Source organism: Elephas maximus, chromosome 3 (genome assembly GCF_024166365.1).
Source record: "Elephas maximus indicus isolate mEleMax1 chromosome 3, mEleMax1 primary haplotype, whole genome shotgun sequence".
In the NCBI taxonomy this organism is placed as follows: domain Eukaryota; kingdom Metazoa; phylum Chordata; class Mammalia; order Proboscidea; family Elephantidae; genus Elephas; species Elephas maximus.
The window spans coordinates 58,299,461-58,586,282 of record NC_064821.1 but is presented as its reverse complement, the minus strand read 5'-3'; the positions used below and the strand labels follow the sequence as shown (position 1 = coordinate 58,586,282).

General features: G+C 48.3%; 3 protein-coding genes across 5 annotated transcripts; all 3 read left to right on the top strand.

The window, feature by feature from the left end:
- The first annotated feature begins 102,833 nt into the window (after positions 1 to 102,833).
- IFFO2 (intermediate filament family orphan 2) lies at positions 102,834 to 156,298 on the top strand. Of its 3 annotated transcripts, none has more exons than XM_049878092.1 (9): positions 102,834 to 103,829; positions 140,033 to 140,093; positions 141,296 to 141,391; positions 142,524 to 142,664; positions 143,980 to 144,119; positions 149,443 to 149,563; positions 149,730 to 149,819; positions 150,738 to 150,868; positions 152,558 to 156,298. In XM_049878092.1, the coding sequence occupies exons 1-9, from the start codon at positions 103,174 to 103,176 to the stop codon at positions 152,661 to 152,663; spliced, it is 1,542 nt and encodes a 513-aa protein (XP_049734049.1). In that variant the 5' UTR covers positions 102,834 to 103,173; the 3' UTR covers positions 152,664 to 156,298. The 3 variants fall into 3 exon arrangements, with proteins under 3 accessions (XP_049734049.1, XP_049734048.1, XP_049734050.1); XM_049878091.1 differs by having other exon boundaries at positions 149,727 to 149,819; XM_049878093.1 differs by lacking the exon at positions 142,524 to 142,664 and having other exon boundaries at positions 149,727 to 149,819.
- A 2,759-nt stretch (positions 156,299 to 159,057) lies between these two features.
- Positions 159,058 to 202,331, top strand: ALDH4A1 (aldehyde dehydrogenase 4 family member A1). The gene is made up of 15 exons (XM_049878090.1): positions 159,058 to 159,147; positions 174,656 to 174,749; positions 175,423 to 175,515; positions 183,314 to 183,361; positions 184,220 to 184,375; positions 187,591 to 187,740; positions 187,817 to 187,891; positions 189,280 to 189,467; positions 192,363 to 192,436; positions 195,449 to 195,645; positions 195,815 to 195,862; positions 197,617 to 197,769; positions 198,581 to 198,702; positions 199,576 to 199,694; positions 200,561 to 202,331. Exons 1-15 carry the CDS (start codon positions 159,086 to 159,088, stop codon positions 200,671 to 200,673), a joined length of 1,692 nt encoding a protein of 563 aa, XP_049734047.1. The 5' UTR covers positions 159,058 to 159,085; the 3' UTR covers positions 200,674 to 202,331.
- A 16,518-nt stretch (positions 202,332 to 218,849) lies between these two features.
- Positions 218,850 to 241,123, top strand: TAS1R2 (taste 1 receptor member 2). The gene is made up of 6 exons (XM_049875885.1): positions 218,850 to 219,031; positions 221,556 to 221,856; positions 226,982 to 227,755; positions 231,035 to 231,244; positions 238,904 to 239,024; positions 240,195 to 241,123. Exons 1-6 carry the CDS (start codon positions 218,850 to 218,852, stop codon positions 241,121 to 241,123), a joined length of 2,517 nt encoding a protein of 838 aa, XP_049731842.1.
- The last annotated feature ends 45,699 nt before the right edge of the window (positions 241,124 to 286,822 follow it).

Sequence of the window (286,822 nt, the reverse complement as noted above, 5' to 3'; positions counted from 1 at the left end):
ATTCTGGGGAGCAGCCATGGCCTGGGAATGGCAACTGATGGTGTCCGTTTTCCCCAAAGGATGAAAGAGCATTGGTCTTGGAGCCAAAAGTCCAATCTCATCACCTGGTACAGCTTAACTTTGAGTAACCTGCTCCTCTGTCTCCCAGACTGTTTCTTCATCTGCAAATAGGGTTCACAGGACCCACCTTGAGGCTCTGTTGCAAGCTCTGGAAATTGTGTTTTCTAAACACCCAGAGAGCCTGGGACATGGCGGGAACTTGGGAAGAGGCAGGAAAGAGAGGACATATTTTCAGGTATCTTGGTGTGTGAGGCCTCCCAAACCACCAGAGGCAGACATGTTTGGGGTGGGACCAGCTAGGGGGAGAGGGGGTGACCCTCTGGGTGGCTCGGTGTCCTTGGCACGTCCAGCTCGTGGCCTCACCCGTGCACACCTGGGCCCTGGAGCCTTGGCACAGAACGGCGATGGCGTCATCATTCTTTCTGAATGATCATTAATTACCTCAGAGAAAAAAGCACCAGCTATGGGATTTGGGCTTTTTCCCTCCTATTTCTTTTCCTCTTGTCTTTTAATGAGTCGGAGTGATTGGCAGAGACCTGTGGGAGAGGGAAGCTGCTCCCCTTTTAAGGGCAAGGCGTCTCCCCTCCCTGACTCACAGCCTTGCGTTCTAGCCCCCAAGCATGCACCTTGCCTGTTAAAACTGTCCCGGGCACCTTCCCTCCCCAGGAGGGTGGGCCCCCACCCCACCCTTCATGTTTGGGAGGCTGACTCAGTGGTGAAGTCACACCTTGGCTTGGTCCTCAGACAAGCACCTTCTTGCCTGGCCTGCTGGTCTCCCGCTGCACCCCAGTTCCACCTGGCCAGCGTGGGGGCTGGGACCCTGGGACAGGCAGTCCAGCAGGCGGCCATCTGCCGGCCTTGGTTTTCAACTGGTCCTTCCCCCAACTGCTGTTTGCTGAATGCTGACTCGGGCCAGGTTCCGGTGTGGGTGGTGGGGGTACAAAGATGAGGAAGATCTGCAGAAATGTGCACATAAAGATGTCCAAGCACCAAAATGTTTGTGCAAGGTCACCTGAGGGTACAGAGGAGGGAACACCTGACCGCCCTGGGAGTCAGGGAAGGCTTCCTGGGGAAGGTGATACTGGAAATCAGGAAAGGCTTCCTGGGAAAGGTGATACTGGAAATGAATCTGGAAGGGTATATCGGAAGGCATGAGGCATATCAATCAAAGGGAACAGCATGTGCAAAGTCCCAGAGACTCAAAGGAGCATGTTTAGGGGAGCAAGAGCAGTTTACAGGATGAACTCTGGAAGGGTAAGAGGAAGGAAGCAGGGGTAGATCAGGAAGGGCTCGATGTCACACCAAGGAGCTTGGGCCAGGCCAGTGGGGGTCACTGAAGGGCTTGCAGGGAGAGAGTGGCACAAGCAGGGTAGTGGTGCTAGTGCCAGAGTAGGGAGGATGGTGGAGGGTGGGGACATGGGGCAGGAGGCCCAGTTGGAAGTTATCACAATAGTGCGGGGGAGACAGGGAGAGATTCTGGACCAGGTCAGGCTAGGGGGACAGACAGAAGGGATGGGCTTGGCAAACCTAGGGCCCCTGGCTGCCAGAGGGGAGCAGTAGTAGCCAGCCTTAGCCACAGGGCTCTCTTCTCCTCCTTGACCTCTGTGCCGTTTCTCCATGATGTCTGCCCACCCAGTGTGTCAATTGTTACGTCATACGACCCAAAGGGCATTCCTGTCCACCCTCTCATTTGAATCTCCCGCCTGCCCTTTGTGGGATGAGCAGGGAAGAGTAACGAACCCACGTGGCAGATGAGGCATAGGCTCACCGAGGCTGAATGACTCCCCCAAGCCCTCTTGCCTGAATAGGGCCGGGCTCTATAGCGGGTCTCCTGACCACCGCACAGTGCTCTCCTTCACTGCAGCAGCCTCACCAATGGGTGTCTTCCATTTGCCCGGTACAATACAGACCCCATCACACCTTGGGAGAGAGCCCTGGTGTCCGAATCAGACAACACAGGTTCAGGTCCAGGTTTCCCACTCCCTAACAGCATGACCTTGGGCAAGTTACCTGACCGTTCTGCCCGCTGGATTCCTCACTTGAAAGTAAGGATAGTCTCATTGGGTGGTTGTAAGACCTAAATGGGGTAGCAAACAGCCTGCACTGGTCACTACAGTTAATTATGTTTTATAAGGAGTCCCTGGGTGGCATGAATGGCTAAGTGTTAAGTGCTTGACTACTAGCTGAAAGGTTGGCAGTTGGAACCCACCTAGAGGCACCTTGGAAGGAAAGGCTAGTGATAAAATCTTTAGCAAGAAGCATTTCTTCACTCTGCCATGGGAGGGGCCCTGTATGCCAAGGTTGTTACTAAGATCCAGCTATTCATTTATTCAGTTTTTTTTGTCTCTTAAGAAGCTGAGCAAGGCTGTGGAGATAACTCTTCCACCCACAGTAAATATATGCCAGATAAATGGTTGTTGTTGTTCTTAGCTGCCATCGACTCATGGCGACCCCATGTGTGCAGAGTAGAACTGCTCCATAGGGTTTTCAAGGCTGTGATCTTTCGGAAGCAGGTCCCCAGGCCTGTCTTCCAAGGCATCTCTTGGTGGGTTGGAACCACCAACCTTTTGGCTAGTAGTTGAGTCCCTAACCATTTGTACCACCCAGAGAGTCTAAATAAACAGTTGAAAAAAAAAAGCCCTGGTGCTGTTGAGTTGGTTCCGACTCAGTGAACCTTTAGGACAGGGTAGAACTGCCCCACACAGTTTCCAAGACTATATCTTCATGGAAGCAGACTGCCACATCTTTTTCCCAAGGAGCAGCTAATGGGTTTGAACTGCTGACCTTTCGGTGAACAGCAGAGTACTTTAATCTTTAACCACTGTACCACTAGGATCCTTAATAAATGGTTATGCCCATACAGCGCAGGTCTACACAGCCTAAAACGGAGGTCCTTGATCCATATGTGGGAGAAAGGCCTGGTGATCTGCTTCTGTTAAGATTACAGCCAAGAAAGCCCTGTGGAGCAGCTCTACTCTGTAACACATGGCGTCGCTATGAGTTACAATTGACTTGATGGCACCTAACAGCAACAACATTCTAGATAACCCAGAAAGATGTAAATAAGAACGTAAAAATCACCTATAAGTCTTCCATCTAGGAATAATTACTGCTTCATTCTGGTGTTTCTCTCTAGACTTTCTGGGCACGTATATTTTGTAGTATATGTAATGGGATTGTACACTACATACGGTTCAGAAAACTGGCTTTTTTCTTTTAACAATGTAATGTGGACATAACTCTGTGCTGCTTCATATGGATCTAACTCATTAAAAGCAGTTATGGAGCCACCGGGTGGGTTCCAACTGCTGACCTTTCAGTTAGCAGCCCAGTGCTTAACCACTAAGCCACCAGGATCTAGAATGAACCCAAACCCATCGCTGTGGAGTCAATTCTGACTCATAGCGACCCTTTAGGACAGAGTAGAACTGCCCCATGGGGTTTCCAAGGAGTGCCTGGTGGATTCGAACTGCCGACCTTTTGGTTAGCAGCTATAGCTTTTAACCACTACACCATCAGGGTTTCCTAGGGTCTGGAATAGGGGTTGGTGATCAATGGCCTGTGGGGCAAATCCAACCTGGGGCCCGTTTTTTGAATGGTCCATGAACTAAGATGGCTTTTACATTTTTAAAGGGTTGAAACAACAAAAATAAAATCACAGAAGGTTATGCAATAGAGAGCCTACGGCCCACAAAATCTGTTATTTAGGCCATTTACAGGAAGTTTGTCAACACTCAACCTAGAAAAAAAATGATCATTGGCATGTTTGACTGCTATAATAGTGATAATAGAAACAGTACAGTTTTTCCTTTTTGGAAGATGATATGTTTCCTTTCCCCTTAGCAAGCAGAGGCATCCAGAATCATTCCCTTCTACTCGATAAAGCGTCTACAGGCCGGCACTGTGCTAGGCTCCTTCTTCCCTCCCTCGCTTTTTCCCCTCCCTTTCCTTCCATGCCTTCCATCTATTCCTTCCCTCCCCTTTTTTTCCCTCTTGTCCCTTCCTTCCTTTCTTACCATCCTGTCCGCCCTCCCTCCTTCCCTTCCTCCACAGACTTCTCCTAAGCACCTTCCTTGTGTCCAGGGCTCAGGAGACAGACCTGAAGGGAGTGGTCATGTTACAGTGTAGCACACCCATGGGTCCTTCAAGGGTGTGGGGTCATGGGGACGGGAGTCCTGGCTTTGCCTGGGAGTTGGGAAAAGGGCTCCCAGGAGGAGCTAGCTTGGGTTCTCTTGCAGTCACCCAGGGGCAAGGACATGCCCTCTGAAAGGTGACTCAAAACCCCAGGCCCTGTAGGCTGGGCTCTGATGACCAGTGCTCAGGTCACCTGGATGGGGTGACCAGGGGTGGTTTGGTGACAAACAAGGGGCTTGTTTGGAGACTTTAGGAGTCAGGCATCAACACATGGGAAGCAGGAGAGGATGTTGAGATGGCAGGCAAACAGCATGAAAGGAATGAACCAGAACTTGGAAAGGTACTTTCCAGAAGCAGAAAGTTCGCAAAGTGGGCCTTGTCCTAGGTGACAGCAGCCCCAGGGGTCTGAGTACCAACAACACAAGCAGTACAAGGGCAGATTCCTGTGGGCCGGTGGGATGGGGAAGGCAAGAGGCAGGAAGGCCAGTCGGAGGCTATGGCAACCAGGCCTCCTCCTGCCCAGCAAGCTTCCTGCAGCCCATTCTGCATGCCCACGCCTCCCTGTCTCCCGTCAACTCTGTCAAACCAGTAGAGGGGATTGGGAAACAGCTCTGGGGCAGGGGTGGGAGGGTCGAGGGACACCCTTTCCTTCCTCTTAGTCACCTGTTCTAACTTTCAGTACAATCTTTCAAGCCTTAGTCATGCCAGAGATTATCATTCCTTCCCTTAGTGCCCAGGAAAACTGATGCAGAGTACCAAGGGCAGATAGACACTCAGGCTACCTGCCGGCTGCCCCTCTCCTGGGCACTAGAACTTAGGCAATGAGCTGAGTGCTGGCCATATTCCCTCTCTGCTAATATTTCCAAATGCCTCTTAGTTCTTTGGACAGAGCTGGATGAATGCTGGGGGTCATAGCTGAGGCTTTAGCAACACAGACCTTGGTTCAAATCCCAGCTCCACTTCACTGTGACCTTGGGCAAGTCACTTCATCTCTCTGGACCTGAAGATAATGAAATGATGTACCATATAAAGCACATAGTAGGTCTGTAATAAACATCAGTTCTCTCCTTTCCAGGGATAGAAGGAAAGTGTATGAGGCACAGGCTTAGCCCTCAAGGAGTTCCCGATGAAGCCAGGAAAAAGCAACACCCTTGAGACAATTAGACACACTAGTGGAGCTGAATAACTTCACAAGACTTTGCCCAGCCCTTGGAAACAGCAGTTTACACCCAAGACCTCTGTGGCTCCTGAAAGTGATTGCTGACTATACACTGGTCACCCAGCATTTCTGGACAGTTCCTTGAACAGGCCAGGTGGCACCACAGGCCTTTGTTTGCACTGGCAGTTTTCTCCATCTGGGACAAGCCCTTTCTTGCAAGCTACACCCACCCACTGAGATCAAATCGTCGTTCCAGAGGGTGGTCAACATGGCCATCCTCAGAGCCTAGAACACAGAGGCCCTCCCCGGTTTTTGCAACACCCCAGGGAAATTCTCGTTATTCAAGAGGCATCAGGAAACTCTCTAGGTAAGATTAAATTTAATTCACTTTAATTAAAAAAGAAATGAAAGCTACCTGGTGGTTTGGTGGCCAGGTGGGAGGAGAGAGAGAGTGCCACGAAGTGAAGCCAACAGCTTGGTGTCCTCACTCTCTTGGCTCCCAGGAGGCCTCCTGCCCCGGAAGGGGTTGACGCCTCCCTCCTTGGTGCCCCACAGAATTTGGAAACTGCTCCAGTACAGTCTTGTCACATTGCTTTGCAATGACTTGGTCACATGCCTTTCTGCCCCATTGGACTGGGCTCCGTCTCCACGGCAGCTTATCTTCCTGGCCAGTCTCACCCAGAAGGTTGACGATTTGTAGCGCAGGGATGTCAACCCAGAGGTGAATGTGGGTCACAGTATCACCCCTCATTCCCACAGTTCTTTACTCCACAACAACTTTCTTGTCCCTTTCTCTTTTTTTTTTTTTTAAGTTTAATTGAGGTGTAATTCACATGCCATGAAATTCACCCATATTAAGTGTACAGTTCCATGAGTTTCTGTAAACATGCAGTTGTGCAAAGACACCCACAATCAGGTGCTAGGACTTTTAAAGCACCCCAGAAATCCCCTCATAGCCCTTCGTAGTCTGTCTCCACCCCCAGCACCAGGTGACCACTGATCTGATTTCTGTCACTGTAGTTATGTCTTCCCTAGAATTTCATATAAATTTCCATTTTTACAGAGACAGTATGAGGTCTTTGGTGTCTGCTGCTCTCACTTAGTGTGTTTTTGAGGGTCATCTATGCTCTAGCCTCTATCAGTAGCTTGTTCCTTTTTCTTGCTGAGTAGTATTCCATGGTATGGATGGATCACATTTCGCTTATCAATTCTCCTGTTGAAGGACTTTTGAGTTATGTCAATCTTTTGGATATTATGTATAATGCTGCTATAATATTTTGCATAAAAATCTTTGGACATATATTTTCAGTTCTCTTAGGTAGATATTTAGGACTAGAATTGCTGGGTTGAAAGATAAAGTGTTTTTTGAAAAAGCTTTCAAGCTGTTTTCCAAAATGGCTGAACCATTTTGCATTCTCACGAGCAATCTGTAGGGTACCATTTTCCTTATGTCCTTGTGAACGTTTGGTATGGTCAGGTATGTTTGTTTTAATTTTAGCCATCCTAATGGATGAAAAAAAAAAATTTTTTTTTTTTTAATGGGTGTGGAGTGGTATCTCATGGTTTTACTTTTCATTTTCCTAGTGATCAGTAAGGTAGAATATCTTTTCAGGTGCTAATTGGTCACTCATATATCTTTTTCTGAAGTGTCTGCTTGAGTCTTTGGCCCATTATAAAATTGGGATTTTTTTCTTCTTATTATTGAGTTGTAAAAGTTTTTATGTATTCTGGAAACACAATTTTTTTTTTTGTCAGATATTTTTCACAAATATTTTCTCCTAATCTGTGGCTTGCCTTTGAATATTTGTTGGGGACCCTGTATAGATCTCCAGAATTCTCTAAGCAGCTCTCTCCTCTTCAGTACTCTTCCCTGTAAACTCTAGCCACCTTATTCTTTATATTACCTTCTTTTCTGTTAAACAAATATTTTTCGTATGCCATTTTGATTCTCCTTTTTGCTTTATTTTGTTATTTATCTTAGCTGTTGCTCTAAAAAAAAAAAATCAAAATATGTGTCTTTAACTTATTACAATCTACTTCCAATTAATAATGACTAACTTCTACCATCTTTGTACCAATATAGTTCAATCCCTCTCTTGGTGCTATTGTTGTCATATACAAGCCCTGGTGGTGCAGTGGTTAAGAACTATAACTGCTAACCAAAAGACTGACAGTTCAAATCAACCAGCCGCTCCTTGGAAACCCTATGGGGCAGTTCTACTCTGTCCTATAGCATGGCTATGAGTCGGAATTGACTTGACAGCAATGGGTTTGGGTTTTTTTTTTTTTTGGTTCTGTATATGTTATAAACTCAGCAATACAGTGTTATAATTTTTGCTTTAAACAATCTTAAATCTTTTAAAGAAATTAAGAAAAAATAAATATATGGATCACGTATTTGCCATTTCTAGCGTTCTTTATTCAACCAGTGGATCTCGGTTATCATGAGCTATCAATTTTCCTTCAGCTGAAAGAAATTTTTTAGTTTTTATTGTCATGCAGATCTTCCAGAAATGTATTTCCTCCATTTTCATTTATCTGAAAATGTCTTCATTTCAACTACATTTTGAAGGATAGTTTTACTGTATAGAGAATTCTTTGTTGACAGTTTTTTTTCTTTCAGCGTTTTTCCTATTCCATTGTTTTCTGACCTCTATTGTTTCTGATGAGAACTCAGATGCTTATATTGTTGTTCCCCTATATGTGATGTGTCATATTTTTTGCTGTTTTCAGACTTTTCTCTTTGTCTTTGTTTTTCAGCAGTTTGACTATGATGTGTCTGTGTGTGATTTGCTTTGTGTTTATCCTTCTTGTTGAGTTTCTAGGATCTATAAGTTGAAGTTTTCCACTAAACTTAGAAAGTTTTTGGCTATTATTTGAAAATATATTTTTCTGCCCATTTTTCACTTTTCTCTTCTTCTGGAACCCCAATTATACATATGTTGAAATGCTTGATATTGTCTCACACATCTCTGAGTCTCTGTTCATTTTTTCTCAATATTTTGTGTGTGTGTGTGTGTTTTGGGGGAGGAGTGGAGATTTTAATGATCTACTTTTAACTTCACTGTTTCTTTTTTCTGCTGTCTCACTTCTGCTATAAGCCCATATAGTGGATTTTTTTTTTTTTTAATTTCAGCTACTGTACTTTTTAGCTCTAGAATTTCTATTTAATTTTTAAAAATATCTACTTCTCCTGTTGAGAGTTTCTATTTATTCACTCATTCTTAGTATGTTTTTCTTTAATTCTTTGAACATATTTATAATAGCTTCTTTGAAGTTTTTGTCATCTATAGTCAGCTCTGGGCTCACTTAGAGTCAGTTTCTATTACTGTTTTCTTCCCTCTGAATATGAGTCACACTTTTCTGTTTCTTTGCATGTGTAGTAACTTTGGGTTGAAAAGTGGACATTATAGATAATACATTGTAGCAACTCTGGATTGTTTTTCTGAAGTTGTTGGGTTTTTTGTTTGTTTGTTTTAGTAGGCAAATAGCTTGCTTGGACTCAACTGGAGCCCTGGTGACACAGTGGTTAAGAGCTTGCCTGCTAACCATAAGGTCAGCAGTTCAAATCTACCAGCAGCTCCTTTGAAACCCTATAGGGCAGTTCTACTCTGTCCTATAGGGTTGTTATGAGTCTCTGCTCATTTTATTTATTTAATTTAGCTTGGCTTCCTACAGGTCTCCCCTCTGTCTGTATAGTTTAGCAGGCAGTCAGTGATTAGGCACAGACTATGGTCAGACACTTCAAGGCAATAAGGATTCAGTTCTCTGCCACCTGAGCTCTAGTTGGGTTGAGGAGCTCCTTCAAAAATTTGAGTGTCAGGCATGCTAAGAAGGAGGAGAGGGATAAAGTTCTCAAGTATCTCCAGACTTCCAGTTTTCTCTGGGCTCTCTGGGGTCTCCTGCCTGCATGCTTAGTTTAGCAGTCAGTTAAAAGTATGTGCAGAGTTTATTGTCTTACCCCTCTGTGGCTCTCTTACTTTCAACATCTCCCTATTAAATATACCACCCTCAAACCGTATTCATTGCCTTTGGCCAGTGAAGTTGTTGGTTTTGTTGCCCTGGCTGGGAGAGATGGGAACACCTCAGGCCATAAATTTGCTGTTTCTACCTTACACAGTAGCAGTTTTTCGTGAGTAAGGACTTGTCAAATTGTTACCTGCCTTTGATCATTTTTTAGCGCTCTGACATAGTGTTTTCCAGTTTTATACTTGTTTTTTTGTGCAGGGGAATTACTTGACATCCTCTTGCTGACGTTATTGGAAATCTTGCCATTTGTATTTTTCAAGTTTTAATTTTATTATATAATGAAAACATGCTCATTTTAGACATTTAGAAAATAATTTATAATTTTAAATCACTTGTGACCCTATTGCCTAAAGGTAATTACTGTTAATATTATAGATATAACCTTTCACACCTTTTTAAACAAACACATTAAAAAAAATTGGAATCATTTGCTATATTATGCTGTTTAACTAGCTTTATTCACAAAATATTATGACTATACTAACAATATATCATGAATTTTTTCATGTTTTTAATATACTTCTATAATATTGTTTGTAATAGCTTCATTGTATTCCACATAATGTAAATATATTATAATTTATTTAATCACACCCTGTTGTTTGGCATTTAGGTTATTTCCCATTTTTGATATTAAGGAATGAATGATCAATATCCTTGTACTATTATGTGTTGTACCTCCTCCATTTTACAACTGAAAAACCAAAGACCCCCAAAAAGTAAGTGATTTGTGGATGGTCATTCTCCTAGCTGTAGCTAGCTTTGATCCTGACTCCACCACAAATCGGTTAGATGAGTTTAGGCAATTACCTTGACCTCTCTGAATCTCAGGGCCTTCATAGGTAAAATGGGAGCAACGACCTTGAACTTATAGGATAAATATGGTAGCTCAGAGCCTAGTGTAAAATAGGCACTTAATATACTTAATAAATACTTCTCCCTCTCCTTCTTTTTAGCATGCCTAACGTTAGAATCCAGGGTATCTCTTTTTTTATTGTGCTTTAGGTGAAAATTTACAGCTCAAGTTAAAATTTTTTTTTTTTTTTTAACGTTAGAATCCAGGGTATCTCCTTTTTTATTGTGCTTTAGGTGAAAATTTACAGCTCAAGTTAGTTTCTCATACAAAAGTTTATACACACATTGTTATGTGGCCCTAGTTGCTATAGAATCCAGGGTCTGCCTTTCGTGATCTAGTCTTTTTATTACTGCATTCAGAAGCCTGGGGTACTTCCTTATTCCACACTCTCACTTGAAGGGAATACACCACACACATGCATGCACGCGCGCACGCGCACACACACACACACACACACACAACCTTTCATCTATCCAATTACAATTATTACATTAATTAATTAAAATTTTCACTTATGTATTCGCCAGATGCTGTTCTAAGCACTTTTTGAATGTTAACTCATTTAATACTATTTATTAGCTGAGACAGTAAAAATCTGGCCAGCCATTCATCAGTCTGGAATGATAGACGTGGATAAAGCCAGCTGCGAAGTTACCAGGAAACAGTGTTTCTCCCAAGGACATGCTGCAGCTGTAAAATGTCATAATAACTCACTTCTCTGAGTGCCGGCTACTTTCTTACACACTGAGAAACTTTGTTCTTTAAAATCGCAGACTACCAGAAACTCTGCTGTTTGCAATTTTATCCATCCAAAAGCACCCCGCTGTTGCTCTGAGGGTCTAAGTCCCTTTGACAGAGAGAAGCAGCCCCTATTTCCAGCCCAGTGCAGAGCTTCAGATGAGGGGTTTCTGGACACATTTCACATCTATCTTCACTTTGCAGTTTCCAAGGAAAAAAGGCTTTGGATCCACTGTGCAATTCAGACTTGATATTGATCCCTTTACACAGTGCTCTGCTTTGCTTGGAGTTTATCAAAATACCATTTCGGGTAAATTTTACCTAAACACCATCCTTCTGTAAAATAATAACTCTATCTTTCCACTTGGTTTGGTTCCTCTGGTGTGTGTTCTCCCTCTTGGCAATGAGTCAATAAACCTGGCTGTCAGAATACAGGTCTGTTCTTGGTGGTCTTAGGTTGACTGGGCTGGGACTGCACTTTTAAGCCTCAACTCCAAGGCTGTTCTCAAGAAACCTGGGCTGCATGTCTTCCCTAGTCCAGTTCTTCTCAAACTTGAGCTGGCATCAGACTCACCTGGGGGATTTATTAAAATACAGATTGCTGGGCCCCACCTTTCAGAGTTTCTGATTTAGTAGGTCTATACTGAGATCCTACCCATTGTCATCGACCCGATTCCAACTCATGGTGACCCATGTGTTGCAGAGTAAAACTGTGCTCTATAGGGTTTTCATAGGTGTGACCTTTCATAAGTGAATCACCAGGCCTTTCTTCCAAGGCATCCCTGCATGGATTCAAACCACCAACCTTTTAGTCAGTAGCCGAGCGCTTAACTGTTTGTGCCACCCAGGGACTCCTATTGCATGTCTAGCAAATTCCCAAGTGATGCTGCTGGTTCCAAGGACCACGCTTTGAAAACACTGTCCAAAGTAAACTCACGTCATCTTGACAAAATAAAGTTGTGAGGATTGACAACTGTGTGAAGAACTCATTTCAGGGCTTCGCATATAGTTAGCGCTCAATAATTGTAAGCAACTACTATTATTTTGAAGTGAACTACTGAAATTCTGAAGTAATCCACTAACCCACCCAATCTTTCTTTCAACTCAGTGAGAAGTTCACTCTTGTGGTCCTCTGGGAGCTTACAGTCTGGGTGGCGGGGAGACAGGCACCAAATTAATTACAATACAAGGCAGAATGAAAGAAGCTCCTGGCATAGATGTTGAGAATACAAGTTGGGGGTTATATTGTAAATATGTAATCTTGTGTATTTTCTCCCACTGAGTATCTTTATCACAGACATTTCCTCATGATATTAGAAAACCTCCCAAATCAGAAATATTAAGCTATGTCTATGCTGCATTCGGGCGGCGCAAGCAGCTTGTACTTGTCTACTAATCTAAAGGTGGGCAGTTCAGACCTACCCAGTGATGCTGCAGAAGAAAGGCTGGCACCTGCTTCCATTAAGGTTACAGCCAAGAAAACTCCATGGAGCAGTTCTACTCAGTAACATACAGGGTCGCCATTAGCCAGAATCAGCTTGATGACAACAGGTTTATGTGTGTTTTGTTTAACCGCTCCTTTGTTGGACATTTAATTTCTCCTAATTGTTACTCATGTGAATGACACAACTGTGGAGCTCCTTGTATCTAAACCATTTGTCAGAACCACAGATGCCTTCTTTAGGAAAGGAATCTAAAATGGGGAAATTATTGGATCAAAGGACATGAACCTTTAAAAGTCTCCTGATAGCTATTGTGAAGTTTCTTTCTATCTAGGAACAGAAAGATTGCTGGAAAAACTTCCGGATGGGAACATCTACACTCGTTTAAGTAAATTTCAGATTCAGTGAATCTAAGCAGAGATTACAGGGATCACAGCAACAGGTTCGATATATATTGACAGGGCCACCTTTGCCTTTCCCTGCTTCTTGCTGCTGTCAGACAAACGTGGTACCTGGGTTCTCCCTGCCTCTCTCCCCTCTTTTTCCTTGATCAAAGGGCAGTCTTTGCCCAGTGTCTGCAGCTCACTAAGGGCCTTATTGCAGCTGCCTTTCATCCATCCCTAATGGTGCATGAGTTATTTTATGGGTTGTCAGTGAAGTGTGAACCAACGGGTGGATGATCATTCCTGGAGACCTTTATTTAACCCAATGCTCGGCTGAAGCTTAAATAAACTGAGTTTTAGATGGTAATAGAGCATGAATTGGATAAGTCTGTGGTCCGCTTGCATTTAAAAATAAATCTGTCTTCAAATGGAGTAGCCATCTCTGCCACCAACACCAAACCTGCCTTACCTGTTTATAGAGCATCCACTGTGGGGATTCTGTGTGCCTTTCCTCCCTGCACCTCCACCCGTTCCATCCTGCCCTTGCTTCTAAAGACTAAGACCAGTCCCATGTGACAAACCTTCCCAGATACCCCCAACCCAAGTTTGTCTCCCCATCCCTGAGAGCTGCACTAGGGGCTAAGTGATTTATAGTCTTCACTCTTCAACTTCATACTCACAACAACCCTGAAATCACCTGTTGGTTTCCCCATTTCACAGCCAAGGACACAGGCTCAGAGAAGGGACTTAACTTGCTCAAATGAGAAAGCAGCAGAGGTGGGACTAGAAGTCAGGTCACCTGTCTCCAGACACTGGGCTGCCTCATGTCAGTCCCCAGGGTCGTTGTGGGTCACATGCCTGGCTAGGAGCCTTTTTCTGTTGCCGATTGTTGCATTGGGTTTGGAGCTGCTGTACCCCAAGCTGGGTGACTTAACAAAAGAAATGTATTCTCTCATGTTTCTGAAGGCTCAGAGAAGTCCCTGGATGTACAAACAATTAAGGCATTTGGCTGCTAACTGAAAGATTGGAGGTTCGAGTGCACCCCAAGGCATCTAGGAAGAAAAGCCTGGCTGTCTACTTTGGAAAAATCAGCCAGTGAAAACCTGGTTGCAGTTCTATAGTTCTACTCTGATACACATGAAGTTGCCCTAAGTCGGAGTCGATTCCACAGCAATTAGACTACAACGACAACAATGCTTGTTTCAAGAACATATATTGAGGGGGAAATGTCTTCATTTCCACACTTGTAGTTAGACTTTTTATACAGACCTGAGTTATCTAAATCACCCTGCCCCTAAACCCCACTCTGATCTTAAAGAAAGCAATAAAAAAATCTAAGGAGTTTGATATTTACTATGTATTAAGTTGATACAGCAATTTAAGCTCCAGCATGATAGACCAGCAGTTCCGTTGCACGAGCTCCCTCTCTCCTCCTTCTTCTCTATTTCCTTACATACTTTCTGAGTGGCTCCCCTGTGTAGACACTGGGCTGGGGATACAGAGAGGCGTTAGTCGGCCTGGGGCTTATCTCGGTGCTCAGCAGAGCGCTTGTATTAGCTTCCTGTGGCTGCTGTAACAAATAACCAAAAACTGGTGACTTAAAACAACAGAAATTTATTCTCTCACATTTCTGGAGGCAGAAACCAAGGTGTCAGCAGGGCCATGCTCCCTCTGCAGGCTCTAGGGAAGAATCTTTCCTTGTCTCTTCCTAGCTTCTGGTGGCTTCTGGCAAGCCTTGGCATTCCTTGTCTTGTAGCTGCATCACTCCAATGTCTGTCTCTGTGTCTTCTCAGTCCCCCATCCCTGTGTCTCTGTGTGTCCTCTCCTCCTCTTATAAGGACATCAGTCATTGGATTTAGGGTCCCCCTTCATCCAATGTGATTGCGTCTCGATTCTTAACTAATTACTTCTGTAAAGATTCTATTTCCAAATAAGGTCACATTCTGAGGTTACAGGTAAAGATGAATTTTGGGGGGAAACTATTCAACCTGCTACGGTGCTTGACACGCACTAAGCATTCAACTAATATTTGTTTTGGTACTAGTGACTTTATTTTACAGAGAAACTAAGGGCCAGAGAGGTGACTTGCCTTGGCCAAAGTCCCACGGCTGGGATTTGAACCCAGGCCTCCAACCCAGCCCAGTGCCCTTTCCTCGCCTTTCAGCTGTCAGTTCTCCTCGTGGTTTGGCGGTTTAAACAGGAGCAAAAATTCAGGGGAAATTTACCGCAAGGCAGAGTGTTTACCAGCCGATGACTTCATCTCCGTGGCAATGAAAGGCTTTGCAAAAAAGAGTTGAAGAGAAAATACCTTTGCAATGAATGAGCAGAGCCGTCTGGTTTGGGCTGAGTCACAATGGAGTTTCACTTTATAAGGACTTGATTGGCTCCCCCCCACCCCCCTCCCCGTGCGTGCCTTTTGCCCTGTATCCAAGTTCTGGGAGAAGACACGTGGGGTGAGCACAGGCTTGGGGTTCCTGGCTCAGCAGGAAGCACAGCTCTGAGCTGCCTGTCCCTGGGTCTTACACGTCTCCTGCCTATCAAACGGGGTCACATTAACACACCCAGATTTCATTGAGTCCAGCTGCCAGCTAAGGAGCCCTGGTGGTACAAATGGTTAAGCTCTCAGTTGCCAGTCAAAAGGTTGGCAGTTCAAACCCACCCAGCAGCCCTGCAGGAGAAAGACCTGGCGATCTGCTTCGTAAAGGTTATAGCCTAGAAAACCCCATGGAGCAGTTCTCCTCTGTCACATGGGGTTACTAAGAGTCGGAATCAACTTGATGGCACCTCACAACAAGCTGCCAGCTGCTCCCCTGTATGTGTGACCCCTGTAGAACCTGACCCAGTCTGGTCTGGGAGCCTCAGATGTACCTCCTGGGTCCCAAGTGCTTACGAACCTCCAGCTACATTCACTCCCAGCCCCTACCCTTTTGTCCTTTCTTTTTTGCCACCTCCCCAACCTATTTTTGTTGCCCTTGAAGTCATCAAGGGGGCCTGGCCACAGCAGCCTTGCTGATGCCTTCTGTAGGAATGTGGAGATTTCACACCAAGGGGCTGTTTTCCAAAGCTCCCAGCCTCGCTTGGTCTGTGGCGCTGTGTTCTCTGCAGAAGTGGGGGAAGACTTTCGTTTACATCCATGTCTTGACCCCTGGGACAGCCCTGCCGGCCCCCCTCACCAGGAGCCACTGCCTCACAGGGCACACATACCTGTGCTCACTGCCCCAACCCCATTCTTCCTTGCTTTCTTCTGAACAATCCTTTTCCCTGTGAGCTGTTCATACAAATAGACACCCCTGTGGGGCCCACTCTTGGATCAGACCGTCCTGGGCTGTTTTGGACAATGAGAACCTTGGAGACCCCAGCCACTTCCATGCACAACCATCCTGGGAGGTAGGACTATTATTACCCACCCATTTCAGAGATGAAGAAACTGAGGCTCAGCGAGATGAAGAAGTCTGACAAGGTCTCAGTGCGAGAAGGCACAGGGATGACACAGGAACAGACCTCTCTGTTCCCACCCTCCTGCATTTGTCACTACAAGGTTTAATGTATCTGCCTCTGATCCCAGCCTGGCTTAGTGGTTCACAGGCAGGGTCAGGCAGGGAAGGACCTGCAACATGACCCTTAGGAATGAGAAAAGGGGCCTTTGGGGCGATCTCAGGAATTCTCTGCACCTGCCAGCCACTGATGGAAATAGCTTTGGGGTGACATCACAAATTGGTAACTGATTGCCAGATAGATCGGTATGTTTGAGCTCAGCTGGAGTTAGGTAATGATTAAGCCAAGGGCTGAGGACTGGGAAGGGGAAGGAAGTGTGGGGTGTGACCTGAGGTCACAGCTCTGTCAGGTGCGAGAGGGAAAAGACCTGAGCTGGAGCAGTGACCAGTGATCCCTGCAGGGCCAGTGTCTGCTCTACAGGAGCCTTTGTCTGTTACTAGCAGGTGTGGACTCCACAAGGCCAGGAAAAAACTGTGTTCCATCCATTTCTGCTATTTCCCAGCTGTGGACCTTGGGCATGTCACCTCCCCTCCCAGAGCTCCTATTCTTGTCTATAAAATGAAAATGTAAAACTCCCTACTTCATATGGGGCGGGGAAGATTAAACGAGACAAAGTAGGTGTGACCCGATTGGGGTCTGTGGCCCGGAGCAGTCGAGCCAATGAAACATACTGCAAGTCAGAAAGAGTAAGAAGGTTTATTAAGGAGAGGTACACATCACCGGGGACCCGGCAGCAACACAGGCTGTCTCTATGGAGTCCCAAAGGGCAGTTTTACATTAGAGCTTATATAGAATCTTGCAAGGGTTACAAGTGTCTTTGTAGTCCCCTGCCAGACATTTCTTTATTAGGCTAAAGATATACATATCTGATACCTGGGCTCCAACTTTCCTGTGGGGGTTGTATGCCACAGGTCATCCGGACAGAACAAAAGGTTATTTGCATCAGTTTAAAACAAAGAACAAAGTCATTAACAGAGGTAGGTGAAGGAGGCAAGCAGAGCAAGAACAACTTACAGGTTTATCATGGCCTTAGTTATGTTAAGCTCTCAGTTGCCCGTTTTAAAAAAGGAGGAAACATGCTGGGTGGTATTGGGGTCACATATTCCCCCCTTTGAAACTTGGGTGACCATATTGACCTATCCTAAGTTTCAACTTATTCTTTATAGATCAGAGTGTTTCAGGTAAAAGGATTGGGCTCTCTACCTGTGACAGGTTTGAGTTATCTATTGGACAGTTTGACTCAGGACAGAGAATGTCATCCCACATATAAGCATAAACTGGAGATGGTAACAGATTAACAGGCCTATAACAACCAGTCTAATTTCACTAATAAATAAGATTTTTTGCCATGTAAAATCTGGCAGTCAAGAAAAATCAAATCTTTCATGAATCTCCTAACAGTTCTCAGCTATAAATATTAGAATATTAACTCTGTGTACAAGAGTATAAACTTTGTTGAGACAGGACTTGAGGGCCGAATTAGGCATGTAACCCTCCGTCCAGACAGGGCAGACAGAAATCCATGTTTAACACTTCTCTAGCAATATAGATCTAAAAATTTTTATCTCTTAACAAGGGGTTGGGGTACATTTATCTCAGGGACGAAGATTCCCTGGGCAACAGTCTCTCTGGCCCCTAATAGTAGCCTCATCTAAGTTAGCATTAAAAACATTTTTACTTTTTTAACCCTAGAAAGTCTCAACCTTAGGCCATCGATCCGTTGGGCTTTCTACTTTGTCACTATAGACCAGGCAGGGCTTGACTCTGGAATGATGGGCCCATGGTTGGTCTCCTGCAAGCTTTACTAGTGCTGAGTGGTACAGTGAAGGGTCCAGTCCACCTAGGCTGTAACGGGGAGTGGGGGCCTTCTACTTTCGGAGGAGCACCTGGTCACCGCTATTTCAAGAGGGAACTTTTGTCTGATATAACTGGGAAAGAATTTTTGTTAGAGAAAGCAAATATTTAGACATTATTACATTAGGGGCTGGGTGGAGGATCGCAGGGAGAGTTGGTGGAGACAATATGGTCTCTCATGAAGTATCTCAAAAGCACTGATTTTAAGTTTTCCCCGGGGTGCAATACAGACTCAGAGGAGGGCAAGTGGCAGAACATCTGTCTAGGGCACAGTTTACTAAGATGACATTTTATGGTCTGATTCATTCTTTCACCCTTTTCCAGTGGATTGAGGTCTCCATGTTGTATGGAGTTTCCCCTTTATTCTTAAGGCAATTAAAAACCTGTTGTACCTCTCTTTAGCCATCTTGGTCTGGCAGTGAAAAGTCTCTGCCCATCCTGAAAAAGAATCTACACACACCAGTAAATATTTCATCTGATGTTTAGTTTTGAACACTTCACAAAAGTTAAATTTGATTTCTCTCAAAAGCTGTGTTTGATGTACTGTTAGCCAACTGGAGGTGAGCCACAAATGTCCTTTTTGTTCCAATACTACAGTCACTGCATGAGGGACAAACAGGATAGTATCATGTCCCAAAGAAATTAACTCAACCACCTTTGATAATGTTAGTGGTGGCAACTGCTCTGAGGCAGGCGGCCAGCCTTTTGAGACAGTCTCCATGGTCTCAAGAACTGGGTTAATACACCCGACAGTTACTCCTCTTCTTTTATTTATATAATTCAAAGGATTTTTGATAACATGGCAGCCCCAGGGCTGGAGCTTTCATTAACCAGGACTTTAAATCGCAAAAGGCTCATTGACACTCAGGAGTCCATTTGAAAGGATCTCTCTCTGTCCCCTGAGTAGCCTGATAGAGGTTAGCTCGTAACTTTCTTAAAGATACTCTGTCCACAAAGTTTAAGACAGTCACAGTTTTTGTAAGAGTCTTTCTCCGACTTATTCTCTATCAGGAGGTCCACATATGGCAGGAATATTCTTCAGCTGGAGGGAGGTAATCGCTCTAGACCTTGGGCCAGCACTGTTCCAGAAATAGTGAGGGAGTTCTTAAACCCTCGTAGCACAGACTAACAGAGTTGTTTCTTCCCTTTTGTCCCCTTCCCATTCGAAAGCAAAGATTAGCTGGCTCTCCGCAGTCAGCGGGATAGAAAAGAGTCTTTTAAATCCAAAACAGTGAACTGACTACTGGAAGGTGAAAGGGCTGGTAGTAAGGCATATAGGTTCAGGACTACCGGGTATAAGGTCTTCACAACTTCGTTAACAGCCCACAAATCGAACAAAACGGTACTCACCGGCCGATGTCTTCTTCACCGGGAGAAGAGGAGTGTTGAATGGGAATCAGCACTCCCATAATGGCCCTCACTCCAGGTATCCAGTGGTCAGTCCCTGCAGCCCCAGGCAAGCAAAGCCTCAACTTGTTTAATCTGAGGAGGCATGACGTTGAGTAACAGCTCCATAGTCACAGGGAGGACCCTCTGAGCTCGTCCTGGCCGGCCACTGGCCCAAACCCATGGGGTCACAGCATCAACCACTCTTTGAACTTGGTCTCAGTGTCTTCCTCCAGATGATCCTGGAACTGCGGCCAGTAGATTGGCCTGTTTCCTCATGTCCTTTTCTGTTTCTTCATGTTCTTTTTTTTTTTTTTTTTTTCCTGGACCTCTTTTACCTGATCTCTGTTGGTAAGGACCTTAAATGCATTCAGACGCCAGGGACAGATTACGGACTCACGTTATCTGAGGTGGTCCTTCAGCAGTGGGGACTGGCACCTCCTGGAGTGGGTAAAGCCCTCCCAGGGGAACTGGGCCTAGTTGTACCCCACTGCTAGTATGGGGTGGGGAGACTGTATCTGTCCCACCTCCTCTGCCCCCCCTTTCAGCACCTTCCCATTCTCATCTCTGGATACCACCGGGGAGGGGGTCACAAATGGGGTTTTTCCAGGTGGGAGAATAACAATATCCTCAGGCTCTTCATCTCGTATCTCGTCATCATCATTCACCTACCATAAAGTCATAAAACATTCTGCATACAGTTTTTCCTCTCACTTGTCAGTTCCCGTACAGAGCAGATCAAGCTTTATAATAGGACCAAAATCTCCAGAACGATTTACAGACCACACTTGATTACGCAAAATATCAAGACATCTCTTAGTTAGGGAATCCCATGCTAAATAAGCCCAATTCTTAGTGGACTCTCAGCCGGAAACTTACCTCCCGGGTACCCACTTGCAATGGGGAACCTCACCGGCCTCTCGTCCAACCTCATGGGACCTGGTCACCCGTTCTTGTAGGGAGTCTGTGAGAACCGACGCCCCTGTGGCTTTTACAGAGGATTTACCACCCGATGCCCAGTTACCTACCATGGCCAACAGGAACTTTCTCCCTCTGTCTGGAGCTCGCTGCCGTGGAGTCCTCCCACGTCGCCAGACCTCTGGGCCACCACAGGTTGAGAGACCTCCACAATTCAAGGAGGGGTGCACCTTCTCTCTTCCCGGGTCCATCCCAGGGGCTTGGTTCCTAGGGAGACGGAACCAGGGCCTGAATAATTTGAGCCCCACGTTGGGCACCAAAAATTTGTTACCCGTTTAGGGTACGTGCCCCGGAGCAGTCGAGTCAATGAAACATACTCCAAGTCAGAAGGAGTGAGAAAGTTTATTCAGGAGATGTACACATCGCCGGGGACCCGGCAGCAACACAGGCTGTCTCTATGGAATCCCAAAGAGCAATTTTACATTAGAGCTTGTATAGAACCTTGCAAGGATTACAAGTGTCTTTGTAGTCCCCTGCCAGACATTTCTTTATTAGGCTAAAGATATACATATCTGATACCTGGGCTCCAACTTTCCTGTGGGGGTTGTATGCCACAGGTCATCCGGACAGAACAAAAGGTTATTTGCATCAGTTTAAAACAAAGAACAAAGTCATTAACATTTGGTCAAAACAAAGTCTTTAACAGAGGTAGGTGAAGGAGGCAAGCAGAGGAAGAACAACTTATAGGTTTATCATAGCCTTAGTTATGTTAAGCTCTCAGTTGCCCATTTTGATAAAGGAGAAAACATGCTGAGTGGTATTGGGGTCACATAGGTAACATGCTTTGCATACAGTGGGTGCTCAATAAGTGTAGGTTTTCCTCCTTCCACCACACGGAATATCAGCCCTACTTTACAAATGCCTCTCCTTTGAGATTTGGAGATTATAAATCTTGGTGTTTCCCCACTGCACACACACACATGATCCTCCCCTTCAGGACAGGGAGAACAGGTCAGATGGGCAGGACACAGAAGGCCAGGGGCTTTGGAGAGAAACAAACCTTATCGAATCTCACCTCTGCCATTTCCTGGCTGTTCAGCCTTAGGAAAATTACTTCCCCTCCCTGAACCCCGGCTTCATCTGTAACAATGGAAATGACAACCTTTACATGGCAGAGTTTGCATAATATTGAGATATGGTGGCGCAGAATTATATCTGATATTGTTCGGAGTGCCAGGTGCTGAGCTGAATGCCTTACTTTCATCATCTCATTTGATCCTCATATGTACGGAAGGCATCATTACTGTCCCCATTTTACAGAGGAGAAAACTGAGGCTCAGAGAGGTTCTCAATTACTTGCCCAACCAAGATCAGTGAAGTTAGGAAGTGGCAGAGCAGGAGTCCAAATCTAGGCTGTCTGGCTGCAGAGCTTATCTTGTAACTGGTACATTACCTGCCTGTGTATGAAGCTGTTGCCCATTTATTCACGGACTTATACATGTAACTAGGGTCTTAAAGAAAATATTTACTCTTAGGGAGAAAATATAGTGTACGGATTAAGAGTCTCAACTCTAGACTTACACTGCTCAGCTTTGAATCTTAGTTCTTCTTCCTGGCTGTGTGACCTTAGACTAGTCACTTAACCTCTCTATAAATTAGTTTCCTCATTTGTAAAATTAATATAGTAACAGCACTTTCATCGTGGGGTCAAGGCAATGACTCATGCCCTAATATGTAGAAAGTGATTAGAACTGTGTCACTGAGAGACACTCAGTAGATGTTAGCTATCACTCCCTGTGGTAGGAGAACAACAGCTCCCGAAGAAGTCCGTGTCCTAATCCCCAAAACCTGTGACTATATATTACCTTACATGGCAAAAGGGACTTTGCAGATGGGATTAATGTTAAGGACCTTGAGGTGGGAAGACTATCCTGGATCACCCAACTGGGCCCAAAGCAATCATATAAATCCTTCAAAGTGGAGAGGCTTTTCCAGCTGTAGTCAGAGAGCCAGAGAGAAGACAGCCTGAAGACTTAACCCACCATTGCCGGCTTTGAAGATCAAGGAAGGGGCCATGAGCCAAGGAATGCAGGCGTCACTAGGGTTGGTGTGACCCAGTGTGGTAACTTATGGTGTCAGCCCCCCATGCTAATTACCACCATAAACTAGAACAAAAACCAATCCTGTCGCCATCAAGTGAATTCTGGTAAGTAGTAACCCTGTAGGACAGAGTAGAACTGCCATATAGGGTTTCCAAGGAGCGGCTGGTAGATTCAAACTGCTGACCTTTGGTTAGCAGCTGAGCTCTTAACCACTGTGCCACCAGGGCTCCAATTACCACAATATTATAGCTAAAACACCAGAAAATCTTACAAAATCGGTGACTAAAGACACCGGCAGCAAGGAAAACAACAGCGCGTGCTTGTTGCGTGTGCAGAGGAAACCACGTGATTCGAAACGTTGTAATATTGGGTGGTAAGGACAGCTCTGACCAGAGCGCATTAGAAGGTTCAAAAAGTAAATTAGCGTAGAGTTTTAGCCTGGGCTTATGAAAAAAAATTTTGTTGCTATAACTAACTACAGGCATGTTTTTATTAAAAAATAATAAATTTCTCCTGAAACACTGCATAAAAATATTATAGACAGTCATTTTGTTGTCATCCCCTCTGACGGTGTCACCCGGTGGGGTCTGCACCCCCTGCTTCCTCCTAGTGGTGCCACTGAATGCAGGCAGCCTATTGAAGCTGGAAAAGGCAAGGAAATGGGTTCTTCCCCAGAGCCTCCATAAGGAACGCAGCCCTGCCGACTCCTTGGTTTTAGCCCAGTGAGACCTGTGTCGAACTTCGGACCTCCAGAACTGTAAGACGATACATTCGTGTTGTTTAGGCTACCAGGTTTGTGTCATTTGTTAGACAGCAGTAGGAAACTAATCCATTCCCCTTTCCAGGAAGGCTGGGATTTCCAAGCCGCATGCGCAGAAAGGCCAGCTGGCATTCTGAGAGGAGGATGAGGAAGATGAAGGGGACATGGGGCACCCAGGATCCAGGAATTAAGACTCCTAAATATGAATGGGAGTTCCTGGGTGGCACAAAAGGTTTGCACTTATCTACTAACCTACAGGTAGGTGGTTCAAACTCACACAGCGGCGCCGTGGAAGAAAGTCCAGGCGATTTGCTTCTCTAAAGATTACAGCTGAGAAAACCGTGTAGAGCAGTTCTACTCTGTTACCCCATATGGGGTTGCCATGAGTCAGAATTGACTCGACGGCAATGGGTTTGGTGTTCTTTGGTTTTAAATAGGAGCCCTGGTGGCACAGAGCTCAGCTACTGACCAAAGATCAGCAGTTTGAATCCACCAGCTGCTCCTTGGAAGTCCTATGGGGGCAGTTCTACTGCCTCCAGCTTCTTCAACAATGCCCCATGTGGGCTTGGGCGCTCCTGGAGGGAGGAGGGTCCAAGGTCTTCATTGCTTTGGGCACCAGAGGCTGATGATGGTGGGTGGGGAGGAGGTCTCAGTTAAGGAGGCCTCTGTGGTTCCATGTTCTCTGATCTACCTGGACCTGAGGGACCTGGGAATGTGACCTCCTCTCTCCCCCAGCATGCACACCTTGGGAGCCTGGCTAAAGCTGACACCAGCCTGCTGTGTATCCATGGTAATGGCAGGACTGCCACTGCCAGGGCTGGGGGAGGCTTTGATAGATCAGTGCTTCTCACACCTGATCAAGCACACGGTCATCTGGGGGCCTTGTTCAAATGCAGATTCTGATTCAGGGGACCTGGAGTGGGGCCTGAGTGTCTGCATTTCTGCTACCAGCTCCTGTGACACTGGTGCTGCTGGTCCAGGGACTACACTTTGAGTGGAAGATGGAGGTCAGTGGGCGAGTGGGAGAGGGGTAGGTAGAGACGGAGGTATCTGCGGGGGACTTCAGAGGGCCGCTGCCTTTGGGACACCACCGGATTGCAATCAGAGCTCAAGATTAATTGACAATTAGTTAATTAACTAATTAGCTAATTCATGTATTTGTTTATTTGTTCAGTCAACAAACACATCAGTGCTGGCGATGGGGCACTGTTCTTGCCCCTGTCCCAGGAGGGAGACCGACAGATATCTGTTAGGACCCAAACCATGAGAACTGTGGTCGCCCACACGCAGGCCTCCATAGTACCCAGAAGGGACACTCGCCCCAGCCCGGGGCCCAGAGGAGGCTGTCTGAGGGTGGAGGCCCTGAGCTGAGTGTCCAGCAACCAGAAGGAGTTGGCTGGGTGGAGGAGGTGAGAGAGGTGTTGCAGGCAGGTGTGGTGTGGGAAATAGGAGCCACAGAGACATCAGCCTGGAACATAGTCTGTCTCTGTGTCATCGTTGGACAGCCTCGTGCGAGGACAGCGCCCTGGCCGTGGAGGCTGGGAGAACTGGACTCACAGCTCTGCTGCTGCCGGGTTATGTCACCCACATGCTGGGTGACCTCACCAAGGGACGTCCTTTCTCCAGGCCTCAACTTCCTCCTCTGTAAATGATTCCTGTCTCTGAGGGCCCGGGGGGAAGGTTAAGGGAGAGATGATAAAAGCAGCAGCCTCGTGTGGTGTCTCAACACCTGGGAAGTTCTCCTGGCAACACAGAAAACCGGTGTTCAAGCCAAGGGTCTTGGCTTCACAGCAGCCCCTTCTGCCAGGAGAACCCCTGCCTTGCGGCCCTCATCACGCCTCCCCCCTCAACCAGTCTTTCAGGCGAGGAAGGGGAGTGTGCCCGGGCCCCAGGCAGACAGGGTGTGTCAAGGTCTCAGACCTTCACTTCTTGTCACTACCTGGCAAGCACCCAGAGGCATGGCTGAGATAACGGGGTCTTTATCGTGGTAACCAGCTCCTCCTGTGGTAGAGAAAGAAGAATAAAGACAGACTCTGTTTGTCCTCTCCTGGCATGAAACCCGGTGGCCTTCTAACCTCCAGACAGCACGGCTTCAGTGACCCAGGGCTGACCTGACCCCTGGGGCTGCCCCTCCGGGCCCCTCTTCCTGTAGACTGCTTTCCACCCCCACTTGCCTGTTTATCTATTTCTCTCTCTCAAGTTTATCTATTTACAAAGAGCGGCCGGCATGGTGGGTGTGGTAGAAAAGGGCATGGGAACTGGCGTCAGATCTGAGCTTGAATCCCCGGGATCTAGTCCTTTGAGTTGTTTGCTTACCTCTAGGGTGATCAGCCGTCCTGTTTTCCTGGGACTCAGGGGGTTCCTGGGACATGGGACTTTCAATTTTAAAACTGGGACAGCCCCCAGGAAACCAGGATGAGGTGGCCACTCTACTTGTCTCTCTGAGTCTTAACGTATTCATCTGTAATAAGATGGGGATAATTATGAGCTTTTGGGAGGATTAAATGGGATAATGTGGGGGAAGCATCTAGTACATGGTAAGTCCTCAATAATGGTTTCAGTTATTTACTTCTCTGCCTGGAGGAAATCACAGGGTTTTGACCTTGAATTTCTCACCTCCCTTATTCCCACAACTTTTGCAAATCAATACAGAAGCAAATTTGGAGAAGTGTCTGCATTTGAGAAATCATTAAACCCGTCTATTGTGCTTTAGCCCAAAATGTCTTTGACTGACAAGGCTTGAGCAATGAGCAGAGGCAGGTTAGGAAAAGGAGACAGATTGGAAGCCAACTGGATGGTCTCTATGTGCACCTTCCAACTCTAGCATTCAGTGATCCTATAGTACAGAAGGGAAAGTTTAGTGGGCATCAGTAAAGGGGTGGGGAGGGAGGAGGACCCAAGCTTTTTTATACCTCCCTAAGCACCAATTTGGAAACCCTGGTGGCATAGGGGTTAAGTGCTACGGCTGCTAACCAAGAGGAAAGCAGTTCAAATCCACCAGGTGCTCCTTGGAAACTCTATGGGGCAGTTCTACTTTGTCCTATAGGGTCACTATGACTCGGAATCAACTCGACGGCAGTGGGCTGAGCACCAAATCGGAAACCCTGCTGGCGTAGTGATTAAGACCTATGGCTGCTAACCAAAAGGTCAGCAGTTCGAATCTACCAGGTGCTCTTTGGAAACCCTATGAGGCAGTTCTACTCTGTCCTGTAGGGTTGCTATGAGTCGGAATAGACTAGACAGCAACAGGGTAAGCACCAATTCAAGGAACTCTGGTGGTGTAATAGTTAAGTGCTCTGCTGCTAAGTGAAAGGTTGGTGGTTTGAACCCACCAGTGGGCTCCACAGGAGAAAAGACCTGGCAAACTGCTCCTGTAAAGATTACAGTGTAGGAAACCCTGTGGGGCAGTTTTACTCTGTCCCGTAGGGTAACTATGAGTTGGAGTCAACTCAATGGCACACAACAACAACAACAAGTACCAATTCCATTACCTGTCTGCCACTTTGTCATATTGTGGTGGCTTGTTTGTTGCTATGATGCTGGAACTATGACAATGGTATTTCAAATACCCGCAGGGTTACCCATGGACAGGTTTCAGTGGAACTTCTAGACGAAGATGAACTAGGAAGAAAGGCCTGGAGATCTACTTCCAAAAATTAGCCAATGAGAAACTTATGGATCACAATAGTATACTGTCCCATATAGTGCTGGAAGATGAGCCCTGTAGGTTGGCAGGCACTCCAAATACCCAGTGGCAACAATGGACTCACACATACCGATGATCATAAAGATGGTGCAGGATGGAGCAACGTTTCATTCTACTATTCATGAGGTTGCCATGAGTCAGAGCCAGTTCCATGGCAACTAACAAGAAAACAACAAAGAGCCAATAAAAATTCGAAAATGGCATCAGATGAAAAATGACATGGGCGTCTTACAGATAGAGCTGTTGGTTGATAAACAGGCTGGTCACGATTTCATGATGCCAGGTCACTGGGCACTCGCTTACTCTTTTGTTCCGTCCTTTGTTCGTTTAATTCATTATTTGTTCATTCATTCACCAAAAGGCATTGTAGCGTAGTGATTGACAGCAGGGATTCTAAAGCTACTTTGCCTGGGTTCAAACCTTGGCTTGGCCGCTTATTAATTATGTGACCTTGGCAAGTTTCTTGACAGCTCTGTGCCTCGGTTTCTTCATCCGTAAAAAGGGGCAGTAAAAATACCCACCTTTTGAGTTTATTTTTTCTTAAATGAGTTAATACACGTACAGAGATTAAAACAGTGCCTGGCACTTACTTAGTGTGAAGTAAGTGTTTGCTACTGTTTGTTTATTCTTTCACCATTTACTAAGACACAACTATGTGGCAGGCACTAGGCTGGGCAGCCACTGGGGATTCAGACCTGAAGGGCAATCCCAGATCTTCAGGAAGTCACAAAGGGATAAACTGGCAATTACAAAGTCACGTGGTCAGTGTTGTGATACAGGTAAGCATAGGGTGCTATGGGGACGCAGAAGAGGGGCACCAGCCTGAGTGGGATGGGCTCCAGAGATGGCGTGCATCTCCGAAGACTTCCTGGCAGGGGTGACACTTGATCCGGGTCTTGAGGCCTAAGTGCATATCAGCCAGGAGGTGAGGGGTCGGGGTAGGGAGTGGTGGTGATAGGAACCTCTGATGGGAGGGACAGCTCATGCAAAGGCTTGGAGAGGAGAGTATGGATGGCTTGTTCAGGGAATATGCGGTTGGGTGTGGCTTGCTGGGAGGGGGTAAGTAGTAGAGGAGGCTGGAGGGGGAAGCAGAGCCTTGATTTTTCCAGACATGCCAGGACTGCTAAACACTTCTTTTATCAGCTGAGACAGTGACTCCAAAGTTTTAGAACCATGCTCAAAACAGATATACTCTACCATGTGGAGTTTTATTTATGAATACATGACATACACGTACTACTGCACAAATACATCATGTACGTTTTGTTGTTGTTAGGTGTGGTCGAAACAGTTCCCACTCACAGCGACCCTATGTACCACAGAATGAAACACTGCCCAGTCTGGCGCCATGCTCACAATCATTATTATGCTTTAGCCCATTGTTGCAGCCACTGTGTCAATCGATCTCCTTGAAGGTCTTCCTCTTTTCCACTGACCCTGTCCTTACCAAGCATGATGTCCTTCTCCATGGACTGATCCCTCCTGACACGTCCAAAGTATGTGAGACGCAGTCTCGCCATCCTTGCTTCTAAGGAGCATTCTAGTTGTACTTCTTCCAAGACAGATCTGTTTGCTTTTTTGGCCATCCATTGGTATATTTGCCAACACCACAATTCAAAGGCCTCAATCCTGCTTCTGTCTTCCTTATTCATTGTCCAGCTTTCACATGCATATGATGCCATTGAAAATACCATGGCTTGGGTCAGGCGCACCTCAGTCTTCAAGGTGACATCTTTGTGTTTCAGCACTTTAAATAGGTCTCTTGTAGCATATTTACCCAATGCAACGCGTCTTTTGATTTCTTGACTGCTGCTTCCGTGGGTGTTGATTGTGAATCCAAGTAAAATGAAATCCTTGACAACTTTCGTCTTATCCCTGTTTATCATGATGTTGCTTATTGGTCCAGTTGTGAGGATTTTTGTTTTCATTATGTTGAGGTTTAATCCACACTGAAGGCTGTGGTCTTTGATCTTCATCAGTAAGTGCTTCAAGCCCTCTTCACTTTCAGCAAGCAAGGTTGTGTCATCTGCGTAATGCAGATTGTTAATGAGTCTTCCTCCAATCCTGATGCCCTATTCTTCTTCATACAGTCCAACTTCTCAGATTATTTGCTCAGTATACAGATTGAATAGGCGTGGTGAAAAGATACAACCCTGCTGATCACCTTTCCTGACTTGAAACGACGCAGTATCCCCTTGTTTTGACCAAATAACTACCACTTGATCTATGTACAGGTTCCTCATGAGCACAGTTAAGTGTTCTAATTCTTCCCAATGTTATCCATAATTTGTTATGATTCATGTAGTTGAATGCCTTTGCATAGTCAATAAAACACAGGTAAACATTCTTCTGGTGTTCCCTTCTTTCAGCCAGGATCCCTCTGACATCAGCAATGATATTCCTGGTTCCACGTCCTCTTCTGAATCCGACCTGAATTTCTGGAATTTCCCTGTCAATGTACTGCTGCAGCCACTTTTGAATGATCTTCAGCAAAATTTTGCTTGCATGTGATGTTAATGATATTATTCTATAATTTCCACCTTCGGTTGGATCACCTTTCTTGGGAATAGGTATAAATATGGATCTCCTCCAGTTGGTTGGCCAGGTAACTGCCTTCCAAATTTCTTGGCATAGATGAGTGAGCACTTCCAGCGCTGCATCTGTTTGTTGAAACAATCTTAATTGATATTCTGTCAATTCCTGGAGCCTTGTTTTTTGCCAGTGCCTTTAGTGCAGCTTGGACTCCTTCCTTCTGTACTATCTGTTCCTGATCATATGCAACCTCTTGAAATGGTTGAATGTCAACCAATTCTTTTTGGTATAATGACTCTGTGTATTCCTTCCATCTTCTTTTGATGCTTCCTGCGTCGTTTAATATTTTCCCCAAAGAATCCTTCACTATTGCAACTTGAGGCTTGAATATTTTCTTCAGTTCTTTCAGCTTGAGAAATGCTGAGCGTGTTCTTCCTTTTTGGTTTTCTATCTCCAGCTCTTTGCACATGTCATTATAATACTTTGTCTTCTTGAGCTGCCCTTTGAAATTGTCTGTTCAGTTCTTTTACTTCATCGTTGCTTCCTTTTGCTTTAGCTGCTCCATGTTCAAGAGCAAGTTTGAGTCTCTTCTGACATCTATTTTGGACTTTTTTCTTTCTTTCCTGCCTTTTTTAAAAAAAATTTTTTATTGTGTTTTAAGTGAAAGGGAAACCCTGGTGGTGTAGTGGTTAAGTGCTACAGCTGCTAAGCAAAAGGTCGACAGTTCGAATCCACCCGGTGCTCCTTGGAAACTCTGTGGGGCAGTTCTATTCTGTCCTATAAGGCCGCTATGAGTCGGAGTCGACTCGACGGCAATAGGTTTGCTTTTTTTGGTTTTTTAAGTGAAAGTTTACAAATCAAGTCAGACTCTCATGCAAAAATTTGTAAACAACTTGCTGTATACTCCTAATTGCTTCCCCCTAATGAGACAGCACACTCTAATGAGACAGCCCGCTCCCTCCCTCCACTCTCTCTTTCCGTGTCCATTTGGCCAGCTTCTGACCCCCTCTGCCCCTCATCTCCCCTTCAGACAGGAGATGCCAACATAGTCTCATGCGTCTACTTGATCCAAAAAGCTCATTCTTCACCAGTATCATTGTCTATTCCCCATAGTTCAGTACAATCCCCATCTGAAGAGTTGGCTTTGGGAATGGTTCCTGTCTTGGGCTAACAGAAGCTCTGGGGACCATGACCTCTGGGGTCATTCTAGTTTCAGTCAGACCATTAAGTCAGGTCTTTTCACGAGAATTTGGGGTCTGTATCCCACTGCTCTCCTGCTCCCTCAGGGGTTCTCTGTTGTGTTCCCTGTCAGGACAGTCATCGGTTGTAGGTGGGCACCTTCTAGTTCTGCTGGTCTCAGGCTGATGTAGTCTCTGCTTTATGTGGCCCTTTCTGCCTCTTGGGCTTATGATTACCTTGTGTCTTTGGTGTTTTTCATTCTCCTTTGCTCCAGGTGGATTGAGACCAACTGATGCATCTTAGATGGCCGCTTGCTAGCTTTTAAGACCCCAGACGCCACTCTTCAAAGTGGGATGCAGACTGTTTTCTTAATAGATTTTTTTATGCCAATTGACTTAGATGTCTCCTGAAACCATGGCCCCCAAACCTCTGCCCCTGCTACGCTGGCCTTAGAAGTGTTCCGTTTATTCAGGAAACTTCTTTGCTTTTGGTTTAGTCCAGTTGGCTGACCTCTGCTGTTTTGTGTGTTGTCTTTCCCTTCACCTGAAATAGTTCTTATCTACTATCTAATTAGTGAAAACCCCTCTCCCTCCTTCCCCCATCTCATAACCATCAAAGAATATTCTCTTCTCCGTTTAAACTATTTCTTGAGATCTTATAATACCGGTCTTATACAATATTTGTCCTTCTGCAACTGACTAATTTCACTCAGCATGATGCCTTCCAGCTTCCTCCATGTTATAAAATGTTTCACAAATTCATCACTGTTCTTTACCAATGTGTAATATTCCATTGTGTGAATATACCATAATTTATTTATCCATTCATCCATTGATGGGCACCTTGGTTCCTTCCATCTTTTTACTATTGTAGACAGTGCTGCAGTAAACATGGGTGTGCATATATCTGTTTGTGTAAAGGCTCTTATTTCTCTAGGATATATTCCAAGGAGTGGGATTGCAGGATCATATGGTAGTTCTAGTTCTAGTTTTTTAAAAGCGCCAAATCGATTTCCGAAGTGGTTGTACCATTTTACATTCCCACCAGCAGTGTAGAAGTGTTCCAGTCTCTCCACAGCCTCTCCAACATTTATTATTTTCTGTTTTTTGGATTAATGCTAGCCTCGTTGGAGTGAGATGGAATCTCTTTGTAGCTTTGATCTGCATTTCTCTAATGGCTAACGATCGTGAGCATTTCCTCATGTATCTGTTAGCTAGCTACCCGAATGTCTTCTTTAGTGAAGTGTCTGTTCATATCCTTTGCCCATATTTTAATTGGGTTATTTGTCTTTTTGTAGTTGAGTTTTTGCAGTATCATGTAGATTGTGCAGATCAGATGCTGATAGGAAATGTCATAGCTAAAAACTTTTTCCCAGTCTGTAGGTAATCTTTTTTATTTTTTTGGATGAGCATAGGTGTTTGATTTTTAGGAGCTCCCAGTTATCTGGTTTCTCTTCTGCATTGTTAATAATGTTTTGTATACTATTTATGCCATGTATTAGGGCTTCTAGTGTTGTCTCTATTTTTCTTCTGTGATCTTTATCATTTTAGATTTTATATTTAGGTCTTTGATCCATTTTGATTTCTTTTTTGTGCATGGAGTGACGTATGGGTCTTGTTTCATTTTTTTGCAGATGGATATCCAGTTATGCCAGCACCATTTGTTAAAAAGACTGTCTTTTCCCCCATTTAACTGACTTTGGGTGTTTGTCAAATATCAGCTGCTCATATGTGGATGGGTTTATGTCTGGATTCTCAATTCTGTTCCATTGGTCTATGTATCTGTTGTTGTACCAGTACCAGGCTGTTTTGACTACTGTGGTGGTATAATAGCTTCTAAGATCAGGTAGAAGTGAGGCCTCCCACTTTGTTCTTCTTTTTCAGTAATGCTTTACTTATCCGGGACCTCTTTCCCTTTCATGTGAAGTTGGCGATTTGTTTCTCCATCTCATTAAAAAATGTCATTGGAATTTGGATCGGAATTGCATTGTATCTATAGATCGCTCTAGGTAGAATAGACATTTTTATAATGTCTTCCTATCCATGAGCAAGGTATGTTTTTCTACTTATGGTTTCTTGCAGTAGTGCCTTGTAGTTTTCTATGTATAGGTCTTTTACATCTCTGGTAAGATTTATTCCTAAGTATTTTTTCTTCTTGGGGGCTACTGTAAATGGTATTGATTTGGTGATTTCCTCTTCCATGTTCTTTTTGTTGGTGTAGAGGAATCCAACTGATTTTGGTATGTTTATCTTGTATCCTGATACTCTGTTGAACTCTTCTATTAGTTTCAGGAGTTTTCTGGAGGATTGCTTGGGGTTTTCTGTGTATAAGATCATGGCATCTGCAAATAGAGATACTTTGACTTCTTCCTTGCCAATCTGGATGCCCTTTATTTCTTTATCTAGCCTAAGTGCTCTGGCTAGGACCTCCAACACAATGTTGAATAAGACTGGTGATAAAGGGCATCCTTGTCTGGTTCCCAATCTCAAGGGGAATGCTTTCAGACTCTCTCCATTTAGGATGATGTTGGCTGTTGGCTTTGTACAAATGCCCTTTATTATGTTGAGGAATTTTCCTTCTATTCCTATTTTGCTGAGAGTTTTTGTCATGAATGGGTCTTGAACTTGGTCAAATGCCTTTTCTGCATCAATTGATAAAATCATGTGGTTCTTGTCCTTTGTTTTATTTATATGATGGATTACATTAATTGTTTTTCTAATATTGAACCATCCCTGCATACCTGGTATGAATCCCACTTGGTCATGGTGAATTACTTTTTTGATATGTTGTTGAATTCTATTGGCTAGAATTTTGCTGAAGATTTTTGTGTCTAACTTCATAAGGGATATAGGTCTATAATTTTCTTTTTTGTGGTGTATTTACCTGGTTTTGGTATCAGGGATATGCTGGTTTCATAGAGTGACTTTGGGAGTATTCCGTCCTTTTCTATGTTCTGCAATACCTTTAGTAGTAGTGGTGTTAACGCTTCTCTGAAAGTTTGGCAGAACTCTGCAGTGAAGCCATCTGGACCAGGGTTTTTTTTGTTGTTGTTGTTGGGAGTTTTTTGATTACCTTTTCAATCTCTTCTTTTGTTATGGGTCTATTCAATTGTTCTCCCTCTGTTTGTGTTAGTTAGGTAGTTTGTCTCTAGGAATTCATCCATTTCTTCTAGGTTTTCAAATTTGTTAGAGTACAATTTTTCGAAGTGATCTGATACAATCCTTTTAATTTCAGTTGGGTTTGTTGTAATATCACCCATCTCATTTCTTATTCGGGTTATTTGCTTCCTTTTCTGTTTTTCTTTTGCTGGTTTGGCCAGTGGTTTATCAATTTTGTTTTTAGCTGCTGTCGTCAAGTGCTACGGAGTCAGTTTCGACTCATAGCAACCCCATGTGAGAATATAACTGCCCTGAAGTGTTTTCTAGGCTGTAATCTTTTCAGGAGCAAATCACCAGGCCTTTCTCCAGGAGACGCTGGGTGGGTTTCAACTGCCACCCTATCAGTTAGAAGCTGACCGCTTAACTTTTGCACCACCAGGGCTCCTTTTTATTGCTAGGAAGAACCAGCTTTTGGTCTTGATAATTCTTTCAATTGTTTTTCTGTTTTCTATTTCATTTAGTTCTGCTCTAATTTTTATTATTTCCTTTCTTCTAGTGCCTGAAGGTTTCTTTTGTTGTTCTCTATTTGTTCAAGTTGTTGGGGTAATTCTTTGATTTTGGCCCTTTCTTCTTTTTGTATTTGTGCATTTATTGACACAAATTGACCTCTGAGCACCGCTTTCTGTCTGTCCCAAAGGTTCTGATAGGAAGTGTTTTCATTCTCATTGGATTCTATGAATTTCTTTATTCCATCCTTAATGTCTTCTATAACTCAGTCTTTTTTGAGCAGGGTATTGGTCTGTTTCCAAGTGTTTGATTTCTTTTCCCTGCTTTTTCTGTTATTGACTTCTACTTTTATGGCTTTATGGTCAGAGAAGACGCTTTATAATATTTCGATGTTTTGGATTGTGCTCAGGCTTGCTTTATGACCTAATATGTGGTCTATTCTAGAGAATGTTCCATGTGCACTAGAAAAGAAATTATACTTGGCTGCTGTTGGGTGGAGTGTTCTGTATATGTCTATAAGGTTGAGTTGGTTGATTGTGGCATTTAGATATTCTGTGTCTTTATTGAGCTTCTTTCTGGATGTCTTGTCCTTTACCGAAAGCGGTGTGTTGAAGTGTCCTTCTGTAGTTGTGGAGCTATCTCACTTTTCAATGCTGTTAGAGCTTGTTTTCTGTATCTTGCAGTCCGGTCATTGGGTGCATAAGTATTTAATTATGGTTATATCCTCCTGGTATATTGTCCTTTTAATCATCCTATAGTGTCCTTTCTTATCCTTTGTGGTGGATTGAACTTTAAAGTCTATTTTGTCAGAAATTAGTATTTCCACTCCTGTTCTTTTTGATTGTTGTTTGCTTAATATATTTTTTTCCACCCTTTGAGTTTTTGTTTATTTGTGTCTATAAGTCTAAGGTGTGTCTCTTGTAGGCAGCATATAGACGGGTCGTGTTTTTTTATCCATTCTGCCACTGTCTCTTTATCGGTGCATTTAGTCCATTAACATTCAGTGCAATTATGGATAGGTATGAATTTAGCGCTGTCATTTTGATGTCTTTTTTTGTGTGCTGTTGATAGTTTCTTTTTCCTACTTAATTTTTTGTGCTGAGTAGTTTATCCTTATATATTGTCTTTTCTTCTTCTTCATTGTTGTTGAATTTGTTTCTGCTGAGTCTCTATTTTTTCTTGTATTTTATCTTGATGAATAGCATAGTCTCCTTTGTGGTTACCTTAATATTTACCTCTGTTTTTCTAAGTTTAAACCTAAATTTTCTTTCTTTATATCACCTTGTCTTCCTCTCCATATGAAAAATCTATGACTACTTTTCTTAATCCCTCTTTATTATTTTAATGTTTTCTTCTTTTACATAATATCATCACTGTTTCCCTGTTTTGAGCATTTTTTTATCTTGATTTATTTTTGTGATTTCCCTGTCTGAGTTAACGTCTGATTGCTCTGCCCAGTGTTCTAGTCTTGGGTTGATACCTGATATTATTGATTCTCTAACCAAAGAACTCCCTTTAGTATTTCTTGTAGTTTTGGTTTGGTTTTTATGCATTCCCTAAACTTCTGTTTATCTGGAAATGTCCTAATTCCACCTTCATATTTGAGAGACAGTTTTGCTGGATATATGATTCTTGGTTGGCAATTTTTTTCCATCAATTCTTTATATAGGTCATCCCATTGCCTTCTTGCCTGCAGGATTTCTGCCGCCAAGCTTATTCTTATTGGCTGTACTTTGTAGGTGATTTTTTCATTTATCTCTAGCTGCTCTTAAAATTCTCTCTTTATCTTTGGTTTTGGCAAGTTTGATTACAATATATCTTGGTGACTTTCTTTTAAAATCTACTTTATATGGAGTTTGATGAGCATCTTGGTTTGATAATCTTCTCATCTTTCATGCTGTTAGGAAAGTTTTCAGCCAACAAATCTTCAACAATTCTGTCTGTATTTTTTTGTTATCCCTCCCTGTTCTGGTACTCCAATCACTCATAGGTTATTTCTCTTGATAGAGTCACACATGATTCTTAAGTTTTCTTCATTTTTTAAAATTCTTTTATCTGATTTTTCTTCAAATATATTGGTGCCAAGTGTTTTATCTTCAAGTTCACATATCTGCCTTCCACTTGCTCAATTCTGCTCCTCTGACTTTCTATTGAGTTGTCTACTTTTGTAATTTTATTGTTAATCTTCTGGATTTCTGATTGCTGTCTCTCTATGGATTCTTCCAGCTTATTAATTTTTTCATTATGTTCTTGAATGAAACCTTTTTAATTTCTTCAACTGTTTTATCTGTGTGTTCCTTGGCTTGTTCTGCACATTGCCTGATCTTGTTCCTGATGCCTTGAAGAGTTCTGTATATTACTCTTTTGAATTCTGCATCCGGTAATTCCAGAAAGCCACCTTCATCCAGAAGATCCTTTGATTCTCTGTTTTGAGAGCTTGTTGAAGTGATCATGGTCTGTTTCTTTATGTGGTTTGATATTGACTGTTGTCTCCAAGCCATTTATAGGTTATTTTATTAGTTTATGTTACGTTTGCCTACTGTGTCATAGTTTCTTCCTTTGTTTTGTTTTGATGTGCCTAAATGGGTTGCTTGAGTGAGCTAGCTTGATTATTTTCACCATTGGAGTTCTGATGTCCTGTCACCAGATGGCTATATCTGTTATCAGGTATATGAGCTTATGAGTCCATTCACTTTTCTTGTGTGGATTCAGCTCATGTATCCAGGTAGCTGATCATCAAGTGTGTGCTACAGGCTCTGTCCTACAGTCTTAGAGGGACAGGGGTGTTTGGTGTAGGTACCGGTATCTGGTTGCAGTAGGGGGTCATTCTCTGAACAAGACAGGTGACTAAGAACTGTCCCCCAAGTGTCTCTGAGGAAAGCACATACTTGTTCCCTAGAGCATACAGGTGGCTGGGTTCTGCAGATGGACCATGGGCACCTGATCCTTTTGGTTGTAAGGACTGGGAGGTACCAGTTTTCCTTGGACCCCTGCTGCGGGTGGCTGGGTAACCTGGGTGTAGCCACCAGTCTTTATGTCCCTGATGTGGGTAGGTGAGGACCCTGTTTATTAGGCAAAGTGATGTCAAATATCAAATACCCACCTCTTCACCACACAGCTTAAACAATTGCAGTCTGCCAGCAAGGGTCTATTCCCCTGAAATAGGCCCACACAAGTCCATGCAGGGGGGAAAGGTATTCAAAGTCCATGGACCATTTATGCCTGGACAGGAGCTGCTTCTGTCCTAAGCTCCCCAGGATAGTGGACCTGGCAAATTATCTTTTCTCCCTGTTGTGAATTTATTCCTTTATGAAGTCTGGAAGCATGGCTCAGGGCACTCAAATGGACCTATCTCAGGCTCAGGGAAATCAACAGCCACTGAAGCTGGCTTGCGGGGCGGGTGGTAAAATATACGCTAATACTTAGCTTTTGCTGAGAGCGCCGTTCTTCTCTGGGTCCGGAGGTATAAGTAGGCTGTGGTGCTGGCTGCTTCTCCCTGAGGAAACTGTGGCCAAAAGCTACTACCAGCCCACCGCAGCCACTCCCAGGAATGGTGCCTGAGGGATCCCAGCGATTCAGGTCCAGTAACTCCTCTCCACTTCTGAACCGACTCTCCCTCCCCCTGCCGCTCAGTCTGTTTTCTAACTTTACCTTTGACGTTCAGGGCTCCTAGCTTGTGGTAAATATAATCGTTTCACTTGATTTTTCGGGTCTTTGTTGTAAGAGTGATTGCTGGAAGCATCTGACTACTCTGCCGTCTTGGCCCAGCCTCTTTCCTGTTTTTTTAATGACCTCTTGGTTTCTTCACATATGATGACCCTAATGTCATTCCACAACTTGTTTGGTCTTTGGTCATTAGTGTTCAATGTGTCAAATCTATTCTTGAGATGGTCTCTAAATTCAGGTGGGAGATACTCAAGGTTGTACTTTGGCTTTCATGGACTTGTCCTAATTTTCTTCATTTTCAGCTTGAACTTGCCTATGAGCAATTGATGGTCTGTTCCAAAGTTGGCTTCTGGCCTTGTTCTGACTGATGATATTGAGCTTTTCCATCGTCTCTTTCCACAGATGTAGTCAATTTGATTCCTGCGTGTTCCATCTGGGGAGGTCCATGTGTGTAGTTGCTGTTTATGTTGGTGAGAAAAAGTATTTGCAGTGAAGAAGTCATTAGTCTTGCAAAATTCTATCATTTGACCTCTGGCATTGTTTCTATCACCAAGGCCATATTTTCAAACTACTGATCCTTCTTTGTTTCCAACTTTCTCATTCCAATCACCAGTAATTATCAATGCATCTGGATTCAATGCATCCTGATTGCACGTTCGATCAATTCCAGACCACAGTAGCTGGTAAAATCTTCAATTTCTTCATCTTTGGCCTTAGTGATTGGTGCATAAATTTTAGTAATGGTTGTATTAACTGGTCTTCCTTGTAGGTGTATGGATATTATCCTATCACTGACAGTGTTGTACTTCAGGATAGATCTTGAGATGTTATTTTTGACGATGAATGCAATGCCATTCCTCTTCAAGTCGTCATTCTCAACATAGTAGACCATATGATTGTCTGATTCAAAATGGCTAGTACCAGTCCATTTCAGCTCACTAATGCCTAGGATATTGATGCTTATGAGTTCCATTTCATTTTTGATGATTTCCTATTTTCCTAAATTCATACTTCATAGATTCCACATTTCAATTATTAATGAATGTTTGCAGCTGTTTCTTCTCATTTTGAGTCATACCACATCAGCAAATGAAGGTCCTGAAAGATTGACTCCATCCAAGTCATTAAGGTTGACTCTACTTTGAGGAGGCAGCTCTTCCCCAGTTGTCTTTTGAGTGCCTTTCAACCTGGGGGGCTGGGCTCATCTTCTGGTACTATATCAGACAGTGTTCCACTATTGTTCATAAAGTTTTCACTGGACAGTTGTTTTGGAAGTAGACTGTGAGGTTCTTCTTCCTAGTCTGTCTTAGTCTGGAAGTTCAGCTGAAACCTGTCCACCAGGGGCTACTCTGCTGGTATCTGAATACAGGTGGTATAACTTCCAGCATCACAGCAAAACACAAGCCCCCACAGTATGACAAACTGACAGATACGAGGGGGATGTACATTAAAAGATCACCTTGACACTTAAATGCACTGCTATGAAATGAAGATATTGTTGTATATCAAACAAACAAAAAAAAGTGATTCTCAAATCATTAACTTGCCATGGGACTTTGGGCAAATAACTTTGCCTCTTTGGTCAAATGGCAAGGGTGGACTGGATGGTCTCTAAGTGTAGAGTGACTGAGGGATTTTCCAGGATGCGGGACCTCCAGTTGTTAAAACTGGGATGGTCCTGGGTGAACCAGGTCATCCTTGTAGTATGTCTATGACAATCTTATTTTGTAACAAATAAATAGATGTATGTATAGAAAATGATTGGAAGGCCATTCATCCAAAATAGTAACAGTGGTTACAACTGAGAGGTGATGGGCTAATGGGAAGTTTATGTTTGTTTTGACTTCTATTTAATACATTTATTTTGGTTTTTGCTTACCTGTACTAAATATTTTCTGAAAAGAAATACACATACATGAGTGTGTGATTTTTAAAACACGAAAACAAACAACATCAGGGCTCTATTATCGAGAAGAACCAAGAATGGATGGGAGGCACAAGGAGAGTTAGAAGGCTGTTGGAAAATAAGGTGAGAAGCGTGGAGGGCACTGAGACTAAGGCAGTGGCTGTAGGGAGGGGGAGGAAAGATGGACCTGAGAGGTCAGAGAAACTCAATAGGAGTCAGTGACTGACTAACCATGAGGACTGAAAGAGAGGCAAGAGGTGAGGATACATGTAAGTTTCTGGGTGGTGTTGTTAGCTAAGATGGATAATTCAGGAGAAATTGCAGTTTTGAGAAGGAGGTGTGTGGGAACTCTGGGGGGCTGGGAATATGCTGTTGGCTTGGTTTGGACACACTGAGGTGCCTGTGGGACCCCAGGTGGAGCTGTAGGTAGTGGGAGCTCAGGGAACTGGCTCTACACAGACCTACGTCCCCGACTCAGCCTACCCTTACCGCACTTTGAAAAGTCTCTAGACCTTCAGCAACATGCTCCACTGGCTAGGAACTCCCTTCTGACTCATGGCCTGGTTTAAAGGAGTTAGGTTTTAAGACACATTGCAGTAAGAAATGCACTGCTATCACTCTTAGCAGCAAAAGGTGACTCCTTTGCTTTGCATAGAAAGTTTTTCTACTCCATCCTTTAACTAAAAAATTGTAATCCATAGATTTTTTTTCTCCTCCAGAATCAATGTAGTGATTTCAATTCTTTTAAATGTATGAGACTGATTTGTTTTATGGTCCAGCATTTGGTGTATCTTGGTGAATGTTCTGTGTGCCCTTGAACATAATGTGTATTCTGTTGTTGGGTGGAGTGTTCTATAAATGTCAGTTAAGTCAAATTGGTTGTCAGTGTGGTTCAAGTCTTCTGTATCCTTGCTTTCTTTCTGTCTACTTGTCCTACCAATCCCAGGTTTGTTGAAATTGCTAGTTTCGTTGTGGCTTTGTCTATTTCTCCGCTCAGGTATGTCAGTTTTTGCTTCATGTATTTTGAAGCTCTGATATTAGGCCCATACCCATTTAGGATTGTTATGTCATCTTGATTAATTGATCCTTTTGTCATTAAAAAATGTCTATCTTTATTTCTGGTAATACGCCTTGTTCTGAAGTCTACTGTCTCTGATATTAACATAGCCACTCCAGCTTTCTTATGATTAGTGTTTGCTTAGTATATATTTTTCCATCTTTTTACTTCTGATTTATCTCTGACTTTATATTTGGCATGGGTCTCTTGTAGATAGCGTATAATTTGGTCTTGCTTTTTTTAACCAGTCTGACAATCTCTGCTTTTAAATTAGAGTGTTTAAACAACTTACATTTAATGTAACTATCGATATGATTGGTTTAAATCTACCATCTTGCTATTTGCTGCCTATTTGTCTCACCACAACCAATTAGCAACATCATGATAAATGGAGAAAAGATTGACCTTGTCAAAGATTTCATTTTACTTGGATCCGTGGTTAACGCCCATGGAAGCAGCAGTCAGGAAATTGAACAACATATTGCATTGGGCAAATCTTTTGCAAAAGACCTCTTTAAAGTGTTAAAAAGCAAAGACACCACTTTGAGGACTAAGGTACACCTGACCCAAGCCATGGTATTTTCAATCGCATCATATGCATGCGGAAGCTGGACAATGAATTAGGAAGACCAAAGAAGAATTGATGCCTTTGAATTATGGTGTTGGTGAAGAATAATGAGTATACCATTAACTGCCAGAAAAACAAAGAAGCCTGTCTTAGAAGAAATGCTGTCAGAGCACTCCTTGGAAGCAAGAATAGCAAGACTTTGTCTCATGTACTTTGGACATGTTAACAGGAGGGTTCAGTCCCTGGAGAAGGACATCATGCTCGGTAAAATAGAGGGTCAATGAAAAAGAGGAAGACCTTTGATGAGATGGATTGACACAGTGGCTGCAACAATGGGCTCAAACATATCAGCGATTGTACGGATGATGCAGGACTGGGCAGTGTTTTGCTCTCTTATATATAGGGTTGCTATGAGTTGGAACTGACTTGACAGCACCCAACAAAAACATTTGCCTCATCTGTTCTTCATTCCTTATTTCCTCTTTACCTGGATTCTTTTGGATTGAGTATTTTTTATTATTCCATTTTATTTTCACTCTTTATTTTTTAGTGGTTGCTCTAGGGTTTACAATATGTATCTTTACTAACTTATCACATAATATTTACTTCATATGATGACACTTCACATATTTATCAGTCAAAGGTTCAATCAGAGAAGCAGAACCACTATGAGTAATATATAATAATGGATTTATTACAGAATTTGACCTATATGGAACTAGCTAAACAATCTATGAAAGACTATTTTCTTTGGATCTGGTGCTTGTGCCAGAAGTCAACAGGAAAGGCAATTGGGAAGGGAAGATAAATGTAAAGAGGGAGAAAGCAAGAAGAAACTGGAACCCCTGAGGATAGGCTGGACAACGTGTCATCTCTTGTCTCCTCCAAGGTGCCAGCTTCAATGATGTAAGTGATCTATAGGAGAAGCTGGGGCCTTTCATCACGTAGCTAAGCACACGCCAGGGCCAGGGGTTGGAGAAGCTGAAGGAGCTGTGGGCCCAGCTGCTGCCTTATGGCAACAAGGTGACCCAGCAGATAAGCACCAATGTGTGTGACCTGCACCAGCACCTGCTGTCCCCGCACCAACCTTCTGAGTGCAAAAAAAGAAAAGGTGAGTTACTGCTTTACTTCATCTCCCAAATGTTATACAAAATGCTCTTTGGTCCTTGCTAACTTGGAACTATACAGGGAAAGGAATTTGGGGAAGTGTAGTTCCAGCTTAGTTGTTATGTTGTTATGTCAACTCACTACAACAGTTAATATAAAAAACATAAAAAATTCCATCTCCCCCAACTTTGTCCTATTTTCTACTATTGTTGTCAGACATTTTGCTTTTGAATATGTATAAACCCCACCATACGATGTTTTGCTTTAAATAGTTATCTTTTAAAGAAATTTAAAAAATGATAGAAAAAAGACTTTTACCTTTACTCACGCATTTGCCTTCTCTCTTCCTTTTCCTAGATTCTAGTTTCCATTCGGTATCATTTTTCTTTCACCTGAAGAACTTCCTTTAATATTTCTTGTTATGCAGGTCTGCTGGTGACAAATTACCTCAGCCTTTGTTTATCTGAAAAAGTTTTTCTTTCTCCTTCATTGTTTAAAGGGTATTTTTGTGGGGTATAGAATTCTAGGTTGACAGTTTTTTCTTTCAGCCCTTTAAAGCTATTCTATTGTCTTCTGGTTTGCATAGCTTCTGATAAGAAGTCTGTGAACTCTTATTATTGTTTCTCTGTATGTAGCATGTGTTTTTTCTCTGTGTGTGCTTTGAAGATTTTCTTGTTATCACTGGTTTTCAGCAATTTGATTATGATGTGCCTTGATGTAGAGTTTTATGTTTATCCTATTCAGGGTTTGTTGAGCTTCTTAGATCTGTGAATTTATAGTTTCTAAATTAGAAAATTTCCAGCCATTATTTCTTCAAATATATTTTCTGGTTTTTTTTCCTTTCTCTTCTCAATCTCAAACTTCAGTTACACACGTTAGACTACTTGGTGTGATCACACAGGTCACTAAGTTTTGTTCATTTTTTTCCTAGTCTTTTTTTCTCTCTGTGCACCAGTTTAGGTAGATTCTAAAAAAAAAAAAAAAATTTTTTTTTTTTTGGTTGCTATATATTCAGGGTGAATAATCTTTTCCTCTTAAGCATCTAATCTGCTGTTAATCCCATCTAATGAATTTTTCATTTCAGATGTTTTTCACCTCTAGAAGTTCCACTTGATTCTTTTTTATATTTTTCATTTCTGTCTTCATTATGATGATCTTTTCCTTTGAATACTTCAACATAGTTATAATAACTGTTTAACATCTTTAACATCATCTCTGTCATTTGGGGGTCTGTTTCTCTTGACTGATTTTGATTCTGGTGTAGGTCACGTTTACCTGCTTCTTGATGTAGCAATTTCTGACTGGATGCTGGATGTGATAGATGCTTTGTTACAGAGTGTCTCAATTTTGTTGTCTTTCTTTAAAGAATGTTAGGCTTTGTTCTAACAGGCAGCTAGGTTACTTGCAAATCCGCTTGATGCTTTTGTGGCCTGTTTTTAAGCTTTACTAAGGCTGGTCTAGACTAGCCTTCACTCTAGAGATAGTTCAGTCTTACTGCTAAGGCATGACCTCTATGAAGTCTCCATGGAATGTTCTTGGTTCATCTCTCAATGAGATGAATGAGAGATGGGTTTATTTCTCTTTGAGTTCTCATTGCTCCAGCTGGTTGCAACTCAAATGTCTACCATCCTGTATGAGCTTTGGAAATTGTTTAGCTTGCACATTTCCAGTTGTTCTTTGTCCAATCTTGTGGAGTTTCACCCAGTGCACATGTGGCTTAGTACATAGCAACAACTCAAGAGAATCTCATCCAGATTTCTGTAGCTCTTTTTTCTGCACAGCTTTCTGGAATTCTTCCTTTCTAGAGCTCTGCCTCACAACTTCTAGCTCCCTCCCTGAACTCCAATCTCCAAGTCCTCAATTCAGTAAAATTCCTATATTCTGCTCCCTGAACTGCATGGTCTCGATTAGGACTCCAGGCAGAAAACCAGGGCAATCTAGGGGCTCCCCTCATTTGTTTTTCTTCTCTTGGGGATGCCATGCCAGTTTTTCAATGTTTGAAAACAATCGTTTCATGTATTTTGTTCAGATTTCTAGTTGTTCAGAGTGGAAAGATGAGTCTAGTCCTTGTTAGTCCATCATAGCTAAAAGCAGAAGTTGGGAACTGATTTACAGAAAAGCTTTCTAGTGGCTCAGTGAAATGCTATCCCTCTCTTATGAAACCTTCCTTAATTTCTGTCTCTTCTGTGTGCACCCCCATGATAACACCCATCACATTCTGCCTTGACTTATAATTACATACATATGTGACTCAATGGACTACCTGTGCCTCAAAGGTGGCACAGAGTCTCTCCCTTGATAACTTCTCTGAGCCTAGTAAGCAATAGGCCCTTGGTAAGTGTGGTTGAATTTCCTTGTATGGCTTGTCAGTGAACTGAAGTGACTGAGCATCCCAGGGTGAAACTCAGGAGGATTGGATCTCTACCTTATGTGATCACCAGTAGGCAGACTCCCAGGTAAAAGCATGTAGGTGCAGGATTCTCCCTTATTAGGCAGGGGAGCTGCAGGTTGCATAAAAGAACCCAGACCTGTCCAGACTTGCCAAACACATCATCCTGACATTAGAGCTCACAAAGCCTGAGATGGTAACACATGAAAGGTTTTGACCACAGGTTGGCCGTGCTGTTTTTCAATGTTTGAAAACTGTTGTTTCATATTATCTTGTTCAGCTTTCTAGTTGTTTCGAATGGAAAGATGAGTCCAGTCCTTGTTATTCGTCTATCCTGGCATCAGATGATCCCCCAGAGGTGAACCAGACCAAACCCCAAGGGGCAGGTCCCTGTACATGGTGTCCAGGAGCTTAAGCTGCTGTTGGCCTTTCTTACCTTCTCTAGAAGTGGAGAGTGGTTAGGTCTGTGTCCTAGCCCAGAATCTGCCACTGAGCAGCTCTGTGACCTTGGTCAGCTTATGCAATTTCCCCAGCTGCAAAAGGAAGCCTCAGACAGGATGGCCTCTGAGGTCCTTTTCCGGTGAGCTGGCTTCTAGCAACTGATAGGTTGATGGTCCTGCAAATCTGTGGTCCCCTGAGCCAGTGATTCTAGGATTCTAATACTTGATGGTTTGATGACAATGACTTTCTGTAGAGCTGTGATTAGAACAATCTGTGGCTCTCAAATGACCCACGATGCTGTGACTCTAACCTTCTATGGCTCTGATGGCCTCAGTTGGTGACAATTCTGTGACACACCACTGCATGCATCTGTGACCCTGGAGTGTCTATTGCATCAGTATCTATCAGCAGCAGAGGCACTAATGCTCCTTGAATCCAGCTTTCTGTCTGCTCAAGAAGAACCCAAACCTGCTCCTCATTAATTGTTCCTAGGGTCATTCATTTGAAATGATTCACTTACAGGAACCAGAGAGAAACAGAAGTGCAAAGGATGCCAGCCTGGCTGCCCCTGGCCTGAAAGAGCTGAATTGTCTTCCTGCTTGAGAGAGCCTTTGTCCGGGCTGTTTAGAGAGGGCCTGGCTGCGCCGGGCTGGGCTGGGCTGGCAGTGGGGCCTGGACACCATAGCACCATGCTCATTCTGGGAAAAGGTTCTGCCCTCCCAGCCCATTGTCTGGCATCCAGCTTCCCTGATAATACTGTGCCCCACCAGGACGGGTGAGCAGGAGGGCAGGGGCAAGGTCCATTGTTGACTCTGCTCCCTAGGTTCCTGGGGCCACCTCTGACTTGGCTTGTGCCTATCGTGCCAACCCTGGGTGATGTCCCTGATTCTTCCTGGCTTCTGGAATCTGAAGGCACACCTGCAATTCTCTAAGTTCTCTGAGCCTGATTGTGCTGTCTGACTGGGATGTCTGAGCACGTCCCTTGGAATGTCTTTGTTTCTATATCATTTCTCTCTAAATGAGGACCAGGATGTGGCTTCCTGACCTGTTGGTCTGTGGATTTGGGACAAACCCCTGGCAATCCTGTCCCCAAACTGTAGCTGCCCGTGGTCAGATCCCAATCCACAGAGACAGGACAGGGGAGAAAGGGTGAGGGATTTGAATTGAGAAGAGCTAGCTGTGATCCCCCATGCCACTCGTTTCCTGTGTGACCTTGGGCAAGGCCCTCCTCTCTCTGTGCTGGAGGCTCTTCAACATGTAGAACAGGGGCAGAAGTACCTCAGGGGAGCTGTGGTGAGGCATCCAGGAGGGCATGGACAGATGTGCTCTGTGGATTAAGGGTTGATTATTATTTTACGAGCAGTAGGGTCAGCTGTACAGTAGCATATATGGTAAAGCCCGTATCCTACCCCCCACCCCCAGGGTTCTCCTGCACCTGTGGGATGATGTTTGGTAGGCAGGTGAATCTGTCTCTCTCAGCAGGAACTGTGGATTCTGTCCTTCTGAGACGATAGAAGATGGTCAGGAGAAATCCATTCATTCATTCATCAAGCTCAGACTATTTGCCAGTCACTCAAAAAAAAAATTCTTTTTTTTTTTTTCTTTTAGGGGTAGTTGGTTAGAGGAGTCCCTGAGTGGTGCAAATGGTTAACACGCCTACTGCTAAATGAAAAGTTGAAGGTTTGAGTCCACTGAGAGTCACCTCAGATAAAAGCCCTGAGGATCTACTTCCCAAAAAGCAGCCACTGAAAACGCTATGGAGCACAGTTCTACTCTGACACATGTGGGGTCGCCATGGGTTGGAATCAACCTGACAATGACTGCTTTGGTTTGGTTTTGGTTTGTGTTTAGAAATTCATCCTAGAGAAGGACTTTGCTGAACTCTGGCTGGCTGGGGGTGAGATCGGGAGTGGAATGGCCAAACCATCCCATTCCTCCCAGGAAAACAGTTCCAGGCAGGGGTTGAGGGACAGCATGTTGGAGTCAGACAGGCACGGGTCTCTGCCACTTACTCGTTGTGTGACCTTGGGTGGATTACTCAGCCTCGCTGAGTCTCTGTCTCGCCATCTGTAACATGGGGGGAAAGTAATGGTGATTCGCCTGCCAGAGCTGCTATGAGGATAGAATGTAATCGGGTATAGCCCGTGTGTCAGAGCGTGTGCTCCATAAGTGGTGGCTGTTGGGTGGAGGTTAAGGTCACAGGAATGAGGTGACCTCTGTTTGAATCTCAGCTCTGCCACTTGTTGGCTTAGGTGCCTTGGGCAAGTCACTTGACCTTTCCTACGTCGGTTTCCGCTTCTGTCAAATGGGACTCATAGGAATATTATGGGAATTAAATTTTTTAAAGATATACATCATGTAGCATAAGGCCTAGCACATGGTAGACCTCAATGACCGGTTGCTAATGTTGTTATTCCACCACAGAACAGCAAATGGACTGTCAGGAAATCAAATGACGCATTGCGTTGGGCATATCTGCTACAGAAGACCTCTTTAAAGCATTGAAAAGCAAAGACGTCACCTTCAGGACTAAAGTGCGCCTGACCCAAGCCATGCTGTTTTCAGTCGCCTCATATGCTTGTGAAAACTGGACCACGAATAAGGAAGGCCAAAGAGGAATTGATGCCTTTGAATTATGGTGTTGGTAAAGAATATTGGATATATCGTGGACTGCCGGAAGAATGAACAAGTCCGTCTTGGAAGAAATACAGCCAGAGTGCTCCTCGGAAGTGAGGATAGTAAGACTGTCTCACATACTTTGCACATGTTATCAGGAGGGGCAAGTCCCTGGAGAAGGACATTAACCAAAAAAAAAAAAACCAAACCTGTTGCCGTTGAGTCAATTCCAACTCATAGCAACCCTATAGGATAGAGTAGAAGTGCCCTGTAGAGTTTCCAAGGAGTGCCTGGTGAATTTGAACCGCTGACCTTTTGGCTAGCAGCTGTAGTACTTAAGCAATGCGCCACCAGGGTTTTAGAGAAGGACATTATGCTTGGTAAAGTCAGTGAAAAAGAGAAAGACCCTCGATGAGATAGAGTGACACAGTGGCTGCAACAATGGGCTTGAAAATAGCAATGATTATAAGGATGGCATGGGACCAGGCAGTGTTTTGTTCTATTGTACATAGGGTCTCTATGAGTTGGAACCGACTCGACAGCAGCTAACAACAACGTTATTATTAAATATTCTTCATGATACCTGAGTGCCTAGCCTTCTTGGACTTCATTCACAAACTTCTCAGAGAAGTGTGTGCCCCCAGAGGGGGTATGAGTTTCTGTTTTATAAGTATATATATTTTAAAATCTCATCCTTTTAAAATTTCTATTTTGTATATTTATATATGTATCTATTTTAACTTAAGTATAATGTACATGGTCGTATGATCTGCCTATAACTTATAAATACATCTATACATTTTGGGAGTGAGCACAAAGCTCAGGGGACCACTGCTCCTTGGTGGAAGACCCCTACCCTAAGGGGGGTGAGGGTGGGAGTCTGTGGTCTTGGAGAAAGACTGGCCACATGGCAAACAGGGACCCATCTTGGAGCTTGGAATTTCTTTATATGTAATCAGGCTGGGTGTCCTGCACACCCCTCGCCCAGTTGGCCCCACCGGAATTTCTAGATTCCTAAGTCACCAGTGAAGAGACACCCCTCCTAACCCCTTGAGTTTCCCGGGAAGGGTTTGGTCTCTGTTTTGGTGCCTTGTTGTGAGGTTTCCATGGGGCTACCTGAGCTTGGCAATTGAATTGATCTCGGCTACAATACCCCTGCTACCAAATTTGTCGAGCAGCATGAGGTGGCCACACCTGCAGCCTCCTCTCTGGGGTGAGGCAGACAGAGAAGGAGGCAGGATTGTCCCGGGTAGGCACAGCAGTTATTGCGCTGGGAGTGAAAAACCTGTAAGGATCTGTATCACTGGGCTCTGGATGAGCAAAGGGAGAAACTGCAGGTCTTGGGGAGCCAAGTGCTTGTGCCTTCCTTGCTCCGAGACCAGCTTTCTGTTCCCTTCTGTTCCTGTTCCTGAAGTCTCAGGCTCCCAAGGGGTCTGAGAGTGAATATGGACCTGATACCCAGGCTCCAAAAGCATTCATTCATTCATTCACTCAAGATTCCTGAGCCCCTATCATGTGCCAGGCCCTGCAACTAGGGTTTTGGGACATAGTAGTGGACTTTTTCATTTTCTACCCTTAAGCAGGAAACCCTGGTGGCATAGTGGTTAAGAGCTACAGCTCCTAGCCAAAAGGTTGGCAGTTCGAATCCACCAGGCTCTCCTTGGAAACCCAAGAGCAGTTCTACTCTGTCCTTTAGGGTTGCTATGAGTCGGAATCGACTCAATGGCAATGAGTTTTGGTTTACCCTCAAGCAGCCTGCAGTCCTAAGGACCTGGTCAATTCATAAACCCAACCTGAATAGAGAAGAGTTATTAAAACTTTTGCATGTGCTGTGGCATAGACCCCTTTAAGAATATAATGAAAACTATGAATGCTGTCCCCCCAAAACGTAATAAACACCAAAAAATCAGTTGCCGTTGAGTCGACTGACTCATTGCGACTTCAATGTGTGTCAGAGTAGAGCTGTGCTCCACAGTTTTCAGAGGCTGATTTTTTGGAAGTAGAACACCAGGCCTTTCTTCCAAGGCATCCTGGGGTGGACTCAAACCTCCAACTTTCCAGTTAGCAGCTGAGCCTCATCAACTATTTGCACCACCCAGGGACTCCATAATAAGGACTGCACATGAACATTTGCCTATAATTGAGGATGTTTATGGGTTTCCCTGACATCCATGTAAAGACCTCAGATTAAGATTCCCTGCATTATAGTGGAAACTTTGTTGAGAGAGCCAAGCCAGGGTGCAGTAGGAATGCAGAATCAGGGAACGTTTCTTAGTCTGGGAATTCAGGAGCACCTACTGAACGCCAGCCATTGGGGATATATCATTGAGCAAGAGAAAGGAGTTTACAGTCATGCATGTGCATACGTGTGTGCGTGCGTGCCTGCGTGCGTGTGCGTGTGTGTGTGTGTGGGTGGGTGAGTGGGTGGGGGGACGGGGCAAACAAGCAAGCAAACAAATTGACAATCACAAGAATGTGTGGAGGTAATGAGGAAGGCTGCTTTAGGAGAAACGTAAGCGCCAGGTAGAGGTAATGGCTAATAGAAAGGCCCTAAGGTGGACGGAAACATACAGTGCTTGGGAAATGTGTGAAAGAAGGCCAGTGTGGCCAGAGCATAGTGAGTGGTGGGGGCTTGGTGTGAGATGGAGCTAGAGAGGTGGGCAAGGGCCAGATCTCACAGGTCTTGTGGGCCAGAGTAGGAAGTTAGGATTTCACCCTGATGATGATGGGAAGCCATTTCTTTTTTTAAGTTTAGAGTTTTAAATTTGCATAAATAGAAGCAGAGTCTACCTGTCTTTCTATGACATGCATTTTTCCACCCAACAATGTGTGACAGATGTTGATTTAATTTCCATCAGCTATCAGTTTGTTATACTGTGATGGCTTGCATGTCATCGTGATACTGGAAGCTATTCCATGGTATTTCGAATACCACTAGGGTCACCCATTGTCATGGATTGAATTGTGTCCCCCCAAAATATGTGTATCAATTTGGCTAGGCCATGATTCTCTATATTATGTGATTGTACACCATTTTCTCATCTGATGCGATTTTCCCATGTGTTGTAAATCCTACCACTATGATGTCAATCTGGCTGAAAGCAGAGAATACCAGAAGGATGTTTACTCGTGCTTTATTGACTATGCAAAGGCATTCGACTGTGTGGATCATAACAAATTATGGATAACATTGCGAAGAACGGGAGTTCCAGAACACTTAATTGTGCTCATGAGGAACCTTTACAGAGACCAAGAGGCAGTTTTTCGGACGGAACAAGGGAATGCTGATGGGTTTAAAGTCAGGAAAGGTGTGCGTCAGGGTTGTATTCTTTCACCATACCTATTCAATCTGTATGCTGAGCAAATAATATGAGAAACTGGACTATATGAAGAAAAACAGGGCATCAGGGTTGGAGCAAGACGCATTAACAACCTGCGTTATGCAGATGTCACAACCTTGCTTGCTGAAGGTGAGGAGGACTTGAAGCACTTACTGATGAAGATCAAAGACCACAGCCTTCAGTATGGATTATATATACCTCAACATAAAGAAAACAAAAATCCTCACAACTGGACCAATGAGCAACATTATGATACATGGAGAAAAGATTGAAGTTGTAAAGGATTTCATCTTACTTGGATCCACAATCAACAGCCATGGAAGCAGCAGTCAGGAAATCAAAAGACGCATTGCATTGGCCAAATCTGCTGCAAAGGACCTCTTTAAAGTGTTGAAGAGCAAAGATGTCACCTTGAAGACTAAGGTGCGCCTGACCCATGCCATGGTATTTTCATTCATATCATATGCATGTGAAAGCTGGACAATGAATAAGGAAGACTGAAGAAGAATTGACGCCTTTGAATTGTGGTGTTGGCGAAGAATATTGAAAATACCATGGACTGCCAAAAGAACGAATAAATCTGTCTTAGAAGAAGTATAACCAGAATGCTCCTTAGAAGCAAGGATGGCAAGACTGCATCTTACATACTTTGGACATGTTGTCAGGAGGGATCAGTCCCTGGAGAAGGACGTCATGCTTGGCAGAGTACAGGGTCAGTGGAAAAGAGGAAGGCTCCCAAAGAGGTGGATTGACACAGTGGCTGCAACAATGAGCTCAAGCGTAACAATGATTGTAAGGATGGTTCAGGACCAGGCAGTGTTTCGTTCTGTTGTGCATAGAGTCGCTATGAGTTGGAACTGACTTGGCAGCACCTAACAACAACAACAACATGATGTCAATGAGGTGGGATAGACGGCAGTTGTGTTAATGAGGCAGAACTCAATCTACAAGATTGGATTGTGTCTCGAGCCAATCTCTTTTGAGATATAAAAGACAGAAGCGAGCAGAGAGACAGGGGGACCTCACCACATAACACCAAGAAAGCAAAGCCAGGAACAGAGCGTGTCCTTTAGACCTGAGGTTGCTGCGCAGAGAAGCTCCTAAACCAAGGGGAAGACTGATGACAAGGACATTCTTCCAGAGCCGACAGAGAAGAGAAAGACTTCGCATGGAATTGATGCCCTGAATTTGGACTTGTATTCTTCTAGCCTGTGATAGAATGAATTTCTACTTGTTGAAGCCATCTACTTGTGGTACTTCTGTTATAGCAGCACTGGATAACTAAGACAGCCATGATGGACAAGTTTCAGTGAAGATTCCAGACTAAGGCAGACTAGGAAGAAAGGTCTGGTGACCTACTTCTGAAAATTAGCCAATGAAAACCTAATGAATCACAACAGAGGAGTCCTTGGGTAGTGCAGTTAATGTGCTTGGCTGCTAACCGAAAGGTTGGAGGTTCAAGTCCACCTACAGGCACCTTAGAGGAAAGGTCTGGTGATTTACTTCTGAAAAACCAGCCGTTGAAGACCCTGTGGAGCACAGTTGTACTCTGACACACACGGGATTGCCGTGAGTTGGAGTCAACTTCACAGCAGGTGGTTATCACAATAGAACATTGTCCAGATCACTTGCTTTGGGATCAATCACTGGAGGAGGATATAAAATTTGGTGAGGCAGAGGGCCAGTGAGGGCAAGGGAGACCCTAGGTCAGATGGATTGGCACAATAGCTGTAACAATGGACTCAAATATGCTGACAATCATGAGGATGACACAAGACTGGGCAATACTTCATTCTGTTGTACATAAGGTCACCATGAGTTGGAGTTGACTCAATGGCAGCTATCTGCCTAAAGTAATTTGTTCTTAACTACTATATAGAATCACATGGCACACATACATCATGGTTTATCCATTTTTGTATCACAGGCATTTAAGCTGTATCCTGTGCTTTACTATTACAAATGATTCTGAACTGGGGGGTTAATGGGCTGGAGGATGTGAGTGTTTTCAACATTATAAGAAGTTGCCAGATGGCTCTCTAACGTTGTCGTGCTAATTTACATTCCCACCAACAGCGTCTGGAAGTTCCCATTTCTTTATGTCCTTGCCAACAGTTGAAATTGTTAGCCTTTTAAAATTTTGACAATGTTTTGGATGTAAAATGGTAACTCGTTGTAATTTGCGTTTCCCTGATTACTGGTGAGGTTCAACATGTAATTTTATATTTATTGGTCTTTTGAATTTCTTCTCTTGTGAATTATCTGTTTGTATCCCTTTCACATTTTTCTATGAGGCTGTTTTTTTCCAATTGATTTGTGGGAGCTGTTTATATATTTAAGTTACTAATTCATTGTCTTTTATAAATGTTGCAGGCGTCTTCTCCCACGCTGTTTACTGGAGGGTTTTAAGTAGGGGAGTGCCGTGATCTGACTTACATTTTGAAAGGTCACTCTGGATACAGTGTGGAGAATGGGTGGGGATGATGGGAATGAGATGGGCAGGAAAACCAGTTAGGAGGTGATTGTAGTGGTCCAGGGAGGGATGATGGTGGCTTGGACTAGGGTGGCAGTAGAGGAAACAGAAAAGTGGACAGTTTCAGGTAGCATTTTGGAGGTAGAGCTGACAGAACTGGCTGAAGGATTGGATGTGGGGAGAGAGGAAAAGATAGGAATCAGGATGACTCCTTAGTTTTTGGCCTGAGCAACTGGGTGGATGGTGGTGCCATTAACAGAGATGGAAAATGACAGGCAGAGAAACAGGTTTAGGCTGGGAGTGGGGGAATCAATGTTTATGTTTTCAACACGTTAAGCATGAGATAGCCTGTAGATATCCAAGTGGTTATGTCAACTTGGCAGTTGGAGCTATGAGTCTGGAGTTCCAGGGAAACAGCCAGGGTTTGGATAGACATTTGGGAGTCAGAGTGGGTGGAATTTGAAGTCATGAGACAGGATAAGGTGGAAAAGACATGGGATCCCCAGTGAGCCCCAGCACATGCTGACATTTAGAAGTTGAGCAGAGGTAGGAAATCTAATAAAGGAGATTCATCCTAGAATGTAAACTCCATAAGGGCAGGGCTTTGTTCTGTTGACTGCCTAGTCAACATAAGACTTACCTTGTAGTGGGGTGGGGGGGAACAAACCCCTTGCTGTTGAGCGGATACCTGACTCATACGACACTGTAGGACAGAGTAGAACTGCCCCATAGGGTTTCCTAGACTGTAGTCTTTATGGGAACAGATCACCAGGTCTTTTCTCCCATGGACCTGCTGGTGGGTTAGAACCGAGTGCTTAACCACTATGTCACCAGGGCCCCTTAGTGTGTAGTAGGCGCTTAGTAAATATTTGTTGAATGAACAAATGATGGGATAAACGAATAGATGAAAAGAGACTGAGAAGAACTGGTCAATGAGGTTGTTGTTGTTACACGCCATCCAGTCGGTTCTGACTCATAGTGATCCCATGTACAACAGAAAGAAACGTTGCCGGGTCCTGTGCCATCCTCACAATCATTGCTATGTTTGAGTCAATTGTTGCAGACACTGTGTCAATCCATCTTGTTGAGGGTCTTTCTCTCTTTCTCTTACCCTCTACTTTACCAAGTATGATATCCTTCTCTAGGGACTTGTCCCTCCTGATGAAATGTCCAAAGTACGTGAGATGAAGCCTTGCCATCCTTGTGTCTAAGGAGCGTTCTGGCTGTACTTCCTCCAAGACAGATTTGATGGTTCTTCCAGCAGTCCATGGTATAGTCAATATTCTTCGCCAACACCAATGAGATAGGAGGAAGGAAATAAGGTATCATGGAAACCAAGGGGAAAGAAAGGTTTCTAGAAGAAGGAAGTAGCCAATTGTGTGGAATGTGGTCAAGAAGTTGTGTAAGAGCTGGGTAGAAGAGTGACCACTGGATTTAGCAATATGGAGGTCAGCGGCGAACTTAACAAGAGCAGTTGAGGCTTGAAAGATGAGGAGTTTGACAGGTCCTGTGAGGTAGAGAGCAGGCCGAGGGTGGAGAAAGGGAGGAGATTTTCCAAGCAGTGGGCATGGCATGGGAAAATGCCAGAAGACAAGAAAGTGGGTCTGGTTCTTGCCACTGCATGTTGTTCCAGTAGATGGAAGGGTAGAAACTGTCGGGGTCACAAAAGAAAAGGCTGGGGAGAAAGGTAAGGCAGGGCAGAGAAGGGCAAGTTCCGCAGAGATTATGAGAGAGGTGGGGCAGCCTGGTCATCTTTGAATGCAACTACTGAGCTGGGGTTAAGCAGTGGTTTGCATATTATTCAAGATTCAGGAGACAGAATTTTAACTCAAACTGTCTTAAAGAAAAATATGTTTCTTTTGGATAATGTAACTGAAAAGTCCAGGGATAGATTCTATCTTCAGGTATAGGACTTGGACTCCCTCTTGGTTTCTTGGTTCTCCTTTTCCCGGTGTTGCCTTCCTCCTCAGGCGGGCCATTCTCTCACAAAGGCAAGATGGCTTCCACCTTCTAGGGTTCCCTCCTACCCCCTTAACAACCCCAGTAAAAAAACTCAACTCATTTATAACCTTTCAATCAAATGGAGTCTCATTGGCTCTGTCTGGCCTGGCTTAGGTCATGTGCCATTTCTTTTTCTTTTTTTTTTTTTTGTGCTTTAAGTGAAAGCTTATAAATCAAGCCAGTCTCCCATACAAAATTTTATATACAGCTTGCTACGTACTTCTAGTTGCTCTCCCTCTAATGAGACAGCACACTCCTCTCCACACTGTATTCCTCGTGTCTGTTCAGCCAGCTTCTGTCCCCCTCTGGCTGCTTTTCTCCCCTCCAGACAGGAGCTGTCCACATAGTCTCATGCGTCTACTTGAGCCAAGAAGCTCACTCCTTACCAGTATCATTTTCTAATTTATAATCCAGTCCAATCCCTGTCCGAAGAGTTGGCTTTGGGAATGGTTCTAGTCTTGGGCTATTAGAAGGTCTGGGGACCATGACCTCCAGGGTCCTTCTAGTCTCAGTCAGACCATTAAGTCTGATCTTTTTACAAGAATTTGAGGTCTGTATCCCACTGTTCTCCTGCTCTATCAGGAATTCTCTGTTGTGTTACCTATCAGGGCAGTCATTGGTTGTAGCTGGGCACCATCTAGTTCTTCTGGTCTCAGGCTGTTGTAGTCTGATTTATGTGGCCCCTTCTGTCCCTTGGGCTCATAATTAGCTTGTATCTTTTGTGTTCTTCATTCCCCTTTGCTCCAGGTGGGTTGAGACCAGTTGATGCAATTTAGATGGCCGCTTGCTAGCGTTTAAGACCCCGGATGCCAATCACAAAAGTGGGATGCAGAATGTTTTCTTAATAAATTTTATTATGCCAATTGACCTAGATGTCCCCTGAAACCATGGTCCCCAGACCCCCGCCCCTGCTACTCTGGCCTTCGGAGCATTCAGTTTATTCAGGAAACTTCTTTGCTTTTGGTTTAGTCCTCATGTGCCATTTCTGAACCAGTCATTGAAGTCAAAGGGATGATGCTCTTCTCTGACTGGCCAGGTCTGTGTCATATGCCCATATCTGTAGGTGGGGTTGAAGATTATTCAACCTGAGGCAACTTTCCTTTGGAAAATCCAGGTGCCAGAATCAGCATGGAATGAGGATGATTGTGGTGTACCGTGCTTGAGGAAGGACGTTGAGCCATACCAGGTTAATAGAAACTGCTCAGCGATGCATGTCCCCTCCCCCTTCAAGTGATGCCAAGGGCACGTGCCATATCTGCTATTCCTTAGGTATGCCTCTGTAGACATATGTATTAAGATGTCTAGCAGCCCCGTTAAAGACAAAAAGAGAAACAGGTGAAATTAATTTTAATAATACCTGGTGGTGTAATGGTTAGGGGCTCAGCTGCTAAACGAAAGGTTGGTGGTTTGAACCCATCCAGGAGCTCCACAGAAGAAAGACTTGGCAAACTGCTCCTGCAAAGATTACAGCCAAGAAAACCCTTTGGGGCAGTTCTACTCTGTCACATGGGGTTGTTAAGAGTAGAAAATCGACTCGATGGTACCCAACAACAATATCATCTAATCCATCATATCCAAATATCATTTCAATATGTAATCAATATAAAAATGACATATTACATTCTTCTTTTTTTTAAATTATTAAATCTTAGAAATCTGTTGTGTGTTTTACACTTTTCAGCACATCTCTGTCCCAATGCTAAATTTTCCTCAGAAATACTTGATCTATGTTTAGATTTTATTAAATTTACAATTGAAAAAGTAGGTTCACATGCCAGACTGTTCCAAACATAATTAAAATTTTTCCAGTGACTGACTGTCAGTTTGGTTAGCCCAGCTCTATCCAACATGTTAGCATTACTGGTGGGAAAGGTCACGGAGCTGAGCAAGAGCAGGACCGAGGTCACTTGACTCCATCAGGGCCCACTGCACTTCACAGCCTGCCCTATTCTGAGTAGTAGCGTTGGAAGCAGAGTCAGCAAGCGAGGTCTTTTCTTGCTCCCCACTTCTTAACAGTAAGAGAGAGAGAGAGTTTCAGCCGCAGAGGGCATGGCCTGAGAAAATAAGAGTCCAAATCTTGCTGAGGATCAAAGTCTTGCTCCGATTGTAAACTTCCTAGTGCTTACCATGGTTTCCTTTCTTTTTTGTTAATCTTACCTGTGGCTGTCTCCGCCACTGAATGGCAAATATATGTGGACCGAGTGCACAAATGGCTTTGTTGTTGTTGGCTGCCCCCAAGTCAGCCGGCAACGCATGGCAACCGCATGCGCGACAGGTTCAGACTGTTGTGATCCACAGGGTTTTCATTGACTGATGTTTGGAAGTAGATTGCCAGGCCTTTCTTCCTAACCTGTCTTAGAATGGAAGCTCCACCAAAAACTTTTCAGCATCATAGCAACATACAGTCCTTCACTGACGGATGGGTGGTGGGTGCGCATGCGGTGATTGTCTAGGAATCGAACCCAGGCCTCCTACGTGGAATGCAAGAATTCTACCACTGAACCACCTTGCCCTCTAAATGACTTTCCCAAGCATTAACTGAGCACCTACTGTGCTCTAAGCACTGCACCTGGCCTTAGAGACATGGAATGAAGAGTGCTCAGCTCTTGTCCTCAAGGGGCAGGCCATCTGGACAGGGAGGACAGAGCAGTAAACACATTATTTAGGGTGTGCTTCGGGTGGTATGGTGCCCACCACAGAGCTGTACAGAAAGTGCTGTGGGCACGAGCAGATCGGGTGCACAGTACATGGAAACCACCAGCAAGCAGCCTCCCTGGCTAATTGAGTCGCTTAACAGCTAGAGGGGACCTTGGGAAAATCCACAGGGAGCCGCACCTGGCCCAGCTGGGTCTTGGGCCTTGGCCTGTGGGTGTGGGGGTGTTTGGGTAACAGCCCAAAGCCTAGGAGGGGTTGTTTTTGTTGTTGATGTTTGGAACTGAAAGGGGGAATTGTTAGGTGAAGTCTCAGTTTCTTGGCATGTGACCTTCGCTCTGGATCGTGGGGCAGGTATTTGCCGAGATGTCTTTGTTATGAGTTAACATCAGTTCATATCAGTTAATTCTTCATTGAGCACCCACAACAGCATCTCTGTGTCTGTCTCTTTCTCTCTCCCACACACACACACACACGACCAGCTACGTAATTTGCAGGGCCCAGTGCAAAATGAAAATGCAGGATCCTTTGCTCAAAAACTCTTAAGAATTTCAAGATGGTACAGCAGAGCATTAGACCAAGCACAAGGCCCTTCTGAGTGAATGCACAGGTCCCACGCCCAGGAAGCCTTCCCTGCACATACGTGTCCATACACCCATACACACAGCCACGTAGTCCCTGCTGTTTGCATTGGGCTTGTCTCTCGCCTTCTCTCCCCTCTATGTGAAAGAGGCAAAACAAGTGCCAACGAGTGCCAAGTGCTTCACATCTGTTATCTCAAGTAATTGCTGACATCCTCATATAATGATAACTGGTGCCCACTCAACAAACGAGGACATGAGGACACAGAGGAAGGACCAGGACTTGAACCCAAGACTGAGATCTGGCCCAAACCTCAGGCTCATTCTACTACCCACCCCCCCGCCTCTCTTCCTAAAAGGAACAAACCAACTCATTCTTCACGTCCTTTCCGAATTCTGCCTTGCATTCTATTCTTTCCCTCTGAAGATTTTGGATGATGAATCTGGTAGTAAAATAGAATCACAAAATTTGCCTAGCCTTGTGGGGTCACCCTTCCTCAGTGAGTCCCCACCATGGACACCTGGCCCATATCAGTAAAGACTCTTGGGCATGTTCTGCTGAGTCACCTCGGTTTAAATGTCTCTTGCTGTTGTTTTCTTCTCTCCACCACCATGTGAACTCAAGTGTGAAGAGCACCCCAATTTTCCTTCCACTCCTTCTCAAGGTATCACTCACTGGCAGTGGTGAGCTGAACAGATTTTTGCTAAACTTTGGGGTCATGAAGAGCATTGTGTCAAAGAACAACTTAAAGGTGACCATTAGTTGCTTGTCTTCTTAGCAACCTCTCAGCCGCTACTGCCTCCCAGGACTCCTTCCTGAGCAAGGTTTCTCCAGAACCCTCGTTCCATGTTGAAGGACTTCCTGCCTCTTCTCTGTGCTTGTTACTTCTCCTGCTAATTACCAGTCTACCTCTCCACCTTCTTTCCTGCAATGTCCCATTCATTCATTCATTCAGTATTCATTGAGCATCTTGAATACACCAGGCTCTGTGTTTGGTGCTGGAGACACAGGGAAGAACAAAATAGACATGTCCCTGCCCTCATAGGCTCACAGTCCAGTGGGATGTTGGACTTGAAACAAATAACCATACAGACTAGTTAATGAATTTAAGTGGCGATGATTGCTATGTGTCAGTGTCAGCAACTAACAGCAATGACAGGTGCTATGAAGGCAAAGGATGGAAAATTAGCACCAGAAGGGGGAGACTGATTTTAGATTGTGTGATGTTTAAGCCAAGACCTGAAAGATGAGTAGGGGCCAGCCAGGAGAAGCCTGGGGAGCAGGAGGTGCCAAGCAGAAGGGACAGCTTGGGCAAAGGCCCAGAGGCAGGGAGGGGCTGGTGTCTCTGTGGAATAGAAAAAGCACCAAGGTGGTGATCTGATTTACATTTTAGAAGAGATTTCTCTGGCTGTTGGGTGGAGACAACAGTAGCGGTTCATGTGATGGATGAGGATAGCTGGAACAGTGGTGATGGAGGTGGAGGGCATGGATGAATTTGACATTTATTTTGGAGGTAGAATCAATAGTGTTTGGTGATGGTAGATGACTCCTGCGTTTCTGACACCTCCTCTCCTATCTACAGCCCCATTGGCATGTGGATGTGTCAGTAACTCATGACACCAGCCACCAAGGGCCCTGTGTACAACACTGTTACTGGTTACTCGAGGTGGGCAAGAGAGGCTGGTGGACCACTTGCAGGGATCTGAAAGATTCAGTCAACCTGGGGGATGGGGTTTGAAAGGAATGAACTTTGATAACATGGTTTTCTTTCTTATTATACTCAAAAGTTAAGGATATTGATGATGTCACTCGTTGGTAAAAACTTGGAAAAAGAAATTTTCTTAAATATTGTTGGTGGACATGGCTACTACCAATGACCACCCTGACAGGGGACAAAACAGTGAATCCTTGACAGAGCCGGAGATAAATATAAAACAGAGCTCAAATTCCCATAAAAAGACCAGACTTAATGGTCTGACAGAGACTGGAAGAACCTCCAAAACTGTGGGCCTTGGATGCACTGTTAACCCAGAACTGAAACAATTCCCAAAGCCCACACGACCAGGATTAGACAGGACTATAAAACAAAATATAATACACGTGACGAATGTGCTTCTTAGTTCAATCAGAGATACCAGGCAAAATGGGCAGCTCCCGTCCAAAAGCAAGATGAGAAAGCAGGAAGGGACAGGAACTGGTCAAATGGACACAGGGAACACAGGGTGGAAAGGGAGAGTGTGCTGTCACATTGTGGGGATTGCAACTAATATCACAAAGCAATATGTGAATGGCAAATTTTTGAATGAGAAATTAACTTAAAATGTAAACTTTCACCTGAAGTAAAAAAATATATATATATTGTTAGTGGAGAAATCAGTTGGCAAATCTTATTTTTGGAGGGCACTTTGGGGTTATCTATTTAAAATTTAAAATGCGCATGACTACCAACTCTACTTTTTAGAATCTGAAAAACTTCACCCATTGCTGTTGAGTCTGTTCTGACTCACAGACTCCTAGCAACCCTATAGGACAGAGTAGAACTGCCCCATAGGGTCTCCAAGGCTATAAATCTTTATGGAAACAGACTGCCACATCTTTCTCCTTCAGAACAGCTGTTGGATTCAAACAACTGACCTTTTGCTTAGCAGCTGAGCACTTAACCACTGTGCCACGAGGGCTCCTTCCTTTTAGAATCTACCCAGGTGAAATCAGTATGGTATGTTACGAAGACCTTCACTGCATCTATGTTTGTATTAGCCAGAAACTGTAAACAAACAACTGGAAGATCCATTAATTGGGGTGGGGGGGTGGTTAAACAAACCATGGTCCATCAGTACTATAGATCCCATAGGTCCATTGGTACTATAGTGTAAATGATTGAGGTAGATCTCTTTATACCAACAAGAACAGATCTTCGAGTCCTATAGGTAAATGAAAAAGCAAGTTACATATCAGCACAGTACATACATTAAGATGCCAAGTATGTAGAAAAATCAACTCTAAACAACACTGCCTATTTCTAGATGTACACATTGTTATTGTTGTTAGGTGTTGTCTTAGGCTGGGTTCTCTGGAGAAGCAAAACCGGTAAAGCATGTAAGTATGTATACATGTATATAAAGAGAGATTTATAGCAAGGAAATGGCTTACATGGTTATAGAGGCTGGAAGGTCCCAAGTCTGTGGATCAGAACAGAGACTTCTCCTGATTATGTAGACACAAGGGCTGGCGAACCCAAGACTGGCAGGGCTGTTGCTCACAGGCTGCAAAGGTTGATGGATCCCCAAATTGGCAGGGACCGCAGGTAAGCTGTTAGCTCAAGTCCCAAGAGCTGGAGGTCAGATGAACAGGAGCCAGCTGCAGGATCCAGCATGAGCAATAAGCCCCCAAGCCTTGTTGGATTCTCTGTTCATACCCAATGCAGGCCACATGCCCAAGGAAACCCCTTTTCAACTGATTGGCTACTCACAGCAGATCCCATCATGGGGATGATTACATTTCAAATCTCAACAGAGAAGTGATCACAGCATTATACGACTGCCAAAACACTGAGAATCATGGCCCAGCCAAGTTGACACACAATCTTAACCATCACAGGTGCCAACAAGTCAATTTCAACTCACGGTAACCCCACGTGACAGAGTAGAATTGCAGAGGACTTCACTGCCGTGCCACTAAACCAAAAACCAAAACCAAACCCAGTGCCGTCGAGTCGCTCATAGCAACCCTATAGGACAGAGTAGAACTGCCCCATAGAGTTTCCAGGGAGGATTCGAACTGCTGACCCCTCAGTTAGCAGCCGTAGCACTTAACCACTACGCCACCAGGGTTTCCGTTGTGCCACTAGGGCTCCCTAAATGTACACATATATCCATGCAAAATGTGTCAAAAAACAACTTGGAAGCATAACATTAAACCAGGAATGGATTACTTAACTAACTAAAAGTTACATATATTCATTGCAAACCTTTTGAAAACGCAGCTATGCAAAATGAAGGGGAAAAAAGTTCCCATACTACTACATCTTGAAGATAATCATTATCATCTTAGAATTTATTAAGATTTTAGTACAAGGGAACAGGGAAACCAGATTACTGGAAAGGAAACACCCAGAGTAGAATTAATGAGAATGTTGACACATGGTGACAAATATAATCAATGTCACTGAACAATTTGTGTAGTAATTGTTAAATGGGAACCTAATTTGCTGTGTAAACTTTCACAGAAAACACAATGAAGCATTATTTTTAAAAAATCTTCGCACATATCTTTCTAAATCTTTTCTGTATTTTTCTCTGTTTTAAAAATAAAAATATGACTATATTAAGCACACTATTTTGTAACCTACTTTTTTTACACTTCATAAAGATCTTTGTGAATATCTTTCCATATCATTAAATATTCTCCCAAGCAGAATTTTAATAATGGATACATTGTATTATGTTGTTTGGACTTACGTTATGTATTTAAATTCCTTGTGGTTGACATGTGACTCATTTCTAGTTTTCCTTATTATATACAACACAAGAGATCCCTGGGTGGCAAAACAGTTTGTGCTTGAATACTAATCTAAAGCTTGATGGTTCGAACCCTTCCAGTGGCACCGTGAAAGAATGACCTGGCCATCTGCCTCCATAAAGTTTACAGCCAAGAAAACTCTACAGAGCAGTTCTACTCTGTAACACGTAGGGTTATTTATGAGTCAGAATCAGCTTGATGGCAATGGATTTGGGTTTGGTTTTGGTTTACATACAACACGAGAACCTTGCAGATCTTTGCACATTTGTCTGAATGTTTACTTAAAAGCCAAAAAAAAAAAAAACAAGAACCAAAGCCAGTACTGTCAAGTCAATTCAGACTCATAGCGACGCTGTAGGACAGAGTAGAACTGCCCGTTAGAGTTTCCAAGGAGCGCCTGGCAGATTTGAACTGCCGGCCCTTTGGTTAGCAGCCGTAGCACCTAACCAGGGCTTCCGAATGTTTACTTAGGATAGTTTTCTTAGGAAACTATGCTCTGTTTAAGCTGTTTTAAAGCTTTTGGTACACATTGCCCAGTTGCCTTCCAGAGATGGGCAGCCCTTTGCAGACTGACCAGGGTAGTAAGTTCCTGATAGGCCCTCTCGGCCTCAAGGTTTTTCAAAAGGAACTTCTTGTCAATAGTGAGAAAAAGGTCCCGAGAGAATTATTCATGTCTGTCTTACAGGGGACCTTCAGCATGGGAAGAGATAAAAGTCTGCTGGTTGGTCTTCAAAGGTAGGGTCTGCCCAGGTGACCCTTTGAGATTCCTTCAAGCAACTGGATTTCAAGATCCAATGACGAAAGACAAACCATGGAACCAGCATCAAGGTTGTGAACCTTCTGAACAGCATCTGGTTGTGAACATCAAAGCCCCAGGATGGGTCTACCTCCAGAGCCCTTCCTTCCAGAGAGCCAGGTCAAGAGATGAAGCTCCACTGATGTCCATAAAGACAGGGTCCAAGTATGGATTTGCTACAACCTCCAAGTTTAGTCACCTCAAAAGGTTGTGTACGTTTTCTAAAACAAGATGCAGGACTTTTTTTTTTTTTTTTTATTGCACTTCAGATGAAAGTTTACAGAGCAATTTAGTTTCTAGTTAAACATTTAAGACAGACATTGTTTTGTGACATTGGTTGTCAACCCCACAACTTGGCAACGCTTTCCCCTTCTCAACCTTGGGTTCCCCATTATCAGCTTTCCTGTCTCCTCCTGCCTTCTTGTCCTTGCCCCTGGGCTGGTGTGCCTATTTAAGTCTCATTTTATTTTATGGACCTGTCTAATCTTTGGCTGAAGGGTGAACCTCAAGAGTGACTTCAGTACTGGGTTAAAAGAGTGTCTGAGGGCCATACTCTCGGGGTTTCTCCAGTTTTTGTCAGAGCAGTAAGTCGAGTTTCTTTTTGTGAGTTAGAATTTTGTCCTACCGTTTTCTCCAGCTTTGTCCAGGAACCTCTATTGTGATCCCTGTCAGAGCAGTCAGTGGTGGTAGCCTGGGAACCACCTAGTTGTACTAGACTCAGTCTGGGGGGGGCTGCGGTAGTTGTGGTCCCTTAGTCCTTTGGACTAATCTTTCCCTTGTGTCTTTTGTTTTCATTCTCCCTTGCTCCAGAGGGTGTGGGACCAGTGGAGTATCTTAGATGGCCGCTCACAAGCTTTTAAGACCTCAGACACTACTCCCCCAAGTGGGATGTAGGACATTTTCTTTATAAACTATGTTATGCCAATTGAACTAGATGTCCTCAGAGACCGTGGTCCCCAGCCCTCAGCCCAGTAATCTGACCCCTCAGGGAGTTTTGATGTGTCTATGAAGCTTCTATGACCTTGCTGACTGTGGTCAAGTTGTGCTGACTTCCTCTGTATTGTGTACCAAAAAAAAAAAAACCCCAAACCAATTGCTGTCAAGTCAATTCCAACTCATAGCAACCCTACAGGACAGAGCAGAACTGGCCATAGGGCTTCCAAGGAGCTACGGGTAAATTCAAACTGCCAACTTTTTGGTTAGCAGCCAAACGCTTAGCCACTGCATGTATGCCAGACATTTTTAAGAGGCAAGGAAAAAGTCACATGATAGACAGCCTTCTGTGGTGAGTGAAAAGGTGACCTAGATGCAAATTCTCCATCTTTCTTCATCTTGCTTCCCCAGTCCAGTCCAAGCAACATAGCAATAAAAATAACCACCCACTTGACCCAAACATGCTCTAGTAACAGCCATCACCCCTGCAACGCCCAACTGCTTCTCCTCCACTGGTCCCTGCTTGGTTTTGTGCAAATACTAGATGGATTAATAACTGCAAAGAAATAATATTATCGTCACTGTTGACTCCCTCATCCCCCACATTTAATCACTCTACCCTGCAAAGATCTCTCCGATATACCCCTTTTCTCTATACCCACTAATGTCTACCCCTGCCAAGCCCTCACTATTGCCTATTATATAGCCTTTATCATGGGCTGCTAGTAACAGTATCAGTCACTGTGGAGTTGATTCCAACTAATGGTGACCCCATATTATGGATTGAACTGGGTTGCCCCAAAATATGTATTGTAAATCCTAACCTCTGTCTGTGGTTAAAATCCCATTTAGGAATAGGTCGTCTTTGCTATGTCATTGAGGCAGGATTAGTGTAGGGTGTGTCTTGAGTCAATCTTTTTTAAGATATAAAAGAGATTAAAACAAGCAAGGGAGAGAAGCGGAACTGGGGGAAGAGAGATGCCAAGCCACGTGAAGATCACCCAAAGCTCAGAAAAGACAAGGACCTTCCTCCAGAGACAGCAGAGAGAACATCTTTCCCTAGAGCTGGCATCTGGAATTTGTACTTCTAGCCTCCTAAACTATAAGAAAATAAATTTGTTTGTTAAAGCCATCCACTGTGCTGTTTCTGTTACAGCAACACTAGATAACTAAGACACCCCATGTATTTCAGAGTAGAACTGTGCTCCATAGGGTTTCCAATGGCTAATTTTTTGGAAGCAAATCTTCAGGCCTTTCTTTCAAGTTACCTCTAGGTGAACTTGAACTTCTAACCTTTTGGTTAGTGCCCAAGTGCTTCACAGTTTGCACCACCTAGGATCTCCTTATCATGGGCTAAGCATTGATTTAAGCATTTTACGTTTATAATTTCACTTAATACTTGTAAGACTCCAGTGAAGTAACATTCTCTTAGCAGGTCTCCCCTCTTGAGTCTCTTCCTTATGAGTCCATAGCCCACATTGTCCATAAGTTTGCAAGACTAAGTATGTGTATGTGTGGTAAGGTACTTTTCCTTTTCTAACTTAAGAAACATTTAATCCATGTAAAACACATCTTATATGTGAGATACAAATGATAATAGTAATAATAACAAAATATCCATGTACCTACCATCCAACTTAGAAGAGCTGACAGAAATTCCCGAAGCTTCCCATTTGTTCCTTCTCATACTCTTTGTCTCTTTCTTCTCCAGAGGCAATTAATTACCCTGAATCTTGTATTTATCACTCCATTGCTCTTTTCTTTATCCTTTTCCCACAGATGGATGCAATTGTAAATGATACATTGTCTAGTTTGGCATTCTTTTGAACCTTGGAGAAAGAGAATTATACCGTAGGCATTTTTCAGCAGTGCACGTATTTTTGCTCGACATCATGTTTGTGAGATCCACTCACGTTGTTGGGTGTAGCTGTAATTCATTTTCACTGCCATAGTGTACTCTGTTGTATGAATAAACCACAGGTTATGAGATCGTTGTCCTCTTGATGGACCTAGGGTGGCTGCCATCAATATTTATTACATCTCCCAAAGTACATATGTAAGAGTTTCTCAAGGTGATGTACGCGGGGTAGAATGGGTGGTAAGACATGTGTGTCTCGACTTGACTAGACAACGCCAAGTTGCTTTCCAAATGATATGAATTTACACTCCCACAAGCAGTATATAAGAGCGCACATTGTTCCACAGCCCTGACAACACTTGGTGTCGTCACACTTTAACACTTTTTGCCAATTTGGTAGGTGTAAACTGGCATATCATTGAGGTTTTTAATTTGCATTTCCTTGATTCCTCATGGGGTTGGGCATCTTTTCAAGTTTATTGGCAATACTCGTTTCTTCGTCTATCCATTGTTTGGTTATGTTTTAAACCCCTTTCCTGTCTTATTGATTTTTTTAGGCATTCTTTATGTATTCTGAACCTAATCCATAGTAAATTACATGCATTCCAATTATCATTATCCAACCATTCTGTGGCCTGTCTTTTCACTTTTTAGATGGTGGTTGGTTGGTTTGTTTTTTTAATGAAGAGAAGTTCCTTTTTTTTTTTTTTTTTTGTAATAATTTTTATTGAGCTTTAAGTGAACGTTTGCAAATGAAATCAGTCTGTCACATGTAACCTTATATCCACCTTACTCCATACTCCCACTTACTCTCCCCCTAATGAGTCAGCCCTTCCAGTCTCTCCTTTCCTGACAATTTTGCCAGTTTCTAACCCTCTCTACCCTCGTATCTCCCCTCCAGACAGGAGATGCCAACACAGTCTCAAGTGTCCACCTGATACAAGTAGCTCACTCTTCATCAGCATCTCTCTCCAACCCATTGTCCAGTCCCTTCCATGTCTGATGAGTTGTCTTCGGGAATGGTTCCTGCCCTGGGCCAACAGAAGGTTTGGGGACCATGACCACTGGGATTCCTCTAGTCTCAGTCAGACCATTAAGTCTGGCCTTTTTATGAGAATTTGGGGTCTGCATCCCACTGATCTCCTGCTCCCTCAGGGGTTCTCTGTTGTGCTCCCTGTCAGGGCAGCCATCGGTTGTGGCTGGGCGCCATCTAGTCTCAGGATAATGTAGTCTTTGGTTCATGTGGCCCTTTCTGTCTCTTGGGCTTGTAATTACCTTGTGTCCTTGGTGTTCTTCATTCTCCTTTGATCCAGGTGGGTTGAGACTCATTGATGCCTCTTAGATGGCCGCTTGCTAATGTTTAACACCTCAGACACCACTCTTCAAAGTGGGATGCGGAATGTTTTCTTAATAGATTTTATTATGCCAATTGACTTAGATGTCCCCTGAAACCATGGTCCCCAAACCCCTGCCCCTGCTATGCTGGCCTTTGAAACATTCAGTTTATTCAGGAAACTTCTTTGCTTTACTGTGCTTCTTGAATCTGGTGATTCCTGTCTTTCATCAGCTGAAAAATCCTTAGCCAGAACTCTTTTGATTACTGCTTCTCTCCCATTTTCTCTATTATTTCCTTACGAAATGCCAATAAAGGTGCAAGTTAGACCTCCTCAGTCTGTCCTCCATGTCTTTAATCTCTTTTTCGTAATTTATAACTGTCTATGCTACATTATGGATAATTTCATCAGATTTATCGTCCATTTTCCAATTATCTTTTCAGTCCTATATAATCTTCTGTTTAATCCAACCACTGAATTTAAAATTTCAGTTAATATATATATTTTTATTTCTAGGAATTCTATTTGGCTCTTCTCCAAATCTTCATGGTCATTTTTACAGTTTCTTGTTCCTTGCTCAATGTTTGATTGTCTTTTTAATTTCTTTAATTTGAATGTGGCTGGGAAAAAACTCACAAGTCTTGAGGATTTTTACTGTGAAAACAACCAGAAAAATGAGGCAGTAGCTGGAGCGGGGTGTGGTGTCAAAAAAGTGAAGGTAGAGAGGTTAACTTAAGGTAAGGTAGAGATTTGTATGGTGATGAGAATGATCCAGGAGAGGGGTCAATTGGTGGTGCAATATTCTGGTGTAGTGGAGAGTGGTTGAGGGTCTGTATGAGTTTCCTAAGGCTGCAGTAACAAGTTACACAAACCAAGTGGCTTCAGACAACAGTTCTGGAGACCAGAAGTCTGAAATCTAGATGTTGGTAGAGTCATGCTCCCTTCAGCAGCTCTAGAGTACATTCTGTTTATTGCCTCTTCCAGCTTCTGATGGCTGTTGGCATTACTAGTGTCTTCATCACAACACTTTCTGCCTCCATCTTCACATGGCCTTCCTCTATTTTCTCTCTGTGTCCTTTCCTGTCTCTTATAAGGACATTTGTCATTGGATTTAAGACCCACCCAGGTAATCCTGAATGATCTCATCTTGATATCCTTAACTTAATTACACCTGCAAAGATGCTTTTTCCAAATAAGGTCACACTCACATGTTCTGGGTGGACATATATTCTTTTGTGGAGGCGGGGGGTGGAGGGCACCATTCAATCCACTGTAGGTTCCAACACACAAGGGGAGAAGTTGGCCTTTGGTGGGAATTGGAGGGTTCACTCATAGCAATGGGAGGAACAGCAGAGCACAGAGTCACCTAGATTGGAAATGAAGTGATGGATGGGTGTGGGCCCTCTCTTCTGGTGGCTTCTGCTTTCTCCGTGAATAGGAAGGAAGGTCATTAGCTGGGTAGGAGGATGGGGAAAAAGTGGCAGAGCTACAAGAAGAGAGAAGATGTTAAATGGTCATCTAGGAGAGTGGGCAAGTGAATGGACTAGGAAACGCAGTGGGATTGCCTGGCTGCACAAAAAGTCCACTGTTGGTGTGTGGACTGAATTTAACATGAGACTGGGCAACGCGGTTATGTTTTCTGAAAGCAAAGATTTGACCATTTCCCTCATCTGCTTAAAACCCTCGTTGACTTCCCCTCTCCAAACTCCTTTGTATGACATATAAGGTCCTCCACGGCCCCAAAACCAGTTGCCATCAAGTCAATTCAGATTCATGGAGACCCATGTGTTACAGAATAGAACTGTTTTCCGTACAGTCTTCATGGCTGTGACTTTTTGGAAACGAATCACCAGGCCTTTCTTCCAAGGAGCCTCTGGGTGGGTTTGAATTGCCAACCTTTTGGTTAGTAGCCAACTTCTTAACTGTTTGTGCCACCCAAAGGAGACCTTTCTATGACCCCAGCCCTACATATTTCTCCAGGCTTCTCACTAGATCCCCATTATGCCTTTTACACCCCAACAACACAGAGCTACTTGTAGTTCCCCAAACATATTTTATACCTCTCTGTCATGGCTGTTGCTGTTTCCACGGCCTGGAACATTCTTCCCCCTGTGAGTCTGGCCATGTAGTTTGCTTGACTTCTGCCTCCTGCCCTCACTCCACAGTTCCCAGTACAGATTTTTTTTCTCTTTTATAGCTCCCACAAAACTTCATTGTCCTCCATTATGTCTGCCTCCTTTGCCAGACTGTGAGCTTGTTGAGGACAGGGACCGTGTCTTGTCCTTTCTGTGTCCCCAGTGCCCCTTACCAGGTAGGTGCTAAGACAACGTCTGTGGAGAGGATTGGCTGATGACTTACAGATGAGAGCTGGGTCAGGCCAGCAGGAGTGTTACCCAGAGGACCATTAGTGGAATCACTGGACTGTGGAGGAGAGACAAGAACAGCAGCCAGAAAGCAGAACCAAGGCCTGGGGTCAGGAGAAAGCAGGTCATGGAGGGCTGAGAGGGAGCGTAATCTTCAGGAGGGTGACCAGGAGGCTGCGACTGAGGGAGCAAGGAGAGAGCAGAGCGGGGCCAGAGCCACATGGTCCATGACACACATTTTCAACCCTGAGCGCCTGGCAGGATCGTCCTTTGCTGTGGCCTGGTCCGTTACCAGGGTGAGGGGAGTAGGTCGCTGTGAAGCCTTTCTTTCTCTGGGAATCATAGACCTTTAAAAGGAAAGATGTGAGGTGTCCCCCACCACCTCATTTCCAAAGAACCAAATGTTTGACTCCCAACCAACCTCCAAACATGTCTTCAGGTAAAAAAGCCCCTCACCCTTACCACTTCACAGCATACTTGTCCTACTTCCAGCTGCCAGCACCCCCAGTACTTTGACTGAGGACTTTCTCCTGTGGCCTTCACAGCAGGCCAGGAGTACTGGGGAATTAACAACCCCCCTCCACACACACAGAGACACACGCAGACACACACACAGTAGCCCTCAACTAAATGAGTGGTGGGAGATGGTATATAAAGACCCCAGCTCCCTCACCCTTAGGAATAGGTAACTCTGAGGTGTTGTGTTCTACACTGACTCCTGGAGATGCCCAGCAGGACTGAGCTCCCGTTGCCCACAGTGGTAGCTGGTTTGATAACACCCCCTGTATTGTCTGGCTTCCCTTTCCCATCTCACTTCCCTGCTCCCCTAACTGGTGGTGTTTCTAGGGATCACCACCCCAATAAACTATGTTTTTGTGTACATAAGTCTTTGTCTTGGGGCCAGCCTCTGGGGGAGCTCTGCCTAAGGCGGTGTTCCCAAACATCAACTGGGATTATGCTGGTCTTAATGGCACTGAGTCTCGTGACCCCAGCTGGCCCTTGCTCCCAGTTTCCACTATATGACCCTGTTCTACTCTGAGCAGGCAAGTACGAGGAGGGAGCATTTACCCTGGAAGGACCTGAGCCCCAGAGGAGGAAAGAGAGGGATCCAACGATTCTCAGTGAGTCGGAGGAAATGCCTGTGATGATGATAAAAGCTAGGCGAGTTGGAACTGTGTGCTAAGCACTTTTGATGTATTATTTAATCCTCACAGCAGCCCAGCAATACAGGAGCTACTATTCCCATTTATGGAGTTGGAAACTGAGGTTCAGAGAAGTGAAGTGACTTATTCAAGGTCACACAGCTATTAAGGGTTGATGCCGGAATTCAAACCCAGGGCCTAAGCTCTTTGCCACTGCACTTCCCTAGCTTTTGTGGAACATGTTAAGTGGCTGACCCACTTCTTTCCATTTAGAATTCTGGGAACTCTGGTTTTACTGGGAAACTCCAGCTTGCCCTGCCTCCTGCTGCTTTGGCTCCAAGCCTAGCTGTAAGGACACCATTCAGGCCTGTCTGTGGCTGGGTCATATTTTACAGATTTATAATGGGGGTGGGTGAGTCCACTCACAGGAGAGAGCCTGGGATTCAGCCGGGAACAAGGACACTGGTACCACCAGCTTTGAGGTCCCACTGACTCAGTGCAAGGCAAGCTTCTTAATCTGTTTCACAGCCATAAACCAGCAGTTACAGGCACTCTCCTCTGATTTGCCGAAGGGCTGGAAGGGCTGCTGCGGGGGCGGCTCCTGGCCTGGGGCAAGACACTAAACGTCTCTGTGCCTCAGTTTTCACCTCTCCCGCAGACTGGGTGGAAATGAGTGACTGCAATCCCCCAGAATTCCCATGAAGGATTCACTCACTCTCCTATATCACCAAGATCTTCATTCAATCAGCCAACTACCTCAACAAGAGGCATGCTTTTTCTTTTTTTAAATGCATTTTGTTGTTGTTGAGAATATACACACCAAAATATATACCAATTGTCAACAGTTTCTACATGTACAATTCAATGACATTGACTACATTCTTTGAGTTGTGCAACCAGTCTGGCCCTCCTTTTTTGAGTTGCTCCTCCCCATTAACATAAACCAACTGGCCCCTAAGGTTCCTATCTAATCTTTCAAATTGCTGTTGTCACTTTGATCCCACAGAGATAGTTCTTAAAAGAGCATAATCCTCAAGGCAGACATTTTTTACTAGTTAAGCTGGATGGTTATTTGGTTTTAAGAAGACTTCAGGGGATATTTTTGGTTTAAAGTTTAAAAATTATCTCAGGGCAATAGTTTCAGTGGTTCATTCAGTCTCCATGGCTCTAGAAAGCCTGGAGGGAGTCTACGAGAAGTTGAAATTATGTTGTGTATTTTCCTCCTTTTGATCATAGGTTGTTTTATAGAATCTATGATCAAAATGTTCAGTAGTGGTAGCCAGGTACTATCCAGTTCTTCTGGTCTCATGGCAAAGGAGGCAGTTGTTCATGGAAGCAGTTAGCCACATTTCATATCCTCCCCCTGTTTCTGACTCTCCTTCCTCTTTTGCTCCAGGTAAATAGAGAGCAATTTTTGTGCCTTGGATGGCTGCTTGCAAGCTTTTAAGACCCCAGGCACTATGCAACAAACTAGGAGGTAGAACAGAGGCACTAAACACGTCATTAGGCCAATTAACTGGGATGTGCCATGAAACCATGACCCTAAACCTCCAAACCAAAAAACCAAATTCCATGAAGTTTTTGTTGTTCATAAGCACCCTCAGCAGTTACTCCTTTTTTTTTTTTTTTTGGTAAATACATCTATCACACAACTTTTGCCAGTTCAACTTTTTACAGGTATACAACTTATTGACAGCCATTACAATAATCAGCTGTGCAACCTTACCCTCATTCAATGCGATTTTCCATCACTGTTAACCCCCCACTTCTCCATCCCTCCTGGCCTTAAGCTTTTTCTATAAAGGGTCAAATAATAAACATTTTAAGTTTTGTGGGCCATTCAGTCTGTTACAACTGCTAAACTCTGCCATCGTAGAGAGAAAGCAGCCACAGTCAATATATAAACAAATGAGCATGGGTGTCTGCCAATTAAAGTTGATTGTTATTGTTGTCGTTAGGTGCCATTGAGTCAGCTACGACTCATAGAGACCCTATGTACGATAGAAAGAAACGCTGCCCAGTCCTGCATCATCCTCATGGTCGTTATGTTTGAGCCCATTGTTGCAGCCACTGCGTCAATCCATCTTATTGGGGGTCTTTCTATTTTTCCATGACTTCTGCTTTACCAAGCATGATGTCCTTCTCCAGGGACTGGTCCCGCCTGATAACATGTCTGTAATACTTGAGATGAGGCCTCAACATCCTCACTTCCAAGGAGCACTCTGGCTGTATGTCTTCCAAGACAGATTTGCTCTTTCTTCTGGCAGTCCATGGTATATTTAGTATTCTTCGCCAATACCATAATTCAAAGCCAACAGTTCATCTTCAGTCTTCCTTATTCATTGTTCAGCTTTCACATGCATATGAGGTGACTGAGAATATCATGGCTTGGGTTAGGCACACCTTAGTCTTCAAAATGACACCTTTGCATTTTAATACTTTAAAGAGATCTTTTGCAGCAGACTTGTCCAATGTAGTAGGTCATTTGATTTCTTGACTGCTGCTTCCGTGGGTGTTGATTGTGGATCCAAGTAAAATGATATCGTTGACAACATCAATCTCTTCTCCATTTATCATGATTCTTTTTTTGAGGATTTTTGTTTTCTTTATATTGAGGTATAATCCATACTGAAGGCGATATAGTCTTTGATCTTCATCAGTAAGTGCTTCAAGTCTTCTTCACTTTCAGCAAGAAAGGTTGTATCATCTGTGTATCACAAGTAGTTAATGAGTCTTCCACCAATCCTGATGCCACATTCTTCTTGGATTATTTGCTCAGCACACAGATTGAATAAGGATGGTGAAAGGACGCAACCCTGATGCATATCTTTCTTGATTTTAAACCACGCAGTATCCCCTTGCTCTGTTTGAACAACGGCCTTTAGGTCTATGCACAGGTTCCTCATGAGCACAATTAAGTGTTCTGGAATTCCCATCTTTGAAACTTTATCGGTAATTTGTTATGATCCATACAGTTGAATGCCTTTGCATAGTCAATAAGACACAAGTAAACACCTTTCTGGCATTCTCTGCTTCCAGCCAAGATCCATCTGACATCAGCGATGATATCCCTTGTTCTACATCCTCTTCTGAACCTGGCTTGAATTTCTGGCGGTTCCCTATCGATGTACTGCTGCAGCTGCTTTTGAATGATCTTCAGCAAAATTTGACTTGCATGTGATATTATTGGTATTTTTCAATAATTTCCACATTGTGTTGGATCACCTTTCTTTGGAATGGACATAAATATGGATCTCTTCCAGTCAGTTGCCCAGGTAGCTGTCTTCCAAATTTCTTGGCATAGACGAGTGAGCACCTCTAGTGCTCGCTGCTTCCGTTTGTTGAAACATCTCAGTTGGTATTCTGTCAATTCCTGGAGTCTTGTTTTTCACCAATGCTTTCAGAGCAGCTTGGACCTCTTCCTTCAGTACCATTGATTCTTGATCATATGCTGCCTCCTGAAATGGTTGAATGTTGAACAATTCTTTTTGGTACAGTGACTCTGTGTATTCCTTTCACCTTCTTTTGATGCTTCCTGTGTCTTTCAATATTTTGCCCATAGAATCCTTTAGAATTGCAACTTGAGGCTAGAATTTTTTCTTCAATTCTTTCAGCTTGAGAAATGCCAATGCCTTCCCTCCCTTTTTGTTTTCTAACTCCAGGTCTTTGCACATTTCATTATAATATTTCACTTTGTCCTCTCGAGCTGCCCTTTGAAATCTGTTCAGCTCTTTTTTTTTATTTCTTCCATTTGCTTTAGCTACTCTACATTCAAGAACAAGTTTCAGAGTCTCTTTTGACATCCATTTTGTTTTTTTCTTTCGTCCATGTCTTTTTAATTACCTCTTGCTTTCTTCATGTATGATGTTCTTGATGTCTTCCCACAACTTGTCTGGTCTTCGGTCATTAGTGTTTAATGTTTCAAATCTGTTCTTGAGATGGTCTCCAAATTCAGGTGGGATATACTCAAGGTCGTACTTTGGGTCTTGTGGACTTGTTTTAATTTTCTTCAGCTTGAACTTGAACTTGCATATGAGCAATTGATGATCTGTTCCCCTGGCCTTGTTCTGACCGATGATATCGAGATTCTTCATTGACTCTTTCCACAGATACAGTCAATTTGATCCCCGTGTTTTTCATCCGGTGAGGTCCGTGTCTATAGTCACTGTTTATGTTGTTGAAAAAAAGGCATTTGTAATGACAAAGTCATTGGTTTTGCAAAATTCTATCATGAAATCTCCGGCATCATTTCTATCATCAAGGCCATATTTTCCAACTACGGATCCTTCTTTGACTCCAACTTTCTCATTCCAATCTCCAGTAGTTATCAATGCATCTTGATTACATGTTTGATCAATTTCAGACTGCAGAAATTGGTAAAATCCTCAATTTCCTGATGTTTAGTATTAGTGGTTGGTGTATAAATTTGAATAATAGTCCTATTAACTGGTATTCCTTGTAGGCGTATAGATATTATCCTATCACTGACAGTGTTATACTTCAGGATAGATCTTGGAATATTCTTTTTGACAACGAATGTGATGCCATTCCTTTTCAATTTGTCATTCCTGGCATAATAGATCATGTTATTGTCGTTGCTAGGTGCCGTTGAGTTGGTTCTGACTCATAGCGACCCTATAGGAAAGAGTAGACCTGCCTCCTGGGGTTTCCAAGGAATGCCTGGTAAATTTTGAACTGTTGACCTTTTGGGTAGCAGCTGAGCTCTTAACCACTACACCACCAGGTCTCCAACTAGTAGACCATATGATTGTCTAATTCAAAAAGGCCAATCTCAGTCTATTTCAGCTCACTAATGACTAGGATATTGATCTTTATGTACTCCGTTTCATTTTTGACGACTCCTGGTTTTCCTAGATTCATACTTCGCACATTCTATGTTCCGACTATTAATGGATGTTTGCCATTGTTTCTTCTCATTTTGAGTCATGCCACATTAGCAAATGAAGGTTCTGAAAGCTTGACTCCATCCATATCATTAAGGTTGACTTTACTTTGAAGAGGCAGCTCTTCCCCTGTCGAATTGTGAGTGCCTTCTAACCTGAGGGGCTCATCTTCCGGCACTATGTCAAACAGTGTTCCACTGTTATTCATAAGGTTTTTTCAGAAGTAGACTGCCAGGTCCTTCTTCCTAGTCTGCCTTAGTCTGGAAGCTCAGCTGAGACCTGTCCACCAAGGGTACCGCTGCTGGTATTTGAAATACTGGTGGCAATGGTTCTAGTAGCACAGTAACACAAAATCCACCACAGTATGACAAACTGATAGACGTGTGGTGACAGTTTATTACGGACACTGAAATTTGAATTTCATGTATATGTCACGTATCACAAAATATTATTCTTCTTTTGATTTTTTTCCCCAGCTCTTTGAAAATACAAAAATCATCCTTAGTTCACGAGTAGTATAAAAACAGGCGGGGGCCAGCTTTGGTCTGCACGCTATAGGTTGCTAACCCCTGGCCTAGAAAATTATCTCTTTAGCACTTTCTTCAGATTCACCATTTACTTATTTAAATAAAACATTTGAAAAGGAAACATTGTATCACACCAACACCACTTACAATAAATAGAATATGATCATAAAAATAAGTACAATAAAAATAAGCTGGTGCTATTAGATTCTAGACAGGTCAAGCTGAAGGAGCTGAGCCTGGGTCTGTTCTCTCTTTGTTGAGGACTAGGGAGGTGTCAAGGACATGTGTCGAGGCATAGGTGGTCCAGTGGTAGAGTTCTCACCTTCCATGAGGAGACCCGGGTTTGATTCTCTGGCCAATGCATCTCGTGTGCAGCCACCAGCCACCCGTCAGTGGAGGCTTTTGTGTTGCTATCATGCTGAACAGCCTTCAGCGGAGCTTCCAGACTGAGACAGACCAGGAGAAAAGGCCTAACAGCCTCCTGCCAAAAATCAGCCAATGAAAATCCAGTGGATCACAACAGTCTGATTGGCAAGCAATCATGAGGATGGCGCAGGACCAGGCAACATTTTGTTCTGTTGTGCATGGGGTCACCATGAGTCAGGGCCGACTTGACAGCAGCTAACAACAAGGACATATGAGGGCCTGTCTTAGTCATCTAATGCTGCTGTAATAGAAACACTACAAGTGGATGGCCTTAACCAAGAGAAATTTATTTTCTCACAGTCTAATAGGCTAGAAGTCCAAACTCAGGACGTCAGCTACAGGGGAAGGCTTTCTCTCTCTGTCAGCTCTTGAGAAAGGTCTTTCTCCTCAATCTTCCCCTGGACTAGGAGCTTTTCCACGTAGGAACCCCAGGTCCAAAGGACGTGTTCTGCTCCTGGCACTCCTTTCTTGGTGGTATGAGGCCCTCCACTGTCTGCTTGCTTCCCTTTCCTTTTATCTCTTGTATGATAAAAGGTGGTACAGGCCACACCCCAGGGAAACTCCCTTTACATTTGATCAGGGATGTGACCTTAGGAAGGGTGTTATAATCCCACCCTAATCCTCTTTAACATAAAATTACAGTCACAAAATGGAGGACAACCACACAATACTGGGAATCGTGGCCCAGCCAAATTGATAAGCACATTCTTTTTTTTAACATAGTGAACAGCTATTTCTTTATTGTGCTTTACTTGAAAGTTTACAAATCAAGTTAGCCTGTCATACAAAAAGTTATACATTCCTTGCTATGTACTCCCAGCTGTTCTCCCCCTAGTGAGACAGCACATTTCTCCTCTCCTCCCTTTATTCCCAGTGTCCATTCAACCAGCTCCTGTCCCCCTCTTCCTTCTCATCTCACCTCCAGACAGGAGCTGCCCACATAGACTCATGTGTCTACTTAAGCCAAGAAGCTCACTCCTCACCAGTATCGTTATCTATCTTATCCTGTAACCAAACCAAACCGATAGCAACCCTATAGGACAGGGTAGAACTGCCCCATAGAGTTTCCAAGGAGCGTCTGGTGGATTCAAACCACCAACCCTTTGGTTAGTAGCTATAGCACTTAACCACTATGCCACCAGCGTTTCCAATCTCTTATAGTTCAGTCCAATCCTTGTCTGAAGAGTTGGCTTCGGGAATGGTTCCAGTCTTGGGCTAACAAAGGGTCCGGGGACCATGACCTCCGGGGTCCCTCTAGTCTCAGTCAGACCACTAAGCCTGGTATTTTTATGAGAATTTGAGATCTGCATCCCACTGGTCTCCTGTTCTATCAGGGATTCTCTGTTGTGTTCTCTGTCAGGGCAATGATTGGTGTGGTAGCCAGGTACCATCTAGTTCTCTGGTCTCAGGCTGATGGAGTCTCTGGTTTATGTGGCTCTTTCTGTCCCCTGGGCTCATCTTTACCACGTCTTTGGTGTTCTTCCTTCTTCTTTGCTCCAGGTGGGTTGAGACAAATTGATGCATCTTAGATGGCCGCTTGCTACCGTTTAAGACCCCAAATGCCTCTCATCAAAGTGGGATGCAGAACGTTTTCTTAATACATTTTGTTATGCCAGTTGACCTGGATGTTCCCTGAAACCATGGTCCCCAAACCCCTATCCCTGCTACTCTGGCCTTCAAAGCATTTGGTTGCATTCAGGAAACTTTTTTGCTTTTGATTTAGTCCAGTTGTGCTGACCTCTCCTGTATTGTGCGTTGTCTTTCCCTTCACCTAAAATAGTTCTAGTCTACTGTCTAATTAGTGAATACCCCTCTCCCTCCCTCCCTCCCCACCCTCATAACCATGAAAGAATATTTTCTTCTGTGTTTAAACTTTTTCTAGAGTTCTTATAACAGAATACACATATTTTTGGGGAGGACATATTTCAGTCCATGACAGGGCCAGACTGAGACTATATTTTTGCCAAATACATAAAAAATTTACCAAGAATTAACAAGAGGTTATCTATTTATGTAAAAAAAAAAAAAAAACCCAGTGCCGTTGAGTTGATTCCGACTCACAGTGACCCTACAGGACAGAGTAGAACTGCCCATAGAGTTTCCAAGGAGTGCCTGACGGATTCGAACTGCCGACCCTTTGGTTAATAGCCGTAGCACTTAACCACTATGCCACCAGGGTTTACCTCATTATGTAAGCCAATGTTATTTAATGTTGTGCCTTATATGGCCTGAAAACCTTTTGGGAACCACAGCAGGAGGCAGCCCACACTCTGGGACACACTGATGGGATTTTGTAAGGTGCCTAGTGACGTGCTTGCCTGTGTTACTGGAGACTGATGGTGGCATTGTGTGTCCTGAGCTCTAAAAAACAGTTGCTGAATATTTGGGAAGAAAAACACTCTGACCAGGCTGCAGGGCATGAGTCAGCCTTTGCTAAGTGTTGTGAGGTTGTGTAACACCAAGCTGATAGTCGGTGTAAAGAATTATTGTTGTTAATAAAATACTAATCTCAATAATGGTGATGAATTTGAGGTTATGAGACATTCCTGCCCGAAGGCCTCAGAGCATCTTTTAAAAGCATCATTAAAATAATAATCAAAATTGCAACAAGGGTGAGTCAAGGACAGGAAAGCAGCTTAGGTCTGGTAGAAAAGTCAACTGAGATAGCCTCATGACCCTACCTGCCCCTTCCGGACAATGACCTTCTGACATGGGGTCTCTTGTTGGAGGTTTGTGGGCCTCAGTGGCCTCATCATAGAAATGGGGATAATAATACTTTATGTGCAGGAGGAAGGGACCCTGTTCCACTAGCTCTTACTTAATGAGACTCTCAAGTCCTAGTGCCCCTGGTATCATCTCAATGTGCCAGGTATTCTCCACCTGGAGAAAATACGTGGCTCAGAGATTGCAAATTTGCAGCCACGTCTGGCCCTTTATTTTGACTGACATAGTTTAAATTTTTTTTGGTATTTATTATGTATTGTGAAGTAGTAACACACAGACAGAAATGTACACAGTACGTAATTAAATAGCTCAGTGAGCTGTCACATAGTGAACAGCTACATAGCTACTCACCAGCCCAAGAGAGAGGGTGTGGAGTGGCCAACCCCCAGAGCTCCCCCTCTGCCTCCTCCCAATCATTTGACACTGTCTGTTTGTTGTTGTTGTTGTTGTTTTAGGATTTTTGGTTTGACCATCTTTAATCAGGGCATGGGCGTTCCAGTTTGCCACAGAATGCACCACCCCCTACGGTTGTCCACTGCCCAGTTCTCAAGTTTGTGTTTCCTGTTTAGCCTTTGTAGATATTTGAAATGGTCGTGCCTGGTTTAACAGAAGCTCTTTGTCTTAATAGTAATAAAAACTGTGGTTATAATAATAACAATAGTAACAATAATAGTAATGAAGCAGCTCTTGTTTGTTGGGTATTTGTAGTGCACCAGAAACCGTGGTGAGCACATCAGATACATTATTTCATTTAACCTTCACAGAAACCCTTCTGAGTAGGACTGTATGTTCTCTCATTTTTCTGATAAGGAAACCGAGAATCAAAGACTTTGAGCAAAATTTCCAAGGTAACACAATAGGCAAGGTGGATAGCTGGATTTGAGCCCAGACCTTGAAGTGTTTTTTCAGACCAATTACTAAAGTGGAATTGGGGTCACGTGGAGCGTGAGACCACTGTCAGTCCTGGGGTTGGGGGACCCAGTTCTGTGTTGTGGGAGCAGCACAGACTTGGGGCCAGATAGGTCTGGGCTTCAACCTTCACGCCACCATCCTGGGCAAGTCACTCAGTCTTTTCGAGCGTCAGTCCCCTATCTGTAACATGGGCCCAGTAACCTCCACCTCCCAGGGTCACTGTTGGGACTGAATGAACTAAGCTCTGGGTAGAAGCTCCATAAATGATTCTTTGTTGCACCCAGCCTAAGCAAAGAGGTAGCTAGAAAGCCAGGGTCCCCATGGAATGTTCCATCTCTGCCTCCAACATCTAGCTCAGTTTGGCATAACATAGTTTATAAAGAAAAAGTTCTGCATTCTACTTTGGTGAGTAGCATCTGGGGTCTTAAAAGTTGGTGAGTGACCATCTAAGATACTCCACTGGTCTCATCCTGCCTGGAGCAAGGAAGAATGAAGAAAACCGAAGACACAAGGGGAAGATTCCAAATGACTAATGGACTACAAGTACTACAACCTCCACCAGACTGAGTTCAGCATAGCTAGATGATGCCTGGCTATCACCACTGACTGCTCTGACAGGGATCACAATAGATGGTCCCAGACTGAGCTGGAGAAAAATGTAGAACAAAATTCTAACTCACACACACAAAAAGGACCAGACTTCCTGGTCTGACAGAGACTGGAGAAACCCCAAGAGTATGGCCCCCCAGACGTCCTTTTAGGTCAGTAATGAAGTCACTCCTGAGGTTCACCCTTCAGCCAAAGATTAGACAGACCCATAAAACAAAATGGGACTAAATGGGTACACCATCCCAGGGGCAGGGGCAGGGACGAGAAGGCAGGAGAGGATGGGAAAGCTGGTAATGGGGAACCCAAGGTCGAGAAGTGGAGAATGTTGACATGTTGTGGGGTTGGCAACCAACGTCACAAAACAATACGTGTACTAATTGTTTAATGAGAAGCTGGTTTGTTCTGTAAACCTTCATCAAAAAAAAAAAGGTTCAAAAATATAAAAAGTTTGTGTTAACATTAAAAAAAAAATCTATATTAGACCAAATGGTCAACATTTACCCACAAGCAAAGATGAAAAGTTCAGGGAGTGGGGCAGGGAAGCTGGATTAATGGAAGCAGAATAACCAGAATGGAAACAATAACAATGTTGACACAACGTGGAAAATGTAACCAATGTCACTGAACACTATGTACAGAAATTGTTAAATGGGAACCTAATTTGCTATGTAAGCTTCCACCAAAAATTCAATAAAATATTAAAAAAAAAAAAAAAAAAAGATGCAGTCCAAGGCTTCCTCTTCCAGGAAGCCTCCCCAATTTCCCAACAGCCCCACTGCCCTTGCCCTTACTTTCAAATTCCCCAGGACTTTGGTTTATGGCTCACAACACCCCATCCCATACCTACTGCCCCTCCCAGCCCAGCACACTCACACCCGCCTCTGCATTCCTTTGACTTTCTGGAGCACTCTGAACTTGGTCACTCATCATTTTTGACCTTCTGTGAGTGTCAGTAGAGTCCTGGTGGCACAGTGGTTAAGAGACCGGCTGCTAACCAAAACGCTGACAGTTCAAATCCACCAGCTGCTCCTTGGAAACCCTATGGGGCAGTTCTACTCTGTCCTATAGGGTTGCTATGAGTCAGAATAGACTCGATGGCAACGAGTTTGGTTTTTTTTGGTGTGGGTATGAGCAGTGGCCTGTCTGGTTCCCTCCACAGGACAGTGGGAGCTCCTTGAAGGCAAGGTCCAGTGGAGAGTGGGCAGTAAAGCCTTTCAAACTCTCACCCACCTTAGTACTTGCCACAGAGGGTCTTGGCAGATCACAGACTCTTCGTTGGTGGAATTCAGGGTGTCTTGTTTCCTTTTTGGCAAGGACATTATGCAGGGATGACACTTCTTTTGCCAGAGACTTGGGTGTTACACACCCATCTCATTTAACCCTCACCATGATGTTAAGGATATATATTACATTCCCAGAGTCCCTGGGTGGCACAAACAGTTAAGCGCTAGGCTACTAACCAAAAGGTTGGTGGTTTAAACACGCAGAGGCATCTTGGAAAAAAGGTTTGATGATTTACTTTTGAAAGGGCACAGCCAAGCAAACCCTATGGAGCACAGTTGTACCCTGCAACACATTGGGTTGCCATGAGTTTGAATCTACTTGATGGCAACTGGTATTATAGCCCTATTTTGCAGTGGGGAAACTGAGGCTCAGAGAAGTTAAGTAACCGAGATCATGTACTTGGAGCTGGAATTGGAACCCAGATCTCTGTGGCTGCAAAGCTCACTGTCTTCCCCCTGCCCCAGGCTACTCTTTTGAATTCCCTGAGGGTAGGGGGCCGTGTCTTCCTGTTCTTTTTTTGGACATCAAGGAGGAAGGGTGTTCTGTCATGGAATCACAGGACCTTTTGGAACTGGGAGGCCCTTGAAAATGGTCTAGTCAAACCTGCCCACTTTTCAGATGGAAAACCAGGGTCCCCATGGAGTGTTCCATCTCTGGCTCCAGCACCTAGCTCAATTTGGCATAACATAGTTTATAAAGAGAAAGTTCTACATTCTGCTTTGCCCAAGGTCACACCTGTGTGAGAGGTAGGACAGAAGCAGGTGTCCTAGTCCCTGGATCCCACTGGCTTTCCTGCTTTCCCCACACCCAGAGCGCTGCCGTTCCAGCGACTCTCCCCGCTCTTACCTGACCCAGGGCATGGGTTGGGGCAGGGAGGGGGGTCTGCATTCCAGGTCAGGTGATTAATGTCCAAGTCACAGGGTGTTGAGGTGCGTCCCTCTGCTCCTCATCCTCATGATTCCTTTAAAGTAAACATCTCAATCCTGCCTGTGGGCTGGGGTGATTCAAACCTCACCTGAGAGATAGGGATGGTGGCCAGCCTTAGATGGGGCCACCAGAGGCAGACAGCTGACATCAGGAGACTCCTGGTTCCTGGCAGGACTAGCTCTTTCTCCCCAGACAGCCCCAGTGATTATCTCCAAAGGGTCCAGAAGGTCTGTGGATGGGGCTTCTGCCCAGTGGTAGAGGCTCATCTCAGCTTCATGGGAGGAGAGACTGTATGACTCTGGGGAGCAGGGAGTGAGCGGAGGTGTATTTCTACACAATGTGCCAAGGCGGGTAGCAAGTCAAAAGGCTAGAGTGTGGGGTTAGAGAGAAAATATGGGCTTTGAGTTTGTACAGCCCTAAGCGGCAGCCCTGGCCAAGAAGCTTTATGGACAACGTACTACTGATTAGCTGTGTGATGTTTACCACCTTCTTGAGTTTCTGGTGGCGCAGTGGTTAAGAGCTCAGTTGCTAACCAAAAGGTTGGCAGTTCGAATCCATCAGCCACTCCTTGGAAACCTATAGGGCAGTTCTGCTTGGTCCTATGGGGTTGCTATAAGTCACAATCAACTTGACAGCAATGGGTTTGAGTTTCCTAAGCCTGTTTCCTCATCTATAAAATGGGGATGTGAGCACATCCTCAGAGCATTGCTGTTAGGATGAAGTGTGTATGTAAGGCGGAGCGTGGTGCCTGACCCATAACAATTGCTTGGCAAAAGTCGGCTATAATTAATTACTATTTGTACCTGATCTTGAAAGTGTTAAAAAGCAAAGATGTCACGTCGCGGCCTAAGGTATGACTGACCCAAATCATGATATTTTCAGTCACCTTATATGCATACAAAAGCTGAACAATGACTAAGGGAGACTGAAGAGGAATTGATGCCTCTGAATTACAGTGTCGGCAAAGAATATTGAATATACCATGGACTGCCAGAAGAACGAACAAATCTGTCTTGGAAGAAATACAGCCAGAGTGCTCCTTGGAAGTGAGGATGGTGAGACTTTGTCTCACATACTTTGCACATGCTATCAGGAGGGACCAGTCCTTAGAGAAGGACATCATGTTTGGTAAAGCAGAAGGTCAGTGAAAAAGAGGAAGACCCTTAAGGAGATGGATTGACACAGTGGCTGCAACAATGGATGCCAACATAACAATGATTGTGAGGAAGACGCAGGACCGGGCAGTGTTTCGTTCTGTTGCACATAGGGTCGCCATGAATCGGAACCAACTCAACGGCACCTAACAACAACCTGATCTTGAGCTGCTAGCATTTGGCTGGATGAGGTGCTAAACGTTAGAACTGTGACGTTACTCAAGGTAACCTTGCCTCCCAATATATGCGCTTCTTGGAGAGGTTCTTCCCCTTTACACAAGCTCTTCTGACTCCTGAGTCTCTACCCTTCGTTGTTGCCTGTGACACCATCTCCTCCCTCTCTCCAAGAGGTCAACAGATGGAGACTAGTGTTGTTACTACCCCTCCCAGGGTGTTTTCGTTGAAAGGGACCCTTTAAAGCCCCTAACCACAAGGATAGGGCTTTGATAACTTCGGAAATCCTTGCAGTACAAAATAATAAGAATAATAATATTAATGAACATTTATTAGGTGTCTGCTGTGTGCCAGGCATTGCTCTGAATCCTTTGCGCATGTCATTGTTTGCTGCTATTCATTTATTTGGCTCATGACTTATGGTGGCCCCGTGTACAATGGAATAAACGCTGCCCCATCCTGCACCATCTCCACGATCATTTGGAGATGTGGCCATTGTGATCCATAGGGTTTTCACTGACTGAGTTTTCAGAGTAGTTCCCAGGTCTTTCTTCCTAGTCCATCTTAGTGTGGAAGCTTCACCAAAACCTGTTCAGCACCACAGCAACATGTAACCCTCACTGACAGACAAGCGGTTGCTGTGTACATGGTACCTTGACCAGTATTTGAACCCAGATCTCCCGCAGGAAAGGCAGGAATTCTACCACCAAACCATCAATGCCACCTCTTGCACACATTACTGTATTTAATTGTCCCAACAAAAGTACGAGGTAGCAACTTTTATTGTTGTTTCCATTTTACAGATGAAGAAACTGAGTCACAGAAAACTAACTTGTCCAGCTGGTAAGTGGCAGAGCTGGGATGCCACCCAGGCAGTTGGGCTTTATTTAACCAAGGACTTGCTGGGCATCAGGCATATTTTCAAGAACGTTTATGGACATGGTTATCTCTATTGCATCTGCACTCCAGTGTATTGGCTTTCTTATATCAACCTGTGGAAGTATTATTATCTCCAATTTAAAGGTGAGGAAATAGGTTCAGAGAGAGAATGGCCGTCTTTTGCCTCTTCTGCTGTTGAAATGTTACCTGTGAAGCAAGGTCAAACTTGAAAATGGCTTTGTCCTCAATGTCCCCCTGGGAATGATGGGAACAGTGGGAGCAGAAGAGATGACATCGGCTTTGGAGACAGAAACTTGAGTCCTGTCTGTACTACTACTAGCTTCATACTCTGGGAAAATTAAGAGCCTCATGAGTGAAATGGTGGCAGTTAGGCCCACTTCACGGGCTGTTGTGAGCCCAAAATGAGATTAGATGAGTTAAACAGAAGGAACGTAGTAGGCATTCAATAAATATTTGCTTCATTCTCCCCTAAAGCCACGTCTTGTTCTTTCTTCTGTGCTCTCTTCGCATTTTGCCTGGTGCCTCTCTTGGTCTACTTACCAGACATAGACTGGTGTTCCAGTTATTTAGGTACGTGGGACTAGAACCTTCTTGAAGTGAAGGACCCCACCCATGAATCTTAAGCTCTCTCCCTTGGCCCTCTGACTTTTATGCAGCGGTGCTTAGTAAATGTTTTCTTCAGGGTGAAAATACCTGTCCCATTTTTTCCCTATAAAAATAAGTGCTCTTTATAAAATGGGGAAATAATTTTACCTACCTCATCGACTTGATGTGAGGATTAAATGAGATAAGGCTGGTTAAGCGCCCATCATTGTGCCTGGCCCATAGTAAGAGCTTTGTATCTGTAAGTAGTATTAAATAATAATAATTAATTATTACTAAATAATAATGAAAAATATCTCTTTAAGGTGTTAAAAAGCAAAGATGTCACTTTGAGGACTAAGGTGTGCCTGACCCAAGCCATATTTTCAATCACCTTATATGCATGTGAAAGCTGGGCAATGAATAAGGAAGACCAAAGAAGAATTGATGCCTTTGAGTTACGGTGTTGGTGAAGAATATTGAATATACCATGGACTGCCAGAAGAATGAACAAGTCTGTCTTGGAAGAAATACAGCCAGAGTGTGCCTTGGAAGTGAGGATGGTGAGACTTCATCTCACATGCTTTGAAAATGTTATCAGGAGGGACCAGTCCCTGTAGGAGGACATCATGCTTGGTATTATGGATTGAATTGTGTCCTCTCAAAATGTGTGTCAACTTGGCTAGGCCATGATACTCAGTATTGTGTGGTTGTCCTCCATTTCGTGACCTGATGTAAATTTCCTATGTGTTGTAAATCCTAATGTCTGTGACGTCAGTGAGGCAGGATTAGAGGCAGTTATGTTAATAAGGCAGGACACAATCTACAGGATTAGGTTGTATCTTGGGTCAATCTTTTTTGAGATATAAAAAAGAGAAGCAAACTGAGAGGAAAGTGACCCACTACCACCAAGAAAGAAGAGCCGAGAGCACAACTCGTCCTGTGGACTCAGGATCCCTGTGCTGAGAAGCCACTAGACTAAGGGAAGACTGATGACAAGGACCTTCCCCCAGGGCCGACAGAGAAAGCTTTACGCTAGAGCTGCACCCTGAATTTGGACTTCTAGCCTCCTAAACTGTGAGAGAATAAATTTCTCTTTGCAAAAGCCACCACTTGTGGTATTTCCGTTATAGCAGCACTAGATAGCTAAGATGCTTGGTAAAGTAGATCAAAAAACAAACAAACAAACAAATGTGTTGCCATCGAGTCAATTCCAACTAATAAGGACCTTATAGGACAGAGTAGAACTGCCCCACAGGGTTTCTAAGGAGCGGCCGGTGGATTTGAACTGCTGACCTCTTGGTTAGCAGCTGAGCTCTTAACCACTGCGTAAAGTAAGGTCAGCAAAAAAGAGGAAGACCCTCAATGAGATGGACTGATACAGTGGCTGCACCAGAGGACTTAAACATAGCAATAATTGTGAGGATGGCATAGGACTGGGCAGTGTTTCATTCTGATGTATATAGGGTTGCTAAGAGTTGGAACCAACTCGACAGCACCTAACAACAGTAAGTAATTATTTAATAATAAATAATTATTAAATAAAAATAATAAATAATTTTGTTGTTGGGTGCCGTTGAGTGGATTCCGGCACATAGCTACCCTATGTGACAGAGTAAAGCCACCCCATAGGGTTTTCTTGGCTGTAACCTTTACGGAACCATATTTCCAGGTCTTTTTCCCATGAAGTTGCTGGGTGTGTTTGAACTGCCAACCTTTTGGTTAAAAGCCAAGTGCTTAAGTGGTGTGCTACCAAAAAAAAAAGGGCTCCTTAAACAATAATAATAATAATTTAATAATTCAGAAAATTCAGCAAACATATAAAGATATAAAAAATAAGGTAGAAGTAGTCTGCTGATCTTTTGTGATGTTCTCATGGATGTTTATATAATATATAAATATAAACACATTAAAAAAATGGATCATTCTGCATTTTATAGTTTGCGTTTTAACTTTAACGATAAGTAGTGGACATCTTCCTATGCCGATGAATATAGACATGTATTACCCTTCTGGATTGCCGTGAGTATTATATTTTATGGATGTATTATGACTCATTTAGTCACCTCCCTGTTGCTGGATGCTTAGGTTGCTCCTATCATCTGTTCTGAGTTGCACTGGAAGGTGCCAGGCAGGTGTAGACTGAGGAAGTTGCCGCTGGCTGAGGCCTCTGCAGTTACAAAACAGCCGGCAGGAAGTCACCAAGGCTGACGCAGGGATTTCTGCCCAGCGAGTAATTTTGAAGTTGTGTTAAGGACAATTAAGGAGATGTCTCAGTCATTGGGCCTGGGTTGAGCTCAGACACATTCCTCCTTTTCATGGCACTGGAAGGGGCAGTCCTCCAGGAAGAAAGCCTTTTGATTCACCCCTTTCTTGCAGTCTCCTCCCAGGAGGTGTCCCCATTGCTGGGACATCTGTTTCAGCAGAAATAGGACCACAAAGCCACAGAGGACCTGCCCTGCTTTTCTCTGAGGGCTTTCCCTGACACTTGGAAAAGTCGTTTGCAAAGCGGAAATCAGGGGTGAAGTAAGAGGGGTTTTACCCAACTCACCTCCTAATGTGGGGGAAGCAAACCAGCGGGGAAAACACAGGAGGGACCCCATACCATGAGGATTCCCCTGCCTTGCCCTGCCCAGCCCTGCGGTTTCTGGAACTCTCGGGGCTTCCCTGGCAACAGCCCATTCACCCTGGTCCTCACGCAACTGCAGGGACCTCCGTTCCCTCGCCCGGAGGTTGGTGTGGACATCGTAACATCCATTCAGGAACTGGATCTCCAGGCCCTGGAACTTGTGACCTGAAGCAAGTTGCTTCTCCTCTCTAACCCTCTGTTTCTTCATCTATAAAGTGGGGATAATGGTCCTTTCTTCAAGCTGATGAGGTCAGGATAAGAGGAGACAATACATGTGAAGTGCTCACTACTGTGCCAGGCACGTACTAAGTGCTCCATAAATTATCACTAGTAGAATCGATCTGGGAAGGTAACGTGAGGACTGAATGAATTGCCATTGTGGAGCAGAGAGAGGGTGCTCAGTAAATGCTGGTTCTGAGCTCAGGGGCCTACCCATCTCTTTAGGCAGAGATGGACACATTGCTTCATGCAGCTGGCAATTCATAAAGCTTTCCAATGAAGAAGGCAGGAGAGGCCGTCTCCTCTGAGAGAGGGCTGCCGGCTTTCACGTGACCTTGGAGAGCCACCCTGACGGAGCACGTCTCCTCTGCCAGGCATCCTTCCAAGGACTTTATACATGGCATTTCATTTAGTATTCACCACAACCCTATGTGGCAGAGACAGCATTTCTATTTTATAGATGGGGAAACTGAGGCTCAGAGAGGTCCAGTATTACACACCCTGTAAGGAACCATCTTATTAAACACTGGACTTTTTAAGTTAATTAACAACAACAAAACCCCAAACCCATTGCCATCAAGTTGATTTCGACCCACAGCAACCCTAGAGGACATAATAGAACTGCCCTATAGGGTTTCCAGGGAGCAGCTGGGGGATTCAATTGCTGACCTTTTGGTTAGCAGCCTTAGCTCTTAACCACTGTGCCACCAGGGCTCCTAAGTTAATTAGGGCACATCAAAGAGACAGACCCCAAGTCCTCAAGACATGACTGGGGAGAAGTTGGAGGAGGGCAGGTGGCCTGGTCCTGGGGTGGCAGGGTCTGGCTTCTTCTTCACAAGGGAGCTATGGATCAGATAGATGGTGTCCTTGCCCCTCACCCCCTTAATGATCCCTCCTCCATCTGGTGAGGGAAATGGTGAGCTGGTAGTAATGCTACAGATTGATGATGCTACAATGCAGAAGGACAGGAGCCCCCTGACCCTCCTGTTTGGGAGTACAGAATTGCTTTCAGGAGATAGAGCTACCCTTCACACCCACCAAAAAGTCTAAAATAAAAAGGACTGACTACGGTGGTGCAAACGGTAAGCATGCTCAGCAGCTAACCAAAGATTGGAGGTTCGAGTACACCCAGAGGCACCTCAGAAGAAAGGCCTGGTGATTTACCCCTGAAAAACCAGCCATTGAAAACTCTGTGGAACACAGTTCTACTCTGAGGCACATGGGGTCACCATGCGTCAGAAGCGATTCAATGGCAAATGGTTTGGTTTTTGGTTTGATACTAAATGTTAGCTAGGACACGAAGCAGCCGGAGCTCTCATACACTGTTGATGGGGGTGACAGTTTTACAGCCACATTGGAAAAATGGCTGGTGATATCTCTTAACACTAAACCTACACGTACCCTGCAGTCCCATCCCTAGATCTGTACCCAGGCGGAACAAGTGCTTTTGTTCACCAAAAGACATATATGAGAATGTGTATAGCAGCTTTGTTCCTAACAGCCCCAAACCAGAAACAACCCAAATGCCCACCTGCAGTAGGATAGGTAAAGACGTTGTGATGTTTTTATACCATGCAATACTACACAGAGAAGAAAAGGAAGAAAACACTGATACACACAACTACATGGATGACTCTCGTACACACACGATTGTGCAAAAGAAGCCAAATACTTGCTGTATGATTCCATTTACATGAAGTTCTAGAACAAGCTAGTAAGAGAAGTCAAGAGTCTGATTACCTTTAAAAGGAAGCCTCTTGGTGTGGGGACAAGCTTTCCATATTGACCAAGGTAGTGAGGACACAGGTGTATGCATATACATAGAAGTTCATTGAGCTGTACACTTACTATTTGTGCATCTACTGAATGTAAGTTATACCTCATCCAGAGTCAAAACAAAGCATCAGCAAATGAAGAAATGCTACCAAAGCAAAAATCTGAAGGATAAGTAAGAGCTAGGGAGAGAGGAGTGGTAACACTCCTGGGGAAGGAGCAGCATGTGCAAAGGCCCAGTGGCGGGAGTGCATGACCTTGTTCCTCATCTTGGTTCTGGGGTTGTTTGATGGAACCCTATAGGCCCCTGTCCCTCACTTTTCCATGCCTTTTCCCACTCATTTGAAGGTTTCCACCAACACTGTGGAGTAGATTGGTAGAAATCACTTCAATAGTTCATTCCTCTGGTCCATGTTTGAATATTCCACCTCAGGAGAGGATGCTGAAGGGAGCTATAGCTAGGGTGGCCTTGGAGTTGGACAGATCTGGGTTCAAAGCTCAGCTGTGCCATTATTTGTGTGTTTTTGGAGAAGCTCCTTTGCCCCTCTGAGCCTCAGTTTCCCCATCTGAAAGGAGGGCCTTTACCATATGGAGTTTTAGAGAGAGAGAGAGGGTGAAGGAGATGCTCAACAGACACCTGTTGTATGGGAATCAGGGACTAAGACCTGAAGGCAAGGAACCCCCAAACTTGCAGCTCCCCCTGGAGTGATCCAGCATGATCCTGGTTAGGCATCTGCAACCCCCTGGGCTCGATGTCCTGTCACATGAAGTTCAAACAGCCAGCTGAACTGTGCCTGGCACATACTAGGGGTTCAAGGAATGTCAGATCATAATAACTGGCATGTAATACATGCTAAGCACTGTTCCAAGTGCTTTCCACATTTGGACTTGTTCAGTTCTCACAGCAACACTATGAACTATTACCATCCCATTTTACAGATGGGAAAACCAAGACACAGAAAGGTTGAGTAACTTGTCCAAGGTCGCAGAGTTAGTAATTATGGAGGCGAATTTCGAACCCTCCACGTGGCTCCAGATCCTCTGCTCATAACCCTACTACCATACAGCAAGAATAATCAGTGTTGCCCAGGCAAGCCTTCATGAGATAGGCCCACAGAGGCCTGAAGAAGATGCAGGAACTGACCAGGGCTCCCCTAAGGCTGCTGGTATGACCAAGATCAGCACCATCAGGGCAGCCAGAGGGACACTCTGGCGCCCTGACTCCAGGGAAGTCCACGCCCTTTGCAAGGAAGGCAAACCCACCCAGGATAATTGTTGAGCCAACAGCCAGCTTAAAAGGCTCATAAGCCCGGAGGTGCCCATGAAGGATGAGGCCAGGCAACGTGCCGCCGCTATAGACAATGTGCCACCGCTGCCGAAGAGTCACCGTTTGTGCCAAGCTCTTTTTTTGGCTGTTGTTGTTGTCATTATTGGTTTTTGGGAGGAGGGATGGGGAAGTCTCAGGAATTTGCTTGTGCTGCTTAAAGGATTAATTTCCACCTGCAGCATCATGCAGGACTTGCAGCCACTCCCTTTCCTCTGCGCCGTCATGTTTTACGGCTCTCTTTTATTTATTTCACCATGAAGAAACCTGATGGGAATGTTCTAGAAACTGCAGCCTGGGGGTAATGATGGATGACGCAGGCAAGAGGGGGCAGTTTATTCTCTCCGGCAGCAGGACTGAACTTAAAAGCCAGAGAGGATCACTGGTATGGGATTACGGGAGGTGCTTTTTTTTTTTCTGCTTCCTTATACATTTTATGGGCTTTTCACAAGCGCGTAAGCAAAAAAAGAAAAAAATTATGACCTTTAACAATCACTTACTAAATGCCTGGCTTTACACGTATTAATTGTTTTAACCCTCACAACCACCTTACATAGTGTAAGAGTTGTTCCTAGCTGCCATGGAGTCAGCCTCTAACTCATGGAGACCCCATGAACAATACAATGAAATGCTGCCTGAGCTCATGATTGGTTGCAGATTGGACCATTGTGATCCATAGGATTTTCATTGGCTGATATTCATAAGCAGATCTCCAGGCCTTTCTCCTGATTCCATCTTAAACTGGAAGCTCCGCTGAAACCTATTCAACTTCATAGCAACGTGCAAGCCCCTGCTGACAGATGGGTGGTGGCAGTGCAAGGGGTGCCTTGGCCAGGAGTCAAATCCTGGTCTCTGGGATGGAAGGCAAGAATTCTACCACTGAACCAAAGTGGATGCTCTTATTAGCCCTATTTACAAGTGAGAAACTGAAAAACAGAAAGGCAAAGTATATCAGATAGTGAAAAATTCAAACTATTAAAGTTAAAAATAAATCGTCAATAAAAAGGAACAAGCTGCTGATACAGGCTACAACATGGACGAACCGCAAAAACGCTATGCTCAGTGAAAGAAGCGAAGCACAAGAGACCACATACTGTATGATCCATTTATATGAAATGCCCAGGAAAGGTAAATCTATAGAGAGAGACAGTACATTAGTGGTTGTCTGGGGCTGAGAGTAGGAATAGGGATTAGCAGTGAATAGACATGAAATGAAACGCTCTAAACCTGATTTACAGTGATGGTTATACAAATTGGTAATTTTACCAAAAACCATTGAAATGGGTAAATTACGTGATATGTAAAATATGCTTCAATAAAGTTGTAAAAAGGAGCCCTGGTGACTTGACGGTTAAGCGCTCAGCTGCTAACCAAAAGGTCGGTGGTTGGAACTCACAAGCCTCTCAGTGGGAGAAAGATGTGACAGTCTGCCTAGGAAACCCCATGGGACAGTTCTACTCTGTTTTGTAAAGTAGCTGTGAGTCAGCAACGACTCAATGGCAATAGGTTTTTTAAAGCTGTAAAACAAAAAAATTTCAATTAAATTTTGAAAATCTAACATTTATTGAGCACCTAGTTCGCACTTCATATACAGGCATACCTTGTTTTATTGCATTTTGCTTTCTCGAACTTTGCAGATACCGCATTTTTACAAATTGAAGGTTTATGGAAACCCAGCAAGTCTATCTGCGCCATTTTTCCAACAGCATGTGCCCACTATGTGTCTCTGTGTCACATTTTGGTAATTCTAGCAATATTTCAAACTTTATCATTATTACTATATCTGTTATGGTGATCTGTGATAAGTGATCTTTGATGTTACTGTTGTAATTGTTTTGGGGCACCATGAACATGCCTTTATAACAGGGCAAACTTAATCGATCAATGTTGTGTGTGTTCTGATTGCTCCAACAACCAGCCATTCCCCTGTCTCTCCCTCTTTTCAGGCCTCCCTATTCCCTGAGACATGTCAATATTGAAATTAGGCCAATTAATAACCCCGCAATGGCCTCTAAGTGTTCAAGTGAAAAGAGGAGTCGCATGTCTCTCACTTTAAATAAAAAGCTAGAAAAGATTAAGCTTAGTGAAGAAGGCGTTCGAAAGCCAAGATAGGCCAAAAGCTAGGCCTCTTGTGCCACACAGTTAGCCAAGTTGTGAATGCAAAGGAAAAATTCTTGAAGGAACTTAGAAGCGCTATGCCAGTGAACACATGAATGAAAAGAAAGTGAAACAGTCTTATTACTGATGTGGAGAAGTTTTAGTGGTCTGGATAGAAGATCAAACCAGTGACAACATTCCCTTACGCCAAAGCCTAATCCAGAGCAAGGCCCTAACTCTTTTTAATTCCATGAAGGTTGAGAGCGGCGAGGAAGCTACAGAATAAAAGTTCGAAGCCAGCAGAGGTTGGTTCGTGGGGCTTAAGGAAACAAGCTGTTTCTATAACATAAAAGTGCAAGGGGAAGGAGCAAGTGCTGATGTAGAAGGTGCCTCAAGTTATTCAGATCTAGCTAACTGATGAAGGTGTCTACACGAAACAGCAGATTTTCACTGCAGACAAAACAGCCATATACTGGAAGAAGATGCCATCCAGGACCTTCACAGCTAGAGAGAAGTCAATGCCTGGCTTCAAAGCTTCAAAGGACAGGCTGACTCTCTTGTTAGGGGCTAACGAAGCTGGTGACTTTACGTTGAGGCCAATGCTCATTTACCATTCCAAAAATCCTAGGGCCCTTAAGAATTAGGTTAAATCTTCTCTGCCTGTGCTCCATAAATGGAAAAACAAAGTCTGGAGGACAGCACATCTGTTTACAACGTGGTTCACTGAATATTTTAAGCCCACGGTTGAGACCTACTGCTCAGAAAAAAGATTCCTTTCAAAATATTACTGCTCATTGACAATGCACCTGGTCACCCAAGAGCTCTGATGGAGACGAACAAGGAGATTAATATTGTTTTCATGCCTGCTGATGCAACACCCATTCGCAGCCCATGAACCAAGGAGTAATTTCAACTTTCAAGTCTTACTATTTAAGAAATACATCTCATAAGGCTATAACTGCCATAGATAGTGATTCCTCTGATGGATCTGGGCAAAGTAAGTTGAAAAATTTCTGGAAAGGATTCACCATTCTAGATGCCATTAGGAACATTCATGATTCATGGGAGGAGGTCAAAAATATCAACATTAACAGGAGTTTAGAAGAAGTTGATTCCAACCCTCATGGATGACTTTGAGGGGCTCAAGACTTCAGTGGAGGAAGTAACTGCAGATGTGGTGGACATAGCAGGAGAACTAGAATCAGAAGTGGGGCCTGCAGATGGGACTGAATTACTGCAATCTCCTGTTACAACTTTAACGGATGAGGAGTTGCTTCCTAGGGATGAGCAGAGAGTTGTTTCTCGAGATGGAACCTACTCCTGTGAAGATGCCGTGAACGTTGTTGAAATGACAATAGAGGATTTAGAATATTACGTAAACTTAGTTGATGAAGCAGCAGCAGGGCTTGAGAGGATTGATTCCTATTTTGAAAGAAGTTCTATTGTGGGTAAAATGCCATCAAACAGCATCACGTGCTACAGAGAAATCTCTTGTGAAAGGAAGAGTCAATCCATGCAGCAAGCTTCTTTGTTTTCTTATTTTAAGCAGTTGCCACAGTTAACCCCAACCTTCAGCAGCCACCACCCTGATCAGTCAGCGGTCATCCACATCGAGGCAATTCCCTCCACCAGCAAAAAGATTACGACTCCCTGAAGGCTCAGCTGATCGTTAGCATTTTTTAGCAATAAAGTATTTTCAATTAAGGCATTTACATTGTTTTTTTAGACATAATGCTATTGTACACTTAATGGACTATCAAAAATTAAATTAAAAAACCAGTTGCCGTCGAATCAATTCTGACTCATAGCAACCCTGTAGGACAGAGTAGAACTGTCTCATAGGATTTCCAAGGAACAGCTGGTGGATTCGAATGGTTGACCTTTCGGTGAGCAGCCGAGCTCTTTAGCCACTTTGACACCAGGGCTCCTAATAGACTACGTATAATGTAAACATAACTTTTACACGCACTGGGAAACCAAAAAATTAGTGTGACTCGATTTATTGCAGTGGGCTGGAACCAAACCCGCAACATCTCTGAGGTATGCCTGTACAGTTTCTCCAGTGAGCACAGCTCATTCATTTGTTTACCTGAGGTCATCTTTGTTGAGCACCTATTCTGTGTCAGGTACCATGCCAACACCTGGAGTTATGGTGGTGAGCTAGACCTGGTTCAAGGTCTCAGCTCTGATGATCAAGATCTAGCAAGTGTGGGAAGGTCGGGGGATGTGAAAGCCAGCAATGACAAGAGTGTGTCCCTGGGGTTATGGTGGATTGGGCATGATGCTGACACAGCCCAGAGGAAGTGCCCCCAACCCAGGCTTGGGGGTTCCTGGGAGGGCGGGGGAGGTTTTGTGTGTGGGACTTGGACCTGAAGGCTGAGAAGCAGTTACCATGTGAAATGGTTGGGGGTACGGTGTGGGGAATGGAAGTCGTTTGTTTATTTATTCATTAGTTCTTTCATTCATTCATTCTCCTGTTAGTTTGACTGAAGAGAGGAGGAGTAGCCATGAGAGATGAGTCAGGGGAATAAGAAGGGCTTTCTGGTGAAGTTATGCCCATTGTACCAAAGAGGATGGTTTAAAATCAGGAAAAGTATGCAGCAGGGTTGTATCCTTTCACCATACTTATTCAATCTGTATGCTGAGCAAATAGCCTGGGAAGCTGGAGTATATGAAAAAGAACTCAGAGTCAGAATCGGAGGAAGATTCATTAACAACCTGTGATATGTAGATGACACAAACTTGCTTGATGAAAGCTAAAAGGACTTGAAGGACTTACTGATGAAGGTCAAAGGCTATAGCCTTCAATATAGATTACACCTCAACATAAAACAAAAATTTTCACAGCTGAACCAATAAGCAACAGCCTGATAAACAGAAAGGCTGACATTTTCAAAGATTTCATTTCACTTGGATCCATAATCAACAGTCATGTAAGCAGCAGCCAAGAAATCAAACAATATATTGCATTGGGCAAATCTGCAAAAGATTTCTTTAAAGTGTTAAAAAGCAAAGATGTCCCTTTGAGGACTAAGGTGCACCTGGCCCAAGCCATGGTATTTTCAATTTTCGTATGCAAGTGAAAGCTGGACAATGAATAAGGAAGACCAAAGAAGAATTGATGCCTTCGAATTACGGTGCTGGAGAAGAATATTGAATACACCATCGACTGCCAAAAGAACGAAGAGATCTGTCTTGGAAGAAGTACAGCCAGAATTCTCCTTAAAAGCAAGGATGGCAAGACTTCATCTCACATACTTTGGACATGTTATCAGGAGGCATCAGTCCCTGGAGAAGGACATTATGCTTGGTAAAGTAGAGGATCATCGAAAAAGAGGAAGACCCTTAACAAGATGGATTGACACAGTGGCTGCAACAAGGGGCTGAAGCATAACAGCGATTGTGGGGATGGCACAGGACCTGGCAGTGTTTCGTTCAGTTGTACATAGTGTTGCTCTGAGCTGGAATTGACTTGCTGGCACCTAACAACAGCAACCGAAGAGAAAATGGAGCCTCAGAGAGGTGAAGTGACTTGCCAGGTTACAAGGCTGAAGCAGAGATACACACATAAGCCAGTTTAGGCTCAAAAGCCCATCTCTTTCCATTCTTCCCTCGTCTCTCTAAGAAGGGGCCAGGCAGGTTAGATACACCGCTGTGATTTTGAGGGCCTTGGAGTGGTACCCTGCTAAGAAAACCCCCACCCCACCCAGGCATGCTCCTTTGTCTGTTGGAATGATCCCCCACACTATGAAGACCCAACTTTAATTACCCTTTGGGCCTGGTGTAAGGGAGCCAGCCTGAAGCGTCTAAAGCTGAGGGGAAGGGACCACTGAATTCCCCCTGTCTGGCTGGGAGTAGGACTGAGCATTGTACAGGCATCGGGACTAGAGCTGTAGACCAAGCTTTGTCACCCATTATCTGTGTGACCTTGGGCTAGTCCCAACCCCTCTCTGGGCCTCAGTGAGACCATTTTGACTGCTTCATGCTGTACTCAGTGTGGCCAACGTTGATGACTGTGACTTCTGGCCTCAGATGTCTCCAGATCTATTTGGGCTAGAAGTAGGTGACCATCTCATCCTGGTTTGCTTGGGACTTCCTGGGTTTTAGCACTGCAAGTCCTGCATCATAGGAAACGCCTCTGTCCTGGAAATGTCAGGACTATTGGTCATCTAGCTGGGACATTAAAGACCATCTGTTCAGCCTGCATCTCATCTTACCCACAAAGAGCAAGACACAGCATCTCGGTTTTGCTCCTATGTGGCCACAGAACTATTTCATAGCTATTTTGTTTGTACATGCCATGTTTTATGACTCAGTTGTAAACCCCTTCAAGTCCAGGTACCGTTTCCTCTATTTCTTTCCATCTTCTGGGCTCAGCTGAGCCATCTCCCCTGGGAATCCTCCCCAGGCCTGGGCCAGGCTTCTCTGTCTGCTCTTCCTCCCATGGGGCCATCATAGTCCTTTAGGGCGCATCTCAGGATGGCCTGTTTGCCTGCCTGTCTCCCCGTTAGCTTCCCCAGAACCCCTGAAGCCCCTGAGCGTACCTTGTTCACAGTTGTTTCCCCAGGACTTGTGTGGGGTCTGGCTGAAAGCAGGTGCTCAGTAAATGATAATGGAATCCCTCCAGTGCCCAGAACAGGGCTGAGCCGCAGACAACTGTTTCACACCCCAACTCCAGGGCAACTCTGTTGGCAGAAGGATCCTTCCTGGAAGAGGCACAGAGAGACTCACCCAGGTGAGGCTTCTTAACTCTTTCTGTTCTGTGGGCCATTTAGGTGAAGCCTGTGGACCCCTTCTCAGGATAATTAAAACACATTAGGATGACAATGAAAATGACTTTACTAAAATACAGTTATCAAAATATTTTTCAAAGTCTTCCTTATTAGTACACTAAATAATATGCTTTAGTGGTAGGCCTAATATGACCTTAATTTCAGAGTTGTGGGAGCTTAAATTATATTTTGAGATATAGACAATAACTGTAGTGTGATATGAAAATATCTGATTTTTATTAGTGACAAAATCACAAGGCCTTCTACTTGTTGCCTACATTCATAATGGAAGGAAGTGCTAAATACCATTTAAAGGTTATTGAAAATAAAAATATGGCTTTTGTTCATCCCAAAATTATGGACCACTCAGAATTCTATCCTCGGTCCCTTTGCGGGGCGGGTCTGTGAACCCCTGCTTTAAGGCAAACAGGTTTTGATTCTTTAGGATAACAAGAAAACCATCAAAATGAGAAGACAAAGAGTAAGGAATGGTGACCAAGCTGGGTTGGATTAAGCAGAGAAAGGTTTAAAGACAGGTGAGTTTCTGAGTTTCTGAGCACTGTTAAAGGCGAGTCCATTTTGGCAGGGAGCAAAGAGCTGGGGTTGAGGGAAGGGAAGGAGGGTTTGCTCTTGCGACTGAATCAAAAACACAGTGGACTAACCACCACAACCACAACATCCCAGAGCAAGCCTTTGTGTCTCCTTTGTTTCGGAGAATACCAAGGCATTGCCCCTGTGAGACGGGGTATCTGCCCTGAAGCTTAAACAAAGAGACCAAAAAACAAACAACAGTTAATAACAAGACAAAAATTAAATTGTAATTAAAAAAATGCAGCTGGAAGAGATAAGAACACATCACAGGTCTGGTGAAGCGCACAGAGGACAAGCCACAGGTGTTCAAAGGTGGGGGCCAACTCCCTTCTGCGCTTTGTGGTGGAAAAAAAAAAAAGTTTTTTTTTTTTTTTTGTAGTGGGGGTTAAGTGGGGTAATGGACAAGGCGCCGGCAGTATAGGAAGGCTGGGTTGGAGCACGGGCCTTGGGATTGCTTTCTCCTTCTCAGGACGCAGGAACATTCTCTGTAAAATGGGGATGATAACTCAGTATTTTGTTGTTGTCGTGTGCTGTTGAGTTGCTTCCGACTCACAGTGACCCTATAGGACAGAGTAGAACTGCCCCATTGGGTTTCTGAGGAGCGGGTGGTGGATTCCAACTGCTGACCTTTTGTTTGGAGGCCCGAGCTCTTAACCACTTTGCCACCATGGTGCCTGACATATACTAAGCACTCAAAAATAGATGGTATTTTTTTTTTATTGTGCTTTAAGTGAAAGTTTACAAATCGTCAGTCTCTCATACAAGAATTTATATACAATTGCTCTCCCCCTAATGAGATAGCACACTCCTCTCCACCCTGTATCCCTGTGTCCATTCAGCCAGCTCCTGACCCCCTCTGCCTTCTCATCTCCCCTCCAGACAGGCGCTGCCCACATAATCTCATGTGTCTACTTGAGCCAAGAAGCTCACTCCTCACCAGTATCATTTTTTATCTTATAGTCCAGTCCAATCCTTGTCTTGGGCTAACAGAAGGTCTGGGGACCATGACCTCCCGGGTCCTTCTAGTCTCAGTCAGACCATTAAGTCTGGTCTTTTTGTGAGAATTTGAGGTCTGCATCCCACTGCTCTCCTGCTCATTCAGTGAGTCTCTGTTGTGTTCCCTGTCATAGCAAAAACAGACGCTATTTAAAAAAAGAAAAAAAAGGACGTTTGTAAATTGGTTCAGGAGACACCGGGAGACTGGAGAGCTTGGTCTTCAGGGTGGTGGGTCTGAAAACAAGATTTGAATGAATGAATGAATAAAGGAAAAGGGACCCCCAGCTCTGGGTCAGCTGCATCCGAGTGTGCGTACGTGCGCGGTGATGGGAGGTGGTCAGGGCGGCAGCAGCGCAGAGGAGCGGAGCCCAGCCTGAGCTTGCGGGTGTCAGAATCCGGGGGGATCTTTGCTCAGTTGCCGCAATTCCCATCCCCAAGCACCACTACGCGGCCCGGCGCCTCTGTGCGGCCCGGGACCAGCGGACTCCGTGGTGCCCAGGCAGATCTCGGGACGACGAAGCCCGCGTGTGGGGCAGAGGGCGCTGGCGAAGCGGTCGAGGAGTCCACCCCCGGGTCCGCAGCGTGGGGGACCTGCTGCCAGCAGCGCTGCCCTATCTTAAGAAGATGGATCTAGGCCGTCCCAGGCTGGTTGGGGTGGGTGCGGGTGCACCTTCGGATGCTGCGGTCTCCCAGCCTCCGTGACCTTCCAGGCCGAGGTCTCCCGCGTCCTAAGCCAGGGGACTCTGGGGCGAGCAGCGGGGCCTCCTTGGCAGACGACGTGGGGGAGGGGGCGCCCTGAAGGGAGAAGCGAGCGGCTGCCCGGACTGTCGGCCCCTTTAAGAGGCCGGGCTGACTCTGCGGCGTTTCCAGCTAACCCGGTCCTTGGTGCAGCTCTGCGGTCCGTGTCCCCCAGCGGAGAACCCGAGCTCCGCTGAGCAGCTGAGCAGTAGCACGAGAGGGCGTGTCCAGCCGGGGCGATAGGCGGGGCCAGTGCTCGCAGGCCGCTGGTTTAAGGAAAGAAAGCGGTGGACCCCGAGACTGGGCGGAGCCACAGGGGCTGTGGGCGAGGCGAGGCACTGCGGGCCTCGCTGGGCGGGGCCTCGAGGGGCGGAGCCTCGGGCTCTTGGAACGCCGCAGAGGGTGGGCGGCAGGGCGGGGTTAGCGGCGGGGGCGGGGCTCGGGTCTGCAGTGGGCGGGGCCGCCGCAGAGTGGGCAGGGCCGGCCGAGAGTCCTCTGCGTGCGGCTGCCGCGGCGCCTCCACAGCGTCCCCGACAGTGCCGACCGTCGGACCCGCGACCCTTGCTAGCTGTGCGCAGCCGCTGCGGCCTCCCCTGCGGCCCGAGCAGCGGCCAAGCGCGCCCCAGCACCGGCCCTCTGCTCAGCGCCCACATCCGGGAGCAGCCGGCGCGCCTTCGCTGCGGAGGCCGCATCTGGCGCGCATCTGGCACCGCCCGGCCGGCGCTCTGGAGCCCGCGCCCGCCTTGGCCCGGCCGCGCCGGGAGCCCTGCCCGGAGCTGGAGCCGCACCTGGAGCCGCGGGCCCGGGGCCCAGAGCCGCGCAGCCGGCGCATGATGAACTCGCTCCTCTTCGGGGAGATGGCCTTGGCCTTCGGGTGCCCGCCGAGCGGCGGCGGCGGCGGGAGCTGTCCCAGTGGGGGCGGCGGCGGGGCCGGGCCGGGGCCATCACCGGTGACCGCGGCGCTGCGGGACGACCTGGGCTCCAACATCTACCTCCTGAAGGGGCTCAACGTGCGCTTCCGCTGCTTTCTGGCCAAGGTGCATGAGCTGGAGCGGCGTAACCGGCTGCTGGAGAAGCAGCTGGAGCAGCAGCAGAGCGAGCGCGAGCGGCGGCTGCGCTACAAGACCTTCTCCCGCGAGCAGGCCGTGCAGACCGGGCCCGAGCTGCTGCGGCCGGCGGCGGCCGGCATCGGGCTCGGCAGCAGCGCGGCGGCCGGCGCCAACGCCAATGCCGTGGCCCTGGGCGGCCTGCCCTCCGGCAGCGGCTCGCACCCGCAGCACTACGGCCGCCTGCCCGGGACCATCTGGAGCTACACGCAGGTGCGCCGGACGGGCGGCGGCGGCGTGGAGACAGTGCAGGGACCCGGCGTGTCTTGGGTGCACCCCGATGGCGTGGGCGTGCAGATCGACACTATCACGCCCGAGATCCGCGCACTCTACAACGTGCTGGCCAAGGTGAAGCGCGAGCGCGACGAGTACAAGCGGAGGTGAGTGGGGGTATCCAGGTCCTGGCGGCCGCGGAATGTCAGGTCGGGAGGGTCCAGGAGCGGCTGGCAGGCCCAGCAGGTGGGCTGAAAGCTGTTTGCAGAGCGCCCTATGCGCTCTTGGAAGACTTAGTTATCTAGATCCAAGAATGGGGACCGGCGCTGACTACGATGGGGGACATCTCGGTGCCGTCATTGGTCCAGGCATACTGGTTTCTAGGTGACATAATAACCATTGGTGTTGTATGCGATCTCATTTAATCTTCAGGACACTGCAGAGTGGAAGGCAGTCTTTTTCCTATTTTGCAGAAGAAGAAACTGAGGCACTGAGCTATGAAGTGACTTGCCTTAGGTAGCTTTCCTTGTAAGTGGTGAAGCCAGGATTTGAACCAGTAGTAGTAACCAATCCTGTATGTTCTGTCTCCAAGCCCAGGTAGTTTTTTATTTTCCTCACTCCCCCCAGGGGGGAGATTCCCCCTCAAAGGGTGAGAAGAAATTACTCTTAACCCACCCAATCCTCTTTTGTTCCTTGAATTAAAAGAGATCATGTGTTTGAAAACAGATGGATCACATGGGGCTGGGCTCTGCTGTTCCTGCTCCAGCTTTGAAAGGTCCAGCTGGCTGGGCTGGACAACCAGGCCATATCAGACTAATAACAGGCTTTTAAAAATGCCTCCCTTCATTCCTCTTCTCCCCACTCTCCGAAGTCTCATGGTTTATTGGGCTCCTCATGGTTTATTCCTAGCCTGAAAGGCCCCAGGAGGGATAACCTTGGGCTGGAAGACTGGACCCAGATCACCATCTCTGGCTAGACTGCCCACAGGACTGGCCATCCCATTCCTGCCCCAGCCCAGATTCCCCAGCTGGGAAACAGACATTACTTCCTGCCTGCACCCTGGCTGACAGTGCTGTCTGCTTGGCTTTCTGATAAGAGGAGGGGGTCTGTCTGCAGCACCGCAGGCCTGAGTCAGGGGAGGGGCTCTCTGTCCTTGATGGACTGGTATTACATGGATCCGGTACTATGGATCTGTATTTCAGGGCTTGAAGGATGCACTGAGAAGGACGTTTCCTTCCACCCCGAGCCCTGGTGCACACATGAGCTGTAGGTTTAATGGCACAAAGCCCTACCCAGGGAACTGGGCATGGGTCTCCTTCCTTTCCCTCCCACTGGGCAGGCTGGCCACTGGGCAGGGTTCAAATACCAGCTCCATCACCTGCCAGTGAGATTGCTGAACCACTTGGAAGCCCGTTTCCTCAGCAGAGAAAGGGGAATAACAAAACCCATGCAGGGTTGTGCAAGGGGAGAGTAGGATGGTGGTGGTGATGCTTTTTGGAAGGTTTAAAGTACCAAGCTGATCCTATTCAGGATGACAGACGTGTTGTCAAACTAGCAGGGAGCCGAAATGCCCTGAGTCTCAAGTCTCTGGCTTTCAGGGGTAGATCTTAGACCCCACTGGGAGATGAGCTCCTCTTCTGGGGTAGCTGTCTCTCTTGAAGACTTGGGCATGTCTTGGTGGCCCACCATGGGGAGGCCACCTTTCTGCCCTCGTGGGCAGCCTTGTTGGGGTGGGGTAGGGAAACAGGCGCTTGGTCTCGATGGTGAAACTCAGGAGGGCTGGGCCTTCCTGTCTGCCACTGTTGATGGTGTCGTCATGCCCCAGGTTTGCGTTGTGTTTGTTTTGTGGTGTGTGTGCTTTTTGGACCTGGCTACTAAGGAGATGGAAAAACCGTGCCCAGTCTTAGAGGGAAATGGGTTGGCATTGAGCAATGTTCTGTTGAAGTTGCACCCAGGGTGTGGGGTATGATGTCAGCTTTGGCGCTGGCCTGGAATGAGCCAGTGCTGCTGAGACAGGTGGAGGTAGGCGTCACTCTTCCCGCCCTGCTGGGAAGGTGTGTGCATACCTTCTCTTCTCTATGTTTTTGTGAATTGGACACATCTTTTCTGGAGTTGCTTTAGGGCTCAGATTGGATTTTTCCAAAGCAAGTGTATGTACTTCCCTGGGCCTCAGTTTCCCTAAATGTAAGGTGAGGTAGATGGGCTAGAACTGTGTTCCTTGACGCCGCAGGCTTCCTCTGAGCTGTTTTCGGGGTTCCTTGAATATTAAATAAAATTATTATTTAAAAATATATTACAATCTTAATATGGTCATAAAAATCTGCTCACTAACATTTAAGTTCTTAATGTTAACTCATTGGAGCCTACCAGACATACTTACTAATATTTAGTCTCGAGTTAAAGCGTCTCTCCTGCCCTCTTTGTCTGCAGAGTATTCTGAGATCGCAAAACAAGTGGCTGAAAACTATTCTTATTTGTAGCTACTTATCTGTGCGAGTCAGGATTTTCTTGATGCTTTGCAGTGAAAACTGGAGACAAAATTAAACTGGATGCAGGACGTCATCCCTAATCCCGATTCTAAATGTTAATGCAGCAGAATAGCCTCATCAAGCTCATTGATTGAATTTAGAATAGGTAACTGTTATATATTTGGACCGACCATATCAAGTCATACAAGCAACATTGTGTTTTTACTTGCTTATATGTTTGAATTTCTTATAAGAATTTTTTTTGGGGGGGTGTGGAGTATATGATCAACTTTAAAAAGTGTTTTAAAACTGTGGGGCTAGATGATCACAAAGGATCTTCCCAGTCTTGACAATGTATAAGTTTGAGTTCCCACGCCCCAACGCTCCATCCACAGGAGAAGTCACAAACTATGGAATGAGGCTGAGGTGTTTGCTGAATATCTGGCAACCGGAGTCTTCAGATCCTTTTAGGATGCCTTGCCTGGTGCCCCAAGCAGTGACCAGCGGGAGGGCCCTGTGTAAGGAAAGGAAAAGTTCCAGGGTCTCCTCTGGTCTACTTGGAGTAACTCACAGCCTCGGACTCCCTTATTACTTTTCTCAGAGGGAAACCTGGAAAGTGTGACTCAATATTCTCCCAACTGGAGGCTCCACCATCATGATTTTTTGCCATATCCATGAACTATGCTATTAAAAAAAAAAAAAAAACCCATTGCCACTGAGTCCGTTCCAACTCATAGCGATCCTACAGGACAGAGTAGAACTACCCCATAGGGTTTCCAAGGCTGTAAATCTTTACAATAACAGTCTGCCACATCTTTCTGCTGTGGAGCAGCTGGTGGGTTTGAACTGCTAACCTTTCAGTTAGCAGCCAGGTCCTTAACCACTGCGTCACCAGGGCTCCTTCCTGTACTATTACTTATGGAAAATGAAATATTTTAATAGCCTTGTTATTTGCTGTTAGGTGCTGTCAAGTCGGTTCCAACTCATAGTGACCCCATGTACAATATTTATAACGTTTTCACTGGCCGATTTTTTTAGAAGTAGATCTCTGGGTCCTTCTTCCTGGTCTGTCTTAGTCTGGAAGCTCCACTGAAACCCATCCACCATAGGTGACCCTGCTGGTATTTAAAATACCGAGGACATAGCTTCCAGCTCACAGTAACACGAAGCCACCTCAGTATGACAAGCTGACAGATGAGTGGTGGTTTAACAGCCTTCTTGCATATCTTAAATTTTACTTGTTTTAAGTTTACAATTCATTGGTTTTTAGTGAATTCACGGAGTTGTGCAACCATTACCACAATCCAGTTTTAGAACACTTCCATCCCCTCTCAAAGATCCTTCATGCCTGTTTGCAGTGAGTGTCCGTTCCCACCCAAGCCTAGGCAACCACTCATCTTTCTGTCTCTATAGATCTGCTTATTCCAGACATACCGTATAAATGGAGCCACACAATATGTAGTCTTTTCTGTCTGTCTTCTTTCACTTAGATAATGTTTTTGAGCTTCATCCATGCTCTAGCATGTACCAGTAAAAAGCAAAACAAAACCAAACATTGCCGTCAAGTTGATGCCCACTCGTAGTGACCCTATAGGGCAGAGTAGAACTGTCCCATATGGTTTCTGAGGCTGTATGTTCCTTTTTATCACAGTGTAATATTCCATTGTGTGGATAGTCCACATTCTGTTTATCCATTTACCTACTTATTCAATATATTTTAAATGTAAAAAATCACTGGTGTGCTCCTAAAATCATCCCGTGTGCCCCCAGTGGTACACGAACCATGCTTTGGAAATACCAACCCAAAGAGCCCCTAGCCTGGGGTGCCCAGCCCCCGTCCTTTCACCACTACTTTGGTTTCCCCTTGGTCCAATCAGCCAAGCCCTGAGCCCTTTACCACGTGGGCAATGTGGTCGCTGAACCTGTAATGCAGACGGGGTTGTCAAGCATTGATTTGGAAACCAAAACAAACATCTCTACCCTGTCACCACCCAGTGCTACCAAGATATCCTGTTCTGAGTTTGCAAGCTGGGGGCTTTTGCCTGGGAGATTCCTGCTGAATCTAGCCAAACTCAGCTCAAGCAGAGAATTCTGTGAATTGGCATCCAAGAGACCTGGGCCCTAGGTCTGGCTGGGTTACTAGGTAGTTTGTGACCTTAGGCCTGCTGCTGCCCTCTCTGGGCCTCAGGTTCTCCATCTTTACATGAAGGGGTTCCTTTAGGTGATCCCTAAGTGCCCTCCCAGCTCACTCTACACTGCAGGTCTGGGACTCCAAGCTCCCTTGGTCAGGGCTGATCTTTCTGTCTCCTGGGATGACAGCGTTCATTGTAACCTTTGTGGCTTGGGCCTCCCCATCTCCCTTCCTGGCCTTGGATGAACATGGTCCAGGCTTAGGGCATGGGCAGTACTGCCTAGCCCATCCCCAGGCTAGACTCAAGCAGTTTCCTCTCTCTTCATTGGCTCCAGAAGGAAGCAGGAGAGCCTTGAGGTTGTCAAGAAAAAGGTCCCTCTAGCCTGGCAGATGGGGGGAAAGTTCCCCAGGGGCTGGCAGAGGGGGTACTGCCTGGCTGCCTTTTGGTGGGGAAACCTTTTGAGGGTCTGGTGCCCCTGGTCCAGAAGCTCCTGCAGCCCTCCTGGGCACCCCAGTTCCAGTATGATTTGGGACCACTGGCTTCCTTCCCTCCCCCTGCAGGTTGCTGACAGAGTGTATGCACCCCTGGCCTAAGTCAGCTTTAAGGGCTGGATTTGTTTTTCCCTGGTGCCTGGAGCCATAGGAAGGTATCCTGGTGATCATTTAGCTGGTGGTTTTCAAGTGGGCCCTTCAGAGCCCTAGAGCCCAGAGCAGAGTGCCTCGAGCTGTTCTAGGGACAGTGGAGGCTGAGCCCTTGAGGCTTGGCCCACGTCAACCACAGTAACTCCATTTCTGTCTAACTCCCAGATGGATATTCTGAGGAAGAGTCAGTTTGAGAACAGAGTCCACTGTTTAAAAAATGAAAAAGAAATCACTGATTCAGCTGAGTACTTTCATTTTAGAGATGGAGAAACAGAGTCCCAGAGGGGGACTGGTCCTCAAAGCTGAGCTGGCCCTACCCCAGACCCCTCATCTGCCACTCAGAGCTGTCCTCACCACTCTGAGGTGATGCCCACACTGACTGCCTGAGGCCAGGGCTTTTCAGGTTCTCTCCACCTTTTTCTGTGTTGGCCTTTAAGGATCTTTTAGAAAGGCACTTTTAGAGACGAGAGGGACTTTTGTCACGAGAGGGACTTTTGTCACGGCTATTTCTGATCGTGAGCCGGAAGGGGCTGGGCTGTATCAGCCGGGATAAGGTCTTCAAAAAGGAATGGTGGGTGGGTCAGCTGGAGTGTCCCCTGCCTTTTCCCGTAACGCCCTAGGGAGGCCCTGGAGCAGGTGGGTGCTGGCCCCTGGACACTGCAAAGCCAGAAGGCTGCCCCAAGAAAGCTGGTTGGAGGGCTTTCTTCCCTGCCACTTCCGTCGACACTTTCATTGTTTCTGAAGCTGCCACTGATATGAATTCTTTATTTCCAATTTGCCTGTGAGGCAGCCTGGAGTGGTGGAAAACGGTTGGTGTTCTGGCTGTACTATGTGACTATGGGCAAGTTACTTGGCCTCTCTGAGCTGCCTAAGCCTCCTCCTTCCTCTTCTGTAAAGGAGCGATAATAATGCCATTCTCTGAGGGCTTGGGAAGGAATAAATGAGCTCATATGTTAGGGGGCCTGGGGCTTGGTAGGCTCCTGGGACGTCCCCCAGCCCCCTGCAATGTCTGCTCCATTAATTTATAGGGATTTCTCAACACAGCCCTGGACTGCCCAACAAATCCATTTCAGGACACGTCGCCGCTCTCTGTCCCATGAAAGGCGCCAGAGATGGTGTTGGGGGCGGAGGGAAGAAGGGCTGCTTCTTTGTCCGGCATCTAAGAAGGGTGTTCTTCCTACTCTTAGCGGTTGATTTGTGGCTCCGGAAGTCTTTCACCACTCCCCCTGTCTCTCAAGAGAAACACATCAAAACCCCCTCCATCCAGCTCCTCAGTTCACTGGAGAACTGTATTAAAAAGTCTCTCGGCTGGGCTGGCATACTCTTTGGGAACAAATTTGGGAGGGATTTTCAGAGCGTCAAGTCAGAGGGAGGGCAGCAAGGTCCCAGAAAAGAAAAGGAAGCAGGAGACAGCTGACGCTGAAGATTCCTTCTCAGAGGAATGCGAGGCGGGGCTTTTCCCTCAGACCGGATGCTCAGCCCTTGGGCTCCCCCAACACTCACACGTACACTCACGCCACGTGCACACACACATTCACAGACACACATATGCACACGCTCACACACACATGCACTCACACTCTTTGGCTCTCTCTTTATTTCCACGTCTCACATCTTCACACACACCAGTATTTGAAGGACACAGAAGAGTAGCTGGGAGACCCAGAATTTGAACACGCCCTTTGCTGCAAGGAACTGCATTGACTTGCAGCGGAATTGATTTAAACCATGTCATGTATCGGTGATACGGAGGTTGTGGACACTGCATTTGGAGTCCTGGCTTTTGATAGCACTGGGGAGATGATGCCGGGCTGACATCTTGCTTATTTCCAATGTCATGGATGGCTGAAGGCCTGGGACAGAGAAGAATGCAGCCCTGTCTTCCCCCTGGACTCAGAAGTAGGACTCTGTGGCTCTTCCCTGGCTTTCTTCAGTCAAACATTCCTGTGCACCCAGTACCTCCCCTTCGCAGCATCTGACACACGAGTCCTAATTGTCTGGGGGGTGTGGCTGCCTCCCACATCAGCTGTAAGCTCTGTGGGGACTGGCTCTGTGTCTGTCTTCCACGTCTCCCACTCACAGAGCCCAGCCAGGGCCAGAGTTTACACAATGAGGGAGGACTCTGTGTCTGGGCGCTGAGACTCTGCGGGGTGGAGGGTACAGGACACAGACGACCCAGGCTCTGCCGTCAGGGGACTGGGCAGCTTGCACAAAGAAGGGACTGGGTTTGGGATTCAGAAGACTGGGGGTGTGAGTTCAACAAGTATTTAATGAACACCCATAGCCAGCTGCCAGATGCCAGGGCCACCCAGCCCCTGCCCCCAAGAAGTGGGTCTAGCACAGGACTTAAACGCAAGTGACAAGCTTGGGCTAGTCACTTGGCCTCTCTGAGTCTTGACATCTGTAAAAGTGCTGAGCTGTCTCCCAAGGTTGCGGGAGGGGTAAATGAACTCGCATGGTGACAGCACTTTGTAAACCGTAAAGTGCTGTGTGAGTTTTGTGGGAAGGTTTCACAAGATGGGGATAGGGGGATGTGGGTACCCTATAGAGGGGAGGGTGAATGGTGCTGGCTTTAGGAGGTGGACAGAGGCTGAGACCAAGGCTGGCAGCTGGCAGCTGGCAGGAGGGTGGTCCCTGGCCTGGCTGGCAGTGTCTGTGGGTTGTGTAGCCTCCTGGTCATTGCCAGACTGCTGGGTGCTTAGAGGCTTCCAGGCTAGATGGGAGGGTGGTGGAGATTTCTGGCCCTGCTGCCTGCCTGCCAGGGGAGTACCCTCCCACCTACTCTGGGCACGAGGTACTTGGCTTCCTGGGCAGGATGTGGTTTCTCACTCTAGTCCCTGGTACAAAAGAGGGTAGTTGTCACTTGGCAGTAAACCTGGCAAGTGCCTCTGGCTCCCACAGGGGCTGTGGTCTGACTGAGCCCCCTGGGTGGTGGCATGGGGCAGCCGGAACCCTGCAGAGCCCAGGTGCTGTCCCTGGCTTGCTGGTGGTGTGACCCAACTTTGCTTTGCCCATGTGTAGATGGGGACAGTAGGAAGGTGAGCATGCCAAAGCAGCTGTGCACAGTGTGTTCTCTATGTAACCTTGTTGGAGTGGTCTGAGGTCTGCACATGCCATTTAGTCCCTGTGCCTCAGTTTGTTGCTCTGTAAAATGGGGATGAGGTTTCTTACGAGGTCCGTTTCCCAGGGTTGATATAAAAGTCAGTTGAAATAATGGGGTGTGAAAACATTTGGAAGAAAGCTTTAAAGAGAAATCATAATGATGTAATCAAGCCAAAAACCAAACCCATTGCTGTCGAGTCGATTTCGAGTCATAGTGACCCTATAGGACAGAGTAGAACTGCCCCATAGGGCTTCCAAGGAACGGCTGGTGGATTTGAGCTGCCGACCTTTTGATTAGCAGCTAAACACTTACGCAGGGCTCCAATGATGTAGTAGCTGCCACTTATTGGGGTACTAGTCTCTGTGAGAGGAGCCCCAGTGGTGCGCTGGTTAAGCCTCAACTGCTAACTAAAAGGTCGATGATTCGAACCCACCAGAGGCTCTGGAAGAGAAAAGAACTGGCAATCTGCTCCTGTAAGAATCATAGCCTAGGAAACCCTATGGGGCAGTTCTCCTCTGTCCTGTAGGGTTGCTGTGAGTCAGAATCAACTTGAAGGCAACGGGTTATATGTTTGTTTAAAGGAGCCCTGGTAGCACAGTGGTTAAGTGCTTGGCTGCTAATCGAAGGGTCGGCAGTTCAGACCCACCTGTGGCTCCACGGGAGAAAGATGTAGCAGCCTGCTCCTGTGCTGATCACAGCCTAGGAAACCCTATGGGGCAGTTCCGCTCTGTCCTACAGGGTCACTATGAGTCAAAATCGACTTGATGGCAACGGATAGGCTCTGAATTCTTTAAATAAGGGATATTTAATCATTACAGCAACACCATGTCGTGGGAATTGAATATGCCCATTTTACATGTGAGTGACTGACTCACAGAGGTGAACAAATCTGTCCCCAAACTTGCAGTGAGTCCAGTCTGGGTCTCCAGACCCCAAATTAAGTGCTCTTCTCAGGAAAAGATCTTGTGAGCTGGCCTTGTCTCGTGCCAACTGAAGGCTGGCAGTGGCCGGCCCAGAAAGTAGAACTGAGGGTGGGGAGGCAGACAGGAGGCAGGGTGGGGCAGGGTCTCCCCGGCGTTTGTCACAATATTGCCGTGGTGGGCGGCAGAGCAGGAGACAGCTGGTACACTGGGTAGACTTCCTGCTGTCACTTTATGGTGATTATTTCTTGAGAAGCGAATGAATCACTGGCAGCGACAGGCAGGCGAGCCTCCTGGCCTCCGTAGCTGCCCGTCCAGCCCTCTTGCTCTTTAGAGGTGATCCTGATGAGGGCCAGGCCCTGGGGGAAGGGGTCTTCGTGGTCGGCCACAGAGGGTGGCACACCTAGGCGGGCAGGCTTGGCAGGGAAGGGATGGGGAGCAGGGGACAAGTATCATTACCTGTCAGATACTTTCTGTGTGGTCTTGCTTAAGCCTTGCAATAACTCTGCAGGACAGAAACTGAGGCTCCAGGGGGAAGTAAGTTTCCCCAAGTCACATTGCCAGGAGGTGCAGAGGCTGGGCTCGGACGTGGGTCTCAGGTTCTAAATTAACGCCCATTCTATGACGCCCTGTCCCGAGTGCCCCATGACAGTGGCCAGGGGTCCTCTCCAGCTGATGATAAGCAGAAGGAGAGAGCTAGGAATTCTGGTGTAGGGAAGGAAGCTGGCCTTGCCCTGGACCTGGGGGCTCCCTAACTTTTAATTTCAGTCAGAGCTGTGAGCTTTGTCAGGGTGCAGGGTGTTAGTTACATCTTTTCGTGCCTCTTGATGGGAAAGAAACTGCTGGGTGTGGGTGACTCAGAGTCAAGATTCTATTGTTCTCTGCATAGAGGCTTAGCGCCCACCGTGTGCCAGATCCTGAAATGGGCACTGAGGTGAAGCAGATACAGCTCCTGCCCTCAGGAGCTCAGAGTCTGGGCGTATAGGCAAATGTGTCATGTGACATGAGCCAGCTCTAATGGTGCCTGTGCATACTAGAAGCCTAATATGTATTTCTCAGTTAATTAATTTATTAAACAAATATTTATACAACATTTACTCTTAGCCAAGGAGCCCTGGCAGAGCCGTGGTTACAGTGCTCCGCTGCTAACCACAAGGTTGGCAGTTTGAACCCACGAGCCACTCTATGGGAGAGATATGGCAGTCTGCTTCCGTAAAGATTATATACAGCCTTGTAAACCCTGTGGGACAGTTCTACTCCATCCTACAGGGTCGCTATAACTCGGAATTGATTTGACGGCCATGGGTTTTACTCTTTGTCAGGCTCTGTTTAAAGCGGTTTACAAACATTTAATTCATATAACCGCATAGTAACCCTATGAGTCGGGTACTATCATGAGCCCATTTTAGAGACACTGAAACTGAACCACTGAGGCACTGAGGAAACTGGGCCAAGACACAACTCATAAGTGGCAAAGCCAAGATTCAAACCCAGGTAGTCCGGTTTCAGATCCAACCTTGATCCTGTGCCATACCCAGCAAGGGGATGCCCATTACAGGCAGCTTCCTTGCTCTGAGCCTCAGTTTTCACATATGTGAAATGGGGGAAATAAATCTGACCTTATGAGGCTGTTTGCAGGACGCAGTGAAGTGATCAATGCCTGAGGAAGCACTTTGTAAACTAGTGAGTGCTATACCCGTGGGGAATAAATTTTTGGAAGCCCAGGGCCCTAGCAACCCTTCTGTTTCTTCTCCAACTTTCCACACAACCTGGGGCTACTCACAGCTCCTTGAAATGCCTCATCCTTTCCTCGCTTTTATATTCACACTCCCCTGGATTCCAAGACAACTGTGATGGCTGTTGGACGGAAACCTGCTAAATTAGACAGCTTGGAGCAGAGTGCTTGTGTGGGACTTGGATGCTGGGAAGAAAGGAAGCTGTAGAGTGTCTCTGCAGCTTATGAGCTCCATGACCTTGGGAGAGTCACTTTGCCTTTCTGCACCTCTCTTTCCTTATCTGCAAAATGGGAATAGCCATATCACGTGGATTGCAGGAGAAAGCATATGAAATGGCCGTGCTCAGAAACTGGCAGCTGCCGTGATGGTTGTTAAATGAGGCTGGGGGTCCCTGGGAGAGGAGCAGGGTGGGACCTTGGCCCTGCAGAAGCTCCTCCACCAGCTGGCCCGGGCAGGGGTGTTTCTGAGCTGTCTCCGAGCTGCTTGCTCAGTGTGCTCTGGCTGGCGTGCTCAGATTCAGGATGTGCAGGTTCACACAGCCCCCACCCCCCACCCCCCTGCTGCATGCCAGAGAGAGGCCCCTGCAGTGGAGATATTGCCTTCCGCCCTCTTAATTGGCCGTTTTTATTACTTGGGTTATTTAAGACGGGTCTTGGCTCGATGCCGCCTGTTTGCTGTCTTGGGGGAGGGGAAGAGCTACTGGTCTAAGCGGACCTTGTGAAATTCCCCGGCACACAGGCTCCTCTCTGGGCAGGGCCAGTACATCTTCCCAGGGCCTACTGGGGACCGCTTTTTGCCCCTAGCCCACAGGGTAATGGGCGGAAGGCCCTCAGGAGGGGTGTTACTGGAATAGCTTTGGGGGAAGCTTGTTGCAGAGTCAGGCCACAGGGCCAGAGTGCCTTGGAGTTCTGGGTGGGACCCTGGGGTGCCTAAAACCCAGGGATTCTGGAAGGTACCTGAGCCAGTTTGGGGGCAGTCAAGGAAGGCTTCCCAGAAAAGGCATCACCAGACTGGTGTCTTGAAGGCCCAATGAGAGCGGAAGAGAAGTGGGCAGGGTGTTCAGAGTAGAGAGGACAGCTGTGCAAAAGGCCTGGAGGAGAGACTGGCATGCAGAGGTGAGGCTGGAGCCTGGGCACAGCCAGAGGCACCCTGCACTGCCCTTTCTTCTTTCCCTTCTTGTCCTCCCTTCCTCCTCTTGGCCTTCTCGGCTCTTTCTCCTTTGTTATCTCTCTCTTACCCTTCTTTCTTGTTTTGGCCTCAGATCCCTGTGGCTGTTTTGCTCACTGCCGCCCATCCCCCTTAGGAGGCAGGGGCAGGGTTGTGAGGAGGGGCTGCAGGCCTCTGGCTAGGCCTGTCCCCCCCACCTTTCAGCCAGATGTCAGGGCCTGGTGGGTAGCTTTTTGTCTGATGCTGGGGGTTTATGAGTCGTGTGTGTGTGCACGTGAGCACGTGTCTGGGGGCCTCTATCTGTCTCCACTCTCTGGACTTGGAACCCCCAGGTCAGGACCCTCTGGCCTCCCTAGACCTCTGTGTTACAGAAGTGAGTCTTGACATCATGGTGTGGGGGGCAGGGGAGGCTGCCTGGTGAGAGGGTTAGCTGCCCAGTCTTGGAGGTCAATACTGGCCACTGGCGGGGGGGCCCTTAGCCTTCCCAGCCCCCATCAAAGTCTAAGATCTAGAAATAGACACAGGTTCTAGACTAGTGGGGGGCAGGGGAGGCCAGGCTGCTTACCTGACCTCTTCCCACTGACAGCTCTGCCTGTCCCTTCCCCTCATACCTGTGACTTCCCCTTACTACCTGGTAAGCCCAGAGGGCTTGGGGAGCTCTCAAAAATCATTTAAGGGGACAATGGTGCTGGCTGTAGAATTCTTGCCTTCTACGTGGGAGACCCGGGTACGATTCCCAGCCAATGCACCTCATGTGCAGCTGCCACCTGACTGTCGCTGGAGACTTGAGTGTTGCCATGATACCGAACAGGTTTCGGTGGAGCTTCCAGACTGAGACGGACTAAGAAGAAAGGCTTGGTGATCTACTTCTGAAAATCAGGCACTGAAAACCCTGTGGATTATTCACTGTGCGTGGGGTCACCATGAGTGCTGGCCAACTTGGTAGTATACAACAGCGACAACGACAGAGGTCATTTAATCCATCCCCTTGCTTCCAGGCAAAATCATTCCCCTGTCATTCCAGACTAGTAGTTGTGCCATCTCTCTGTTTTCAAAGACCTTCTGAGAGTTCATCCTTCAGTGTACTCTATTTTCCCCTCCACCACCTCTCACGTACCCATGACCATTTTACAAATGAGAAAACTGAGGCCCAGAGAAGGAAAGCAGCTACCTTGAGGTCACACAGCAGAACAGGGGTTGGAACCCAGGTCTTCTCACTCCTGTCCCCTGAACAGGGCTCCTTCTGGGGATACAGTTTTGTTTTGTTTTTTACATAATAATAATAGCTTTTATTTACTGATGATAAATAAAATGGCAGGCACCATGATAGTCACTTTACATGCATTATCTTTTTTAATCCCCTCAGTACCTCTGATGAACCAACCAACCAGTTGCTGTTGAGTTAACTCTGGCTCATGGTGTTTCAGAGTAGAACTGTGCTCCATAGGGTCTTCAATGGCTGTGATATTTTAGAAGTAGCTTGCCAGGCCTTTCTTCTGAGGTACCTCTGGGTAGATTTGAACAGGCAACCTTTTGGTTAGTCACCAAGCTCTTAACCATTAGTACCACTGAGCGACTCCTAATGAAGTATATGTCTGTTCTGAGGAGTACTCTCAGGCTGAGAGATATCAAGCAGATTATTTAAGGTCAAACTCGTGGGGGTTCTAGTTTTTTAAGGCAGGGTTTTAAAAACTTTTAGAGCCCGGAGCACTTGAGTGAAAGAGGCATAACTTGGAGTATGTACAGTGGGGTCCACAGAGACCAGGCCCTACCTCTTACCAGACCAGCTGGTCCTCAGTGCTGCAGACGGGTGCTCTTGGCCTTTTGTAGGCTGACAGGACATCTGAGGTTACCTCGTGGGTTTGTTTCCTTATAACAAAAACCCTTTCCCTCACTTCAGCCCAGCTTTGGGCTCTTGGGGTTTTGACTAACTGACCTACTGTCTCTGTCTGCTAACTGTGTGCTTGGTCACATCACTTCTCTGTGCCTCAGTTTCCTCTAGTGTAAAATAGGTTGCTGATAAGCCTACCGTTCCCATCCCTTTTTCTCTGAGGTAAGCCCTAGAGTTGAAAGTTTTGCAAACCTGGCCTTGAACACTGGAGCTGGAGGAATCACAAGGGCCAACCCTCCAATTCCCAACAAAGATCCTGTTTTCCAAATCCCCCAGTCTGGGGATGTGGCCTGGCAAATAGTACTTTTGGATTTGTACACACCTTTGTATGGAAAGGAAACCCTAGTGGCATAGTGGTTAAGAGCTATGGCTGTTTACCAAAGGGTCGGCAGTTCAAATCCCCCACGCGCTCCTTGGGAGCTCTCTGGGGCAGTCCTATAGGGTCGCTATGAGTCGGAATTGACTCAACAGCACTGGGTTTGGTTTTTTTTTTTTTGGTTGTATGGAAAGTCGAAATATTAAATTGCAGTTGGCTTTTTTTTTTACACTGGCCTCTAGAGAAAATGTTAATATTTAGAACATCAGGAGTTACCTGAGTTGAGGAAACGGAGACCCAAGCTCAGCAGGCTACTACTGGCCGAGCCAGAATTAACCTGATGCCGAGCTCAGGACCCCGCTTTCAACTTGTGGGCCGGTCCTTCCTGAGGCTGGGTAAAGGCATAATAAATTAGTGGGGAATTAAAAAGAAACTGCTTTGTTCCCTCTTCCTTGGTGTTCACGGTTGGCGCACAGTCCTGGCCATCACTCAGGAAGGAGCTCTGGCTCTGTGGCGGGATTGCTGGGGTTCACATCTCCTCTCTGAGCCTCAATTCCCTCACCTGTAAAATGGGGCTGGTAGCCTTAGCTCGTAAGATCGCATGTAATGAAGATTCAGTGAAATATTGCATGCAGAGCGCTGAGTATGGTGCAGGCACAGAGGACTCACTGAACCTGAGTTGTTGTCACTCTGACCCCTCTGCCCAAGCCTGGCCCTCCCCAGCCCCCAGGCATCGAGACTATGAGAACCGCCTGCTCCTTCCCCCTTCTGGCAGCAGGCTGGCCTTTTGTGTTCAGGGCACTTCCTTTCCCCAGCAGAGCCTCCTGCCTGGCCAGCAAGGAGGTCATGTCTCCCCTCCCTCCCCAGCAGACTGTCAGTGCAGGGTCACCAGGAGGGCAAGACCTAGTGTCCAGGGCTGTGTCCAGCACAGCGTGTCGCCAGGAGTGTGTGGTGTCCAGTGGTCTTGTTGGAGACTGGACTTGAATAGGGGAGTCTGTCCCTGTTCCTGCCTCCCTGGATGTCACAGAATGTCCAGAAGGGGACTTCCAAGTCACAGCCTCCAGGAGTCACATGGCTGCCCCGAGGTTTTACTATAAGGCCAGGGGCAGAGCTGGGATTTGAACCTGGGTGTGGTAGACTCGAAGGAGCCCTGGTGGTCCCATGGTTAAAGTGCTTGGCTGTGAACCAGAATGTCAGTGGTTCAAAGCTACAAGCCACTTCACAGGAGAAAGATGTGGCAGCCTGCTTCTGTAAAGATTTACAGCCTAGGAAGCCTTATGGGGCAGTTCTACTCTGACCTATAGGGCCGCTGTGAGTTGGCATTGACTTGACGGCAATGGGTTTGGTTTTTTTGTATCGCGTCAGACTCCTCACCCAGAGTTCTTTCCACCACCTTCTCAGGCTCAAGCTCCCAGGCTGAGAAACAGACCTCATATTCCTGGGCCCTTTCCTTGGTCTGAGCCTGAAGACAGGGGTTCAAGTCCTGCCCTGCCCCTCAGTAGGCGGCAAGGCAACCACTCTTCCTCCTGGTCCTGTGTAGGGCAGTGGGTTGGTGGTTTTCGAGTCCTAGTCCAGCTCGCAGATTGCCTCCATGAGGCCTTGTGGGTGAAGCACCCGCTCCCAGACCAGGCAGAGTGGTGACGTTGGAGGTTGTCTTGGCATTGTTTTTCCAGGGTTGACATCGTTGCATGGGTTTAGTGTTTCGTCTGTAAGACAAAGTCTGCTTTGTAGCTTCTGCCTGGTGTAAGTCCAGGCAAACCACCCCCAAGGTGGGAAACGAGGTGGAAGAGATCGTGGGCTCCAAACAGAGAAGCCCTGTGAGGTTTGGCTCACGTTTGGCGCCCCCAAAGAGGGAAGCTGTGATCTCATAGTTCATAATACCCATCTCACTTGCTTCCTGAGAGCACCCCATAGGCTCAGTGTGGTGCTGAAAGCTTCACGATATGATCTCTTGAACATGACAACACTCCCGAAAGGTAGCAGTGGTTATGCCCATTGCAGAGATGAGGAAAGTGAGGTTTGTAGGTGAGATGACTTATCCCTCATCATAGTTAGAAAGTGGCAGAGCTGACATGTGGACTTGGGTCTCTCTACTTCAAAGATCCCCACTGGAATCTACCACTGTTGAGTCTCATATTGAACCCAGCTTTGGGTGGGTACGTCAGAAAACCAAGACCCTGGGTTAAGCTGGAACATAGAAACCTCATGGCTTTAGGGCATTCATAGGTTTAATTTCTCTTCAGTATTCAGAGCTGGGTCACTGTGCTTGGAGTGTATGTGTTGTGTATGTCTGTGTGTGTGTACATGTATGTACAATTTAGAGAAAAGGATTAGACACTGAAAGGTCTGTAGTTATGGGAAAGTGATTCCAGAGAGGCCTTTTGGGCAAGTGTAAAGAATCATCCCAGGGGGCACCTAGGACCTTCTGGTCTTCTTTTTTAGGAACTACCCACTTCACCAGTAGATCATTCATTTGTTCATTTATCCAGCATTTTCTGTACTCCTGTGCTCAGGTCCTATTTGGGCCTTGGGGATGATGCTCCATGAACCAGACAGGCAGACACCTGTCTCCAGTGAGCTTGCCAAATGACAGTTAAATCAGAGCTGGAAGAGTCTTTAGAGATGGTTTAGTCTTCCCCCACAACACACTTTTTTCAGAGAGGGGCAGTGACTTGCCCAAGGTTGCACAGCAAATTGGCAAGACCCAGCCCTGTGCTGACAGCTGACAGAGCTGCTCTCACTCCCTGCTGGCAGCTCTCTTGCCCAGCCCTTCCCTCCTTGGCTATTTTGTTGTATTCTTGGGCGTTTCTGTAGTGCTTCATAGCCTCTGTCCTGAGAGATGTCCAGAGATGCTGGCTGGAGCAGCGTGCAGGCCCCAGGCTGGAGTCAAGCTTGGCCATGCTCTGCTTCAAGTTGACACCCTGGCACATCTGGAACACGAGGTTGTCCAAACGCCCAAGTACAGAGACTGGAGGCCCTGCTTTACTTTTCTTTGCTGGGCAGTGGCTTCCTGTCCCCAGGCACATCTGCAGGGGTCATCTTGTTCCTCCCCTACCTTGAGGCTAGGACAATTGCAAATCCTGCTTAACAATCTTACTGCCTAGGAAGGGCATTCTAGAACCTTCTAGAGTTGCCTTCTGGTATCGTTGTGGCCCTTTCCCTTGGGAAATCCTCCCTGGTCTCTAGCCATAATCCCTAATGCTGCATTCCCCCTTGTTTAGCCTTGCATAGAGTTGGGAAAGGGGTGGCCATCAAGGCTTGATAATGACCCTTCCTAAGTTGTCAAGGCAACACTACTCCTCCCTAAGCCCCAGAGGCTTGTCCTCTTCCCACCTAAAATTCCTTTCTTCAGCTTCCTGGGAGAGTCTGTGTCTTGAGTCATGCACACTGGTTGGGACCTGCTCTTGGTGCAGAAAGGATCTGGCTGGTCTCTTTAGGATCTCACAAGTTCCTGGAAGGGAGGCACGTTCCTTCTCCTGGAGTCACGGGGCCCTCTGAGCCAGAGGTGGCCCTGGAGCCCAGCGATCACCTTCCCTCCAGCTTTCCTCATGGAGAAACTGAAGCCCAGAGAGGTTGAGCCACATGCTGGCAGTCATTAGCCCAGCTGGACAGAGCTGGGTTTCCTCCCTCCCTGGGCAGGTCCACTTCCATGGTTTGGGCAGGGGGTGGGTTTTCCAGCCTGGTGTAGGTGGATAGTGGCCTCTGGCCTGGTGGTCTCTGCTCTGGATGGGTGTCCTAGAAGCAAAGCAGCACAGGGCTCCCTGGTCTGGATCCAGTGGCCCCCACTGTTTGCCTTCTGGGGTTGGCAGATTCCAGGTGGTCCGGGGCTACCCTCGGAGTTGAGCTGTGGCCCCTCTCTGCTCCCACCCATCCCATGGTCCCCTTTTACCTCACAGCCTCCCTGTCTCCCTTTAGGCTTCAGGCAGGCCCCTCACCTCGAAGGCAGAGGACTGGAGGCCTGGATTATAGCAATGATTATGTTGCCAAGAAGGCACTAGCTCTTGTGGCTGGGGCAGGAAGGGGTTAAGCAGTTCTGCCCGCAGGGGCCGGACTCCCAGCTGGTGTCCTGGCCCCTCAGACCAGCCAAGCCATCTGGCCTGACAGAAGCCACACTGTGTCCCATCTGTCCCGAGGCAAAGTCACCAGGAGGAGGCCCACTGGCTGGCTTTATGGGCCTGCTGGGGTGGGCATGGACCAGGCTGTCTGTCCCTGGGAAGCTTGGACAGTCAAGAAAGGGCCCACTGGGCAAGCTGCCCTCTGGCCACACTCCCCGCTACCCTGGGGGTGGCTGCCTTACAGGGCCTCTGACAGGCAGGAGAAGGGAGAGCTCTGTGGGGGCAGTCAGAGCTTCCTTGTACAAATGGGCCCAGAGAGGTACAGGAGCTGGCCCAGGGTAACACAGTAAGTCAGTGCAGGCAGGGTGAGATTCACCAGGCCCTGCTCACCACTCCAGTTTACAAGCTCATTTATCTGGTAAATACTGGTTGGGGCCTATTATGCACTGTGCACTTGGAGACTCTGGTTACCAGACAGCACCCCAGTTCTAACATGGAGAAAAGGGAGCCCAGAGAATGAACCCTGTGAGAGGAAGAATGGCACATCTCAGCCAAACTCAGGGCCCTGGGCCCTGCAGTACCCTCCGCAGCAGCCAGAAGTGGGGCCTGCTCGCCAAGGTGAGAAAACAGCACCAGGCCCTTGGCATTAACGATCTTGTAGAATCCTCACAACACCTCGAGGAAACTGAGGCTCAGAGAGGCCAAGTCACTTCTACCAGGTCACCAGCTAGGTGACCCTCTGCTTCCCCCTGGCTGTGTGCCTGGCAGGATCCTGGCAGTGCTTATGGCCCTCCTTCACCCCAGAGGATCCCTGGTATCTGCATGACTCCTTGCTTATCTGAAGGCACCAAGGCTCTGCCTTCCAAGCCAATGGGGACGTCACCCTGAGGGCCACCCAGTCAGGGCCAAGCAGGGCCCCAGCCTGCCAGCCCAGAGTGTGGCCAAAGGGCAGCCCCTCACCTCCCAGCAGGCTCACAAGGTTTATGGGCTGGCCCTGGGTTACACAGCACATTGGAGTTTGGGGGTGGTGCAGCTTGGTGTTAGACCCATGCTGACCACTGGGAGACCAAGGCACACGTCCTCCCTCCCATTATGAGGCTACCTGGCACCTAGAAAGGAGCCCAGGCTTTGGGATCTGACAGACCTGGGTTCTAATCCAGCACCCTCCACTTCTTGAGGAGAGCAGAGGCAGGACAGTCTGGTGATTATGAGATTGGGCTCTGGAGCCAAACTGCCTGGATTCAAGTCCTGGCCTTTCCATGTACAAACGCTGTGTGACCTTGGACGAGTTGCTTCACTTCCCTGGGTCTCAGTTTCTCATCTGTGAAAGGGGCATAGGAATAGTACCTACCTCATAGGGCTGTTGGGAAGATTAAATGAGTTATAGTGTCTAGCACATACTGATATGTCATACTGTTAACTAATATGTCAGCCCACGTAAGTCACCTCACCTCGGTTTCCCCAATAGCAGAATGGAGGCAAGGAAATGGGAATCTCCAATAAGATGTCATGACAAGGGCTTTACCATCACAGGAGGTTCTCTGGGAGTCTTTGCTCCATTTCATTCTCCCTCCCATCTTGAGTGGTAGCCCAGCCCCATGGATGGGCAAGAGGCATGCTCCTTGTATATTTGTGTTGGGGGGCACCCCGGTGTCCTGCCTCCGGCCCTGCCACTGGTTCACGTCTAGTTGAATGTTCAGGCCCTGCCACGACAATGTAATGAGTCCATCCCCTTGAGCTGTGTTTAGTCATTAATCCCTCTTTTGGCACGGGCCATTGCCAGTCTAATTACCTGTCCCAGCAATGCCTGGTGCCTGCCACCTTCCCCGACCAGTTATGACAATTACGGTGCTGCACATACAGGCAGTCCCTGCCACGAGCCAGCTTCAGTTGCACAAGCCCCATGTGTAATTGGTTTCCTTGGTCCCTGCCACTCTTCCTTCCTTCCTCCCTGGTGATTGCTCAGGAATGTTCTACTCCTCTTATCTACAGCTGCCTGGCTGTGTGACCTTGGGCATGTCACTTCACACTTCTGAGCTTCAGTTTTCTCATTTACCACTGGTCTGGACTTCTGAAAGTCCTCCTCTGACTTTCTGGGGCGTTCCATGCTCTTTGTTTTTTCCACCATACATGGAACCTGTTTGGGCTTGCCTCTCCTTATTTAATCCAAGTGGAAGCCATCCTTTCCATTTTACAGATGGGGAGACTGAGGCCTGGAGAGCAACTTGCTCAAGACCCAGAGCTTGAACCTAGGTAGGAGTATGGTCAGCTCTTGTTCCACGGCTCTCTTTGGCTGCCTTCCCCTCGTTTGTCCAAGTTGCAGATGATAAGGAACCCTTGGGATCCGGGCAGTTAGCCCAGGGTTTCTGGGGTGAATCAGCGTGCTCCAAGCAAGTGATATGGCTCTGATGGGGAGATGACATGGAGCTGCTGACCCACAGTGCCCCACATTTACCTGCAAGGCAGCACAGTCGCTTGGAATAAACAACGAGAGACCCAAAGTGCACATTAGGTTTCCAAAATAGCCTTGGGAGTTGCTGTTTTTCTCAAAGCTGTAAATATACTCCTGGGTGGGGCCCCCACACCCTCCCATGCACAGACCCCCTAGGCCTCTTGCTCCTTGGCTTGGGGGACCAGAGACCTGGGGCTCAGACCCCCTGGCTGGCCCTGGACTTGAGCAAGAGCTGGAAGCCAGACACTGAAAGTGGCTGACTCTGGGGGTGGGGCTGAGAGTGGAGGTAGGAGGTTGTGGAAGCTTTCCAGGTCTAGACAGAAAGGCAGGGTCCCAGGGACGGACAGCCATGGGCACACCCTTCCCGTCGTCTGCCCCATGTGAGGTAGGCCCAGGTGCTGACATGGATGAGGGGGTAGTGAAGGAGAGTGGCAGAGCTGCAGGGACTGGGGGGTTGTCTTGAGAAGCCAAAGCCTGATCGGCTCCAGATTGGATCTCCTAAGGAAGGCCTGCTTCCAGGGCAGGAAGCAGCCAGCCAATGCCCAGATCTTTGCACTTTGGGTTGGAGGGATTGGGGACCTGAGACTAGCAGAGCTGGCGTGGAGTGCCCGGGCTGGAGAGTGCTGGAACATGTCTGCCCCTCTGTTGGTGGGAGGGAGACTGGGAGGGAGACTAGGAGGGAGAATGCTCTTACTCCACTCCTGTGTCCCCGCACTTGGCTCCCGCGTGGGCACTTGGGAAGTGTTTGTTGACTCTAATGCGGGGGAAAGAAGATGAAATCTAAGCCAGCAGCCAGGCAGAGTTGGGCTGCAATGGGTGCTCCGAAGCATCTCCAGAAATGTTCAAAACACACTCACGGATGCAGGTCTGGTGCCAGGCACTGGGAGGTGGTGCTGAATTGGACACGGGGGATGTAAGAAGTCCTCCTCTTTGCCTTTGACAGCCTCGCGTGTTACCAGGCATTGATAGCAGGGGGCTGGTTTGGCACTCAGGCAGCCTGTCTGCTGCCAGGCCTCTGGCCAGTCCACGTAGCAGGGCTGCCATGCCAAGCTGAACCAACCACTCTGCATACCCTGAAAGACAGCATAAAGGCTGTGTTCCATGACTAATCACAGCTTCCATTTATTGAACATTTACTAGGGGCTGGGCCCTGTTCTAAGTGCTTAACCTGTGATGACTCATTTAATCCCACAGCCCCACGGGGTAGGTACTTCAGTAACCAGTCGACTCATAGCGACCTCATGTGTGCCAGAGTAGAACTGTGCTCCGTAGGGCTTTCATTGGCCGCTCACCAGGCATTTCTTCCAAAGTGCTTTGAGTGGACTCAAACCTCCAACCTTTTGGTTAGCAGCTGAACACGTTAACCGTTTGTACCACCGAGGGACTCTGGTGCTTCCATTAGCTCCTGCTTTAAAAAAAAATCACCCTTGAGCACAGGAGGTTAAGCGGGGCTTGATGAGAAACTGCAGCCCTCATTCCCATGGTGTCCATAGAGCAGCAAAACTGGAAAGAAACAGATCGTTTTACAGACGAGGAAACCGAGACCCAGAAAGACAAGGGTTCTGGTTCAGTCCCCAGAGCTAGTCAGTGATGGGGAGAGCAGGGAAGGGAGGGCAGTGCCTGCATATATCATTTTCTTCACAAACCACAGACCTTTATGATCCCCATTTCACAGATGACACAATGGAGGCATATGACAGGAACTCATTTGCCCGTTTGCCCAGGAACATATGGCCAGTATTGTTGGGATATGAAGCCAGTTCTGTCCGACTCCAAACCTGATGGCTTTTTTGCTTACCCCATGCTGGCCCCAGCTGATTGTAGGGGTGAGGTGGGTGGCTAGCTGTGGGCTCCCCAACACCAGAGCCATGGGGCACGGTTCAGGCTCATCAGGGAAGATGGTGGTATTCAAAGGCCTTTCTGTACCCTGGTCTGGGGCCCTGAGAAGTGAGTTAACAGGCACAGCAAAAACCCTTTGGCCTTTTCCAAGTCACAGCCTGTGGCCCCATGTGCGCACATCAGTGCACTTGGTCTTGGCAGTGTAACTTGGGGGCATTTCCCACCAATGTGCTGGGGGGCAGAGGTGGGGGTGGGGCCTATGTTGCTGATGAGGAGCTGCCCTTACCATTGAGAGGCAGCTCAAGCTGGGAGTCAGATGGACTGGGTTTGACTTTAAGCAAGTCATCCCACCTGTCTGAGACCCAGTGTGGGGTAGGAACTTGTTGGGGCTCAGTTTACTCATCTGTAAAGTGGGAATGCTCACACCTGGCTTACAGAGTGGTGGTGAGAATTAGAGATGGTGGGAGCAAAGCGATTAGTAGAGACTGGTGAGAGAGGCAGAGATGGGAAGATCTCTGGTTCCCTGGATGGCAGGATACAGCACTTGGAGATGAATAGTGACTTATTTTGGGGAAGTCATGAAGGACTCCTTGGAGGAAGTGATGAAGGTGTGCCCACTCCTGGAAAAAAATGGGAATGGTGCCCCAGAAACCTCCCGGTGGCCTGCAATGTGGGACCCAGATTCCTCCTCACTGTGAGATGGTCCTTGAGTCACTTTCCTTCTCAGAGCTGCCTGGTCTGAGGGGCAGTACTCACTCGGGTGTGGCTTCTAAATAGGCACCAAAGGAGGGCACTGCCCAGCCTGCAGCTCCGGATCATGAGCATCCACAGAGCTATTGCTTCTCTAAGGGTGTTTTCAATAAATGGCACCAAAGAGGGAGTGACGCTGGAAACCTGGGCGCGTACTGACGCTGCTGTGAAATTGGAACAGGTGGCTCATCGAAGGCAGGTGACCAGGACCTTTTCTGGGTCCTGCTCTGCCTCTGAAAGCCAGCCACTGGTCTGGGAGAATGCCCTTTGAATGCTTGTGTTTGTTGGGGTGACACCATGAGACCAGCTGGTCTCTGGCTGGCGGGACCTCTCCTGCCTGGGGTCTTACCTGCTGGCATGGTGACCTTTGTCAGGACAGACCTCAAAGGGCCAAGCAGGTGTCCATTAATTCTCAAGTTACGGCCAACAAGCGTGGAGGATGGAAGCAGGACATTTGCTGGGCTTTACTGGCAGGAGGAATCGGTGGCATTAGCATCTGGCTTCTTTCCCTCTACCACCCCTGCCCCCATGTATCATCCACCTCGGTCACCCAGCCAGGGCATAGCAGCATCTAGCTCATTGTCATCATCATCATCAATGCAGTGTAGTGACTCTGGAGTCAAAGAGTCCTGGTTCAAGTCTGGCCCCGTTGCTTACAGTGTGGTCCTCAGCCATTCTATCAGTCTATGGAAGACATCTGTCATCAGGAGGTCATGGGGATGAGATGTAATCATTGATGACACCGACTGCAGGCTCACATTTTTCTGTTGAATATTTGCAAGAACACCTCTGGGGTAGGTGGTGTTGCTGAGGCTCAGAGAGGGTCAGTAACTTGCTCAGGGTCCCAGAGCTGGCAAGGTGTAGAGCTGGGATTTGATTTCAGGGCCCTCTGGCTCCAGACACCCTGTTCTTCTCTTCACAACACATGCTGGTTTGAACTCAAGGCCTAATGTCCTAGCTGGCTTTTGAGACTTTGTGGTTAGTTAGGTAACTTTGTGGTAAGTATGGAGTGCCTGTCCAGGGAACATGGACGGCATATTCTTGCTTGGCTGGGTGGGCCATCTTTGGTTGCCAGGAGACAGGTGGGGACAGTATGGATGACTGCAGGAAGCCCATCCACGCTGCACATGGGTGGGGCTCACTTTCTCTTCCTTGCTGGGAAAATTCATGAGGAACTGGATTCCAGTGCCACCTCTGCCAGTTGCTGCCGGATGACCACAGAGGGTCAGGGCAGGGTGAAGAAGTGTCCCTTCTTAGGTGGCCCAGCCTTCACCCGCCCACCAGTCTCTCCCCCTCCCCTGGGTGCACACAGCCAGGGTAATACCAGTAATAAGAATAGCTACTGTTCATCAAGGGCACTTGTGTGCCCCTGTCTCACTTGAGCCTGCTCGTTTAATTCGTCCATGAGCCCTATTGTTGTTAGCTGCTCTCGAGTCAGTTCCAACTCATGGCGACCCCATGTATGCAGAGTAGAACTGCTCCATAGGGTTTTCAAGGCCGTGACCTTTCAGAAGCAGATCGCCAGGCCTGTCTTCCAAAGAGCCTCTGGGTGGGTTCTAACCACCAACCTTTTGGTTAGTAGTCGAACACGTAACCGTTTGTGCCATCAAGGACTCCCTATGAACCCTACAAGGTAGGAATTATAATTCCCATTTTACAGATGAGGAAACCGAGGGTTCTAGCTAGAAATAAGCAGACCCTCTGGGGATCACACAGTGGCAGACCGCTTTCTCAGTGGGCCTACCCTTTCTAGTGGGGATGGGCAGAGACTCTTGCTGTCTTTGACTCTGTAAGGCCTGTGTGCCCGTGGCAAGCCCTCAGTGTCTGTGCAATGAATGAATGGACAAATGGTTGAATGAATGCATGCTGCCACCCCATCCCCTGCTTGCCAGTGAAGGAGAGAGAGATTGCTAAGGGAATGTCTGGTGTCCTGATGCCATTACCCAGGGTAACTCTGGATCCAGTTGGTATCCCTGAGGTTGTCACTATCTCGGGCTCCAATGAAGGGCCACATCCAGGGGCTGCAAATAGCCTGCAGTTGTCAAATCCACATAGATTCTTAGGGACCAGGTTATAGATGGGGAGATGGAGGCCCAGGATGGGGAATGGACTTGCCCAGGGTCATGCAGTGAATCTGGGACTCGAACCAGCATCCTTGCCTCCTAGCTCAGCACCTTCTCTTCGACTGTGTGCTTGCCTGTGGACATTGGACCCCTGCCCACCCCCTGAGCACCTCACACAGACCTCGCCCACTGGGTCTCTGGAGGAGGCTGTCGTTTCAGGGGAAGGCAGGCAGGTCTGTATGTCTGTCCATGTGGGTGGCAGTGTGCTGGGTGGAGGGGCACACTCAAACCCTGCCCCATCTCCCACTTGGAGCCTGTGCTCAGGCCTGCCCAGGCCATTACCGCCTGCCTGTAATGGAATCGGCTGCCCCGGTTAAGTGTTCACATTAAATTAATACCTCCTCCGTGGAGACAATCAGTTGGCATTTAATTTGGGTTTCCTTCCGCAAGCAGTAGAGTGCAGCTGGGTAGCCAGGCTGTTGGTGGGCACATCTGTGAGGTGTCCCTTCCCTGGGATCAGGAGCTCTGTGGAGATGGGGGAGAAAAGCTGTGGGGATGGTGGTGCCTGTGGGGGGCGGGGCTTGGGGGCCTGGGCAGATGGGTGAGTTAAGGGGGCCTCCTGCACCTGGGCAGGTGGCTTGAGCTTGCTGGCCCTCTGTTTCCTAGGGAGGGGAGGTTCACAGTAAACCAGGTGGGAGATGGCCATCCAGCCGTGAGGAGCTTGGTTGTGTTTGTGTGTGTCGCTGCCCAGGAGGGTGGACCCTGGCTGTTGGCAGCAGCGCCCTGGGAGTGGTGGGTTCCCATCATTTTATTCCCAGCCCATCCTGCTCCCACTGCCCTCCTTGCTTATCTGTATTCTTTCTTCTGCCACAAGCATGAGTTGTTTGCGCTAGTAAGAAAGGGGGGGAGATTGGTGTAGAATGAGGAAGTTGACTCAGTGATTTTTAAACTCCCCGGAAGGGTCTTAGCAGAAGTGGGGGCAAAGGGGTGGTCTCTGCATCTTCACCCACAGCCCTGACTCCACTAGAGCCCCCTTGGATCTGTGCTGCCATCAGCTTCTGCGGAATTTCATTTGAAGAAAGGGTCCCTGGTCTGCCCCTGCTCTTCCTCCAGCTTGGGTATTATTCTGGAGAAGAACCTACCTGTCTGGGCTCCTGGGCTCGGCCCGGCCCCTCCACTGTCTGCTGTGAAGTGTTGTGCCGGCTCTGCCCACCCCAGGGGTGGGACAGGTACCTCTATACATCTGAGGGTGGGTAAAACAGGAGCTAGGTGCAGCACAGAGCTAAAGGGGACAGGCTGGGCTAAATGTCCCAAGGTCAGAGTCACTGGCTCCCAGCATGCCCTGGCGGCCCCTGGCAGCCTGCACCCGGCCCTGCTGCAGAGGATGAGTGCCAGGGTGGAGCAGAGAGGCACCCAGCCTGTGGCCACGAGGAGAAAGCTGCCCTCCGCCCCTACCTGCCCTCCGCTGGAGGCCAGGCCCACGCTTGGCCCGGAATGATGTTTTCCACCAACAGTTCTAGCCCAGCCTCACCTGAGCTAGTTTCCCATCACCTGAGTGAGTTGGCCTGGGTGTGCCTCACCTTCCCCAGCAAGGCGTGGACCATTCCTGTGGCTCCCTCCCAGCCTGTCTACTGTTGGAGCCCTGGTGCTCTAAAGTTCAAATTGAGCAGCTGAGCATTCATTTTCTGCTGTGGGCTGGGGCGGGACTGGATGTTTTCACCAACTGCCTCATGTAGTTCTCACAGCCACTGTCTAAAGCGGGTAGTGTGCTCCCCATCTTATAGGTGGGGAAACTGAGTCCCACAGAGGGCGATGGACTTGCCCAAGGTCACACAGCTGGTAAGTGGTGGAGGCAGGATTAGAACCCAGGTTCTTGTTGCTCAGGAGTCGCCAGGAGTCTCCCTGGAGATTCCTGAGGTTCAGGGCTATCCTAGAGCCTTAACTGCCTTGCTGGAGCTTTACCCACTTTCCTGTGGAACTGGAGCCCTGAGCCCCTTTCTCTGATAGGACAGGAAGTGAAAAATCTGTGAGTCATTCTCTGCCAGTGACTTCAGCTTGGGTTTCCATGCCTCTGTAGGCTGGGCTTTGTCAGCCCCTTTCCTGTGGGTCTGTGTGTCATCATGAGCTGATAGGGGGTGGGGGTGGGGGAGGCAATGGCCCTGAGTGTTGGCTGGGGGAGGGGACCCGGGTAGAAGCTGCCCACCCATCCCCCAGTGGCCAGCCAAGACTTCTGGTCCATCACATGGCCACAGTGTGGGGCCTCAGGAATGCGGGGAGACCACATCTGACTGGGTGTGGCGCTGCCGCCTCCCTCTCTGCCACCTCCCCTGCCACTTCCCCATCCTGGCCACCGGCCTCCTGCATGGGCTCCGTTCTGCTAAGATGGGGGTGAGGCCCCCCTGTGCTCAGCTGCAGTGTCATTTTGTAGAGTCATTTCCTCTCCCTGCACCATTGTCCTGATGTCCCTGCCTCCCCTCCTGACCCCCAAGGGTTGTGGGAAGTGGGAGTGAGAAGGTTTCTCCTTCTCCCTGCCTGCTTGCTGTCCTGGAAGTCCTCCCCTTGCCTGGGGGAGAGAGGTCTGGAGCCAGTGGACCAGCATGGAGCCTGTGCTAGGAAAGTGGCTGAAGCCTTGACAGGGAGTGGGGTGAGCAGGGGGCTGAGGAGTGAGTGCTGCTTGGATTCATTCATTCATTCAACTAATTCAGTAATACCTGACCCCTTACCAAGTGCTGGGTGGGTTAGGAGCAAGGAGTGCAGCAGGGAACACAGTCATGACAGTTATTATCCCCAGAACTCTGTCTGGGCCGGTGCGGATGGCTGGACCCCAGCTCTGACCCGATTCCTCCCATGACTGTGATGGTAGCGGCTCCTTTTCTGGGCCCTTCTTTTCCTACCTAGACAGGGGTCTCAGCACTTGTTCCTTCTTGCCCCATCTGGGCACAGGTGCCTCCAGACTCCTGAAATGAGTGCTGGAGTGCTTCACCCAGCTGCCTGCCTGCCTGCCTGCCTGCCTGCTTGCCTGCCTGCCTGCCCACCTGCCCCACACAAACCCGACTTCCGACTCCTGGAACTCTGATTGGATTTTCCTGCTATTTCGTGTGGGCACTGAAGCCCTCCATGCCTGCCCTCCCCTTGCCCCACCTCCCTGCCTCTGCCACCATGTGTGGCTCACTCCTGGCAGGATTCCAGGTGTCTCCAGGTGTCAGCGCCATCCTCCTTGGGATCCTGATTTCACACTCGGCTCCACATTCCAGACAGGGGAGGGCTTGGACACTTGGGTCAGTGCTGGGGAGATTTGGATGGCTGAGTCACAGAGGGCAGGGGCCAAGGCCCTGCCAGGAGATGGGCTCTGAGTCTTAGCTCCAGTTTAGCAGAGCCGATCCTGAGCGGGGGGCCAGTCACGTGACCATTAGCGCGTATGGGGAGCAGTATCTCTGGGTGTGTTGGGCACACACTTTGTCTCATTTTCAGATGGAGAGGCTGAGCCTCTGAGAGATGGAGGCAGATGCCCACTCACACAACCAGGAGAGGCGGTTGGAATTTAGACTCCCATCTCTCTGCCTCCCCATCATGAGCTCTGACTGGGCCAGGCGAGTGGAGGGTACTTTGCCATCAAACTGCTGTGTGACCCTGGGCTGGATGCTGTCTCTCCTGGGCCTCAGTTTCCTTATCTGTATGCTCAGAGGTTTGGACTAGATAAATTCTGTGGTACCTTTCAGCCTTTTGGAGATGTCCTCTCTGTAAAAGAGAAATAACTGCTTCTTCCTGGGTGTGTGATCTTGGGGACGGTACTTCATTGTTTTATACTTTGGCTTCTTTATCAGTACAGTGGGGATAATGAAGACTCCTACCTCAAGGTAGCACAACGATTAAGTGCTTGGCTGCTAGCTGACAGGCTGGCAGTTTGAACCCACCTGGTGGCCCTGTGAGAGAAAGATCTGCTCTCGTCAGGATTGCAGCCAGGGAAATCCTACGGGGCAGTTCTGCTCTGTCACGTAAGGTTGCCACAAGTTGGAATCGTACTTAATGGCACCTAACAACAACAACACCTCAAGGTTATTATGAGAGTTAAATGAAGTAATGCCTTTGAAGCACCTGCGATTCTTAAGCATTCAGTGTTAGCTGCTGCTAGTATTATTATTACCCTGAGCATTTTCATTATCATTATCATCATCACCAGCATTACCTGCTCTGCCTGCTTCTGAGGCTAGCTTGAGCATCTGTGGATTGAGCATTTCGAGACAACTGCTAGTGTACAAGGCTGGGATTGCAGGGTGTCTGCAGCTCGGGGCGAGGGAGAGCATTCTGGGGGCAGGGCGGTAGGGTGAGAAGAGGTCTCAGTGGTATGGTTGGGACAAGAATGGAATTTGGCGCTGGGGCCAGCAGACTCTGGCAGTCAGGCCAGGCTGGGGGCCTAAGAACTTTCTGCAGCCATCACGCTGCCTAGTATCATGGGGCTGGCTTCTTTGGGTGAGAGCTGCGCATGATGGAATACTATGGCCAAGCTGCCCAGGGGAACAGGATCCTGGGGCCTGGCTGGCTCAAACCAGAGACCAGACAGAGTTCAAGGAGGGAAAGCAATTGAAACGGATGCTGAGGCTTGGGGTAGAGATGACATTTGAGACAAGCCTGGGAGAATGGATAAGATTTCAGGAGGCTCAGAAGGAGGGAGGGAAGGGGAAACCAGTTACCTAGTCTCTGAACCTCTGTTTCCTCATCTACAAAACGGAGAGGATCCCGAGAAGAGGATTAAGTGATACCTTATATGTATTATGTGGTCCCTTCTCTTCCTTCTCTTACCCAGCGTTTGAAGAGGGAAGAAGAATTTGGGAGTTTTATGAGACCCAGAGGCAGTCGTTCGAACAGAGCAAGGGGAAACTGCGTGGTTTAAAATCAGGAAAAGTGTGCATCAGGGTTGTGTCCTTTCTCCATACTTATTCAACCTGTATGCTGATGAATACGAAGAATGGGGCATCAGGATTGGAGGAAGACTCATTAACAACCTGCGATATGCAGATAACACAACCTCGCTTGCTGAAAGTGAAGAAGACTTAAAGCACTTACTGATGAAGATCAAAGACCACAGCCTTCAGTATGGATTATGCCTCAACATAAAGAAAACAAAAATCCTCACAACTGGACCAATGAGTAGAGAAAATATTGATGTTGTTAAGGATTTCATCTTACTTGGGTTCACAATCAATGCCCAAGGAAACAGCAGTCAAGAAATCAAAGGACATATTGCATTGGGCAAACCTGCTGCAAAAGACGTCTTTAAAGTGTTAAAAAACAAAGATGTCGCCTTGAGGACTAAGGTGTGCCTGACCCAAGCCATGTTATTTTCAGTCACCTCATATGCATGCGAAAGTTGGGCAATGAATAAGGAAGACCAAAGAAGAATTGACGCCTTTGAATTATGGTGCTGGTGAAGAATATTTGATATACCATGGACTGCCAGAAAAACGAACAAGTCTGTTTTGGAAGAAGTACAGCCAGAGTACTCCTTAGAAGCAGGCACATGCAACTTCTTATCATGCACTTTGGCGTGTTATCAGAGGGACCAGTCCTTGGAGAGGGATGCCATGCTTGGCAAAATAGAGCATTTGCAAAAAAGAGGAAGACCCTCAATGAGATGGATTGATAGAGTGGCTGCAGCAATGGGCTTAAACATAGCAGTGATTGTGAGGATGGCACAGGACTGAGCAATATTTTTTTCTGTTGTACATAGGGTCACTATGAGTCAGAACCAACTTGACGGCACCTAACAACAACAACATAAACTGTTGGATGAAGGGTGGGCAGAGATGGATCTCAGTGATTCAGACCATCTTGGCCCTGTTTGCTCTGGGCCTTCATTTTCCCACCTGTAAAATGGGGAGAGGAGTTTCTCTGTAGCTTCACAGCCCACTGCATGGGAGGCAATGGGACCAAGCAGACCTACGTAAAGGCCCCAGCCTCCTACAGAGAGTTGGGATACACATGTCACCCTGATTTCCGCCAGCGACAGGTCCTTCAATATCCTGGGGTCTTTCGACCAGGAGGAACCCCCTCCCTGCATGGCAGAGAAGTTCCTGGACTGCTGAGGAAGACTCAGGAGACTTTCACCCTTGTGCTGCAAAGGTTGTCTTTGTTAGCCCCCGTCCTCTAGATCTCAAAGGGCATCTAAAGCAGCCCTTTCCACCTGCAAGGGCTCAGGAGTTGGGATAAGCCAGACTGGCTTTGAATCCAGGCTCTGCCATTTCCTAGCAGCAGTGACCTTGGGCAAGTCATTTTGCCTCTCTGAGCGCACTTGCACAGCTGTGAACTGGACGTAAGAATTGGGACAGCAGAGTCTAGATAGGCTTAAAGGAAACAACACCCACCAAACCCCTGACCCATAGTAGGTGCATCCTCTTCTCAGCAGCAAACAGAACCACTCGCCTATGCCTTCCTGCCCATCCATCTTTGTTCGTGTTGTTCCCTTCGCCTGAAACACCCTCCTGAAACCTTACCCTGTGTGGGCAGATCCAGGTCAGGGGAAGGGATTGTGCCGAGGAAGCAGGTGTTGAAATTTCAGAGCCAGCAACTTGGTTGACTAGTTTTTGGTTAGGCCGAGAGCTCCCTTCCTCTGGGCTGAATCGCAGGGAACGCTGGGTGTCTGGGGCACCTTAAGAAACACATCACCCACCCTTTCACCCCAGGCAGCCAGAGCAGCTGAAGGGCAGAGCTTTTCTGCACCGTCAACATCGGAGCTGATAGAGCCAGGTTTTCCCTGCTGCTGCTAGGAGGGAGGTCAGCATGAGCAGCAGGCTTGGGCTGTCAAGCCAACTGCTGTCGACATGCAAGGGTCTGTGCTCGGTGTCCTGGGAGCAGGCCAGCCAGCTGCCCACCCAGCCCGGCTTTGGAAATGAGTTGACCATAAAATCCTTTGTGCAAGCTCATCTGCTGGGATGCAGCTCAGTCAACACTAGCAAGACGTGGGGTGTGTGCAGAACTCACTCTTAGTTGCCGGCAGGGAGGGGTGAAGGTAGCTTTAGATGGGATTGTATGGTCTTTCAGAGCCTCACCTCTCAAAGTACCATATGTAGCTCAGCCGTGTGGGAACCCAGCTTCCCAGGGGAGCCTATTAGATGCAGCTTCTGCCCCATGCCAGACCTGCTGAACCAGGGTCTTCATGTTATCAGGACCCCCAGGTGATTCGTGTGCACATTACAGTTTGAGACATGATGCTTGAGAGCGTGGGTTAGAACCAGACCAACCTAGGTTTGAGACCTAGCACCCTGCTTCCTAGCTGTGTGACCTTCAGGGCTTTGAACTGGTTTGCCCCAGATATACTGAATCAGAATCTACAGTTTAACAAGATCTCCAGGTGATTCTTATGTACAATAAATTCTGAGAACCACTGCTCTACTATTGGTTCTCAGAATTGATCCCTAACCAGCATTAGCATCACCTGGGGATTTCTTAGAAATGCAAATTCTCAGCAGGGTTTGAACCAGAACGAACCTATTCAAGCCCTGATAACCTTAGACAAGTTACTTCACCTCTCTGAACCTCAACTTCCTATCTGCAAAAAAAAAAAAAAAAAACCCAAAAAACCCAAACCTGCTGCCATGGGTCAATTCTGACTCATAGCGACCCTGTAGGACACGGTAGAACTGCCCCACAGGGTTTTCAAGGAGCACCTGATGGATTCGAACTGCCAACCTTTTGGTTAGCAGTCAAATTCTTAACCACTACGCCGCCAGGGTTTCCAAGATAGGTTTGGGTTAGTAATTCATAGTCGGGCTTAAAGAGGGTGATACATGTGTACAAGGCATTGAGCCCAGTGTGGGGGCCCAGTCTCTCTGTGCTTGCTGATAAATGATTGCTACTTCTGCTGTTACTGTGTCTGGAAATCCAAAGTCATGGGCTCATGTTTGTGGGTTGACTTTGGGCAAATAGCTTTCCTCCTCTGGGCCTCATCTTTCCCATCTGTACAATGGGTGTGCTGACTTCTGCCCCACCTTTCTCTTGAAAAGGTTGATCAACGGAAGGATGAGGGGGCACTGTACCTCATCCCCAAGAGACTAGGTAACTGGGAAATGGGTATGTGTGTCAGTGAGATGACCCTGGGTGCCAGCTACCTGCATCTGAGGGGGAAAGCATGTCACTCATCACCCCTCACGGCCCCCTTCTCTGCTGCTCCTCTATTGCTGCGAGACACAGTGGTAAGGCTGCCCCAGAAGCCAGGCTGCAGCCAGCACCACATTCAGCTGCCCCTGTGCACCCCCTGTGCTCAGTGCCTTTGGAGTTGAGTCCCCTTCCTCCAGCAGAGTAGCTTGGCCAGGAGAGATGACTCGGCTCAGGACCTGTGCTCCGGGCCTGTGCCTCCCTGGAGGGAAGCCCCAGATGCCCCATGTTGCTTGGTGGGGTGAGGCGGCCTACGTATTTCTCCCCACTTGGGATTCCTGTCCCCTACATTGGGCCTGCCCTTCTCAGTGAGATGCCTGGGGCTGAGTCCTTCCCCTTGACATGTGGGGTGACCTGGGGCAAATTACTTGTACACTCTGGGCCTTGGTTACTGTATCTGTACAATGAGGGGGTCCAGTGGGATGGTCCGGCCTGGGTCTCTCCCTGCCTCTCCTTAGCTTCTTCCATACCTCCCATACCCTTCATCCCTGGCATCAGCCCCAGCCCCAGCCTCACTGCCCTCTCGGCTCTGGATCCTGGAGCCCAAGTCCCCAGCAGCTAGTCGTTGGGGGCTGGTGAGAGACCAGAGCGAACCAGGCAGAGGGAGGGCATGTGTGTCCTCTGGGAGCCCTGGCTGGGCTGCCTCGTGTGGGAGAGAGAAGGAATTTTCCTCTGTGTGTGCACACAGTATCCGTTTTCTCTTGTTTCCAAAAGCCGGGTGACGTAACCAACTCTTCATCCATTCCTCCCCTCTGGCCTATTTTTAGCTGGCCCTGACAATATCCTAAAAGACTTCCAGACCTCCTCGCTCTAAGGTCTGTCGGGAGGGTGGCAGCGGGTGAGGAAAACAGAAGCTCGTCTGTCTGCCCTAGGATGGAGAGAGGGAGAGAACCTGTCCTTAGCTTCCTCCGGGAGGGGCCCTGTGTGAGCAGAGTCATGTTAAAGCTCTGGGCTTTGATGGCTCCTGGGTCTGCGGAGCCCAGGGAGGTGGCTAAGAGCACTCAACCTGGAGTCTCACTGCCTGGATTCGAGTCCCTGCTCCACCCTTCCTCATCCTAACCTTGATATGTGACCTTGTGCCTTGCTTTCTTCATCTGTAACATGGGGATAAGATAGTATCTACGCTTTAGGGTTGCTACAAGGATTGAGTTACTTCACGAACGACAGTAAACACACAAAGAAAAAAAACCAGTTCCTTTCGAGTCGACTTTGACTCGTGGTGACCCCGTATGTGTCAGAGTAGAACCGTACTCTATGGAGTTTTCATGGCTGTGACCTTTTGGAAGTAGATTACCAGGCCTTTCCTCTGAGGTGCCTCTGAGTGAATTCAAGCCACCAACCTTTGGTTTAGCAACTGAGTTCTTAACCGTTTGTGCCTCCCAGGGATGCCTGTGTACTACAATATCTGGTACAAAGTAAATGCTCAAAGGAGGTGAGCTTGTACGGTGACGGTTATCGTAGATATTATCATTCAATCCCAAGGAACTGCTTCCACCCCTAATTGAGGCTGAGATACACTGTGACCCCGGTTGTGCCTTCTCCTCTCCATCCTTTCCTTTAACCAATGTGTGCATAAATGAGGTAATACATATAAACCCCTTGAAACAGTGCCTGGCACATTTGTTACTTTGTTGTTAGTTGTTTTCCTAGTTGGCTGTGACTCATGGGGACCCTATGTACAACAGAATCACTTTCCTGTCTGATGCCATCCTCATGATTGCCACATGCATGAGTTTATTGTTGTCTTCCACCCTAGGGGGCTCATCTGCCAGCGCTAAATTGGACATCTGTTATGATCCTTAGGGTTTTCATTGGCCTAATTTTTGGAAGTAGATTGTCAGGCCTTTCTTCCTTGTCTCTCTTAGTCTGGAAGCTTTGCTGAAACCTGTCCAACACGAGTGACTCTGCTGGTATTTGAAATACCGATAACATAGCTTCCAGCATCACAGCAACACACAAGCCGCCACAGTATGACAGACTGACAGATGGGTGATGGGCCTGGCACATAGTATGCACTAAATAAGTGAGAGCCCCATGTATTGTTTTTTTGTTTTAATGTAATAAAACAGACCTGAGTTTGAATCCCAGCCCCACCACTGACTAGCTATGTTATCTTTGTGAAAGACATTTCACCTCTCTGAAACTCAGTCTCTTCATCTGTAAAATGGGACAGTAATACCTAGGTAGGAGATTTCTGTGTTGGTTAGGATAGGCTGTAGTCTAATAGATCTAATATTGCAATGCTTAGTACAGTAGTTTATTTCTTGTTGGTGCAAAGAAGAACCCATGTGTGGGGCTGTCTACAACCTGGCTCCTGAGGGCCAGATTTGCTACTGCGTTGTATAGCATAGCAGGGGCAGCAACCTTTGCACAGTACTTTACAGTTTGTATGAAGAAAGGTAGTGGTGATTCCTCCTGCCTTTGTCTCCCCACAGTGTGATGCACACACCTGAGACATGGAACTTGTTGCCGCTACCTCCTGTTGTGTTTATGTGCCACCTGGCTACCCTCCCACCTGCCCCAACCCCCTAGAATTGGAGCTCTGCAGCAGGCAGGGATGAATTCACCATGTGTCTTCCTTGCTCAGCCCGGGACAGGCCCAGGGTGGGTGCTGGCTCTGTGTCTGCTGGCCAGACTGCAGTAGGGAGGTAACTGTCTGACTGCCTGTCCTTCTTGGCTCTTGCAGATGGGAGGAGGAGCTCGCCAAGCGCATGAATCTGCAGACCATGGTGGACACGCTCCAGGAGGTAAGAGCCTTCAGAGGTCCTAACCAGAAGAAACACGAGAGAGACCCCTGTGGTCAAGGGGCACAGACTTCATGGGGCAAAGCCAGGAGTCGATTCCTAGCCCATTGTCTACCTCTACACTACCTCCTGGTACCTCAGCCTCTCCCCTATGGAGCCAAGAGGCTGTTTCCTCTCCCCCTACTTTGGAGTTGGGAGTGGACAGCACAATGTTGCAGAAAAGCTCATATATGGGAGTTGGGACACCTAAGTCCAAGTCCCAGGGCTGCCCCCAGCTTGCTGGATGACTTGAACCTGAATACCTGGGAGAGCGGGTGGGCATGTCAACAGGTGGGCACCCGGCCAGAGCAGACTCTCCACAGCAGGCATTGAGGACCCTCTTCTTGCTGCTCTAGCCTGGCAGGTCTGCATCTGGGCTCTGCTGCTTACCCACCTGTGGTGTGCCCTGAGCAGCTCGCTTCACCTTGTCAGCCTCTGTTTCCTCTCAAATGGGAATAAGAGTGGCGATTCCATGAGAAGGCATGAAAAGATCTTGTCAAACACTTTTTAAAAAATTATCTTTTGATATTTTAAGCATTAATCTTCTTAAAAAATTCAAGATAGATTCAAGTAATATAGAGGAGTAGGAGGAAAAGAGCAAATGTTTTCCTGAATAATAAAAATACCTCTAAAAAAACGCTCGTGGTCGAATATTTGGAAAACACAGAAAAACACAGGGAAGAAAATAAAAATGACCTCTAGTGCCACCCTTCCACAGTTGATGAATTGGTATGTAAGCCTCCAGCCTTTTCTCCACGAACACACACCCACCCTAGATGCATGTGTTAGGTGAAAACACATGACGTTGCCGTTTTCTGAGATCACAAGTGGTCAAATGCAGGCAGTTTCACATCAGCCAGCTTAAAATTTTAACATACTGGCGTCAGTTGTTTCGTGAACCTACTCTTTTCCTCTTAGTATCTGCCATGGATTTTTCCATGCAATAAATAGTCCTTTGAAAAGTGTTTTTGGCTGAGTGGTGCCCCGTAGTCAGCAGAGTCCAGTGGGAAGCCAGGCTGGGAGGAGGCCTGGGCACCCTGTTCCCAGGCATGTAGGTGCCCAGCTTGGTTGGACATCAGGCGTCTAGGGCTTGGACCCAGGTGTCCAGCCCCCCCTGCCTTCAGGGTGCCCGACCTCCCTAAGGCCTCCCATCTCCATCCCTGCAGGCGGCACAAGAGGCCGAGGCCATCCAGGAGGAGATGAACGAGAAGATCGAGCGGCTCAAAGCTGAGCTGGTGGTGTTTAAGGGGCTCATGAGTGACGTAAGTGCCACCGACTGCCACCCCAGGCGTCATGAACCCTCCACCCCCATCATGCAAAATGCTTCGTTCACTCTGAGGCGGCCGGAGCTCGGCTTCTAGTTAGAATCCTGGCTGTTGCATTTGACCGTGAGGATGACGGATGCATCGGAGACCAGGCGCCCTCCTCTCGCCCCCTCCCCCGCCCCCACTTCCGCTTCCCCTCGGTCTGAGTAGAGATGCATTAATCTGCCGCTTAACCCATCCCACCCTCCCCAGGGCTCCTCTGACGGTCTGTGTGTGTTTCGGTCGGACTCCTTCCCAGCTTGCCACTGTTGAGGGCAGGTGGTGATTACAGCCTGCTTGTCTGGGCATAAGAGGGGGACTGGCAGGCTGGGGCCCACTGTAGGGGTGAGGGAGACCCCAGGTCCAGCCTCTGCAGCCTAAGAGGCTCTAGGCCCAGCAGCCTCCCGCAGTTTTGCTTTGGTGCATCAAGAGGGGACAGCGTGTGTCCTTTTGACACTCCAGGGCCCCTCTGAGTAACGATAGTGGTGGTGGGGGTGGGGAGGCTGCCAGCAGTGAAGACCTCCTTCCTGCCGGGGACCTGGGTTTCCTGCTGCCTTCACTCAGTGGGCAGGCAGAAAGGAGAAAGAGCTGGGGTGACTCAGCCTGGCTTGGTTCCTGGTGCTGAGGCACCACAGGGCTGGGTGTGATTAGAAGGAACCTCCCCAGGTGGAGGCCACCTGGCTTCCCCTCAGTTGGATGGAGGGGAACCCTCCCATCCTAGCGACCCCCTGCCTTCTGCTGTGGGTGGAATCCAGGAGAGAGAGCTGCCTCGGCAGGGGCCCCTGTGTGGAGACAGGTTGGGAAAAGAGGGCAGCCTTTCAACAGTGTGAGTTGTCTTTCTTTTTTCTTTGCTTTAACATCCTGACTCTCTGCAGAGAGGATGCCTTCCAGCCCTAGGGAGACCAGCAAACACTGGGCGCCAACGCCCTTAACCCCCAAGGCCTCTCCCCACCCCGCCCCAGCCTGAGCAGCGTTGACCCAGCCCTTCACTTCAGGAAAAGCTCAGGGTCCCTTGGACTCTGCGGGCTGCCCACCCCTTCATCCTTGCTCCACTCCCTGCTCACATAACCCCCTGCTGTCCTCCCTGCAGCCCATGACAGACCTGGACACAAAGATCCAAGAAAAGGCCATGAAGGTGGACATGGACATCTGCCGCCGAATCGATATCACAGCCAAGCTGTGCGATGTCGCACAGCAGCGGAACTCGGAAGACGTGTCCAAGATCTTCCAGGTGAATAGGGCCACCCTGCTCACCATTGCCCACCTGCCCGCCACTCCCCCTCCCAGAGCAGCCCTGGCCTCCACTCCTGCCTGGCCAGCCCTTTATTCCCCGACGCCCCGCTCACTTCCCTTCCCCAGGAGGTAGCATTTATCCCCCTTTGGCCTCCCCTGGAGAACATAAAACCAGGGAACGTAGAACCCCCAGAGAGCGTAGACCCTGTGACTCCGTGATCTAGTCTGACTGCTTCATCCTGTGGCCATGGAGACTGAGGCCCAGAGGGGTTGACGTGACGTGTATACTCCAGGAGAGAAGTGGCAGAGCCGAGACTAGAACTCAGGTCTCATGACCCTCCAATTCATTCCACTGCCCCACACTATGCCTCTGCTCTGCCTCAGGCCCCTTCCTCTGTGTGCTAGAACTGGGCGTCATCCCCCTAGGTGGGGAGCCCTAGCCAAAGTGTGGGGACAACTGGGTGAGCTGGCCTGAGCCCTGCCAGGTGACCTCAGAATTCCGAAGAGGAGCTGTTCACGTTGAACTATTTTTGTTCCCACTAAGAATCTCTCCATTCTCCCCAACCTAATGTGAAAGTATGTGTGCTCCTGAGAGAAGGTCTGTCCTCCCAGTACAGCTGACCAAAGAGCACATGTTATTTTCGGAAGGCTGCTTCTTGTGTTTTGGGTTGTGGTCTGGCTTTTGCTTGAGCTCAGGGCCATACAGTCTGTGGTTGCTTTAAGTGTGTGACCTTGGACATAGCTGGGCAAGATGTGGGCTTTTCCGCGGCCCTTTCTCCTCTCTGTGCCTTCTCGCTATGCCCCCGCTGGGAAGCAGGAGACCAATTCAGCAGTGTCGTTTGCGTGTATCTTGTCTGCTTGGAGCGGAAGCTTGGTGTTCCTCGGGCTGCTGCCCATTGCCTTTGCATGTGAGCAAGAGGTCTCTGGGAAGCATAAAGCGGTCTTGGCCTCTGTGAGGGATTCACCGTCTCTCCGGCTGGCTCTGAGACATCCCAGGTGGCTCTGCAGCCTGGTCTGGCCTGTTCTTCTCCCCAGATTGTGGGGCTGTTTCTCTGATGAGCCCAGCCAGCAGGCCTCCTAGGGCAGGGGAAGGGTCCAGGCCGTCCATGTCCTCCATCCTGCATGCCCCCCCACCTCACGCTTCCCGCTAACACCGCCTGCTTCGTAGCGGACCTGTGCATCTTTCCTGCCAGTGGTTGGCCCAGCCGCGCTCCATCTGCGTGTGGGATGCCGGCTCCCTCCTCAGTGGCCCGCCCCCACCTCCATCCCAGCAGAGCCTCCCAGTTACCTTGATCTCTTCCTTTCCGGTTCAGGTGGTCCCCAAAAAGAAAGAGCGGAAGGTGGCTTCAGATGATGACATCTCCGAGCAGGACGGAGAGGTGAACCGGTTCTCAGACGATGAAGTCGGCTCCATGAACATCACAGATGAGATGAAGCGCATGTTCAATCAGCTGTGAGTGCTCCCACCCAGCACTGTGGGGCTCCTTGCCAATCCCCCCAATCTCGATCGCTAAGGCAGGGGCAGCAACTGGTGGGCTGGGCTGCTAGGAGGCCACGGGTGTGTTTGTTTCGTCAGCACGGTGCTTTCAAAGAACTGGGGTTCATTTTCAACATTTAGAATTTGGAGAATTTCACATTCGCAGTCTCTCTTGAAAAGTTGAGTCCATTGGGCCCCACAGCGTGGTGGCCAGGAGCTGGTTATTGGCAGCTGCCTCCAGGCACAGCAGGTGCTTTTCAGATTTCCATAGCTCTTCATGTTACCTGTCTCCCTCTCTCTTTCCTTTCCCTTGGAGCACTTCCTCCAGGGCAGTGGACAGACAGAATGGAGGTGGAAGGAGGGAGTTGCTTCAGCTGTTCTCTCCCATGAGAAGAAGGGGCTGGGCTGTCCCCTCCCTGGCCATGTTCAGAAGTTTCTGTGTCTGGTGACTTCATGAATCCAGAAAGGGTCAAGTTATTCAGAGTTGCTACAAGACTCATTGTGACTCCGTGTGTGTCAGAGTAGAACTGTGCTCCATAGGGTTTTCAGTGGCTGATTTTTTGGAAGTAGGTCGCCAGGCCTTTATTCTGAGGCGCCTCTAGGTGGACTGAAACCTCCAACCTTTCGGTTAGCAGCCGAGTGCATTAACTATTTGTACCACCCAGGGGCAAAGGTCATCTGTGAACTATTTTTCGAGCCTTAGACCCCTCCCTCTAGTTTCCTTGGGGCGGGATGGTTGAGCTGATCCACACCCTGGATGCCACCACACCAGCCAAGGAAGGGGCCCCGCCTTTCACTGAGCAGCCTTCGTAGGCATGGTGCTTCCCAGCGTGAGTTCATTGACTCCAGATCACCAACCTAGGAGGTAGGGGTTATCCCCCCCACCCCACTTTGTAGATGCAAGAACTGAGCCTCCAAATGGGGAAGCAACTTGACCAAGACCACTCAGCTAATATGCAGCAAAACTAAGATTCTGCCCCAGGCCTATCTGCCCGGCTCTCTCACTTCATAGTGCTGCCCGGGCTGAGTCTGGGCTGGGTATGGTTGGGGTTGTGTGCATTTCTTCCCACTCCAAGTTCAGTGATATCATGTTAGCTGCTTAAAATTGGCCATGGTGGGAAATAACAAATGCTACAGATCAGGGTCTCCCCTGTCCCCCACCCCAGGAGCTGGTTTACCAGAACATCACTGGGTATGGATATACCTGGGGCAGGGATGGCAGTGTGGCCTTGGCTTATTCAGTGCCATGCTCTGAATCCTGACCCATCTTTAACTATAATTCATATTCTGCCCTAAAATGAGGAGGCAGAGAGAAGAGGTGCAGCTGCTGGCATTGGGTGACTTGCCTAAAGGCCATGAGTCAAAGGAGAGGGCTGGGACTGGTCTGTGGGGTCCCCCTTTCCCCCAGGCCCACCAGACTGCTCTCGCCTGCTCTGTCTCTGAGTCCCTCACAGTCAGGTACCTGAATCTGGAGAACTCAGCTTTTCCCCAGGCCTCCATTCTTCCTACCCCTCATTCCTGCATTAGGGGCTAAGCGAGCTTTCTGGCCTGGGTCCCTTCCCTGCAGTCCTGGTTTCCAACAGCATAGGTTTGCACCCTTGGCTCTGATGAGCCCTGACAACACCTCCTAGAACCCTTCAGAGGGGCCCACTCCTGTCAGCAGGTACCCTGACATCGTATTCATTTAAATGCCAGGCAGGCGCCTCTACTGCAAAGCTTTAGCATTATAGAGTCCAAAGATCTCTTGGTTCAACTCCTTCCTTGTACTAAGGCTCAGAAAGGGGTGATGATGTGCCCAAGGGTGCACAGGCCTTTGTGACAGAGGTATGCCCCCGACTCTTGGTCCACTGCTCTATCCTCTACAGCAGTGTCTTCATGCTTGGAAGAGATGTCCCTCTTCTGCCTCCTCTGCACACCGTTCCTGCCCTGGTCCCTTTGCCAGCTGAGCCCAGCTGACTCTTTGGGACACCAGCAGGTGTGGGCCGGAGTAGGAACCTGGGCGCCATGAGAGTTCCTTTGCCTGAGACTTCCTTGTACTCACCAACCCCTTGAAACAGAACTGAGATGGGGAGCTGTAGTTAGGTGGTTGGCTATTTGAAGGTGATGTAGAGACCCCCAGACTCTTGATTCATCTTTCAGTATCGCCCTAAAATCTCATATTCTCATTTTTTGCTAATGATCAAAGAGGGGCTTTTGAAAAGGACCATTGGTTGGGTCTAGATTTTCCCTAGGCATCCCTGAGCCTAAGATAGGCTTGTGTGACCCCAGGGACCCGAAGCTGGGTTAGTTTGGTGCAATGAATGGGCTTCTCTGAAGAAATCCTTGCCCTGCATTTTTATAAAGTCACCAGAGAATCCCTAAGCAAAGAGCACATCCCAAGAGAGCCGAGTGCAGAGAGCTCCGGGGTGCACCTTCACTGGCAGATTCGCCTGGGAGTAGGGAAGGGTGTTCAGCCCACAGTCTAGCTAAGAGCACATGCTGCAAAAACAGGTGCCTGTGTGTTGACTGGTCTGAAATGAGTCAATATCCAATTAGATTTATCTGGTTGTAAAGTTGCCTAAGTTTAAAAAAAAAAAATTCACCCGTCAGACACACACCCCCCTTGCCGCAGTGTCAGCCCAGGCCCTGCTGGCCCCACCCTGGGCGGGGCCCTGGCCTCTCCCCCAACATCTTCACTTGCTATAGGCTGAGACCCAGAGAGACTGCCCCTGGCCAGTTCTCAGAAGCTTTTTGAATAATGCACCCATGTTAGAACTGTGTTTCGTTTTGATCAAAGTTGGTTACTTGGGATTCAGATCAAGGAGAAGAGGAGGAATTTGCTACTTTCTCTGCCCCTGGCCAGCTAGCACTTCCCCTCCACCCTGCCCTACAGTCTTAGCAAGGGAGGAGGCCCTCTTCCAGCCCCTCCTCTTGTCCATCTTCCTGTCCTTTCCCTCAGCTGTGGTTTCCGTCAGACCCCAGACGCTGGAAAGGAAGTGAAGTCAGGAGTCGAGTATGTGATGCGGTGATGATTGGACCCCAGGGACTCAGGCTCTGGCTAGCAGTGGCCAGCAGCGCCTCTCCTCGCCCGGCAGCCCCGGGCTCTGGTTCCTGGACTCACAGAGCCACCTACAGGCTCAAGCAGGAACTACTTTTTTGCAGGGAACCAGAGTGGCCTGACCCTAGGGAACGCTCTAGGCAGCTTCTTACCAGAAGTTTTTCTTGGGCTCTGCCCATTGGCTCCCAGTCTGATTCTTTGTCTGACTGTTGGGAGTAATGCCCTGGAGGATCCAGGAAGGAGTTGAGGGAGGCAACAGGGAGAGCTCTGGGATGGGAATCTGGAGACTCAGGATCCATGCCCTCCCCTGGCACTGACTTATTGGGTCAAGTGATTTAACCCTCCCATCTGTGTAGGACCAAGTGATCCTTAAGGTCCCTTCCAGTGGGGGTAACCAGTGTGTCTTGAGAAACCCTTCAGTTCCAAGCAAACCTGTGTGGTTGGTCATCCTGCTTCTAGTTCTAATGAATAGTTGTCACTGTGTGCTGTCAAGTTGATTCATAGCGACCCTATATGACAGAGTAGAACTCATAGTAACCCTATATGAGAAAGTAGAACTGCCCCATAAGATTTCCCCGGCTGTAACCTTTATAGGTGAGAGTTCGGTGGTTCAAACCCACCAGTGACTCCATGGAAGAAAAGACCTGGTAATCTGCTCCCTAAAAGATCATATAGCTTCGGAAACCCCTATGGGGCAGTTTTACTGCATCATAGAGGGTCACTATGAGTTGGAATCAACTTGACCGCACACAGCAACAATAACAACAGCCTTTACAGGAGCAGATCACCAGGTCTTTTCTCCACTGGTGGGTTCGAACCGTTGACCTTTCTTTCAGTTAGCAGCTGAGTGCTTAACCATTGTACCACCTGGGCTCCTAATGAAAAAGGAGGCCCTGAAGTCATGCAGGCTTTGAATTCAAATCCAGTGCCCGGCATGTATTGGTCAAGAAGGTCACCTAACCCTTTGAGCCTCAGTTTCCTTATCTGTAAAATGGGAATAATAATTATGTTTACCTCATAAGATTGTTGTGAGGATGAAACTAATTGCATTTTAATATAAGCTTAGTAGTCCAGTGCCCCCCACATAGTGGATGCTTGTTGATGTTATGATGAGAGATAAAAAGCCGCAGGAAACAGACCTGGTTTGGGGCCCCAGCTTCTGCTACTTGCTAGCTGTGTGACTTAAGACATGTGAGTTATTCTGAAGCGCAATTTCCTTGTCCATAGAACAGCAACTTTTCCAAGTTGCCAAGAAGATTATGTAAATCATTTTGGTCAAGGAGGGTCTCAGGAAATAGCTGTGAAATGAATGAAAAAAAAAAAATAACAGGATGAGACTTGGGGAAAATATTTTCAGTCTCCACTAATTAAAATCTGGCATTTTTAAAATGTACATTTTAAATATACAAATAATACATAAATATATTCTGCGTTTTAAAAGTTAAACTCTGTGGATAAGGCGAATGTTCCTTTGGCCACCACCCTGTCTTTTTTTTTAGTAGGGTCTCTATGAGTCAGAATTGACTCTATGGCAATGGTTTTAGTTTTTTTTTTAATTATGCTTTAGGTGTACGTTTATAGCCCAAGTTAATTTCTCATGCAAAAATGTATACACACATTGTTATGTGACCCTAGTTGCACTCTCCACAATGTGACAGCACATGCCCCTGTCCACCCCAGTTTCCCGTATCCATTCAACCAGCTCCTATTCTTTTCTGTCCTCACATCCCACCTCCCACCAGGAGCCACCCATTTAGTCTTGTTTATCCACTTGAACTAAGAAGCACACTCCTCACGAGCATCATTTTTTGTTTTATAGTCCAGTCTAATCTTTGTGTGAAGAGTTGGCTTTGGGAATGGTCTTAGTTCTGGGTTAACAGAGAGCCTTGGAGCCATGTCTTCTGGGGTTCCTGTAGTCTCAGTCGGACCATTAAGTCTGGGCTTTTTACAAGAATTTGAGTTCTGCACCCCACTTTTCTCCCGCTCCATCAGGGACTCTCTGTTGTGTTCTCTGTCAGGGCAGTCATTTGTGGTAGCTGGGCACCATCTAGTTCTTCTGGTCTCAGGCTAATGGAGTCTCTGGTATTAATATTAGCCTTTTTGTCTCTTGGCCTAATATTTTCCTTGTGTCTTCGGTGTATTTCATTCTCCTTTGCTCCAGTACCCCATCTTTTTTTGCATTTGCCTCTTCCGCCACCCCACATATGGGTCCCTGGGAGCCTGGGCATCTGTTCAGTCATGTCCTCCATGTCACTCCCATAGGCGGGAGACCTTTGATTTTGACGACGACTGTGACAGCCTGACATGGGAAGAGAATGAAGACACACTGCTGCTCTGGGAGGATTTCACCAACTGCAATCCCACCATTGACCTGCAGAGGGAGGTAAGCCCAAGGCCTGGCTTCCCAGAGGCTGAGGTGGGGCCTGGAGGGCCCATCCTCCTGGGGGCTCTCACCTAGGATCTCCTTCCAATTATCCCTCAGCCCTGTTCTTTCTCGGTGGCCCCCAACACCCATCTAAATCATCCCCTTTGTTCTGTTTCCCCAGCAGGAGGAACACTTGGGCAACTTGATCCACGAGACAGAATCCTTCTTCAAGACGAGAGACAAGGAGTACCAGGAAACGATAGGCCAGATTGAGGTGAGGGCTCAGTCTGCAGAGCCCATGAGGGAGGTTCGACTGAAAGCCACATGATTGAGACCCCTGGTGATTAAGTGCCTACGTGGGCAGGGGCAATAGGGTGGGGAAAGCACAGGATTGGGATCAGGAGGCTTACTGTTTCCCTGCCTGGCTCTAGGCAATTCACACCATTCTTAGGGCCTCAGTTTCCTAATCTGTAAAATGGGGGTTGGCAATCCCTGCCTGCCCCAGAGAGGTTTTTTTTTTTTTTTAATTCGTTTGAGATGGTAGTAATTGATACCAAGTGATGCTAGGCATTGAGGAAACCCTTTACAAGTACATCCTCCCTAGTTACCTTACCACCACCCCATGTGTAGGTGATGTGCCACCCATTTTACAGAGGAGGAGATGAGGCTAAAAGAGACCAAATGACTTACCCAAGGCCTCACCACTGGGAAGCAGAATTCAAGCCCAATTCTCTCTGGCCCCAGAGCCTGTGCACTTGACTATTTGTAAAGATTAAAGCCTAGGAAACCCTAATAGCAACGAGAATCATTGCATTGTCATACTGAAGAAAGAGGAGAAGGGTGAGAAACATGAAAGAGACTTAAGGACTTTTACAATCCAGTCCATATAAAAGAGTGCAGAAATGCTGAGGCTGGGGGAATTATCAGAGCTGGGTGGGGCTTTCAAGGAAGGTGTCCCTGGGGTTGCTAACCAACCATTCCCTTTGACCAGAAGCAGTTCCAGAGGATATGGGCGAGTATGCAGAGAACAGAGTGATGGGTCCAGAGGCCCAGGGAGGTTGAAGCCCTTGAGGCTGGGTCCCAAGGGCACAGCAGTGGTGGCATTGATGGTGCTACCACTGAGGAAGTGAGAAGGGAAGATGCTGAGGGTTCTGACATGCCCTCACCCTTATCCCATGTGGCTTCCCCTCAGCTGGAGCTGGCCACAGCCAAGAGTGACATGAACCGACACTTGCACGAGTACATGGAGATGTGTAGCATGAAGCGGGGCCTGGATGTGCAGATGGAGACCTGTCGCCGGCTCATCAAAGGCTCTGCAGAGAGGTACTAGCCCTGCCTGTCCCAGGGACTCAGCAATTGGGTGTTTGAGGGAAATTGGTGGGGCTGCAACTTACAGCCTGGTCCATTTCACCTATCCAGCCCATTCTCCATCTATCCATCCATCCATCCATCCATCCATCCATCCATCCATCCATCCATCCATCCATCCATCCATCCATCCATCCATCCATCCATCCATCCATCCATCCATCCATCCATCCATCCATCCATCCATCCATCCATCCATCCACCCACCCATCCACCCATCCACCCACCCACCCACCCACCCACCCACCCACCCACCCACCCACCCACCCACCCACCCACCCACCCACCCACCCACCCACCCACCCACCCACCCATCCATCCAATGAATATTAGAGTACCTAGTATGTGCTAGATGTCTTTCATATCTAATCTCATGTAGCTACCACAACAAACCCACCCTGCTCCCCCCATAGATTCAGCAATACTTGTTGAAGGCCTATTATGTGCAAGACCATGGGAATAGAGTGCTGAACAAAACAGTCACAGCCCCTGCCCTCATGGCACTTACACGCCGTTTTCTGCTGACTTGGGGAGTGGAGGAAGTGGGCAGGGCACTGTAGGAACCAATTTCCCTTTCTTTCCCATCTTCCAACCCAGAGCTGGCTGGGTCTGTCCTCTAGAGACTGGGAAGTACAAAGCACCTTTTGTTTTCTGGGAGACACAAAAACAAAGACAGAGCCCCTGCCTTCAAGAACATGCAGCCTTACTGGGGAGACAGTCTCATAATAAAATGAGAGAATGCATGTAAAATGCTTGGCACAAAGCACAAGGTAGATGTTAACTGTAGTTGTTTTTCTTACCGTAACTATATTACTGTGTTTGTGGTTCAAGGCTGTGGTTCAGACTATGAAAGAGGGAGAGACAGCTCCATGGGAAGCAGCGCGTGCAAGGCCCTCACTTAACACATCATACCTTTAACTCATTTAATGTCCCAGAACCCACTGTATTATCTCTATTATTCAGATCGAGGAGCTGACACTTAGGCAGGTTAAGTAAATTGTCCAAGGACCCTCAGCTCATCAGCCACAGAGCCAAAATTCAAGCCTGCCTGTATGGCCTCCCTTTGAATTGAAGTTAATTGGGGTTTACTGAGCACCTAGTGTATACCCAGGAGTCCTGGTGGCACAACAGCTAAGCACTCAGCTGCTAATAAAAAGGTCAACAGTTCAAAGCGGCCAGTGGCAGTGTGGGAGAAAAGACCTGGCAATCTGCTCCTGTAAAGATTACAGACTAGGAAACCCTATGAGGCAGCTCTACTCTGTCCTGTAGGGTTGCTATGAGTCAGAATTGATTCCATGGCACACAGCAACAACAGTATGTACCCAGACCTGTGTTAGGTGATGGGAGGGTAAGAACCACGTTTAATCCATGGTCCCTGCCCCCAGGGAGCTTTTAGTCTAGAGAAGTCAAAGCACTCAGACCAATTCAAGGCTGGTGAAGGGGCCCCAAGAGGTCTTCAGAGCCATGTTCAACACAAAAACGTAGAAAATTCTGAGCAAAGCAGAGATCGGGCAGGGTCTCAGAGTAGGGTCTCCCTCTGAGGTGAGATGTTACGGGAGTGGCCACTCAGCCTTCCTGGCTCCTTGAATCCTTCAGAAATCCCCAGCCTGCTCTCTGAGTATCCCCATTCTCTTTGCCTTCCAGAAATTCCCCATCCCCCAGCTCCATGGCCAGCAGCGACTCAGGAAGTACAGACGAGATCCAGGATGAGTTTGAGCGGGAGGCGGATGTGGAGCCCATGGTCAGCTGATGACTGAGGCCCTAAGTGCCTGGTGGTGTTGGAGATGGGGCCCTTCCCCCTGCCCCCATGGGGCCACGAAGGCTCCACACAGACTTCCTACGTCCTCCCTTCTCTGGAGGCCCCGAGGGACTGCTGCTTCCTTCCTTCCTTCCTTCCTTCCACACTCCCCACCACCAACCAGTGCCCCTTCTCCATCCTTCCACCCAAGGAATGGTGCTGTCAATTTCTATTGTTCTCCACATCACAAATGCAGACTTCTGTCCGGATGATGCAGTGTTAACTGTGCCTTTTCCCTTAAGCTGAGCCACTTTGAGCTCCAAAGAATTATTCCTAGCAGGTGTTTTTATACAAAACTCTAAGGTGAGGGCAGGGCCCCTGGGCATGATATAATGTGGTTTTCTACCCTCCCACCTGCTCATCTGATTGGCCATGAGCTCTGCCCTCCCTTCTTCTACCTGCCAGCACTGACTGAATTGGGGCTTGGGGTAGTCAGTCTCCCCCAGGAAGGAGCTGTTTGTCTCTGCAACCTTTCCAGGTCTGGGTGGGGGCCTCCCAAATGTTTCTCACTCACCGAAAGAGAGAAAGATGGAAGAAGGGAGCAAAAACACATTTTTATTTTCTTTTTGGATCGAGTGGCAAAGTGAAGGGATGAGGCACTGTGCGGGGAGGTGGAGCCTCACTGTGTTTAAACTACTATGCAAAAAAAAACAAAACAAACAAAAAAAGCAGCTTGCCTTATTTCATTGTGGAAGGTGGGCCCTTTCCTGGACCCATGGTTTCCCCCTGGAGCTGGGAGGGAGGCAGAAGCGAGGGCCACCTCTCTTCCAGCCTCTGAGGGTGAGCACTGTCTTGGGAGGGGAGGTTGGTCCAGGTTGGTAGCTAGGCCTGGGCTCCTGAAAGATCCTCAGCCCACCTGACTGCTTGCTTGCTTTGGGACCTCACTGGTTTGGGAGGATCTTTTATTGCCCTGGTGACTTGATGCTCTTTCCCCCTTCTCCAGCCAGCTCCAAGGTATTATAGGCCTGTGGTTTCTCTGTGACAAAGTCTGAAGGGGGCCAGGCCTGGTATCCTCCCCCTTTCACAGTGGAGCTCTGGTTAGTATTGCCCTGCTGCCATCTTGGTTCTCCACTGTCCCCAAGTTGCCTGCTGTTTGGCCACTGGCAGGAAAGAGGCATTGGAAAGGGGAAGGGAGGGAGGCAGTGAGGGCTGCTGCCAGATTGGAGGTGGCAGGATTAGAAGCCTGAGTGAGGACCATCCTCTGTCCCACTCATGAACATACATAAGCCTCTTTCTATAATTCACTGACTAACCACTCGGGGAGTTCATCGGAGCCAATAGCTCCCCAAGACTTGAGTGGCCCGTAGTTGCAGGGCACTGTATTGAGACCACCGCCAGATCTTAGCTTGGAGCTGGCCTAGCAGCCTTTTTTTTTTTTTTTTTTCTGTTTGTACCCACTACAGTGGTGTGGGAGCCCTGGTGGCAGAGTGGTTAATTGATATGGCTGCTAACCAAAAGGCTGGCAGTTCAGATCCACCAGCAGCTCCTTGGAAACCCTATCGGGCAGTTCTACTCCATCCTATAGGGTCTCTCTGAATCAGTTTGGTGTCTTTTTTTGACAGTGGTGTGATGGCCGATTTTTGCTTTCGTTGGCCCAGGAGTGCCCCCTGGAGGTCAAAAGAGTAAAATGTGCCCAAAGACCAGAACTTCATACCCGCTTCCTGTGTCTGGAGGCAGAGGAGGGAGCTCTGGCTTTGGGTGGGATTGTGGCCCCTGTATTTCCTCCCCAGGGCACCAGCAACCTTAAAGGGCCTCCTCTCTCCTCCGTTTCCCCTCTCTGTTTTGCAGTCTTTACCATTGTACATAATATTCATATTATATATACGTATATGTATATGGAAAGAGAGCGTGAGAGTGTATTAGTGACTATGTGTAATTTATCAGACCTTGGTGGCCTTTATCATGAGTTTTTTCCTTTCTTTTGTTTTTTTGTTGTTGTTGGGGGAATACCCTACTGGTTCCCTGTGGCAGCCTGGCCAAGAGGCTTCCTTTCCCAGCATCTCTTATTAGCCAAACAGTCCTTTGATAGGTACTTGGAGGGATGGTGGTTTTGAAGCAGAGACTGCCCTTCCTCTTCTCCTCACCGGCCCTCCTTCTAAAGGTTACAGGGTTCAAACATACCTTATTATTATTATTGTTGTTATTGTTATTTTTATTTTAACCGAAGGTTATCAGAGCCAGTTGGGCTTGGACCTCAGCTGCTGAAAAGATTTTCCGTTTCCCCGAGGACAGGACACTGGCCAAACCTCGGTGGGTCTCCTTTGTCCAGGGCTGAGAGGGGTGTTGAATGGCATGGTTTGGGGGTTAGGTAAGCAGCATGGAAGCCAGCCCTGGGTTGTTCCTCAAGGTGTTGGGAGGGTGACAGACATATCTTTAGAGTTAAGGCAGTAAAGTAATAGTGTAAGTATTTGAGGGTAATGAAGGTTACGGTGGTGACTGGTGTCTGGTGTATTGTTTTTGCTTTCCCCCTTATATACATAGGTCATTTGTCTTTGGAGATTAGGGTGCTGTGAATTTGTCTAGAGAGTATGGAGATGGCAGGAGCTGGAGAGAAATGGTGGTCAGAGAGCTCCTTTCTGCTGGTTTCCAATAGCTGCTCTCCACTTGGGGGCAGGTGAATGGGGGAAAGGACAGCAATGGTGTAGTCAACCTGCCTCCTGGGCTGGTTCCTGGGTCTTGGCCTGGCTGCCTCCCTCCCCACCAAGTTCTTTTTTGAGTTAGTTGCCAGTGGGCCCTGCTTATCCCCTCGCCATGAGCCCACAGCTTGCCAAGAAAGACCCCAATGCTCACTGGGGCAGCTCCAGGCCAGGTTGGCACAACCTGGTGTGTCCTTTGTAAAGCTGTATATACTTAATTTTGGTTTTCTATTTCTAAGCCCAGTGTCATATTGACATTGGTATTTTAGAATTGTTCTCAGATGGGCTCTCCTTTGCTGCCCTCTCTCACTCTCCTATTTTTGGGGGGGTTTATAAAAAGAGAGGATTGGGAAGGGGCAGGGAGAGTAGCTTCCTTTTGGCTCCCTGGTTGTGGAACACACACACACACAGACACACATATAAACACTCACATTCCCATGAGACTTGAAACAGGGGAAAAATATTATCAGCAAACAAAGACATTTTGTTTTCTTGTAGCAAACAGATCTTGAGGTCGCTGAAGAACCAGGCAGAAATTATGTACTCGTGTGTTCATCAGGGACTTAGCTCTGTGGATGTAGCTCAGATCTGTGGGAATCAAACCACTTGGCTTGGGATGGGGGTAGAGGGAGTAGGGTAGGGGTTAATGTAAGGTGTAACTTAAGCTAAATGTAATCTATTTATAAAGCAAGAGACTCTCATCTATTTTTATGAAGGGGAAGATTTTTTAATCTCGGGTAGGCAGTTGTGGTAGCCCAGCATTTTTCTGTGGACAAGATATGCATGTTGCTCCTGGATTGAATATAATCAGCACCCTTCAACCTGTCTTCCCAGCCTCACCGCCTAGCCATCCACAGTGATGAGCGACCTCTGTGGAGTGTAGGATCCATCTCACCCCATTTTCCTCTTCCCTGACCCTCCCACAGCTCCTTGGTCCTGGGAAGTCTTGGGGGGGGGTGCTTGTGGGGGTGGGTGGGCAGTGGGGAATTAGGAATTAAGGTGGGGAAGGCTGGGAGCAAGCTTTCTTTCAGAGGGTAGGCTCTGATTAATTACTCTAACTCTGGTTTGCCAAGATCTGTTTCCAAGCCAGTTGTGTTTGGAAGATGGTTGAGAATGTGGCAGTGGGGCTGTGGGTTCAGGTAGCACACAGCTTCCTCTGCGCCTGGGTCTTAGTGGGTTTCAGGTTGTCAGGGAGCTGGGGCAGGAGTGCAAATGCTGGGAGATGCTCAGAGCCCAGCCCTGGCTGTGCCTACTACAGGCCAGGAACTCAGCTGCAGTCCTGGGGTGTATTCCTCCAGGCTGAGGGATGAGGTGCTGGGAGTCTCTCTGGCCTAGGTCATCCACCTTGAGACACTGAGCACTAGTCCTAGAATGGAAAGTCTGGAGGCAGCTGAGTGGGCACAGGTAATAAGGCCACATTCTCTCTGGAAGGGAATTTTCCATGAGTGGAATACTCCAGGGTCAGAGTGGGCTGTGTGCTAGTATTGGACAAATCCCTCAAATCCCCCCTTTTCACTCCTCACAGAAATGAAGTAAAGGCACCCCCCCCCCCCCAAGACCCTTGTACGGACATTTGAGCATCTACCTGATTTTAAACCCCATCCAGGGAGACTTTATATCCCGTGATCCCATCCCACCCCACTGTTGCTGTTTGTCTGCCAGCTGGGTCTAGTGTCAAGGGGAAGGGGGAGGGTTTGTACTCACTGAAAGACTACTGATCCTACTGAACACCAACCTGTTTACTGTACTGTTGTAAATATCATGCCCTTTATATCCTGTATATTGGCTTCTTTTAAATAAAGAGAAATGTCTTAGAATTGATGGTGCTTTTTTTTTTAAATTGACGAACATTGTGGGATGGGAGGGGCAAGAGGACTGGGAGCCACATAAACACTGAAACAAACTGATTAGCCAATTAGTTATAAAAAGGAAATCTCACATCACCTGTTACACTTATAGCTCACAATGAATTCTTTGGAAGGAGACAGAGCAGGGATTATTATACACATTTTACAGAAGAGAGGGCCAGGTAGAGCACAGGCTGAAAGGTGGCATAGCCTGGTTTGGTACTGAGGTCCTGTTAGCCACCAAGTCCCGGCATCTTAAACCCCCACACAGCACCCAGGAGAGGCTCTGGGTTTTTCCTGTTAATGGCCAAATTCAGGACGACATTGCCCCATCCGAACTGGACCTACTTGACTAGGGTCTTCCAAGGACGAGGAGAAACAGCCACTGCCCATTCCAGTTTGTTTTTTGCCATCTCTAAGATATGCACTCATGTAGTTTCCCTTTCTTACTCGTCACTCTTTGAATGTTCCAGTTCCACAAAGTTTCCTAAATGATGTGATCTTCTGGAAGAAAAGGAGTGGCATGAGATGGTGGGCATTTTGAGGAGGGCCAACAAAAACGAGGGAAACCTTCAATGAGGTGGATTGACGCAATAGCCTCAACATGGACTCAGTCATACCAACGATCATTAAGATGGCCCAGGACCTGCAACAGTTTATCCTGTTATACAGAAGTTCTCCAGGAGTCACAGCCACTTCCGTGGCAGCTAACAATAATTATTAACCGTGTTTTATAGATGAGGAAACAGAGGCCTGGGGGGTTATGTCACTCGCCCAGTTACATGGTCATAGGGAAGAACCAGAATTAGCATCAGAACTCTGCCTCATAAGCAGGAACTCGGTTCACGCAGCTTGAGGAAATAGAACCAGATATAACAGTGTGAGAAAGACTATAACAACTTTAGGAACGGAATGGGTCCCTAAGACACCGTCATCAGGAAAGGCTTCAGAACCCGGGACTTATAAATAACGTTCAAGCATTCACCAAGCGAACAATTCCCCATAGAGAAAACACGAATTTTGATCTAGGCGGGGCCGGCGGGGGTGGGGGGTGCAGGGCGTGGGGGGGTGGGGGGTAGGGGGCGTGGGGGGTAGGGGGCGTGGGGGGAGAAGCGTCAGAGCAGTGGTTCCGCTGCAGAGGAACTGAAGGAAAAGCTAAGCCTACAACGGCTCCGGTTTTATCTTTTATTGATAATAATCTGCAAGGAAGCAGGCCGACTTTAAAAAGCGCCAGGCCCTAAGAGGCTGGGTGGCCCTGCGCCAGGCCAGGAGGTGGGGAACGGTCTGGGTCCGGGCCAAGGAGCTAGCCGGGTGTGCCCTGCGGGGCGGAGGAGTCCGGCAGCCGCACAAATTTAGATCCTCCCAGCAGCCAAGCGCAGCCCCAGCAAAGGGACTCGACCTCTGAGGCACTTAACGCGCTGACCAAGAACCTGGTAGCAGGTCCTTCCGCTTAGCCTCAGCAAGTGCCCCATTTCTGCTCTCCTATTGGTTTTTTTAGCCTCTCTCTTCTCTTCCCTGCCTAAGAAGGCTGCTGCGGGTCCGTCCCTCTGATTGGCCCAGAAGCTTTCATGTATCACTCTGATTGGTCAATGGGGCTCACGCCCCCTCCCCCTTTATCGAGAACGATTGGGTCATACCATCAAGAGTAGGGGGATAGAGGGTATATCCCAGGGCTTCCCTTGTCCCTCCATTGCACAGCGGCCCCCATACAGAAAGAGTTTTATTAACGGAAGATATATAGGGAGGGGTTTCGGTTGACCCCCTAGTTCGGAGGACGGTTGGGGTGCTCTGATCCCCCCTCTCCTGGATGGTGCGGTCCCAGGGGGCGGGGCCGTGCGGTCTTGCTCCGCCGGGTCTCATGCTTTACTAACAGTCGCGCTCCGAGCCCGAGATGCTGCTGCAGCCGCTCGCGCTCCGCCGCGCCCTGTTGGCCCGCCCCTGGAGAGGAGCCAGGTGAGTGGACACCGGGCTGTGGAAGCCCCGAGCGCGGCGCCTGCTGGCCCGGGGTCGCGAAGTCTCTGGGCCTCCCCCAAGCCGGGCTCCTGTCCCCGCGGGGCTCCCCAAGCCCTCCCCTGCTCCCGGGCTCTCTGCCTCCAGTGCTCCCCGCCCTCCACCCAGGCCTTGCTCCCACGGGGATCTCTCAGCCTCTTCCCCAGCCTCCCTCAAGTGGTCACTAACCTTCAGAGGGAGGGGCCCCCTTCCCGAATCCCGCAGCCGAGTGGGGTGCCTCTGGGCTCTCCCGGGTCCCACTCTCAGAAAGTAGCTACCGATTCACTCATCTTCCTTTTGATACTGGATTTTCCACGTCGGAGTGCGCTGGCTTCCGCCGAGAGACACCTTTATTTTTAGCATTTCACGGTTCTCACCTCCACACCCTCGACTCACATTGAGGACCCACGCCTGGGATTCACTGAGTCTCCCCTTTCCTCCTTCCACCGTCATTTTTTCTGCTTCTATTCCTCATCCCTTTTTTTCAAGTTAAGTGTTGGGTCCAAAACAGGAACGAGAGAGACTATTTTCTAGTAGGTGGAATAGTAATATTTATGGGGTGCTTACCCAGGAGCCCAGGTGGTTTAGTGGTTAAGCACTTGGCTGCTAACCAAAAGGTCTTGGGTTCCAACCCACTGGCCCCACCAGGCGCTCTTTGGGAGAAAGATGTGGCGTTTGCTTCCTTAAAGATTATAGTCTTGGAAACCCTGTGGGGTAACTCTGCTCACTCCTGTAGGGTCTCTATGAGTCGGAATCGACTGGACTGACAATGAGTATAATGTAGGACACACTGGGCTAGGCATTTGGCATGTATCTTATTGTGAGAATTAAATGAGTTTATAAATGAACTAATTTGTAAAATACATTAAAACTGCCTGACACATAGGAAGTGTCCAGTTATTATTTATTATCATGATGATCAGTATCACTTTTTTTTAAACTTCTCACTCCTGTGAGGAAGGTAGTATCATCCCACCTTAAACCAACCAGTTGCTGTCAGGTGGATTCCGACTCATGGAGATTCTGTGTGTGTCAGAGTAGACCTACTCCACAGGTTTTCAAGGGCTGATTCGTCAGAGGTAGATCACTAGGCACCTCTGTGTAGACTTGAACCTCCAGCCTTTCAGCTAGCAGTGGAGTGAGTTAACCATTCGCACCACCCAGGGACTCCTATTCCAAATTGCAGGTGAAGAGACTGAGGGGGCAGTTTGGAGGTGTATCTGCTTTTCAGACCCAGATTTGCAAACCCTGACACTGGAGTTGGGTTTCTGGACCACTGCCCACTCAGTGACAATTGTTTTCAGAGCCCTGTTCTGGACTAGGTGAGGGGAGGTAGGTAAGGCACAGACCCAGTCCCAGAAGGGCTTACAGTCTGGTGGGGCTGCCCTTGACCCCTGCACGCCCATGACTCTTGGCCTCCCTTTCCAAGGTGGGCAGTGTCACTGAGTTTGAGCTTTGTTTGCCTGACCCCTAGGACTGTGGCCTGCTATGTCTCCCCTGCTAAGCTCTGCCCTTTTCTGAGTTAATCAGTGTCCCTTCTCCCTCCCTGCCCCCAAGGGATGGCACGGGGGTACCCTGAGTCCAGGTGAGTTTCAACACACTTGTGTGTCTTCTGTGGGTGGGGAGGGGATAGGGACGGGCACAGGAAGACGACATGAGAAAAAAGGACTCCTCTTCCAAGCTGAAATCGGGGCCATACTTGCCAGCCCCTCAGCGTGGTCCCCTGTGCAGGCTTCTCACTGCACTCTGAGACCACCCTTCTCTAGACGGAAGCTGGGGGAGGTGTGATCATTTTTAGATTGTCACATTTCCTGAGAATCTACCATGTGCAGCTGCTATGCCAAACACACTGGAGATGAGGGATACCCAGAGGATTTATGTGTGGATGCGGCCTTCGAGGAGTTTCTGCTTCATGGGGCAGAAGACTTGGACATGAAAAACCTCTAATGCCTGTTAGAAGGGGTCCCTGGGTGGTGCAGATGATTAATGCAGTCAGCTGCCAGCTGAAAGATGGGAGGTTCGAGTCCAAATGCCTGGTGATCTACTTCCAAAAAATCAGCCATTGAAAACCCTTTGGAGCACGGTTTACTTTGATACGCGAGGGGTTACTAGAGTTGGAGTCGGCTCAACAGCAGCTGGTTTTTTCCATCTGGTAGAAAGCAATCCCTGTTATAAAAGAAAAGCCCATAACAGCAGTATCTGTGAAGCAGTCAAGTGCCATGGCCAGGCTTTGTGATGATAAGGACTGTTACCCCCATTTTACAGATGGGGAAAGAAACATAACTCACCTGACAGTTAAGGCAGAGGTAGGGCTAAAATCTTGGTCGATCTGACTCCAGATTCATGTTCTTAATTTCGGGGCCTCCTGAGTTAAGAGGAGAGTGAGCATTTTGCAGCCAGATCCCCAGGCTTGCATTTCTTCTGCAGCAGCAACTGGCCTGATGCCTGCGGATGAGATTCTCAGCCTTGGCCCTGCTAACATTCGATCTGGGTAATCCTTTGTTGTGGGGGGCTGTCCTGTGCATTGGAGAATGTTTAGCAACATCCCTGGCCTCTACCCATTAGAAGCCAGTAACACCCCCTAGTTATGACAATGAAAAAGTCTCCAGAAATTGCCAAATGTGCTTGAGGGGGCAGAATCACCCCTGGCTGAGAACCACTGCTCTAGAAGAGCAGATGTGATGTTCGGTCACTGGCTTGTTCATTTATTAAAGAGCTAGTTTAGGACACACCTGTGGTGTACCATGTCTGCCCTTATGGAGAAGCCGTTTTAGGACATTTTTCATGAGATCTCTCAGCATCCTGTATGTAAAACTCCAGTGTTGACAAAAATGGCATCTTTTGAGGAGCTGGTATGGGTGATGTTCTTTTGAAGTGTTTCCCTTTTTGTCTTGAGTGCCTGGCATCTCAGAACCAATTTTTAAAAACGCCTTTGATTGTATGTTTTTCTTTAGCTAATATATGTCCATTGGGGGGGAAAAATACAGATTAAAAGAAAGAAAAAAAAAAAAAAAAACGCCTGGAATCTTACCACACCAACCTCTCTCAATATTTGGTTGATATTCTTTCAGCTTTTCATGAATATATAAGCTTTTTTTAAAAGCAACATAAAAATGGGCTCATCCTGCAAATCCTTTAAAAAAAATTTTTTTTTGCTGCAAATACATTTTTGTAGTTTGCTTTTTCACTTCGTAGACTTGTCTGCTGCACCGTAGGTTCCCACGTCCTAGCATCTGTGTCCGGCATCTGGCAAGCCCTCTGGTAAACCTTTGGTGAATGAATGAACTGTGCACACGAATCCTTCTTTGTCTACAGATAACGATCACAACCATTCGTGAAGTTCTTTATGGATGACCCATGTCTTAGGATAAAAACATCATAAAGTTTAGTAAAGCAAAAAGAAAGCATATATTCAAAAAAGGCAAAGGTGGGCAGCGGACAAGCATGCTGCTAGAGCCATGTCTGCCTGAGTCCAAAAAACCTTACAGAATCATCGGTCTATATTAACATTACAAAATGGGCCAAACCGTTGAAAGCTTCCCGTTTTCACAGCGTGGCAAGAAACTAATCCTACATTTTGAATTGTCTTAAGAAGCATTGGTACAGGTTTCAGTCAGGAGGGTCCTCATTGGTCCAACAAATTTTCTATTCACTACGTGCTAATAGACTAATAGAAAAAGATAAGAGTGGAAAGTCCTTTGTGTTCTGTTTTATTGGCTTATGTGAAACCAAAAAAAAAAAAAAAAAAAAAAACCAAACCGATTGCCATCAAGTTGATTCCTACTCACAGCGACCCTAAAAGATATTTTCCAGGATTATCTTAGCTATTGTCTTTATACCTCAGGGCCCAGCTGATGTGTCCTTGTGAGTCCAGCTCCAGCGGGGTCACATTCCCTGTGCTTAAGGACAGGAAATAATGATTCCAATATTATTTCCTAAATCACCCAGAGATGACTGCTAGTGACCCATAAAAAACTTGTTACCATCAAGTCAATTCCAACTCATGGCAACCCTACAGGACAGAGAACAACTGCCCCATAAGAGTTTCCAAGGAGCGATTGGTGGATTCAACTGCCGATGTTTTGGTTAGCAGTCAAGATCTTAACCACTGTGCCACCAGGGCTCCAACCTATGATGTAGGTCTTACTGACCCACATCACAGGTTGAACAACTGAGTCCCATGGAAATTAAGTACAAGCTTGTCTAAGGTTTCAAGCTAGTTGATGGCCCCCTTTCTCCTTTGACCATGACTTCCTGCCTTTTTCTCTCTTTTTTTGGCTTTGTCATGGGTGACCACATTTGTAAGTCTTTACAGATTCTCCTTGGAAAGAGGCAGGATATGTGTATTTACATGTAAACGTAATAAATAAAAGAACTAGCCCAGGTTCATTGCAGGTTCAAATAAATGTTCGTTTCTGTCCGTTGCTCTTGCATCTAGGTGCTAGGGGTCCAGGTATGACTCCACTGGGCCCCCTGCTGTCAGGAAGACATGGCTGGAGTTGACCACTACCCTGTCCTGTTGTCCTGGGTGACTGTGGACTGCACTCAGCCCACCTGCCTGTTTAATTTTCCAGGGAACTTCCCACCCAGTGCTGACCCAGGCTGTCCTGGGGAGGGCCTGGCGGCTCCACAGGGCTCGCTGGACACTCTCTGCCCTCTTGCTCCTCCAGGCAGAGGCCAGGGCCGTGCCACCTACCTGGAATGCCCTCCCCCTGCCACCTTGCTGACCCCATACACACCTGGCACATTGTGGCTTTGGCAGGGCAGCCCCCTTTTGAACCTTCCAGTGTCCTGCTCTGTAAAATGGGAATAATCATATTAACAGCTGTGTAGCAGATGGTTGCAAGGATTACAGACAGTGTGACAAGCTGCTTGTCGGGTGCCTGGTACCTAGTGTGTGTGCTGTCAATATGTAAGTGGATGAATAATAATTAGAATCTACAGTTACTGTAATACTTATTTCTAAAGTTGTTAAAATCCCGCTCAGGCAGCGGTTGGTGCAGGCACACACCATGAGCATGCTGCCCCAGCTCTCTTGGCTTGTCAGAGGGCTGTGATTTCAAAGTCTGCTTCCCCCACTGGGAGGCTGCTTCCTTTGCCCAGCACCTTGCTTAGAACATAGTAGCTGCTTAATGGCCTGGATTCCTCCCAGAACACAGAACATAGGCTGGTCCCAGACCAGCTGGATTGGATCCTGGAGTCCCCTGGGTGGTGCAAATAGTTAAGCACTCAACTACTGACTGCTAGATGAAAGGTTGGCAGTTTGAATCCACCCAGAGGTACCATGGAAGAAAGGCCTGGCGATCTGCTTCCAAAAGGTCACAGCCTTAAAAACCCTGTGGAGCACAGTTTACACATGTGGGGTCACCATGAGTCATCATCAACTGGATGGCAAAGCGTTTGGTTTTGTTTTTTTTCCACCTCTTAGCAGCTCTGTAGCCTGGGGCAGGTTACTCATCCTTTCTGTGCTTTGTTCCTATCTGGAAAATAATAATAGTAAAAACTTCATAGGGTTGTCTTGAGCGTTAAATGAGTTCATACACAGAAAACACTTTGAACAGTACCCGGCATCTGGAAGACTGAGTGTTGGTGCTTTTGTTGTTATGATCCCTGTCAGTGAGCTGCCCTGAGTGGTTGTCCTTGAACATGAATATCAAGACAAGAGAATCCCAGCAGCAAGAGTAGGGTAGCAGGGTGGAAGGTGTGGAACTTGGGTGTCCTGGGTTTATTTATTCCAGTTAATTATCTCAAATGCAAAAATTTTGGGGTTGACCCTGCTAATCCCATGGTGTGGCAGAGACACCTGCTCTTTGTTGGGGGCCCCTTACTCCCTTGCAGACCTTTCCTGGCAGGGGCAATGCCATGGAGTAGGAAGAGCCCTGAATGAGCCTGGCATTGTTGGTGGACAGCCATGTGACCTTGGGCAAGTCACTGCCTGTCTCTGGTCAGCCTCTGTCCTCAGGTGGGAAATAAGGAGGTTCTAAAAAAAAAAAAAACAGTGGTTCAATGGTAGGATTCTTACCTTCCATGCAGGAGACCTAGGTTCGAGTCTCAGCCAGTGCATCTCATGTGCAGCCACCACCTGTCTGTCAGTGAAGCTTTGTGTATTGCTATGGTGCTGAACAGGCTTCAGCGGATCTTCCAGACTAGGACAGACTAGGAAGAAAGGCCTGGCGATCAACTTCTGTAAATCAGCCAACGAAAACCCTGTGGATCACAATGGTCTGATCTGCGACAGGTCACGGGGATGGTGCAGGACTGGGTGTAGTGTTTTATTCTGTTGTGCGTGGGGTCACCATGAGTGAGGACGACTCAGTGGCAGCTGACAGTAACTGCTGGACATGAGGGAGATAAGACAGCCCCATCAGCCCCAGCTACTGTCTAGGGTGGTGGTGAGGACCATGGGTCAGATGCTGCAGGCACTTCTGCCACACTGAATGACTCCAGAGTGAGGAAGACCTGGGTTCAAATCCTGCTATCTTGCTTACAAACTGTGACCATGAGTGAGCCAGGTAATCTCTCTGAACCTCAGTTTCCTCATTTGTGAAGTGGAGGTAATGATAGTTGTCCCCTTAGACCTTTGTAGGGCGGAGTCAGTGCAGTCCTCCGGGTAGCTCACTTACCATAGTGCCTGGCAGGTGTCAGTGCTCAATAAATGTTCCTGGATGTTTTTGCTGGGCTGCAAGGTGGAAGCAGCTCATCCTGGGCCCAGGCTCCTCCCTCCTGGACCTGCCCGGGGCCAGGTACTTTCTCTCTGCTTACGTCCACTTATCTCAGAGATAAGACAGATTTGCCTTATCAGGCCCCAGATAACAGCTAGAAAAGCTGAGGCTGAATGAGGCAAGGCTTCTTTCCTTTCTATTTCTCTTCTTGACCTCTGCCACCCCTACTTTAGCCACCAGGTAACCCAAGGGACTGGTGTACAGACCAAGACATTAGCAGAAAAGTGCTGGCCCAGAGTCCAGTCCTGAGGGTCTGGCGTCAGCTCTGATGCCACGCCACGTGTTCATTCATTATTTTAAAAGGGATCTGTCAGGTGTCGGCCGTGTGCCTGGCAGGGTAGCCAGTGGTGGACAAAATGAATGAGGCCTACCTGCCTAGAGCGGTGACCTGGTAGGGGACATGATCACCAGAGCTCCGTAATGAAGGAAAGTGTGGGACCATCAGATGATCTGACAGGGACCCCATTCAGGCTATGTGATGGGGGGAAGATCTTACAAATAGTTGTGGGGTGTCGTAAAGTCAATTGCAACTCATGGCAACCTCATCCATGTGTTACAGAATAGAACTGTCCCGTAGGGGTTTTTTTTGCCTGTAATCTTTACGCATGCAGATTGTCATGGTTTTCTTGCGCAGAGCCACTTGGTGGGTTCAAACCGCCAACCTTTCCGTTCGCAGCCAAGCTCTTAACAGTTGCACCATCAGGGCTCCTTGTACCAAGTAGAGGGGACCACAAAAAAGAGCACAGTGGCTGGATTGTAGCAAAGGGACAGAGGAGGAGGACAGGAAGGGAAAGTATTCAGATTTTTTTTATTTTAGAAGAAATGGGAAGCCACTGAGTAGAGCTGAGCTATGTGTATGTGTGTGAAGATCAAATTGTCATGTTAATAATGTAAGTTTGGCCGGTGTGGAGGGGCTTGGAGACAGGCATGGAGCAGGTAGAGCTGATGGTACCTTGGACCAGGTGGAGGCTAGGGTGTGGGGGTAAGGAGGACCCCCATCTACCGCCGAACCTGGGAGCCCCGCTGCCCTATATTTTCCAGTCTATAAATTTCAGGGGCTGCCTTGACTGGCCCCTGGTGCCGTCCCACCCAGACACCCTGGTCCGGTGCATAAGTTTTGGTGTTGAGGCCTTTTTTGCTCAGATCCTGGTACCTGCAGACGGGTAGAGGGGCTGCTTGAGGTCTCAGGGCTGTGAGCCCCCCAGGTGGGCAGGGGATATTACCTCAGATTGTTAGGGGAACTGAGTCACATTCAGACTCTGCCCTGTGCCCCCTTTTTGAGGTAGAAGGACTGGGGGCTACTCTAAAAAAGGTGGGGTTGGAGTCATCCCTGTATCCCAGTACCAGGTACCTCGTAGGTGTTCAGGAGATGTGATTAAACCAGTGAGCTGTTGTTGATGTTTCTTGGGCAAAGACCTTATCTGATTGGTCGGCCTCCTTACCTGGCATGGAATAATTGTGTGCTGTTTTTAACTGAATGCAGCCTGCCCCGAAGGCCCTCAAATCCTCAGAGAGGCGTGAGTCCTTGCGTGATTGATCTCCACCTTCACCTGAGCCAAGGGGAGGGCCCTCAAATTCATGCAATCTAAAACGGCCCATCAGCAAAAAAAAAAAAAAGTTTGACTGGAGTCCCCCAATTACTTTTGGCTGCAGTTGACTTTCTCTAACAGTTCAGACTGATCTTTGAACTAGTCTCTGTTTTTCAAGCCACGCTCGACAGACTGACACCTCAGGGCCTGGAGGCTTTCCAGAAGTAGAGAAAGCCGTGGGGGTGAGTGACTCTGAGGTCAGTGTTACTGGGTGGAAACCCCAGGTTCTTGCTCTGCATGACTCGTATTGGCCAATGAACAAGAGACTGAGGTGGGAAGGCAGAAAAGCACCTTTATTTCGTTGTGCAAGGAAGAGTCAGTTGGAGCTGCAGCCGCAGAGACAGCTCCCTAGGGCAAGGGGAAAAGTTACATTTAAGGGTTTACAAGTAGGGAGTTCATACAAGTTACATCAGTAACATTCTTGATCACACTAGGCAGGTGCAGTGGGGTTTACGGGTAACTTCAAAGCTGTGGGGGAGAACGCCAAGCAAAGGAGACAGGATTCTGATAGGATGTTGCCTGAGGCTTTGCCTTAATGGTGGGCCTCTCCCTGGCGAAGGTGGAGGGAGGCCTGTGGGATTTCTGTTTCTGACATTGCCTGGGAGGGAAGAGGGAAATGAGAGCTGGTAGCAGCTACATTTTAACCTTCTGCCATGGACGGGATGTGGTGCTAAGTTTATTACTTCAGTATTTGTTGAGTACCTCGACCAGCCCAGAGAATGTGATCCTTGAGGAGCTGTGGAAACCACTTTGCCTTTGAAAGCCTGGCCTGGTGAGAAAATGCCTTCCAGAGATGGAGTGACATTCTTAGAGACCTTTATAGTTTTCTTAGGAAAGCCCTAGAGTGGGGGGACAGGGACTGAGGAAGGGTGGGTGCTTTTCTGTCTCTTTCCTCCAGTCCTCACCATGGTACTGGGAGGCATAGAGTATTATTCCCGTTTTGTCAGGTGAGGAAACAGAGGCTTGGAGAGTATAGAATAATTTGCTGAGGTCATGGAGCAAGTGTGGGTTTTGGTCTTGGAGTTGTCTGCTTCAAATCTCGTGCTTCTCCCATGCCACCAGTAACAAGGTCCAGAGAAGGGTGTGATGGGCCCAGGTATTTAACGAGTCCCCACTCTGCTGTCTTTCCGTGTCACCTTTCTGTTCCTGGCTAACTAGGAGATGTTGTTAGATGCTGTTGAGTCAATTCCGATTCATAGTGACCCTATATAAAAAAGAACGAAATACTGCCCAATTCTGCGCCATCATCACAGTCACTGTTATGCTTGAGCCCATTGTTGTAGTCACTGTGTCAATCCATCTCATTGAGGGCCTTCCTCTTTTTCGCTGACACTCTACTCTTCCAAGTATGATGTCCTTTTCCAGGGACTGGTTCTTCCTGATAACATGTCCAAAGTAGGTAAAACTAAGTCTCTCCATCCTTGCTTTCTAATGGGCATTCTGGCTGTACCTCTTCAAGACAGATTTGTTCATTCTTCTGGCAGTCTATGGTGTATTCAATATTCTTCACCCACACCGTAATTCAAAGGTATCAATTCTTCTTCAGTCTTCTTATTCACTGTTTAGCTTTCACATGCATATGAGGTGATTGAAAACATCATGGCATGGGTCAGGCACACCTTAATCCTTAAAGTGACATCTTTGCTTTTTAACACTTTAAAGAGGTCTTTTGCAGCAGATTTGCCCAATGCAATATGTTATTTGATTTCTTGACTGCTGCTTTCATGGGCGTTGATTGTGGATCCAAGTAAAATGAAGTCCTTGACAATTTCAGTCTTTTCCGTTTATCATAATGTTGCTTATTGGTCCACTTGTGAGGATTTTTGTTTTCTTTATGTTGAGGTGTAATCATACTGAAGGCTGTGGTCTTTGATCTTCCTCAGTAAGTGCTTCAAGTCCTCTTCACTTTCAGCAAGCGAGGTTGTGTCATCTGCATATCACAGATTGTTATTGAGTCTTCCTCCAGTCCTGATGCTGCATTCTTATTTATATAGCCCAGCTTCTTGGATTATTTTTTCAGCGTACAGGTTGAATAAGTATAAGGAAAGGATATAACCCTGACACACCTTTCTGACTTTAAACCACACAGTATCCCCTTGTTCTGTTTGAACGAGGTCTGTGAACAGGTTCCTCATGAGCACCATTAAGTGTCCTGAATTCCCATTCTTTGCAGTGTTATCCATAATCTGTTATGATCCACACAGTCGAATGCCTTTGCATAATCAATAAAACACAGGTATACAGTTTTCTGGTATTCTCTGCTTTCAGCCAAGATCCATCTGACATCAGCAATGATATCCCTTGTTCCACGTCCTCTTCTGAATCTGGCTTGAAATCCTGGTAGTCGCTGGTGATACACTGCTGCAACCACTTTTGAATGATCTTCAGCACAATTTTACTTGTGTGTGGTATTAATGATATTGTTAGATAATTTCCACATTTTGTTGGATCACTTTTCTTTGGAATGGGTACAGATATCTGTTTTCCAGTCGGTTGGCCAGATAACTGTCTTCCAGATTCCTTGACATAGATGAGTAAGCACTTCCAGCGTTGCATCCATTCGTTGGAACATCTCAGTTGGTATTCCGTCAATTCCTGGAGCCTTGGTTTTTGGCAGTACTTTCAGTGCAGCTTGGACCTCTTCCTTCAGTACCACTGTTTTTTTTTTTTTTTTTACCTGCTTGAGAACCCAATTTAATAAAATTTACAGGTAGACACGTACAAAAACAAAACAAAACAACGACCTAACAATGTACAAGTCACTGGGAGATGAGGGTGGAATCCGGAATGTAGAGAGCCCTGCCCTGGTGAGGGAGGCCCAACAAGCTGGGTCTAAAGGGACTTCCCACTGATTCTCTACGTCTCCACCTCACCTAACACACACAGCCAAGTCCCAAACCTGGGTGAGGCTGAAGTGTGAAGCAGATCTAATTTTCTCCCTCCCCGCCTTCCAGTTCTAGAAGAGGTGGGACAGAGAGAGGAGAGAAGAGACAGTGAACAAGGAGAGTAGGCCTCTGGCGCTCACAGGATGGGGTGGCACAGGTGTCAACATGTACCACTGGTTTTTGATCATACGCTGCCTCCTGAAATGGTTGAATGTTGACCAGCTCTTTTTGATACAGTGACTCTGTGTATTCCTTCTATCTTTTGTTGCTTCCTGCATTATTTAGTATTTTCCCTGTAGAATCCTTCAACATTGCAACTCGAGGCTTGAACTAGGAGATGGCGATATCGTACTTACTGATTGATGGTGGGTGTGGTGCTACTGAGGCCCAGAGACAATGACTGCCCTCAGGCCAGGTAGAGGCTGCTGAAAGCCAGGTGGCTCCTGGGCTGACTCAGCAACTCTGCTCAAAATTCCATCAGGAACCTTTGATACTACCAGGGGAGGGAAATACCACCCTCACCCTTCTGGGGCGGAGTGGGGGGGAGGGGGTTGGAGCTTGTGGCTGTTGGTGCTCTCAGTCTCCTCTACACCCTCCCCCCATCTCCTGGGAAGGTTTTTGTACTTAGTCATCAGCCTGAGTTCATTAACTCTTGAGGGGCTGTGCATCAGGTCTCTCCATTCTTCCCCAAGGCAAAATCTACCCTGGGAAGGGACAGTGTAAATTTTAATTTATTGACCACGTGTATAAAAACTTGTTGTAATAGAGCCAGTTCCGACTCATGGCAATGGTTACAGTGTAGAACTGAACTCCATAACGTCTTTTTGGTTGTGATCTTTATGGAAGCAAATTGTCAGGCCTTACTTCCATGGTGCATCTGGACAGGTTTGAACCACCAATCCCTGGGTTAGTAAAATCCAAAAGCAAACCTGTTGCCATTGAGTTGATTCTGACTCATAGCGATCCTATAGGACAGAGTAGAGCTGTCCCCATAGGATTTCCAAGGAGCGACTGGTAGATTTGAACTGCCAACCTTTTTGGTTAGCAGTCTTGGCTTACCATACCTTTTAACCACTGCACCAACAGGACTCCTTTGGGTTGGTAGTCAAGCGCAAACCCTTTGTGCCACCTAGGGACCCTTGAGCATATATATATAGCTTTGCAGAAAGGTCCCTGGGTGGTCCAAACAGTTTGCACTGAACTACTAACCCAAAGGCAGATGAACCCACCCAGCAATGCTGTGGAAGAAAGGCCTGGCGATCTTCTGTAAAGCTTACAGCCAAGAAAACCCTGTGGAGCAGTTCTACTCTGTAACACGTGAGGTCACTGGGAGTCAGAGGCGATTTGAGGCCAGTGGGTTATAGTTTTACATGGTTACCTCCTTAAATCTTCACAGTAACCCGATCAGGTGGGTATCATCATTTTACATGGGAGGAAAACAGGCTCAAGGAAGTCACTTGCCCAAGGTCACACAGCTAGTGTGTGGCAGAACTGGATTTGAGCCCAGATCTGTCCTAGACCCAAATTTTTCCCCTTGGAGTGAAGCAGGGGAAACTGCAGCTAGAGGAATGTGGGTGTGGTGGACGCAGCCTGGGTTAGGGCAGAGCCACTGGTCCAGGATGAAGGTGGGAAAGGAGAGGAGGGAGAAGGTCTTCAGTGCTCACTCTGCCCTTGTGGATCTTGCTGGAGCTGGCCCCTGCCCACCCCTCCCTCCACTTCAGCTACACAGGCTTCTCCCACCTTTCTGCTTCTAACCCATACTTCCTACTTAGGGCGGTTGTACTTGCTGTTGCCTCTGCCCAGAACGCTGTTCCCAGCTCTTTTCAAGGCCACTCCTCTGCCTTCTTCAGGTCTTGACTCATCCACTCAGGAGTCCCCTCCTGGAGGCCCTCCTGGCCACCCTGGTAAAGTAGACAGGGTAGTAGTGATTTTTCCCCTGTTGACTCATGTTTGTGATCACTGTTGGTAATGGTCATGTTTTCTTTACCGTGCCTCCCACTGGAGGTCAGCCCCAGGCAGGTGGAGGTCTGGCTGTCTTGGTCACTGCAGTACCAGTTGTCATCAAGTCTGTTCCAACTTATAGTGACCCCGCGTGTGTCAGAGTAGAACTGCGCTCCAGTGGTTTCCAATGGCAGATATTTTGGAAGTAGATCACTAGGCCTTTCTTTCGAGGTGCCTCTGGGCGGGTTGGAACTGCCAACCATTTGGTTAGCAGGTAGGCATGTTTACTACCCAGGGACTCCAAAGTCACTGTAGTAGGTCCTCAATAAATCCTGTAGAAGGAACGAAGGACCTGCCCCCATGGCCCCTGGTTTTGTGTCTTCCTCTGGGCCTCCCAGGCTGGGTCTTGGAACCCCCAGATCCCTTCCCAGTGAGAAAGAAAGAAGAGGGGCCCGTGATGTTGGGGCCTGATTTGACACCCACAGCCAGACCACTTGTGTTCTGCTGTTGGACATAAACCACCTTAGAGAATACCAGCCTCAGGCAAGGTCACTCTGCGCCCAGGATAAAGTGAGACAAAGCAAGCCCACTTCCTAATTTTGTCTAAGCACAGACACAAACAGGATCACTGTGCCACTTGCAAAGTAGCAAGATCCCCATCTTTGCTAAATGAGTGACTGCTATGTTTTTACCCAGTCATGGAATTGCCCCCACTTTCCAACAGCCTGCAATCCAGAACAAACCCACACCTTCCTTAGACTCTCCCTCAAAACAACCAACTAAAACCCAGACGGAGCCGTGGCGGCACAGTTAAGGAGCCCTGATGGTGCAATGGTTAATTAAGTGCTTGGCTGCTAACCGAATGGTTGGCAGTTTGAACCCACCCAGTGGTTCTTCGGGAAAAAGACTTGGCAATCTGCTCCTGTAAAGATTACAGCCTAGAAAACCTTTTAGGACAGTTCTGCTCTGTCACTTGGGGCCACCATGTGTCAAAAATTGACTTGATGACTCCTAACAACAACAATGGGGTCCAAATCCTATACTTGGACCTTTCTGACACCCTCTTACTAAGACACCCTGCTGTTCCCCCATGGTAAGCGTCTCTCTTGCAGTAATGAGCAACTGGTTGACCTGGTGTATCCCTGGTCATCTCTAGCTGGAGGGCGATGATACTTGGGTTTTTCTGGACTGAAATCCAGATGTCTCCTGATGATATGACCTTGAACTAGTCATTTCTCTTTTAGGACCTAGCCCTGGTGGCACAGTGGTTAAACACTTGGCTGCTAAACAGAAGGTTGACAGTTTGAATCCACTAGCTACTCCATGGGAGAATGATGTGGCAGTCTGCTCCTATAAAGATTACTGTCTTGGAAGCCCCATGGGGCAGTTCTTCTGTGTCTTATAGGGTTGCTATGAATTGGAATCGACTTGATGGCAGTGGATTTTTTTTTTTTACTTTATTTTTGTAATTGGACTAATAGGCAGGTCCATCAGCGATATGATAGATAAGAGACTTCATTAACTGGAATATGCCCCGTGTATATTAGATGGACGTGGTTGTCATCGAGGGCCTCCTTTACAGATAAGGATACTTCAGCCAGAGGGGAAGACCCAGCTGGAAAGTGGCAGAGTTGGGGCTGCAACTTGGGAATGACTGACCCCAATGACCCAGTTCTTACTCCCGTTACCCATCCTTGACCCCTGGACCTGTTAGGGGAGTGGTGAGTGGTTATTAATCAGCAAGGTCCTGGGGCTCAAGATTGAACAGCATTCCTGGAGCCAGGAATTCTTGAAACTCAGTGCCCTGGAATCAGACACTGAACCCACAAACTGGCCCTCCCTGCAGCTATGAGCTGAGCTCAGGGTAGTCCTCCAAGATCACGGTCCACGTCTTGAACATTCTTGCCCACCTGGAGCTCTTGGCTCTTTGTACCGAGGGAAGGTCAGTGGTTCACACTCTGATGGGACTCCACTCTGGAATGTGCTGCCTTTTCAGCTGAGAGAAAGAAGCTACGTGGTCTCTTTGGGGTAAAGGGAGAATAATCCTCCATACATGCAAAACACCTAAAACGTTGTTTTGTATCTGAATTTAAACCTTAAACAACCCCGTGAGCTTGGTATGATTATTCTAACTTAATAGAGGCAGAAACAGGCTCAGAGAAGGCAAGCCACATGCCCGAGGGCACACAATAGCAGGACTGGAACCTTGATTTTTGGATTTCAGGCTTCTGAGCCAACCCTTGGGGCCCCTCTGGAGATAGAGAGGCCCGGGGTCTGGCACTGGTGGCAGCTGGTGCTGACCTGTCTGCCTCTTTTCCCTTCTCTTGTGCCCCAGGCTGCGGTGGCAGCACATCTCCTCCCTGAAGGTGGCCAATGAGCCTGTCTTGGCGTTCACTCAGGGCAGCCCCGAGCGAGATGCACTGCAGAAGGTAACGGGCCGGGGAGTGGGGGGAACACCCACAGGGCATCCGGCAGGTACAGGTCATGGAGCGGAGACAGCCCCGGCAGCCCCCAACTCCGCTCCAGGCTTGCACCATCACCCCCTTCCGCCCCTGCTCCCCACCTTCGGGAAGAAGCCTGGAGTTAGAGGAGAGCTGGGAGCAGCAGGGTGCAGCCTGGGACCACTTTGGGACGTCTCAGCCCAGGTTAGGGTTGCAAGTCCACAGATGTTCTCAGCTTAAAAACATTTCAAATTAATCGCTGGTAGATAATTTTATTTTTTGTGAAACTATAGATAACACAACATTTGCCAACTCAGCACTTTTCACACACAGAATTCAGTGAGATCAGTTACGTCAGTCATGTGGTACAGCCATCACCTTCAATTGCCAGTACCTTAAAACTTAAGCCATTGCACATAAAATTCAGAAGCCGTTTTTTATGTTTTCTTAATGGGAAGACGTGGCAACACTGGGTGGTGACAGTGGACTGAGCTGAGTTATGGTGCCCCGAGTGGAAGGGACACTCTCGTTGGTCACAGACCTGGCTTGGCCCCCTTCTCGTTGGTGGTCCTGCCTGGCACCTGCATTTTGGACTCTGCATCAGGGTTTTAGGTTGGGGGAATGAGAGGAACCCCATCAGCGCCCTTGCCTCTCTCCCCAGGCCTTGAAGGACCTCAAGGGCTGGACAGAAGCCATCCCGTGTGTGGTGGGGGATGAAGAGGTGTGGACCTCGGATGTACGGTACCAGGTGTCGGTAAGTCTGGTGGGCAGGCAGGGCTGGACCTCTGTCCCCTGAAGCTGGGGTCTCTCTCCCTTACAACAAGCATAGAACCTGTGGTCTCTGCCTTCCAGAGGTTTATAATCCATTCTCAGATTTGATTTCCATGGACCAGTAACACTCCAAAAGGCAATCTTGGGGGACCGTTGCAAAGTTGACAACCTCACACCCTGCAAGAGGGAAGTTAAAAACAGTTGCCACCAGTTTGCCATCTTTTTAGAAAATTTGGCACATTGAGCATAGGAAGGAAAGACAGAATGTCAGAATAAAAGATAATCCTGCAGTGTCAGACCTCGTCTAACTTCAGGGGAGAAGAGAGAATCAGCATCGCCATCAGCCCAAAGCTGATTCCTTTGAAGTGGAGGCCAGACAGACCTCTCCTCGGCAACCCTTTTTTTTTTTTTACGAATTCTGACACCAGCTGCCCTTCCTGCAGCACTCTTTACTTCTGTACTGGGTTCGATAATTCAGTAATTCATTGCAGTGCCTACACAGAACGCACAGACCGTACGATTATGGGGTTTATTGGTAAAGTAACAGGTTTCAATTCAACTTGGAAGTAACAGTAAGTTCTTTGATCAGGACAGCCTCTTCTCAGCTGTGCCAGCAGGCCTGTCTCTGGTTCTGGGCTTTGCCTGGGCCTAGCCTCTGCGCTGCCTGGGCAAGTGTTACAACTCTTTAGTGCCAATGATCAGTGCCCCTGAAGGCACCCCACCCTGCCAGCGAACCTCCTGTCCAAAGACACTCAGCTCTCTCACTCTGTGGGTTGGCAAGTCTGCCATAGCTGCCTCACCCTGTGAGCTGGGAAACCCATTGTGCTGTCTTGCACCGGTTTCCTGGTTCTGCAGCTGCCATTCCTCTGCCATTGGACTCTGCTGTACTTGCTGTCACTTCTTACCATCTCATGCCTTGTACCATCTCCAATGTTTAGCTCTCTGTCTCCTGGGTCTTGGGAGTTTTCAGCACAGGGACCCGGGATCCAAAGGATGCATTCCAGTCTTGGCTCTTCTTGATGCTGGTAAAGTCTCCCCTCAACCTCTGGGACTGGCTCTTTTTCAGCCTAGTTGGGTGGCAGAACTGCCTAATCCCCTACAAGGGCTCCATGCACCTTAGTTGCATGGTCCCATCCCCTCCAGGGTTCCATGCACCTTATTTACATTAGCAGCCTGTCTAGTTCTGACAAGAATTCCACATACCTTGTTTGGATAGTCTCACCCAGTCATTTTGTGGGAATTACAAGACCATGGCTAGAAGGGCCATATAATAGCAATTGGCTGTGCCACACTTCCAAAGACAGGAAAGTCACTGGAGTCTCTATCTGGGGACCATGGTTAAGCCTTGGCTACTAACTGGAAGGTTGGCAGTTTGGATTCACCCAGAGGTACCTCGGAAGAAACCTGGTGATGTACTTCTGAAAGATCACAGCCCATTGAAAACCCTGTGGAATGCTGTTATACTTTAACACACATGGAGCCGCCATGAGTAGGAATCTACTTGATGGTAGCTTCTTTGGTTTTTTGGTCTAATGATGAGCCCATTCTGAAGTCAGTGCCAAGGGCATGTCCAAGGGCCCTCCCTGTAGAAACTTTCCTGCTGGATTGATGCTCCCCTGGGGCTCCCAGGAAGCCCTTGGGCAAGGCCCCCTCTCATGTGCACATAACTCCTCCTTTCTTCCCTGCCACGCCCCTTTGAGTGGGACAAGAGGGAGTTGGCTGCCCATTCTGCAGATCAGGAAATAGGGTCAGAGATGTAAAATGACCTGCTTGGGGTGGAAAGATGTGAACCCATTGCCACTGAGTTAATTCTGACTCACAGTGACTCTATGGGACAGAGTAGAACTGCCTCGTAGGATTTCCATGGCTGTAATCTTGGAAAGAAGTAAAGCAGGGATGAAAATTAGGTTCTCCAGACCAAATCCCATTTATTTTGATTCAAATTAATTCACTTATGCTTCCAAAAAGGACTTATTTATTTGCATCCATGGCAGCAAGATAGTCTTTTGAAGTGGGTGAGAAGGACGTGGACAAGAGGGAGCAAGGGAGGGACCTGCAGAGGATGGGGCCTGAAGGAGACTGATGACAAACTGAGAACCTTGAAGTCCTAGGTGCTTGCTGGAGGTGGCCACAGACTATAAGTCTCCTGGTGGCCAAGGGGAAGAGGAGAATACATCATGTACACTATTTAGAGTATTGTTGAAATAAAGTCCACCTCCTTGGTAGAAGCTTGACCATTGCGGACAGTGGGCTGGGAGAAAAATTCTCCCGAGGGCCTCATGAGAGCATGGTAATACAGCAAGCAGTATCCTCACAAGCCTTACAGTTGATGCTCAGGTGTTTCATGGCCCGTTTCTCCTGCACCATCCCCTTGTGTATGCCAAGGACATCATCAAAGCCCAGGTCCTGGGGGTGCTGAGGAGTTGTCTATCCTTCAGGGTCCCAGCTTCTGCTCCCGGAATGGGTTTCCCATCATCTGGAGCTGAGCTTGCAAACTAATAGTCTGAAGCTTTGTTTGACCTGCCTGATATTTCTAAAACCTAAAAATCGGGAGATTTCACGTTTAAAAAAATCCAAATTGTCTGGCTTCTCTTAGGAGTAGGAAGGTGTGGCCACTCGAGGCTGGCATTTCCGCAGGCTGCCACATGTCGAATGGAGCAACCTGGCTCTCTCCAGCAGGCCTCAGTCGCCACCACTCCCTGTCGCTTGCAGGCGCCTGTGTTTGCAGCCCTGGTCCAGAGAAATAGCTGGTCTGCATGTCCTGAAGGCATCTCCTTACACGTTTCAGCCAGGCTTTTACTAGATATAGCACAGCCTGCCTGGGGGGAGGAAGGGCAGCTGGTCTGTGTTGACAGTTAAGAAGTGCCACCTACCCATGTGTCCCAACAGTCTCTCAGTTCTGGGGGTGGGAGTGACTTCCTCTTGCGATTGCTGGGGATCTTGCCCAGGATACTTGGCTGAATAGATGACTGTGGCGCTTCCTCGCAGGGTGGCCTGATGGTGAGTATTTGGGCCTGCCCCAACCCCAGGCAGGGGACTCACCCCTTCCTTTTATTCCTTATCATGGCCATGATAATTTTAGCCCAGGAAAGTTTAAAGCAAATAGCCACCTTGGCTACGAACAAAACAAAACATATATGTACACACACACACACACACACACACACACACACACACACACACACACACACACAGAGGAGGGGTTGTGATTGATCAACTCTAGCTTTGCAGTGCAACCTGTTGTGAAATCTATGCCAGGGTATGTAAATAAGGTAGCTTGCTTTATGCCATTACTTGCTAGAAACCTGTTTAAAGTTAGAAGAGAGCTGCCAAAAGGATAACTTCAGCTGTTCTGTTCAGAAGGGTCTGTGGTCTGTGGTCTGTGATGAGGGGCTCCTGGGTAGCACAGGAGGTTTGTGCTCAGCTACTAACCTAAAGGTTGATGGTTCAAACCCATGGAAGAGCACCATGGAAGAAAGTCCTGGCGATCTGCTTCTATAAAGATCACAGCCAAGGAGACCTTCTGGAGCAGCTCTGTTACTCTGTAACACATGGGATTTCCATGAGTTGGAATTGACTTGAGGGCAACAGGTTTGGTTTTTTTGGTTGGTGGTCTGTTGTTACAGATATTTTTTTAATCATGATAATAAAATCCCATTTGCTCATTCGTTTAGTCATTGAACAAACAATTGCCGAGCACCTGGGCCCCCGGCCCAGCACAGGATGCTGGGACATGGTGTTGAACAAGGCAGACAGGGGCCTCCCTCATGGAGGATGAGGATGAGCCATGGGCTGTGGGAAAAGCCGAGGGAATCACGCACCAGGCAGAGGGAAGAGGAAGTGTGGAGCTTAGGGGGTAGGGAGAGGCTCAGTGTCCTGCAAAATAGAAAGGCAGCCGGTGGGCTGGAGTGGAAGAGATGGGATGGAGAGGTTGGCAGCAATGACTTTGTTGGTTCTTGTCAGCTGAGGTGCCCTGTAGGCTGTGCTGCTGGTTCTGTAGCCAGAGGGCACAACACATGGAGCCGCTGGAGCACAGCCTGGAGCCTGTAGGCCTCAGGCCAGGTCACTTGGCTCCTCAGGTCTGCATGAGGTATGTGCCCAGGTGCTGGCTGAGAGCCGGCCTCCCACAACCTTGCTCACCAGGGTCACAGCTCTGCGTAGAAGCTTCCTTGCCTGCAGATCTCCAGGCCTATTTAGCCACTGCCAGTACCTGGGGTTTTCTGAGGCAGTGAGACCCTGGGATTTTGATAACTCACTGGTCAGGGTGGGGACACACTTCTGGTTTTCATGCCTCACTGACCCGGCTGGAGTTTGTGGCCACGGGGTCATCCTTCGTAGAGCCAGGCATTTGGGGCCCGTTGGGATGTGAGGGCAGGGTCTGTATTTGCTGGTGGCACAAATGGTTTGTGCTTACCTAAACCCCCCCAAAAAATCCACTTCCGTTGAGTCAATTCCGACTCATAGCGACTCTATAGGACAGAGTAGAACTGCCCTGCAGAGTTTCCAAGAAGCACCTGGTGGATTTGAACTGCCGACCTCTTGGTTAATAGCCATAGCACTTAACCACTACACCACCAGGGTTTCCTATGCTTACCTACTAACCCAAAAAGGCTGGTGGTTTGAACCCAGCCAGTGGCACCACAGAAAAAAGGCCTGGCAATCTGTTTCTCTAAAGGTTACAGCCAAGAAAACCCTATGGAGCAGTTCTACTCTGTAACATGGGATCACCATGAGTTGAAATTGACTCGACAGCAGTGGGTTTAGTTTGTTGTTGCAGATTTGGGCTTATCTGCAACCTATTGGGAATGCTGAATTTGAAGGCCCTAGGTCTGAGCCACCTTCTTGGCCCCTCAGCATCATGGGCCAATCTCAGGTGTAGACAGGATCTAGGTGACTGTGGCAAGGGTTAAAATGAAGGGGAAAGGGCCACTTTTTACTTAGATCTGGACCAGCACCACCCAATAGAAGTTGCCGCAATGCTGATGGTGGAAGTGTTCTGTATCTGCACTGTCAGTGTAGTAGCCACCAGCCACATGTGGCTACTAAGCACTTGACACATGGCTAGTTGGCTGAGGAACTGAACTTAAATTTCAGTAGTCACAAGTGACTAGTGGCTATCGTATTGGATGGCACAGATTTAAACAATCCCATTGGAAGACTGTTGTGGTCGTAGGTGCCGTCAAGTAGATTTTCAGCTCATCGTGGCCCAGTGAAATGGTAGAGTTGCCCCGTAGGATATTCTAGGCTGTAATCTTTACAGGAGCAGATTGCCAGGTCTTTTCTTTTGCAGAGTCCCTGGGTGGGTTTGAACCTCTGACCTTTTTGGTTAGCAGATGAGTGCTTAACCATTGTGCCTCCAAAAAAAAAAAAAACAAAAAACCAAACCGGCTGCCATGAGTCAATTCTGACTCGTAGAAACCCTATAGGACAGAGTAGAACTGCCCCATAGGGTTTCCAAGGAGTGGCTGGTAGATTTGAACTGCCAGCCTTTTGGTTAGCAGCTGAGCTCTTAACCACTGTGCCACCGGGGCTCCTTAATAGAAGACCAACAGGTGTTGATATATCGGGTGTAAACTGTGTTGCTAGCCTGGGTAGGGGTGGAAGTGGAACATCTCCCTGTTGTATTGTTGCTGTTAGCGTGTAGCACTGCCAGGTTCTGCTACTCTTTGTTGAGGATCTTCCCATTAGGTGAATAGATCTGGGTCTCATACAGGGGACTCAAGAAGTAATTGCCCTGCTCCCCAGTGACTTTGGAGGCTGGCAGACACTGTGAGGATTTCACAACACTGGCGTATTTTTTGGGGGGCAGAACCTGTCTGTGCTTTAAGTCCCAGGAAGTTTTAACTCTTGTGAAGAGGCTTTCTACTAACCTGCCAGAGCTGATTTGGAAGAATTTTCATCCACGAGCCCATCTGATCCTCATCTCCATGCGTGAGGCAGGGGTGCAGCCCTCATTTTCCAGATGAGGAGACTTAGTGAGGTGAAGTCAACTGCACGAGGCCCCACAGTTAGTAAATGGCAGAGCTGGGTTTCGAACCTGTGTCTGTTTGGCCTCAGAATCCAAGCTTTCCCTGCAAGACTGTGTTTTATGGATTGCATTGTTGTCCCCTGAAAATGTGTGTCAGCTTGGCTAGGCCATGATTCCCAGTATTGTGTGATTGTCCACCATTTTGTTATCTGATGTGATTTTCCTATGTGTTGTAAATCCTACCTCTGTGATGGGAACGAGGCAGGGTTAGAGGCAGTTACATTAATGAGACAGGACTCAACCTACAAGATTAGGTTGTGTTTTGAGTCAGTCTCTTTTGAGATATACAAGTAGAGAGACAGGGGGACATTGTACCACCAACAACTACGAACGAGAAGGTCTTTTGGACCTGGGGTCCCTGTGTCGAGAAACTCCTAGACCGGTGGAAGACTGATGACAAGAACTTTCCCCCAGAGCTGACAGAGAGCCTTCCCCAGGAACTGGCACCCTGAATTTGGACTTCTAGCCTCCTAGACTATGAAAGAATAAATTTCTCTTTGTTAAAGACATCCGCTTGTGGTATTTCTGTTGTAACAGCACTAGATGACTAAGATACCATGTGGTCCATGTCTTTCTCCTTCTGGACTGAACCCTTCTGGTGTGGGAGCCACGTGTTACCTCTAGTGCCTCATAAGGGAATGTAACTGTTGGAGACAAATAAGTCAGAGTTCCTGCCCTCGAGATGGAGAAGTCTGTTGGGGCTAGGGTGACTGGAGAAGGCTTCCTGGAGGAGGGGGTAGGCCTCTAACTGGCAGAGAAGTAGAGGAAGAAGAAAGAGTGTCAAAGAAATCTTGCCTAGAAAATGAACTCTGAGCGGCTGTCCAACATACAAAAATTGGTTTCTAAATATCCGGAGCATCCGAAGAAGAAAGAAGCCCGAGAATCAGAGAAGCAAATGAACAGCAGGACCAAATAGCCTCCATGACCACTGCTTCCTCTAACATGAGATCAGCAGAACTGGATCATGCCTGGCTACCATGACCAAATGTTTCAATCAGAAACACAATAGATGGATTCTGATAAACCCATTGCCATCTAGTCAATTGTGACTCTGTAGGACAGAGTAGAGCTGCCCCGTAGGGTTTCCAGGGCTGTAATCTTTATGGAGGCAGACTGCTACATCTTTTTCCCAGATGGTGGCTGGTGGGTTTGACCCACCAACCTTTCAATTGGTAGCCAAGTGCTTTAGCTACAATGCCACCAGGGTTCCTAACTGGATCCTGATAGAAAGGAAAAAAATATGGAGCAGAACTTCATATTTTCAAAGAATCCAGACTTACTGGATCCATTCTGGCTGAGGAACTGCTGAGACTGTTGCCCTGGGATGCTCTTCAGACCTTGAAACTATTCCCTGAAGTCACCTCTAAACAAACAAAAAGTTTAGCTCAAAAAAACAAAAAGAATGTCGTCCTTAAGTATTGCACTTAAAAAAAAAAAAAAGATATATCTATGTGAGACCAAAGGGACAACAGTGGCCCTAAAGCATAGGTGAGAAGTTCAGGACAACGAGTCTAAATTAATGGGGGTGAAACAACTATAGCAGAAATACCGAGAATATTGATACAACGTGAAAGATGATGTCACTGACCACTATGTGTAGAAGTTGTTAAATGGCAGCATGTTTTGATGTGCATATTTTCACCAAAAATAAAACAAAATTTTAAAAAAGAAAACAGCCTGTGTGCCTAGCCCTCCCTTGCCTGTCCTGGCACCCCCGTCTGGGCAGTGACCCCACTCTTCTCTCTTCTTCTAGCCCTTTAACCATGGACACAAGGTGGCCAAGTTCTGTTATGCAGACAAGGTGAGTCCCTGGGGATGCTGGGGTTGGGTTGCTGTTCCTACCCTGACCTGCACACCGCTGACGTGGAGGCGGGCATGGAGGTGGACCTCAGTTGCTGCTTCCCTGTCTGGCCACGGGCAAGGAGCAGAGTGGAAATGGCCCTGGAGGGCCCTCACTTGGGTGGGTGACTTTGGCAGAGCCAGGCATGCACAAGCTAATGAGAGTTGCCTTGGCCAGGCCTCGGGCAAACCTGATGTGCCCATTGCATCGGGGCAGACCCTGGTTTGGGGATGGGTGTAGATTCTGGGAGGCCAAGTCAGGGAATTAGGGACATAATGGATGGAAAGCCAGGCAGGAAACAGGTATCAGGGAGGCTGGCGAGTGGGGATGGGGTGACCTGTGGCAGGGGATCTGGAATCTGGCTTGTGTGGCACCTGGGGTGCCAGCAGCAGGCGTATGTCTGGGTGGAGTTTTGCCCGGGCCAGAGCAAGGCAAGGGGCCCCAACCTCAGGGGCTGGAGGCCCTGGGTGGCGGTTTAGGGACACAGGATTCCAGGAATAAGGTGAAGCTCTGATGAGACTTTTTGAGGAAGCTGGAGCAGGTTTAACAGCTGAGGGCTTGGGGCCAAATCCTTGGCATGCTGACCGCCCTGGCATGTCGCTTCGACTCCTCTAGACTGGCCACGGGACAGTGCCTGAGCCTGGGGTGGTCTAGCTGGCCGTGAGGCAGTGTCTGCAGCTGTAAGGAAGATGAAGGCCGAGGGAGGGGGTAGTCTTCCCTAGGTGGATAGTGGCCATGTGGAGGTCTCCTTCCCCGCTGACACCCGTGGGACTCTTGGCTGCAGGGGATAAGCGCCCAGCCTTGTCCTCTTTCACTTAGGCCTTGCTCAACAAAGCCATTGAGGCCGCCCTGGCTGCCAGGAAAGAGTGGGACCTCAAGCCTGTGGCCGACCGGGCCCAGATCTTCATGAAAGCGGCAGATTTACTGAGCGGGCCCTACAGGGCTGAGATCCTCGCCAAGACCATGGTGGGACAGGTGAGGTGCACTGTGGGCAAAGCTAGGGCTGGGGAGGCGGGCGTGCCCCATTTACATCAATAGACATCAGCTGAACAACTTCAGGGTGCCAAGCTCGGCTCTGTGTGCTGGAGAGCCAGAGATGTCCTCAAGGGACAAGGCCTAGGAGAGCAAACAGGAGAACATACACTGAGACAAGGCAGAGTGTGCTGGTCCTGTGGGTCCTGCCATGGAAATGTCTCCTCGCCTCCCTCTCCTCTGCCCCTGTCCCAGGCCAGGCCTTTGTTGTGCTTTGCCTGCACTGTGACCGCTGCCCTGTGTAGTCCCCCTGCCTCCAGGCCTAGGAAGAGCCCGTAGCTCTTCTTGTGGTCTTTTTCACACCTCCAGCAGGTTATTCTGTCTTGCACAGTCAAGACCCAGGGAGCGCCTTCATTTCTGACTTCTGTCCAGCCTGTCCCTGGCAGGCCATCCTTGCCTGTGAGGTGGCCAACTTGGATACTGCTGGTGTCCTGTGCCCCTCTGCCTTTGCCCGCAGTGTCCCCCTGCCTGGAATGCTTGCTCTTTTCTCTGCCCAGCCAGGTCCAACCCAGGTATCACCTCCTTCACGAGGCTTCCTGAACCTTCTCAGGCCAAGGGGAGTACTCCTTCAGCTCTCCCATAGCATGCTGTTCATTTGTCAGTTACAGTGCAGATCACACTGGAGTATAGTGAGGGGCCCTGGTGGCGCAGTAGGTCAGTGCTCAGCTGCTAAACAAAAGGTCAGCGGTTAGAACCCACCCAGCGGCTCCATGGGAGAAAAGACCTGGTAGTCTGCTCCCATAGAGACAACAGCCTAGGGAACCCTCTGGGGCAGTTCTCCTCTGTCCTCTTGCGTTGCTGAGTCAGAGTTGACTTGATGGCACCTAACAACAATGTATTTATCGCTCTTTTATGAGCTTCTCAGGGATAGTAATCGTGGATTAAGAGTTCCTGGATGGAACAAACGGTTAAGCATTCGACTATTAATTGAAAGATTGCTGAGTCCAAACTACCCAGAAGTGCCTCAGAAGACTGGCCTGGTGATCTGCTTCTAAAAGGTTACAGCTACTGAAAACCCCATGGAGCGCAATTCTACTCTGAAACACATGGGGTCGCCATGAGTTGGAATCGGCTCAGTGGCAGCTGGTGGTAGTGGGGAAGTCATGGCTTAATGAGGCAATTGGTGGGTCAGTGGTAGAATTCTCGTCTTTCATGCAGTAAGACCTGGGTTCAATTCCTGGCCAGTGCACCTCATGAGCAGCCACCACCCATCTGTCACTGGAGGTGAGCATGTTGCTATAATGCTACACAGGCTTCAGTGGAGCTTCCAGACTAGGAAGAAAGGCCTGGTGATCTATATCCGAAAAAAATCAGCCAGTGAAAACCCTATGAATCTAAATGGTCAGATCCACAGCTGATCACGGGGATGGCAGAGGACCGGGCAGGGTTTCATTTCCTTATGCATGGGGTCACCATGAGTCAGGGGCTAAGTTGATGGCATCAGACAACAACAATCATGGCTTAGTGTTCTCAGTCTTTTTCTGATCTTTTTCTCGCACGATGTTTGTATGGAGTCGTAGAAGGCTCTTGATAAATGCATTTAGAATGGCAGCATGTTGAATGAGGCATGGCACTAGGAGCAGAGTGTGCCAGGAACAGGGGCAGGGGAAAGCTAATTTCACCATCCCCAGGAACTCAGCTTGAGAGTGGCAGCCAACCTGGGTTTCTTGAAGGGCAAGTTATGGAAGCCAGAACCCGGGCTGTCGTTTGGGTCAGCCATGGTGTTGGTGAAGCATGTTGAGTATACTGTGGACTGCCGGAAGAATGAACAAGTCTGTCTTTGAAGTATAGCCAGAGTGCTCCTTGGAAGCAAGGATGGTGAGACTTTGTCTCACTACTCTGGACATGTTATCAGAAAGGATCAGTCCCTGGAGAAGGACATCATGCTTGGTAAAGTGGCGGGTCATCAAAAAAGAGGAAGACCCTTAATGAGATAGATTGACACAGTGGCTGCAACAGTGGGCTCAAACATAGCAACAGTTGTGAGGATGGCACAGGATCGGGCAGTGTTTTGTGCTGTTGTGCATGGGGTCACTACGAGTCAGAGCGAACTCGTCAACATCTAACAATTGCACCTTCCTGCTCAGCTGGCCTCATAGGAAGAGCCCCCCCTGCTGCACGGAGGTGGTATGACAGCTCCACGCCCCTCACTGCAGCCTGGTCCTCGACTCTGAAAACTCCTTTGATTCTCTCAGCAACCCTCCGGGGTGGGAGTCCAGCTCTGGAGTATTCTGAGTGAGCCACGCACAGCGGGAAGAGATACACTCACACTTACTCTAAGGTTAGATTAAGCTCCTCCTTTATTTGGCCAAAGATTCAGAAGCTCGTAGGAATTGCTGTGGCCACACATAGAGTGTAGAACGGCTTAGCTCAGCTTCCCTGGCAACATGTCCCCAATGCTGCATGCAGCTGCCAGCAACCCTGTCTGCCAGAGAGGGGCTTGCCCCAATCTGGAAGAGCCTGTTCCTGCTGCCCAGAGCCCTTGGCCCAGGCTCACATTTGCTGCCAGGGAGAGCAGACAGCCTAATGGAGTGTTGACAGTCCGTCGTTGTAGCTTTTGTGCCAGTCCATCTCACCGAGGGTTGCCCATGCCTTCGCTGGCCCTCTGCTTCACCAAACATGATGTCTTCCTCCAGCAATTGATTGCTCCTGATTACGTGTCTAAAGCAAGTGAGTTGGTCACTGTTCTGTTGTGATCCATAAAATTTTCATTGGCTAACTTTTGGAAATAGATCACCAGGCTTTTCTTCCTAGTCTGTCTTATTCTGGAAGCTCTGCTGAAGTCTGTCCACCAGGGGTGACCCTGCTGGTACCTGGAGTATAAGTGGCATAGCTTTCAGCCTCATTGCCACATGCAAACCACCACAAGCAAGGCACACTGACAGACGGGTGCTGGTAGTCTGTGGTAGTTGATCAATGAACACTGCTTACACCCATCCAGGGCCTGAAGTGGAAGTGAAGTGGTATCTCTTGAGAGTTGGTCTCCTGGGATAGGCCCCGGTCAGTCCACTAAATGTTGAGCAGCCCCTGCCGTGACCAGGCATGGTGCCCTCTGTGGGCCCAGGATCGAATGCTAGAAGAGGGCTAGCAGGATCTGGCCTTGTAACGCCAGCTCGGGTTTCCACACCCTCTGATCGTCTGGCCTGCCTCCTCCACAGGGTAAGACGGTGATCCAGGCAGAGATCGATGCCGCTGCGGAGCTTATTGACTTCTTCCGCTTCAACGCCAAGTTTGCTGTGGAGCTGGAGCGGGAGCAGCCCATCAGCGTGCCACCCAGCACCAACAGAGTGGTGTACCGGGGGCTGGAGGTACCTGCAGGGGCAGGGATGGGGAGGGGCCGCTGGATGCCTGGAGCACCGACCTTACCACCACCTCCGTCCCCAGGGCTTCGTGGCGGCCATCTCCCCCTTCAACTTCACTGCGATCGGCGGCAACCTGGCAGGGGCTCCAGCCCTGATGGTGAGCTGGTGGGCTGCGGCATGGTGGGGAGCTCGCTATCATCCTGGGCTCAGAGGGCAGGGCTGCGGTGAGCCCCTTAGGTCTCAGCCGCAGGTCATGGGGAGAAGCACAGAAGGTGGACGCAGCTTGGGGCAAGTGGAAAGGCTTTGGGCTTGAATCCCACATTTGGCTGGGTGACCCTGGGCAAGTCCCCGAACTTCTCTGAGGCACAGTGTCCTCATCTGTAAAGTGGAAATAATAAGAAAGCCTACATTATAGGGTTGTGAGGATCAGATGAGACAGTGTGTGTGGCCTGTCCAACACCAGGTCTGGCTCTGTGTGGGCTTAGTGTTTGGGGACTCTAGTTAAAGGTGGGCGGTTCCAAGACAGGCCTGACGATCTGCTTCTGTAAAGGTGACAGCCAAGGAAACCCTATGGGGCAGTTCTACTCTGTAGCACATGGGGTCACTGTGAGTCGGAATCGACTCCCCGGCAACGGATTTGGTTTTGGTAGTAGTAACAATGATCATCATGGCTCACTCTGAGTGCTTGCCATGTGCCCAGTACTGGCTCTCATTTAATCCTCTCAGCATCTCTGAGAGGTCAGTGCTGTGGTTATGCCTCTGGGTGGGGAAACTGAGTCACAGAGCGGTGGCTTTTTTGTAAGGTTGTGCAGTTAGTAGATGATGGGACAGACAGGGATTTGGAGTGAGTCTGTTGTGGGTCCAGGGGCTTGAAGTTTCTGGGCTCCATTGTCATGATCAGGGTGAAGGTGGCCATTGTCCTTGATGAGCCCCCAGTCTGATGGGGGAGACACAGCCCCTGACCACAGAGGGCCTTGGTGGCTCACAGAGTAGTGGGTGGAGGAGGCAGGTCGAAGGGCTCTGATGCTTGGGTGCATGCAGGTATGCGTGCCCAGGGTGTCCCTCTGCACCGTGTGCAGGCAGTGCGGCACCCAGGCACCCAGGAGCCATGCTGCTGCACAGGCCCTCACCCAGTGATGTGTGCAGGGTGTGCCTGTGAGTACCTGCCAGCCATGCCTGGTTAGCACGTGGCAACTCGGAAACACCAGGACAGGCCTGCAAGGGGGGTGATGGCAGGGGCGGTCAGCACAGGTGTCCAGAGAAAAGGGCGCCTTGGCTAGAGTATGAGAGCAGACAGGGCTGGGTGTGACTTCAGTGGCACAGGCTTTTGGGACACAGTGCTGGACACCTGAAGGAGTGGGGGCAGGTAGGGGGATGTCTTGGCTGGCACTGGGGCCTAGCACAGATGGGAACTTTTGGCCAGTCCTAGGGAACTGGGGGCAGGTGGCAGTTCAGGGTAAGAGATGGCCATGCTGTGGGTGGCGGTGGAGGTCAGTGGCGCTGTGGCCCTCGGCCTTGTGAGTCATCATGACTCCTCCCTGACAGGGCAACGTAGTCCTATGGAAGCCCAGTGACACTGCCATGCTGGCCAGCTACGCCGTCTACCGCATCCTTCGTGAGGCGGGTCTGCCCCCCAACATCATCCAGTTTGTGCCAGCAGATGGGCCCATGTTTGGGGACACCGTAACCAGCTCAGAGCACCTCTGTGGCATCAACTTCACTGGCAGTGTGCCGTAAGTCTTGCAGAGGAGGGGCAGAGTGGCACAGGGGAAGGTCACCAGGCAACCACCTTGTCACCTGCTGTCCAGGGGCCTAATGCTGTGAACCCACAGGCCAGCCACTGACTATTCCCACTCACTCACTGTGGCTGGGGATGAGCCACTTCACCTATTTGAGCCTCTTCCTTCATCTGTGCACTGGAGTATTGATTCCTTCCTGGCAGAGCTAGTGTGAAGCTCACATGAGTCCATGAATAGGAAGGAGCTTTGCAGGCTGGAAGTGCGGCCTATGATGTCTGGCAATATTCATTTCGATGCCGCCTTGGCCACTGGAAGGGGCAGGAGGGAGCTTGGGATGAATTGGAGGAGGAGAGTCAGGAAGGCTTCTTGGAGGAGGTAGCATCTGAGCTGAGAATTGAAGGCAGGAGTTGGCCAGGCAAAGGGGAGAGGATGGTGGAAGAACATTCTAGGAGAGGGAACAATGTTTACGGAGGTCTTGAGGCAGAAGTGCAATTTGCACCCTAGGGATTTGAAAGAGCCTAGGTGGCTGGAGTGTGGAGTTCTGGGGCCACACTGTGGAAGGCATGGGCGGGACCTGGTTTGATATGAGGCAGAGGAGGCAGGCAGCTGTCTGATCAGGAGCATCACTCATCCATTCACTCCCTCAGCAGGTGTTACGGGAGCCCCTGCCATGTGCTGGGCACTGTGCTCATAGACAAGGTCCCAGCTCAGAGGGGACTTAGTCTAGTGACTGCAGAAGCTCTTTGTTATTGCTGTTAGGTGTCATGGAGCTGATTCCGACTCATAGAACCCGAGCGACAGAAAATAACTGCCCTGTATTGTTTTCTAGGCTGTAACCTTTACAGAAGCAGATCACCAGGTCCTTCTCCCATGGAGCCGCTGGGAGTGTTCAAGCTGCCAACCTTTCAGTTAGCAGCCGAGCACTTAGCTATTGTACCACCAGGGCTCTTACAGTTCTGTGAAGGAGTCTGGACTTTATCCTGAAGGTGACAGGAGCCACTGAAGGTCATAAGCAGGGGGAGTGGCTTAATCAGATCTCTGTGTCAAGCAGAGAGATTGGATAGGTGGCCCTCAAATTGGACTTGGCAAGAAGCTGGGTATGTTTCTTTGACCCTGTTAGTGATGGTCCAGGAGCCCTGGTGACACAGTGGTTAAGAGCTTGGCTCCTAACCAAAAGGCTGGCAGTTTGAATCTACCAGCCACTCCTTGGAAACACTACAGCGCAGTTCTGCTCTGTCCTAGAGGGTTGCTATAAGTTGGAGTCAACTTGACGGCAGTGGGTTTTTTTTTTTTTAAATGATGGTCCAACCTTATAAAATTAGGACAATTTCATATAAAAATCCAAATTTTGGCTTCTCTTGAGAAACTTGACACCCTGGTCACCCTCCATCTCCATGTGGGACCACTGGCAGGAGAGGGGTGGGTGGACTCTAGTTCCATACTGTCCCCACGAGTCCCTGGGTTTCCAGATACCTGGTCACTTACTTTCCCTGCCTGGCCCCCTACAAGCCCCTGCCTTCACATCATCTGTCCTGATGATCACTGTGCTGCTGTGCAGAGAATTCTTTAGAAGCTGGATGCAGAGACCAGTTAGGAGGCTGCCTATATCTGGGGGAGGGATAGCACTGGCCTGAGCCAGAGTAGAGACAGTGAGAATGGAAAGAAGTGGGCAGATTGAAAGGAGGAGGTAGAAGGGAGGCGTTGTGGGGATCCCCTGTCCGTGGGATGAGAGAGACAGGGAATTGGTGAAAACATTGTGTTCTGGCATTATTCCCTCAAGTGGGCACCCGGACAAGCAAGCAGGAATTACGTGTTGGTCAGTTTGAGTTTGAGGTGCCCATGGTCATCTACCTAGGTGGAGCTATCTGGGGGCAGCTGGGTGTCCAGGTCCGAAACTCAGGGTCCTTCTAGGTCTCCTGGCGCACGTTCGGAGGCTTTGCACCTCCCCTGCCCGACCTCCGGCTCCACCACCCGCTCCGCACCAAGGTTTGCAGGGTGACACTTGCAGTGTTAGAATTGCTGAGGAGGGCCGTTTTCCAGAAGGCCCGCTCTGCCAGCCGTGGGCCCCACGGGGCCCCACCGATTAGCGGGCGGCACCAGCCCGGCCCCCATTTGCCATGCTCCGATGAGCGTCAGGCTTAAAGGTAGGAAAGTCATAAATTAGTATTAGCTACTGCGTCGCTGGCTGCCGGGTCATTAGCATTTTTATTGTTTTGTGGTTGCTGAGGTTGGTCACACTTGGAGCCCTGGCGGAAGGTGCAGACCTCCAGGGCGACGGCTCAGGGCAGGGACCTGAGCTCCCTCTCCCAGGTCCTCCTCATTTCAGCCGCTTGAGCCCAGGCATTGGACTGGAGGTGCCCCTCCCAGACCATGGCAAGGACAGTTCCCCCTGAGGGACCTACAGTGTGTCCAGTGTGTCCGAAGCACTTTCTCTAGTTAGACTCAGTTGCATACCAGCCCTGCCAGGTGGGGATGGTTTCCTCCAGTTCCCAGATGAGGAATTTGAGGCTCAGAGAGCTTAAGGAATGAGTACAAGATCACATAGCCATGAGTGTCTGAGCCAGGACTCAGCCCTGTACCCTCCGGCATCAAAGCCTGGACCTTCTCCCCTGCACTGTCTTGCTGCCAAGCCTCCCCTTGCTCCCTCCCTTAGGCTCAGAATACAGCCTGTTCCAGCTGCTCCCATCTACCCGACCTGCCCCTACCCCTACCACGGTGACCCCTGTCCGCCTTCTGCTGGGTTGCTGACCGTGACGCCATCGCCTGGGCTTTTTGCACCCTTTCTTTTCTGGGCCCCCTGTCAGCCTGCTCCCCACCCCTAGGACCTTCACCCTCTCCGACACCTGAGCCAGGCTCCCTGATCCCTGCCCTGTCCTCCTCTGGTTTCAGCACCTTCAAGCACCTGTGGAAGCAGGTAGCCCAGAATCTAGACCACTTCCGCACCTTCCCACGCCTGGCCGGAGGTAAGAGACCTCTCCCCTGCTCCTCCCCTGTAGCCCTAGGGACCCCTCCAGTCATCACAAGAGGAATCGGTGGCGGTGATGCAGCTGTAAGTCAGGCGGCCCTGTGAGAGCCAAGAGCAGGGGTCCTTAGGGACGGAGCCTCAGCCCCAGTGGCTCCCAGGTGTCATGGAGTGAGTGCACTTAGACCTTAGGATGTGCTTTTGTTCATTCATTCATTCATTCAGCAGATTAGAAAGTGTCCATCCAGGCCTTGTTTGGGCACTGGGATGCAGCCTAACTACCAAGGACTTAAATCCCAGCAGTCAAGGCAGACAGCGAACAAATAGATGAGATAATGTCAGTAGTGACAAGGGCTCTGAAGAAATAAAGGTGGGAAAAGGTCAGAGGTCAAGACCAGTGGGGTAGGTATGGAGACTTAGGTGGCCAGGATGGCCTCTTCAAGGAGGGCACCTTCGAGCTGAGACCTGAACAGTGAAAAGCAGCCATCTATGCAAAATCTGGGGACAAACTGTCTCGGGTACCAGCACTGTCCACTAGAACTTTCCATGATGATGGAAGCATTCCCAATCTGCACTGTCCAATATGGCAGCCACATGTGGCCCTTGAGCACTTGAAAGGTGGTTACTGTGACAGAGGAAGTGACATTTTGTTTCATTTAATTTTAATTAAATAGCCACTTGGGGCTAGTGGCTACTGTATTTGATGGCACAGGTCCAGAGGGAACTGCAAATGTAGAGTCATGAGATGGGAATGAGATTATATTTGAAGAAAAATAAAGAAGGCCAGCGTTATATAGGATTTTATCTTAGAAAATAGAGGTCTGACGTGCATAAACTTGTTTAGTTTATTGCAAGGTAGTCATGGCAAGGCACACAACTAAGACCTTACAACATTTGTTTAGAACCAGAATTAAGAATTACAGTTACAATGTTAGTTCAATGGTTAGAGTTCACATCTTTAGACTTCAGGCTTTTACCTTTTAACCAGAGGTTTCGGGAGGAAAGCTTAACCACAGCTCTAACTCAGAAGAGATTCCTCTTAGCTAGGGTTCAAGGTCAGTGGCAGTGGCCAGAATCTCAGCTCCATCTGTGCCTTCTCTTTGTGAGTGAGCAGAAATTTAGGGTTTATATGTGAATTTGTCACCTTGGCGCCACACAGCAAGGGCCAGTGTGAGGTCAAAGAGTAGTGTGGTATGTTTTTTCCCCAGTGTTAGAGAGTAACCAAATGACTCGTCTTTTCCTCAAGGTTCGAGATTACGGAGGTTGTTTAGCTTTACATTATTATGTTTTCTTGTATCACAGCATGCCGGGTAAAAGTGAACTTAAAGGTTGTTTACATTCTGTATATACTTCACATGCTTTTTTGCTTCTGTGTCTGAGTTCAGAAATTTTCTAAACAACTTTTCTTCTGATTTAGAGATTTCCCATGACTTGTAATTAGTGTTAGAGAGCCTCACAAAGGTAGACATATTTCTGTTTCTGAGTTCATACTATGAGTGATTATACGTATGTATTTTGAAAATATAAAATGACATATCTCATGGGATTTGAGAGCGTTGTAGAAACATGGAACAGCCGATGTAGCTGGAGTAGGGAGGGAGGAGAGGGTGGTAGACATGGAACTGAGAGCTCGACAGGGGCTGGATCTTGCTGAAATACTATTAATTTTCCCACAGAGATAGAGTTTTACGGTCAAGGAAATTTGACATGTGCTGTATTAAAAAACAAAGCAAAACTGATCCCTGCAGGACCTCTCAGAGCCTTTAATGCTCAAGTGTGCACTGCACGTCTTTAGGAGCAAGGGCTGGTGTGCAGTGTTTCCCAAACTCACTGGGCCACGGAACCCTGTTTTTCAGAGGCCCTGTGGACTGAGAGTTTGTGGGACACACTCTGGGAAAGCACCCTGGTGCAGAGCCCTCGTTTTCTGGACAGGAAGGCTGAGGCCTGGAGAGGGGGAGGGCTTGCCCAGGGTCACACAGCGCATTAACAGCAGAGCTGGGGTTGGCGGTTCAGGGGTCTTGTCCCTGGGGGAGGTGGGGCCCATGGGGTGACTGGACCCCCTTCTTGAGCTGGTGGGAGCTCTAATGGGGACATCAGGGAAGGGGAGCCCTCCTCAAGATGAGGTGTAGCATTTCCAACTTTCAATCCTCTAATGCACCTGAGCTGACCTTTTCAAGATGGAGAGCAATCAGCCCCTTCATGGAGCTGTCCTGGGTTTCCTTCTCTTGGGGTCTCCTTCCCAGTGCCTCCCTGGGGCTTCGAGAGAGCCCATTGTTTACTTCTAGCCAGGCAACCTTAGGCACAGTGATGTAATTCCTCTGCCTCAGTTTTCTTATCTTTAAAATGGGACTGATAACTAGAGCTTGTTGTGAGGCTTCAGTGCGACAAAGCACATGAAGTGCTCCGAGCAGAGTCTGGCACTAGGAAGTGCTTTGTAACTGTGAGCAGCTGTTAGCTGGTTTTTTAACTGAGTCAGGGAACTAAGGCCTGGAGGGTGAAGTGACTTGCCCAAGACCCCCTCATGCTAAGGAAGCTGGGGAGTGTTTTCTTACCATGGTAGAGAGGAGGGGCCCCTCCCTAGCAGTTGACATGGGATGGAACCTCCCCCTTGGCTGGGAAAGCTGTCCCCACTTCTGTAAGTGGAGAGGGTGTAGGATTGGCTATTGGGAGCCTTGGATTCTGGTCCGTCCTCTACCTTTATGTTGAGCAGCCCATCCCACCTGGGGCCTCAGTTTTCTCATCTGTGTGATGGGGGAAATTGGAACCCACTGACCTCTGGTGCCCTTTACCTTGCCTGGGCCTCCTTTCTAGTCTGTAGAGTGGGGGCATGGACCTGGCTGATCAGTTTCTGAGGTTTTGTCCAGCTCCAGTTCCCTACCTTCTCCAGCCCTTGTCCACACAGTGTTGGGGGCTGACCGCGTAGCCCCATGGATGGGAGTAGGCAGTGCCTGGGGCCCTGGGCTGGCCAGTGGAGCTAGCTTCCCCAGTCGTTCCCCACCCTCTCCCCCCGCAGAGTGTGGTGGGAAGAACTTCCACTTTGTCCACCGCTCGGCTGATGTGGACAGCGTGGTGAGTGGGACCCTGCGCTCAGCCTTCGAGTATGGCGGCCAGAAGTGCTCTGCCTGCTCCCGCCTCTACGTGCCAAGCTCGCTATGGCCGCGGATCAAAGGGCGGCTGCTGGAGGAGCACAGCAGGATCAAAGTGGGCGACGTGAGTGTCCCCTACTGGGCCCAGCGGGGGGCTGATGGGATTGGGCAGCTCGGTGATGAGAGCTGGTCCCCTGGAGAGGCCTGTGCGGGCGGGGCCGGGGCTGCAGGGAGGAGGCCTTTGTCTCCAGCCTGCAGTGACTCATCTCTTCTCATGCCTCCCTCGCCTCTAGCCTGCAGAGGATTTTGGGACCTTCTTCTCCGCAGTGATTGATGCCAAGGTACAGGGTAGGAAGCAGGGTGGTCCTGGGGGCTGGGTCCTGGACTAGGGAGAGGAGAAGAAGGAAGAGATGGGGAGCCCTGACCCAGGGGCAGCCCAACCCTACTGCTTTGAGCAGGGCAGCTGTGTAGCCACACGCACACACACACACGCGCACACACACCTCTGAACACACGCACCTCTGAACACAAACACGTGCGCACACACAGCTTTGAACCAGGCAGAATCATCAGTCACCAGAGAAGCACTTATCTGCCACACACCCTAGACGGCTCAATAAGCCCCTCTTAGATGCATAGTACGCATGCAGCCACATACACTCACACATGCACATGCCAATAGGCACACACATCTGCACGTGTGAACCTAAATGCACATGTGCATGTACACGTACATGTTCATGTTCACATTCATGTATAGCTGTGTTTGTAGACAAGTGTAGGTCTGCTGCATAGGCACCATCACACCCATAGGCACACAGGCACGCACATACCTACATACATAGACGTAGGAACACACAGGTACATGGACACATGCATATCATGTACATGCTCATATGTACGCAAGCGTGTATAGGTCTACAGGCATGAACGTAAACACACGTACGTGAATAGGCAAACACATGCCTATTTGCTTAAACATACAGACACTTGGCCATGCATATAAAAAATGTAAATGACATCTGTAAAACTTACGTTTATATAGTTACAAATTTATTGTGTATAAAACCAAACCAAACCCATTGTCATCGAGTCAGTTCTGACTCATAGCAACCCTATAGGACAGAGTAGAACTGCCCCCATAGGGTTTCCAAGGAGCTGCTATGAATTGGAACTGCTGGCCTTTTGCTTAGCAGCCAAACACTTAACCACTGTACTACCAGGGCTCCATATTATGTGTACTATATGATAGTTAAAATATATTTAAAATACAAAATACGTAAATATACATAGTCCCCGGGTAGTGCAAATAGTTAGGTGCTTGACTACTAGCCAAAAGGTTGGCAGTTCAAACCCACCCAGATGTGCCTCGGAAGACAGTCCTGGCGATCTGCTTCTGAAAGTTCACAGCCTTGAAAACCCCGTGGAACAGTTTTACTCCGCACACATGAGGTTGCCATGGGTTAGAATCAACTCAACGGCAACTAACAAGAAGAAGAAATTTTTTAAGTTGTAAATGCTTGTACTCATGTATAGTTTTGTTATTTAAGAACATTTGTTAACAGCAAGTTTAAACGTTTCAACAACACCACTTGAAAACAAAATTCTTGTTTGAAAAGCTGATTGAAAACATAAGTACACCCATAGTACTCCTGGAAACCCTAGTGGCGTAGTGGTTAAGAGCTACGTCTGCTAACCAAAAGGTCGGCAGTTTGATTTCACCAGGCGCTACTTGGCAACTCTATGGGGCAGTTCTACTCGGTGCTATAGGGTCGCTATGAGTTAGAATCGACTCAGCGGCAACAGGTTTGTTTTTTTTTGTTTTTCTAGTTCTGCACACTCACTTGCATACACACTTCTCCACCCCCCACCCCCAACATGCACATTCTCACACATACACACATAGGCACACAAATCTGCCCTTGTCTCTGCCATGGCTCAGTCAGACCTGGTTCTGCCCTCACTACCCACTGCCCCCCAGCCACCCCATTTCAGAAGTTGGGCCCTTCAGGGACAGGGGTTTCGGGTGTGCGTTGAGGGGCTGCTGGAATGGTCTCCCGGCAGCCCTGACACCTCCTCCTCCCTGCCCATCCAGTCCTTTGGCCGCATCAAGAAGTGGCTGGAGCATGCCCGCTCCTCGCCTAGCCTCACCATCCTGGCTGGGGGCAAGTGTGATGACTCCGTGGGCTACTTTGTGGAACCCTGCATCGTCGAGAGCAAAGACCCTCAGGAGCCCATCATGAAGGAGGTGACTGGGTGGGCGAAGAAGGGACCAGATGGGACCCCTCAGCCTGGGGCCCACATGAGAACAGTCCCATCCCAGCACAGCACACAGCCAGGCACTTTCAGGGTGGCATTGTCCACGTTTGACAGATGACAGGAGTAAGACCCTAGCAAGGGCCTATCTCACACCCAGTGAGAGCAGGGCCAGGCATTGAACTCAGTCCTCCAGATCCAGGGCTCTGTCCTTGACACTGTGGGTCCTAGCTGTGTCACAGCCCTCCAGCTGCCCACAGCAAGCACGGTGACTGCAGTGATAGTGGACTCACTGTGGGCTGGCCACAGCTGCGCACTTGACAGAGATGTGTCCTGTTGTCCCGATTTTATAGATGAGAAACTGAGGCAGAGAAGTCAAGGTACTTGCCCAGGTGGCCGTGCAAGGGTGGGGACTGCTGGGGGAGGAGGTCGTCCCTCAGGCCCTTGAGGGAGTGGGGACCATAAACGCTCCAGAGAGGGGCTCCCACACCAGCTGCTGCTGAAAACCCAATTTCTGAGGGCCTGGGCCCTTTTCTCTTCAGGTGTGGGCTTAGCTTTAGGGAGGGCCAGAAAGTTCCCTTGGCTCTTTTGCCAGATAGGGGTGGGGTAGGCAGGGCAGGGCTTGGGGATACATTCCTGTCCCTGGAGGGAAACCAGCAGGAAATAACAACTGGCCCTTCTTGCAGAGGGTAGGTCTGGACTGAGGTGAGGGAACTAGGGCGAATGAGAGGCCGGAGCAGGGAGACTGGGAGGGCTCGGGGCCTGGGCCAGGCATGGGCCTGACCGTGGGGCTTCTCCCCCAGGAGATCTTCGGGCCTGTGCTGACCGTGTATGTCTATCCAGACGACAAGTACAAGGAGACGCTGCAGCTAGTTGACAGCACCACCAGCTATGGCCTCACGGGGGCAGTGTTCGCCCAGGATAAGTGAGTGGCCCAGCTGCTGCAGTCCCATCTGTTCTAATTCTGATGTTCCTGTCCCTTCTGGTTCTTGTCCCCACCCCACCCCTGATATCCTGCTTAGGGGCTGTCCTGGCATTGCTTTCATGGACTTGTTCCTAGTAGCAATTTTGCCTCCCTGCTTTCTCTCCATTCCCCCTCTCCTCAGCCCTGGCAGGCAGGCAGGTCACCCAGTGAGGTACCCAGAGGTAGCCGGCTGTTTGTTGAAAATACAGATTCCTGGGCCCCACTACTGATCCCTGAATTTGAATCTCTGTGGGCCAGGCCTGGAAATTGGTGCCCTAGCCAGCTCCCCAGACTCTGATGGGGTCCCACGGAGCAAGGTGATAGCCCCAAGTGCAGAGAGGGAAACGCAGAGGCTCCAGGTCACTGCTGGTCTTGCAGAGGCAGGATTCAAACCTGGGCCCCATGATGCTGAATCCAGCGCTTTGCATTTTCCTTCCTCCAGGGTACTTGGAGATGGGATTGAACTGAGAGGAAGGATCGGGGGTCTGGGAGGCCCCATAGCTCCCAAGGGGCAGGAAAATTGGACCACGTGGGTTACTCCCTGGGTGCTGCCCTGGCCCTCTGTCCTCCCACAGACCCATCGTGTGCTTCATGTATTGCCCTCTTCCATCCTCACAGCAGCCTGTGAGCAGGTGTGCTCACCCCTTTACAGAAGAGGATGCCGAGTCTCAGAGATGCTAAGCAACCTGCCTAGGGACCCACAGCTTGTGGCTGGCCACTGTTGTTTGTCCCAGGCTCGGCCTAGTGCTTGACCCAGTGTGGGCTACAGCAGGGGTGTCAGGCTGGGAGGTGGAGGGGGGCTGGCTGCCCTCTAACCACTGCCCTGCTCTATAGGGACATTGTCCACGAGGCCACAAAGGTGCTGAGGAATGCTGCCGGCAACTTCTACATCAACGACAAGTCCACTGGCTCGGTGGTGGGCCAGCAGCCCTTTGGGGGGGCTCGAGCTTCTGGTGAGTGGGTCACCCTTCCCAGAAGGGAGCCAAGGTCCTAGCAGGAGACATTAATTCCTTCCTCTCAAGGGTGTTGACAATAACAGGAATAGTACTATCTTCTGGGCACTTACTGTGTGCCAGCACTGTGCTAGGCCCTTTACTCATGCCAGCTCTTTCAGTCCTCTCAACAACCTTGCAAGCTAAAGTTATTATTATCCTTCCCATTTTACAGAGGAGGAAAGCCAGGCACAGGGAGGGGAGGTGACTTGCTCAAAGTCACATGGCTAGACAGTGATGATGCTGGGATTTTTGTTCCTTCACCCACACTTTTTACCACCGTGCTGGAGATCACTGAAGTCTCCAACACCTTCCATTTTGCAAATGGGGAAACAGGCTCAGAGAGGGGCACTGACTTGCCAAAGCTCACAGCTGCCCAGTGGCAGAGCCAAGGCTGGAACCCCGGTGTCCTGACTCCCAGTCCAGTGCTCCCCTGCCTCCCAAGGCCTTGCTGATGGGGCATGTGGAACCTGGGACTACTGTCGACATGCCTGCCTGTCGGTTCCTGCCTCAGCCGACTTGTGCTGTGTGCACTTGGCCCGGGTGTGCTCCGTGGCCCCTGGTTGCTGTGAACGTTTTGTTCTAGCTGTGCCTGTCCCTCTCACCCAGCAGGCTTGAGATGCAACCTTCCCTGTCCTGAGCCAGATTTCCATACGTCCCCCTGACGTTTTTCTAGTGCCCCAAGCCCAGCATATGTGCAGAGCAAGCTTACTGCCTGCTGCCCATGCTCGTGCCCCATTTATTCCGTCACCTCCTCCCCACCCCTTTCCCACTTGCTCAGAGCTGTTGAATCTCGTCAGAGAAACACAGAGCTGTCTCTTCCACAGGCACCAACGACAAGCCCGGGGGGCCGCACTACGTCCTGCGCTGGACATCGCCCCAGGTCATCAAGGAGACCCACCAGCCTCTGGGAGACTGGTGCTACTCATACATGCAGTGACCCCGCTCAGCACCTCCTGCTGTCCACCTGTCTGTCCGTCCAGACGACTGAGTTCTGACTGCACTGGTCCTCCCTAGTCCCCAGCCCTTCCACCCAGCTCCTCCTGGGACAGCCCCCTTCCCAGCACCAAGGCCAGAACCCCTCACCCCACTGGCGTGTACTCTGGCCCTCTTGACCCACTGCTTGGCGTCAGGGGCTCGGCTCAAGTTTCAATCATGTTGGGGAGGAACAAGGCTACCACCCCTGACCCTGCCGGCCATTCTAGAAATTCCATCTGGTAGGTAGGAACTTGGTGCCTGGCTGTTTCTCCATTTGTTTGATTCTCTCCCCTATACTGTGGCCCAAGGGCCCACGGACCTGAGGAATGGAGGTGGAGCAGCTCCTGGGATCCCTTGGAGAAAAGGAGGCTGCTCTGAGGCCCTTGGCAAACTTCACCCTCAGCCCTGGCTCCTCCCTGAGGCCAGGACTTCAGGGTTAGGGGTAGCCCAGGGTGGCTTGCAGCACTGGCAAACCCTGCTGCATGGTGTGGGCGTCACCTGCTGGGCTGCCCTTTTTGGGCTGCCCGCCTTCGTCACCAGCGCTGAGCCAGCGGGCCCCTCTGCCCAGCTATACACCTTAGATGCCTGTGTGCCTTTTGCCAGGATTCCTCTGTTCACCCAACGCCCACCTGATTCCTGGCCAGCTCCACGTGGTAGGCCGAGGGGCCACTGAGGCCCACTGCCACAGTGTGGATGTGGTGGTCCTTTGTGTTTGGGCTGTGATTTTGGAAAAGCTTGATGGGGGGTAGGGGAGGGCTTCATCCTGTGTTGGCTCTCCCTTGGCTCCTCTGGTGCTGCCCCTAGAGATGGCCACACACATAGCTTGTGTTGGTGGGTTTCCCTTCAGGTCTCCATCGCCAATGGGTTGAGGGAAAATGGGCCCAGATGGATGTAGCCTCACCCTCCCTTCTCCCAGCACCACCTCCCCCCAGGCCTAGCCTTCGCTATCAAAGGACTGTCCCTTCTTGTCATGGAAATGGCTCTGTGTGGACTGGCCCCTCGTGGCCACTGGCAAATTGTCTTCCTGGTTGGGTTCCAGGTGACCAGGGATCTCTCAAGGGGTGACTTTTGAGGATGGTTTTTAGGGGGCCCTGAAAGTGCTGGGAAGGAGCCCTGGTGGCACAACAGTTAAACACTCAGCTGCTAACTCAAAGGTCAGTGGGTGGAACCCAACAGCTGCTCCACAGGAGAAAGATGTGGCAGTCTGCTTCTGTAAAGATTTACAGCTTTGGAAACCCTATGGGGCAGCTCTGCTCTGTCCTACAGGGTTGCTATGAGTCAGAATCAACGCCATAGTAATGAGTTTTGAAAGTGCTGGGCACTCCTCAAAGAACACTGGGGTGGGGCCCTGCAGGACTGTGGAGCTGTTCCCAAGTGCCACCACCTTGCACTGTGCCCATAGCTAGTGGAGTGTGCTGATGCTACCTGTGTGGGGAGTGTCTTCTCATGTGGGGCCAGGACAGGCTGCTGGGGTGGGAGATGTGCTTGGTTCAACACTGTGAGGTGGCAGTGGGATTTGCCCTGATGCCACCCAATAAATGCCTGTTAGTTAATCACATCAGTGGTCTTTCTGGTGGGATTGTGGGGGGTGGCCAACTTCTCCTAAGTCTGATGATGTTGCCAGTGTGTTGTCAGGTGATGGGAGCACAGCACCTTTAGTGTGATGCAAGGAAGGGTAGGCCAAGTAGTGGCTTGGAGGGAGGAATTGTGGCCACTTAGCTTATGCCCTGAGTCAGGGTTCAAGTCCATATGGGCTCTGTTAGGGTTCTCTAGAGAAACAGAACCAGTTTTATATACACACACACACACACACACACACACACACACACACACACACACACACACATATGAAGAGGGAGTCAGGTTTATTTCAATGGATTGGCTCACGTGATTGTGGGTTACACAGTGGGGTGAAGACTTGTGCGGACTTGCATCCCAAGATCCAGCGGTCAGGCAGTGGAAAAAGTGCAAAGTGGAGAGAGAGAGCAAGTTCTGCTAAAAATTTAGTCTGGAGGCAGACCACATCCTGAGGAAACTCTCTTTTCAGCTGACTGATTGCATTGCATTAGATTACATTATGGAAGATCATTACATTGCATTAGATTATAATATGGAACAGCAACTAGTCTAGTGCTTGGCCAAACCACCAGGAACCAAAGCCTAGCTAATCCGACACATGGAATTAACCATCACATGGGCCAGATGACCTTTGGAGAGAAAAAAATCTATGTGTTGGCCTGTCTCAGATAATATTTCTTAAAACACATGGAGACCTCCCTGTCTGAGGGTCCTCTGACCAGGGCTGTTGGTGTGGAGGATCTCAGCTGGGGGAGGGAGCCGAGGACTCTATCCTTTGGCAGATCCCCCCTCCCTGACTCACCCAGGGGTCCGCTACTGACTTGTGTGTGAGGAACCTTGGCTCTGGGCAAAGCTGGCCCGGTCCTGGAGCCCATGAGCAGCTCTTCCAGGAGCCAAGGCCAGTGCCCAGAGTGCCCAGGCTGAGCTCACAGAAGGGAAGGGTGCAGCTGCATCTTACACTTGAGGGGTGAGCAGGCTCTGTTGATGTTTTTGAATGAATGGAGTGACTTGCTCACAGACAGTGGCAGAGTTAGCCTATTACTGGCTAAGTGTCTTATCTACATGGTCTTATTAAGCCTTGACACTGACCTTACCAGGTAGCTATTATCTGCCTTTTATGGAAGGGCTGATAGAGAGCATAGAGGCAAAATGATAAGCCTGAGGTCACACAGCTGGTGAGTAGGAGGGCCAGGGTTTGGACCTAGGTTTGTGGGTGCCCAGAGTCAATCTGCTCCATCAGGTCCCCCAACTTAGCAGCTGCTCCCTCTATAACTTTACCCCACCCTCCCCCAACCCTGGCACCTCTACCTCTGTTTTATCTGGGGTAAGAGGATGCTCAGCCAAGCTCACTTCATTCCCTGACTCCAGACCTCGGCCTGGTGGCTCCTGAGGTCCCAATGCCTGCCCGAGTGCCTGAGACTTCTTGGCAGGGTCACTACAGCACGTACCAGTGTCTGTGGTGGCTCAGGGAGCCTCTTCATTTCCCTACTGTGGCTGGGGGCCCAACCACAGGTCTGGGCTTGGAGCGTGAACCATTTGACTGAGGCCGGACGTCCCTCCACCATCGCCATGCACTGCTGGTCGGGCGTGCACGCTACGAAAATGAGGGGCCACCTGTGTCACCTCCTGGCCCCCAGGCTGAACCGGAGCTCCTGGGGGCAGGAAGAAACAGCAGGGTGCAAATCCACCCTCTTCATGGAGCCACGTCTTCTCTTTCATTAATTCATCCACCCATTCATCATCATTCCTGAATGTTCTCTGGTTAGAGGCCAGTGTAGTAAATAATGACAACCATTTTTTCTTCTTTTTTTTAATCATGCTTTAAGTATACAATTCAAGTCAGTTTCTCGTACAAAATCTTATACATACGTTGTTATGTGACCCTAGCTGCCCTCCCTACAGTGTGACAGCACACTCCGTCTCCATCCTGTATTTCCCATGTGTGGTGTCCATTTACCCAAATAGCTCCTATTCTTTACTACTATTATCGTGGTGAATAATATGTAACGAATTGTTTGCCACATCGGCATTCTGCACGTGCACCGTTCAGTAACTTTAGTTCTGTTCGTCATGTTGAGCCATTCTTGTTGGGTGCCATGGAATCCATTCTGACTCAGAGCAACTGCATGTGACAGAGTAGAACTGCCCCACAGGGTTTTCTTTTCTTTTCTTTTTACCAAAGATGTATTTAAAAAAATTTTTTTTATTGTGCTTTAAGTGAAAGTTTACAAATCAAGTCAGTCTCATACAAAAATTTACATACACGTTGCTATATACTCCTAGTTGCTCTGCCCCTAATGAAACAGCACACTCCTTCTCTCCACCCTGTATTTCCATGTCTGTTCGGCCAGCTTCTGTCCCCCTTTGCCTTCTCATCTCCCCTCCAGACAGGAGCTGCCCACGTAGTCTCATGTGTCTACTTGATCCAAGAAGCTCACTCCTCACCAGGATCATTTTCTTCTTACAGTCTAGTCCAATCCCTGTCTGAAGAGTTGGGATAGCCACCATTGTTTGAACATGGGCTCTGTGCCAGGCACTGTGCGTAATGCTTTAGATGTCACACCCTTGAGTCCTCACAGGAATCCCATAAGGTACATACTATTATCCCCATTTTACAGATGAGGAGACTGAGGCACAGATGGGTTAAGTAACTTGCAAACCAGTAGGAAATGATAAATCTTTGACAGCCAAGCCTTCGCTAGTAGCCACTACTGCACGCCTCCCTGGAGCCTGATGGACCTGGGTCAAATCCCAGTTTTAACCCCTCTTACCTGTGCAATGACCACCCCAGACCTCAGCTCTGACGTTTTTCAGGGAGCTGAGGATCAAGTGAAATATATTTTTAAATATTTTTTTGTTGAGAATATACACAGCAGAGCATAAACCAATAATTTCTACACGTACAATTTGGTGACGTGGATTACATTCTTTGAGTTACACAATCATTTTCACCCTCCTTTTCTAAGTTGTTCCTGCCCCACCAACATAAACTTACTGCCCCCTACGTTTGTTATCTGATCTTTCAAGTTGCTGTTCACCTTGATCCCATATAGCTAGTTCTTAAAAGAGCATAATGCTCAAGGCAGACATTCTTTACTGGTTTGACTAAACTATTTAGTTTTAAGAAGACTTCAGGGAATATTTTTAGTTTAAGGTTTCAGTATTATCTCAGGGCAATAGTTTCAGGGGTTCATCCAGCATCCATGGCTCCAGAAGGTCTGAATTCCATGAGAATTTGAAATCTGTTCTGCATTTTCCCCTTTTGATCAGGATTCTTCTATAGCATCTTTGATCCAAACGTTCAGTAATGTTAGCCGGGCACCATCCAGTTCTTAGGGTCTCACGGTAAAGGAGGCTGATGTTCGTGGGGGCGATTAGCCACATTCCATTTCCTCCTATTGCTGACTTTCTTCCTCTGTTGCTCCAGGCGAATAGAGACCAATTGCTGCACCTTGGAAATACATTTTTTGAAGGGTAAGTACTGTGCCCTGCACAGAATGAGGTGCTCAGGAAATGAGAACTTACTTTCAACCACTTCCTCAACATATCTTCATCCGGGGCTGTGTGTGTCCAGGCAGGAGGAAACGCAGAATTTAACGGAGCACCTATTATGTACTTCAACTCATTCTCTTGAATGACACAGCCCTGTGAGGAAGGCAGTAATATTTTAGCCCCGTTTCACAGATAAGGAAACAGGCTCAGGGAGGTGAAGGGAGACCTACTCATTAAGGGGCAGAGGCAAGAGGGGAACTTGCTCCTGACGGCCACACCAGCACCCCTTACCCTAGTCACTTGAAGGGGTTTAGCAGCCTTCTGGGTGGTTAGCATGGGACCGGAGGAGGCACAGCTGTTACAGGTCTAGAAATTTGGGCTGATGTCATGGCTCCAAACACAACCAGTCAGCCTCATTCTCCCCTTGACCAGGTTGCTGGCAGCCACCCTGGTTAGTGGAGCAGGTGCCACATGACCCTCAGGGGCCAGAGGTACATCTGAATTCTGTTACAGGCCTCTTTGCCATGCCCTCCCACCAAACCCCAGGTGCCAGGAAGGTACCCTCAGCCCCTAAGCATTTGGCACACACCTGACTGTGGAAGCTGGAGAAAGTGAGGAAGCCCTTGTCCTGGTGGGCACCTGCTCTGTGTAGTGCAGGTGATGTGGGGAGAGCGAGGATCAGGAGAGAAAATGCCTGGGTGAGGTCACACAGCCTGCAAGTGGCCGAGCGAGGCTGGAACCTGGGTCAGTCAGATCTGAGTCTTAGAAGAGTGAAGAGTCCTGCAGAGCTATTGTTAGGTGCCATCAAGTCAATTTCAACTCATAACGATCCCATGCGACAGAGAATTGCCCCATAGGGTTTTCTTGGCTGTAATCTTTACAGAAGCAGATTGACCTGGCTTTCTCTTGTGGAGCTGCTGGGTGGGTTTGAACCGCTGACCTTTCGGTTACCACCTGAGTGCTTAACGGTTGTGCCACCAGGGCTCCTTCATGGAGTCATAGACCACCCCCCCCCCACAGCCTTTTACTGGGGCTAAGATGGAGGGTCTAATAAAAATACCTGGCTTTAAAAGGAATGAAGCCACCAACACTGTGTGTATAGTGTTGTTAGGTGCCATAGTTGATTCCCACTCATAGCAACCGCATGTACTACAGAACGAAACACTGCCCAGTCCTGCACCATCATATTCATTGCTACATTTGAGCCCATTGTTGCAGCCACTGTGTCAATCCATCTCATTGAGGTCTTCCTCTTTTTTGCTGACCTTCTGCTTTATCTAGCATCATGTCCTGCAGGGACTGGTCCCTCCTGATAACATCCCCAAAGTATGTGAGACCAAGTCTCACCATCCTTACTTCTAAGGAGCATTCTGGCTTTACTCCTCCAAGACAGACTTGTTTATTCTTCTGGCAGACCACGGTATATTCAGTATTCTTCGCCAACACCCTAATTCAAAGGTATCAGTTCTTCGGTCTTGCTTAATAGCTGCTACCGTTTCCTGAGCAGGTGCTGGACATAGCCAATCTCATTTAATCACCCTCTTCTGAGGAGTGGCTCTGGTCACTTCACAGGTGAGGAAGCTGAGAGGAGACACAGCCTGCTGATTGGCCCCTGCATACTGGTCCAGACTCGGCCTCCTGCAACCCCTCATAGCAGCACCCCTTCCTTCCCCATCATTTGCGCCCCTTCACGAGCTCCCTGAGCTGAATATCCTGTTTCTTCAGCTGCTTCCCATGGGACATGGTTTCTCGTTTTCCAACCATCTCACACCTCCCCTAGTGGTGCCAAGGGGAGCAGTCTGTAGAGTCAGCTGAGCTGGGACCCCGTTGGTGTGACCTTGGCCAAGCCATTGCACCTCACTGAGTCTCGGCCTCCTGTGGTGTATAGCAGGAGTGTAATGATGATAGTACCCATCCCTTACAGTCGTTACAGGGATTAAGTAAGCTACGATGAAATGAATTTAGTCCTGGGCCTGGTGGCCGGGAAGAGGCCAGTCACTGTGAACCATCACTGTTAATAGTTATCTTCCTCAGGGGCCCATATGCGGTCTGATGGCAGAAGTCTCACCTCCCTTGTTCTGGACAGTCTGCTGCTTTTGCTATAACCTTAAATTTAAGATGACTTGCACTAATGCAACGGAAAGATTATGAGCTCTGGAGTGAAACAAAACTGGATTCAAATCCTAGTGGCCTTGGGAAGCCATTTAATCTGAGCCTTGGTTTCCTTATCTGTACAATGGGGATAAAAATCCTTCACAGAGCTGTGGTGAACAGATGCAGTGATGTTTGAGGAGCGTTGTAGAAACCCTGTGTCTTTGTTATTTAGTTACTCCGCATCTATAGTACTGCTATAACACACATACCACAAGTAGGTGGCTTTAAAGAACAAAAACGTATTTTCTCACAGTTTTGGAGGCTAAAAATCCAAATCAGGGCCTCAGGCATGTTGTTTTCTTGTCGGTAGCCCCCGGTGTTCCTTGATTCCTTGGCGTTCCTTGACTCATAGACAATCCTCACCTGGCATGTGTCTTCCCCTGAGTGTGTCTCTGTGTCTATTCCGGTCTTCTTATAACTCAGAAGTGATTAGGTTTAGTATCCACTCTACTCTGGTATGATCTCATTAATAAAAGAAAACCCCTATTTCCAAACAGGGTCATAGCTATAGGTGCAGGGGTTAGGATTTCAACACGTATTTTGGGGGGACACAATTCAATTCATACTACTCGGTAAAGGTTGCTTCCCTCCCTTCCGGCTTCTGTGACCACCACTCCTCTGGCTATTACTCAATTTCTGGTTATTTGGAACCTCCGGATCATCTGGTTGGGTCACAGGCTGCTCAAGACCACCCAGGAAAGTTTGGCGAGGAGGCTTGAGTGGATCTCTGGGCTCAAGAAGGTGTCCCAACCTCACCAGAGAGCCTCCCTTGGGCCTTAGCTGCCCCTAGGTCTCCAGCCTCCAGGGCCCATCCCTCATACTGCATTCTTTTGGAATAACAGCTTTCGACTCCTAACCTTCTTCTCTCCGAGGGTAGAGTGCAGAGGACTGCTGAAGCTGGGCCCTCCTGGGACAGGCTCTGAGGCCTCCCCCGTGACCTCTTTAGGTGCCTCTGAACCGTGCAGGCTGCTCAGGGGCTGCCCACCTCTCAGATCTTCCCTGGGGAGGCCCTGCCTGCTCCCTGACCCACCCCAGTTAGGCTTTCAGAGGCCCAATCATATCCTAGAGCAGGGAGTACTGGTAGGAAAGAGCCAGAGGGAGAAACAGAGATGGAGAAGCAAATGGAGACACTGGCATGTGGGCAGATAGAGAGGGACCGGAGGGTGGGGTGGAGGGAGAAGAGCTGGTGCAGCCCCTCTTCTACCTCCCCACCACCGTCCCTGGGGTCAGACCGCTCTTGGGGGCTCCCAAAGCAGAAGTGAGGAGGAAAAAAGCTCAGGGCTGCCCTCTCCCTCCTAAAGCAAGTGTGGCCAGTTCCTTCTCTCAAGCACCACATGAGGACCATGCACATGCACCGGGAAAGCAGATGCCAAGGCAAGCAGGTGACTCCTCCCCCGCCCGTCATTTCCATGGCATGCCCCTGTCTTTGCCTCGCCCACACACTTTGCGTAGGCCTGTCACGGCAATCTGTGGCCACACAGGTGTGAATGCGGGACCTGGGGCTCTGGGCCAGGCCTCAAGGGCAACAGCTGTGTTGGGTCTGAGCCACCCTGGGGCACACATTGTGTGCACAGTCCTGTTCTCGGCACTAAAGGGAGTCAACCACACAGTGTTCCTGGGCATTTGTCCTCAGGGGTTAGGGTTTCAACATGTATTTTGGGAGGACACAATTGAATACATACTGCTCCTGGGAGATGTCAGGGCCTGAGGGGACTTTGGAGATGACCCAGCCCAGGGGCTGGGGACGAGCCTCCAGGGCTTGTGACCCCCCTGGGTTTGGGTGCGCACCTGCATTTTTTGAGGTGGGGTTAGTGTCCAGGGCTTTCACCAGAATCTCAGAAGGAGCCTTGCCCCTACCCAGAAATGTTAGAAAATGCAGCGTCCAACCCTGTTATTTCATAGATGGAAAGACTGAGCCCCAGAACAAGGGAAGGAAGTGATTTGCTCTGCAAGCTGGGGCCAAGCTGGGTGAGAAGCCAGGACTTCGGACTCCCCATTCAGTGCTCCTGCAGCTCCTGAACTTCAGACGTCACGTTTCCCATCCTGACACCCACACTGAGAGGCTCCTGTGTCACCCAGGACCCCACTATTCCCTCCTCGTCAGAGCCCCTTGGTCACCACCATCCCCATGAGCTCCCGTCAGGGCCTCAGGTTGCTCCCATCCACATCCTGGTTAGGTGGCTTTGAATAAGTCACTGCCTTCACTGAACCTCAGTCTCTTCATCTGCAAAATGGGAAAATAATACTGCTACCTCAAAAGATTGTGAGCGTAACATAGATGCCAGCAAGGTGTGAGTTTGGCACAGTGCCTGGCAGGTAGTAAGCGCTCACAACGAGAATAGCATGTGCTGGTTCTTACCAGTATTCTCTCCATGGGAACTCTTGGCTGCAGGGCCTTACCCCTTAACCCATCTCAGCACCCAGCACCGCAAGGGCATTGGAGAAGTCCCAACATGCTTTTGGTTGACTTCATTGGAGCCAAGGGGAAATCAACCTGCTTTTCTGGACTTTGAATGACTGCTCCTCTCTGGGCTTCAGTTTGCCTGTCTGTGTAATGGATGGGTTTGTGGATCTCTGGTGCCCCCTCACAATAAGCCACACTATGAATGGCTCCTGGCATCTTCCAGCATATGCTGCCTTCACGAGGGCCTTGCCTCCAGACAGTAAATTGCATCCCTTGGGTAGCCCTGGCTGTGTCTCTTGAGCCACAGCCAGCTTTGCCATGTGGTAGGTGCTCAGTCACCACCCAATGGATTAATAGCTTTCTTAGTTACTCTTGCTCTCCACCCCCCTGCACCTGGGGTTGGGACCACACCTTGGGGCTTCTGATTAATTAAATGCTCTATCTCTGCCATTGTTCGGCTGCTAACCGAGAGGTTGGCAGTTTGAACCCACCAGCCGCTCCATGGGAGAAAGATGTGGCAGCCTGCTTCTGTAAAGATTTCAGCCTTGGAAACCCTGTGGGGCAGTTCTCTGTCTTATAGGGCCGCTATGAGTGGGAATCAACTCGACGGCAACGGTTCGGTTTTGGTTTATCTCTGCCATGCCTTTACTCCACCAGTTGCCATCAAGTCAGTTCTGACTCATGGCAACCCCATATGTGTCAGAGTAAAACTGTACTCCATAGGGTTTTCAATGGCTCATTTTTCAGAAGTAGGTCACCAGGCTTTCAATGGCTCATTTTCAGAAGTAGTCCCCAGGCCTTCTTTCTGAGGTGCCTCAGGGTGATTTCGAACTGCTAATCTTTCAATTAGTAGCTGAATACTTAACTGTTAGCATGATCCAGGGACTCCTCCCTCAAACTTTGCTAAATGACCTAGGTTTGCCAGAAGTCTCCAGAACATCCCAGGGTCTCTGAGCTCCCAGCATCTGGATCTTCTTCAGGACGGACATATGCGGTCATGTACCCCCTTGTTTCTCTGCCCAGGAACTGATCCTTCCCCAACACCTTGCCTTGAGGTGGAAGCTGTATCAAGCAGCAGGCAGCACCACCCCACCCCCAATCATGGGACTAACAGCGACAACTCCTGTAAGCAAAGCACACCAAAGACATACAGAACAGGCATTAAGAGCTTGGGCACCTGGGCCTAAATGCTGGCTTCACTACCTGTTAGCTGTGTGACTTCCAGCAAGTTGCTTAATCTATCTAAGCGCAGTTTCTTCCTCTGTAAAATGGGAATAAAAATGGCTACTTTGCGGAATTTTGTTGTTCTTAGGTGTTGTCAAGTTTGTTCTGACTCATAGTGACCCCATATACCACAGAATGAAATACTGCCCAGTCCTGTGCCATGCTCCCAATCGTCGTTATGCTTGAGCCCATTGTTGCAGCCACTGTGTCAACCTACCTTGTTGAGGGTCTTTCTCTTTTCTACTAACCCTCTATTTTACCAAGCATGATGTTCTTTTCCAGGGATTCATCCCTCCTGACAACATGTCCAAAGTATGTAAGATGCGGTCTCGCCATCCTTGCTTCTAAGGAGCATTCTGGTTGTACTTCTTCCAGGACAGATTTGTTTGTTCTTTTGGCAGTCCATGGTATATTCAGGATTCTTCACCAACACCACAATTCAAAGGTGTTCATTCTTCTTCGGTCTTCCTTATTCATTGTCCAGCTTTCACAGGCATATGATACAAATGAAAATGCCACAGCTTAGGTCAGGCACAGCTTAGCCTTCAAGGTGACATCTTTGCTTTTCAGCACTTTAAAGAGGTTTTTTGCAGCAGATTTGTCCAATGCGATCCATCTTTTGATTTCTTGACTGCTGCTATCCATGGGTGTTGAATGTGGATCCAAGTAAAACGAAATCCTTGACAACCTCAGTGTTTTCTCTGTTTATCATGAGGTGGCTTACTGGTCCACTTGCGAGGACTTTTGTTTTATGTTGACCTGTAATCCATACTGAAGGCTGTGGTCTTTGATCTTCATCAGTAAGTGCTTCCAGTCCTCTTGACTTTCAGCAATCAAGGTTGTGTTATCTGCATAATGCAGGTTGTTGATGAGTCTTCCTCCTATCCTGATGCCCTGTTCTTCTTCATATAGTCCAGCTTCTCCAATTGTTTGCTCAGCATACAGATTGAATAGGTACGGTGAAAGAATACAACTCTGACACACACCTTTCCTGACTTTAAAACATGCAGTACCCCCTTGTTCTGCCTGAACAATTGCCTCTTGATCTATATACATGGTTCCTCGTGAGCCTAATTAAGTGTTCCAGAATTCCCATTCCTTGCAATATTATCCATAATTCGTTATGAGCCACACAGCCGAATGCCTTTGCATAGTAAATAAAACACAGGTAAACATCCTTCTGGTATTCTCTGCTTTCAGCCAGGATCCATCTGACATCAGCAATGATATCCCTGGTTACACGTCCTCTTCTGAATCTGGCCTGAATTCCTGGCAGTTCCCTGTCGATATACTGCTGCAGCCATTTTTGAATGATCTTCAGCAAAATTTTGCTTGCGTGTGATATTAATGATATTGTTCTATAATTTCCACGTTAGGTTGGACCACCTTTCTTGGGAATAGGCATAAATATGTATCTCTTTCAGTCGGTTGGCCAAGTAACTATCTTTCAAATTTCTTGGCATAGATGAGTGAGCACTTCCAGTGCTACATCCCTTTGTTGAAACATCTCAGTTGATATTCCATCAATTCTTGGAGCCCTGTTATTCACCAATGCCTTCAGTGCAGGTTGGACATCTTCCCTCAGTACCATCTGTTCCTGATCATATGCCACCTCTTGAAATGGTTGAACAGTTGACCAAGTCTTTTTGGTATAATAACTCTGTGTATTCCTTCCATCTTCTTTTGATGCATCCTGTTTCATTGAACATTTTGCCTATGAAATCCTTCACTATTGCACCTCGAGGCTTGAATTTTTTCTTCATTTCTTTCAGCTTGAGAAATGCTGAGTGTGTTCTTCTCTTTTGGTTTTCTATCTCCAGCTCTTTGCACATGTCATTGTAATACTTAGTCCACCCTTGAAGTCTTCTGTTTAGTTCTTTTACTTCCTCATTTCTTCCTTTTGCTTTAGCTGCTTGATATTCTAGAGAAGTTTCAGAGTCTCTTCTGACATCCATTTTGGTCTTTTCTTTCTTTCTTTCTGTCTTTTTAACGACCTCTTGCTTTCTTCATGGATGATGTCCTTGATGTCATCCCACAACTCATCTGGTCTTCGATCATTAGTGTTCAACTTGTCACATCTATTCTTGAGATGGTCTCTAAATCCAGGTGGGATATACACAAGGTCATACTTTTGTTCTCGTTGACTTGTTCTAATTTTCTTCAGTTTCAACTTGAACTTGCATATGAGGAATTGATGGTCTGTTCCACAGTTGGCCCCTGGCCATGTTCTGACTGATGATATTGAGCTTTTCCATCACCTCTTTCCACAGGTATAGTCGATTTGATTCCTGTGTGTTCCATCTGGTGAGGACCACGTGTATAGTTGCCGTTTTTGTTGGTGAAAAAATGTATTTGCAATGAAGAAGTTTTTGGTCTTGTAAAATTCTATCATGCGATCTCCAGCATCGTTTCTATCACCAAAGGCATATTTTCCAACTACCAATCCTTCTTCTTTGTTTCCAGCTTTCACATCCCAATCACCGGTAATTATCAATGCATCCTGATTGCATGTTCGATCAATTTCAGACAGCAGAAGCTGGTAAAAATCTTCAGTTTCTTCATTTTTGGCCCTAGTGGTTGGTGTGTAAATTTGAATAATAGTCATATTAACTGGTCTTCCTCATAGGTATATAGATATTATCCTATCACTGACAGCGTTGTACTTCAGGATAGATCTTAAAATGTTCTTTTTGACAATGAATGCAACACCATTCCTCTGCAAGTTGTCATTCCTGCCATAGTAGACCATGTGATTGTCTGATTCAGAATGGCCAATACCAGTCCACTTCAGCTCACTAATGTCTGAGATATCGATGTTTCTGAGTTCCATTTCATTTTTGATGATTTCCATTTTTCATGGATTCATACGTCGTACATTCCAGGTTCCAATTATTAATGGATGTTTGCAGCTGTTTCTTCTCATTTTGAGTTGTGTGGAATTAGCTGTGAGAATTAGACCACATAATGCATATAAAGTGCCTGACACAGGGCCTGGCATATAATATGCTCGGGAAAAGCTGCTTTTCTGTTACTATTCACACAGCCCTCTAAGTGTCTGGGAGGAAAGGTGGTTATGGCCTTGGAGGCTCCTGAAGTGACAGCCAGGAGGAGCCTCCATGGAGCCTATTCCAAGGAGGTCGGGGTGGCTGTAGTTCGGGGTGGGTGATACAGGAGAGAGCAGACTGGAAAGGCAGGGAAGAGAGGATGGGAGAGCTGAGTCCAGGCTGGGGAGGCCTGGAACGCTGGGGTAAGGAGCTCAGACTTGATTCTGCAGGCAAGGTGGGGACAGGTGGCCTGGAGGTGTTATAACAGAGGGTTGACGGACCCAGAGCTGTGCTTCTGGGATGTAAACCATCAGCATGAGGCAGATGGAGAGGTCCAAAAAGGAAGTGGTGATGGTCTGAGGTTGGAACACGGCATGGGAAGGGGAGGGGGCTGGAAAGAACCCACAGGCAGAGGGTGAATGTTAGAAATTAAATTGTTTCCCCCCAAAATATATGTTATAAATCCTAACTTCTATGCCTGTGGTTATAATCCCATTTGGGAATGGGTTGTCTGTGTTATGATAATGAGGCAGGATTAGTATAGGGTGTGTCTTGAGTCTATTTCTTTTGAGATATAAAAGAGATTAAACAATCAAGGAAGAGAAGTAGAGATGGGGGAAGAGAGATACCAAACTACATGAAGATTGCCCAGGAGCAGAAGCTCAGAAGAGACAAGGACCTTCCCCCAGAGCCAACAGAGAGAGAGCTTTCCCTTAGAGCTAGCACCCTGAATTCAGACTTCTAGCCTCCTAAACTGTGAGAAAATAAATTTCTGTTTGTTAAAGCCACCCACTTGTGGTATTTCTGTGTAGCAACATTAGGTAACTAAAACAGTGGGTTAGAGAGGGCCCTGGGGCTTTGGGCTGGCTGACAAGGAGGGTGGATAAGGGCAGTCCAAAGAAGTCCTCCCCATTGTACAGATGAGGAAACCGACGCCCAGAAAGAGGAGAGCCAGTATCAGAATCCACACCTCTAGGTTCCCCACGCAGGGATCTTTCTTTCTTCTTCTTTTTTTTTTTTTAATAATTTATTTTATTTTTTTTGCTGAGAGTATACACAGCATAACATACACCAATTCAACCATTTCTACATGTACAATTCAGTGACATTGATTACATTCTTCTAGTTGTGCAACCATTCTCACCCTCGTTTTCTGAGCTATGCCTCCCCCGTTGACATAAACTCACTGCCCCCTAAATTTCCTATCTAATCTTTCGAGTTGCTGTTGTCTATTTGATCCCATACAGATAGATCTTAAAAGAGCATAATACTCAAGGCAGACATTTTTTGCTAGTTAAGCTAAACTATGGTTTTAAGAAGGCTTCAGGGGATATTCTTGATTTAAGGTTTAGAGATTATCTCAGTGTAGTATTTTCGGGGGTTCATCCAGCCTTCATGGCTCCAGAAAGCCTGGAGTCTATGAGAATTTGAATTTCTGTTCTACATTTTCCCCATTTTGATCAGGATTCTTCTATTGAAACTTTAATCAAAATGTTCGGTAATGGAAGCCAGGCACCGTCTAGTTTTTCTGGTCTCATGGCAGAGGAAGCAGTTGTTTATGGAGGCAATTAGCCACACATCCATTAGGACTCTTTCTTTTGCTTTTTGGGTTGGATTACATCCTTCCCCTCTTCCTAGTTTACATAGGCTCAGAGAGAGGCAGAGACAGGCCCCAGATCACACAGCAAATCTTGATTCTTTCTGCAGCATCAGGAGATCTCTCTCTGTTGTTTAAATGACTGTGGGGTGACACTACTCCAGGAGAGGTCAGGGGTAAGGGGAGGGGCTGCTCCCCCAACTCCGGAGCTACTAACTAATATATCAACATCCTTCAGGTATCTTGGAGAAGCTTTGTGCTCTTTCAGAAGGGCGGGCATGGAGCTGGCGATGCCCCATCTACCACCCCATGGTAGTTCATTTTATTATAAGAAGGGAAAATCTCGCACTTTGCAAACCCACCTTCCCCCAGGGCCTGCTCCATCCCCTGCGTTTACACATGCCATTTTATTTGACCCCCATACCAATCCCATGAGGCGGGAATTATTATCTCTATTTCAGTGGGGAATAGTCGCAACAATGGACTCAAAGACACAAATGATGGTGAAGATGGTGCAGGACCAGGCAACATTTCTGTTACACATACGGTTGCCATGAGTCAGAGCCAACTCCGTGGCAACTAAGAACAACTTCAGTGGGGAGGGAGCAGAGGCACAGAGAGGTTCAGTAACCTGCCCATACTCAGCGAACAGAGCTGATCTCAAATCTACGTTGACCAGAGTTGTGCTACCTCAAGGTCCTTTGTGTGTACACACACACACACACACACAGCCCAGCAGGAACTGGCGAGCCACATAAGGCTGTTAACAGGTGTCAAGTGAAGATACAGACAGAGGGTCCTTGCTGCTCAGAGCAGGGGAGGTTCCCATGAATTAGGGGCAGAGACCGTTTCTAGAAGGAAACAAGTTTCGGGCTGGGCCTTGAAGGCGGAGCAGGGCTTGGCTGGATGGGGAGGAGAGCACAGGGTTTTCAATCACCTTTTTGTACCTTACAGCTTACTCTCACTACAACCCCAGAGCCCAGCAGCTGTTGGCGCCTGTGACAGACCCATCTGAGCCTGCATTGTTGCAGGTCCCCTAAGACTCCTGCTAGGCCACACTTCATTAGGGCAGGAAAGGAACTAAACAGCATTACGTGGAAAACCATTGCCGTCGAGTCGATTCCAACTCATAGCGACCCTATAGGACACAGTAGAACTGCCCCATAGGGTTTCTAAGGCTATGATCTTTACAGAAGGAGACTGCCACATCTTTCTCCCACAGAGCGACTGGTGGGTTTGAACCAGTGACCTTTCAGTTAGCAGCCGAAGCCCTTAACCACTGCGCCACTAGGGCTCCTGCATTACATGGAAAAGGGCCTCTAATTCACATGGGTCCCTAATTCATGGAAGCCATCTCCTCTCCTCCCTCCAGCTCCTTGGGGGTGGTCACTTTTGACTGCAGGCATTTTAAACTCCCTTATCTGTCGCCATCCCTGCCTCTCAGCAGGGCACCCAGAGGAAGCTCATTCTGCAGACCTGGCTGTGCTTTGTGGGACTGACAGAGGGTAGGCTTCAGAGGGAGCAAGACCACCCCTCCTCCACTCTTGCCCCCCATTCTCTTTGCTGCTGCCCCTTTTTATCTAAAGCAGTAACCTCATGGTGTAATGTGGCCTGGGGATTAAAAGCCAAGCTCTGGAGTCAGTGTGCTTCAAGTCCCAACTCTGCCCCTTCTCTGCCTCAATTTCCTCATCTGTGAAATGGAATGAATAGTTGTCCCAGCTATGGTGAGCTTTAAACGAGATGATAGGTGACAAGCACTCCGTCGGCATGGTGCCAAGTTCATTGCAAGCACTCACCAGAGGTTCTTAGTGTCAGTGGCCACTACCTTTTTGAGCTCCTACTATATATATATGGCAGTGGCGGTTCAGTGGTAGAAGTCTTGTCTTCCATGCAGGAGACTTAGGTTTGATGCCCAGCCGATGCACTTCATACACAGTCCCTGACCTGACCATCTGCCAGTGGAGGGTTGACGCCAAACTGGTTTCAGTGGAGCTTCCAGACAAAGAAAGAGTAGGAAGAAAGGCCTGGTGATCTAGTCTGGAAATCAGATGATGAAAACCCTGTGGATCACACAGCCTGATCCTCAGCTGAGCATGTGGATGGCGCCGGACCAGGCAGCATTTTGTTCTGTTGTGCACTGGGACTCCATGGGTTGTAGAACAACTCAAAGGCAGCCAACACCAACAGCTATGGGTTAGGTCCCATAAGTACGCTACCACATACCAAGTCCAGCTTGGTCAAGCTCTAAAGCGTGGGTTCTATTTGCTACACTGTGCTGTCTCCTGATGTGACACTTTCTGATGTCCCTCCTCCCAAATGTTCAAAACATCAGGGAGCTAAGACCTGCCCTCAACCAAGGGCAGAAAGCTAGAGCCTGGCTCAGTTAGCTAGACACACTCTTTCCCTTTCAATGAGGTTCTCCTGGACCACCCGAGCTCCACCGTGCCCTGAGAAAGGATCAGTCTCATCCCAGCCGCCCTCACTACAAGAGCCCTCAAACTCTCCCACCTGCCCCAGGTGCTTCCCCCGCCCCTCAGTCAGTGACAGGACCATCTCTATGTAAATGTCTGTGCAAATTCCTGGTGTCGGAGCCACCAGCTCTCCAGTGAGGCAGGGCCACCTCCTCAGACCCCCACTTTGCAGCCATGAGGCCCCAGGACAGAGCAGTCTGTTCCCTGTTTCTCCTGCTGCTGGCCCTGACTAAGCCCACTAAGAACTCTGACTTCCACCTGGCTGGGGACTACCTCCTGGGTGGCCTCTTCACCCTCCATGCCAACGTGAAGGGCATCGTCCACCTCAACTACCTGCAGGTGCCCAAGTGCAAGGAGTGAGTCTCTAGTGTGATGCTGGACAGGGTGGCTGGGTGGGGGCTGGCCCAGTGGTCGTCAGAAGCCCAGGCCAGGGCCAAGGGCTTAGAACACTCCTCCTACTCATTACCAAACCCCCCATCCTGGGATCTAGCCCAGTGGTCCCCAGGGAGGCTTGACAGAGTTACCGAAATCTTTGGTAATCATGTTCTAAAACAGTGAGACCTGGGTCATCCTGATGTCATGCTTCTTTTTAAAGAGTCACAGAATGTTTGAGTCTAGAGTCTAGAGGGTCTTAGAGACCATCAAAACTACTCTCACCTCCTTTGGCAACTAGGTACCCCAGTGAGTCCTTGTCAAGATCCAGTAGAGAAATCAGGTCTTAGACCTTTAAAACTCTTTGCCATCAAGTTGATTCCAACTCACAGTGACCCTATAGGGCAGAGTAGAACTGCCCCATAGGATTTCCAAGGAGCGGCTGGTGGATGCAAACTGCTGACCTTTTGGTTAGCAGCTGAACTCTTAACTACTGCTCCACGAGGAGGCAGAATGTAGTTTTTTTTTTTTTTTTTTGTCACAGATTTCCTTCCTCCATTCTGCTTGGTTTCAGACTGAAGAGGAAGGTTTTCATTTTTTGAGGACTGTGGTAGGTGGGTAGGGGTGCTTCCAGGATCAGAGAGGATCTTCTCCGCTCCCCTCCCACACCCCGTGAGATTTTTAGGACGGCAGACATCTGAAGGCTAGGTGGGGCCATCTTCATGCAAGCATGAAGATCAGGCCTGGGATTATAAAATAGTGACCTTCTATAGAAGGGATAAAGGCATTCTGGGGGACAGGGAGAAAAGAACTTATTACCCACTGCTGTTGAGTTGATTCTGACTCACAGTGACCCTATAGGGCAGAATAGAACTGTCCCATAGGGTTTCCAAGGCTGCAAATCTTTACAGAAGCAGATTGGCATATCTTTCTCCTGTGGAGTGGCTGGTGGGTTCAAACTGCCGACCTTTTGGCTAGCGGCCAAGTGCTTAACCTTTGTACCACCAAAGCTCCTGGAAGAAAAGAAGGGGGCACAAGAGGTGATTAAGGGTTGACTAGAGGAGTGCATCATTTACATGATGTTGGTGGAAGACTGCTGCTGCCTGAGAATGGTGAGGATGGTGGTGGCGCTGGTGATGGCATGAAACATGATGTTGGAGTGAGGAGTCTAATGAAGGTGATAGTGGTGATGAAAGGGATGATGGTGATGTTGGTACTGTTGATAACAGTAGTACTGGTGATAATGTAAAGGGTGAAGAGTGTGATGGGGATGCTGATGGTAGTGGTGAAGATAGTGGTGGAGGTGATGGTGGTGGTGATGGTGAGGTATTAATAGTAGTAATACTAATGGTGGTTTGATGGTGGTCGTGGTGGTGATTGTAATGATGGTGGTGGTGATGATGGTGGTAGTGGTGGTGATAATGATGGTGATGGTGGTGGTGATGGTGATGGTGGTGGTGGTGATGATGGTGATGGTGGTGGTGATGATGGTGGTGGTGATGATGGTGGTAGTGGTGGTGGTGATGGTGATGGTGGTGGTGATGGTGGTGGTGATGATGGTGGTGGTGGTGGTGATAATGATGGTGATGGTGGTGATGATGGTGGTGGTGATGATGGTGGTAGTGGTGGTGGTGATGGTGATGGTGGTGGTGGTGGTGATGGTGGTGGTGGTGGTGGTGGTGATTGTAATGATGGTGGTGGTGATGATGGTGGTAGTGGTGGTGATAATGATGGTGATGGTGGTGGTGATGATGGTGGTGGTGATGATGGTGGTAGTGGTGGTGGTGATGGTGATGGTGGTGGTGGTAGTGATGGTGGTGGTGATGATGGTGGTGGTGGTGGTGGTGGTGATGGTGATGGTGTTGGTGATGGTGGTAAAGGTGGTGATAGTGTTAGTGGTAATTGTGTGTACTTGTAGTCACAGAAAAACCTGGTGGCACAGTGGTTAAGAGTTCAGCTGCTAACCAAAAGGTCAGCAATTCAAATTCACCAGGTGTTCCTTGGAAACCCTATGAGGCAGTTCTACTCTGTCCTATAGGGTCGCTGTGAGTTGGAATCAACTCGATCGGAATGGATTTAACAGATAGTCACAGGGATATGGTGTCAGTGATGACAGTGGTAGTATTATTGGTAATAGGAATAGTGGATGATGGTGGAGATGGTGATGATGGAGGTAATGGTAATGGTTATAGTGGGCAATGGTGGTCACAGAGATATGGTGACATTGGTAGAGTGGTGATGGAGGTCACAGGGGTGGTGGTGATGGTAACAGTCATAGTAGTGATGGTGGCCATAGGTGTCAATGGTGGCCGTAGTGACGATGGTGATCCTAGGGATGGGATGCTGTACCAATGATCTGGTAAAAATGCCATACGTTCTGGAGCAGCTTCTTCTTCAGCAATGCCTTGGTTTTTCCATGGCAGGCAGGAGGAATAAGTTGTCTATCCCACCTCTTCCCCTCCTCATTCTGCATCTGCTTCCTACCCGACCCTGTTGTGGCCCCTCCAGGTATGAGATGAAGGTGCTGGGCTACAACCTCATGCAGGCCATGCGCTTTGCGGTGGAGGAGATCAACAACCACAGCAGCCTGCTGCCAGGTGTGCTGCTGGGCTATGAGATGGTGGACATCTGCTACATCTCCAACAGCATCCAGCCTGTGCTGTACTTCCTGGCGAGAGAGGACTCCTTCCTTCCTATACAGGATGACTACAGCAACTATGTGCCCCGTGTGGTGGCTGTCATTGGCCCTGACAACACCGAGTCCACTGGCATGGCAGCCCACCTCCTCTCCCTTCTTCTCCTTCCACAGGTGAGGTCCTGAGCCCTGGGAAAGGGGCCGGGGGGAGAGGGAAGAGGGGTAGTTGTCTGGAGGGCTCATTTCCTTCCACCAATCGTGAGAGGTGGTGATAGTAGAAACAGAGACAAGGTCAGGACATCAACCCCAACCCCTGGTCTCCTTCCCCTACCCTGGGAAGGCAGCTGGGCCTACTGGTTAAGAGCTAAGGCTTTGGAGGCAGGCAGACCTGGGTGTGTATCTTGGCTCTGAGTCTTGGCCACCGAGAGGCCTTGGCCAAGCCTCTCACCTTTGAGCCTCAGTCATCCCCCTCTCCACACTGCCCCCAGTAGAGTAAGATAAGAGTGCCACCCCAGGACTGTCTGAAGATGAAAGTGTTCCAACTGCATAAGAGTTCCTAGCACACAGTAGGTGATTAACAATGCTATTGTTGTTACTATGTAAAGCATCTTGCACAGGTTTGAAAATTCAGCATGTGCTCAGTATTACCATGTGAAGTTGTCTAGCACAGGGGTCCGCAGAATAGATCCGCAAAATTTCTGTTAGTATTACTGTTATTATTACAGCTATTATCATCATTATGATTAAAAGTGTCTAGGCCAGAATTAGCAGAGTATATTTTTAATAAAGAGCAGTTAGCACAAGGCTTGATACACAGTTGTTGTTGCTGTGTGCCATCGAGTCGATTCCGACTCATAGCAACCCTATAGAACAGAGTAGAACTGTCCCATAAGGTTTCCTGGGCTGTAATCTTTTTTTTTTTAATTGTGTTTCAGGTGAAAGTTTACAATGCAAATTAGTTTTTCATTCAAAAATTTATATGCAAATAGTTTGGTGATATTGTTTGTAACCTCCACAATATGTCAGAACCTTCCCCTTTCCCTTCCCACGCTGGGTTCCCAGTGCTCATATTCCAGTTTTTCTGTCCCTTCCTGCCCTCGAGTCTTAGCTTTTAGGCAGGTGTTGTCCATTTGGTCTCATATACTTGTTTGAACTAAGAAGCATGTTCCTGATGTGTGTTATTGTTTGTTTTATAGTCCTGTCTAGTCTTTGGCTGGAAGGTAGACTTCCGGGGTGGCTTTAGTTCTGAGTTAGCAGAATGTCGAGGGGCCATAGTTTGGGGGATTCGTCTAGTTTCTGTCAGACCAGTAAGTCTGGTCTTTATTTTTGTGTGAATTTGTATTTCTTTCTACATTTTTCTCCCACTCTGTCCAGGACCCTCTACTGTGATCCCTTTCAGAGTGGTCAGTGGTGGTGACTGGGCACCATCTAGTTCTTCTGGGCTCAGGCTGATGGAGGCTGTGGTTCATGTGCTCCATTAGTCCTTTGGACTAATATTTTCCTTGTTTTTTTTTTTTTGTTTTCTTCATTCTCCTTTGCTCCAAATGTGATGGACCAATAGATGTATCTTAGATGGCTACTTGCACGCTTTTAAGATCCCAGATGCTACTCACCAAGTAGGATGTAGAGCATTTTCTTTATGAAATATGTTATACCAATTGACCTAGATGTTTCCTGAGACCATAGTCCTCAGCCCTCAGCCCCAGTAACTCAGTCCCTCAAGATGTTTGGATGTGTCTAGGAAGCTTCTGTGACTTTGCCTTGGTCTAGGCTCTAATCTTTATGGGAACAGATCACGAAGTCTTTTCTCCAGCAGACCTGCTGGTGGGTTTGAACCACCAACCTATTGGTTAGCAGCTGAGTCCTTAGCCATTGTCCCACCAGGGCTCCTTTGGCACACAGTAAGCAATTACAAATACTGCAGTAGTTGCATAGTTTTTATTATGCTAATTGCGTAGCACAGGGCCTGACACATAGTAGGTGTTCAATACATGATAATGTTTTCAAATGAGGGATCTAGTCCAGGACTGAATTCATGCCTTCCTTTATGTAACAAATATTTATGGAGTTCCTACTGGAGCCCCTGGGTGGTGCAGATGGTTAGCACACTTGGCTACTAACTGAAAGGTTTGAAGGTTCAAGTCCACCCTGAGGCACTTCTGAAGAAAGGCCTAGCAATCTGCTTCCAAACAATCAGCCATTGAAAACCCAATGGAGCATGGTTCTACTCTGACACACATGGGGTCACTATGAGTCAGGGTTGACTTGATGGCAACTGGCTTTGGGGCAACAGGTACTGTTGTAGAAACTGGGGATACAGCAGGGAAGAAAACAAGTGAAAATCACTTATCTTCTGGTGGGGGGAGCCAGACAATAAACATAGCTGAAGAAGTGATCTAGGATGTTAGAAGGTGAGACGTGCAATGGAAAAAAGAAAAATTAGAGCAGGTAACATGGACTGGGAGTGTTGGTGGATGGGGCAGAGTGGGTAGAGGGAGTTTGGAGTTTTAAACAGGTGGTTCAGGTGGATATCATTGAGAATTGGGGAAAGACTTGAGGAGGTGGAGGAGTGAGGGAGCTATGTGGGTATCTAGAAGAGCACTCCAGGAGGAGAGGTCAGCTAGTGCAAAGATTGGAGTGTGCCTGGTGTGTTCACAGACCTAGGTAAGCAGAACTAGGACCAGGGGGATAGTAGGAAGAGATGAAGTTAAAAAGGTGAGGGTTAGAGCAAATACGGAGCCCCTCAGGGACCATTGAAAGGACGTTGGCTTCTCCTATGTGACATTAGGAGCTGTTGGAGAGCTTTGAGAAGAGGAGTAACGTGACTTGATGTGTGTGTTAACAGAGTCACCATGACTGCCATGTTAAGAGTAGTCTGTAGAGCATAAGCGAAGGGAGGATGATGCCGTAACCTGGGCCAGGGATGCTGGTGACTTGGACTAGTATAGAGAAAGGAGGGTGGGCACTGGGTGGACACATTTCAAAGGCAGAGCCAATGGGACCTGCTGATGGATTGAATGTGGCATGTGTGAGAGAGACGAGTCAAGAATGACTCCAAAATTTTGTCTTGAGTAACAGCATTTTCCATCAACTGAGATGGGAAGGTTGTACTGAAACAGGTTCAGCAGAGACTAAGAGTTCAGTTTTGAATGTGTCAGATTTGAGATGTCAGGTAGGCAGCTGAAAATACGAGTCTGAAGTTTAGGAGAAAGGTTCAGGTCAGACCTATACGTTGGGTGTTGTCAGCACAGGAATGGTATTTGAAGCCAGGAGACTGGATGAGACCACCAAGGGAAGGAGGGTAGATGGGGAAGAGACAGGGCCAAAGCAAAGCCCAAGCCCTGGGATCCTCCAAGCTTAACAGGTCACAGAGAAGAGAAGGAACCAACAAAGGAGGTGGAGCACCTAGTGAGTTTGGGAGAAAACAAAAAGAGCATGGAATCCTGACGCCCATGGAGGAAATACGACTAGATGATGAGCCTGATAAAGAGGATCGTGAGGATGAAAGTTCTATGCTCAGAGACACACAGTAGGTGCTTAATAAATAGCAACACCATCACGATGCAAAGCACTTAGTCTGAGGCCTGGCACACAGTAGGTCATTATCATCACTACATTATCATGTGAAGTACCTAGCGCAGGGCCTTGCACCCAGTAGGTGCTCAATAAATGTTACTGCAATGATGATCTTGATGAAAAAAAAAAATTTTTTTTTCTTTATGACGGTGGTGTAAATCACCTAGGTCTAGCACATAATTTGAAAAAACCAAACCCGTTGCCATCAAGTTGATTCCGACTCATAGCGACCCTAGAGGACAAGGTAGAAGTGCCCCATAGAGTTTCCAAGGAGCAGCTGATGGATTCAAACTGCTGACCCTTTGGTTAGCAGCTGTAGCACTTAACCACTATGCCACCAGGGTTTCCTAGCACATAATGGTGCTCAATAAATATCATTATTATCATCGTGGTTATCATTATTATCATTATCATTTATAGAGCTCTAGCCAAGGGTCTGCCACACAGGTGCTCAATAAGCGTTGCTAGATGGTGCTCTTGTTGTAAAAGCTGCTAAGCCAGGGCTTGGCACAAAGAGGGTACTCACCACATGTTAGTAGTCTTGCTATTTTATTGCTATTCTTTCTGTGTGTGTGGTAAATATATAGACAACAAAACATTTGCCATTTCTACAGTCTTCAAATGTACAGTTCAGTTGTTGTTATTCTTTAAATCACCAGCCCAGGGCATGGCACACAATAGGTGCTCAGTAAGTATTGCTGGGTGATGAGTATGAGACTGATGTTGACGCAAAGCACCTAGCTCAGGGCCTGGCACACACTAGATTCCCACTAAATGTTACTATAAGGACAACCATGATGACAGTGGTGTAAATACTTAGTTCAGGGCCTGGCACACAAGTAGGTGCCCAACAAATGTTACTAGATGGTGGTAATGATAATGGTATAAAACACCTAGCCCAGGGCATGGCACGCAGTAGGTGTGCTGTGTTATTACAACCATAATCAAGATGATGCTGATGCAAAAGCACTTAGCCTATGGCCTAGCACACAGTAGGTTCTCACTAAATGTCACTATAATGATGGCCATGATGATAGTGGTGTAAACTACCTGGTTCACGGCCTGGCACATAGCAGCTGTTCGATAAATACTTCTAGGTGATTGTGAAGATGCAAAGCACTTAGCCGAGGGTGTAGCACACAGTAGGTTCTCACTAAACCCTGTTATGATGGTGACCATGACGATGAGGGTGAACATCACCTAGCCCAAAGTGTGGCACATAGTGAGTTCTCACTAAATGCTGTTATGATGGTGACGATGACAATGAGGATGAATATCCCCAGCCCAGGCTCTGACACAGTGGGTTCTCAGTAAATGCTGTTATGATGGTGACCATGACGATGAGGGTGAACATAACCTAGCCCAGGGTGTGGCACACAGTAGGTGCTCGCTAAGTGTTATTACAAAGGTAACCATGTTGATGCTTGTGTGAAGCACCTAACCTAGGGCCTGGCACACAGTAGCTTCTTATTAAATGTTACTAGAGTGATGACCAGGATGATAATGGTGTAAATCATCTAACTCAGGGTTCAGCACATAGTAGGTTCTCACTAAATGTTGCTATAGGGAGGACCATGATGACAGTGGAGTAAACCACCTAGCTCTAGGGGCCCTCAGTATGTGTTCCCTAAGTATCACCAGGATGGCAAGGGTGGATGGGGTCCCCCAGGCGGGGCACTTGGTGGGGCCCTCTCTAATGCACCTGGCCCCTCTCCTCCGGCAGATCACCTACAGTGCCATCAGCGACGAGCTGCGCGACAAGCAGCGGTTCCCCTCGTTGCTGCGCACGGTGCTAGGCGCCGAGCACCACATCAAGGCCATGGTATTGCTGATGCTGCAGTATGGCTGGAACTGGGTCATCGTGCTGGTGAGCGGTGACGAGTACGGCCGCGAGAACGGCTACCTGCTCAGCGAGCAGCTGGCAGGCGAGGGCATCTGTGTCGCCTTCCAGGAGACTCTCCCCATGCCGCAGCCCAACCTGGCCTTGACGGAGTTCGAGCATGAGCGCCTGGTGGCCATTGTGGACAAACTGCAGCAGAGCTCAGCTCGCATCGTGGTCCTGTTGTCGCCCGACCTGGCCCTGCACAACTTCTTCCGCGAGGTGCTGCGCCAGAACCTCACCGGCATCGTGTGGATCGCTTCTGAGTCCTGGTCCATCGACCCAGTCCTGCACAACCTCACTGAGCTGCGCCACACGGGCACCTTCCTGGGCATCACCACTGAGAACGTTCCCATCCCACACTTCAGCAAGTTCCGCGTGCGCCGTGCCCAGGCCGGGCCGCCCACACCCAACAAGACCAGCCCGCCAGCCACCTGCAACCAGGAGTGCGACACCTGCCTGGACACCACCAAGTCCTTCAGCACCATCCTCACGCTGTCCGGCGAGCGCGTGGTCTACAACGTGTATTCCGCAGTTTACGCCGTGGCGCACGCCTTGCACAGCCTCCTGGGATGCAACGAGACCAGCTGCTCCAAGGAGGTCGTGTACCCTTGGAAGGTGAGGGTCGGACGGACCTCCAGTAAGCCAGGCCCCATGCTCAGATGCAAACTCTGTGTTGCTATGGAGACCGCAGAGAGCCCCTGCCCCTCCCCCCCGTGGTTTCTGGGTAAATTATGTGAGAAGCCAGGAGACCATCCCCCTGCCTCTATTCCTTGCCTTTAGAACCAGAAGCCCTTCTTGGTGTCAAAGCAAAATTACTTTTATTAACTTAATCCTCACAGTCCAAAATAGTCTATCCTTAGAGACTCAGGTGAAATTGGCTTAAAGGATACCAGGCAGGCATTGGAAGCCCCAGTCTCTCCAGGGTTTAGGGTCTAGGAATGGACTCGTGGTTTCCCACCCATCTCTTTGGGGTCCTGCTTCAGGCTTTATGGGTCTTCTCATTGCCCCATGCGCACTAGCCTAATTCTACACCACCTTGATTCAGACCTGAGACTCTACACCACCTTGATTCAGACCTGAGTTCTTGGATGGTGCAAATGACTAGCGCTCTACAGCTAACTGAAAGGTTGGAGGTTTGAGTCCACTCAGAGGCACCTTGCAGAAAGGCCTGGTGATCTACTTCTGAAAAAGCAGCCATTGAAAACCCTATGGAGCACAGTTCTACTCTGACACACGTGGGATCGCCAGGAGTCAGACTTGACTCAAAGGCATCTGGCTGCTTTTGATTCAGAGTTGGAATTTAGTTTGTGTTTTTCTGATTCACACACACACACACCCACACCCACACACACACCCTACTCACATGAAGACTTCAGCGGTGTAGAAGAGTTTACAGCCCACTGTAGAAGTGGAGGGGATTTACGTCAGAGACATACAGTTTACACTTTGATATTTAGACATGTCTGTTCTCAAACAGTTCCTTGCCTTTTTTAGTTTGAGGCCAGCCTCCCATTCTATTCCTCAGCCATACCCCAACCCCTGCCCATGCCAGCTCTTTAGTCTCCCCTTCCTCCCTTTTTCTAGATCCCCCATCCCCATATACTGGGCCACTTCTTTCATAGAGCAATTTCGTTAGCTCTTTAAAAAATTCAATTTATGTATACCTCACCATCCCATAAATCTTGTAACCCTGGTAGCACAGTGGTTAAGAGCTTGGCTACTAATTAAAAAGTCAGCAGTTTGAATCCACCAGCCACTCCTTGGAAACCCTATGGGGCAGTTCTACTCTGCCCTATAGGGTTGTTATTAGTTGGAATCGACTCAACAGCAGCGGTTTTGGTTTTTCCCATAATCTTGGGGCCTAACCTTGCAACCTTAAGCACTTATCTTAAAAAAAAAAAGAAAAAAAAAGCAATTGTTTTTTAAAGGGAATTCTGGTGCCAGCTGCTAAACCCTCTCCATGAATTATCATTCATCCCCAAACACCCTGTGAGTAGACACTGTTGCTTTCCACACACAGATGAAACTGCGGTTCAAAGAGGTGATGTCACCCAGCTATAGAGCAGCCAGGCTGAGACTCAACCCTGCACCATCTGAGTCCTCCCTGGAGCTGTTACAATCATCCTGGGGTAGGGGAGGGGGTAGTGATGAAATAGGGCAGGGGCAGTGGGGGCAGAGAGGAGGGTACCGCTGAGGGGGAGGCGGAGAGGACCTCGAGGTTTTTTGGTTCCCCATTCTCATGTACTTTTCACCGCGCCTTTCTCTCCACCTCTGTCCACTCCTTGGGCATCTCAGGCACGACCCATTGGTCCATATGTTGGGAGGCAGGTGATACCGAACTGAGCGGAGCTTTGGAATGAGACAGACTTGGGTCCAAATCCTGTTTCTGCCACCACTAGCTGTGTGACCTCGGGCATGTGATTTACTATCTCTGAGCCTGTTTTCTCATCTGTTAAGCAGAAGAAATGATATCCATGCTGCAGTCATTGAGAGGATTAACAACAGTGTATGCAGATTACGTGGTGCAGAAGAGAGGCCCAGTGGGCTCCTCCTCCCCTTCTCCTCCCCCTCTTCCTACATTTCCCCCTCCCCTCTCCTGCTTCCTCTCCCCCCTCCCCCGCCCTCTCCCCCTTGGCTCTCCTGCTCCCCCCTCCTCCTTCCCCTCCCCTCCTCCTCTCCCCTCCCCCTTTCTCCTCCCTCTTCTGCCCTTCCCCTTTTCCTCCTCATTCATTTCTGACACCAGTGTCTGGTCTCAGCAGAGCGTGGGGCTGGAGAGGTGGATTCAGGTCTGCTTTGGAGGCAGATCCTCTGCTGGGGTAAAGGTAGGGCTAGGTGAGGATGGGGAAGTTGGGCTCAGACCTGATGAGACTCTCTAAGATGCCCAACCGCTGCCAATAGTCCAGGTCCCCACCTACTTAGGGAAATTTCAGGAACAATGCTCTCTGACTCCATATCTTGGAACCCTTGAATCTCAGGTTGCTCAACCCAGCTTGGCGAGGTCACCACAGGGTTGTGACATGGAAATCTGGACCTGGCTCCCTAGGGGCTTCCAGCTCTTCTCTGCCAACCTGACCCCACCCTCAGGTCGACTGCCTGGTTGAGCCCCCCTCACCTTAGGCTGAGCTCCTAGGACCATTGCCCTGGGGTCCAGCAACCTGCAAATTCCAAAGAGACTTCTAGAGCCAGCACTGCTCCCTTGGCTGTCTGGCTGTCTGTCATTCTCCAAGGTGTGCCCCTAAGATATATCCCAATAAATTCTCCCATTTATGGAGGAAAAATCTGGAGCAGCCTGATGGGATATCTGAGCTGGAAGCCCTGTAGGGGTCATCTGGGAAGTCTTGGCCCAGGGAGGTTCAGTGGCTTGTCCAAAGTCACACAGCAAATTGAGGACAGAACTAGGGCTGGAATTCAGGCCAGAAGATACAGACAAGACAGACAGTGGACTCTGGACTATAAGCAATGGGTCCCAAAGAAATGGCTGGGGAAACTTCCAGGGAAAATAAATTATAGCAACACCTTCTACTGATTGAGTACTTATTATTTTCAGCTACTGTTCTAAGCCCCTGACATAGATAAGCTCATTTATTTCCCAGAGCCCAGAAGATTTTTATTGCACCCACATTGCAGAGAGAAAACTGGGGCTCAGAGAGGTTAAGTGACAGGCCCAAGACCTCACAGCTAAGAAATGGCAAAACCAGGGCCCAAACCCAGATGTGTCTGATTCCAGAGCCAGAGCTCTCAGCCACTGCCTCTCAAACTCCAACATTTTTTTTTTAAGACTTCTTGTCCCCATTTTACAGATGTGGAAACTGAGGCTCATGGAATGGTAGAATCTTTCTCAGGTCTGACCAGCCTGTGATGCCAGTCCATTTTCCTTCCCTTCGGCCCTTCCAGCTACTTCAGGAGTTGTGGAAGGTCAATTTTTCCCTCCTGGGCCGCCAAATCTTCTTCAACAAGCAGGGAGACCTGGCCATAGGCCTGGAGATCGTCCAGTGGCGATGGGACACGAGCCAGAGCCCTTTCCAGAGCATCGCCTTCTACCACCCCACGCAGAGGCAACTGTCCAACATCTCCCCCGTCTCCTGGAACAACCCCAACAACACGGTCAGCCCTTAGAGGGACTGGTGGGTGGGTGGGGCTGGGGCTGGGCATCAGGGCCCATGCTAGGTTGCAAGGACAGTTTTTACCCAGAAGGGCACCCCGAGGCTCACTGTTGATAGCTGGTGGGGTCTCTATGTGCGGGTGTATAGCCTGGAGTTTTGCCCTACCTCCATTGATTGAAGACTGTGGAAGTTCAAGACTTTCTTGCCCCCCAGGACAAAGAGGCTCGGGGGCCTCTGGTAAGTAAATTTACTGAATACATGCATGTCCGGCTCCCTGCTTAGGAGCTCAATACTCGTAGCAACCCTTTGGGATGGATGCTTAACCTTTCTCCCCATTGTATGGATTAGGAAACCGATGGCACAGAGAAGTTGTGTAACCTGCCTAAGGTCACACAGCTTAACCATGGTGGATCTAGGAGTCAAACCCAGGCAGCCTGACTCCAGCACCTGGGGTCTCAGCTACTGTCACAGGATGGAGAGTCTGTTGTGGGGTTACAGGGAAAAATGAACAGCTAAGAGCTAATGTGTACTGTGCTCTTACTCTGTGCCAAGTCCTGTTCTCAGTGCTTTACGCATATTCTCTCATTTGAGCCTCATGGCAACCCTGTGAGTTGGGGACCATTATTACACTCATTTTGCAGACAATGGCACCAAGGCACAGAGATGACGTTACTCCCAAAGGTCATGGAGCTAGGACATGGCAGAGCAGGAGCATGAGCCCCTAGCTTCTCACCCCCTGACTAAACCCAAACCCACTGCTGTCGAGTCGATTCTGACTCATAGCAACCCTACAGGACAGAGTAGAACTGCCCCATAGAGTTTCCAAGGAGCGCCTGGCAGATTCTAACTGCCAACTTCTTGGTTAGCAGCTGTAGTACTTAACCACTATGCCACCAGGTTTCCCGCCCCCTGACACACGTCACTTTTTTTTTCTTCACTGCTTCAGGCCAAGAGGCGTGAGGTGAGAAGGGCATGCTCCTGTCTTGAATTAAGTAAAAAAGATTGTGCTCTTATGGAACGATGACCCAGGGTACCCCACAGGCACACTGCAGGTGCTTAATAAGTGTGTGTGGGATGCAGAATGCGCCCTTACAGCAAAACCTCACAAAAACCGTATTCACTTTCCTCTCCTCTTCTCCTTCCAGGATTTCTCTTTCAAGAAAAAAAATTTTTAAGTTGCTAATTGTTGTTGTTAGGTGCCATTGAGTCAATTCTGACTCATAGCGACCCCAGGTACCACAGAACGGAACACTACCTGGCCCTTCGCCATGCTAACAATCATTGTTATGCTTAAGCCCATTGTTGCAGCCACTGTGTCAATCCATCTCGTTGAGGGTCTCCTCTTTTTCACTGGCCCTGTACTCTACCAAGCATGGTGTCCTTCCCTAGGGACTTATCCCTTCTGATAACATGTCCAAAGTTTGTAAGATACAGTCTCACCATCCTCCCTTCTAAGGAGCATTCTGATTGTACTTCTTCCAAGACAGGTTTGTTCGTTCTTTTGGCAGTCCATGGTATATTCTTCACCAACACCAAATTCAAAGGTGTCAATTCTCCTTCTGTCTTCCTTATTCATTGTCCAGTTTTTGCATGTGTAAGATGCCATTGAAAATATCATGGCTTGGGTCAGGCGCACCTTAGTCTTCAAGGTGACAGCTTTGCTTTTCAACACTTGAAAGAGGTTCTTTGCAGCAGATTTGCCCAGTGCAAGTTGCCTTTTGATTTCTTGACTGCTGCTTCCATGGGCGTTGATTGTGGATCCAAGTAAAATGAAATCCTTGACAACTTCGATCTTTTCCCCATTTATCATGATGTTGCTTATTGGGCCAGTTGTGAGAATTTTTGTTCTCTTTATGTTGAGCAGCAATCCGTACTGAAGCCTGTGGTCTTCCTCAGTAAGCGCTTCAAGTCCTCTTCACTTTCAGCAAGAATTGTTGTGTCATCTGCATAAAGCAGGTTGTCAATAAATCTTCCTCCAATCCTGATGCCCTGTTCTTCTTAATACAGTCCAGCCTCTTGGATTATCTGCTTGGCATACGGATTGAACAGGCAGGGCGAAAGAATACAACCCTGATGCACACCTTTCCTGACTTAAACCATGAAGTATTTCCTTGTTCTGTTCGAACAACTGTCTCTTGATCTATGTACAGGTTCCTCATGAGCACAATTAAGCATTCCGGAATTCCCATTCTTCACAATGTTATCCATAATTTTTTATGAACCACACAGTGGAATGCCTTTGTATAGTCAACAAAACACAGGTAAACATCTTTCTGGTATTCTCTGCTTTCAGGCAGGAGCCATCTGACGTCAGCAATGATATCCCTGGTTTCACGTCCTCTTCTGAATCTGGCCTAAATTTCTGCCAGTTCCTGTTGATATACTGCTACAGTCACTTTTGAATGATCTTCAGCAAAATTTTACTTGTGTGTGATATTAATTTCCGCATTCTTTTGGATCATCTTTCTTCAGAACAGGCATAAATACGGATCTCTTCCAGTCAGTTGGCTGGGAAGCTGTCTTCCAAATCTCCTGACATAGACAAATGAGTGCTTCCAGAGGTGCATCTGTGTGTTGAAATGTCTTAATTGGTATTCCGTCAATTCCTGGAGCCTTGTTTTTTGCCAATGCCTTCTTTTTTTCAGAGCAGCTTGGACTTCCTCCTTCAGTACCATTGGTTCCTGACCATATGCTACCTCTTGAAATGGCTGAATGTTGACCAATTCTTTTTGGTATAATGACTCTGTGTATTCCTTCCATCTTCTTTTGATGCTTCCTGTGTCATTTACTGCTTTCCCCATGGAATCCTTCAGTATTGCAACTCGAGCCTTGAGTTTTTTCTTCAGTTCTTTCAGCTTGAGAAATGCTGAGTGTGTTCTTCCCTTTTGCTTTTCTATTTCCAGCTCTTTGCACATGTCATTATAATACTTTGTTTGCTAAAGCTGCCCTTTGAAATCTTCTGTTCAGTTCTTTTACTTCATCATTTCTTCCTTTTGCTTTAGCTGCTCGATGTTCATGGGCAAGTTTCACAGTCTCTTCTGACATCCATTTTGTTCTTTTCTTTCTTTCTTGTCTTTTTAATGACCTTTTACTTTCTTCATGGATAATGTCCTTGATGTCATTCCACAACTCATCTGGTCTTCTGTCATCAGTGTTCATTGCCTCAATTCTATTCTTGAGATGGTCTCTAAATTCAGGTGGGGTATAGTCAAGGTCGTACTTTGACTCTCATGGACTTGTCCTAATTTTCTTCAGTTTCAACTTGAATTTGCATGTGAGCAATCAATGGTCTATTTGGTGGTCGGCTCCTGGCCTTGTTCTGACTAATGATTTTGAGCATTTCTATCATCTCTTTCCACAGATGTAGTCTACATGATTCCTGTGTATTCCATCTGACAAGGTCCATGTGTATAGCCGCCGTTTATGTTGGTGAAAAAAGGTTTCTGCAATGAAGTTGTTGGTCTTGCAAAATTCAATCATTCAATCTCTGGCATCGTTTCTAACACAAGGCCATATTTTTCAACTACCAATCCTTCTTCTTTGTTTCCAACTTTCACATTCCAATCACCAGTAATTATCAATGCATCCTGATTGCATGTTTGATTAATTTCAGACTGCAGAAGCTGGTAAAAATCTTCAGTTTCTTCATCTTTGGCCTTAGTGGTTGGTGCATAAATTTGAGTAATAGTCATATTAACTGATCTTCCTTGTAGGTGTCTGGATATTAACCTATCACTGACAGTGTTGTACTTCAGGATAGATCTTGAAATGTTCTTTTTGACGATGAAAGCAATGCCATTCCTCTTCAGGTTGTCATTCCCAGAATAGTAGACCATATGATTGCCTGATTCAAAATGACCAATACCAGTCCATTTCAGCTCACTAATGCCTAGGATATCGATGTTTATGTGTTCCATTTCATTTTTTATTTCTAATTTTCCTAGATTCACACTTCGTACGTTCCACGTTCCGATTGTTCATGGAAGTTTGCAACTGTTTCTTCTCATTTTGAGTTGTGCCACATCAGCAAACGAAGTTCCATAAAGCTTGACTCTACCCACGTCTTTAAGGTGGACTCCACTTAGAGGAGGCAGCTCTTCCCCAGTTGTCTTTTGAGTGCCTTCCAACTGGGGGGCTCATTTTCCAGCACTATATCAGACACAGTTCTGCTGCTGTCATAAGGTTTTCACTGGCTAATTCTTTTCAGAAGTAGACTGCCGGGTCCTTTTTCCTAGTCTGACTTAGTCTGGAAGCTCAGCTGAAACCTGTCCACCATGGATGACCCTGTTTGTATCTGAATACTGGTGGCATGGCCTCTAGCATCACAGCAACACAGAAGCCCCCACAGTATGACAAACTGATAGACGTGAGGGAATAGTGATTAGATGTATACAACATCTATGTACAGTGACAATGACAAAACAAATACCTGCGTATCCACCAATTAGGCTAAAAAGTTTGTTTCTATAGCAATGGGTGGAGCAAAATATGGGCCATGAAGATGTAAAGTGAAACATAAGAAGTATCTAGAACAGTCGAGTTGATTCTTGGCTTTTCCAACTAAATGCTTAGGGTTTGGCTTTCTCAGGTACGCCAAGTGAAAAATTCCAAAATTTTGTTGCTGTTGACTTATCTTTTGTTGCCTCTGTTTTTGTGGATTCAATCTTTAAAAATATCCCCCTTTGTTATAATTTTAGTGGGATTTCAGAAGGAAGCAAAGAAGATGAGTGTTCAGTCTGCCACCTTAAGGTGCAAGTCCCCAATCTCTCTTGAACCCACTCCAGTGTTGGTTTTCATCAACACCATTCTTCTGAAGTTGATTTAGTCAGGTTCACCAAGGTCTCTGTGTTGCCAATCCAATGGTCCTCATCATAGTCAACCTGCGAACAGCATTTGACACAGCTGATCACTTCCTCTTTTGAGAAACAATATCTTTACTTGGATTCTGGGCCCTTCCCTCTCTTGGACCATGGCTACTCCTGGGTCTCCTTTCCTGGTTCCTCCTCATCTCCCTGACCTTTAAACGCTGGAGGGTGCTAAGGCTCAGTCATTGAACTTTCTCTTCTCTGTCTGTATGGCTTTAAATATCATCTGTATGCTTACAATTCCACATTTGTTTCTTCAGACTGGACTTCTCCTTTGAACTTTAATTCAGATATCCACCTGCCTACTTAAACCTGCTCCACTGAGGAGGTATCCCCCATCTCAGTAAAAGGCAGTGCCATCCTTCAAGTTGCTCAAGCCAAAAACACTGGTGTTATCCTTGACTCCTTTCTTTCTCAGACCCCTCATCCAATCCAGCAGCAAACCCTGTCCATTCTACCTCCAAAATACATCCAGAATCTGACTACTTCTCACCTCCTCCACTGCCACCTCTTTTCTCACCTGGACTATTGCAGTAACATTTGGTATCCTGCTTCTGTCCTTGACCCTCACAGTCTGTACTCAACACAGAAAACAGGGCAAGTTTTCTTGCATTAAAACAAAGTCAGATCGTGTCAGTTCTCTGCTCAGAACCCTCCAGTACCTTCTCATTTCGCTCAAGTATTTTGACTCCACCTCTTTGAACTCCTCTCCCACTCTTCCTCTTGCTCATTCTGGTTGAGCCACAATGGACTCTTTGCTCTTGCTCAATTATACCAAGTCTCCCCCACTTGAGGCCTTTGCACTTGCTGTTCCCTCTGCCTAGCACAGATAGCTTCACAGCTTGCTCCCTCACATCCTTCAGGTCTTTGCTCCAATGCTACCTGCTCAGTGCGGCCTTCCCAGCCCACCCCATCTGGAATTGCAATCTACTCCTCCTTTATTCTCCATGCCTCTTATACTGCTCTATGTTTCTTCAATGGCATTTATTACCATCTGTCATATTACATGTTAACATGCTTTTTGTCTCTCTCCATGAAAATATTAACTCCAAGAGAGCAGGGACTTTGCCTCATTTAGGTCACTGTGATAGTCCCTGGGCCTGACATCAGTGTGCTCAATGACTTTTTGAGTGAATGAGTGAATGTCAGGATGAGAGTCCAAGGGTAAGAGGTAGGCGTAACTTGGTTACTTAGGGGACAGTGAAGAGATGAATTTGGATGGGGGGAGAATACATGGCAAGGGAGGGTGGGATATAAGGCTGGATAAGGGATGTGTGTGTGTGTGTGTGTGTGTGTGTGGTGTATACATTGCCTGCACATTCACTGCACATGGGAGGCAGTGAAGACCACGGAGGGTCTGCGAAGCCTGGCAGGGGATCAGAATTTTATTTTTTTCTGGCAGAGAGTCACTAAGTTTCTTCCATGAAGAAGTTTCAGGGAGGAGAGCAAGACTTCTGGAAACACCATCTGACGGCCATATACAGGAGAGATTAGAGGTGTGGAACATGAAGGCAGACCTCCCAGAGATAAGAAGAGTGGGGTTCTGGGGTCAAGTGGTCCTACTGTGGATACCCTTGTCCTGGCTTTGGCCCTTCTTCTTTTTTTTTTTAATTTCATTGTGCTTTAGGTGAAAGTTTACAGCTCAAGTTAATTTCTCATTCAAAAATTTATACACACATTGTTTTGTGACATCGGTTGCAATCCCTACAATGTGACAGCATGCTCCTCCCTTCCACCCCAGGTTGTCTGCATCCATTCATCCAGTTTCTGTCCCTTTCTGCCTTCTCATTTTGCTTTTGGACAGGAACTGCTCATTTGGTCTTGTATACTTGATTGAACTAAGAAGCACGTTACTCACATGTGTTATTTTTTTTTTTTATAGGCCTGTCTAATCTTTGCTGAAAAATGGGCTTCGGGAGTGGTTTCAGTTTTGAGTTAGTAGAGTATCTGGGGGCTCCTTGGCAGTACTGTCCTAATTGGTCATCAGAATTATTTTTCTCCAACAGAAATCTAATCAGGCTGCTCCCTCACTGAAGAACCACGATTACCTCCCACTGCCTCCATGCTTTCAGGGTGCCCTAGACGAGCCTCTGGCATGTGGCCGTTGCCTCCCTCTGCCTCCTGTTTCCTGGGCATCCTGACTGAAGTCAGGCTCAGATACTCCCCACACTTCTACCCCATTGCTTGTACTGTTTCCTTTACTGTCATTCATTCATTCATTGAGCAAACAGATATCAATGCCTCCTCTGTGCTGAGTACTTTCCAAGCTCTGGAAATAGAACATGAAGATGATAGATATGGTCACTGCCTACCCACTCTTGTTCACCCAGAAAACCCTGCCCCCTGCCAAAAGGCTGTATTCATTAGGACTCTTGGGTACAAGTGACGGAAAGTGATATAAGCAAGAGTTAGCTTATTTCCTCATGTCGTGGAAACCTCTAGGGGTAGGCCAGGAAGCTTCAGGCAACGATGGATCCAGGGTCTCACTCTCTCCATCTCTCTGCTCCTTCCTTGGGCATGTTCTCCTGTCTAGAGACAAGCAGTCTGCCAGCAGCCTCAGGGTTGCCCCCTATGAGCTCAGTAACCTCAGAACGTCTCCTTCTCAACATTTGGGTGCGGTTACCAGGGGAAGGTGGGTTAGGTCTTGGCAGGCAAAACCACAAGGGTCCTACAGAAGTCTTCTTTTATTGGTGACTCCTTCAAGTGAGCATCCTGCTAAATGGGGAGACTGGGGGATGGGGGTCACCTGAGTGTAGGAGAAGAGAGCTCAGGGATCCTTGCCCTACTGCCCGCAGATCCCTTTGTCTATGTGCTCCAGGAGCTGCCAGGCTGGGCAGAGGAAGAAGCCCATAGGCCTCCACCCCTGCTGCTTCGAGTGCCTCGACTGCCTCCCTGGCACCTTCCTCAACCAATCAGGTACCACTTCAGCACCTGCCCCCATGCTAGCCCTACCCTTGGTGTCTCCAGGGCCCCTCTCCTTTGGCAGGGTCTCTGGTGCCTCCCCCAGGGAATGTAAGTGTCCAAGGGCTGGAGATCATGCCTGCTTCCTCTTATGTCTCCCCAGTACCTGGTGTAGAGGAAACTCGTCACTACAGGGAGGAAGGGAGGGAGAGAGGACAACACTCTGCAAAGGCAGGGACTATAACTGAGCCCCACTCCACACACACATAGCCCGGGGATGTCAGGTCAGGAAACGGCCACTGGATGATGAATGAATGGGTGGCTGTCTCAACAGGAGGAATGTTTCAGGCAAGCAGGGATAGTACCCTATGTATCTCTCTGGCCTCCCAAGTACCTAGTGTAGTTCGGAGCATGTAATAGTTGCATAGTGAAGGTTTGTTGAATGACTTCCTTGGTTAGAAGAATGAACATCCCTCCCTTTAGAATATTAACTCCAGGAAAGTGGGAGCAATGTCAGCTCTCTGTCCACATTAGTGTTTAGCATAATTCTGAATCATGGCCCAGAATTATTATTATTATTTTTCATGGCTTCACTGATTCATAAATGAAGTACATGAATATCTCTACCAGTAAAAGCACTTACTGGCAGAGTACAGGGAACAGAGTAGGTACTCAACCAAAGGGTGTTGAATGATTTTACTGGCCTTCCTCTCCCAATGGCTTGAAACCAGGGGCTGGGTTTTATCTGTCTCTCTGTCGCCTCCCACCCCAGTGCCAACCACAGTGGATGGTGTCAAAAAGTTTGTTGAATGGATTCTTTGAATAAATGGCTGAATGTCTCTCCCACCAGAGCGTAATGTCTTGGAAGAGAGGGATTGTAGTTGTTAGGCTCTAAGCCAAAGAGACTTCAGTTTAAATCCTGCCCCATCAGTTACTGGCTTTGTGACTTTGGGCAAATTACCTAACCTGGCAGAACCTCAGTTTCCTCATCTGTGAAAGGGGTTGCTCTAGGGATTTGAGAAGCCATTCCATTCCATGAAGGGGACTCAGAGAGTGTTGGTGATGACTGCAGAGTTACCCTTAGGCCTGGCTCCACCCCTGGGACCTGGCCCAGTACAGGGCAAGAAGAATGTAGGTGCTTGGAAGTTGACTTTGGCTAATGGGAGTTGCTGTGGGCTTTTGCAGATGAATTTGACTGCCAGCCCTGCCCAAATTTCGAGTGGTCCCATAAGAGTAGCACCTTCTGCTACAAGAGACGGACGGTCTTCCTTGAATGGGATGAGGCACCCACCATCGTTGTGGCTGTGCTGGCCGCCCTGGGCTTTCTCAGCACCCTGGCCATCCTGGTTATCTTCTGGAGATACTTTCAGACTCCCATGGTCCGCTCGGCTGGGGGCCCTATGTGCTTCCTGATGCTGACACCGCTGCTGGTGGCGTACCTGGCGGTGCCCGTGTATGTGGGGCGACCCACGGTCCTCACCTGCCTCTGCCGCCAGTCCCTCTTCACTCTCTGCTTCACCGTCTGCATCTCCTGCATCACCGTGCGCTCTTTCCAGATTGTCTGTGTCTTCAAGATGGCCCTCCGCCTCCCACAGGCCTACAGCTACTGGGTCCGCTACCATGGGCCCTATGTCTTTGTGGCATTCTTCACTGCACTGAAGGTGGTCATTGTGGTGGGCAATGTGCTGACCACGACCACCATCCCCACCATCCTCAGTGACCCCGGTAACCCCAAGATCATGATTCTGTCCTGCAACCCCAATTACCGCCAGGGGCTGCTGCTCACTACCAGCCTGGACGTGGTCCTCTCAGTGGTAGGCTTCAGCTTCGCCTACATGGGCAAGGAGCTGCCTACCAACTACAACGAGGCCAAGTTCATCACCCTGAGCATGACCTTCTACTTCATCTCCTCCATCTCCCTCTGCACCTTCATGTCTGTCTACCAGGGAGTGCTGGTCACCATCCTGGACCTCTTGGTCACTGTGTTCAACCTCCTGGGCATCAGCTTGGGCTACTTTGGCCCCAAGTGCTACATGATTCTCTTCTACCCGGAGCGCAACACGCCAGCCTACTTCAACAGCATGATTCAGGGCTACACCATGAGGAAGGACTAGTGGTGCCCACTGCGTCTGGGACAAAGGGCCTCAGTTTTGGGGGATGGAGGCCGGGGACATGCTTGTTCAACCCCAAATGAAGCTCTGACCATTATCACCTCACCCTGGTCTCTAATTGGGAGATTTTTTGCATCCTGCTTTCTTCTGCTTAGTGATGAATATCTAAAAACACTCACACCTTTTTTTTTCTCTCTGTTGAGCTGTTTCGCTTGCCAGGCACTGCCACCCCATTTCATGAAACATCCAAGGTGACCTATTGGTCTTCAAGGACAAAGTCCAATTTAGCAGCCTACATCCGCCATCTGGTGGTCACAGTGGGTATCTGTGAGTTCCAGCTCATTTAAGAGAATTTGTACTGGTTGTGTGGGCTGGGGCTGGGCTGGACCGGTGAGTTTGTATACTGCCTGTCCTTATCCACTAGCTGTCTCATGTGTCTGCATCTCATTTCCCTGATTCCCACAGAGCTCCGACCCAAGCTTCTATGTTCTCTCTAAGTAATGGCTGGGCACAGTGGCACTTGGTAAATGCTTGTGAATAAACCTCCCTTGGGTGAAATGAATGGGCTTCCTTCTTGTTTTCCAAGGTCCCCTGAGCAAGGACATGGGCTGTGGAGTCAGAAAGACCTCAGCTTCAATACAAGCATTGCCACTTCTGAACTGTGTTGTGTTCCTGAGACTAAATTTCCCTATCTCTAAAATGGGAACAGAGTCTCTGGGTGGTGCAAATGGTTAATGTGCTCAGCTGCTAACCAAAAGGTTGGCGGTTCAAGTACACCCAGAGGTGCCTGGGCAGAAAGGCCTGATGACCTACTACCGAAAAATCAGCCACTGAAAACTCTATGGACGGCCCCAGATAAGCAAAGCATTACTGAAAAAGAAGAACAAAGTGGGAGGCCTCACTCTACCTGATTTCAGAACCTATTATACCTACACAGCAGTAAAAACAACCCGGTACTGGTACAACAATAGATACATAGACCAGTGGAACAGAATTGAGAACCCATACACAAATCCATCCACATATGAGCAGTTAATATTTGACAAAGGCCCCAAAACAGTTAAATGGGGAAAAGACAGTCTTTTTAACAAACGGTGCTGGCATAACTGGATATCCATCTGCAAAAAAATGAAACAAGACCCATACCTCACTCCATGCACAAAAAGAGTTCAAAATGGATCAAAGACCTAAATATAAAATCTAAAATGATAAAGATCATGGAAGAAAAAATAGGGACAACGTTAGAAGCCCTAATACATGGTATAAACAGTATACAAAACATTACTAACAATGCAGAAGAAAAACTAGATAACTGGGAGCTCCTAAAAATCAAACACCTATGCTCATCCAAAGACTTCTGCAAAAGAGTAAAAAGATTACCTACAGACTGGGAAAAAGTTTTTAGCTATGACATTTCTGATCAGCGCCTGATCTCTAAAATCTACATGATACTGCAAAAACTCAACTCAAAAAGACAATAACCCAATTAAAAAATGGGCAAAAGATATGAACAGGCACTTCACTAAGGAAGACATTCAGGTGGCTAATAGATATATGAGGAAATGCTCACGATCATTAGCCATTAGAGAAATGCAAATCAAAACTACAATGAGATTTCATCTCACTCCAACGAGGTTGGCACTAATCCAAAAAACACAAAATAATAAATGTTGGAGAGGCTGTGGAGAGATTGGAGGACTTCTACACTGCTGGTGGGAATGTCAAATGGTACAACCACTTTGGAAATCGATTTGGCGCTTCCTTAAAAAGCTAGAAATAGAACTACCATACGATCCAGCAATCCCACTCCCTGGAGTATATCCTAGAGAAATAAGAGCCTTTACATGAACAGATATATGCACACCCATGTTCACTGCAGCACTGTTTACAATAGCGAAAAGATGGAAGCAACCAAGGAGCCCATCAATGGATGAATGAATAAATGAATTATGGTATATTCACACAATGGAATACTACACATCGATAAAGAACAGTGAGGAATCTGTGAAACATTTCTTAACATGGAGGAACCTGGAAGGCGTTATGCTGAGTGAGATTAGTCAGTTGCAAAAGGAGAAATATTGTATAAGACCACTATTATAAGAACTGAAGAAATAGTTTAAACAGAGAAGAAAATATTCTTTGATGGTTACGAGAGGGGGGAGGGAGGAAGGGTGGGAGACAGGTATTCACTAATTAGATAGTAGATGAGCACTACTTTAGGTGAAGGGAAAGACAACACACAATACAGGCAAGGTCAGCACAACTGGGCTAAACCAAAAACAAAGAAGTTTCCTGAATAAACTGAATGCTTTGAAGGCGAGCGTAGCAGGGGTGGGGGTCTGGGGAACATGGTTTCAGGGGACATCTAAGTCAATTGGCATAATCAAATCTATTAAGAAAACATTCTGTATCCCACTTTGGAGAGTGGCGTCTTGGTCTTCAATGCTAGCAAGCGGCCATCTAAGATGCATCAATTGGTCTCAACCCACCTGGATCAAAGGAGAATGAAGGACACCAAGGACACAAGGTAATTAATTATGAGCCCAAGAGACAGAAAGGGCCACATAAACTAGAGACTACATCAGCCTGAGATGAGAAGAACTAGATGGTGCCTGGCTACAACCGATGACTGCCCTGGCAGGGAACATAACAGAGAAACCCTGAGGGAGCGGGAGATCAATGGGATGCAGACCCCAAATTCTCATAAAGGGACTAGACTTAATGGTCTGACTGAGACTAGAAGGACCCCTGTGGTCATGGCCCCCAGACCCTCTGTTAGCCCAGGACAGGAACCATTCCTGAAGCCAACTCTTCAGACATGGATTGGACTGGACAACGGGTTGGAGAGGGATGCTGGTGAGGAGTGAGCTTCTTGGATCAGGTGGACACTTGAGACTATGTTGGCACTCCTCCCTGGAGGGGAGATGAGAGGGTAGAGGGGGTTAGAGGCTGGCAAAATGGGCACAAAAGAGAGAGATTGGAGGGAGGGAGTGGGCTGTCTCGTTTTGGGGAGAGCAATTGGGAGTATGTAGCAAGGTGTATGTAAGTTTTTGTGTGAGAGACTGACTTGATTTGTAAACTTTCACTCAAAGCGCAATAAAAATTAAAAAAGAAAACCCTGTGGAGCACATTTCTACCCTGATACACATGGGTCGCCATGAGTCAGAGTCGACTCGACAGCAACTGTTTTTTTCTTTTCTTTTTTTTTAAATTATGGTCCTTATTTCATAGGTGGGAAAGAAAGGGGGAGGCTCCAAGAGGTTACAGAACTTGCCAGGGTCATACGGCTGGTCTGAGCCCCACAGCTCAGAACCAACACCATCCATCGAGTAAGAGCCAGATGGCCCTGCCTGGACAGCTGGCACAGAGGAACCACAGTGCACCACGGGGAGATTCTGTCCCCCCAGACTAGCGACTGTGGTGTAGTAGGGGCTTCAGATTGTAGAGAGATGACCAGGTAACCAGGAAAGACTTTGGAGGAAGCTGGCATTTGAAAAGAGCCTTAAAGGATAGAGAAGCTTCTGGAAGGCAGAGAGTTTGAGTATGTGGGGATGGTGTTCAGCGAACAGCTGGTGTGAAGTTGTGGTGGGAGGGACACCCAGGGTGTTCAAAGACAGGCACGTGGCTGGGTGTGGCTGAGTGTGAGAACGATACGTGGACAGACACCTGGGCTTAAATGTGGAGTCTCTGACTTGGGTGTCTGGATTTTGTCATTCCTGTGTGGCCACTGCCAGCTGAGTGGGGCAGGGTCTCATGCACATGCTGACTTGCCCCTCCCTCACCTCTGGGACCAGCCTCCTCTTTGGCTTGGTCTTCCCACAGCGCTCAGCGTTAACCTGGCCTCCTGGGCTGGAGATTGCCAGGAGGAAGCCTTGCAGGCGGCCTTTCTCAACATCTCTCAGAGGTCCTCCACTCCTCTATCCTCTGCACTTGCTACCAGAGTTGCCCAGAGCCTCGGCTGAGGCCCTGCCCAGTGCTGCACTTTCAGGGGACAGCACTGCATGATCTGTTCCTAAATGTAGCTGTGTCCTATCCCCCGCACCGTTGGGACCAGATTGGCAGAGGCTTAGGGAGTTTTAAGCTCCTAATTCTCTTTTCATGCATGCTTCTGACGCCTTGGTTTAATTTTTTTTTTTTTAAGACATAATGACCTCATTTCCCTGATCTGGCCTCATGGACCACCATTAGAGAGGAGATGGTGGAATCTCGCTGACCTCAGAGAACACCTCCTCCACGCCTCCTTCTATGTTCTTAACTGTTGTTGAGTTGACACCGACCCATAGCGACCTTCTGTGCAACAGAACAAAATGTTGTTCTGTCCTGTGTCATGATCACTGGCATGTTCAAGCCCGTTGTTGCAGCTACTGTGCCGATCCATCTCTCTTGCCCTTGCTGACCCTCTACTTCACCATACTCCATGTTCCCCTCTGGCAATTGATCCTTCCTGACAACGCATCTAAAGCAAGCAAGTTGGACGATGTTCTGTCGTGATCCACAGGGTTTTCGTTGGCTGGTTTTTGGAAGTAGATTGCCAGGCCTTTCTTCCTAGCCTGTCTTACGCTGGAAGCTCAGCTGAAACCTGTCCACCATGGGTAACCCTGCTGGTATTTGAAATATCACTGGCATAGCTTCCAGGATCATAGCCACACACAAGCCACCGTGGTACAACAAACTGACAGATGGGTGGTGGGTGTCTTCTCCACACCTCCTACTATAGCAGCTTCTAGTCTCTCTAATTGTTCCCCTCCAGTGATGGGAGCTCACTGAGGACAGCTCCAGTTATTAGAAAATTCTTTAGATTGAATCAAAACCTGACTCCCTAAAATCTCTACTTACGGACCCTAAATTTTATCCTTTAGGGTCACAAATTAAACCTTATTCCTCTTTTCCATGATGGTCTCTACTCAACAAAATGAGTAATTGCCTTTCAAGGAGGAACTACTATGCGCTAGTCGCTGTACACACATTATGTCTAATCCTCACAATGACCTTATCCCATGGGCACCGCTGACCCTGGGTGAACCTGCAATGGTGCCTCCCAGCACCCACTTTCCTCCCACCCTACCTAGCAGCCCCTTCTCTCCAAAGGGGCATCTGTGTGGTCCTAGGGAAGCTGACTCTATCTTCTGGCTCCAGGGGTGGAGCAAATGACCTAGGCCAAGCCAATCAGCACTGCCTTTCCTTTGACTGCAATGATTGGCTCGGGGGTGGGCACGTGACCTTCATTGGTCCAATCAGAGGGAATCTTGGGACTTTGCCTGGGACAAAGACTCTTTGGAAATTAGCAAGGCTGTAGACCCAGAGTTGGGGGCCGCTACTGTGGGATCACAAGGCAAGTCAGCCTCAGGGGAAGCTGGGCCTTGCAGACGGTAGAGTGGAAAGATGGAAAAACTAGGTCTTTGGACTCCCTTCTGAGTTAATGAACTGTTCCAGAAAACAACCCTACCTCTCTACACTTCAATTTCACTAGTCATTATCGTGCATTATTGCTTCAGATAGTTTGAGTTGGGTTTTCTGCTACTTGTAACCCAAAGCATTCTTATACTACCGAGGAAGAATCTGATAATGATTAACTCGCCCAAGGTCACCCAGCCCTTCCATGGATAAGCCAGGATTTGAGCTCAAGGGGGATTCTGGAGAAGTACAGCTGTTATGTTCTCTTAGGTCATCTCTTCCACAGTCTAAAGGTTCCTAGTGGCTTTTGGGACCTGATTTTGACTGTCATCCTAGTCCTCGCCTTTGGACACATTTTGATTTGCTAACTTCTCTCTTCAAGCACCTCTCAGACTTTCCTTGGTCCCATCCTTCCTAGGTCCACATTGTCTCTGGGTAGCTGAGTAATGCCTTCTAGACCCAGTCACAGTCGTGGGCCTTTCCAGCTCTGAAATCCTCCATGGCTCCCCAGTGCCTGCATGATAATGCCTGAATCCCTTTGTGTGTCATCCAAAACCCTTCAAGAGCTCACCCTGCTCACTTCTCCAGCCTCACCTCCCGGTGGCCCCAGTGGACCCCTGGCTGTCCCCCAAACATACGGTCCACTTTCACACCTTTGTTCCAGCTGTTCTTTCTCTTGTCTCCTGGTGGCCTTAGCTTCATCTAGTTCAAGTTCAAGTGCCTCCAACCCTGGGAAGACTTCCCTGCCTAAGACACAGGGAACCTTTTGAACTCCCATAGCTGCTTGGGCTTAACCCCGCAGAACCTACTGTTTGTGACATGGCTGCTGCCTTGCTGGTCTGGGACCTCCTGCCGCGGAGGCAGCATCTGTTCTTCTTTGAACAGCCTTTTTCTGACTAGAGTGTGTTGGCTGCTTGAGGCACTGAGTGCTTGTTGGATGGGCAGGGAAATATCTGGGGCCTTTTGCAGGCTGGCCTGGACATGGTGGGTGCAATCCTTGTGGGGAGCTGGCTGTGATCTGGGGTCATGGGGCCAGGCCATTCTAAATGTGCTGTTTCCCAGAGTAGCTGGGGCATTAGACAGGGTAGAGAGAACAAAGTGAAGTCAGAAAGCTGGAGCTGAGCCTCATGGGCAAAGACTGAGCCCATAGCAGGGGCTCGTTGATAGCCTCTGCATCGCTCAAGCCAGGAACCTTGGAGCTCCACTGACTTCTCTTTCTCACTCACATCCTATCTGTCAGCAAAACTGTTGTCTCTACCTTCAAAATCTATCCAAATATGGCCATGTCTCACCACTCCACTGCCACTCCCCGGTTCCAGCCTCCAAACTGGTCTTTCTGCCTCCACCCTTTGCCCCCTCAGTGTCCGGAGTGGTCTTTTTAAAGCCAGCTGTTGTTAGATGCCGTGAAGCCAATTTCAATTTATAGTGACCCGATGTGACAGAGTAGAACTGCCCCATAGGGTTTTCTAGGTTGTACTCTCCATGGATGCAGATCCCCAAGTCTTTTACCTGTGGAGCAGCTGGGTGGGTTTGAACTGCCAAACTTTCAGTTAGCAGCCGAGCACTTAACTGCTGCAGCACCTGAAAAAAATTGCTGTTGAGTTTATTCCTACTCTTAGAGACCCCACAGGACAGAGTAGAATTGCCTCCTACGGTCTCTAAGGCTGTAATCTTTACAGAAGCAGACCGCCACATCTTTTTCCACACAGCCATTGGTGGGTTCCAACTGCCAAGTGCTTAACACTGTGCCACCAGGGCTCCTTGTTACACCACCAGGCCTCCTTTAAAACCTAAGTTAGTTCATAACCCTTTCTTCTCAACACCCTCCAGGGCTTCCCATCTGCCTCAGAGGAAGAGCCAAAGTCCTTACGTGTGCGGCAGACCCCCAAGGCCCCCGCTGCTTGCCACTTCTTGGATACTTCTCTCCCTCCACACTTCCCTGCAACCACACTGGCCTCTTGGCCATCCATTGAACATGCCATGTTTCTGCCTTAGGGCCTTTGCATGAGTCGGGATCGACTCGATGGCACTGGGTTTTACTGGGCTCCCTCTGCTTTCTTTTTTTTTTTTTAATTTATTGTACTTTAGATGAAGGTTTATAGAACAAACTAGTTTCTTATTAAACAGTTAGTACCCATATTATTTTAAGACTTTGGTTAACAGCCCCGAGACATGTCAACACTCTCCTTTCTCAACCTTAGGTTTCCTATTACCAGCTTTCCTGTTCCCTCCTGCCTTCTAGTCCTTGCCCCTGAGTTAATGTGCCCCTTTAGTCTCATTTTGTTTCATGGGCCTGTCTAATCTTTGGCTGAAGGGTGAACCTCGGGAGTTACTTCATTACTGAGCTAAAAGGGTGTCCAGGGGCCATACTCTCGGGGTTTCTCAAGTCTCTGTCAGGCCAGCAAGCCTGGCCCAGAACCCTGTATTTCAGTCCCTGCCAGAGCAGTCAGTGATGGTAGCCGGGCACCATCTAGCTGTACTGGACTCAGTCTGATGGAGGCCGTGGTAGATGTGGTCCATTGGTCCTTTGGACTAACCTTTCCTGTGTATGTTTAGTTTTCTGCATTCTTCCTTGCTCTTGAAGGGATGAGACCAGTGGAGTATCCTAAATGGCTGCTCATAGGCTTTTAAGACCCCAGACGCTCCTCACCACAGCAGAATGTAGAACATTTTCTTCATAAACTGTGTTATGCAAGTTGAGCTAGATGTTCCCCAAGACCATTGTCCCCACCTGGCTGTTTCCTCTTCTTAAAGTACCCTTCCCTAGATAGTCACATGTCCTGCTCCCTCATTTATTTTCTCTTCCTACTTAATTTTTTCCCTTACCACCTATCACTGTCTAACACACTATATATTTTACTTCTTTGTCTTGTTTCTTGTATATTTCCTCCAAAAGACTGTAAACTCCTCCAATAGACTGAGATAAATATATCTCAAGAACCTAGAAAAGTGCCTGGCACACAGTAGGTGTTCAATAAGTGTCAGTTGAATGAATGAGTGAATGAATGATGCAGAACCATAGTGGATCATGAGGCGAGAAGACAGGAGAACTGGGAGCAGGTCAGAGTATGGAAAGTAATGGTCAGGGTGAGTAGTTCAGGTGGGAGTCTGTGAGCAGGGAGAGGGTGTTGGAGGCCAGCATGCTCTCATTCATTCGTTTGGTCACTCACTTATTCATTCGTTTCCTAATTTATGCGTGTTCACTCGACTCATACTTATTAAGCAAAACTAAGGGCCAGGCCCTGTGGGCCACTGTCTTTGTTTCCTGTGGCTGATGTAGAAAAGAGATACCACAAGTGGGTACCTTTAAAGAACAGAGTTATTTCCTCACAGTTCTGGAGGCTAGGAGCCCGGATTCAGGGCGTCGGCAGGGGAAGGCTCTCTCTCTCGCTCATTATGGGCTCTAGGGGAAGATCCTTGTCTCTTTCTTCTCTTGTAGTCCTGGGCGTTCCTTGGCTGCTTATAGAAGTGTCTTCACATGGTGTCTGTCTCTCTTGTGTGAGTCTGTGTCTATTCTGCTCTTTGCATAAGACACCGCTCAGAAGGGATAAGGTTTAGGATCCACCCTACTCCAGTATGATCTCACTAAGGTAACAAAAGAAAACCCCTGTATCCAAGCAGGGTCATATTTGCAGGTGTGGGGTTTACGACTCCAGCATCACTTTTTGGAGTACACAATTCAATTCATAACAGGCACCAAGGTTACAATGCCACCAGAAGACTGTTCCTGCGTGTAAGAAGCTCATGTTCTCATGGAGGACTCAGGACCCCAAATAGACCATCAGGACTCTGTGTGATCAGTGCTATGAGGAGGTACCTTCCAGGTGCTATACACCTCACCTCGCCTTGGGAGGTTGAGGAGGGTTTCCCTGAGAAATGATGCCAAGCCAAGACCTGAAGATTGAGTAGCTTTTAGCCAGACAGGAGAGGGAGTCATTCCAAGGAGTGTGCCCCAGAAGGAGGGACAAAAGGGCGAAGGCCTAGTGGTGAAGAAACCTGGCTGGTCCAGAAAACAGAGAGAGGTTCAGTAGAGACGGAGCTTAAGAGAGTTTAAGAGTGGAGGTGTTGTGGGGGGGAGAGGGAGAGAGGGAGGGAGGAGAAGGAGGAGAAGGAGGGAGAAGAAAGGAGAGGGAGAGGGAGAGAGGGAGGAAGGGACAAAGAGGGTGAGAGAGAGAAAAGGAAGGACAAAAGGAGGGAGGGAAGGAGGGAGGAAGACAGAGAGGGGGATGGAGAGCCTGAGTGGGTAGGAGAGAGGGAGGGAAGGAGAGAGGGAGAGAATAAGACTGTGTGACTCCGGGCAGGTTATTGCCTTTTCTGTGCTGTGGTCTCCTCTTCTGGAAGAAGGGGCAATGACAACAGTCCCCCCTCACAGGGTTGTTGTTCCACCTGAAGCACTAGCGTGGGGGCCTGGCACAGAGGGCAAGCTTGGTAAGTACTAGCCACGATTTGTGTCAGGAATCTGGACTTTATCCTAAGATAGAACTTTGAGGGATTTTTGAAGAGAAGAGAAGAGACGGGCAATGTGGGGACTACGTTTGAGGGGTGTGAGAGAGGAGGTAGGGAGACCCTCGGGAGTCTGCCACCAGGCCCAGGTGCAAGGATGTGGCTGGACCAAGTGACGGCCGTGGAGATGGGCAGTGTTTGGATAAGGTGGGGGGGCAGCATCGACGCTCTTTGGTGATTGATTGGCCCTGGGGTCATTCATAGCATCCCCCTGCCTCTGGGCAGGCCTGGGCCCAAACCTCGTGGCCGGCGCTGATCTGATTTATAAAGGTTCCCCAGGGCCCAGGAGCACTAGATGTGGGGACTTGGCAGAAACTTCTAGACATTCTGGGAACTTGGGGCCATTTGGGCGCATTCCCATGCAGGTCCAGTTTCCTCCGACTGTCTGGGAATAAAAGATGAGGCCACTTCTCCCTGGACCACCAAACCTCCCACCCGAGGAGGAGGCCCCCAGGCCTGCGCCCATCTGGGGGTGTCAGGGTGGGCAGGGGGAGGGGCAGGGGACTGGTGCAGCCCTTCCCCTTGTGCAGGGAGGAGGGAAGGGCAGGGTTTTCCATACGATAATGTATATGCCCATCTGCTTCCAGTTAGCGGCTCCGGGGGAAGCCTAATTGGCAGATCAAACCATTTGATATTCCATGTTAGATAAGTAGTTAGCGAGCCCCAGCGGAGTATCACACTTTTTGGATGGATCCCAAGCACTGCGCCTGACCACCGGGGGCCTGGAGTGCTAATGCGAGCCAGACCTCCACACAGAAGCGGAAGGATATTAACAAGTGTCAAAAAGCTTTGAAGCGCCTGGGCAGATGGGCTCTGCCTTCTTCCCCTGCAACGAGGGGAGCACAGGGGCTCCTGAAACTTAAGCTTGAACGTTCAGGAGGAGGGAATTGCTCACAGAGGGCGGTTTCCTGACACCAGCTGGGCCTGGGGGCAGCCGAGAGCCGGGGGATTGTGCCACGGCAAATAGGCACGGTGGTAAGCTGCTGGGCTCAAAGTCGTGAGACCTCAGGTCTCACTGTCTGTGTGACCTGCTGCAGATCCAGGACATGAAGGACCCAAGACTAATGTGTGACTTTGAAAAAGTGGCTTTACCACTCACAGCCTCAGCTTCCCCATCTGTAAAATGGGCCAAAATGAACCCTGCCTCACTCAAGGTGAGCAGACTGGGTTCAGATCCTGGCTTTACTTCTTACTACCTTGAAGCACCCACTGATGACGGTAAAGGCCACAGCCTTCAGTATGGATTACACCTGAACATGAAGACAACAAAAATCCTTGCAACTGGACCAATAAACACCGTGATAAACGGTGAAGAAACTGAGGTTGTCAACGATTTCATTCTTCTTGGTTCAACAATCAACACCCATGAAACCAGCAGTCAAGAAATCAAATCAGGTATTGTGTTTGACAAATCTGCTGCAAAAGAACCCTTTAAAGTGTTAAAAAGCAAAGCTATCACTTTGATGACTAAGGTGCACCAGATCTAAACCATGGTATTTTCAGTTACCTCATATGCATGCAAAAGCTGGACAATGAAAAACGTAGACTGAAAAAGAATTGATGTCTTTGAGTTATGGTGTTGGTGAACAATATATTGAATGTACTATGGACTGCAAGAAGAATGAACAAATCTGCTTGAAGGAAGTACAGCCAGAATGCTCCTTAGAAGCAAGGATGGCAAGACTTTTTCTCACTTACTTAGACATGTCATAAGGAGGGACTAATCACTGGAGAAGGACTTCGTGCTTGGTAAAGTAGAGGAAGACCCTTAATGAGATTGACTGGCCCAGTGGCTGCAACAATGGGCTTGAACATAGCAATGATGGTGAGGATGGTACAGGACTGGGTGACATTTCGTTCTATTATACATGAGGTCACTGTGAGTCAGAGCTGACTTGACAGCACCTAACAACAACACCTTGAATACGATATTTGACCTATCCTCATCTCCAAAACAGGGATGATAATGTTAGCTGCTGTCAAGTTGACTCTGGCTTATGGCGACCCCATATGTTACAGAGTAGAACTGAGGTCCTTAAGGTTTTCTTGGCTGTAGTCTTTATTGAAGCAGATTGCCAGGCTTTTCCTTCAAGGTACCCCTAGCAGCCAAGTGAGTGGGGGTGAGGGGGATAATAATAGGGGCCATCTTGTCACGGTTGCTGTGAGGATTCAATAATACATGTAAAGGACTCCGAACCGTGCCCGCCCCATAGTAAACGCTGTGTCAACGCTAGTCAGCATCTGATATGTTATGCTAGTGTAACAAACATTCCCCACATCTCAATGGCTTATATAAAGATTTATTTCTCTCTGTGTTACAAGAGGGCTGCTACTCTTCTCTGTGTGTCTGTAGTCTGGATCCAGGCTGAAGGACCAGACCCTATTTGAAACCTGCTGTTTTCACAGCAGAGAAGCCCTGGTGACACAGTGGTTACGTGCTCAGCTGCTAATCAAAAAGTTAGCGGTTCAAACCCACTAGCTGCTCCGTGGGTGAAAGATGTGGCAGCCTGCTTTGGTAAAGCTTACAGCCTTGGAAACCCTATGGGGCAGTTTTACTTTGTTCTATAGGGTTGCCGTGAGTTAGAATCGACTCAGTGGCAACGGGTTTGGTTTCTTTTCTTTTTCTGGATTCTCACAGCAGAGGGAAAAGAGCAGTGACAACACCACATGATGGCTCTCAAAGCTTCTGCCTGGGCTGGCATATGTCACTTGTGCTCACGTTTCATTGGCTGAAGCAAGTCACATGGCCGAGTCTGATGTCGTTGGGGCAGGAAAGTAGATCCCCTCCCAGGGAGGGGCAGCAAATATTTGAAACGACAATGTGATCATCCACAGTCACGGTGATGACTGATGCAGGGGCCACAGAGATGTAGGAGTTACTATGCAGATGTTTGGTCATCAGTTTGGATTATAACTAAATGGTGAGTTTATTAACCTTTTGTGTTAAAGCTCCTCCCTCTCTTTTTTCTACTCTTTCTCCCTTCAATCTCTGACCTTCCAGAGGTTCCAGGCCCTCACCCAGCCTGTCCCAATCCCTCCCGCTGTAGGGAAAAGACCTCAGAGAATAATTCACAAAAGGTCAAAGTCACTGTTCCTTCCCAGAGGAACTCTGAGGGCAATGCCTACCATACTGTGAATGGTGGAATTGCAGGTGCCAGAACGGAAGGAAAACATTGTTGCCAAGGAGGCTTTCCTGGCACCCAGGGGAGCCTGGTCTTTTATCACCCATGAGGAAGCTCATCCCTAAGGAGGATTACTTAGACCTGGTGACACAGTACCTGGCCTCCGAAGCTGAGCCATCAGGAACGGCCAGGGCCTCCTGAAAGGGCCACCCGTTGACTTCGCTCTGAACTGTGTTAAACAACAGATTGTGGAGTCGAGTTATAAACATTTTAACAGAGATTTTATTTGGGAGCAAACCAAATTGCCTCAGCAAGGAAGCCTGGCACTCAAGAGGGGGTACTAAAGACTTCAACTTGAGAAAGATAGTGAACTCTTTTTTATAGAACCTTGGAGGAAGTTGTCTGCAAAAAAAGGACTATGTCCTGGAAAGTTGTCATTTAAGCAGTGGCGGGTTGTTTCAAAGTGGAAACAAAGTTGTGATTGGGTCACATGTCCCTTCTTTTGTTTGTAATAGGTGCCAGGGGTCTTGGCTGTACTATGATGAAGTCTCAAGAGAATGTGGGCTTGGAAAATACCAGTTAAGTAAGGTTTATAAGTGGAAGCACCTGGGGCTGGTCTCAACTGGTGATAGTTATTTTTGGTTAACAATCGTGAGACCTTCAGGAGCTGCCTCAAGACCAGCCTCTGGGGATGCCTTCAAGTGGACCTGTGCGTTCTGGGCCTCCTTTCCCAAACCTGTTGCTGTCTAGTCTATTCTGACTCATAGTAGCCCTGTAGGATGGAGTAGAACTGCCCTACAGGTTTTCCAAGGCTGTAATCTTTATGGAAGCAGACTGCCACATCTTTCTACTACAGAATAGCTGGTGGGTTCAAATTGCTGACCTTTTGGTTAGTAACTGAGTGCTTAACCACTATGCCACCAGAGTTCCTTTTTTCTTTCTCAGTGACCTGGAAACAGGCTCCTGGGAGGGGCCAGGTTTGCCTACATTGTGGGTCCTGGACTGTACTAGTCTCAATGTCTTCTCCTAGCCCCTGGGGGTTCCTGCCCAGCCATGGTGTTGCGGGGTGGGAGCAGGTGCCTGGGCACAAGTCAGGAGCCCCTGAAGAGTTGGGTGTGTCTTCTACCTCTCTCAGCACATTTCTAGGCCCAGGGAGGAGCTCGTTTACAGCTTTCTCAGGATGGTAACGGAAGGTGTTGTATGAAGCTGATAACAGCATAATAGCACCCCCTACAATGATGAATGAAGAACAAGTCTGTCTTGGAAGAAATACAACTGAATGCTCCTTAGAAGCAAGGATGTAAGACTATGTCTCACATTGGACATGTTATCAGGAGGGACCAGTCCCTGGAGATGGACATCATGCTGGGTAAAGTAGAGGGTCAGCAAAAAAGAGCAAGACCCTCAACGATATGGATTGACACAGTGGCTGCAACAATGGCCTCAAGCATAACAACGATTGTGAGGTTGGCCTAGAACTGGGCAGTGTTTTGTTCTGTTGTACGTAAGGTTGCTCTGAGTTGGAACTGACTTGATGACACCTAAAAACAACAATGACGAGGGTGCCATTTTTGAGGAGCCAGGCACTGTGTTTAGCACCTCACACACATCATCTCATTTAATCCTTATGGCCACCCCTTGGCTATTATTATCCCTATTTTACAGATGAGAGAATTGAGGCTCAGGGACATTAAGTAACTTACCCTGGGTTGTTCCTTTCGTTAATGGATGGAGTCGGAATTGAAATCCAGGTGTAGCTCTAAAGTAAAAGTGGGAGTGACACTCCTGGTTGTTAAGGTGGTGATGATGTTGTAGTGACTTTGTAGGCATGCTGTAATAACTTACAACATCATAACAGTAACAATAACAATAGCCACCATTGAGGAGACAGCCTGCTTGGTGGCTGAGCATTCAGGCTCTGCGTTTAGACCATGGGGTAGCGAGATGGGAAATACATTTGTTCCTGTGTCAATGTATCTGTTGCAGTCATACACACATCGTATTGTTTAATCCTTAAACAACCTCTCAAAGTATGCAAGATTATATATTATGAACTTATATACTGTCTGAAGAGCAAACCGAGGCCCAAAACGTGTAGTGACTTGTCCAAGGTCATAGAGCAAAAGGGTAGAAGAACCAGGATTGGATCCTGGAGTGGTCATTTGGTATTGGTGATGGCGGCCATGGTGGTCATACTATTGGCAGGGTAATGATGTAGGTGGTGGCTGGGAAATTAGAGTAAAGGGTAGTATGTTATGACAAAGAGTCTCCCCCAAATCTTAAACCTGGCAGAAGTTACTTCTTTGCTATCTAACAGTGGAGGTGTGTGTTTGAGAATTGGTGGGCAACTCTGCCATCCTCCACACAGAGCATCCATCTCTGGCCCCAAGATGGCTGCTCAAGCTCCCACCATCACATCTGTATCCCAGCCAGCAGGAAGAGGGCAGTGGGAAGGGGAGTACATGTCCATTCTTTTTCAGGTGTGATCTGGAAGTGGCATACATCATTTCCTCTCACATGTCATTGGCCAGAAGTTAGCCACCTGGCAGAGGTCATTGTGGGGTTGGCAGAGGCTTTTGTTGAGACAGCATGGCAGCCCCGCTTCTCCCTCTTCCCAATCCCACTTCTTTGCCTCTCCTTCTGTAGCTGTTGACCCAAGGGCACTCCCCCAGTAAGCCTCTCCCCCATCTCAGTATCTGGTTCTGGGGAACCTGCAACACACCTATATGCCCAAATAAACTGGGGGAATTCTGTTCTTAAAGGAAGACGGGGGGATGCTTCTTGATGGACAACACAATCTCTGGCCCATTAGTAGCTGGTAATCATGGGGATGTGACAGTGTCTATAGTTATGGTGAATGTGATCATGAGGCTGGTTGTCATGGTGAGGAAGGTCATGGCAATGGCAGTAGAAAGGGGGATACCATGATGGTGCAATGTTGATGTTCCTTCTCCTGGGGTAGGCTTGCCTGCCTGCTGGACCCCAACTCTGGAAAGGCCCTCACTCATGGCCTGCCCTTCACCTCGGCTCCCATAGGGGCTGCTCTGTCCCCCTCTTTGACATCCCATCTGGACCACTACAAGCCTACTTTCTTGCTCCTCAGACTCCCTAATCCCTTTTTCCCCAGGTCAGCCTGGTGCCCATCCTGGATGGGGTCCTGGCTACTGCTTCTAACCTCCAGTCCCGACTGTAGGCCAGTATCCTGCCCTTCCAGCTCTATTTCCCCGCTGACCAACTGATGCCCAGCCCACTCTCACTCCCTCCAGCTAGCTTTCTGGGTTCAGTGCCAGTCTCAGGGGTTACTCCACTCTCTGGTCCAACCCAACCTAAATCTGTATCAGCAATGATGGTGAGGTGGTGATGGTAATGATGGTGATGATGATGAAGATGATGCTGGTGGTATTGGTGAGGGTGATGTTGGTGGAGATGCTGGTGATGACTACTGTGATAGTGTTTATGTGGGGGGTGATGGTGGTGGTGATGACAGTGGTGGCAGTGTTTATCTTGGTGGTGTTTTTAGTGGTGATGGCGGTGGTGATGGTGGTGATGATATTGGTGGTCATGGTAATGGTGGTGATAGTGGAGGTGGGGGTGGCAATGGTGTTGGTTGTGATGGTGACAGTGGTGGTGGTGTTGGTGATGATGTTTGTTTTGGTGGTAATAAGGATGATGGTAATGATGTTGGTGGTGGAATGGTGGTGATGGTGTTGGTGAGCACGGTGGTGATGGTGGCGAAGTAGGATGGTGGTGAGATGATGAGAATATTAGTGCCAATTCTTTCCTTTCTGGATGGATGCTTTCATTAAACCTCTGATTTAGGGTCCAAAGGCCAAGGTTGCTTCTCTTGTTCTTTTTTATTCTAGCAAGATGCAGGCCTTGCTCTTAGTCAGATCTCAGTCATTAGGAGAATTCTTCCAGATCTCAGTGGGTAGAGCAGACCATGGAAAGGGATGGAGCAGGAATGAAGTCTGGAGGCCACAGCCATGTTCCTTTCTAGCCCCTCACCACCAATGCCCTTCGCTAGAAAGGAGCAGGCAGGCCTGATCAAACTCCTAACCCTCTGTCACCACAGTCTTAGGGGTAGGCCTTGGGCTTAAAGGCAGGAGGCCGTGCCCTAGTTCTGACTACCTGAGTGACTCTGACAAGCCCCTTTGCCTCCATGGGCCTCATTTTCCCCACTTGCACTAGAACTGAGGGCCGAAGCTGCTTCTCACAGTGGCACAAGACAGCTTCTGGTGCAACAGTGAAGTAGACCATCCATGCTGGGCTCCCACACAACCTGGCCTAGGATTGCCATTGGCTTGCCTGACTGGCCTTCTGACCCATGTGTGCAGTTGATAACCTGGGGGCTGTGTGGGAGAGAGTGAATGGTTTGGTGTAGCTGGCCCCTTTAGAGCTGTGGGAAGGTCACAGCTTCATGCGAGAATGTGTGTGCCTATATTCAAAACAGATCAGAATTCCAGAATCCAACCACTCTGCACTTTCACCACCCGACAGCATAGTTTGAACCACCATCACCTCACATCTGGGTTGCTGGGTGGCCTCCTCGTGGGTCTCCCTGCTTCTGCCCTTGCCCCTCTACAGTCTATTAACAGCACAGTGTCCAGAGTGAGCCCTTCAAAACCTAAATCAGATCTCGCCACTTCTCTGCTCAGAATGTCTCCCTGTCTCTTCAGAGTAAAAGCCAAAGTCCTTGCAGAGGTCTGCACATGATCTCCCTCCAACCCCTGCTACCTCTCTGGCCTCACCTCCTACTAGCCCACCCTCTGCTGGCTCTGCTACAGCCACACTGGCCTCCTTGTGGCTTCTCAAACACATCAGGCACCCTCCTGCCTCAGGGCCTTTGCACAGGCTGTTTCCTCTGCCTGGAGGGTGCATCCACATGGCTGGCTCCCTCACCTCCTTCAGGCATTGAGTCTGGTGTCCCCTCTTCAATGATACCTTCCTGAGCCTTTCTATTTATAATTAACCCCCACCCCGCCATGCACACACACTTTCTGCCCCCTCCCTGCTTTATATTTCTCCACAGCCCTATCACAATCTGACAAGATGTGCATTTGCTAACTCATCTTGTTTGTCTGTCTCCTCCAGTAGAGGGGAGTTTTGTCTGTTTTACTGTCTGCTGTAATCCCAGCATTTAGGACAGTGCTTGGTATATAGTCGGTGCTCAATAAATACTTGTTGAATGAACTTCTGTGTGGTTTTGTGCCTATGTTGCAGCGATGCCAACACTGCTGAATGGATTCAAGCACATAGACAACTGCCCTGTCTTGTATTTGGCAATGAGGGGCAGTGGAGAAGGGTTTGGGCTTGGTCTTGGAGCCAGTGCCCCAAGGATGAGTGCAGGCACAGCAACTGAGGACCAGGTGAGGTCAGGCAAAGTACTGCACCTCCCTGAGCCTCACTTTCTCATCTCCCACAGGGAGATGGCTTATCCTGGGATCAGGGCTAGCAGTAGGTTTTCAGTAAACAGTAGCTTTTATGATTATGACCACTACCAGCAGCAGTTGCTGTCACATCGACCCTGACTCATAGCGACCCCATGTGTGTCAGAGTAGAACTGTGCTCCATAGGGTTTTCATTGGCTGATTTTTCAGAATCGCATCGCCTCCGAGGCACGTCTGGATAGGCTCGAACCTCCAACCTTTTGCTTAGTAGCCAAGCATGTTAACTATTTGTACCACCCAGGGACTCCTTATGATCACTCTTATGACTATTGTTATGAATCCCTCAATCCCTAAGAGTCTATGACATCTATGAGATCAAAAAAGGGAGGCAAGGAGAGGGGTTGGCCTATGGTTGGACCCAGGGACCTGGTGGAAGCCACCCTGTCTCCAGGCCTCCTGTGCCTCCAGGCTCCTTGGGGCCCTCTGGTTTAGAAAGAGACCTCCCAGGTCCTTTTAGGGTCTAACTCAGCCCCTTCCTCCAGGGATGTGGAAAGGGTACCACTGGCAGATGGAAAGGGCTATTTTGACCCAAGGGAACGAACTTGCCCACGGGACTGAAGGAGGGCCAGCCATGTGGAAGGACAAGAGCTCTGGGCTGGGAATCCAAAGACCTGGACAGATTCCTAGCTGGGCTATTGGCTTATGCGAATCTTGGATCCATCATTCTTTGTCTCTGGGCCTCAGTCTCTCCATCTGTAAAATGAGTGCATTGGACCAGGCCATCTCTAAGGCTGCTTCCTTCCTGTGTTCAGGGTGGTTCAGCGTGGTGGGACTTTAGCATGGTGCCAGCACCAGCCAGGGAGCCCTCCCACCAGCCTGGCTCCCCTCATTTCCTCCCCCTTCTGCAGTTTCTCCCTGGACCTCCCAACCTCTGCAGCCTCTCTCGCAGGGGTGTCAGGAGCATGCAAGCACCCGTGTGAGTGAGGGCATGATTCCCACGGTGGGCTTTGGTGGGTCTGTCTGAGGTAGGGCCCAGCATGTGGGCAGGGGGCCACATCTCCCATCACCCACTCCAGGCTGCCTACATCACTCCCCCAGGTGCATCTCCACCTGCCAAAATAGCTGAAAAGTATCAAGGTATGAAAGGGAATAGGAATTTGAGAGAAAGACTTCATGCATGACATTGCCATGCCCCTGCACCTAGGGCAACCAGTGGCTCTCTGCTGTCACATCCTGACTCTGGGCCTCAGTTTCCCCATCTGTGAAAGGAGAGTGGTCCCCAAACCGGAGTATGAATCTTCCCAGGTGGTTCTGATGACCAGCCTTATTCTAGAATCTGGTACTGAGTGTCCTTGTGACCCCAGCCTGTTCTTAGGGTCGTGGCCATGGCCTCTGTTCTTCCGGAAAGCCAACTGGAGGGCCAGGTGTGCGCTCTCTGAAGGGCAGTTCCAGAAGTCGACAGCAGATGGTGCTGTTGACCCCATTCCTGGGCAAGGAGAAGGCAGGCTGGGCAGCTGGCACCACAGCCTCCCAGACTCTCAGCTCCAGGGCACTGGAAGGGCTTTGGCAGGGCTTAGGGTCCCCTCTTCTCAAATCTGAGTCCGGATGCTTGGTCACACCTTCTTGGCCCTTCACTTGCCCTAAGGAAAGATCCTGGGTGGGGAAGCATAGCAAAGAGGGGAGCAAGGCTGTACAGACCGGCACAGACACACACACACATACGCACACACAGAGGTGCACACAAGCTGTTCAAGTCTATCTAAATTTAATTTGCTTCTGCGTGATGCCAAATACCCAGCCCGACTATTTCCACTCATCACACGTGTGCTTACATGTGACCTGCACAGCCCGGGAGCCTCCCAGGTTTGGGGTGCGCTAGAGAGGGGGGCTGAGGAGGGATGTATTTGTGTGAATATGGTGTTTGTGCAGGGTCCTGTGGGTACGTGTGGGCACATGAACATTTGTGCCTGTCACCTGTGTGTCTCTGTGTGTACACGCATGAGAGAACAAGTATGTCTTTGTGTGCACATGTGAAAAAGTGGCCTGTGTGTGTGAGTGGGCGTTCGTGTGGGTGTGAGCACACGAGCGCTCATGGCCCTCTGGGCATAAACTATTTGTCTGTGTGTGATGGGGAGGGGGAGATGTGTATGTCTGCGTCTGCTCATACGTGTATCTGTGTGTGTGTGTGTACACACGAGGATGTGTGGATGAGTGGACATGTACATGTGCTTGTGTGGTCATTATGAACTCCTGGCACCCTCTGGGCTGGGCTGATGAAATGGCAGAAGGAATAATAAATGATTGGCTGGACAGGCTGTGGAGACAAACTAACCGCTGTGTTAGGAGAGTGGAGACTGAGGCAGGCTCCCCTGTGCCCAGAACAGGGAGGTTCCCAACGCTTCTTCAGAGCTGGGAGGAGGCAGAGCTGATACTAGCATTGTGAATTAAATGGCTGCACACCATGTGCGCCGCGTGTGCTGGGCCCTTTACACACAACATCCTCCTAACATTCCCGTTTTATAGATGAGGAAACTGAGGCTCACAGAGGTAACTTGTCCCTGGTTGGACAGTGAGGAGATGGTGGAGGTGGGACTTGAACAAAAGTCTAACCCCCAGTCATGCCACTAGATTGCCTCCCCCTCTAGCAAGCTTGGCAGGAAGAGCAGTAGTGGTGGTGAGAATCAGGGCTCCAGGGGCCTTGTGGGGGGAGCAGGGGTGAGGGGCCAGTGTGGGGCCAGAGAAAGGAGCTGGTGACTCATGGAAGCAACTGGAGGCAGTGGAAAAACCCTGGCTTGGGCAGCAGAGCTGCCTGCGAGCATCTGACTCTGCCCTCAGTTCCTGGATCAGCTTCTTGGAGCCTCAGTTTCCTTATCTGTCAGACCAGGAGACCCTGAACAAGGGTGACAACTGTCCAACCAAGGGCACAAGCAAGACAGCTTGTTGGGAACTGCCCACCTCCCAGGGTTTCAACAAATATTTACTGAGCGCCTACCATATTCCAGAGTCCCCGCGTGGTGCAAATGGTTAACGTGCTCAACTGCTAACCAAAAGTTTGGAGATTTGAGTTCACCCAAGGTTGTGTTGGAAGAAAGACCCAGTGATCTACTTCTGAGAAATCAGCCATCAAAAATCCTATGGAACACAGTTCTACTTTGACGCATGTGGGGTCTCCGTGAGTCAGAGATGTCTCCACGGCCACTGGAGCTATGTGCCAGGCACTGTTCTAGATGCTGGGGATACAGAAGGCAAGAGGACAGGCAAGCTCCCTGCTCTCATGAAGTCTAACTCCAGTGCTCTAGAGAGACAATAAAGACAGAGAAAGTACAAACAGGATGGTCTCAGATGAAGATAAATGCTGTGAAGAAATGGAGTCAGGGCAAAGTGACAGAGTGGCTGGGGCCACGTCGCACAGTGTGCTTGGGGAAAGTATCTCAGAGGAGGGGCCATGGAGCTGAGGCCTGGAGGATAAGTCCAGCCAGAGGGAACAGCAAGGGCTTGAGGAGGGACAGGGGAGGGTGGTAGGAGGCAAATGGAACAAGGCCTCATTGAGGACTTGGCATTGTATTTTCAGGGCAACCCGAAGTCACGGGAGGGTTTAAGCAGGCAAGCTGAGCAACCTCATCTGATTTGCCCTTTAAAAGATCACCTGGATGCAATGGGGGAGAGTGGGGAGGGGCAACAATTCTGCAGAACGGGCCCCCTTGCAGCAGATTGTTGTTGTGGTTGTTAGCTGCCGTTGAGTCAGCCCCCGACACACAGTGATCCCATGCACAACGGAATGACATGTTGCCTGGCCGGTCCTGCGCCATCCCCATGATCACTGTGATCCACAGGGTTTTCATTGGCTGATTTTCTCTTCCACTAAAAACCCTTCCCAAGTGTCAGTGGGTTTAGGGACACAGTGGGGCAGGAGGAGCTGTGGTTTGAACTCTGGATCCCTGAGCAAGCTCCCCTCTTGGTTACTTCCTTCCCCTCGGCCCCTGTGTCCTGTGACATCAAACTCTCCCCTGGGCTCATTTTATTCTGCCTGGAGTGTTTCCTTCACCACTGTGGTCCTTACGAGTGAAGTCTCCAGGCACAGACCCGTATCTTAGCATAGGGCTCAAATCCCAGCCCTGTCTCTTATTGGTAGCATGACTTTGGCCAAGCACCTTCTCTGAGAACCTCAGGTTCCCTATCTGCAGAATGAACATAGTGATGCCTCCTTGAACATCAGACAGGGTAAGGATTGAACGCGATGGTCCACGCAGAGGGCTTGGAGCAGTGCCTAGCACGTGCTCAGCGCTCCGCAAATCTTCCCTGTTGCTATCTTGTCCATTACTTAGTTACCTGCACGGCCTGGCATGAGTCACTTAACCATCTGAACTTCAGTTTCTCCTCCTGTAGAATCATACCCACTGTGGAGGTATATCTAGAAATTCAAATGAGGTGTGTGGGAAAGCCCGTGGCACACAGTAGGTGCTCAGAAAATGTGGTGTGGCATGGCCTTCTCTGGGAGACAGGTACCATATCAGCTCTGCAGAGAAGTGACTTCTGGGGGCAGAAGCAAGGCCAAGAGGGCATGGGGGTAGCAGAAGGCTTCAAGAGCCCTCCTCTGCCCCCCCTTGGGCTCTCCCTCCCTCTGCCCTTCCTCTAGACCCGTTCTGCGCCCTCCCACTGGGCCCCAGGGAATGGCTTTGGTAGTCTCCCAGGGCCCTTCCCTCCTCCTGATTCGCATACTTAAAAGGTATCTGCTGATGCATCTCAGGCCAGCCTCCCTCCCTCCTCTGCCTGCATCTCTCCAAGCAGAGCTATCTGCACGTCCAAGAGCCCAGAACAGCACATCCACGGCCACCTCCTGCCAGCCCCTTCTGGACATGTCCTACCCATATCCCCACTGCCTCAGCCTACCTGGTCAACCACTCTGTTTGGGGCATTGGGTTATCTTTTCATTTCTGCCGTCTTTGCCTGCACCTGCATGGCCGTGCTTCCTCAGCGTCTGCTGCCGGGTGATTCTCTCAGATCACAGGCCTGACATTTCAGTGTTTGTGTCTCTGTGCCAGCCTGGCACCGGCCTGAGCAATTGATTCTCCCTGCATAATTGCTAAGCACCGTCCATAGCATTTCATCAGCCCCATCGGCCCTTCTGGCTGCTTCCTCTGGGCCTCACGCTGGGGGCCCATGCCTTGTCATCTGGGACTGGGTACTATGTTTCCAAATTCCAGGAAGGACTGACTCCCTCTAGACCCCCTGACCTCAACATACACACCAGCACCCTTTCACTCCCACGAGGGTGGTAGGGCTGCCTCGGTTCCTGGTCACTGCTACCTTCTTCTGCATCATCTTGCACCCGCCACATGTTCCCTTCACTTCCTCGAAGAAGCCATGCCCTTTCCCACCTTTGCACCCTTTGCACCTGCTGTGCCCTCCACTATAACTCCTTCCCAGTTGCCTCAGCACATCTTCCTTTTGGCCTAGCTTATTCCCACTTGGCATTCAGGTGCCACTTAACTGTGACTTCCTCCAAGAAGTCTTCCAGGATTTTCCAGACTAGGTTAGGTTGCTACATTCCACTCCTTTGCATGATCAGCCTCTCTCTTCGGTAGTCTGTTCCTCCTGTAATGATTTATCTAACATCCGTCTTCCCCTACTCCATATGGGTAGAGTTTGTCTGTATTCTGTTTACTTCAGTATCCCAGTGGTTGGCACACAGTGGTGCTCAATAAATGTTTATTGAATGAATGAGTCTGCCCTAGCCTTCTGCAGCCACTCAAACAAAGGTCTGACATTTTGGCCATGAAAACTTTCCTCTCCACAATTGTGAGGACAGTGATTGCCCTCTCCAGGTCACCCCTTTGTATAATGGGAGATGGCAAGGCTCAGAGAAGGAGTGGGCCTGATGCTGGGAGTGAGTGTGGCTCCCTGAGGCCAAGGGCCAGGTCTTACTCACCTGTCTTTCTTCTCTCAGTTAATGTTGGCTGAGTTGCTTCTAAGGAATGATGACGTGGCTGGTGCTGATGGTGGAAGTGATGACGGTGAGACTAACGGTGGCAGGTCTTGGCAGTGCTGACAGTGTGGACGTTGGCAATAATGATAATACTGATGCTGATGATGTCTGTTACTTATTCGGTAGTGAAAACAATGGCGATTTAGCTATGGTTTGGGGGTAATGGCATAAAGCGTGGTTAAGAAGAAGGACTTCGGAGTCAAGCAAATATGGGTTCCTCTCCTGGCCCTGTCACTTTGGGGATTCAAGAAACTGTCAGTGTCTCAGTTTCCTCATCTGTAAGGTGGGAATAATAAGAGCACCTTCTCACAGGGGCCTGGCAGGAACTAGGCTTGTCGCAAGAGTTAAATGAGAGAATCCCTGGGAGACACTTTGCTCAGAGCTCAGCACATGTGAGGTTTTGAGTGGGTGGAATGAAGTTATTATGACAGCTTGTCTGTGTTGCCCTCAGGACGGTTGTCGCTGCTGCTGCTGCTGCTGGTAGCCCTTGCGATGAAGGTGCTGGAGATGGCAGTTTGGGTGCCTTTCCTGCTGACAGTGTGGTTGATGGTGGCAAAGTGATGGTGGTGATGTTGATGATGGTGATGGCTACAGAGGGGATTGTCATCAGATGCCATCGAGTCGGTTTCAACTCCTAGTGACCCCATGTGACAGAGTAGAACCTCCCCGTAGGGTTTTCTAGGCTGTAATCTTTGCAGGAGCAGATTGCCAGGTCTTTGTCGTGCAGAGCCTCTGGGTGGGTTTGAACCCCACTCGGTTAGCAGCTGTGTGCTTAACCATTGCACCACCAGGACTACTCCATTATAAGCTAATTAAATCTATTAGTTAAACAACCAACACTTATTTTTGTGCCAGCTTCTGGCTGGGAACATATAAACACAACCCTTGATTTTCAGGAGTCATCAATGCAATAGCAACTTCACACACACACACACACACACGGCTATAAAACAAGGCGGCACATGACCAGATGCCAAATGGATGTTTTACATCAGAGAAGTGGCGGGAGTGGATAATCACGGAAGGTGCCAAGGGGAAGGTGGTTCCAGGGCTAGGACTCTAGGGTTGGCATCCCAGAAGGCAGGAAAGGTGTGGGCGCAAAGGTGTGGGTGCAGGTATGGTGCTCACAGGCTCAGGGATGGGTGAGAGCTGGTGGTAGCAGTCGGATGGAGCTGCTGGAGAAGAGGAAAGAGAAGGCCAGAGAGGCAGGAGCTGTGGTCAAGGTGCGAAGGGGGACAGTGCCTTGTGCCCCCGTAAGCTACCTGGTGCCACACAAGGAACACTGGCCTCAAGTCTGAGCCCTGGCTCTAGTCCTAGCTCTACCACTGACCCTCTGTGTGACCTTGGGCTGGCTCCTTCCCTAGAAATGTGCTCTGGATTCCCCACACCACCAAGGCTCTTGGTTTTAACTCCCATTCTACAGATGGACACACTGAGCTCATTTGGACTCTGACTTTAGAAAGTGGTGGTCACCTTGCAGAAGGCGCCCCAGGAGGTATCAAGCCGGCTCGTGACAAGGCAGGTTGAGATCCATTTCTGAGGCATTGCGCCGGGATGTCTGAGGATCATCTGAGCAACCTTCCCATCTCCCAGTTTTTGCACGTTTAACCATATCTCAGGCCCATCTTTGTCCCCAACCTCCCTCTCTCCCCTGCCCCCATGTCCCGGAGGGGAGCGGAGCTACCTGCGTGCACTAGAGCCCAGAACACTCAGCCCTTCCAGCCAGCATCACCCATTCTGATGTTAGTGTCAAAGATGCAAGCCAAGACTAGAGAGGTCAGCACCTTGCCCAAGGCCACACAGCTAGAAGAGGCAGGACAGTGGCTCAAAGATCACAGGTGAAAGACAATGCGTGATCCCCACTTTGCCCAGGGCTCTGTCCACACTGGATTGACCACAAGGGTGAGGAACAAATTGGGGCAGGGGAAATAGGGACAAAGGGAACTGACCCTTATAGAGCAGGCACTTTAGTTAAGCCTGTGGACATCGGAGCCAGATAGCCTGGGTTTGAATACCAGCTCTATCGTGTACTAGCTGTGTGACCTTAGGCAATTCACTCAGCCTCTCTGTGCCTCCGTTTCCTCATCTGTAAAATGGAGATGATAATAATAGAATCTACCCACTTTAGAGGATTCTTGTGGGGATTGAATGAGTTTACCTATAGCACCAAGGACGGAGTTGCCCCAAGGTGAGGGCTATGAAGTGTTGGCTATGCCTATGTGCTCTGCACTTGGTATACACAGCATTGTTTCATTTAAACCTCCTTGAGGTAGGAATTATGCCCATTTTTAGGTGAGGAGACTGAGACTCAGAGAAACTAGATAGGAGGCTTGTCTGATCAGAAATTGTGCCTAGGCCTGGCTGCTTTGGCCGGGGGAGGTGAGGGAAGGAGTCTGGGGAAATGGTGTAGGGGGGTGTGGGGGGCCAGGGAGGGGAGTGGGAAGCAGCTAGCCTGACATAAGAGCTTCAAGAATGTGATCTGCTTCCTCTTGGGCTCCTGGGAGCCTGGTAATCCTGGGGCAGCCGGGATGTGGGGAGACAGCTGTGCTGGGTGGGCGGGGGGGGAGGGCCTGGAACCGGGATTCCCTGCTTCTGCTTTTCCTGTGGAGGAGGCATGGGCTGCTGGCCAATTAACCCTGGCAGGGATGGAGCCAGGAGGGAGGTGGGGGCAGAGGACAGCAGGCAGGGGCAGCTCGGGGTGGCAGGGGATGGGAGAGGTCTGCAATGGGCTTATGGGTGAGCCTATCCGGGGTAGCCCGTCTCCAGGTGTGGCCAGCTGGCCCTCCCTGGGAGGCACTGGGAGACTGGACTTCTGAGCTAGACAAAGGAGGAGGACAGAAACTGGCCTTTAATAGGGTCACAGCTGGAGAGTTCATGGGACATCATCTAACCCATTCCCTTGCTGTACAAAAAGGGAAACTGAGGCCCAGGGAAGGGTGTTCAAGGTCAGATAAGAGTCAGTGACTGAGTCAGAAACAGGCTCGAGGCCTTCTGGCTCCAAAGCCGGTAACTTCCCTGCTGCCTGAGCTTACCCCACCTCTCCATCCTGTCTTAGCTGTACCCACAGTGCCTCCTACAGTGCCAGGTGCCCCCCTGCCAACCAGCAGCCTCAACCTTGACATAGGGACCATGGTAACACTAATAATACTGTAGAGCTTTTGACTTTATAAATAGTTCACAACTTGTAGCACTTTATAGTTTACCAAGCCCTTCACTTCCTCCATCTCACGAGATCCTTCCCACACTTCGTGTGAGTAGATACTCTTACTTCTATTTTACGGATGTGGACGCGGAGCCTCAGAGAAGTGATTCACTTCATCATACAGTGAGTAATAATGGCAGCAAACCTTTATAGATGCTTACTGAATGCAGGTTTCAAACTGCCACCTCTTCCGAAGACCAGGTGGCTCCCACCAGTCATATGGAAAAGAAATACCAGGTGCTGTGGAGCTGATTCCCACTCGTGTGTGTCCCAGTAGAACTGTGCTCCGTAGGGTTTTCAAAGGTTGATTTTTCAGAAGTAGATTGCCAGGCCTTTCTTCCAAGGTGCCTCTGGGTGAACTTGAACACCCAACCTTTGGGTTAGCAGCCCAGTGCCTTAACGGTTTGTACCACCCAGGCACTCTCAGCCACATAGCAGTCACCCTTAATACCTCCCTCTCCTGCACCCCCGCCTCCTATTCAGGAGCGCGTTGATGAAGCCACTGCATACTTTCCAAATCCGCTCACTTGGCTCCACCTCCGTTGCTGCCATTCTGGAACCGGCTACCATCATCTCCTTCCTGGACAACAGCTGGTCTCTGTTCCTGTTCCTGCCCCTCAGTCCCTTCTCCATGCAGCAGCCAGGGTCAACTTCCCAAGGTCCCAGTTGGGTCAGGTCACTCACCTCCATACAGCCCGTCAGTGACTCTCCCCACTCTTAGAAGAAACCTCAGGCTTTGCGACCAGTCCTCAAGGTGCTCCCCGCCCCCGACACGGCCCTACCCCCCCACTATGCTGACCTCATCTCCTCAGCTCTCCCCCACATTCTGTTTGTTCTCATCACTTCAGACACAAGCTTGTTCCCACCTCAGGGCCTTTGCACGTGCTCCTCTGGCTTCTGCTTAAAGTGCTTCGCTCCACTTCTAGGCACAGTGGTCCCCTTGTCAGCTCAGTCAGGCCTTTGCTGATGGTCATCTCCAGTGGCGTCACTTGGCTTAGTTGTTTTCAGAGCACTTTCCAGCATCTGAAACCATCTTGCTTGTTTCTTTTGTTTTGGTTTAAGATCTGTCTCCCCCAGCCAGATATAAATGCCCTGAGAGCAGTGAGTTCATCTCATCTGTTCACTGCCATAACCCCGGTTCCCAGAACAACACCAGCACATAGTAACAACAACAACAAAAAAACTCATTGCCATTGAGTCAATTCCGACTCCTAGGGACCCTATAGGACAGAGTAGAACTGCCCCATAGGGTTTCCAAGGAGCACCTGGTGGACTCAAACTGCTTTCTTTTTGATTAGCAGCCAAACTCTTAACCACTATGCTACCAGGGACACAGTAGGTGTTCAATAAATCAGCAATTAACTAACTACATGAGCAAAGTTGTTGTGAGCCAGTCTACCTAGCTGTCCTCCTAGCCTGGGATCCCCGCTCCTCCCTACCTCAATGTTGCTTACAGTGAGCGAAAGCCATTTTGAAGCCCAAACCCTGGTTTGTTGGAACTCCCATTTCTTCATTTAATGTTCAAACTTGGACCAGACCATTCACTATGTGCCAGGTAGTCTGCTAGGCCCAGGGACAAAGAGGTGAATAAAAATCAGGTCCTGCCTTTTGGGTGCTTAAGATGCAGAGCAAAGAGAAAAAGGGAAGACAGAATTCTAAAGCAAGCTAGGTGCATTTCCTGAGCACCTACTCTGTGCTAGGCGCTTTGCAAACATTCTTGCATGGAGTCCTCATTGAATCAAGAGCTGTTTGCTGGAGGGCAGGATAAACCCTCACAAAACCCGAGCAAGGTGAGGATCTTTGCCTCCCTTTTACAGATGAGGAAGGTGTGGCTTGCCCACGGGCACCCAGCTGGTAAGTTGCAGAGCGGAATTTGAATCCAGGTTTATCTGACTCCAAAATTGATGCCTAAGAGAGAGCAGGAGGTCAAGTCTGTTAGAGATGTGGGAGGACGCCATAGAGCTGAGTCTAGAATGAGGGTGAGGTTTGGACCAGTGGAAATGGGGCCGGGAGAGCTAGGGCAGGGAGGCTGGAAAGAGCAGGGCAGTTCTGGGCTCAGGGAGTGCCTTAGTTTTCCTGGAGCACAGGCTGACACTAGGTGGGAGGAGGGAGAGGAGGGTGGAAGGTGGGCTGGGCTGGACCAGTGAGCCCAGAAGGTCAGAGCCAGGCATTTGTTCCAGCAACACGGTGGGCAGTGGCTGGTGGTAGAGGGAAAGTGTGATGTCAAAGCTGAACACTAGGAAAGCCAGGCAAGGGGTCCAGAGGGATAGATGTGGGGGGATGGAGGCTCTCTAAACTCAGGCCTCTCCCAGGTTTTCGGGGGGAGGAAAGGGAGTCCCGGGTGGCACAAACGAGTAAGCACTTGGTTGATGGTTCGAATCCACCCAGAGGTGCCTTGGAAGAAAGACCTGGTGATCTGCTTCTGAAAGGTCACAGCCTTGAAAATCTGATGGAGTACAGTTCTACTCTGACACACATGGGGTCACCATGAGTCGGAATCAACTTGATGGCAACTGTTTTTTGTTTTGTTTTTGGTGGTGGGTGGGGGTAGAGAGGCCAACTGGGAATTTATGTGAGTTGGAGAGAATTTGAGGCTTACCGTTACAAGGCTATGAAGCAGTAATCCCATTGCTTTGAATGAGAAGTGGTAGGAGGCCTGGGCTTTACAGCTGTTAGACCTGGATTTGAGTTCTAATTCTGCAGTTTTGTGACTGGGATCTTTGTCCACCAGATTGCTCTCTGGGTCCCCATCTCCTTCGTCAATAGAATGTGAGTCCCCGTAGCTGTCTCCTGGGGCTGTTGTGATAACTAAATGTCTTGATGTATGTGCCCTCCCAGAACAATGGCCTATACAGGGTTTACATGCTCAGTAAAGATTTGTTTCCATACCCTGGAGTCCCTGGGTGGTGCGAACAGTTAGCACACTGGGCTGTTCACCAAAAGGTTGGAGGTCAGTGTTCACCCAGAAGTGCCTTGAAAAAAAGGCCTGGTGATCTACTTCTGAAAAGTCAACCATTGAGACCCTTATGGAGCGTAGTTCTACCCTGTCACGTGGGAGGTGACCATGAGTCAGAGTCGATTTCCTTGCCCTCCCAACCCCAAAGGAAACCTCAACTCTAAGGGTCTGCAAACTGAATTGCCTAAGGAGGTCCGTCAGGCAGCGGACGTAAAGGGGTGTAAAGAGGTGAAACAGTCAGGTGGAGACTATGGGAAACTGTGTAGCCTGGATATTTTTTCAAGGAGGCTAGAAATACGAATTTTTGGTTTAATTCTTATTGTGATGAAATACATATAGCAAAACATTTGCCACTTCAAACGTTTTTATGTGTAGAATTCAGTGAGGTTAATTATGGTCATCATGTTATGCACCCATCACCACTGTCCAGAAATACAGATTTTAGTGTGAAATCTTCCACAGCTACGGTGTGAAGGCCTCACCCCAAATAAAAGTCCCGTGGACCCACAGGCTGCCGGTTTGCAAAGCCTGGCTGAAGAGTTGGGAACACTTTCTGCGGTGAGGTGGGGGTGGGGGAGGTGGATCCATCCAAGCTATTTTAGGCAGGGTGGATTGTTAGCTGACGGTTAATGCAAGAGAAAAGCTCTGTTGGCCTGATCAAGATCACCATCGGGGCATTGAAAGGAGACAGTGTAGGAAGCAACAAGTCCTGGGAGATGGGAGCTGGGAGGCTCGGGATCTGGACAAGACTGCTGTGTGACCTTGGGCAAGCTCCTTGCCTTCTCTGAGCCTCTGTGAAGTAAGGAGGATAGGCTCGGTCAACAGTCCCGGCTTTCCAAGTTGGGAGTGGTGGTGGATGGAGGCTGGGTCTCTCACTAGGAGTGAAAGTAGGGAGTGGACTCAGGGGGAGAGAGCCCCACCTCACCCTTCTCAGATCCTGGGAACAATGCAAAGTCTAATCTGCTGTTGACATTCCACTGGGTCTTGAGGCCACGCGCAGGGCTTGGGTTTCGCCTGGCCTGTGTGATCCTCCGGTCCCTCGTAGCAGGCGGGTGCTAGAAAGGAGCACTTGTTCTGTGTCACTCTGGGGTGGATTAGGGACCCCAGGGCCAGGGGATTGGGGGTGCTGAGAAAAGGGGAGAAGAAGGGACAGGGCTGAAGGCAGCTGCTGGGGGTGGCACTTCCTCCCTCAAGGTCTATTCGTGCTCAGACATGCAGACAGTGGTGTGATGGTGGGTCTTGGGAATGAGAATCACTCATAAGGTCAACAGATACTTACTGAGCACCTACTATGTGCCAGGGGCAAACAGAATAGAAACCGGCTGCACCATCTGACCACTATTATCCCCATTAAACAGAGGGGACCACTGAGGCTCAGAGAGGGGAGATGGCTCATGCAAGATCACCTGGCTGTAAGGTGATGGTGGAATGGAATCTGGGTAGCCAGGCTGTGACACCTACACATTTAACTCACATGCTGTGTGTGTGTGGACCAACACTGAGGGCAGAATAGGAGAGTGATAGGTGCCACAAAAGGGGTGTGGCCTGGTTATGAGAGAGTGTCATGGAGTGGTCAGTGTGGTTTGGGAGGGCCTGCATGGGGAAGTTGGAGTCCTGAAGAATTGCAATGAAGAGAGGCGGATATGGAGGGGTTTTAAGTGGGGTCCAATCTATGTTTTAATGAGCTTTCTCCTGGCTTGGTTCCTCTAAATTTGACTTTCCAAACAGAACTTTCCGATGATCTGGGCAAGTTCCAAAGGCCATGTGCTGCTCTTCCAGGCCCTTGCCCTGGTGTCCTCACTCTGGGGGGAAAATGCAGGAGAAAAGCTCTGTTGGCCTGATCAAGATCACCATCAGGGCATTGAAAAGAGACAGCGCAGGAAGCAGCAAGTCCTGGGAGATGGGAGCTGGGAGGCTCGGGATCTGGACAAGACTGCTGTGTGACCTTGGGTAAGCTCCTTGCCTTCTCTGAGCCTCTGTGAAGTAAGGAGGATAGGCTCGGTCAACAGTCCCGGCTTTCCAAGTTGGGAGTGGTGGTGGGCATCTGTGGCTATTGGGGATGGAGGATGCTGGAGTGGTCTTCTCTAGCTGTGCCTGGAGCAGAGGGTCTAGCGATACATTGCCTGTACCAACTGGGAACCCACCTGACTTCCTTTTTCCATTCCCCCCACTCTCTCCCTCCCTCTTTTTTCCTTTCTCCTCATGCCTCCTGTGTGCCAGGCCCTGAGCTTGGCACTAAATGAGCAAGAGGAAGCCTCAGAGACAAACAGGCACTCTCTGTCCCATGATTGACTGTGGGGGTGAAGACCAAAACCCATTGCCATAGAGTTGACTTTGAGCCGCTATGAGTATGAGAGTGAAGACAGGACCTCAGTTTATGCCCCATGAGTCTGGAAGTGGTAAGTCTCCAATCAAGGTCAAAACCAAGTGCCTCGAGGTTTGGAGTACAATGGGAATGCTCAGGTGTTGCACCTGAGACTCAGTTTCCCCATGTTGTGGCATCCTACTGACTGTTGCTGAGTGTCATCAAGTCAATTCTGACTAACAAAGACCCCATGTGAATGAGTAGAACTGCCCCATAGGGTGGGTTTCCTAGGCTGTAATCTTTATAGGAGCAAATAACCAGGCCTTTCTACCGTGGCACCCCTGGGTGGGTTTGAACTACCAATCTTTTGGTTAGCATTTCGCCATCAGGGTTCCTTTCTCTAACACCCTACCCACTGCGGTCAAGTTGATTCTGACTCATAGCAACTGTATAGGACAAGGTAGAACTACCCCATAGGCTTTCCAAGGCTGTAAATCTTTACTGAAGCAGACTGTCATGTCTTTCTCCCACGGAGTGGCTGGCGGGTTCGAACTACTGAACTTGTGGTTAGCATCCGAGCGCTTAACCACTACACCACCAGGGCTCCCCTGTAGCATCCCGTTTCTCATTGCCGTCAAGTTGATTCTGATTCATAGCGACCTTATAGGACAGAGTAGAATTGCCCCATAGAGATTCTAAGGAGTGCCTGGTGGATTCGAACTGCCGACCTGTTGGTAAGCAGCCATAGCTCTTAACCACTACACCACCAGGGTTTCTTCAAAAAAACCAAACCTGTTGCCATTGAGTCGATTCCGACTCATAGAGTGACCCTATAGGTCAGAGTTGAACTGCCCCATATGGTTTCCAAGGAGTACCTGGTGGATTCGAACCGCTGACCTTTTGGTTAGCAGCTGTAGCTCTTAACCACTATGCTACCAGGGTATCCTCCAGGGTTTCTTAGTGGGGGCTACATGAGCTGTTATCTAGAACACACCTAACCCAGTCCTGGCAAGCTGGCTTGGAAAGGTTAAGCCATGTGGTCAAAGTTACGCAGCTCCTAAGTTTGCACCCCAGCCGGTACTGTACTGGTCCTCAGTATTGCACACCATGGGGTGTAATGAAATCTGAGTCATTCCTTTCAGGCTGGGTGCTAAGTTGCAAGCTCCATGAGGTCAGGATGTTTCTGGTTCTGCTTGCCCCTGGAGCCCTTTCACCAGCAAGTATTAGGTGCTTGGGAAGTGAATGAATGGTTGCCCACGCCAAGGCTCCTGAGGGTGAAGGGGACTCTGAAGGCCATTCTCAGGGGTGGGAGTGGGCCCAGGGACCTTCTGCCTCATGGTTTGGCCTTGGGAGGGCCAGCTGTCTGGCCTCTTCACTGCCCAGCCTCCTCCAGGGCTTGCAGAGCCCTTTGAGATGGACGCATGGGGAGGTTCCAGGAGGCCCCGGATAGAATATCAGTGGCTGAGCCCTTGAAAATCTGATCTCACCCTGGCCCATCTCCCCAAGGTTCCCCCAGCCCATCAATCAGCAGCCAGACACGATCATATTTTATAGCCAGGCCAGGGTGAGGGGTGGCATGAAACCCAAGCCCCCACTCTTCCTGGGGTCCTGCCTGCTTAGGGGGATCAAGGCAGACCTGGGTAGAGTCTTAACCCTTTGTAATTCTGTTCCTACCAACTGCCAAACTGGGTCCCTCTGGGGTGGTAGAAGGACTTCTGTGGAGGTGGGAAGGTCCTCTGGGGTCTTGGTTGCTCCTAGGGACCTGCAGGAAGGCCTGTGAATAAAGGGTGGTTCTGGCCCAACACTTGGAATACCTGGGTCTGGCTCAAGGTCTGCCCCTTAGAGGCTGTGTGACCTTGGCAGGTTGCTTCCCCCCTCTGAGCTTGGCTTCTTTCCTCTCCTCTGGAAATCCCAACTACTCCCTGCTTATCTCACTAAGGGTTATCCTCTTAAGTCTTCAACATGGTGTGAGACTTGATTCTAGGCCCTGGACCCCATCATCTTTTTGACAGGGCCCTTTCTCCTGGGCATAGTTTATCTATAATAAAGGACTCTTACCTCTCTTAGAAATTGGTATGTCCATTTTACAGATGAGGAAACTGAGGCCTACATAGGAGGTGGTGCGAATGGTTAACATGCTCAGCTGCTAACTGAGAGGGTGGCAATTCCAGTCCACCTAGAGGCATCTTGGAAGAAAGGCCTGGTGAACCATTTCTGAAAACTCCGCCGTGAAAACCCTACGAAGCACAGTTCTACTCTGACAAACATGGGGTCTCCACGAATCAGAGCCAACTCCACGGCAACTTGTCAGCTGGAGCTCAACTGTTCTGCTCTTGACCCCAGGGCTAGAACTCTCTTGCTTTCTCCTTTTCTCCCCCTATCATTGGAAATGGACCACCCCAGGGTCTCAGTGTTTGTCAGGTTTAAGGTGAGCAGAGAGATACCCAGCCTCACTTGTGAGCAGACGTTAGGGGGACTCAGGCTGAGGAGTCAGAAAGAAAAGGCTCAGAGTTGGCTTGAAGGCACTTCCCCCAGCTCTGAACCTTCAAAGGGTCCCCAAGGGAAGACGCCATGTTCCTCGGGAGAACCAAGGCTGGTGGGAGGAGCCACCAGGTGAAAGAACTTGTTTACCGGGAAGAATCCTGGTGGGGCAGGGGTGAGAGCCCCCAGCTTTGGGGTGCGCTAGTCCTTAGGTGGACTCTCAGCTCTGCCGCTAACTGACTGGGTAACCCTGGACCAGGCGCTGAGCCTCAATTTCATCATCTCTCTAATGAGAGTAATAATAATACCAACTTGCCTCATTACGTCGAGGCTTATATAAAACGATGACCCCTCCCAGGTGCTGCACCATCAATGGAAACTAAATTATCATCAGGGCTTTTCCCAGAGGGGCTCAAGCAGACCCACGGTGGAGAATCTAGAGATGGCATCTTGCGGAGGGGGTTGAATTGGATGACCCTGAAGGCCCCAGCAGAGCAGCCGTTCTAGGATTCAAAGGTCCCGAGCCAGGATACCTGCTGATGAGGAGGAGTGATGGGGAGGCACTTTCTTGGGTCTCCAGTTACCAGCTCCTGGAACTACAGGGGTCATTTTGGGGGAGAGGAGAGAGCTCCAGGAGCAGATTCCTCGGGTGGATGAGGCTCTGGGGATGCAAGTGTCACACCAACAGCTGGATGTGCCGGGTTGATGGATGGCTGTTAGAAAATCAATTTTCTGAAGCCCAGTCAGTGGGGTGGGCAGGCAGGCCCTGGGGAGCCTCAGGGCTGGGGTGGGGAGGGGCTCTGTACCCAGCAGGTGGGGGGCAGCCCCCGCACCCTGCAGCTACAGGGGCCCGTCACCTCCCCCCATCTCCTCACCAGGCTGGACTTAGCTGGGAGACCCTTCCCTGCCCCCTCCCTGGGCCTCCTGGGGAGGAAAAGAGCCCAAGTCCTGGGGTGAGGGTCAAGAGATCTGGAGCCTCGTTCCAGTGCTGAGCCTAACTGGCCATGTGACCTCTCTAGGCCTCAGTTTCCCCATCTGTAAAAAAGGAGAGTTGGGTTAAAAGACTCCCATTTCCTAGGGTACAGTGAACCAGGCTAACTCTTCCTTACTCTTCAGTATTCAGTTTAAAGGTCACCTCCTCATGGGGCCCCCAACCACCCTTTTCCCTCATCCATAGCAGCCTGTTTTTTCCTAGCTGTTAAAACAGTCCCCAGTGAGCTTATCCAAGCCTGTCTCTCCCACTAGAAAGGAAGCTCTGCGAGGGAAGGTACTGTGACTCCTTGTTCACTGGTCTATATCCAGGACCTTCACAGCATCTAGCACGCAGTAGGTCTGCAATAAATACTTGCTGAATCGATGGACAAATGATGGGCCTCTGTGAGGGTCTATGGAGGCTCAAGAAAGCAATAAAATACCCTGTCCTCAAGCAGGAGTCCCTGGGTAGTGCAAACGGTTAAGGTTGGAAGTTCGAGTGCACCCAGAGGTGTCTTGGAAGAAAGACCTGGTGATCTACGTACAAAAAAAGCAGCCATTGAAAACCCTATGGAGTGCAGTTCTATCTGACACACATGGGTTCACCTTAAGTCATTGTCAACTCGACAGCAGCTTGGTTTGGTTCTGTCTTCAAGGCACTAACAGTCTGATGGGGATATCAGATGTCTTCCCAAATTACTTTAATTCCGAAGCAATGAACGAAAACCCAGGAAATGAGAAAGGAGGGAGGAGGCTTGGATTACAGGGTGAGGAAAGGGAGCGGGGCAAGATTTGACGTGGATCTGCTGGGATGGACCTGTGCCCTTTCACATCAGAGCGTGGGCATTGTCACGGCCACGTGGTAGTCCAGTCCCAGGGCGCAGCCTGGATTAATAGACCCCCTTGCTGTGTCAAAGGCGCTGGCTTTAGCTCAGAGCCTTTAGCCTTGCTTACGTCCTTCCTTCTGTGGGTCAGAATTCCACCTGGAGGCTACGGGTGCAGATGGCAGCCCAAGCGGTCCAGAGATGCCGGAGTTCAAATCTTAGCTCTGCTGTTCACATGCTGGGGGATCCTGGAACAAATTTCTTAATCTCCCTTTTAATTCCCATTTGTAAAAGGAGGCAGTAGGACCGCCAGCCCGCAGGGGGCGCTGTGAGAATTAAATGCGATCACCTGTAAAGGCTCATCATCCGGTCTGGCACATAGTAAATGTTTGGTAAACCTAGTCTCTGTGATTAAAAAGAGGGTTCATACCCATTTTCCAGCTGGGCAAAGTGAGTCCCAGAGGGGTGAAGTCCTGCATTTATCTAATATTTAACGAAGTTAAACGCTGAGTCAGGGGAGAAGCCTCGCAACAGTTCTGCCTTTTTCCTGCTCCGCTTGATTTCTCTGCTTTCCACTAGACTTCTCAGAAACTCCCCTGGAATCCTGCCTCTGATCTTGATAAACCCAGGTTTGTAGAACTATAGAGCTGGTGGGGCCGATCTTAAAGTTCTGTCACCTGCCCATCTATGCATAAGGCCCGAAGCCAACAGCCCGCTACAGGCAGAGCCGGTGGAAGATAAACCCCGGATCCTCTCGGGGAGCCTCTGCCATCTCCTGACCATGCCCAGGGAGAGGGCAGAGACTGAGCAGTGGAAGTGTTTTCCTCCTTTTCTCTCTTTTCGTCTTTCCTTAAATAATAAAAAAAAAAAGCTCCAACAACTTGGAAAAATGGCCTGAACCCTGTGTCTGGCTCCGGAACGTTTTTATGGCCCTTTCCAGCCAGGGATGTGAGGCCCCTGGTGACATGAGCTTCTGGTTCCGAGGCCCTGGCAGGGGAGGCTGATCCATCTTCCCAGCTGGCGGCTGCGTGTGGGAAAGGCCCTGCTGGCGGGCGGGGGCGGCACCTGTTGCCCTCACTCTCCCTAAGATCGTTTCTGTGGTTGTTCCAGTCCCTCGTGGAGGCCATAGGTTGGGGGATGGGAGGCCTCTGTCATGGTCGCATACCCTGAGCACTGCTGACATTGCTCAGGATGAGGAGGCTGTGACAAGAGTGAGGGTCCGTGGAAGGTTTTCTCCCAGAAGAGGGAGGCAGACCCTGGGGAGTCCCCAGAGAGGAAAGGCACCAGCCCTGGTCCTGCTAGTGGACTTATCTGCCTGAGACAGACGTCTAGGTCAGGGGGCAGGTACAGTATGGTTTTTATACTTATACAACAAGTATGTTTTATGTTTATATAATCACAGCACAGGCATTGAGGCAGCCCCCACTGGGGCTTTGCCAGTGAAGAAGTGAGTTGGAAGAGCATGCTAATCTGAAGGAACAGCATACATGGGGGCCCAGAAGCAGGGCAGGGCAGGGCATGTTTGGGGTAACTGAGTGGGCTCTGTAGGGTGTGAGGTGGGTAGTAGGGGAGTTGGGGCTGGAGTTGTAGTCAGGGGCTGGATTACTGCAGGCTCTAGAGCAGGAGAGTAACATTGTCAGCTGTCAACTCTCAGTGTTGAGAGTGATTGAACATTGGGAAGTGAGGCAGAGTGAGGAGCCTGGAACAGCAGAGCCGAGACCAGAAGTGCATTCTGGCTGGGAAGCCAGGAAGGGCCAGTGGACTGAGAACAAGCCCTAGACACACCTTGGCCCTGAAACTCCTAGTGGTGTCCCCTTGGCAAGGCACGTCCCTTTTCTGGGCCTCAGTTTCCCCATCTTTGTAATGAAGGAGTTGGACAGGCAAGGTGTGATGGACCCCAGACCCTGAGTTACTACCCAGCTCTGCCATTTGTCAGTGATGGAAAGGAGTGGTCTCACCTCCCTGAGCTTCAGTTTCCCTATCTGTAAAATGCCAAACTCACAAGGGTGTTGGGTGCCTAGCACAGGGCCTGGCACATAGTAGTTGGTCAATGACCAAGAGTATTTTCTGTCTTAAACCCCTCCCAGGTTGAAATTGCTCTGTTTCTGTGATTACTTTAATTGGGGACTTGCTGGGAAAACAAGGGGTGGGGCTGTTGAAGGAGAAGGGTCCCTAGTGAGCTCTGGACTGGGTGGAGGGGGGCAGGGTTCTGGAGGGGCACTCAGGTTTCAGAGATCCAGGGAGCTGCAGAGCTGGGAGGAATTTTCCCAGGCAGGGGTGGCAGGCAGCTGGAAGCCATCCGTCCCAGGGAAGGGGAGAGGCTCAGGGGTCCTGCCAAGGTCTTTCTCTGGGAACAAGAACTCGGGAGGGGGGCAGGATTCTCCCACTCGGCCTGGAAAGATGAAACCCTTCTGCCCAGGCAGCTGCTCCCGGGGATGCCAGAAAATGAACTGGCCTGGCCCCTGGGCTCCCCAGGGGCTGCGACGGTTTAGGGGGGCACCCGGAGTCCCAGCATCCCCTGGAGCTAGTAGGGCTGGCCTGGACACTGCCACCCCTGTGCTTACGCAGCTTCTGCACAAACCTGGGGGTGCTGCGGTTTCTCCTGGGTAGCCAGGGTACTGCAGCCCCGGAGACAGGGAGGTGCCCCCCCCAGCACAGTGAGAACCCCACTTTGGAGACTTACCCCAAGTTCAAATCTCAGAGCCAGGATTATCTGCTCTGCGCGGTTGTTGTGAAGATTAGCGATAATATATTAGAAGCACCAACACATAGTAGGTGCTCAATAAATGCTGATTGTATTACTAGAGGGGATAGAGACTAGTGATGCCTGGGCACGAGTCCTCTCTCTGCCATGTCCTGTGTGTGATCTCGGTTAATTGACGTCTCTGAGCCTCAGTTTCCTCGTGCACTACACTTAGGACAATGCCTGCCAGCGTGTGAGTCTTCAGTAAGCGCTGGTTGTTATTCTGATTCTTGCTATCAGCATCGTAGGGCTACTTTGGGCCCCAGTCTACAGAATGAGAATACTTTCTTTCTTGCCGATCCTGATTGCAGTAACAACAGCTATTTATTCACTGCCTTCTGCGTGCTCGGTGCTCTGCTTTATGACGAGCAAATGCTATCTTGGGGTTCTCCCTGCCACTCAGTGATGTAATGATTTACTGCCACCATTTGGCAGGTAAGGAAGGAAATCTGCTGAGATTTGTAGAGACTCACCCAAGGCCTCACAACCAGGAAGTAACATTGTTACTGATAATTGTTTTGTTGGTGGTATTGGTATTGATGGCGGCGTCGATGCTAACGTTATTACTGGTGGTGTTGGTCAGTTGGTGCTGGTAGCGTTGATGGTGGTAGTAAGGGTAGTATTATACTAGGGGTATAGATTTCAGGCTGACCTCATAGAGCATGAGGGCCAGGCTTGGGAATACAGACAAGGGTACAGTGGAAAAAGCACTGGACTGAGAGTCAGGAACTCAGCATTCTTGTTCTAACACGCAGTGTGGCCTTGGGCAAAGTGGTTAACCTCTCTGAGCCCGTTTTCGCATCTGTAAATTGGACATAATAACAGTAGCTATTGCATGGAGTTGGGATGAGCCTTTATTGAAATCAGGTGTGTAGCGTGCCTGGCACAGTCCTGGCACAAAGGAAAGTGAGGGCTGGTGGTGCGCGTGTTGGTAGGGGAGGTTGTGTCATTGGTGTTAATGATATTGTTGGTGTTGCTGTTAGTGCAGAAGTTGTTGGTGAGTGAATGTAGTAGTAGTGGGTGCTGGGCTTATTGTTACTGTTGTTGATGGTGGTGACTGGTATTGGCGATGATGTTGCTGGTGTAGTTGGTGGCAGTGGTGGTAATGCTCTTGATGTTACAGGTGTTAGTGGGGGTGGTGATAGTGATGTTAGTGTTGATCGTGGCAGTGTTGGTGCTAACATTGTTACTGATGTTATGAGGTAGAATTGGTGGTATTGATAACGTTGAAGTTATTGGTGTCAGTGTTGAGGTTGTTGATGTTGGTGTTAAGTTTTTACTGATAGTGTTGGTTTGGGGGTTTTTGTTGTTATCGATGATGTTAGGGTTGGTAGTATTGTTGCTACTGTTAATGTTGAAGATATTAGTATTGATCTTGAGGAGTTTTAAAATTGTTACTGGCGGTGGTGAAGTTGATGTTAGTGGCATAGTTGCTAACTTTGTTTCTGGCGGGAGTGGTGATGTTGGTGATGTTAGGCTAATGTTATTAATGGTGGTATTGATGGTGATGGTGTTGGTACTAACGCTCTTACTGGTGGTGGTGGTGTTGATGGTGTCACTGTTGGTGGTGGTACTAATGTTCTTACTGGTGTTTTGGTGGTGGTATGGTGTTGATGGTGGTGGTGTTTGATGCATTATTATTGGTGGTGTTGGTAGTGTTGATGGTGGTAGTGTATGTACTAGTATTATTACTAGTGGTATTGATGGTGCTGGTGGTTTGGGGGGTGCTGTTATTTTCTGGGTCCTGTGCTCAGCCTAGCCAGACTGAAATAATGCCAGGGCTGTTGTCCCTTCAGCTGCTCTAGGCAGACTTTCCTTAGGGAATCTGTGTCCTGCAGACAGACCTGTGTCCATGCACTGGCATCTGGCTTTCTTTGCTTTTTCTTATTTTCCTTTTGAAAACTGCACCCTGGACTGGCTATGAGGAAAAAGTATTTTTCCACTGTTTAGTCAGGTTAGGAAGGGGGATCAAGGGCCTGGCAAGGCCAGTAAGCAGCTCCTCAGCTGAACTCAGAAAAAGGGGATAGGACAGGGCAAGGGTGAGACCTGGGGAAGGCAGGGCCCTCAAAGTCTTTCCCAGTGAGGCTTTTCCTGCTTCCTTCCTTTCTGTTTCCCTCTCTTCTCATTCTGTCCACCTTCCTTCCTCTAATTCACTTCTTTAGCAAGTATTCACTAGGGACCCTCAGTGCCAGGCCCTGAGTAGGCCCCCAATATGTCAAGATGAATCTAACGTGATTTAGACCATGAGTTCCTTGAGAGCGGGGAACTTACCTAGCTTGTTCATGAAGGTGTTTGCCTTCTCCTGTTGAAGGAATGAATGCACAGACCCACACCGCCATCCATTTTTCAGGGAGCTCACAGACCAGCAAGATGATCAGCAAGTATAGTGACAGTGGCACCCAGGGCTCTGGGAGCACAAGGAAGGGAGGGACCAATTCTGTCTCGGCAGTCAGAGAAGTTTTACTGAAGAGGTGACAGTTGATCTGGGTATTAAAGAATGAACAATGTCACCAAGACGAGGGAGGTGAGAAGGGCCTCGTAGCTGAAGGGACAGGCTTTACTTGAGGCCACCCACTCTCTCTCTTCTCCACTCACCTCTGAAAGAAAATTTCCAGCCATCCAGGCCTAGAGGGTCAGAGATTGTTAGTTGGGGATGGTGAGGAGCCTCTTAGAGGGTAGGGAGGCTTAGTCAAAGCCTTGTTTATGGGTGCCAGTGTGGGCCGGAGCGCCACTTGGGGGTGTCCTAGAATCCTCCCAGAACCTTGAATGCCTGTGCTGGAGGGTCCTGAGATATTGTCCAGCCCAGCTGTTCCCAAATTGGGTTTCTCAGAGCTTTAGGGTTCCACTGAGGCACGACTGGAGTGAGAGGGGATGAGGGACAGGGATCCAGCCATGTCAGCCACAGCAACACCTGTGTGTCTGCTATATTCATTCTGGTTCTGGATAGGAACTCAAAATGCAGGTCTGGTCATGTCTTCACCTTTAACGCTTCTGGTTGCTCTTGAGAAAAAGATCAAAATCCTTACCATGGCCTACAGGGTATGACACGTCCAGCCCCTGGCAGCCTTTTGATCCTCACCACACACCAGCTTCCCCTGGCTCACCAGTTTTCCAACGTGTCATGCTCTGTCTCACCTCTGCCATGCTGCTCCCTTGCCTGGGACACTAGGCTGAATCCTACTTATCCAGAACTTTGATTCCACCAGGAAGCCCTCCCTCATACCACCTCCCATTACTCACCCCATAGCACTGGGACCTTCCCCCCAGACCCCCCACGGCTCAGGTTTACATTCCTCCTTGAAACCTTCCCCACTGGCTGTCAGCTCCATAAGGGCAGAGAGAGAACCTGCCTCCTTTGCTGCTGTGTCTGGGGGTCAAGCCCAGGGCCTAGCACACATGAGGTGCTCAGCAAATATTTGTGAAGTAAACCACTTTGTCCACCTGTCTTGGGTTGCAGATGGAGGTGCTGAGGCCCAAAAAGGGGGCCTGAGCTTCCCAGGGTTGCACAGCAGGCCAGTGACAGAGGCAGTTTCTGTGGCCTCTGTCCTAGGCTCTTCCCACTGTTCTCTGCCACCCCTCCAGGTCTCTCCCACACCCAGCCCTAATCCCTGCACTTCCCCTGAGCATGCATTGGAACATCTGCAAGCTGGGATGGGCATGGGAAGCTGGCAGTGGCCGCCCCTTGTCCTCGGTACAGGAAGTCCTCCCTCCTGCCCCCTCTCCAGTCCGGCTCTGGCCCCTTGGCTTGGACTCCTCTCCTCTAAGCCCCAGCCTGGGAAAGGCATCCCTGGGCCAAGTGTGGCATTCCTGGCCCAGCCTTGCCAAGGCCTCAGCTGGTGGTGGCTGGGACGATGGGGCGGGGGGCAGCATGCTGGCATCCAGGCCCGCAGCAGTGGGGGTATTTACAGGAACCAGTCCTCCTGCCCACGGTGCCTCCCACCTCAGCCTCATCTCAGTCATGATGGAGGCCCCGACTGTGAGAGGTGGCGAGGGCAGAGGGCCTGGTGGGGAGGCAGCCAGCGGTGGGCAGGGTGAGATGAATAATGACTCCAGACCACTTCTGGGAAACACCCTTGAAAATCGATTCTCGGGGTGGAAAACTTATGGGCGCAGCGGGGTCTTTTGGGCTCGTGGGCTATGGCGTGTTTCCTTTGGTCCTCTGGGGGCTGCCATTCCCAGGGCGGCCCGGTTCCGCCTGGTTCCCAAGGAACTGCTGCCTGTCTGGTTCTACAAGACTGTGGCCAGCTAGACAGAGACAATAACAACAACTCTAACACCCCGTGACGTTGTTCACTGAGCTATTTCTACCCCACCTCATTCCGGGAGGGATTTGAGGCAGCCCGTTAAATTTGTGTTCCACTGTTGAATGACTGAATGCTCTCAAATAGTAGATTGTTATTGTTAGTTGCCATCAAGCTGATTCTGATTCATGGTGACCCCATGTGTGTCACAGTAGAACTACGTTCCATAGGATTTTCTGTCTATAGCGCCCTGTTGGCTTGGCCTCCCTGTTATTCCATAGAGTTTTCAACACTGTGACCTTGCGGAAGTCGATCCCAGGCCTATCTTCTCAGGCGCTTGCAGGTAGTTTCGAACCTCCGACCTTTTGGTTAGTAGTTGAGCGCTGAACAATTTGCACCACCCAAGAATTCCTCACGTGTAGTTTCACACCAAATATTGGCGGAGTATTACCGTCTTATTTCCTTTGGTCGTCAAAGCAAAATGGAAAATATTACTAGTTCCAGTTTTGCAAATGAGGAAACCGAGGCTCCCAGGTTAGGGGTATTGCCCAAGGGTTTCTAGCTGATGAGGCGCAGACGCAGGGCTCTCACTACAGACTCCCACTCTCTACGGTGGGGGAGTGGGTGGGACACAGGGCAGAGTGCCCTGGAGGCAGGTCCCATCACACAGGCAGCCGGGATAGGGTGTTGTTGAGATGGAGAAATTGTAGACTTGTACCACGGGCTCCAGAACAAACAGGCAACCCACCAAGAAACACTTTCTAGTGTTTGCTTATTTTTTCTTCTCATTATCACAGTAAGACACGCTCATTAGAGAAAATGTAGGGACGTTATAAAGAAGAAAATAAACAACACATCCCAGTGGCAAACACTACTAAAATGGAGGCTGCGGGGAGTGGGGGGGAGCCAGACTCTCTGGTTTCAAGCCCCTGCTTGGGGACAGGCACTGAAATGTCCTTCTTCATAAGGCGGCCATAATAATCCCTTTTGACGTCATGGAAGATTGTGAATAAAACAAGACCATGTTTGAAAAGGGCGTTCCGTAGCACATATGGCCATAGCTCAACAAGTTAAAAAGAAAACCAAACCCAACCAAACAGTTGCCTTCAAGCTGATTCGGACTCATGGTGACCCCATGTGCTTCAGAGCAGAACTGTGCTCCACGGAGTTTTCAATGACGGATTTTTCAGAAATAAATCACCAGGCATTTCTTCCAAGGTGTCTCTAGGTAGATTGCAGCCTCCAACCTTTTGGTTAGCAGCCAAGCATGTTAACTGTTTGTACCACCCAAGGGCTCCTCAATGAGTTTCCCAAAAGCCAAACCCTCTGCCATTGAGCTGATGCTGACTCAGCAACCCTTTAGGACATAGTAGAAGCGCCCCAGAGGGTTTCCAAGGCTGTGGTTTTTATGGAAGCAGACTGCCACATCTTTCTTCCATGGAGTGGCTGGTGGGTTCGAACCACTGACCTTTCAGATAGCAGTCGAGCTCTTAACCACTGGGTCACAGGGCTCATTTCAACAAGTTTAGCACATTGTTAATATGAGTATCTTTCACTTTCCACAACTGTTGTTCCATCATTAG

Excerpts from the sequence above, each read along its gene's own strand:
- IFFO2 (XM_049878091.1), top strand. The coding sequence starts at position 103,174 with ATGATGAACTCGCTCCTCTTCGGGGAGATGGCCTTGGCCTTCGGGTGC. Across the intron at positions 103,830-140,032 it reads CGCGACGAGTACAAGCGGAG|ATGGGAGGAGGAGCTCGCCA; the intron begins GTGAGTGGGGGT and ends TGGCTCTTGCAG. Across the intron at positions 142,665-143,979 it reads ACGTGTCCAAGATCTTCCAG|GTGGTCCCCAAAAAGAAAGA; the intron begins GTGAATAGGGCC and ends TTTCCGGTTCAG.
- TAS1R2 (XM_049875885.1), top strand. The coding sequence starts at position 218,850 with ATGAGGCCCCAGGACAGAGCAGTCTGTTCCCTGTTTCTCCTGCTGCTG. Across the intron at positions 219,032-221,555 it reads CAGGTGCCCAAGTGCAAGGA|GTATGAGATGAAGGTGCTGG; the intron begins GTGAGTCTCTAG and ends TGGCCCCTCCAG. Across the intron at positions 231,245-238,903 it reads GGAACAACCCCAACAACACG|ATCCCTTTGTCTATGTGCTC; the intron begins GTCAGCCCTTAG and ends TACTGCCCGCAG.
- ALDH4A1 (XM_049878090.1), top strand. The coding sequence starts at position 159,086 with ATGCTGCTGCAGCCGCTCGCGCTCCGCCGCGCCCTGTTGGCCCGCCCC. Across the intron at positions 174,750-175,422 it reads AGCGAGATGCACTGCAGAAG|GCCTTGAAGGACCTCAAGGG; the intron begins GTAACGGGCCGG and ends CTCTCTCCCCAG. Across the intron at positions 187,892-189,279 it reads CAGGGGCTCCAGCCCTGATG|GGCAACGTAGTCCTATGGAA; the intron begins GTGAGCTGGTGG and ends CCTCCCTGACAG.